Below are 286528 nucleotides of genomic sequence, written 5' to 3'. Positions count from 1 at the left end.
TACATGCATGGTCACAACACTGCTGAACCAAAAACAGAAAACTGACAAGGTTATTTGTTTTTGGGTTTGCCAGCTATAAACTGGAGAGGAATAATATACATTTATATTCCCCAGTAAAGCAAAGAGGCAGTTCTGGGTTTTCCTGATACTCTACCTCATCCAGTCTTTTTGTTTACCTGCTTATCTTGTTGGCATGATCTAAATACACATGAGGCATCCACTTTACTGAAGCTAAGCACCTCTGGATCTGATTAGTGCCTAGATCAGGGGTCGGCAACATTTTTTGAGGCCGGTCCGGTCCACTCCCTGCTAGACTTCTCGGTGAGCTGGAGCGTGCACACCTGCGTGTGTGCTCAAGCTATTTCTGCCGCACTTCCGGGATGGAGGAGCACCTGTGTGCATGCACACACACTATTTCTGGCACTCTCCCGACTCGGAAGTCGGTCCCCGCAGCGAGAAAAAAAATGGCACCGTGAGAAAATAGCACGGAATCCCCATGCCAATCTACGTAACGGCCGTGGGCCAGTTCCAGGAAGCTCATGGGCCGGAACTGGCCCATGGGCCTTAGGTTGCCGACCTCTGGTGTAGATAGAAGACTGCCTGGGAACTCTGTCTACATTGCCATGAGTTCCACCATGGAAGACAGGCCAGATATAAATATTAAAAATCTGGAGCTCAACTATTATAGCTCTGGGAAGAAGCAGGGTTCAAGGTTGAATCCCCCCCTTTTCTTTTTTGCCTGCTTTGCTGAGTAATGAAAAGTTGTAGCTAAACCTGTAACTGAGTTTTCTTGCTTTTTAAAAGGCAAAATATAAAAAGAAAATGAATGCCTATGTCAGTAGCAGACCTCACACAGAGGTCAAGGTCAGTACACTGATGATACTAAATGAAAGGAGCCACACTAGTTTCACAATTGTGGCAGATAACTAATTACTGCTGGAATCCTAAAGTCATTTATTAAGAAGCCCTACTGTACTTAGTTAGGGTTACTTCTTAAATGACATGCAAAGGATTGCACAGTAAGGCTGCAACCCTATGGACACTTATTTGGGAGTAAACCCTACTGAATATAGTAGGACTAACGTATGAGAAAAGATGCATAGAATTGCATAGAAATATTTATAACATCATTCAAGAAGCAAGCATTAAGCCTAATAATAGACAAGATCCACAGATTACACTAGTGGCTAATACCAGACAATTCAGAATAGACCTCCCTTATTGGGAAATTGTAAATAAATCAATTCTTCTTCAAAACACCATCCTAATAATATGCACTGGAATTTGAAAGTACTTGTTTTTCCCAAAGAATGAAAATAAACTTATCATTGTTAAAATAACTAATCCAAATGCCATGTTGATCTACCTGGTAAAATCTGCATATGGCCATCTGAAGCAATCATCAGAACAGGCATCCAACGCTCACATCCTTCTAAGGCTCGTTCAGAGGCAAACCTATGCAGATCATGAAGTGATGTGAAATTGCAGAGTCTGCAGAATTCATAAAATTGAGGTGGTGCTATTGAGATGTCTTGGGACTTAAAGAGTTCAACAGCTTCTGAGGGCGTTGACCACTGAAAAAGAATGAAGAATAAGCTGATCTCCATAGTTTGTGAATTCCCATTGAAAGGAATATTCTGAATCACCTGAATCGTTTCTGCACTAAAATATAATTTTGCAACAACTTTAAATGCTCAGATAAATGTGATGTCTGTGCCTTCAGGTCTATGGGAAAGCAAAGGAGAGGTCAGAAGATATTTAGGCGCAGAGTTTTTACAAAAGGCTACACTATGGATTATCCAGCTTGATCTCATCTTTCTCCCAAAAAACTCAAGGCAGCAGTCTCCACACCCTATTACTACCCTCACAACAATCTTATGAGGTTGGTCAGGCCAAAAGCCAAACAACATATTTTTTGTGCTTCTTTAAAAAATGCTTAAAACCGGTTGCTTCTATTACAAAGAAATAAAGACCCGGTAGACCAAATTTGAAACGTTCTCCTGATCCAGATCAAGGCTCCTTGATAGTTTCTTGCTACAAAGTATTCCTTCTCTAGTTGCTATTTGGCCCAAACCTGCAAGGATTGGTCCAAGGTTACCTAGTGAGCTTCAGGGCTGAGCAAGGACTTGAACCTGGCATCCTGCCAGTCCTACACGGGACACACCAGAAGGGTCTAGTTTCAAGCAATGTGTGGCCAAGGTCATTGTCCATAACTTGTTGCCAGTCTCTGGGCTCAGACTGTGAACATGTTCATCACCGTTTGACCGAGCATAAATCCCATTGTGCTATGCAGGCCTTGAATTCTGGTAAGCACGCTGAGACTTGCAGTCTAAGGAAGAGAATGTCTATTTTATGTGAGGCGAGAGAAGGGAATGCTGATGCCAGGGAGCCAGCAGGGTGCTATTTAGAGAGCAGGATTGGGAAGATCTGGGTTCAAGCTTCCCACCAGCTATGAAGCTTGCTGAGTGATCTTGGGCTAGTCCCAAGAAAAAGAGTTTTGCTGGATCAGGCCAGAGGCTTATCTGACCCCAAGATTCTGTCCCTGCAGAGGCCAACCAGAATGCAATGAAAAAGCCACAAGAAGCAACACATGACCACAACAGCCCTTTACTTCCTGACACCTGATATCCAGAGGCAAACTGCCACCCTCTTGGCTAGTGGCCACTGACTAGTAAGCATCCCTTAGCCTAATCTGCCTAATGTTAGAGGAGCTCTGCTGGATCGGGCCAAAGGGGGCCCATCCAGAGCCCAGCCTCCTGTTCTCACAGCGGCTGGGGAGCTGCCCCTATTGGGAAGCCCCAAAGCAGGGCCTGAGCACAAGAGCACTCTCCGCTCCTGTGGCTTCCAGCAACTGGCATTCAATTTAGTGGCACTCTCCTGGCTAGTGGCCCCTGGTTAGTAACCATCTCCTAGCCTAGCAGACCTCACAGGGTTGTTGTGAGGATAAAATGGGCACTGGGGATAAAGAGGGAATCCTGTTCAGCGTCTGGACATCCGTGGTGGAGCAACATAATAAATCTAATACGTAAATAAGTAAATGTTTCCCTCGTGTAGATGCAAAGCCTCCAGCCTGAAGACAGCGTGCTTCCCCACACTAATAATAAAAATAAAAATAAAAATAAAAAATCACCTCATGTTGGAAGCAAATGGACAGCATACACCCCCCTCCTCCATAATAATAATAATAATAATAGCAGCCTGGTGTCAGAAGCAAGCATGTGAGGACAGCACACCTTTTCTCCTCACTGGGCTAATAATAATATAACAATAATAGTAGTAATAAAAATGATAAAACTTCTCATGCCTGAATTGAGCATGTGAAGATGGCGAGCCTTGCCCCCTACCCCAATAATAATAAATAACAACAATAGTGGTAGTCGGGGCTTTCCCCCCAGCCACAGAACTCAGTTCTGGCACCTCTCAGGTGGGCGCCTTCGCCATTATAAGAGAACAAAGGAAGGCGTCCGTGGTGAGTTCTAGCACCTCTTTTTCTAGAAAAATAGCATTGGTAGTACAGTAGTAGCAGTAGCAGTAGTAATAGTAATAGTAATAATAATAATAACAACAATAATAACGACGACCAAAATCGCCTCATGTCTAAAACGAGCATGTGAGGAGAGCGCGCCTTTTCTCCCGCGGCCCCGGCTTCGTCCCCGTCCCGCTCACCTGGCAGGCCGTCACCTCCCCGTCGTCGTGCGAGGCGACCGGCGGCGCCTGCCCGAGGCAGCAGAGGTAGAAGGCGGTGTCGTAGCGGCGGCCGCCTCGCCCCGCGCGGCCCACGGGGGTCAGCCAGTTGCTCCACTCGCGCAGCGCCCAGATGTTGGGCACGCAGCTCAGGTGGCGGCACAGCTGCAAGAAGCTGCCGGGTTGCCGCTGCACCCGCAGCCGCCACTCAGCCAGCTCCGAGGACGGCGGGAGGCGCTCGGCTGGCAGCAGGCGGGCCGGGCCCGTGGTGGCGGCCGTGGCGGCGGCGGCATCAGCGACCGGGCCGGGCAGCACCAAGAGGACTCCGGCTTCCTCGAAGGCCTCGCGGATGGCGCAGAGGCGGAAGGCCACGTCTCCCGGCAGCGGCGAGCCCAGCTCCGGGCGCTCGGCGGCGAAGAGCGGCGCCCTCGGGCACTCGCCCCGCACCGAGCCCAGCCCGCAGCGCGGCCCGCCCGGCAGCAGCTGCAGCCAGTCGGACGAGAAGTCGGCCGCGTCCGCCACGCCGCCCGGGAAGACGTGGGCGCTGGGGAGGAAGGCGCTCCGCGGGCTCCGCCGCAGCAGGAGCAGCTCGTAGTCGAAGGCGCCCGCTGCCGCGGGCCGAGGGGGAGACGCGCCCGGCCCGCCTGCCGCCAGCAGCAGCGTCGCCGCCTCCCGCCAGTGCCGCAACCGCCAGCTCATGTTGCGCGCCTCGGCCTCCGGGGCCGGTGGCAAGGGTGAGTCTGGTGCCCTCACGTTTCCGCCTCTCCCGCCTCCTCAGGGCGGGCCTGTTGCCGCCGCCGCCACCCAGCGGCCTCGCCTTTTGAGGCGCGGTGTCTCCTCAGGGCTGCCAGGCCGGTGTTCGGAAAGGGAACTCCGCCCCCCGACAGCAGCGTCTCGCTTTTGAAACGATTATTAGTATTGTTTGTTGTTGTTTAGTCGTTTAGTCGTGTCCGACTCTTCGTGACCCCATGGACCAGAGCACGCCAGGCACTTCTGTCCTCCACTGCCTCCCGCAGTTTGATCAAACTCATGCTAGTAGCTTCAAGAACACCATCCAACCATCTCATTCTCTGTCGTCCCCTTCTCCTTGTGCCCTCCATCTTTCCCAACATCAGGGTCTTTTCCAGGGAGTCTTCTCTTCTCATGAGGTGGCCAAAGTATTGGAGCCTCAGCTTCACGATCTGTCCTTCCAGTGAGCGCTCAGGGCTGATTTCCTTCAGAATGGAGAGGTTTGATCTTCTTGCAGTCCATGGGACTCTCAAGAGTCTCCTCCAGCACCATAATTCAAAAGCATCAATTCTTCGGCGATCAGCCTTCTCTATGGTCCAGCTCTCACTTCCATACATCACTACTGGGAAAACCATGGCTTTAACTATACGGACCTTTGTTGGCAAGGTGATGTCTCTGCTTTTTAAGATGCTGTCTAGGTTTGCCATCGCCTTTCTCCCAAGGAGCAGGCGTCTTTTAATTTCGTGACTGCTGTCACCATCTGCACTGATCATGGAGCCCAAGAAAGTAAAATCTCTCACTGCCTCCATTTCTTCCCCATCTATTTGCCAGGAGGTGATGGGCCCAGTGGCCATGATCTTCGTTTTTTTGATGTTGAGCTTCAGACCATATTTTGCGCTCTCCTCTTTCACCCTCATTAAAAGGTTCTTTAATTCCTCTTCACTTTCTGCCATCAAGGTTGTGTCATCTGCATATCTGAGGTTGTTGATATTTCTTCCGGCAATCTTAATTCCGGCTTGGGATTCATCCAGCCCAGCCTTTCGCATGATGAATTCTGCATATAAGTTAAATAAGCAGGGAGACAATATACAGCCTTGCCGTACTCCTTTCCCAATTTGGAACCAACCAGTTGTTCCATATCCAGTTCTAACTGTAGCTTCTTGTCCCACATAGAGATTTCGCAGGAGACAGATGAGGTGATCAGGCACTCCCATTTCTTTAAGAACTTGCCATAGTTTGCTGTGGTCAACACAGTCAAAGGCTTTTGCATAGTCAATGAAGCAGAAGTAGATGTCTTTCTGGAACTCTCTAGCTTTCTCCATAATCCAGCGCATGTTTGCAATTTGGTCTCTGGTTCCTCTGCCTCTTCTAAATCCAGCTTGCACTTCTGGGAGTTCTCGGTCCACATACTGCTTGAGCCTTCCTTGTAGAATTTTAAGCATAACCTTGCTAGCATGTGAAATGAGTGAAATTGTGCGGTAGTTGGAGCATTCTTTGGCACTGCCTTTCTTTGGGATTGGGATGTAGACTGATCTTCTCCAATCCTCTGGCCACTGCTGAGTTTTCCAAACTTGCTGGCATATTGAGTGTAGCACCTTAACAGCATCATCTTTTAAAATTTTAAACAGTTCAGCTGGAATACCATCACTTCCACTGGCCTTGTTATTTGCAGTGCTTTCTAAGGCCCATTTGACTTCACTCTCCAGTATTGTTTAAATTATTAGTATTGTTATTTTAACAGCCCTCGACTGTTGAACGATCTTCGGCCTTCTAAATATGTTGGTGTGTGGTATTTTCATTATAATTATTATGTCCCACATTTTGTGTTTTTATGCAGTAAACCGCCCTGTGATCCTCGGATGAAGAGCCGTATATAAAAAAATAATAAATAAACAAATATTTCGCTCAACAGGTATGAGGCCACATTAAGGAAGGTTGAAGTCCAAGAACAACAAAGGAAGGAGAAAGCGGAAAAAAGAGAGATGGCGTGAGCAGGGTGAGTATAAGGGATAAGTGAAAGCAAATGTACACAAGGTTCACAATGACAGGCAGGGACAAAGAAAACAAATGAGTGTAAAAGATACACCGCTGCCGCCCATTTTTAATTATTTATTTCTAAAAAATATTTATACACCACTACGTCATTAAAAATATATCAAAGCTGCTTACAGCAATAAAATTTAAAACCGCACAATAAAACCCACAGAGAGTTAAAAACAGGTGTCAGTTAACCATTGTAAAATGCATTAGCGAAAAGGAAGCAGCCAAGGTCAGAGTCAGAAGTAAATTGGGGTTTACACTCTCTGTGTGTTTGAGATTGCAGCCTGCATTTCAATTGAAGGGACTTGGGATCTAATCTGTATTCATTTGCCCACAATCAGTATAACTTACCTCACAGGGTGGGTGTAAGGATACAGTGGTGGCGTGTATGCAACTGTCTTAAGAACTTTAGGGGAAAGGTAAATTTCTTTAAAAGTATATATAAATATATATAATTACCTGGGATATCTTGGTTCAAATACCTGCTGAATCATGAAGTTCATTAGGTAACCCTAAGCCAATCACTTTTTGTTAGCTAGACTACAGCCACAAGAGATTGACTTTACATCCTTGGTGAAAGGGTGGGCTAAAAATAATAGGCAGCTCAAATATTCTCCTTATTTTCAAATTGTGGTGTATGATGGAGGGGTGGTCTCCAGCATTAAACTGAAACGCACCCTGTAGAAACTCAGATTCATTTTCACTTGTCTGAAAAATCCCACTCGGTACTTTTGCAGCCAATGATTTATTGTATATTGTTTTACAAAGCATTGTGGGACTCACTTCTGACAAACCTTGTTTCAAATGGAGTCTTGTTGATAGAATAAAACACACATTTTCTGTCTGAGATGTATACACACATGAGGGATATATAATATCTAAACATTTTATTCCAATAATAAATAAATAAATAAATAAATAAGAAAGAAATATTCCTTTCAGAATGTGAATCAGTAGAGATGGAATAAGGTGTTTGGGTCTATAATGTACAACTACCAAGGGGTAAGGTCTGCACATCCACAGTGATGAGTAAATGGTAGCTTTGCAGAACTGACCCAATATTTTTTGGTTCCTGAGGCAAAAGACAAGAGGATGCTCCACCCGCATCCCATGTACAGAAGCTTACTTCAGTACTAGTGATGGGACAGCATCCTCTGCTACCACACCTGATGGCAGCAGGCTAACTTATGCAAGGCATACCACATGGCACATGCTACACTGTCTTCCAGTAGCTTTCTGCCGCTTGTTCACTGCTCCTCCTGACTCGTGTTTACTCTCTTCTCAAGTACTGCAATGCAGCAGAGGAGGGATCAGCATGTGTCACGTAATCAGAGCACTGCATGCACACATATAATGACTCTTGGAAAGTGCTGACTTACCTGCTTCTTTCCTTGGCAAGTGACCTTTCTATAGTGCTGTCTATAGTCCACTGGGAAGGTGACTCAGTAGCCTGGTTCACATATGTTGCTAAACCATGGTTTATTGAACCTGTGAACCATGTCCATCAGTTTTACTATGATTTGTTTACTGCCAACAAACCAAAATCTTAAGCTATGGGTTGTTGTTTACTTATGAGCCTTGGTTTGGTTTAACACTTGTTTGGAGTTACATGGGTATACATCCGTATGCTAAGTACTGTTTTTCAAAAGCCAAGCCATGCACCCCCTACTTCTGAATTTTTTTTTATATCTCAGTGGTTTTTGTTATGTGAATGGTACCATGGACCCCCTGGTGGGTTATGCGGACCTCTGGGGTACATGGCCCACCAGTTGGGCACCATTGTTCTAGGGAATCCTGGGAATCTACAGACAAGCTGTCCAAGACAAGCTGTAGTGATTGAGCCTCAGCCTGCTTCCTGAAGTGCACACACACCCCATGATTCTAAACATATGTTTGTATATTTATACATTATTAATATCATATCTACATTTTGATGCTACTGTAAGAGCTTTGAAATTTTACCACCCAATCTATGGGTAGGCAAACTAAGGCCCGGGGGCTGGATCCGGCCCAATCTCCTTCTAAATCCAGCCTGCAGACAGTCCAGGAATCAGCATTTTTTTTACATAAGTAGAATGTGTCCTTTTATTTAAATTGCATCTCTGGGTTATTTGTGGGGCATAGGAATTCGTTCTTTTTTCTTCTTCTTCAAAATCTAGTCTACCCCCCCCCCAAAGGTCTGAGGGACAGTGGACCAGCCCCATGCTTAAAAAGTTTGCTGGCCCCTGATCCAGTCAATGTAGCAGTTGAAATTATTGTACACTGCTCCCTGATCTCACCCCCTAAGCTCATTGAAATCAATGGTCTTAAGTGTGGCTAACTGCACAGAAGTGCAGCATAAAGTGCTTTTGGCTGCAGGCCAACAGATGCATCTAAGAAGATCCAGAATACACAATGCATTTGGGATTCTCTGTCCTGGCCTTGTTGTTGTTTTTTTAAAGCAATTGCAGCCTTTGGATGGGACTGTGACAGTCTGGGAGAGGGGGCTGATAGTGAGATTGCAGCCAGTGGATGTGACATCCTCAGTTGCAAAGAGCAACTGGGGGGAGTGATCTTAGATGAGGAAGGAGTGAGATCATGACCGCACAGTGACCACCATGGCCAAGGAGAAATCAAGTCTGTGTCAAAATCCAAAAGATCATCTTTCCACTTCCCTAGAATCTCTGTTATCCTGAAAGTAGTGGCCTAGGAGATGCAGTCAGTAGCTTCTCCATGATTGGTGTCCTTTAATTTGTCTTTCAATTAAGCCAGGAAGCAGAATACCAAAACTGCACCTCCACACTTTATTACAGTACTTCCCTTCCCTTCCATGGGAACTAGGTAGCTCAGAGAAATGGAGAATGCATTTGCGATGTTTTGTCAGTAGTGGGGGCTAATGGACCAACGTTTTTTTCTTTTTTTTACTGTTGAGTTGGACCATGCCAGTTTGTACAGAGTGTAAACTCTGAAACCCTTCTCATTGCTTACTAATTCATGTTCTTAAATATCTGAGATAATGCCTTCTCTCATATCAACCTGCCTATGCATTAGGATCAGCAGAAAAGGCTCACCTGGTGGTCCCTGCATTAAATGAAGTGTGTTTGTGTGGAGGCCCATGGAAGGGCCCTTTCACTGGTGATTCTACATCAGTTGAATGACCTCTTGACTGAAATGTGTGTTTCTCCAACCTTATGTTCTTTTAGATGCCATGTAGAAACTCACATTTTTTCAGACTTTTAGAAGCTGATGGAAGCTTTTATTATGTGGTTAATTGCGTAATTTAGGATTATTGCTTTAATGTTTCTGTTTCTTGTGTTTTTAGATTACCTTATTGTCGTAAATCACTGTGTGTTTTTTTGGGGGGGGGATGGTGGTATAGAAATCTCTTGAGAAATAAAAAAAGAATGCTGAAAAACTGTAAACTGCTCTTGCGGCCTACCAAACTGCTTGGCTGCAAGTTCATTCTGGTGCTAGCTTGGCAGAGTAGCAGAGGTCAGCCAGCTGGCTGATTATGTTTGGGGGGAAAACTGGGACAAAACACCAGCATAACTATAATCAGACACACACGCAAGACTGGACATCTGCTCACTCTTTCTCTTGTATGCTATACAAACTGTTTATCATTATTTTTTTCTTAATAATTCTCATCATTTCCTGTCTGTAGTACAGTGGTACGTCGGGTTAAGTACTTAATTCGTTCCGGAGGTCCGTTCTTAACCTGAAACTGTTCTTAACCTGAAGCACCACTTTAGCTAATGAGGCCTCCTGCTGCTGCCGTGCCGTCGGAACATGATTTCTGTTCTCATCCTGAAGCAAAGTTCTTATCCCGAGGTACTATTTCTGGGTTAGTGGAGTCTGTAACCCGAAGCGTATGTAACCTGAAGCGTATGTAACACGAGGTACCACTGTACTCTTTAGTAAGGTTCAGTGAACTCAGTAGAGCTGACTTGTGAATAGTCAAGTATAAAATTGCCCTGTTTAAATATGATAGATATGGGGCTGTATCCAACATTCTCTGTTTGCCCTTTCACTTTTTTGGAATGTTAATGTTACACAGCAGAAGAATCCAGTTCGCAACAGTTGTAGAGGAAATGCATTGCACAACTCATGGGGTTGTGCAGCAAAGTTACCAGCAACCTGCTTCTGCATTTTGTTGTGAAACAATACAAAACATGTTGCCAGTGGAACCAGTACTTCCAGTACCAAGGGACTTTAATTTAGCACCACATTGGATACAACCTACAATGTAGAGAATTATTTGGTATTCCTTTATTGCAATATTATTATTGCTATTTTTCTTTCATTCATGGAATGCCTGAAATGTTCTAGGTGCTGTATATAAATTACAAATAACACGGTCCTTATCCATAGGCCTGTAGTCCAATAGACCTGACAAGGGAAAAACAAGCAAGTTCAGGTACCAGTTCTTAATGGTTACCAAGTTATGTAATTGTTTTTTTGGTAACCAGCTGACTATGGGCTGTACCCAGCTAGGTATTATGCAGAGTAGACCCATTGAAATTAGTCATGTGTATTAATTGGGTCTATTCTTGGTATAACTAGCATTAGATATAACCTAATATTATAAATGACTTATATATTTGCAGATATTTTAATTTTTGAGGTAAAGTTTTTTTCAATGTCCTTAAAGGATAAAAACCATTCTTAATACAAAGGACTTACCTGTTACTATATTTCCTGTAATTTAATTTCCCATCTTTTCCAGAAAAGTGCTAGTGAACATTTAACTGCTATGAAGTAGCTAAGTGAAATTGTTCCCCCCCCTTTAACTGAGTACAGTGGTGCCTCGCAAGACGAAAAGAATTCGTTCCGCGAGTCTTTTAGTCTTGCGATGTTTTTCGTCTTGCGAAGCACGGTCCATCGCAACTGCGCCTCTTCAAGCGGCTTTAAGAAAAAAGTGCAAGACGTTTTCGTCTTGCGAAGTAAGCCCATAGGGAAATTCGTCTAGCAAAGCAACGCAAAACCGAAAAACCCTTTCGTCTAGCGAGTTTTTCGTCTTGTGAGGCATTCATCTTGCGGGGCACCACTGTACATTAGAAGTGGAGCTTTAGAAACTATTATATACCTAGTCTTTGTTCTAAAGTCTAATCTGCACCCTAATTACAAGTAGTCATTTTTTTAGAGTCTGGACTGTTCTCTGAATTTGATTTCTGTCAAGAAATTATTTTAAAATCTTCTTAAATTCACATTGCATTCTTAAGGTTTTTGTATTAATGTTATCTTCCTTGCCAACTGTAAAAGAAATAAATAAGTAAGTTACATGATGGGCTCTGATTTAATAGCTACTTTTAAACATTGAAATATTCATGAAAAAATTATAGGCTTCCCAGAGTTTACGTGCAGCAGATATGGATTTTGCCAAATAAAGAAAATAGAGATTGATTTGATTTCTCATTATCCTTCTGTCAACATGACTTGTAAGAAAAAGATTAATGTCTACATAAAGACCTGCTTTGCTTTCAAATCTGCAGTAAAATAATGTAAGGCCCAGTTCAGACACAGCCTTCTCCCTTCTCTGTACGTAAACGAAAGTGAAGTCTTACTTCACTTTAGAACTAGCCATAGTTGTGCATTGTATACAAACTCAGTTAACTGAAGTTTGGGCTTGTCATCCAGATTAAAATAGAAAATGGTTAGTTTCAAAATGAGCCAGCATCAAACCATAGCTGGCATATTTAAGTTACCATTGTTTGTTTTAAACCAAGATTCCTGGTCTGTATGCAGTGCTTAGCTGTGCAAAATATGCCTGGTGGAATTATAACATGAAGTTTTGTCATCTCATCTGTGCAATATACTTTCATATAGACTGACTTCTCATTCCTCGCTGTAATGTTATTCAGATACTTGGCACATGCACAATTTCACAAAAGATTTAGAAAGCGGTCATTCTTCAGTAATCCCAGTTGTACTGTAGACTGCAGCTGACTGCTCACGTGTAGCCCTACTATTCCACTCAGACCTCAGCCTGCATTAAAAGACTAACATAATCGTATTGAGAGAAAGCATTTAGAGGACTATAATCCACTGGTCTTCCTGAATGACTTTTTACATAATGAAAATCTGTGAAGGGTAAATATGTTGATGAGGAGCTTCACAAACATTTATTTATATTCAAATTATTATTCTGCACTCTTAATTTTTAGCCGGAAGGCTAGGAGCTTTAATACCTCTTGGATTTTGTTTATATATAGAAACAATCCTGTGACACATGGCCTTCCGGGTTCTGTTGTTTTGAATTTTAATTTAATATTTCTTTTTTCATTACCGGATCTTTCCAACTGATTTTGGTTTGGTCATTTTTAACCTGCGAAAAACAGATGAAACCTTTAAGGTTCTTTAGTTCAACAAGCATAGATCAGCATTCAGTGCTTGATTTTTCCAGATGCAGACCCCTTGGCTTCAGCACATCACCATAAATTGTAATTGAATTTTTCTCTTTCTGTCCTCTCTATAGATCTCCAAAATTCTTGGTTGCTGTGAATCTTAGGGTGAATGTAGGGTACCGGTGAATGTAGGGTACCAGTGTTCTAAGAGTCCGTGTGCTGGAGTAATTCAAAAGCTGACACCCCCACCATCTAAGTTTATTTACTTTAAAGGTAGTGACACTTTAAAAAAATAGAACTTCCAAGTGAATGTGGTTATATTTCTGAGAATTAGCTTAGGTGCCACTGCTATAAAATGGAATTCACAAAGTCATCTGTAAGCAAATTTCCATTGCATTATATTATATATAAAGATGAAAAAGTTTGTGCTTGTCGTGAGATGGAAGCAGCTGATTTTATAATATTTAAACAGTGTTTTGCACTTCAGCCTTGCACACATATATGTGGACAATAATAAATTCTTTGCAGGAGAGATTCCACTCAGTAAAATAACTATGGAAGTTTATGTCAACTCTCTAATGCAGTGGTGGTGTTTCACAGTATAATAATGAAATGGGTTATTTGGAGTGTGTAGGCAATTCAGTATGGGTAACTCAGTTTGATTGATAAGCTTATGCTTGGGCATCTGTCTTTTTTTGAAAAAATGACTGTCACAAACAGGTTGGCAAGTTGACAGAACAGGCTTTATTTTAAATAAATAATAGCAACAGGCTTTATCCTGAGCACAAAAGCAACACTTTTGCTCAGATGGAATGATGCCAGCTCATTATAATATTTTAACACTTCCATATTCATACTAAAACAATTCTGTAATATGAACCTGACAAAACATTTTGAAGTAAAACCTGCATGTTATAAATCAAAAGTGCTTATTTCCTTTTATATTGCACACTCTGTATTTATAATTACTGGGCTATCATCATGGTCGTAATACATTACTTTACTTTGTCATCCTCTGTAAAATACAGCAAAGTTTGATTTTTTAAAAATCTTATTTTACAAAAAAAAAGAGAGACTCCCTCTGCCTTTTCCAGTGAATATATACATTCTTAAAAATTACTAAGGCTGTAAACATAAGAAAATAACCAGGCCTTTAGAAGTGTGTGTGTGTGTACATACATACACAAAAGCCAAGCTTCTGCTTTAAATTTGTGATCCAGTTTATACATAACACCTAAGCCAAACCATGGGTTGGTCCAAATGGAGATTGTGGCTCCTTTGCTTCTTCAGTCCTGGAGCATGTTGTATGAACCAAGGCTTGTGGTTTGTTTTCATTCCCAAGAAACCATGAGCTGTAACCGAGTTTTGTTCGGCTTTCAGCTTATGATTTGCCTGGAGGGGACAAACTATGAGCCCAGGGTCAGATGACTTACTAGGTTAAACCATGGCTTAGCTCACAGCTGCAGAAGACTAGACCAAGAGCAAAGTGCCAGCAATCTCTCCTCTAAGAGTCTAAATGCTTGTACATTTGTGCCAAGAAATTGTTCAGATTACCGTTAATGTGCAACCCGAGCGAATGTGATCTTGTGTGTAAAATATATTCAGTACATCACAATCTAGTGGCTCAAACACTAAGATATAAATCGTAGAATTGTAGAGTTGAAAGGGACTCTGAGGGTCATCTAGTCCAGCCACCTGCAATTAAGGCAGGCTTCCTCAACCTTGGCTCTCCACATGTTTTTGGCCTACAACTCCCGTCATCCCTAGATAGTAGGACCAGTGGTCAGGGATGCTGGGAATTGTAGTCTCAAAACATCTGGAGGGCCAAGGTTGAGGAAGTCTGAATTAAGGAATCTCAACTAAAGTACTGATGGCCATCCAATTTGTGCTAAGAAACCTCCAATGCAGGAGACTGCACCACCTGAGGGAGTCCATTCCACTGTTAAAGAGCTTTTACCATCAGAAAGTTATTCCTAATGTTCAATTGGAATCTTCTTTGTTGTAACATGAATCTATTGGTTATGGTCCTATCCTCTGGAGGAGAAAACAAGCTTGTTCCTTCTTCCATGTGACAGCCCTTTAGATATTTGAAGATGGCCTTCATATCTCCTCTTTTCCATGCTAAACATACCCAACCCCCCCAACCTTTCCTCATAAGACTTGGTTTCCAGACCCTTTATCATCTTGGTTGTTCTCTGCTGCACTCATTCCAGCTTGTCATTATCCTTCTTAAATGGTGGTGCCCAGAACTGGAGACAGTACTCCAGGTGTGATCTGACCAAGACAGAATAGTGGTACTATTACTTCCCTTGATTTAGACACTAAACTTCTGTTGACGTAGCCTAGAATAGCATTAGCTTTTTTTACTGCTGCATCAGATGGTTGACTCTTGTTAAGCTTGTGGTCTACTGAGACCCCTAGATCCTTTTTGCATATACTGCTGGCAAGCCTGGTGTCCCCCATCTTATATTTGTGCAGTTGGTTCTTCTTGCCTAAGTGTATAACATTACATTTGTCCCTATTGAAATTCATTTTGTTTGTTTGGGCCCAGTTCTCTAATCTGTTAAGGTCAGTTTTAATCCCAATTCTGTCTTCTGTAGCATTAGCTATCCCTTCCAGTTTGGTGTCATCTGCAAATTAATGAGCATACCCTCAATTCCTTCATCCAAGCCAAGTCATTTATAAAGATGGTGAACAACAACAGGCCCAGGACAGAATCCTGTGGCACCAACTTGTCACTTTTTTCAGGATGACGAGGAACCATGATATCATGGGGAAAATCTTACTGAAATCAGAATATACTATGTCCACGGCATTCCCCTGAAACACCAAAAAAGAAATGAGGTTCATCTGGCATGACTTGTTTTTGAGAAACCCATGCTGGATCTCAGTAATTACAGCATCCTTTTTTAAGTGCTCACAGACATGGCCGTTTAATTGCCTGTTCTGGGCCAAGCAAAAACTGAAAGAAGATGTGAAGCAGGGCTGCTGAAGGACAAGGGGTGTGCTGTTGGGAAAGTCACAAGGGCTAGACAGAGGCTTGGAGGGCCACATTTGGCCCTTGGGCCAGAGGCTCCCTATCCCCGCTTTATAGCAACTTGGATATAAAGACCCATAATGTAAATTTACTGGAGTTATACTACTTAGCAATTCTTTGCTTAATTATGTTGCTTAATGTGAAGTACTTAATGTGGAAACTAATTTGTATTGCTGCAATATGTAATATTTCCAGGACAGCTAGGCACGCTCCATTTAAATATGTGAATGGGCATATATTAATTCTACCACAAAAAGAGAAATTAGCTTTCTGGTTTTTCTCACTTCACCTTTTAAGTTACAAATGGTCTCTAAAACATGGATAACATTTTCAAGCTCTCTTATGCCCTCTAAACCAGTTTATCAATCAAGATAGGTCCCTTAGCCTTTAAAAAACTTCTGGAGGGTTTAGAGATGTGCCGGGCTTTTATTTTTGGCAGTGACAAATGTCCATGAATTTGGTGAAACCAAGTTTTGACTGGGGTGGCCTGAAGTGCAACTTCTAATAATTCAACAGTAATTTATTCCCACAAAACAAGCTGGAATGATTGCTACCTTCTGCTCTCATTGCCCATAGGGAGACCGGTGCAGAGGACACAGAATAATAGAATTGCACTGTAGAAGGTACCCCAATGCTCATCTAGTTCAACCCCATGCAATGCAGGAATCTCAACTAAAGCATCCATGACAGATGACCATCCAGCCTCTGCTTAATAACCTCTTAGGAAGGAGAGACTGCCATCTTCCATGGGAGTCCATTCCACTGTCGGACAGCTCTTATTGTCATAAAGTTCTTCCAGTGTCTCATATCTTTCACATTTCCATAGAATTTTAGCTGTTATATTTTATTCCATTGATTTCTGCCTAGCAGGCTAAACCTGTCAAAATGTCTTCTTCCATACCACTATTTAAAGGTATGAGAGTCTTGACCCCCTTTGCATCTGGTCAGCTTAGTAACCCATGCGTCAGGCAGCTGTGCCCAGGTCACATTGCGCATGTGATTACACTGGGCGATCATGGGAGATTAATGGTGGACCCATTAGGTAATTAGATAGTGGCAATCCTGTGTCTTAGATCATTTGGAAAACAAATCTTGTATGTCAGCATAATAGATTTACATCTCAAACCTGAAACTTTTACAAAGATGAGTAGAGAAATGACTGCACCCAAGTTGGAACTAAAAAAAAAGTTATTGAATCTGGATTTCCTGTTTGTTCCAGAACAAATGCAACCCTTGGAGTTCTAAATGTGCAAAGAATATAGAATCTGTTTCTGATTAAAATACTGCTAGCTGCAATCCAACTATGCAGTTCCCCCACTCTCAAGTTTAAAAATGCTATTTGCAGACCAGCTTTAAGTGCAAAGTTTGTGAATCACACTGAAGAAAAAGGTCTAGCCCTTGTAGCAGTGAAGACAGCCGTCACTACCTCTCATGAACAATGTTTGAAGTGAAACAGTGGTCAGAACACAGGATCAATAGCAGCAGTTTGAGTCTATCTACATATGCAAAGATAGGTACTTTAGCACCAATATGAGCACACAGTTTTGACATCAAATACATAAAATCCAAATCCCACCTCTCAATTCCATTTTGGACTAAACACATATTTACAATCAAATATCAAAACACTTTTGATACCTTGAGTAATTAAGGCTGCTGTCTTGCTTATTGAACACAGGAGGATTTATTTATGTGTTAACATGCTTTGAAGTCTTGCCTGGTTGCAACCTCTACAGAACCAAGACTTGTTTGACGGCCTGCTGTCCAGTGCTGCCTGCAAACATTCAGCACAAATTTACTCAGATAACTTATATTTAGGAAGATTAATGGTTCATTCCTAAAGAGAAGCAAGTTACGGAGTTAGGCTCTCATTCTGTGCATACTTACGGGGCATTCTTTCCCATAAAATCCCTGTAGGACAGAAGTCTATCTTGAACATATTTGACTTGAAATATGGTCTACCTGTATGCAGAGAATTTTAAGTTTTGGCTTACAAGTAAATAAGTGTAAACTTAAAATTCTAAGGAAACTAATGTGGGTATGACGTAGGACTCACATAGAAATAGTTCAAGACTGGTCAGTAAATCATTAGTCTTAATAGATTTGCCAGGTACATACCTAAGTATATGCATTTGAAGGCAGAACCTATAGATTTTCACTGGCAGCCCTGCCTCCTATGCATGTTGTCTCAGAAGTTAAAGTCCAGCTATGTTCAATGGGACTTTACTTCCAAGTAAGTACAAAAAGCATTGCAGCTGTGCAGCCTGATCCTATTGCATGTAGGTCCCACTTATCCCAATGTTGACTAGCTTTCAAGTGTTTTTAGGTTTGCCGACATCCATTGAGTCCAACATAACCTTCCGTGTAAATATACAGAGAACTGGGTTGCACGTATCCAGTTTGCAAGGATATTAATGAGACAAGCATACTAATCCTAAACATGCCATATGGAAGTTCCTTTGAAATTAATGGGACCTACGGTAATTCCAAGTATTACATTCAGGATAGCTCTATTAATAAAACTTAACAGATTTGTCAATAGGAGACTCATGCTCTTAGCCCAAGTGACTTAGGGTCAGGGTATAAGATTTTGCTGCCTGCTTCTTAGTAATCACACAATATATTCTTGTTAGCCTTGTAGCAGTTGCTGGGTGGGTGGATGCTCTTGAGTTAGCCAATTGATTTAAATGTAATGAGCTAGCCCATAGTGTTAGACCATGTAGATCAGTCCTGTCTAGAGCAGGGGTGAACTTCAGGTCTGGGGCCCAAATGTGCCTCCAGGTCTCTCTATTCAGCCACTGGAACTCTCCTGAGGCCACACATCCTCTCCAGAAAGTTGCCCAGAAGGGAATGTGAACTTTGGGCTGAAAAAGGTTCACCGTCATGGGTATAGAGAAAGTGGAAGTAGCTCTTAAGGAACTCGTGTAAAGGAACTTAGGGCATCCTATCATGCAAAGTATATCACTATCACAATGCCAGTCCAAAACACGTATCACCATTGCTAGGAAATCTGACACTGGACAATTGTAACTTGTTAGACCCAAGGGTTCAGATTAAGGTTTTCACCGACTTGTGCACTTAAAAGTTTGAAGAGGTTGAAGCTTGACCTGTAAATCTTCTCACCACTTCAATGAACTCAGTTAATCCAAGGGGCAAGTAGAGAAGCATGTTTTGTGTACATGAGCAATACAGTCCTAAGCACGTTTATTCAGAAGTAAGTCTCACTTACTGCTAAGTAGACAGGGATGGGACCACACTTTCAGTTGCTTAACTTTGTTGCCTGGAGCTGCTAATTGCAGCTAAAGAGGTTAGAAATGTTCAGTAACACCTTTGTAGTTTGAATGAGTGGAACTGCTGTTCTTGACAATCTGCTGTGACTGAAATGAAACTCTGCTTTAAAAGCCATTTCAGATAGGGCCTTGTCTGCACAGGAATGCCTCATGCATCCCCTTTAAAGATACTGTTCCACAGACAGCTTAAAAGAGGAGCAATGCTCTCTTTTACATAATGTTTATCTAGCTCCACTAGCTCCAACAGCCCTGTGCTCAAATGCTGCCATCCAAGTCACATTTGTGCCAGGTCTTGGGTATGTCAGGATTATAAGATTGATTCTAATCTTCTTGGCTCTGGCAGGTACATATGTAAATCTCATTAACAGTAATAGGAGATGTACATGTGTAAACTTCAGACTGTCAACGTGAGATCATGCCTCTTCTTTGCACCATAGAATCAGAGTGGAGCTCAAGCACAGGAAAGGGTTCTCTGGAATCTCCAGGTAAGCCTGGGAAAGACCCCTGTCTGAAGCCCTGGAGAGCCACTGCCAGTGAGTGAAGAAACATAATGCTGTGTTAGATGAACTAATGGTCTGACTTGGCACAAGGCAGATTCATAGGTTTTAACGTCCTGTTACAGCATTAAAAAAATCAGTGATAGTGGCTTGTTTTTAGGCCACATTGACACCCCAAATCTGAAACACATTATATGAAAGTCCCACTGAAATAAATGGAATCTTCTTTATAAGTATGCTCAGGATTATAGCCAGAGCCTGCATTTAAAGCTTTGATTCAAAACACATTTACCAGAGAGCAAGTCCTATTTAACTCAGTAGAGTTTACTTCTGAGTAAACATACTTGGGATCTTGCTGCACTCTAGCTTCACTGTTTTAGAAATACTGTTCAGCTTCCATGCACAAACCAGGGGAGTTGTGCAGTGCGATCTTATTTACTCAGAATTAAATCCTGAATTCACTGGGACTTGCTCCCAGCTCAGGTATGTGTATCCATACATGATTTCAAGGCAATGAATACACCTACTAGGGAGTAAATCATACTGTGGGTATGTGATATATGCATTATATATAATGCAGCATGTGTGCACACTGTAATGCAGCATCCTTTCTGGAAGATTTGGTCCAAATGGGCATTTAAACTTGACTGACAGTGAACAAAGAAGCTGAACTGGTTCTACCCCACAGCAAACTATAAGTGGTAGAATATGTTATGCAACAGTGAATTGAACACAGAGCTTCTTAAGGTCTCTGTAAATGGTGCTTAATCTTTCTTCTGCAGATTTGGATTGCATTTCACAGTGTATGCTGTGCCAAAGTGCAATTAGTTCCGATAAAACAAAAGAAGTTCAGGTCTCTTAAACCATTTGGTTCTAAACTCCCCCTCCCACAAAAAAATAATACTATCAGGCTTAGCACCCAGGGCTAAAAGCACACTTCTTTTAGAGAGAGAAAACAAATCTTCAGCTCAGGACCACAACATCATTTACGTTTGTTGGAAATTATATGTAAATTTATAGGTGTCTCCATTTTGCCACTGAATTAATTCCCATCTCCAAATCATGTGCAATTTGTAATCAGTTTGTAAACATGGACCAACAGTAGAACCTACTCACAAACAATACTTTTTTTCTGCTTACTGAGAATAATCATCTATAAATAGCGAACAAATCCCTACTATGGCTGGGAGTTGTAATACCCACATACCTTAGATGGACTGTTCTTTAAAGCTAGAATATCGCACAAATCCTCAGGCTTAGGACTTGAACAGAACACATCCCCTGCCCCTTATTCCGGCACAGGATCCCATCTCATACTCGCCTCCTCCCTCCACCCTTTTGCTTGGAAAACCATAATCTGGGGGAACAAACGCCTCTCCTTTTTCTCCCTCATCAAGAAAAGCCAAACTCTTCTCCTGAACCTGGCATCCCCCACCTTAGGAGAGCTTTGCCACACACACGGCCAGGATGATGGCGATGAGGAGGACAGCCGTGAAGATGATGCCGGCCAGCACTTTGCTGATATCGCAAAAGGCCTTGCTCTCCTCCACCTCGATCATGCCAATGGAGGAGGCGCCCACGCTGATGGTGGACTTGAGCTCCGCCCCGGGGTCCTGCTTGGCCTCCACCGTCCATTGCGGGACGCTGACTTTCATCTCCATCTCGTACATCATCTCCCCCACTTGGTTGATCTCGTTCTCCAGGTCCTTCAAATCCACCACGTCGATGTTGTTGTCCGCCTCGTATTTCATGTTCTGGACGCTCATGGCCCGGGCGGCCACCCCGGAGGTGCCGCCGCTCATCCCCGTCTGGATGAGCGGCTTTTTGGGTACGTTGAGGGGGAACTCCTGGCCCAGCTCCAGGGCGCGCCGCATGTCGGTCTCCAGGATCTCCAAGCAGGTGGAGAAGAGGACCCAAAGCCGCTCGAATTCCGCCCTGTCCTCTTTGCTCACCGTCTTGTCCCGCAAGGCGGCCGTGAGCTTGTTGCGGTTGGCCACCGCCAGTTCCTGGGCTTTCTGCCGGGTCTTTTTGAGCTCCTCGCGCAGGTTCTGCGAGTCCGAGGTGCCGCCGATGGTCAGCACCATGTGCCGGTAGCAGGCCGTCACTTTGCTCAGCGCGTCCAGCAGCGCCTTGCACTCATCCTTCGCCATGGCGCGCGCCGGCCGGGGCAACCGGGCTGCCGCTGCTTCTCACGGCCCTACGCGCTGCTGCTGCTCCTCCTCCCCCCGCCGCCCCTCCTTCGAAGCTCAGCCCCGGTGGCTCCGTCTCCGGACCCCGCGCACATGGCAGAGCCCCCCGATCGCCCACAGCCCGCGCCGCTCACCGCCTGCTGGAGTCAGCGCAACGCCTGGATCTTGGGCGAGCGAGAAAGAGCCTCGCCCTGGACTGGTTGCTCTCCAGCATCCTTAGGAAACGCCACCGCAGGAGGTGAAAGACAGGTGTCAGGAGAGCTAGCTGGCCGCCCTCGCTGTCTTGTGCCTTCCTCGGGAGGCTGAGCTCCGTTCCGGCTCCCTTTAAGTGCGCTCGGGCTCCCGAGCAGGCGCCGGGCTGCCGGCCTTAAATAGCGCACAGCTGGAGCTTCTGGAGCCAATCACAGGGGCCCCCAGCTCAGCTTTTCAGAGTCGCCTCCGCCGCCGCCACCACCACCACCGCCGGGCTTCTGCTCTTCCTCTTCTCTCCGTCGAACGCCGCATCTGCTTTTCCGGCTGCTCCTGCTGCTGCTTTTCGGTGAGCCTCCCCCCCCCCCCCAAGCTCCACCTTCTCGGGCTGCTTACTGAGCAGACGTGGTCGAAGCGGCTGTGGAAACGGCCCGGCGGATTGGCTGGCCTGCTGGGAAGTGCCCGCCTCGGTGGCTTGGCGAGGAAGAGGCAAGGCTCTGGGCGGCTGTAGGGGGGCCGGGGGCGCAGGAAGGCGGCGAGCGAGGGCGTCCGCCAAGGAGCCCTGGTCGCACTCGGTGGCTCGGGAGGCCAGTGAGCCAGGAAGTCCGGGGGGGCCAGAGCTTGAAGCGCTTGAGCGCCGGCCGAGAGGCGTCCTGGCCAGCGGATTCCCTCCAGGCCTCTCCTGCGGGGTTTGGTCCTCAGCCTGGGCCAGTGCGGGCGCTTCTTGGCGGCAGGCGGCTGGAAGGGAACTGGGGGCCCCCTGCAGCCCAATGTCGCGTGTGTCGTGAGCTGCTTCCTTTCCGCTTCCTGCTTTCGGGCGTTGGAGTGCTTGGACGTGTCCTTTCAGTAAGTGCTGCTTTGCAAACGGAGTGAAGTTGCAGGGTGATACAGAAAAGTTCAGAGGGGAAGAAGCGTTAGGGGCTTATTGCTTCCCTTGAGGCAGTCCCTGGAAAGTGTTTGGTGTAACTGGAGACTTCATCGGGAATGCAGCGGTGCAATCCTGCATGTTTTACTTTGAAGCAAATGCCACTGAGCTCTATGGGGCTTGCCCCCAACTACCGTAGTTATGCATAGGATTCTGAAAAGAGGAGTTATTGCAATGTACTTTCTGTCCACACAGGAAGTTGTGGTCTGCAGTCTTTCCAGTGTGGGCTTCTCTGTAACTCCTCTGTGGAAGGACATGTTTGAATCCGTTGGGCATTTTTGAAACATTAAGCAGTTCATAAATGCTTTAAATTCACATAAATACATTGGTAAACTTAATTTTTTTGGCTGGAAAACAGGATATTGATGGTAACTTTTATGTAAAGTAGCTAAAAGCACATATTCCAAAATACCCACCATGACATAGTATCCTTCTAGCAGGCAAAGACAGTAATTAAGCAGTTAAGACAGTAACCCTATATCAATTTACCTAGGAGTAAGTCCAGTGGAGCTTCCTGCTGTGTAGGCATGTATAGAATTGCATTGTGACTGGCTTTACCATCCCATAGACTGGTGTTCAAGAGACTAGAATCCTACTCTTGTCTGCTTTGATGTGAGGTCCACTAAATTCAGTTTTATCTTATTTCCAATAAGTATAGGATTTTTAAGGAGGCAATGCATAGTATCTGCTCAGAGTAAGCCCCCTACTGAACTTGGTGGGGGCCCGACTCTGAAGAAACATGCATTTATGTTGGGTTGCATGCCTGCAATTCTAGACACTCATTTAGGAATAAATCCCACAGCAGGCACCTGCTGCTGAGTAAACATGGGTGAGAACACGATGACTTAAGTGATATGTAGGCCATGTTCTCAAAGTGAAACTTTTATTTGTAATTTTCAAGATGCCTTGCATAATACAAAGAAACAAGTGTAATAAAGCATTTTTATTAAGAGTTTTGACGAATTCTGGGGGTGAGGTGGGGGACACGATGACTTGTGTGTGAAGAATAGTATAGTTCACATCCTAGCAGAAGCCCAATTCTTCATTTACTAGCATTCACCCCCCCCCCTTATTTAAAGTTAAATGTTGGGGTTTGGTACCCTACCTTTATATAAGTTGAGGGTTTTTATCTACATGGAGGTTGAGTTCCACTTGTTGTTTTGCTTAGATTCACTAGTTTTGTTTCCAAGATAGTGGCAGGCATTATGCTAAAAGCTTGTGTGTTAGAAATCAGTGGCTGCTTGGAAGCAAGTGCACTCCTTGTATGCAGTTAACAAAGCAACATAGGAAGCATCAGTTTTGAGTTACGAAAAATTATGCATGGAGCATTTCTAAGTAGAACGTTGATAAGTCATGTGGCTGGGCGTTTAAATCGGTACCACATCTTGTCAACTGACTTTCTTGGAAAGAGCTTATGCGAACACTGCTTTTCAAGTTTGTCAAAGCAGCAACTTCACCAGTGTCTTGAGCCAACTTATTTTGCAGGGTGGGGGATAAGGGCACCCCTCAAACCCCCAGCCCAGTGAAGATTGTGCCCTCACTGACCACATAATGCTGAACAGGGTGTGTGGGTGGGAGAGGGAGAGGGAGCAGAGTATTCTGGAAGATGGCAGTGTGGCTGGAGCCCTAACCAGAGCATTCCATCCACACTACAGCTTCTTGTTGTAAATAGTCTGTTTTGAAAGACCACAAGCTCTGCACTCTGAACTCCGTGGCTCAATTATCAAATTGCATTATTGCATGCCTGTTTTGTAAGTTAAGTGGGCCAAATAAAAGTGAGTACAATTAGAACGTAATGATTTTCAAAAGGTGGGAGTGAGCGTTGGAGATAAACTTCTTGGTCTGAAGCCAAAATACTGAATGTAGACACATTGGCATCTTAAAATACAGCTAAGTCTTCTTTTTCTCAATTTCACAGGATGCAACAGGATAGAAAGATATAAATTGGAGCCAACATTGTGTGTACATGACTTCCCAAATAAGTGGTGGGCATGCATTGGATTCAGAGAAGATGGGAGTGCATACCCAGCCTTTGTGGCATGGACTCTTCACTTCCCCGAGCAATTCAGTTATGGGGTAGCTTGCTCTGAGTTTAGCTTTCTCTGGATTGGAGCGCTTAACTGTATTTCTTTGCTCAATCTACAAATAAACAAGTAAAACAGGAATGCAGAGAAAGAGCAGACACCCCATGAAGTAGAAGATCTATTACACCATATCAAATCCCCAGAGAACAGGCCAGACCCCAGATATACTTCTAGCATTTAGCTAATTCTGACTGCTCTGCCTCATTTATGCCCAAACTATTGCTCAGCCCCTTCCATTAATTGGTGTGTGTGGAGTCACCACCTTGAATCTTTGGCTATCTCTTCAGACACAATGGAGGGATGATTGACTATCTCATAGCAATTGGTTCCTATCAGCTGGCCATTAAGAGTAGTAGGCCAGAAGCTGTAAAGCCATGTACGGCTTAGGCAGAGAACTTTTCAGCTCAGTGTCACATTCACTTGTGGGGGCCACATGCCATTTGTGGGATTGGCCATAGGCCAATGTGGGCAGAGCAACAAATGTGAATTTTATCTTTGTACAAGAGGCTAAATTCTACACATACACACTCCTCTCTGTCCTTCATTCACACAAGCTAGAAGCATTATCAGAAATCAGGGACATAGTTCTGCCAGCAAAAACAGTCAAAGGGAAATGCAAAGCAGAGCTAGTGAGGGGTGTTGCCTAAAAACCAGGGTGTGTGGCCTGGGGAGAGGCCCATGGCTGGATAAAGGGGCCCTAGAAGGCTGCATTTGGCTCCTGGGCCTGAGGCTTCCCATCTCCGATGTAAGAGAATAGTCTTATCAAATAGTACAGTTTTTAAATTAACTTGGTTATGTGTTGGGATATACAAGAATATTAAGTGGGTATGTTTTTCATAGACAGAACTACTAGGCTTTTGCCTCAAACTTTGCAGGATATCCTGGGGTGAGACATGGTTGTGGGACGTGCTTGAGATCATTTGCTTGCTTTAAATGAGGTTTGGCTTTCCTTTCCCCCCAGTCATTTGATGCTGTAGCTGTAAAAGAATGGACCCATTGAAGTTAAGTTTAACTGCCTTAGTCATTGTGAAAATGCTCTGCTTAACAGATGCAAAAACAGACCCTGCTTTAGCCACCTCATAAACTTAACAATGTCAGAAGATGACTCATCCACACAAGTGACCTTGGAATATTTCCTGAAAACATGCTTGATTGTCTTGCATTGCTAAACCTGTTTAGAGGTGGGCTTGTGGCATTTATGCGAGAACCATCCAACAAATGTGACCTGCTAGAATGCTGTGAAATGTTTGTTTGCCAAGCAGGGTAATATTGTGTGGTATCGGCACATGACCACATCCCGTAACACATGTTAAAAAAAATATCTAGTGATAATCCTTCCTGGGGTATAAGAATATAGGTTCAGGGATACATAATCTTCCATGTTATTGTACTAGGAGGAGAGGGCTAGGCTAGTACTTCCTTATATATGCCTTTTTATATGCAAGAGCATTAATCAAGTGATTCCTCCACATGCTTTTCTGGTGGCTGTGTCATGTGGTTTTCCTCTAAACGTCTAACATGGCTTTGGCTCTAGTTCAAACTTTCTTCTATGAACTTTGGCTAATTGCAATCCCTCTGCCTACCCTACTGTGGAGAGTGGTGTTGACTGTAAAAAGGGGATAACCCTCTGTTTTCCTGAGCCACTCTGAGAAAAGACGTAATGCAATGCTAAAGGTATCACAACACACCTGCTAAGTGTGAATCCAGGGCAGATAGGGGGCCTAGGGTTGCATCTGACATATTCCCCTGTTTTTCCATATTCTACATTATTCAGCACTCTTCTTTGAACCTTTTCTCAAGTTAGACTATTTCCATCTAGAATGGCTATTATTACTACTACCCCAGGGGGAACACTCTCACAACCCCTTCTAGGATTTTTACTCTTCAGGAATCATAGTAGTTTGCTGTGCCAAGATAACCCCAAATCCCCATCAGAACTGGTCCCTGTCTCTGCAGGTCGTCAACCCCTATCTAACAGTTTTAACTGTCAAGTTTTGAATTGTTTTAACCAGCTCTGATTGGTTCACCAAGAGGCTGACCATGGGTATGTCCATCAACTCCCCTCAGCATAAAGTAAACTAAGGAAGAATGAAGTGTTGGAGAGAAGATATAGTCTGCCAGCTGGTTCTGGGAGCAACTGTTAGTGTGGCTTGGCTTGTATCTGTTCTGTTGCTACTAAGCAGTTTAGACTTGTCACTTGCAGCATGTAATCCCATATGCTGGGAATTGCCTGCTGTCTTGCCATCACTTGGAACTACTTCTTCTGGCCCATCAGAGCTACCATCTGTCAATATCAAAATTACTTTATATCACTGTCTATTTGCGTTATGATCCCATCTGCATTTGGCCATGAGCTATAGATGCTACACTTATAACTAAGCAGCAGCGTTCCCGATTAAAATCACCAATTGTTTTTGCCCTTAGAATGATTGTAGCTGTTGGTACTGCTTGGCTTATAAAGCTATGTTGTGTTTACTAGTTAGTGGCATCCTTCAGGTTTCTCTTGGCAGCTGCAAACTGGGCATCTTTGCTTGATCTATTCAAGACTATACAGAGATTCTGAACTCCAAATTTTCTTGAAATGGGCCTGTCCTAATCAATAGGCTTTATCAAGAGGCTCCAGCTGTGTCCCAGAGCATAGCCTCATGCACTGGGTAGAGTAGCAGTGGGGAATTCTAGTTAGGCCTGCCTGGTCTCCCCATTTAGCCCACAGCATGGTTTGGACCATGCCATGCCCACCTGTTCATCACCTGATGAGATACTGTCAGGCACAGGACATATCAGCCCTTAGGGCCAAATTGTAAAGGAAGAATAAAGAACTTCCTTTTGAGTACGGTATGTGCCTCTTTGCCCTCACCTTTGGCATCTGAGATGTGTGTTTTAAGGTCCTCCCTATTATGTAGCTGTAATCTGTTTTAACCATTCTGAATTCTAAATGGTTGTAACCTGGCCTGGGACCTGCTGGTGAATGATGGGTAATAGCTTTAGTAATAATAAGTGCTCTTCTGATTGTGCCTTTCCTGTTTCGGGCACTTTCTGAGTTTGCAGCAACAAGAAAAAGGTGCCAAATTCAAAAAGGACTAGATTACAACTGGAAAGGAAGAGAGGCTTGAATTAAAGCTTGGACTGCAAAGGGAGCATTGTGGGGCATGCTTGGAGTGCACCCCTGATCCTTGGGTTCAGAGTTGGATCACCTGATGTCAGGTGATTGACAGGTAGGCAGCCACTCCCACTTGTCCAAGTGGTCCATGGAGAGGGGGAATGCTGGATCTGGCCTGCCAATTTGATCCAGTTCCCCACCCCTGGGGCAGAGAGAGGGCCTCAGCTGAGAAATCTTTAAGCCTGCTTGTAGGTGGTTTCTCTTCCCTCTAAAACAGGAGCCATACAACTGAATGGCATGGGGGAAAGGTGCTGCTGCTTAGAGACCCTTATGATGGGGGGAAAAACCTGTGGTCCCTGTTCACTTACAACATTTTTGTGTGGTGGTGGGATTTGGCAAACTAAGTTTTCACCCAAGGAAGCAAAATAGCATGAATAGACCCTACCGGTGTTTTGTTTTTTAAATGGAGGGAATGGGAAACTTGACATTCTAGGATGGATTCTGAAGTGGGCAAGATTGGTTGGGAAGGGTTGAACATGACTTGAGACAAGGCTTGGTTGTGAGTCCTGGAAGACCTGCTCCTTGCCTTGTAGGCCTTTCCCCACCTGGTCCAGGAGGGTGAGGCCATGACAGATGCCTGCTACAAAAGCTGAGGACCGAACAAACTATTGGGCTGGGGTATTGTTAGGAGTAGTTGTTGTTGCTGTTACTGATTTTAATTTTTTGTATATTTATTTTGTATCTTTATTGTTATATATGTGGCAATTGTTCAATTTGGTTGTGTACTTTTTAAGGTTTTATTTGTTTTGTTTTGCTTTGAATATAAGCCGCACCTTTAAAATTGGGGGGGGGGGGAGGAAAAAAAGGAAAAATACCTGAATATAAGCCGCTCCATTCCTCATTGCTCCTGGCTGCATACTTGGGGGGGGGGGCTGCGCTGTGTTGCTGATGGTCTTTCCCCTTCCTTGCTCTCTCCTGGCCTTGGGGGAGAGGACAGGGGAATATGCATGGGGCGGGTGCCTCTTTGCTGCGCTCCTGGCACTGTTTGCCCCGCGCTCCTGGCTGCATACTGTAAGGTTGCGAATACTGTATAAGCCACACTAACTTCGTATGGTCAGAATTTTGGGGGAAAGTGAGGCATATATTCAGGCCAATACGGTATGTATTTTTTTCATGTTGTAAACTGCCTTGAGAATGGTTTTAACTGTCCTGGGCAAGAAGAGAAATTAAAACTTGAGTATACAATGGAAGCATAGACAAGGGCTGTAGTCAGTCCTCTGGTATCATGGTCTTCTTGCTTTCCTTTTCGTACTTTATAACCTTCAGCTATAGATTGAAGCAGAGCTTAGTGTTTCCTTTATGGTGCAATATGGGAAAGTAATTGGTCTAAACTGTTTCTGATCCATCAGAGGCCAGTGAATAATTAATAAACAAGAATACTAATGATTTTATTCATGAATCATTTCCAATTCAGTAAAAAGTAGTAAAACAACTGCATATATAAAAACAAAAGGACAACTGCATATATAAAAACAAAAGGACAACTGCATATTATATATATATATATGCGCGCACACAATTTAAAATCCAGCTGGGGATAACAGTCTTTACTGAGAAGACTTTTTAGAAGAGGAAAGTGAATGATTGGTGGATCCCTGGTGTCTGGTGTTACAAGGGACTGAGTTGGGATGGTGGCACCTATTCCAAGGCATAGAAACAAACACCCCTGGTCTCCTGTCACATAGTCTGGAAAACACCCAGGACATTTTGCTGCTTGAGGGGAAAAAAGGGTGGGGTGGCACCCGTTCCTGTCCATATGCAGAAACCTACTGAACTGTTGGTTGACTTTCTTCAACACTTCTGATGGGGCAGCTGCCTCCACTTCCTCTGAAGGCAGCAGCACTTAGCTTGGAGGGGGCACAGGGCAGATTGCTTGGCACATACAGGTTGCATACTGTTCCCTTTCTACCAACATTTGCTGCCTGAAGCAGTTGCCTCCTCACTCTGCCTAATACTAGAGTTGGACCTAAATGCACCTTCTTCTCCAGTCCCCCTAGAATTTGACTTTTTCATACTCTTCTATAAAATTGTGTACATGGAAATAGTGGTACATAATTATGCAAATGGTTGAGAGGGGTATTGTGGTGCAATCCTATGTAAGCAAGTGCCATTGAGTTCAATATGGCTTTCTTTGACATAAGTGTGTATAGGATTGCAGCCTATGTCTGTGGGAAGAATGATAGGAAGTGTCTTTCTTCTGGTTACTAATGGTAGCAATTGGGTTTTGACCACGGAGATATCTCTCTCTCTCTCTCTCTCTCTCTCTCTCTCTCTCTCTCTCTCTCTCTCTCTCTCTGCTTTCCAGAAAGTCTCTAAATTGGATACTTGGGGGGTCCATATGGCTGTGTATGATGAAGACCTCTTGAAGAACCCTTTTTATCTAGCTATGCAGAAACGACGTCCTGATCTCTGCAGGAAAGTTGCAGAATTCCACGGAATTGTAAGTAAACTTGATGCCTTCAGAAAATGGGTCCTACAGCTTGGCAGGGAATGAGTTCGGACTTTGGGTTCAGGGGGTCTATTTAACAGATGTGGAAAAATGGGAAAACTACACTTTTGCTGTGGTATACTATTAAGTTTCTTTGCTTTTTGCACCATCACATGTTGCACATATGACAAAAGCATTAAAAAAGTGGAGGCATCTTTGGGAATGGGAGGAGGGTGTTACTTGATGCCAATTCCGTATTCTAAAGATAAGTTTTGTGTAAAAAAATATTAAAATGTTTAAAAAGAAAAAGTGGAGGAGCTGTGCATAGTTGTAGAGAGACCACTCAGTGAGGTGCTTTTAAATGGTTGCCACAAGAGTTAGCCCTGTTATAAGAATATCTTTTGATGACTCTACATGGAGAATCCAGAATTTTTAAATCAACAATTTTTTAGATGGTTTACAATGATACTTGCTTGGTGCAATCTATTCTTCTCTGAACTTGTGTCTGCCCGCCCTTGGAGGAAATACTGGGTGGTGTCCAATGCTACGCCTGGACAGAGTGGACCCACTGAAGTTAATGAACATGATTAACTTCGGTTTGTCAAGTTTGGTAGGTCTACTCTGAGCAGGACTTGGTGGAATACAAAACATTGCGTCAAAGTATTAAGGGTTTGAGATACGAAGTGGTGGCTCTCGTGGCCTCCCACAATATCGTATTCCTTCCCCCAGCCCACTGCACCATGTCAGGGTCTGTCCTCATTTGTGGTGATTGAAGAGCACCTCCCAGTGAGTAATGGTTTCTTGATCTGTACTATATTACTGCCTGATTTCAAAACTTGGCATCTTAAAATAGTGTTGTCTGGCAAAATGTTAATACTATTAGGATTTATCTGTTTTGTGTGTGTGCGTGCATGCACCTGACTCCATGCTTACTACTTCTTTAGGTGCTAGTTCCATGCAAAGGAAGTCTTTCAAGCAGCAGCATCTCAGCTTGCCAGTTTGACTCCTACGTTCTGAAGTCTGCGGAAGAAAACTTTCAAACTGTGAATGGAAAGGTACAAAAAGTGTTTTAAGGACAGGGATCTAGTGCAGTCTTGCATTGAGAGTGGTGGAGGCATCAGCCCACTCTACAACCTCAGGAAGTTCAGTGGAATAAATGAATTCTAAAGGAAGACAACAGTAATGCTTTAAGAGCTCAAGCAGAGAAGGCTTCTTACTCTAAAACTGATGGACAATCTTGCCCTTCCATCAAACATTTAAAAATCAATTCCGTAATACCATTTCAAAAGCAGAGTAGTATGTTTTAACTTTTGGATTGCACCTGTCTTGCTTTGGAGAAGCCGCCTTATCTTTCTCAAAATCTGCATGACTAACCACTATTCCTAAATAATTGTTCTGCTTGCGTACTTCTCACATTGGTATTGATCTTTTTTCATTTGCCTTTCCCTTCCTCCTGTCCCTTTAGGAAGTCTTCATACAAGGAAGCTTGATCATCCTTGGGGCTGGCTTCAGCCCTCGTTGCTCAGTGCCTGTTCTTTTTGAGGAAACTTTCTACAATGAGAGAGAAGAGAGCTTCAGCATCCTTTGTATCGCTCATGCGCTAGAAAAAAATGAGAGTGAAGGTGAGTAGTAGTGCTCTTCTCAGCCAGCCCTTGGACTTCAACAAAGCCAACTCTAGGTATTTTGCTGCCTGAGGCAGATGGCAGGAGAGTCCCATTTTCCCTTCTGCTGCTCCATTCCATGTACATAATTGGATTGGACTGGCAATTGAACCTTTTTACAACACTGGTGACAATGCAATGCCTTCCACCACACTGGAGGGGGCAGCAGACTATATTAGGAGGTACATGGCAAGTACCCAAGAGGGCACAGACTAGGTGGCTATCACTGCCACTCCACCCTCTGCTGCCTGACGTATCTACCCTACTCTGCCTAATGGTAGGGCCAGCCTTGGGCAATAACACTTCTTTCAGGACCTTCATATACCATGAGCAGACAGCTTATGTGGTCTAGAAGGCAAGGTCAGAAGCCTTTCATAAGGCGACAAAGATGAGAGCTAAATCACCCTAGCAGGCTTGCATGAAGGATCTTCATCCTGATTATCATTTCCTGGAAGAAATGACTCTTCAGAAGCCAGGAAAAGAGTTAAGAGGTCAGCAATAAATATGGGAGTCCTGGTTTCTTGCCATGACTTTTTGTATCTGGCAACATAAATAAATCAATAAATAAGGAACTGCTGCTAATGCTAGGAGGAACTGCAGATCTTTCTGTGCACTGACAACTGCCCTCCATTTCAGAACAATCCTCAACGCCGTCAAACTCTTACTCCCTGAAAAACGTTGAAGATGTGAGAGAGTTCTTGGGGAGACATGCTGAAAAGTTTGATAAAGCCATTGCATCTTTCCACAGGACTTTCAAGGATCATGACAGGAAAATCCTGCGGCACTACATAGTCAGTATCTCTGTTTTCAGCCTGCCTTAGTCTGTTGCAAATGCCTATTGCAAGAAACATTCTCCCATTTCTTATGCAGGAAGAATGCCTCTTCTGTGCCATGTACGCATAGTCTAAAAAAAGTACATATTGCTTCAAAAGTTTATCTATATGCAAATCTGTAGCTATATGCAAATCAATGTAGATTAACCCATTTCAGATACCTTTTTAAAAATTGAGTTGCAGCCTTAGTTACTGCTCGCTGCTAGATTACTTCATAATGAGAATGGCTCAAGTGCAACTCTAGAATAAATAAAGCACAGTAACCGACTTGATGCAAATGTGCTCTGCACCCACATGAACTAAACCTTTGGAAGATTAATCTGGAAACTGTACCTTCTCAAAGAATGCACTGGCACTCCACCCAGTTAAGCAACTTGGACTCTCCTCATGTCTTTCTTAAATGTTCTTTCTCCCCCATCCCTGCAAGGGCCCTCTACCTAGACATGTTGACGCAGTGGCCCAGTTAGGATGGCACACTGAACCATAGCTCACAAAGAGTGAGCTGCAGCAAGCTTCAGGTGCTCCCTGTTCCTCTACTTCGACCTCAGTGAGTCCATAAGCTTTGGTTCTGTTTCTGCTTAGCCACAGCTGCTTGTGCCATGGTTTACAAGTTGTTTTGTGTGAAACAAACCATGAGTTAACCAGACTTTGGACAACACGGCAAGCTGTCGTTAAGCGAAAACTTCTGAGCTCCACCTGGCAGCCATGCTGGTCAGGGGAAGTGGGAGTTTGTGAACTTGAGTCTCTTGTGATTTAATGTGACATCTGAGCCCAGCCTTTTGTCCTCCATAATGTCCTTCTTTTTGGTCTCCAGGATTCTGTAAATGCCCTCTACACCAAATGTATTCAGCAGTTATTGAGAGACTCGCACCTTGTGAGTATGAAATGGTTTGTGTGTGTATGTGTTAAATACAGTTTTCCACCCCTTCCCCAGACGGTGCCTGTTAACACTGCCGTTTCTCTCTCTCTCTCTCGTGTCCTTAGAGGATGCTTGCCAAGCAGGAGCCTCAGATGAATCTGATGAAGCAAGCTGTGGATGTAAGTAGTGGGTTGTTTGTTAGTGGGAATTCCATAAACACACGGTCATCTCCGGTTCAATTTATTTATTTGTGTTTCAGATATACATCCACCATGCTCTATATGACCTGATCTTTAAATATGTGGGGACTATCGAGGCGAGTGAGGTAGGTGTCACTTTCCCTTGGCAATTTGAATGCCTACTTTCCCAGCACCAGAATATAAGGTGCTTATCATAGCACTTATGGAAAGGGTACACTTTGATCAAAAGGCTTTTGCCTCAAGGTGAATGTCGACATTTCTGACCATTGCTTACATGTATTTTAAAGGAAAAACACTTGGGCTATCTGATTGTCCTTAACCATAGCTCAGCGATAGAGCACCTGTTTTGCATGTAGGAGATGCCAGGTTCAATCCCTAGCATCTCCAGTTAGAAAGGAGTAGGTAGAAGCTGCCTGAAAAGCTGGAGAATCAAGAGTAGACCATATAGGGCTAGATGGACCAAGCCTGATATACTGAGGCAGCTTCCTATGCTCTATGTACTCGTCTACTGGATGGTGTCTTCGTCCCTCTACCTATTGCTACAATTCCCATTAGACCCAGTAGGCATGGCCAATGGCTAGGGATGCTGGGGGCTGTAGTTCACCGATTTCTGGAGGGCCAAAGTTCCCCCATACCTTATCTTCAAACGTCTCAAGATACAGCCAAGAGAGCAGCTTGTTGTGTTTCTAAAATGGCCTCATTTGTATTTGTCGACCAGGATGCAGCTTTCAACAAAATTACAAGAAGCTTACAAGATCTGCAACAGAAGGATCTGGGTATTAAGCCTGAATTCAGGTGCGCTGCATGGAGATGACAATCTTAAAAGCTCTACCAGGTTTTTGGGGTTGGGTGGGTGGGGGAACCAATAACTTAGGTAAGGGATATATGGCTGCTGCTCAGAGCATCTTGCTCTTTGCATGCTATGAATCTGTGTACTCTTTGCCGCTTTACCAAAAACAAATATGCAGGTAAGTGGGTTATCGCCCATATGCCCTTGGTGCTACTGAATGAAGAAGTAGGAAAGGGAGAAGATGAGTTCTGCTGTCAGCACGTGTAACTGGAAGGGCTTGACGGCAACACTGAACTCTAGACAAATCCCAAGGGATAATACTTTTGCTGCAACAGCATATGGAAGAGAGCTTGTAGAACTACTCCCTTGGGATGTGTGCACAGGAGCTTATCAATATGTTGATAAGCAACACAAGTTTTTTTATCAATATGTTTGTGCTGGAGTTTGCTGACTCCTCAGCTTACTTCCTGTATTTGTGCCTTCAGGAACGGCCGGATCTGGAGATCATAGTAGGCAGCAGGGTCTTATCTCTGTCGTAAAGAGATTCATTTGCTCAGCTTTGTGAATGAAAAGTCATCAGAACAGGCCAGACCACCTTCTCTTCCTGGTCATTTGGCAAGCCTTAATTATGCTGAATGTAGGGGTAGAAGTTGCTATGGTTTGAAATAGTTGCCCACTTTTCGACAGTCACTGTTGCTCCTGCTCAAGTCTGGTGTATGTGCTAAGTACTCCTTTCTTTTGACCACACTCCACAGCTTCAACATTCCTCGTGCAAAGCGAGAGCTGGGCCAGCTGAATAAGTGCACCTCCCCACAACAGAAGCTCCTCTGTCTGCGCAAAGTGGTTCAAATCATAATGCAGTCTCCTAGCCAAAGAGGTCTGTAACCATGGCAATGTAATAATGGTTTCAATAGATGGTTTCAAGCCTCTCTGTGCTTTTAAAAGCCATCTTCATAAGCTTTTAAATGGGTGCATGTGAGCAGAACCTTGAAATGTAACATTCAGGTGCTTGTTTTCAGGTGTTTATTGGTCTGTTCTTGTTTTATCATGTATTTTGTGTCCTCATTTTGTATTATGTTGTGAACCACCCTGTGATCTGCAGATAGAGTGGTATACAAATGTTTACAACAACAACAAATTTTCTTATCACTTGGAAATTAGTGCTTTCCCTTTAACTGAGGCATCTGAAATACTTTTCCAGGGTGTATGGCAGGGCTTGTTATCTGAGACCCCCCCCCAGCTTGAAAGGGCTAGAATAGAAGATATAATTCAGACAGTACTTAGACCATTGTCCCTGGCACTTGGACTGGTCTCTTCTTCCTTTTACCCAGAAAGATGGCTTGAAAATGAGTAAAAGCCTTCAGGGAACTGGTTATATCTGTGTAGGATTTTAAATTGAACTACCTTGTGTTTAGGAGTGCCTGCTGTATTTCTTTGTTTCACACAAAGGGCATGCCTTCAAGATGTGCCTGAAACTTCTGGATTTTAAAACTGCTGCTGATCAATCGTGGTGGCAGCACCTTTAGTCTGCCGAAAGCTTTCTAAACACTGCAGCCCTAATTAGAAGCATTTAGGCACTATCACTAGCATAGAAATGTGACTCCACTTTTTCCTTCCCACTTCAGTTAACATGGAGACCATGTGTGCAGATGACCTTCTCTCAGTCCTGCTGTACCTTCTTGTGAAAACGGAGATTCCAAACTGGTATGTGACAAGTCTCCTTTTGCTCCTGAGTGTTATTTCTCTGCTGCAAGAGCGCTAAACAAGGCAGAGTGCTGAAAGGTTTCTAGCATTGCTTGAAGTCATGGAGTCTGTAAGCTAGGATGGCCATCAGCTGCCAGCTGCCCCCCCCCCCTGTTCAATATTGATTGTGTTTCAGGATGCGAAGGGGTCTGGTTTGTGACTCTGGGTAGCTCCACTTATCCAGATGAGTGCATAGCTGATTTAAGTGTTTGGTTCCATTTCCAAATGTGATTAAGAAATCACATGTTCCAGTATTGGAGACAAACCCACTCCAAATAAACTGGATGCAGAATCTGATTTAAGTCTTAAAACCCAACCTACATTTGGTTTATGGGATAATTTGAAGTCTGTACTAGCTGTTCACTAGCAAATGACCATTGCAGTACAGTCCTGTATTCTCAGCAAAGCCTTAATTGGATGCTTCTATGTTCTAAGGTTTTATAGCAGAACTGTGAGAAGCATTGTGACTTGCTTTGGACTTGAAATAGTAGTTTGAATCAAAGACCAAAAATACATATTATCAATTCTGTGATTGCATTGCCCTGGAAATGGGCATAATAACACTGCACAGCTGAGTGCTTCTAACTGGTGGCTGTTTCAGACTCTCCAATCGAGATGCATCCTGAGTCAGAAATGTTCAACCTGGTCCTCTTATTGCCATTTGAGTAGAAACCCCTTTTGGGTGTGAATATTTAATATTTTGCTGCTTTTGGAAATCACTTGCCTTGCTTGGACAGCATGTATCACAAATCTGAAATCTCACAGATCTGAAAAACGTGTAGGGTACTAACATCTGTCACAAAATAGACCTTGGTTGTTACATTGGTAAGATGCAACTGGGAACTAAAAATGTAAATGCTTACAGCAGACCTGTTGTATTAGCAACGTGCCATTTCCAGGGATTACATGCATTTAACAAATGTGCTTATGTTTTTGGACGTCAGTTATAATGCAGGGCTGATTTTCTTTTTTTAATCTGCGTGTCTTGAATGTGCACGGGTTGTGTCCTTTTGTAAATGTGTGGCTGTTTGCACAGCTTGCATCCCAGGACAGGGCATTGCAATACAAATGGCATGGCTTTTTGTGGTGGTAACCTGCTAGAAAATAAAGCCAAATTGTTTTAATCTGATTTTTTTCTTCTACCCCCTGCCTCCTAAAACCCACCAATATGATTGTACCCATCAGAATGATCCTGGAAAGCTGTAATAAGTGTGATCCCTATAGTCTTTTTTTTATAGCTTGTCAGTTTTGACTGCCAATCCAAGAATGCCATTTCTGGTTTTGTTGGGGCTGGAAGTTCAATAGTATCAGAGATAAAAACATATCCTGTTATTGGAAGTATGCAGGATCAAACTGCAGAAAAAGTGTGGATTAATAACATGTTGTCTTCATGGCTTTCTGTTTATTCAGGGGCCTTTCATGATCAGCTGTGTGCATTCTGAAAATGGAACAGGCGCCCTGCTCTTTCCTCCCGAAACATTGTGCCTGCAAGCATTGAAGCCCACTCAGAATAAATTAAACTTGTGGATGATGAGGGGCTCTCTGTGGGAGATAGGATAAATGTTTTGATCTTGCATTAGTGATTGGAAGTTGAGGAACCAATTAGATGTACATGCAATTTTAAGTGACCTTTCTCAGTCATCTCCACTTCTTGAGTAATGTCTTGAAAGCCTTATATGCTATTTTATTTTCTGTCTAGGATGGCAAACTTGAGTTACATCAAGAACTTCAGGTTTTGCAGCTCAGCAAAGGATGAACTTGGATACTGCCTGACTTCAGTTGAGGCTGCAATAGAATACATCCGTCAAGGAAACCTCTCGGACAGGCCAACAGTAAGTCACTTTAATAGGGGTTGCAGCATAAAGTCTGGCTTGATAACGGCAATTGTGCAGCAGTTGTGATTGTAATAGGAGTGCCTTCTGGACGTACATCTCCTTTGCAACAGTTTACTGTTTGCCTGTGCACATTGCTTTAAGGTCTCTGTAAGCAAACTTGAGCCATTGCTCAAAGAGGCTTGTAAAAGGACAACCTTGAGCCCTGGTAGACTTCTGTTCAGCTTTATTTGAAGGACAAGGAGTATGAGCTGTAGATATAGTTCCTGCATCGTGTGCCTTATAGCTTGTATGTGCATAAGCACACCCATGCTCTTCTATGTACTTCACCATTTGTCTCCAAGTGTTTGGCATGTTTAGTATAGACAATGCCCAAAATTATAGCATTGGGATACAATTAGATCCCTTTTGTCGGTAAAAAAAATAAATACCATTCTTAACATTTCAGAATTCAGGAAACAGATCTGTAGCATTGCTGAAGCTAAGTAGCTGTTGCCCTCTTCAGGAATTGGGATGGGATATCACCAGGAGAGCCCTGTAAGAACAGAACATGCACACAATAAATGTGGGCCACATCTACACCAGGCATTGAAAGCACTATTAAGCCACTTGCTGCTCCCAAGGAATTCTGGGAACTGTTGCTAAGTATCAGGAGTTTTTAGGAGATCGACTATTCCCCCCCACCCCCGACCTGCAATTTCCGTAGTGGGTTAACAATAACTCTCTTCCCAGGGAATTCTGGGAATTGTAGCTCTTTGAGGGGGAATGGGGTGTCCAACAACTCTCGGAACTCTTAACAAACTACAGTTCCCAGGATGCATTTTTTGGGGGGAGCCATTACTATTAAAGTGGTACGATACTGGTTTAAATGTGGGCAATGGATGTGGCCATGAAACAGGTGGAAATGCTGCAGAAATCCTTTGGTCAGTGTAGTTTCCTCGGACTTTATTTTAACCTTCCAAAACTAGGTGCTCCCGCTCTGATCTGGAGGCTGAAGGATGTGAACTTGGTACCACAATGAAACCTGCACCTGATCCAGCTGCCAAGAAATGGAACTTAGCTGCTTAATGGCTCTGTCTGTGGGGCTTGATATAGAAGGGGGTGGAGGCCCTACTGTGGGACACACATCACAAAATCTGCTTTTTAAAATGGTTTTACAGCATTTTTCACTTTGCTCTTTCAGTGGTAAAATCTTTTAAGCAGATTTGTGGCACTTGGCTACTCCTTTTTATATTAAAAAAAAGCAAATGTGTATCACAAGTCTTGCTTCCTAACTACTATGTAAAAAAAAAGAAAAGAAAAAAGTTTGTGTCCAAAAAGAGGAGGGGGATAAAAAATAAAAATAAAAGCCCACATTTATATTTCAGTCTTTGATCTGAAGGAAGTTTGAACTCTTTAATATCAGTTACCCACCTTGTTAACAGAAAAGATTTGGGCAGAGATGTTAAGACTACAGCAACTTGCTATGTTTTGTAAAATAAAAGGCATAAATGAACTTGGATGACAAATGTGTGTGTGTTCTTTAAAGTAAAGCTGCTTTGAAACAACAACAAAATGCTTTTCTCTCTTTAAAGTTAGTTTGCCTTTTCTTGCTGGCAATTTTACCTAAATACATACTTGGCTGCTGCTAAGCTGCTTTTGTGCTGCTAGGTTTCAATAGCTTTTTACTGTTAGACTCTTCATATGGAAGGAGAATCTTCTGACGTTGCGCTGACATCTCTTGGTGCAAGATTTCAGACTTAAATTCTCTCGAGTTTGAAGAATCCTGCTTTACTGTGTGTGGCAGGCAAATTATTTAAGAGACCTTGACTGTGGATTTCTAGACCCAAATTGGACACACTGTCGGGCACACATTTAAACCTAATCAGTTCAGTTACATGGAAAGCAGGGTTGGGGGACAGCTGGTCTTTTCCCCATTTGCTCATGGAGTTCAGTGGGGTAGGAAAGTGCCTAGGTAAGCCATCAGTAAGGATTTTAAAGCACTTTTACTGTGGGTTAAACCACAGAGCCTAGGACTTGCCGATCAGAAGGTTGGTGGTTCGAATCCCTGTGACGGGGTGAGCTCCCGTTGCTCGGTCCCAGCCAACCTAGCAGTTCAAAAGCACGTCAAAGTGCAAGTAGATAAATAGGTACCGCTCTGGCGGGAAGGTAAATGGTGTTTCCGTGCATTGCTCTGGTTCGCCAGAAGCGGCTTAGTCATGCTGGCCACGTGACCCGGAAGCTGTACGCTGGCTCCCTCGGCCAATAAAGCGAGATGAGCGCTGCAACCCCAGTCTCATCTGCGACTGGACCTAATGGTCAGGGGTCCCTTTACCTTTACTGTTTGAGTTGGGCTCCCTACTTTGTCTTCACAAGAGGGCATACCTTGATTTTAAGTATACAAGAACATGGTGAGCTGCCTTCACTCCCCACTCCCCTGAACAAATTATTGGTGTATCTAGCATCAGTGTGATAGCAACTCTTAGGTTCGAGATGGGAGTCTTCCCAAGCCCTATGAAGAGATGCTGGGATTGAACCTGGGCCCTCCTATCCTATGCATAGCATGTGTTCTTCCACTGAGCTATGGCCCTCTTTCACAGATATATGCTGCCGTGATGTTTAGTACCCTGTCTGCTGGATACAGTGTTAATCCCCCAGCTCCTGTCACTGTTTGTGGCATCAGTTGCCTTTTCTCTGAGGCACTTGTAGAAAATTGTTCTAGGCAGACCAGTCAGTGCTTATCCTTATTGCTGAAGTACAACTTGAAACACTGCTCTCTAGCGTGCCGCCTTCGCGAGAGTAAAAAAGGAAAGGGTTGACGCTTAACACTTGGGAAAAAACTCTTTAAAACTGCCTGGCAGATCCCTTTGAAAGAAGCCACCAGCAGGGCCTTTCCTCCTCAGTACCCACTGCAGCCTAGAGCTACAGTGTGCAAGCTGTAAATTCAGGCATGTGGGCAATGGGAACAGCAGCACTTCCAATGGCTAAATAGTAGGCTGATTGGCTTAATACAGAGTCAGAACACCAGTCTGCCACCCCAGCATTGTCTTCAAGGACTGGCAGTTCCTCCCTGGGTTTTCAGGCAGGTTTGGGAATCCCTCCCAAGTCCTACCTGCAGGTGCTACTGGGGACTGAACCTGGGGCCTTCTACATGCCAAGCAGGGGCTCAGCCACTGAGCTACGGCAAACCTGGGTCATATGTACAATGGTTTATGTGGGTTGCATAATCCCAGGCATAAATGTGGCAATCTCGGGGGCACTTGACTCTTGTTTGGAAAGCTGAAGCCACGTGCCCTTGCTCTTCAGCATGTGGCATCGTAGGACAGTGTCTTATGACTACATCAATTGCGCAAGGATGGCTTGCTGTGGAGAACAAGCAGGAGTCCTACAACATTAATGTTTAAATCACTAATACTTATCCTGTTCCAATTTCTTAAATTATATGCTGCCTTGGGAATGCTCCTCTTGAAATTATAAATGCTCCATCAAGAAAACATTGAAGCCTCTACCAGAACAAATAGCAATAAGCATTTAAAGTTAAGCTTTAAATAATCCAGTGGCAGCTGTACAGAATCCCTGAATTTACAGGTATCTCTGCCCTGGTGCAGGAGCCAGAGCATTGGGTTCCATCACCCTGGCAGAACCCACACCTGATGCCTGCTCCACCCTTCTCCCCTATTTTTTCTTCTTCCTAGGCATACAGTGCCAGATGATGTGATCAAGGCATCCTTTTAATTTCTACTGTGCCCCATGTTGTTCTGCAGCGCTGTGGGAAACAAAAGAGTAGTTAGATCCTGCTGTCAAGTGCTGGTACCAAAGCCAGGTAAAACCTCTTAGAGCCCACCACCAGCAGAGGCAGTCCAAGAGAGGACCATTTGCTCAAGGTCCCCTCAAATCTGAGAGGAGCAGTATGAGTCCCTCACCTGCTTGTTGGAGGGAGAAATTGGTGGGGGCAGTGGAGTGTGCTGCTTGGAAGGAAGAACTGGCTAGGACCATGAACAGGAGTGTCCCTTGTTGGAGGAAGGAAACATTGCCTCTCATATAGCAGGTCCCAGTTGTGTGTATATCACCAGTATGTTCGATATGATGCTAACCTGGTGCCCTGTTGAACAACTCCCATCAGGCCCAGCCAGCACAGCAAATGGTTAGGGGAGTTGGCACCAGGTTCATGGAACTATTTAGCTTGGGGCAATTATATTCTGCTTTTAGAAGATGAAAAACCCAAAATGCCTAAACCCAAGTTGCATTAGAAATTGAAATTGAAACAATGAAACAGAATAAGCAGCAGGAAACAATAGTATGAGTGCAGACAAACAGGTTTATGCTCAAAATATAAGCACTACCTTCACTGAGTCCTTTCTAATCATACAAAACGTGTACAAAAGAAACTGGGCTCTTCCGTAAACCTGCTGTCCAGTCTAGTCCTAATCTTTAGTAGATTACAGGCTAGTTGTTCCTCTAGCCCCGTGTGGTCCACTTTGACTTGCAGGTATTCTCAATCGTCTTCACCATCACAAGCTCCCTGGTTTTGTTACTAGCAACTGAATTTCAGGATCTTTTCCATGCAAAATGTACTGTATCATTCTTGTCATTCCTTAACCACATTCTAACTTATGGCCCTTTTGTTACCTTACTCCATCAGGCTAGTAGGCCTTATCCTAAGCTGCCATAATTACCAGTGGAGGCCAGAGCCCTGTGAGTAGAAGTAATCAAGTGGGAAAGGACCATTTGGTCATACTGAGATGGTCTGACGTAGGAATGGTAATTGGACCACATCAGATAAAGCTAGGAAATAGGGCCAGTGTGAATGTGCTCCACTATTTATTTGTATGGGGCTCAAACTATGCACTCATTCAGTTTTACACACCACTGTTGCTGCCATATTTGGAGGTTGTATGCATCACACCCTTGCGGGGTGACCTTGTTGGTGTGGGAGAGAAACCAGATTTTCTGGCTGGAAATTTTTGACACACACCATAACTCACATGGCAGGGCAACTAAAAACAAATCACTGCCCATATACAATTTGAGGTGGTGCATTCTCCAAGTGAGTGAGGACCATACTGCCTTACATACGCAGATTCAAATGAGTGCTATAGCTCTGTTTGCATTAGTGCGCAAATAATCTGGTTTGTGACACCCGCTTCATGCTAACGGTAACTTTCCAGGAATTGCTGCAAAATGCCCCAGTGACTTACAAGCTGAGATGCTGTCTACCCTACATTTATCCTGTTTTACAGAACAGGCAGTGTTGCTTTCCCATTTGCCATTTTCATCAGCTCTATAAGAAACTTGAAAGTTGGACTGACTAGAGCTGTGTATTCAAGGGACACATTAATTTGGACATAAAGCTTTAAGTCAAAGGTTACCTGTGCCCTCAACGTGAATTTACAGCTAAGCCAGGCAGTGCTTTGTACCACTAAACTGAGCACAGGGGAGGCAGGAATGGCTTATATGATTCCAGGGCCCTAAAAACACAGAAACTACTTTCCTCAGGAATGTTAAGCTGGCACCTCGATCTGCCTGTAAATTACATTGTTACAGACACCACTTTTGCCACATTTCTTTTGTCTCTTGAGAGGACTGGGAAGTACTTCAAATGGGCATAATATAAACATTTATTGTGGCACAATATGGCTGCATTATATTAGTAACATGATAAGCACCAGAGGTTAGATGCGTGGCGATTATAGTGGTGTTCTTGTTGCGGAATACTCTCCTCAGAGACCTTTCCCCTTGTCCTGCTGCTCTCCCCTGGGGAAAACTGCTCTTTAGTGCTCAGTAGGAGCAAATGGCAATTCAGGTTTTCTGTGGCTTGCCATTTGTTCCAATTTATTGTTAAAGAGCAGATTTTCCCTGGGAAAAGAATGGGGCAAGGGGACAACCACATGGACTGCTGTCTAGAAAGCATATAAACAATAAAATTATTATTATTATTATTATTATTATTATTATTATTATTATTATTATTATAGGTCAAGCAGAAAACCACTCTTATTTGTGCTTTCTAGGCACCAGCCCTCCCCTGGCGTCAACGTTGGTGACTTTCTGGAGCCAGTTTGACATTGGTTTATTTGGCCACGTTTGTCATGAAACTGCAACCTCTGCTCTTCTATATATATTTCTGCTTTTACTTCGTTTTTTATTGATGGTATTACATGGCCTTAATTCAGTTTCATTCTAACCTTATTACAGTATTACCTCGGGTTACATACGCTTCAGGTTACATACGCTTCAGGTTACACTCCGCTAACCCAGAAATAGTACCTCGGGTTAAGAACTTTGCTTCAGGATGAGAACAGAAATTGTGTGGCGGCAGCGGCAGCTGGAGGCCCCGTTAGCTAAAGTGGTGCTCCAGGTTAAGAACAGTTTCAGGTTAAGAACGGACCTCCAGAATGAATTAAGTTCTTAACCCGAGGTACCACTGATTTGTTATTATTGTTTTTCTTTTTAATTTTTCTTTGTACATGTAAGACAGGGTATAGGTCTTTTAAACAAATAAAATAATTGAAATTATCTTACTTGGTATAATCAGATCATGGGCACCAATTTTAAGTTGTTGAGCTTGGCTTGAAAATAGACTTTGCTGTGTTGAACTGATCAGTTCAGTGTTGTATGCTATGCCAGGAATAAATTGATGGGAGGTTCTTTTCCCCCTCACAGGGATCTGAAGGATTTAGTGAGAAGCTATTCTTAAGACAAAGAATGAATTTACTGTCTCAGATGTCCAACACCCCGATAGACTGCTTGTTTCAGGTTTGGATTGCATGAATATTATGTCAGCTCTGAGAAATGGCCAGAAAACTACATTCCGTTCTAAGAAAGTTGAGAGCCCTTGTAACAGCTCAATGTTTTGAAGGTTCCACCCGCCTTAAAATATATTTTAATCTTTCCATGATTTTGCTTTTGTTTTAGAGTGAGTGAAAGAGATGTCCAGTCCCCCCCCCCCCAGTTTAGCTTTTATTGGATATTTCAATTATTGATGGTTGAAACAGACCAGGTAGTTGGTTTTGCACAGCCAACAACATGTCCATTCAGAGCCTGTATATTAGGATTAAGAGTTGGGAGAAAATACTGGCTGGTTAGATGACAATATTATAATTTTATTAAATTTATATCCTATCCTTCCTCTCTAATGAGCCCAGGGCAGCAAACATGCCAATTATAAAACGACACAATAAAAATGTCTAAAAATAGTTAAAAACAAAACTTACCAATGATCTCAGGGTTGCCAGGATCTTTCAGCCATCAAAATGATTAAGTAGGCTGTGGCCAAGCTGCTCCAGGATGATATGGGGTATCTAGACCTACTTCAGTTTGGCTTCTGGACAGTGTTTAGGATTGAAATAACATTGGCTGATCCATTTTTGCCATGATGTAGAGAGGAAGAGTGTGACCCAGTTGATTCTGCTGGACTTTTCAGAGGCATCTGATATTACCAGTTGCGGCACCTTTTTAGGATTGGCCATGGTTCTGCTTCTATGTTGTATTCCAGAAGATGATGCTGGGAGACCTATGTAGATGTAGGTTTCTATAATGTATGAATCCACCCCAATTCATATTCACCTTTCTGCTGCCTTCTCCTGCACCCCACTTCCATCTGTTTGGTTCTGAATTTGATGCCAGTGTCTGCCTCACCTTTTGCCCTTCTTTGCAGCATGTTGCTTCAGGCAACCAGGAAGAAGCAGAGCGCTTGTTAAGCCAAGGGGACAACGATAAGGACACTGTGCAAAAAATGTGCCATCCGCTCTGTTTCTGTGATAAGTGTGAGAAGCTGGTTTCTGGGTAAGGGTTGTGTTTTCAAAGTTTTCCAGACTTTTTCCAAGCATAATTGGGAACTATGTTGCTAGTGAGTTGGTTGAGACGTAATCCTAAACTATGGTTTGTGCTAACTGCAGTGTAGACGCCAAACAATGGTTTGTGTGCTTCCTTCCCCCAATCCCCGTGGAATCTCTGACTTCTCTCCCAAACAGCAACCTCTGAGGGCAAAGCAACATCCCAATGTGGTTCCAAGGAGCCCAAACCATGAATTATCAATTTAGATGCAAAGTCAAGGCAACAGTTTGCCAAGCCGTAGGTGAACCAGGTTTACATCCTGCTTTGGTGATGGCAGACAATATTTCAGCCAATCAACTACCATGAATGTTTGGCGGTGAGAGAGGGGAATTTAAAGTGGTTGGCTTTTCTACTCACCTTAACTGCAAGGTGAGCAAAGCGGTTTATAAAGCTTTATTTCCCTCCCATGACCTTTTCTAACAGCAAAACAGCTTTGCTGACTATTCAGACTGTAGCTTTCCTGCTTCAGCCTTGTTCCTAGGACTAAATTTCCCTGGGAACAGCACTTCATCATGGCACAGTGTTGTTCCCAGGGACACCCTCAGGGGAAAAAAGATGTCTGCCGCCATCACAGCAACTATTCAGTAAACTTACAAGAGCTCTGTAAGGTAGATTGGTATTATTATTTCCATTATACGGGTGGGAGGAACTGAGGCGAAGAGAACAGTTGCTAGCGAGTTCAGTGTTGAGACCAGATTCAGCTGGTGACCTTACGACAAGCCATGCAAGGCAGCTCACTTGTCGACATGTTCTTTGGTGATTTTAAACAAGGCAGCTGTGTGAAACATAGGCTGTCCTTTGCTTGCCTTTGTTCTGTTTGTTAAGGATGACTTTTTTTTTTACCTTAAGGAAGCTGAATGATCCTTCCATTGTGACACCATTTTCTAGAGATGACCGGGGTTTCACTCCGCTTCATATAGCTGCAATATGTGGTAAGCGCTGCAGTTCATTCGTGGACTATGGCAGAAGTTTTCTGATTCCCCACCCTCTACAAACATTGTCTTCCGAGGAGTCCCTGAGCATCTGTTACAGACCCTCCCTTCACCTGGTACGTTGCACAGGATTCTCAGGTGTTCTCGAAGGTTCACCTACAGCAGCCGCCAGGCTTGGGGACCCTCCCGTATAAACTGAGCATGAGCGTCTACTGTACACTTACAACTTCAAATTGCAGTTGAAGAACGCACTTGTCTTTTGTCCCCTGTTCTGATCTTCTCATGGAGAAGAGACCTTTTGTCGATGGCAGACCCACATGGTTCAACCGCTGGCATTACAAGTTAAAACTATCAGAGAGAGGGTGAATGGAAACACCTCTGCTTGAGAGCCACTACTAGTCAGAAAAGACAGTGCTGGGCTACTAGTTGGATTTGTTATAAAGCCGTTTCCTTACAACAACAACAACAACAACAACAACAACAACTTCTGGTTAACCTTCCATGGATTTCAGGGGTTCTCTGGGGCACAGTTAGAAAGCTATTAGAATTCCACTCCAGGTCTGGAGTGGATTTGAACATCTGCCCAGCACAAATCTTGCTACAAGGAGATCATTTGCTCTACAGAACCAAACTGCAGTAAACAGACCTAACTGTAAGTCTGTATGGCTTTGGTTATTCCAGATGGGAGCTGGTGGCCAGATTATCTTGCTTTTTGGCTTGATTTGATTTGTTATGTGTCTGTGCCGCTTTTCACTCAAACGAATCCCAAAGTGGCTTACAAACAATAAATAATAATAACATGATAGAACATAATAGAACATCATGAATTCAGCCTAGATCATATATAGAATAATTAACAAATCATCAGTGAAACAATTACTATCCATAAAACACTTGGTAGCAAAACAGCAACTAAAGAACAGGCTAAACATCACAAATAAAAGTCGTATTATATGATTAACAAATCAACACAGCTTTTATATTCTATGAAAATAATATTAACAAAATATCAACCAAAAAATAAAATAAGTGCTGTTAAGTTCATACACACACTCTCCACACCCCCAGGTAGCAGTGGGGTGAATTAGCCTTGATAACTTTTGGCTTCCTCCAAATTCCTGACTCTGTAATTCTATTTCTTGGGGAGCTTCCCCTGAAGGCCTTTTCTGCAGCATCAAATATATTGCTGCAGCATCCACCTGCTGTGTGTAGACCACTGATTTGAGAATTTGCAGCCAAGTTCACTGGTTTTTGGGGGGTTACACTTAGCTACCTCTTCTTTTCCCAACGTAGGATGACTTTTCTGTGTACTTATAATATGCACTCGCAGCAATTCATTACTGGGCTCTCTCCAGAGTTGAGGTTGATTCATTCATTATTGCTGGAAAGGCCCCTGCCAAGCTGTGACCTAGAACAGTAATGTGCCAACAAGCTGAGGGGTGTCTTATCACCATGAGCAAATGCTAAGTTGCCTGTCATATGGCGCCTGCAAGTGCCAGGAGAGGCAGCAGATTGTTCAGTTTCCAGTTTGACCCAGAGGGTGACACTTCCTTTTCTCACTGTGAGATGCTGACATTTTGAGTCTGAGGAGCTATATACCTTTCTCCACAGGGCAAGCATCTTTAATTGACTTGCTGGTCTCCAAAGGAGCCATTGTCAATGCGACGGATTATCACGGATCAACGCCACTTCACCTCGCCTGTCAGAAAGGATACCAGAATGTTACCGTAAGCACAGATCTTACGTAATAATAACTACATTTTATGTACCTTTCAGTCCAGTATTGCTTGTAGATTGAAAGCAATGGCTTGGCTGTTTGCTGATGACAGGAACGGTGGCTTTTTGAAGGTTTCCCCCCACCCATGAATGCTGTTTTTTAAAACATATATATAAAAAGATATTTATATACGGCTATATCATTAAAAATATATCACTACAGTTTGCAACAATATGGCTTCTCCATATGTTATTTGACTTCAGTTCCCATCAGCTCCCACAAAATACTGACCATCTGGAGGGCCTATAATATTTCTTTAAACAGCAAAAAAAAAAAAAAATCGTGAATGAAGTAGAAATCCTCCACTGCTTCCTCTGGAGGAGACAATTTGATGCTGACAGATTTGGCTCTGAAAAAAGTTTCAGACATTATGAAATTAGTCTTGTTTAAACACACACACACACACAGAGAGAGAGAGAGAGAGAGAGAGAGAGAGAGAGAGAAGTTGCATGGGATCCAGTGTAGTTTAGGGCTTGGAGTGTTAGACTTGGGCCAGGGAATGCTGGATTAACATCCATTGCCTGTCCATGAAGCTGCCTGGTTGACCTCAGGGAAGTCAGGATCTCTTGGTGCAACTTACTTGGCAGGATTGTGAGAAAACTGTCAGGCAGAGCTCAGTGGAAGAAGAGTGGGTGAAACATGTGAAAGTCAAAGGATTTGGTAAGGCCCACTTTATGAGCTGTGTGCTGTATGTATGTCAATCAGCTGAGAATAATGTATGTGAAGTGATTTGATTGCTTGAAATTTGCTGGATCAGTGCTAAATGTTACTGCTTCAAGCTCTTTGAAGTAGAGCCACACTGATACCCGGGAATGAAGGAATCCTTCATTAGATTTGACATCATGCATTAATTCAGCCCAAGGATGCATTTTGATCTGCAAGTCTCCCCTACAGTGCTGGAGCCTGAGCCTTCCTTGTACACTATTGTTTTGTATCACAGTGTTTAGTGAGTGAAATAATATCCGAGCAGCTTGGGCATGACTCTGAATTGGTTTTAAGCAGCTCATGGTAAGAAGTATTTATACAGTCAGGAATTTGGCCACAATGGTAGCAGCATCAGATGTCAAGGAAATGAACATATGTCTGACTTTTAGAAGACATCTGAAGGCAGCCCTGTATGGGGAGATCTTAGAATGTTTGAGGGTTTTTTGTGTTTTAATACTTAGTTGGGAACAACCCAGAGTGGCTGTGGTAACCCAGTCAGATGGGCGGCATTATTATTATTATTATTATTATTATTATTATTATTATTATTATTATTATTATTATTATTATTTCTCAAGCCATTAAGGCTTGGCTGCTTCTAAGTAGAGGAGATGCATGTGAGTTATTCCTTTTGCACAGAAACTGAAAGGAGCCACAATAGGATTTATTCCCCCTCCCCTCCCCCCGGCTCTTTATACCATCATCAACTCTTATTTTGTATGCCACTTTCCCACAAAAGTGTGCCCAAAGGTGCTCACAACATATCAAGTGAACAAGTATAACAGTTCAGCCATCAGATTTCATCCCAAACATATGCAAGTTAGAAACAGAATTTTTGGGACTCAATTTGACACATTTGTATGGCCTTAACTGTACCATAGCTTCTTCCACTTACTAGAGCTGCTACTGCTAACCCACTGAAATGTGTGCATGCCACATAAAAACGTAGCTTGGTTTTTTCCTTTTTCAGCTTCTCCTCCTGCACTATAAGGCGAGTACAGAAGTCCAAGACAATAATGGCAACACACCCCTGCATTTAGCTTGCACTTACGGCCATGAAGATGTAAGTAGTTCGCAGCAACATGTTCAGGGTACCTATAACACCAGGGTACCTATAACCAGTTAGGTGGACTTTAGCCCCATGGAAAACAAGGGCACTTAAAGTGATTTCAAAGGGGCTTAACTTCGTCTGGATGCAGCCTCACACTTTAATTTTTATTTCATTTCTGAACTTGTAATCCTCCAGCCTTTTCAGAATGATCCTTGAGGGTTAGAAACTGGAGCCCATCGAGAGAGTCCTTTCTTTTGTAACAACTTTGTTAGAACTTTGGAGTCATTCATGGAACATTCCTCTGTGTCACTGTCTTACCTTGTGGAGAGTAAATTGGGGTAAACTGTGGAGAGTAAATCTGGGGTAAATTGTACTGCCCTGTATAGTTGACAGTGTGACCTTTCTGATTCTGCCAATCTGTTCTTGGATGAAAAGAGGTTACAGATTGTGGAGTAAACGAGGTTCCCTCATTCAAATAGTCATAACAAGGCAATTCACTTGTCCTTTTTTTCCATTTGGGAGAAGGGAGTAGCCTTATGCTGTTGGGCTGCCATGTTTATAGGAATGACATACAGATGCCATTTACACATAGTATGCACATATTGTTATGGGTTGGCTCCAACTAAGTCATACTCAAAATAAACCCATTGAAATCAACATACCTAAATAAGTCAGCGTACTTAAGTCCATTGATTTCATGTGGGTCTAGTATATGATGTAGTCAGATACAACTTGTGCAATGTAATGTGCAGATTAGCAGTGGGCTGCGTGGTAGAAACACTTGCTTTGCATGCGGAAGGTCCCAGGTTCAGTCCCCAACAGCATTTCCAGGTAAGGTTGAGAGAGACAACCATGACTTGTGTGTCGTGGCTAATTTTATTTTATTTTGCTGTATTTGTATGGCTGCCCAACAACTTACTTTCTCGGAGCGGTTCCCAGAAAATTTAAAGGATAGAGTGTTTAGATGCAGTGTAAAAACAGTGATGAGTAGTATAAGAATGCTTTGGTCTGGCAAGATACGATGACAAAATTGCCCTCTGTCCCCAATTCTGTTGCTTTAGTGATGTGCACCATCACAGCTTTGGTCTTTGTTTTAACTTTCCAGTGTGTCAAGGCTTTAGTCTATTACGACGTTCACTCTTGTAAATTAGACATTGGCAACGAGAAAGGAGACACTCCTCTTCACATAGCTGCTCGCTGGGGTTACCAAGGGATCATCGAAGTGCTGCTTCAGAATGGAGCCAACCCAAATATTCAGAACCGGATGAAAGAGACTCCTGTGCAGTGCGCATTAAATTCTACGGTACTTCTTAGATATCACTTCTTTTTTTTAAAAAAACAACCCCAAATTTCTTACATGATTTTAAATGTTGCAAAGAAGCAATATTGGCCAGGGCAGTTAAAAATAAAATAAAATTCCATTTGCTTTTGGTGGACAAATGCCACTGTTTTATATCTGAGACATCCATGCAGTATGTATTCATTTCTGTGGTCCTCTTAAATTGATCTACTCTATAATTATTTTTTTTAAGAAAACAAACAAATGTTATTGTGTTTTTTACTTAATTGGAAGGACAGTGGCTAGCCAGGAACTCTTGAAAATACCTTTTGCTTGTTTTTGACAGGGGAGGGTTGCAGTTCTACTCCCAAAGTGCCTGAGAGGCAAGATGAATCTTCCTGATTGGGATGCTCTCTAATCTGCCTTTATATATCATTGCTAATGTCATGCTTGCCTTCTGATGAGTAAATTTCTCTGGAGAGATGGAGTTGCAACTTGCCTCTTCATGAATGTTTGATCTTTCTGCTTGCAGATTTTGTCCTTAATGGAACTGAACTACCTTGCATTTGAAAGAGGGCAGAGTGCTTCTCAGGTAACCTGCAAACCCTTCCTTAGCGTAATGGTATCCAGCTGATCAACTGCTGTGATAACGGCGATGCTGCCAACTCTTCCTCCTTTTGTTTTCTTTGCTGGTTCCACTAGTCCCCAGCCAGATCTTCTCAGGGTTGTGAGGACTCCATCAGCCAAATATCGTCCATTTCCAGTTTATCTTCAGCAACAGCTAGACAAGAAGAAGCAAAATCTAGTTATAAAGAGGTAAGTTGATGAAGCATTGGGCAATGAGGAGCGCGGTAGAAATCTAAGGGGCCAGGGCCATTCCTGTTTTCGCCTCCACTCATAATAGTGGAACTTGAGTGTCATAACATGAAGCTGATTAGCAGGAGATTCAGGACAAACAAAAGGATGTACCACTTCGCACACGTCACACTTTCTGAAATTCAGTGTAACAAGATGTGAAGGCCACTTGACTAGACAGCTTTGAAAAGAGGAGTAGACACATTTTATGGAGGAGGGTGAGATCTGTCAATGGCTACTAGCCATGATGATTATATGGTGCCTCTGATTTTGGAGATATTATGGGCAGAGACCATTGTTTTGCTTTCAGAAGGTCCCAGAGTCAGCCATTGGCAGCAGTGATTAGAGCAGCCTTCACCAGCCAGGTGCCCCCCAGCCCAAATGTTTTGGATTACAGCTCCCATCAGCTGGCTGGGGCAAATAGGAATTATAGTCCACAACATCTGGAGGGAGCCAGGTTGGCAAAGGTTGGGCTGGAGGTCTGGTACAGTGTGCAGAGGGTCAGGCTAGAACTGGGTCCAATCTCTGGCATCTCCATATTAAACAGAAAGAAACAGGTAGCAGGTGACATGAAAGACTTCTTTCCTGAAAATGCTGGAGAACTACTGCTGGTCAGAATAGAGAATACTGAGCTAAATGGATGGAGAGTCTGAGCCAGTGTAAGGCAAAACGTTGATGCTCTGTCCCCATCATTACTGTCTCAGGACTACCTTTGAATTTTGATCTGTCTGTGTGAGATACCGTTAGGTCTCAATGGCTTATCCTGTTGTGGGTTCAGACCAGCCAAAAGTTGCTGTTCTGTAAATGAGAAATCATGCATGTATAAAAAAGTCATTCAGTGCGAGATTGAGGATCGCTTCCTTTGTGCTTTGCTTCTCCTCCTCTTTTCGCCTTTAAGATATGAACTTGTCACCCTCAAGAGGCTGAGGCTTCAGTTCAAGTCAGGGAAAAGAGATTACCTGCGTCTTAGACCTTTTAGCTTCTGGAGCTCATGTCCTCTTCGTTTAATCCAAAATCAGTTCACTCCCATTTGCCATAATTTGTTGCACTTGCCTCTTATTGACTAAGAAAGTGGTTTCTGATTGGGGGGGATTGTGCCTGATCCTGTATTTTAAGACAAGAATGACCTCTAAATTTAAAATGATGGTTTTTGTTTTGCTGGAGAATCTTAGTTTTCTGTGAAGATGTCAGAGTTTGACAACCTTTGTTTCTGTCAACAGATTAATGCCCCCACCCCCACATTAGAGGCCACATGCCATTGGTGGATGATTGTCAGAGCCAGATACAAGTATTCTGGATTAACTAATCTAGAATAAAGATAGCCTTTCTTCTGTTTTCACTGTGGCTACCTCAGATTAGAATTCCCAATCCAAGCATGTCTGCTCAGAAGTAAACCCGACTAAGTTTGATGGTTTATTCTCAAATAAGCAAGCAGAAGAATTTGTCCTGGAAAGCAAGCGAAAGTAATTTCTTTTTGACTTTAGTGTGCTATACATACATATATGGCAGTAGTTGGCCAATTTGTTCCTACAGGGGAAAACTCCCACTTGTTCTGAGACTGTATAGCAAGAAGGGGGAAAACACCAGGAAAAGCAAGGAGGAAACTAAGAGGAATCAGCTCACCTCTCATGGGATGGAAGGATGGGGCAGCTTCAGAAGGTATCAGGAACTGCCTCAAGTGAGGTTGGAGGATGCATGTTGCTCAAGTGATTCATTCAGAGCCCCCCTTGGCTAGACTTGGTCACTCTCTGTTTCCTGCTTGCAAGATGGAAAGAAGAGCCGAATTTACAAAATGATCACTAGACCCCTTCCTACGATTGTTTACAAGGACAAGGAGATGTTTGGCCTGAGGAAGGATGCGAGTGCCACATCACATGCAGTTTGATGGGAGGCTTCCATCCTATTTGGGGAACTGATTCTCTGGGTGTAGATGCTTTTGTAGCCCAAAAAGCAACTCCTAGGCACAAGAGGAAGTATCAGCAAGGTTGAAAGAACCCAAATACCCTAGTAGTACAACTAAACATTTCTTTTTCTTCTGGCTGTGTTCATTACATAGGTGGAGAAGCTTTTAAGAGCAGTTGCTGATGGAGACCTTGAAATGGTAAGATCTCTTATGCTTTGTGCTACCTTGTTTGCATGCATTGATGACACTTTATAAGGTAGAGATTTCCACGAGCATAACAGTAAGAGTGTGCAGCTGTTAAACAGTAACATGCTTTTATTCCCATAATGGGAGTGTCTGGAAATCGCATCCTCCCGTGGGGCCAACCTGGACCATATCTTCCTGTGTCAGCCACCTGTTATCTTCAGTGGGCGGGGAAAGCAAAACAGCCCGCTGAGCGGAACAAACAGGTTCATTTCCTTTAAGGAGCTACCTCCGTGCCACAATAATAATAATAAATTATTATTTGTACCCCACCCATCTGGCTGGGTTTCCCCAGCAACTCTGGGTGGCTTCCAACAAAGATTAAAAATACATCAAAGTGTCACACATTAAAAACTTCCCTGAACAGGGCTGCCTTCAGATGTTTTCTAAATGTCAGGTAGTTGTTTATCTCTTTGACATCTGATGGGAGGGCGCTCCACAGGACGGGCGCCACTACCGAGAAGGCCCTCTGCCTGGTTCCCTGTAGCTTTGCTGTGACAACGGAAGCATGACCCCATTAGCAGGAAGAGCCCAGAGGTCCCGTGAAAGGCTGGAAGCCTGAGGCAGAATTGGGCCAGTTGCAGCATGCAGCAGTCTGTTGCTGCTGAGAACAAGTAGGAAAATCGGGACACCCTTTCACTCCTTCCCCCCTGTTTCTAAGGCCCAGATGAGAAAAGCTCAGGGGACCAGGGGGTCAGACCAGACTGTGGATGCTGCCTCTCATTCCTGACAGGATGGGCAGAGCCCCAACAAATCACAGGGGTTTGTTACATTTGTAGTGGGGGCTAGAAGAGGGGCATTAAAATAATGCCCTTTAGTTAAAGGACTGCTGGCAATGGAGCTTTGCACTTAAGGGAACACTTCTGCATACATAACACATTTCCTCCCCTTTGTTTTTGAAGCAGCTTCCTGTTTTGCCATGCTCACTCTGATTGCAGGAGTAACGTGTGTTTTTTTAATTAAAAAGATTAAAAAGCTTGGTGCCTCTTGTGTTGCTGTGAAATCATATAATCAGCCATTTACGCACATTATAGAATATTCAACATCTCAGAGAGGCAGTCTTGGTTCCTCTGAGACCTTAAATGCCAGGATTAGAGAAGGTTGCACCTCCTTTGAACACTCTGGGTCTTCATCTAAAATGCATTAGAATTAAATGCACAGCACTAGACTGCCTCATAGTGCATTCTGTATTGATTTAACTGTTGAAGAGTATATATCCATGTGTAGGAAGAGCATGTGGCAAGTCCCCTGCTGGGACTGAATGGCTTCAGAATGCAGGTGGCAAAATCGTATGGTTGAATGCTCCCCCATATAAAAAATGCCCTCCTCGTCGGAAACTGGCATGCAAGGGAGAAGGAATATGTCTTAACCTTCTATCCTGGATGTGTTGCAGACATCACCATCCTGCTCTGTGCTACAAACACAAAACCATTATGCAGGTAGCGTGTATTTTTCAAATGTGGCTTTTCCTTTGGATATAAATTGAGGCAGAGAGGGGGAATAGATCCCCACATCCCACATTTCTGTGTGTTTCAAAGAGTAAAAGGAAAGTCTGCAACTCAAAAGAAATACTGATGGATTAATCATTATATTTTTACTTGGATAATTGATTAGTTTTCAGTTTGCATATGGGTGATTAACAATACAGTGGTACCTCTACTTATGAACGCGATCCGTTTCGGGGTGCCATTCGCACGCTGAACAGTCCGTAAGTGGAGCGCCACTACTGCACATGCGCGAAGCGCGATACAGCGCTTCTGCATGTGCGTGCATGGTGAACTCAGAAGTAGACACTTCTGGGTTTGCCGCGTTCATAACCTGAAAAGCCGCAACGTGAAGCAAACGTAACACGAGGTATGACTGTACTTCTGAAGCAAGAAGCATATATCCTTAGTTTTTAGATTATGAAATTGTATTGTAGCTGGCATCCTCTTGGAAGAGGCATTACCCTTTTGCATGTGAGAAGAGACAGTGGCTCTTTTAGGATGGTGCTTGCCATTTGTAGTTTTCATAAGCTCTTGAATTAAAAAGAAGCCTGTATAGTATATTCCAACAGTGAATTCCTTCTCCAATGACTGAACATGCTCAATGACAATGAATTGCTGGCTGATTCTTGGTGGGTGTTTGGGAGGGGGACTGGCAAATTGAGGAGAGGGAGTGCAATGGAGTGTCCTGGAAAAAGGGCACAGAACTTGAACTTGACACAACAACATTTTGTTGTAGGTTCCACATGAATGCATTTGTGGGTGGGTTTTTAGCCATCCATCCATCCATCCTGCTGCCAGTTTCCTCCCTTAGTTGATCTAAATTAAGTAGTGCAGTCCAGATGTGCCTTTCGTAGATGCAATACCTGTGCTACCTTCTTAGATATTCATATCCATGAGTAACTTTTCTCATGAGTAGTCCTAAGAGGGAAGTTGGGCTATGTTTTTTCCTCAAATAGTAGTATCAGCTTTGAACAAAAAGTCATGGCAATTTTAAAACTGCCAACAAACACATTTTTTTGGGGTAATGACTTACAGAAATGTAAAAGCAACTGGGGGTGTTTTGATCTGTAATACCTCGTTCTCCATACAGCAGCAGCAGCCTTGCTGCTTCCATCCTATAATTTGCAATATTTACTGTCTCCCGTGATGACTGAAAACTGCCTGAGCCCTGCTATCTTTTTCTCCAGAAGCCTTTTAAAATGGTGACAAGCAGCAGTTGACAGTAAGGCAAATTATACCATTGTATGTTTGAAGATTTCTTCATTTTTAAAATAAAAAAAATAAGAAAGTCTTGTGAAGCTGTATTCAGATATCATACCAAGCCATTCCAAAGTCAGCACTGGAAGCTATGCCTTTGAATTGGGCTCATCATGGTTTGGCATAATGTTTGAATTGATAAATCAGTGATGGGCATGGAGCCCATGCCTTGCATTCAAAAGGTCTCTGCTTTGATTCCTAGCACTTCCAGGTAGCAAGGAGATGAGAGAGAGCCCTGCCTGAGAGCGGAGTTTAGGCTAGATGGAGCAATAGTTTGATGCAGGAGAAGGCAACTTCGTGGGATCATTGCTGAAAGGGTCAGCCAGTGTAATAATAATAATAATAATAATAATAATAATAATAATAATAATAATAATAATAATTTTTTTTTTTTTTTTTAAAAAATTATACCCCACCCACCTGGCTGGGTTTCCCCAGCCACTCTGGGCGGCTTTCAACAGAACATTAAAAACAGGGGGGGAAAATCAAACATTAAAAATTTCCCTAAACAGGGCTGCCTTCAGATGTCTTCTAAAAGTCAGATAGTTGTTTGTTTCCTTGACATCTGATGGGAGTGCGTTCCACAGGGTGGGTGCTACTACCAAGAAGGCCCTCTGCCTGGTTCCCTGTAACTTCTCTTCTCGCAGTGAGGGAACCGCCAGAAGGCCCTCGGAGCTGGACCTCAGTGTCCAGGTAGAATGATGGGGGTGGAGACACTCCTTCAGGTATACAGGACTGAGGCCGTTTAGGGCTTTAAAGGTCAGCACCAACACTTTGAATTGTGCCCAGAAACGTACTGGGAGCCAATGTAGGTCTTTCAGGACCAGTGTTATATGGTCTCGGCGGCCACTCCTAGTCACCAGTCTAGCTGCTGCATTCTAGATTAATTGCAGTTTCTGAATCACCTTCAAAGGTAGCCCCACGTAGAGCGCATTGCAGTAGTCCAAGTGGGAGATAACCAGAGCATGCACCACTCTGACGAGACAGTCTGCGGGCAGGTAGGGTCTCAGCCTGCGTACCAGATGGAGCTGGTAGACAGCTGCCCTGGACACAGAATTGACCTGTGCCTCAATGGACAGCTGTGAGTCCAAAATGACTCCCAGGCTGTGTACCTGGTCCTTCAGGGGTACAATTACCCCATTCAGTGGTAAAAAGAAAAATGCCTCTTTATCCTGGCTTTTGACACTTGTGGGTCTGAAATATATACCTCTCCTTTTTTCTGTGATTGCAAGTTGTTTTAAAAAGTTTTTAATATTGTGTTTTAATGTAACCCGCCTTGGGACCTTAGGGTGAATAATATTTTACTATATATCATAATCTCTAGGGAGTGAGAAGCTATGTAGAATCAAGTTCCACAGCAAGAAGCATCCTTCTAATTGCATGTTTTAATGCACTCCTTCTTGCTCTGAAAGCATTCAGAGTGCGTTACTTGGTGAGATCAGATTACAGCAGCTCCATGGGATACTTAACACGTGCACCTATTTTAAAATGCATTTAACCTTTTGACCAAAATCCTTCCTTAATCCATTGTCATTGGAAACAGATACATTTGAGACAGCGTGATTAAACTTTGGTAAGGCACTGATTCAAAACTTCGGGAGGGAATTTTTTGGGAAGCTGTGGCAAGCTAATGATTAGTCTGCTAGACTCCTTGTTGTTCAAGGTTGGGTGATAAATGTGTGCAGCTGAAGAAAGGAGTTTGTGGGGATGATCAGTCTTGTTTCTGCCTGTGGGAAGGAGGGGTGGCCGGTGGGGGACCTGTCAGGATAATCTGAGGGATTCCTGAATTCTTGAGGTGGGTGAATGACTGACAGGGCTGGCCATTCCCTATTGGAGCCTTGGTCTCAGTATGGAATGGGAAGGGTTATTGCCCCTATACTCTTTCCAGCACTGCAGGGTCTGTAATGCTTTCTGGTGTATTGAAGATCAGACCGCTGGAATGCACACAGTTGATGTTTTGCAGTGAACACAACTGAGCAGAAGTGAAAGCACCCCACTGTGCCTACTCTGTGGTGGTGGGGGAGGTGGAAAGGTCTTACTTCACCTTCTTTGTTGCGTCCTCATGGCGTTGTCCAGTTTAGCTCCTTTAGTTGGGATCTGTTTTGGAGGAAAGTGGAGTGGAATCCTTGGCTGTCTGCTGTGATGGATTTACCCAAGGCTAGCTAGACCATAAAGAAGGCTAATCGCCGAAGAATTGATGCTTTTGAATTATGATGTTGGAGGAGACTCTTGAGAGTCCCATGGACTGCAAGAAGATCAAACCTATCCATTCTGAAGGAAATCAGCCCTGAGTGCTCACTGGAAGGACAGATCGTGAAGCTGAGGCTCCAATACTTTGGCCACCTCATGAGAAGAGAAGTCTCCCTGGAAAAGACCCTGATGTTGGGAAAGATGGAGGGCACAAGGAGAAGGGGACGACAGAGGACAAGATGGTTGGACAGTGTTCTCGAAGCTACCAGCATGAGTTTGACCAAACTGCGGGAGGCAGTGGAAGACAGGAGTGCCTGGCGTGCTCTGGTCCATGGGGTCACGAAGAGTCGGACATGGCTAAACAACAAGAACAGCTGTTTACCCAGGTGTTTTGAGGTGGCTGGTTACAGTCCATTGTTGCTTGCTTAGACTCTGTTACCTGCTGATTTTATAGTTTTACATGACTTTTAAAAAATAATAATTTATATACCACCTTTTGTTTCAAGAAAAAAATAATACACGGGTGGTTCACAAACAAATGGAAGCCGGCAGCAAAATAACAAGGATAAAAACAGCTTATTAAAAATAGTAATAATTAAAATACAGTATATGGTAAAATAAATTCATCAAGAACATTAAAACACCTGTTATTTAAAATGTATAATGAGTGAGCCCATTAAAACCCCATAACATCAGTTGAAGCAGAAGATTCAAGTCAGGAGACATAGGGGGTGCTTATCTCCAGGTGTGTCTTCAAGAATGCCAGCACTGGTGGGTCCAGGTGTGTGCCCCACCCCATGCTCAATTGATAGAGCAAAGTGAGAAATAAATAAACAAGTAGGAACTCAAGTGGAGGGCTGTGCCTGGTTCCTGGGCTGTTGATTCCCACCTAGAAGAGGAGGCAGTGGCAGTAAGGAGGAAGAGGGGGACAGACTCAAAAGAGGGCTCCCCACCAAGATTATCTTGCCCAAAGCCCCACTTCCACCCCCACAAAGACAACTTGCCCAAGCCTACGTATGCATTAATTGATGGCAGAAAGACAAGAAATGCCAAACATATTCTATTTTCTTTCTTGAGAAAAGTCAGCGTTCTTGTCTCTTTGATTAAAAATCAACTGTGGTTGAGGTTGGGTTTTTGTTTTTTTTAAGTGGAATAAAGGCTGTTCAAGGAAGCACCTTGGTATATTCTGGCCCAAAGCCCTCCATTTAATCTTCAGCAATCCTGGCTAAAAGGATTTGAGAGGCCTTGGGCTGAGGTGAGCGTCAAAGACTCGATTAAGTGTGAGGAAGTCATTTCTAATTTACATCATGGTTCCTTGGGAAACTGGTCTGCAGTTGACTTGTGGGAAGTGAAATGTTAGATTTCCTTTATCTTATCTTTCTGAGAAAGTAACAGGAGACTTTGGACGATGTCCTACTGAAGTGATAACAGGCCTACCGGTAAGGTCAAGTAGGCTGGAAGGAGCAAGAGGGCAGGGCCTTTTCAGTGGTGCCCCCCCCAGCTCTAGTTATGCTATTCCCACTGGATTGTGCCTACCTGGTCTCTTCTGCACAAGTCTCTATCAATTACCTATTCCAGATTGCTTTTTTCTTACCCGGTTTTAATTGCTGTTGGTTTTTGAAACACAATGATCTGTTTTATGCTGACCTGTTTGAAATGTTTCTAAGATACTAGTTTTTGTTTATCTTTCAAGATCTCTTTGGTGAATTTCTGTGCAGTCTATAATGTACTATACGAGATGCCTGAGAAGGGCTAGGCAGGCTTCCTCAACCTCGGCCCTCCAGATGTTTTGAGACTACAATTCCCATCATCCCTGACCACTGGTCCTGCTAGCTAGGGATCATGGGAGTTGTAGTCCAACAACATCTGCAGGGTCGAGTTTGAGGAAGCCTGGGCTAGAGCAACCTAAAGCAAGGGCTGTGTGTTGAGGGGAGCTGTAGTCCAACAACATCTGGGGAGCCACAGGTTCCCCATCCCCACCTTGAAAGGTGAGCTTAATATACGCTGAGAAATAAAATCAGTAAGTGCCAATTTCCAGAATAATCGGCATATCGATGTTTGAATTAAAATGCTGCCTATGGGGCAGGGGGAGTGCCATAATTTCAGTATTCCTCCATGCAGGCAAAACAACAATACTTCATATAGAAAATGAGATATCCAAGCAGAAAGGGCTCAAGCTTGGTTGTCTCTATGACATGGTAGTTTTCTTTGTGTAGTGATTATTTTTCACGAGGGCGCATTCATGTGAGGGTCTCTCTGTCATCAGATGTAGTTCAGTTCAGGGTCGGGTTTACCACCCCAAGGGTTCCTCTCCCAAAAGAAAATAAATACATTCTTTTTTTAAAAAAGGGGGACACTAATTTGCATGAAACATGCACATGCTAAGTTATAGGTTATTAACACAGATTTAGAAACAATTGCTACAATTCTGAATAGAAATACAATCCATCTTACCATAGTGAGGGAGCCTGCGGCCAGCTGAGCTGTCTGCTTGCTCAGGCTGCTCCTCCTCCTCTAGGTTTTTTAAAAATGTTTAAACCAGAGTTTGACCAGTCAGCCTTTGTAACAGAGCACTGTTCTCTGTAACGTAGGACACTGGCCACCCTAACCACCCTTGTGAGAATAAGGCCTACAATTCTGACTCTAGAACGGCCTTCGTTTCTTAACAGGTGCGCTATCTTTTGGAATGGGCGGAAGACGATCTAGAGGAACCCGAAGAAGCCGGCAGCAGCGTGGAGAAGCTGGAGTTCTGCCACCCCTTGTGCCAGTGTTCCAGATGTGGCCCTGTGCAAAAGGTCTGCCCGTCTTCCTCCTGCCCAGGCCTGTCATTCATTGTGCCCAGCTCTGAAACATCCTCCGCCCCTTGTCCTTATCAGAGTTCACGACCTCCTGAGATGAAGCTGCTCTCCTGGGTAATCAGGCTCCTGAAAGGATTGAGGAGCCGCTCAGGAGAAGCTTGTTTTCCTCTGGAAGAGGCAGGGAGGGGGAGAAAACTTTGCACTTTGTCCTCAACTCACCTTCCTCTCAGGGGTGGAGGAAGGGGGGTGCGGTGGGGGCGGGCTGCCCCAGGTGTCACCACTGAGGGGGGTGACAAAATGCCAGGCGGCATTCACCTGGGAGTGATGCGATGGCTTGAGCGCGTGCAGGCTCCACACTGCCCAAATGGTCCGCCCGCTGCCTCCCCCTCAGTTGTAGGGCAGCTGAGTGGGAAGAGGCAGGCAGGCTCCTCGGAGGCCCAGCGGAGTGTCCTGCCCTGGCTCGCCCCGCCCCACGGGCGCCTGGCAATGCCCCTGGGCACAGGGCATGCGCAGTGCCCCAGGCACCCAATCGGCTTGCTTCGCCACTGCTTCTTCTCCCTGTGGACAATTTCCCTGTCTTGGCATTGCACTCCTCTTCCAGGAGTCTTTGCCTGTGGGAAAGTAAACAAGTAACAAGGCCTCTGCTCTCGATTTCCCAGCTGCTGCTTTCTCCCTTGCTAACCAAATGGAATCAGAGAAGTGTAGAATTGGAAGGGACCCCAAGGGTCATCTAGTCCAACCCCCTGCAGTGCAGGAATCTTTTTGCCCAATGTGGGACTGAAACCCATGTCCCTGAGATTAAGAGTCTCATGTTCTGCCAACTAAGCTATGAAAATCATACAGCAATGGTTGTGATGTTTTAGATTGTAAACCTATGTGCAAGCCCTGTCTAGTTTGGGTTTGTTTGTTTTTTAAATGTGCATAGTAGTTTAAGGCACTTAATGCTACTACTGCTACTTAATAAATCACTGTTCATAATAATGGTGAGTTTACACCAATACATTTGCATCATCTCAGCACACAAATAGCACTCTGAAGTTTCCAAGGCAGCGCTGAATTCCAGGCGGTGGCTGCCGTGGGATGTTTGCTTGCTTGTCAGCTGAGAAGGCTCTGATGGAATTTCCCTTTCTTCCTCCCGATAGAAACTCTTCCGAGTTCCCTCCAACGGCCTCGGAGTGAACATCACAAACCAAGAGGGCCTGACGCCACTGCACGTGGCCTCGCTCCATGGACATGCGGACTTGGTCTCCCTCTTACTGAAGCACGGAGCCAACCTGGAGGCAAAGGATGCTCACCACGCGACACCTCTCCACCTTGCCAGCCAGAACGGGCACTTGCAGGTAAGGGTTGCAGTAGGGAAGTCTCCTCTTCGACCTTACTTATTTATATACCGCTGTATCATTAAAATGTATCACAGTGGCTTACAACAATACAAAAACATACAGTACAGTAAACTCATAAAAAGAAGACCATTGCAGGGGATGCATACTTAATTGCTTGCATATTTTGCCTGGCAAAATAGAAGAGTTTTCAGCAGGCAGTTAAAAGCTTGCAGACAAGGTGCTTGCTGAATCTGTGCTGGCAGGATATTCCACAGCAGACCTCCACTGTTGGAGGCAGTAAATGCTTCTGAATACCAGTTGCTGGAAACCTCAGGGGGGAAGAGCACTCTTTTGCTTGGGTTTTGCCTGCGGGCTTCGCAATCTGGTTGGCCACCATGAGAACAAAGGGGTGCCCTTTGGCCTGATCCAGCAAGGCTCTTCCACCCACCCAATTTTGTTTCCAGTTTTACACACCTTGGGATTTACCCAAATCCGTGATAGCTCCCTTTGTGTGTATGAATGAGCAACTGCACTCACGATGCCGATAATAATCTTGCTTGCGCCTGTGCTTTACAAAGCATTAATGTGAGTTGGTTTTGTCTAAAGAAAGAAAGATTGAGAAAATGCAGGGGACTTGAACCCTTTTACTTCTGGTTTTTGCGTGTGTTGAAACTGTTCAAAGCTGCCATGGTAACACTTCTTTCCTTTTTTCCACAGGTGGTAAAGTGCCTGATAGAGTATAAAGCTAAACAAAATAAAAAGGACATTTATGGAAACACTCCTTTAATTTATGCCTGCTTGAATGGCTATCTAGAGATAGCGGCCTTTTTGTTAGAGGTAAGGGACCTTTGGGTATTTTCATATTTTCCTTTCTTTCTTTCTTTTGACTGTGGTATTTATTTTTCATATTCAGTCATCATGAGGTGGCAGATCTGGCAACATTCCGAACAGCAGAGGACTTTTCATCATACTCTGCTCTTAATCTCAGCATTTTGAGAGTACATTTTAAAGGGTGGGTTGCCCTAAAGCAGAGGTTTTCAACCTTTTTGGGTCCATGGCTCCCTTGACCAACTAACGTCTTTCTGTAGCACCCCTGTAGGGCTCAGGAGCCCAGTTATGTCACCCTTTGCCCGCAGAGCTGGCAGCCTCTCACCCTTTTTCAAACACCTTCCCTTGTGGAGTGTTCCCTCAGCCTCCTCCCATCTCCTTGAGAGTCCTCTGGGCAGCTGCAGCTGCCACTCCTTGTCTCTGAGCTGCCCCCCCAAAGAGAATTGCGTCTTCACACTGCCCCACAGGGGAAGCACCCCCTGGCCAGCCCCAGAGGCACCATTCACCTGCGGAGCTTGTAGCCAGAGCTGCTGCAACAAACATCTGTGCAAGCCTTTGGGAAGCGGAGACACAAGAGGGCATCAGAGGAGCGAGGGAAGGAAAGATGCCAGTGTTGAAAACCACTGCCCTAAAGTGTGATTGGGGAAGCTGTGTCCCTCCCCATCATCATTGAGTGACCAGGCTGACTAGGGTTGATGGGAAAGGGAGTTCACAGAACCACAGCTTCTCCATCCCTTCCATAAGAGAACTATGGGGGAAATCTAAGCCTCATGCTGGCATTCATTTGTATAAACCTGCCCTTTGTTATATTAAATGTCAGTTACAGATCAGCTACTGCAGATGAACTCACCTTATCATGTGAGCATAGTGGGCTGGGATTCAGAGCGGAAGGAAAATAGATTATTGTGCAGCTATGCAAATGCTTCTGCAAGAGCTGTGCATGGGTGCACTTAGTGCAGAAGCAGCTGGATTACATAGCACTCCCCAGGCATCCTGTTGTGCAATAGCACATTTGGATGTAGTTTCACATTTCTTCTGTATCTGGAAGGGCATCTTTAGATTCAGCTCGCTGGTCTGGTTCAGGCATAATGGGAAACCGTGGTTTCCTGTTGTGTGAAGAACTCTGCCCCCCTTCAATTGCAGCTACAATGAAGCGTTGGCCTCCAGTTTGAAACAAGCCACAGTTCAGAACTGTGGTTTATTTAAAAGCAGAAGTGAAAGCTGCCGGTCTCCTCCTTGTGGCAGCAAAGAGGAAGAAAAGGAAGAAGGCAAGTTCACGGCTCCTGCAGGTTCATTGACATAATGGTAAACTCAGTGGTTTCCCATTTTGTCTGAACCAGGCTGCTACTTTTCAGTGGAAAGCACAGTGGGATGAATTGATTGCTTAATCATTGCCTTTCTGTTGATAGCATGAAATGAAAGAGTAGATCTGTCCTTGTCAATTTGTTACATTAAAACGCATATTTGCATATTGGAAGAGCCACTGTGGACTGACTTGAGACCTAGATTCAAATATCACATTTAACCCATGAAGCTCACGGGTGGACCTTACTCTGAGCCAACCTCACAGGGTTGATGTGAGGATAAAATGGGGGCGGGAGGGAGATGTATGTCACCTTCAGCTTCTTGGATGAAAAGTGGGATGTAAATAAGACGAAGAATTTGAGAGGGGGACCGTCTTCTACTGACAGAGCAGATACGTTTCATGCAGGTTCAATCCCTGCCATCTAAAGTTTAAGAGGATCAGATGGGAGACAGGAAAGATCCTCTGCTACAGACCCCCAACAGATAACATAGTAAAAGTTGATGCAACTTCTTCATCGGTACCATTCGGAGATACTGAAAGAAGTATGAGAACTTGCCGTTTCCGTGTGACCTCCTTTCAGTATCATCGCTTGAATGTCCTTTGCCGTCCTTTCTTTCCCTTCAGAACGGGGCCTCGGTTAACCTGTCCAACAACCAAGGCAACACACCTCTCCATAAAGCTGTGATCGGGAGCTATGAGCCTTTGGTGCGGCTCCTGCTGCAGCACGGCGCATCAGCACATGCTCGGAACAACAGACAGTGCACGCCCCGTGACTACGCTGAGCCTGTAAGTGGCCCATTTGTCTACAGGAGGAACTTGCTAGCCCACAAGTACAGTAAGCCTACCAGCCTCCATCTGGACTGATGCATTATCAGCCAGAGATTTCAATGGGGGGTGATTGGCTCCAGCTTTAGCCTGAAGCTATAATTCTCAAGCGACATAGATCAGGGGCTCCCGGACGGTGGTTTGTGGACCACAGCTTTAGTCAGGTGGATTTGAGAGTGTCTGTGAAGGACACTTGCCCTTTGAGTTCTATGGAATCCAAATTGCAATACAAGAAAATGTAAGAAATAAAAAGCAGTAAAAACACAATTAAAAAAACATACAGCATCTAGCACAGTGCATTCCATTTGCTACAATGGGCAAAAAAAATTATGAAGAGGTCTGGCAAGACCCTCAACATTTTTCAAGTGGTCCATGGGTGGGGGCGGGTGGGGAATTTGGGACCCCCTGACATAGATAACAAAAGTAGGAGTGTGGTAATTGGTAGGAGTAGCTTGCTGATCAATGATTGGTCAGATACTGTAGATCGTTCAACCATTATTTGACTGTAGTAAAATATTCCAAGAATCCAGAACGGTCATGATGCTCTAAAAATGTACCTCCTTCTTTATTATACACCCCAGCCCTTTAAAAACCTGTTTTTACAGTGTTCTGAACCACTGTTAAGTGGCATTTTCATTTGTTGTGCTGGAAGTTCTTATGCTAGAAAAATGTTATTTTGTTATATGTTAATTGTATTTTACTATTTTTTTGCTGTAAGCCACCTAAACAAAAGTGCTGTTGGGCAGCTTTGTATAATATACAGCAATAAAATAAAATAAAATATTTTTTAAATGAGAAACTACCTCCTCTTTTTGTCCCACCTAATTTAAAGAAATCGGGTATCCTTGAGCTGCTGAGGACCGTAGTAACCTCAGAAGAGGGAAGAAAGACTGACTGCAGATCTCACGTGGCTGGGAAGAGCAGGAAAAAAAGTGAGTGTGGCATTTTGACTAGCAGAAATGAATCACACTGGGGGCTGACCTTCCCTAAGCAGGCGAAGGGCTGGCGGGCTGAGCAGGGCGGGGAAGCTCATTTGCTGCTGTGCCAGTTGAAAAGGGTTTCTGCCTTTTCTGGTTGCCTTGATATATGTGTTCTTTTCTGAAGAGCTTTTCCCAAAATCAGGTTAAAAAGGAGCTGTGATGATGGGGGGCAAACCTCTGTTCCACTAGCTGGTGTGGAGAGAGCAGCTTGAAAGGCTTGCTGCTTGTTTTTCTTTCTTCAAATGGCAACATTGATAAGCCTGCAAAGACGTTTACAACTTGCCAGGTAGCTAGAAAAACCACCCCATGTCCTGTGGACTAGCTCTGTGGCTTTTTTTTTTTGCATTGCAGTAGGCTTAGCACATACAGGCAAACTCCTTAGCTTTGGTAATGCAAAGACCGCAGCCCAACTTGGGACTTAAGGTTCACAAAATTTTTTAAAAAAACAAAAACAGAATGTAGGAAGCTGCCTTATACCAAGTCAGACCATTGGTCCATTTAGCTCCAGGGTCTCAGGTAGAAAAAGGCATCACCCACTACTTCAGATCCTTGTAACTGAATACACTAGGATTGAATCTGGGACGTTCTAATGCAAAGAATGTACTCTACCACTGGGCTATGTCCTTTCCCCAGTGCTGGCAAAAGGGCTGCTGTGGCTACTCTGCTCAGTTTTTTTGGGCAAGAACCTAGGAATGTGCCAGGTCTAGCTATTCCCCATTGTCCACTGAGGCTGCCAGCAGCTCCCTAGGGCAGTGATGGCCAAACTTGGCCCTCCAGTTGTTTTTGGACTACAACTCCCATCATCCCTAGCTACAGGACCAGTGGTCAGGGTTGATGGGAACTATAGTCCCAAAACAGCTGGAGGGCCAAGTTTGTTCATCACTGCCCTAGGGTCTCAACCGGAGAGCTTTCCCATCACCTGACCCTCCTTATTAGAGATGCAGAGCAGGTGCCTGATCCCTGCCTAATGCAGGTAGATGTTACCTAATGCACTTTGTGCCAACACCTGGGGTCAGATCGGTCCCAGGAGAGCTAAATACCTTTGTTTTCCTGTTGTGTAAGCAGAGATGTCACTGGCAGCTTAAATAATTCTAAGCTTTCTTTTTAAAAAAGAACAGGAGCCAGCCCTGATCCGGTGTTGTTACCTGGGATGGGCAAGGCTGTCTTTCCTTTTATAGCCCCACCCAGTTTACTCCAAGATGATTGTTTCCTGCCCTAAGTGGGAATGATTGACAACAGCCCAGTATTCTTGCTAATGTAATTCAATCCCCACAGGGATATTTTTGCACCTGCCGTTTTCTGCAGCCACCGCTAAGGAGTTGATCCTCATGAAGTTTATTCTAGGAGACCTCGCCATAAGAAGGGATTTTTGAAAGGCTTGGGAGTGGGCTGGGTGGTGATGCGGGGGCCACATGGGTTGCTTCATGGCCCTCTGCTCAGCCTGTATGTTTTGCAGATGGCCATGTGAATGTATGGAGCACAGCATATGCTAGACAGGGTGCCATGTTGAACAAAACCAGTTTCTGGGTTTGGGGCAATTTTCATGTTCTGCAGGCAGCAGAATGAGGCGGTCAAATCACCTGCATTGGCAGAATGGACGTGCAGGTGAGAATACCTTTATTAAACACGTATTCAAACTTCCCTGCATATAAGGGAGGAAGGTTTGATCTCCCCTCCCAACACCTGAAGTGGTGCAGTCCATTTTTCTGATTCAGTTCCCGCCTCATTCTTCCTGATGCCTGAGTTCAGCCACAGACTGGATCTTAGGATTCTCGACCTGCTGTAGCAATGATGCCAAGCTGCTCAGGCATCTCTACAGCTTCGGTGGCTTTTAAAAGTTAGCTGAAGGTGGCTTTCATTCATTCTTAATTCAGGATTGTGTGGACTTGATTGCTAAAGAAGTATGCCAATTTAATGGTTTTCGTTACTTAAACCTGCAGTCAGTTTTAAATCTCCCGAGATAGCGGACGATCTCGTTGCCCGGCGCCTTCAGCTGGTCCAGTCAATCAACCGCTTTAACAAGTAAGCTTCAGAAACTGCCTTCCGAGTGCTGCCTGCCGGTACTGCCAAAGCATCAGATAACACTGCATGCAGTCTTCAATTGGGCTGGAGCTGCAGGATGTCTTCCAAGCCAATCTGATGTGGTGGTTAGTGTCAAATTAGGACCTGGGAGACCAGGGTTCAAATTCCCACTTGATGGCCGTGAAGCTCACTGGGCTTGCTGTGCCCACCACTTTCCCCGCTTTCCTTTATAACGGGGTTGCAGGGGGAGTGTCATTGGTGGATCAATGCCTTTGCTTGTGCAGACACATGTAGCACCTGCTGTGCATTTGAACAGGGCTTGCCTATGTCGTGCCGATCTAAACATTCCATATTTTGATAGAAACCGTAACCTGAGTTTGAGGTCTTCATTTGAGCAGGAGCTGGGACAAGCTTTTTGCCCTTTCGTTTAGCCCTTCCATAGTATGAGCCAACACACCAGGAGGTCTTCAATTAACTATTGTTTCATCTTTTGTCCAAACTGAAAAAAACTATGGTTACTATGGTTACCGCCCTGTGGAACACCCTCCCACCAGATGTAAAAAAGAAAAATAACTACCAAACTTTTAGAAGACATCTGAAGGCAGCCCTGTTTAGGGAAGCTTTTAATGTTTAATAGGATATTGTATTTTAGTGTTTTGTTGGAAGCCGCCCAGAGTGGCTGGGGAAACCCAGCCAGATGGGCGGGGTATAAATAAGAAATTATTATATTATTATTACTAGCATCAGAACAAACCAGGATTTGAAGTTGGTTCAACTACATGGGCTTATTCCAATGCTGGCAACCATAGTTTTTCCTCCTGACACACCATTTGGCACTTAACAGAATGCAGCTCGGTCAGGTCTCTACTACTTGGGGCAACTTTCAGAGACGGCAGAGGGAGCTGCAGCAGAGAGGATTGCTGAAAAGCCCTTGTGCTTCTCTTTTGGTTCCAGCCTTTGCATATGCCACCTGGTTACTGAATCCTAAAATATAGAAAGGGAGACAGAAATGTTTTTCAATAAATAGGGCCACATCCAAAGGTGCCCCACGGAAAGTTGACATTCTGTGAACATGGGGAGCTTTGATCCTGTGGAGGCCCCTGTAAATAGATCAAAGAGTGATTTTTGCAGATTTCTCTCTGCCACTCCTCCATTTCTATTTAGAAAAATTCACCATCCCTCTGAAGAGATGGAGCATGTAGGGAAACTGCCAAAATTTGCCTCCCTCCACATCAGTTCGAAGGAGTGTCTGTTGGACCCCTAATGGAAGGGCACTTTTGAATCCAACTCACAATGTCCCAGCCATGTCCAAGTGTGTCACAGTGACACCTTCACTGCTTAGGTAGGGCTGACTTCGTTTAAAGAGCCTGAGTAAAGAGGTCAGGTTGTACAACACACTGTGACGTCTCAATTAGTGGCTGGAGAATAAAGAATCCAATACGCAAGCTGGCTGTCCCTAATTTAGACTGTTGGAAAAGTAGCTGATGCTGCTAAGGGTAAATTTAAATGACTTGTCTTCTGACCTTTGTACACTTAGACTCCAAAGGACAACTCATGACATTTATACCCCAGGAAGGTCAAATATTAAGAATTTTCAGCAAAGGCAACGGAGCAAGTTTTGTTACTGAAATACCGCCACCTGGTGGCTGGCAGAGATACAGTGCAGTACTGAGCGACTTGTACTCAAATGTAACCAAGTTTCTTTTAACCTTGTTTGTTTGTGTCTTTAGGTCAAAAGACTTGCGGAAAACTATAACGAGAGATAAAAGTGTCCCTAACTTTAATGATGAATTACTGCACCAGGTAGGAAGACAGGTTTGAAATGAAGGGCTTGCTTTTTTACTTTTTTATTTCATAAAATGTATATACCACTTGGTTGTAGAAAAAACCCTCAAAGTGGTTTACAAAAATTGCAAACTGAAATAAGTGGTGGCTGAGATTCTTGGGGTGTTAGTTCTACAAATGTGCTGGATATGCATCATAATAGACAAGAGTCTATGGCTGGGGAGACCTGATTTCAGACCCCAACTTGCTACGGAGTTGGTTGTAAGCTTACTCAACAGTCACACACACTCACCTGGCATGTTGTGAAGATAAAAATGGGAGAATCCCGATGTCTCCCACTGTGACCTCCTTGGGAGGAAGGGCAGGGCATAATTAAGGTGTGCCAGCCATAGCCCCTTCCTCAACGTGGAGTGCCTCTTACTTGAACGATCCATTCCTTCTCCCCTATATTTTTAGTTATCTGGTGGAGAGGTCCAGTAGATGAATTGGTTCAGAAAAAGACAATTAGGATGGTCAGGGATGAGGAAAAAAATTAAGATATTGGTTAAAGATATTGGAGGCGGGGGTGGGGTAGGCACGATAGCACTCTTTAAATCCCTGAAAGACTTTCACAATGAGGAAGGCAAAGAGTTGTTTTTTGCTGCCCCAGAAAGCCAGACTTGACCCACTGGGCTGAAGTTACAGGAGGGTAGCAGCTGATTAGTAGGAGAAACTTTTAATGGTATTTGCTTTAGATTTATCAGCCAGATAAAAATAAAACATCTTAACGTGCTCTTTTTTGTTTTGATTCTCAAGCTAGCTATTAAGAGCTTTGATAAGAGCAAGCTAAAGCCCGTGGATCCTTTAAAACAAAGCAGGATGCAGATCCTTGACTCCGGCAGCAGAGGGGAGCCCACACTGGATGAAGTTGAGTCTGATGTGGCAGCAGCGCCTCTTAGGAGTAAACTAATGCATCGGAGACACACGGTTAATGTGGCCCTTTCAGATGCAGATGACATCCACAATTTATCCAGAGATCCCCCTGTTTCTTCACTGGAAGGCTGCTCTGCTGATTGATGCTTTCAAAAACACTGGCAAGGAAGCAAGTTTGTAAGCAAAAACAACAGCAGCAGCAGCAACACCAATTGGCGTCAGTTCCACTCCCTTCAAGAATCAAAGAATCCTTAGGATCAAGGCATTCAAAACTGCAATGTGAAGACTGGCAGGAAGAGGAACCTCTCCTCCCTCAACCAACACAGTTTGCAGTTGGAGACAGAAGGGCTGTTTATTTGCAGTTGGATCCACAAAACCCAACAGGTGTGATCTATTTTAAACACACACACAACTGAGATGTATATGGAGATATCAAAAACTATGAGACACATTAGTCTGTACTTGAAGTCTTGAAATCAGATATAACTGTAATGGGTGTAAGTTTGGAACAGAATACCTATGGGACTTCCAAGGCCTACATAATTATAGTTTGAAAAGACAGCAGTTTCTTTCCATTTTTGCACTACTAGTTTACACCAATTGTTGAAAGGAATTACACACACCGGCAGCATAGTTTGACACAAAGGGCAAGATTGCACAGATCCTTTGGTTCTCATTTATTTTATTGAAACATGGGCCATATATGGGTAGTTGAAAGTGAGGGAGGTTATAGTCACTGTTTTATAAACAAAGGGTACATCTTCTTATGAAGAGTAGGACTTGGATTTTGAATCATTTTATTTTATGTAGCAGCCCGCATTACTGAACATATTCTCAAATACTTGTATTGAGACTACAACCTTACCCTATTTAATTTAAAATAGCAAATATGCATGGCACAATAATACAATTCCACTAAATGCAATGAGTCTAGCTAGAGAGTACATCTGTATCCACCAGGTCTTGGAAGAGCTGCTCAGTTGACCTTACTTGAAAAGACACTTCCAGATTGATAGATGGGGGCACTTTTAGTAATGGAGCGTCATTTTGGTAAACATTCCATTCTTTATTTTTATTTTTAAGAGGGGTTGAATTATCACTTGAACAGCACAATAACTTTTGTCAATTCCAATTCTGTTTTGATGTAATATTTGTAAACAATACATTGGGTTTTTATTGTTTAATATTTCTCTGTTCAGAATGTTAGTGCAAGGTATATAAAAAGGTAGAATGCTAGTGGGCTCCTGAAGGACAAGGAAAAGTATATTTTTCTACTAAGTAATTGAGTTCACCTAGTTTTCTTACATGCCTTTGACTTGTGCCAAATGATGGGAGAGAGAAAGAAATAGTAAAATTAACTAATCTATGCTCTTAATGTGGGACTCTTTATTTATGGTAAGTCATGAATTGCAGCTTGCTGGTTGATGGGAGCTGCTGCCAAAAATAATTTTCTGAAAACTTTATAGCCTGTTGCTCATGTTCCAGTTTTAGCAACACAGATCCAGTTGCATGAAGGTGTGGGTGCTTCTGTGGAGTCTGGAAGCAGGAGAAAAGGAATGCATTCTGGGTCATCCTAAGCCTCCACTGTAAACAAGTTCCCTTGTATACAATTGTGAAAAATTATCAAGTTTGATATGAGCATCGTAGAGGGGGCAGGCAGCAACATGCATTGGTTTTTTCAAAAATCAGTGCCTAATGCTTTACAGCACCCAGAGACACGGGAAATGGTGTCTTATCCCAAAGAAAGAGGCATTTGGCCACTCAAAATTCATTACCGGCTACAACTTGAACAGCCACAGCTGTAAACAATTAGTGCACCAGTGTCAATGTGCACTAATTATAGGGTCTTTAATACAATTACAATGGACAAATAATTGCTCTCTACAACTCGTTTCTTTATGGAAAGATTTTAATATGTTTCAAAGCTCTTATTATATATGTTCCACAGTGAAGAAGAGGGTCAAACCCTTCCTCCTTTTACAGTCTGCCTTACATGAGATGTTGGTACAGTAGACATACAAAAACCATTTCATTTTGCATTCAACAAAAAGGCACAACCTGAAGTCACAATGGCACCATGATGGCCAGGGGAATTAGGCAGCTGTTTCAATAACTGCCTGAGAAAAGGAGGCGGTTTGGATAAGAACAAATATGTTTTGTCTGCTACCAACCTTTAGCCTGCGAGATGACAGGAATTGCAGTCTGGCGACATCTGGTGAGCCAAAGGTTCACCACCTGGTCTACACAGTTCTGTGTTGCAACGATATTTAAGAGAGAATCTAGCTGCTGTTAAACCTTTAAATAATTTTAATACGAAAGATTTAAGCACGTGCTTAAGTCTTCTGTTGAAATGAAAAGGGCTTTAAAGATCCTGACTTTGGTTGCATCACTCTCAATCACTCATGCTATTAGCAAATGTATGGCAGGGGGTGGGGAAAGACATCGCTTGAGAGAAATATTTCCCAAGCACACGTTATTTCAAGCTCCATAGCGTGCCAACCAAGATTTATCTAATTTTCAATGCAACAGATCATCCAGCAAGATACTGTATCATGGAACCATATTCTGATCAACCAACCCCTCTGGCTTTGGTTCAGTGAAACTGCAAGTGTTCCAGTACCCAAGCGGACATGACATGTAACTCACACATTACATCATGATCCTTTAACATTTAAACCAGTAGTTTTCAACATTTGGGGACCAACACATGCATTTGGGGACCAGTTTCTTAATTTTCTAACCTATCTGTACAGTGGTGGTACTCCTGTTGCAATCTACCTTAGATCAGGCCCCAACATGCCAACTGAAGACCAATGCTGCAAAACCACGCTAACCGGGATTTGCTGTCCATTAGGATGCTGAAACGGCTTTAAAAACCCTAACAGCAAATTCTAGTTACCATCCTCGGGAGAAAGGGGAGGGGGAGCTTGCACATGGATGGGGAAATTCCATGGCTGTTCCAAATCCTTCAACCGTGGTTAAAGGATCACAAATGTCATGTTTATACAGCAGCCTCTGTATAAACATTGAATCTTACATATTCAAATCAAAATCTTGTATCCTGTGAACTATTTAGCCTGCACATGCAACTCTACTAACTTTGACAAAACCAGCAGGCTGCTTGCAATGCACTTTCCTCATTCCCTGCTGGGTTACGATGCATCCTGTTGCCACTGAAGTACGACGAGCATGCTGCCCACAGGTGCCAGTGGCATAGCAGTGTCCAAAGGAAAAATGAAGTCCAAGTGACAGGGAGTGAACCACAACTTCTCAGGCCTCTGCTATAAAAACGGTCTAAGAAAACCATTTCACTTAATTTTATTATACAGAACACAAGACCATCCTTTATATAAAAAAAATGTGTACAGGGGGAAAAAGTGTAAACTTTTCATCTATGCTTCTGCCAGGCACAGCACACTTTCCTTGACATACGCCAGATGATTTGCCTTTCACCAATTAATCTTCCTCATCAGAATCCAAAACTTTCCTTCTGTTGAACTAGGGGAGAAAACACAGTGTAGGTGAAAATAACTTTGAGGCCAAGTTTAATAATCAACAAGAGCTGCTTTTCCTCCAGCCAGAAGAATTCCCTGTTTGTGTTATGAGAACAAGAGCAAGCAGAGAGCTGCGTGAAGCAAGGAAGCTCCCAGGTTCTTTGCCAGCTGCAAATCTCGCACCTGCCCAGCCTAAAAGTCGATACCCAAGTCTTTGTTCATTGCCTTGCTGTATTGCTAGATGTATTTTCAAGATGCATGTAAGCAAATCTATTACAATAGTATAGTCTTTACATCAAGAGATAATAGGGACCAGCTTGTAGGCTACATCCTCCCACCAAGCTGCAGGAAGTGGCCCCGGCAGCTTTATCTCCTGGACTGATTAAAGCGTGCCCTAAAGAACAAACTGGAGGATATTTTGTCTCTCATCTTAGAGTGGAGCACTACAGCACTAAGCTCGAAGATGAAGTCACCTGCCTACTCTTTCCTAGAGTTCAAGGCTGCATTTCTGGCCACTCCCACCCCACCAAACTGTAAGCAGTAGCCATATGCAGATTTTCTGCTCTGTATACGGTCAGCTTCATACAGGAAGAAGCATGCAGATGTAGTAAACCTTTAACAAAAAATACTGGCTATGCTGTGATCCTGCGACCACTCTACCATTGGCGAACAGGCTCCGGTTTTTAAGATGCCCTACCTTTACTGTTGTTTTCTTGTCAGTTTGCTGACTCACTTTTTCAAGTATTTCTATCAACCCTTGTTCAGTTACCTGGGAAGTAAAAAAAACCAATCTCATGTAGCAGATACTCATTTGGTGGGAATGGCACATTTCCTCCTCGCCTCCCTCTGGGGGCAGAAGGACACACCCTATACAAGCAACTTAAACACTACACACAGGTAACACTTTCATCCAGATCATCATGACAGTGGAAGGACAAAACCAAACAGCAAAGACCACCACCACAGAATCATTAACAGGTAATCTGCTATCCCCCATGTCACATAAAACGATTCATCAACTTTTTATAGAAGACTAAAAAAAGCGATTTGGAAACAAGTGTGAAGAGGCTAGAGAATTATCCTATAATAGTACAACTTTTCAAAGCTTATAAATCAATGTTTTGCTGGATGTGTAAGAATTATCTTGCCAAATGAGACAGATCCATCTAATTTGGCATTCTGTTTTCAGGCAACAGCAAACTCAGTCCAGCAGAATAACCAGTGTTTGCTTTCTACTAACAAACCACAAGGTGAAGCCATGGTTGTTTGTAGCCTTCCTAACCATGGCTTGTTATCACTGTGGTTTAGCATGATATCCAAACCCTTGCTTGACCATCATTTTGTCGGGCAACAAAGACACAAAGCAGGAACAGGTGGAAAACAAGCAAAATGTCAGAGAAACAAGCAGCAACTTGTTTGCTAGTCTGTGAGGCGATTCATGGTGGGTCCAATAAACTGGTTAAATCAAAACCATGGCTTTGTGTGATGCACAAAGCCTGCCTGCCTTTGAACATTTATTTATAAATCTGTATTTCATGGAAGTTATTTCCTATATTTGATTCATCAAGAAGTCATGACAGAGATTCCACTTACCTTCCCACCTAACTGTCCAAACCTGCCCATCTGTATGAGGTAATTCTCCACCGCTTTTGCCTTTTCTGGTTTCACAAGCGCTAAATTACTTACTGAAAAAGGAAAACAGATATTTTGCATTTTTTTAAAAAAACACACACCAGATTACTAAAGTAAGGCAAGACTTATTATTCATAGTACTGCAAAAGGCCTTGAACTGTTATTTTAAGATTGATTACTGATCTATGCCTGGTCTTATGAAAAAGGAAAACTGTATTTTAAGGAACTCTGTATACTGCTTTGTTCAGATATGGCTTATTATTTCCATCCTGCTTTCTGATTGTTCCATTCCACTCAACTTTTAGACTGGGGGAAAAGTCCAGAGTAATGCCTTCAGACTGCAGTGCTTCAGCGTCCAGGAGCAACTGACAAGAGCTACAGATATGTGCAAAGGGGAACAGTCAACCATCCGCTTGAGGTCAACTCCAGTCCATAGTCCTAGCTTAGCACCCACCAATACATTTAGGAATACCACTACAGTATTCTGCAGAAGCAGCTTTTAACTCAGCAGTCCTCACTAATGTCCATTCTAGAATAATTAACTATATATCAACAATAAGTTCAGAAAGTAGTATCCAGTGGCGTCTCCTCTGCATCCTCCTTAGAACACAAAAAGCAAACGTAGTGAGAATTGAAACCTACTCTCCACATTAGTGTGCCTAGCACTGGACCCAAAACACTGCATTATTTTCCTTTAGTAAAGTTAAGTATGTGCAATCTAAGTAAGATGGACTCAGAGAAAGGTTTTAGAAGTTGGTCAGAATACGTCATGGATGCTTACATCTGGCACGAGCTGCCTGATCCAAAAGCTGAGCCAAAATGTTATTCCTCATTTCTGATTCCCTGTAATATAAAAATTATACAGTTAAATTACAGCTTCAGAAGATGTGCAGTGCATTGCAAGAAAGTAAAACACACTGACCATTTTGTACAACCAGAAGTTTCATATTTAGACATTGCTAGTACTCAATTATATTTAAATCATTTAAACTACTATCCTTATGGAATTTACTGTGGAATTTGAGCACAAATTCATTTATTATTATCTGGGAAAGAGAATCCAACTATGGAAACTTGAAACACATTCAAATCCAACTATGGAAACTTGAAACACATTCAGTTCAGAGGCAGATCACAAGTTATTCATGGCTCAGTACCAAACCCCTACAAAGGTTAAACTCTCACTTGTTTAACAGTGGGCTCTTGATGCAGGAAGATTACACACCCATTTAGAAGAGTATGTGCATTGTAAAGGTCTAATAAAGACAAAAAGGATAGGAACCTTATTTAAGGAGAATGACAAAAAGGGGGGAAACTCTACTGGTCCCAATGTTCTGTGTCTCTTCTGTTTCTGTCTCTATATCACACTTAATTTAATAATAAATGCAAACATGGCAGCCCATACCTCTGTTGCTTTTTATTTGTTTCACCTTCATTTTTCCTATAAATTTATTTTTATTATTATATTAAAAGTTAATTTTATCCCACCATCACACCTGCAGAGACATGAATCTGGATGACTCCCAGTAGATGTACCGTATTTTTCGCTCTATAGGACGCACTTTTCCCCCTTCAAAAATGAAGGGGAAATGTGTGTCCGTCCTATGGAGCGAAGATGCCATAGCCCCGCGACCCTCTCCCGGCTGGAGAGGTGACAGGAGGCAGGAGCCTCTCCGCTGCGCCTTTCCGTTGCTCCCTGACCTGCTCTTTGGGGCTGGTGGTGGGCTTCCCCCCGCCAGCCCCAAAGAGCAGGTCGAAAGGAACCTGAAGCCTGGAGAGCGAGAGGGGTCAGTGCACACCGACCCCTCTCGCTCTCCAGGCTTCCAAGGTAGCCGCCTGAACGCACTTTAAACGGCACCTTGTTTTAGAGTGGGAAAACAAGAGGGGGAAAGTTCTCCCCCTCTCTGTGCAGCGCCTCCTGCCCGCTTCACTGAAGGGGCGCTGGGCAGAGAGGGGGAGAATTTTTTTCCTTGTTCTCCCCCCTCTAAAACAAAGTGCGTCCTATTGTCCGGTGCGTCCTATGGTGCGAAAAATACGGTATCTCACAACATGCTTCCAGTCATGCGGTAATACTGATTACAGGATACAATCATACTAGCAAAAAAAACCCCCTAAGATGTGAAAGGGTGCCTTCTCCCCGCTACTGTACACGACGTAATAAAGGGTTATCAGTCTACCGAAAAGGTGGCTTTTGTTTTCATCCCCTCTGTTACCTCTGTTTTGCTTCTTGCTGTGCGATGTCACTGGAAGGATCCTGAAATGTCAGAAATAAGAACCAGTTTAGTAGTAAAGCATAGCACTACTGAAGAAGTACAAACAAACAAACAAATGCTAAACTACACATATAAGGCCAGGACTGTTCTTATACAGAAAAACTCATAAATGCACAGCTATTACTGCTCCCAGGTAGGGAGAAGGCACTAGATCCTAAAAGATGAGAGTCAACTTTTGAGGGTGTTGAAGTACGCAACCTTCAGGTAATATAGAATCTACCAATCAAGATGGGAAAGTAGCTATTCTTCAGCCCCACAGATGGACAAGTTACTTAATACATGCCTGCAAACTGTGATAAGAATTGCCTATAGGTCACCAGGCAAGAAAACTTCACAGAAGTTTCTTTTTTTCCTTTGATGCCACAAATGGGCATATAAGAACAGCTGAGCTGGCAAAAAAGATGTTGTGTACCAGTAATGCTTTTGCAAAGGCTGGCTCTAGATTCCTCGTCAATGGCTAGATTTGACAGGCCCACCTTGGTGGATGACTGACAAGTGCTTTCTACACAAGCCCCTTCTCCAGGTTGGTAACTGGGTGTGGGGCAGTGGAGCAAAGTCATTTAAGAACCTTCCAAGAGCTGCATTTGGTGCCGGGACTGACAATTACTTAGCCCTATTTCCAGACAGTGGCCGAATCACAGAACCCCTGCTCCCTCCCACTCAGAGCCAGTATGGCATAACCAATGTCAGAATACAACCATGGAGACACAGGTTCAAATCCGCACTCAGCTATGACACTAGCTGGGCCACCTTGGGCCTAACCTACCTCTCCCATGGTGGTTACACAGATAAAGATGTTGGGGGGACGGACGGGACTTAGGGTTGACAACAATCATGCCTAAAAGCCCACAAGGGTAAACACAAGAAAACCAAACCAGACAGCACCATCAGTCCTTGTTTTCTCTCTTTCAACTGGTTAACTTCATTCATTATTTTTTAAAAGAGAGATGTTTGTGTTAATATTGGATGTAAGCTGCTTTGATTTTTTTTGCTGAAAAAAAAGAAATAGAAACCCTGAAAATAAGAGATATGCTGCCACCCCTGTATATACACTTTCGTGGGCGTCAAGCCCCATTGAACTCAATGTGTTTCCTTATTGAGTAGGTATGTAACATTGGAAATAATCCCAACACGTGTGTGTGTATACAGACGTGCGTAATACACAAAACACGGGTCTCTTCCTCTGACTTCTCCCAGGGTGGTCTCTGCGCCCCTCCCGCCTTGCCTCCCACGCCTGAGGTGGCCCTGAGCCCGCAGTGAGGACTAGCGCCATGCAATTAAAACCGAAGGCCCAGGCCCGCCCTTCCCCTGGCCGGCCAGCCAGAGGGGCCTCGCCTGTGGGCCAGGAGACTGGGCGAAGCGCCGAAGGCGACGCCCGCCCGCGTGTGAGGGGATGGTGCAGGCCCGGCGCCCTCCGCTCCGCTCACCCCGTGCTTGGCTTGCAGCTCGGCCATCCTCTGCTTGCGCAGCACCTCCAGCTCCTCGTCCGCCATGGCTAGAGACAACGAGACGTCGGTGACGCGCAACGTGGGCGGGGCCGCTTCTCTCTTCAATCTCTCCCGTTCCCTTCAGTGCGCCGGCGCAAGAGCAGGCGAGGCCAACGCAATCACGCACCGAGAGGAGGAATTATAGCACAGGCAGCGGAAGCCGAGCGCCGAATAGACCAAAGGAAGAGCCATCAATAGAATCAGACCGCGAGGGTTTTCACGAGGAATCTTTCTCGCCCACGACCCTGAGAGTAAGGGTCTCGCGCTCTACCAGCTGAGCTTAAGAGAGAGAGAGAAAGTTGGTGAGCAAACGATCAATGCTCGCCTACTCAGAAGTTATCGTAAGCGCCCACTGGGTCCAATAAGATGTAGCTTCTCCAATACTGTCATGAAATTCTGCTCAATATTGATCCAGAGCAGAACTCCGACGTATAGTTAGCAGAATAAAAACTTAAACACGTTGCAAGATTCTCCCAAAGCAGACCATAGGCAATTAATATTTCATCCAGCAGAACTTTACTGCTACTGAAGGCAAATGAGCAATAATGGTCACAAATCAAATACATTCAGGGTTGGCGCTGTCCATAAGAAATCCAGGTGCAGCCGACTTGACTTTAACTTATAGTAACTTATTATAAGTCTAAACCTTAACAACTAAGCATACTATGTACAGAACACCACACCAGAAGAAAAGAAAGACAGACAGAAAGAGAAAAGTGAAACCCAGGCTCCTCCTGGCCTATTATTATAGTCAGCATGACCTTGACAGAAAGAGATAAGAGAACCAGTTTAAGCCAGCTGTACTCAGCTTCTCTGAAGGTATAACCCAAACATCATGAACCTTCTGCTTGTTCCTTTTCACACAGAAACTTCCAGAACCCTCTTGAATTAATTAGAATAGGGAAGACCTCTACATATCAGATCAATACTTTCTGTACAAAAAAAAATGCAAACTGACATATACATGTCGTAAAATCATAGAATCGAAGAGTTAGATGGGACCCCTAAGGGTCATTTTGTCTAACCCCCTGCAGGAACCACCAGCTCAATAATCCCTGGCAGATGGGCATACAACCTCTTGCTTAAAAACCTCCAGTGAAGGAAGGAGGGAAATGCCAAGAGCTTGAGTTGCAACAGTGGGGGGATGTAGAGAAAATGTATAAATGTATGTAAGTTTTATACAGATTTGTGTCCTATTCTTAGCTCTCCTTTTTATTGATGAACTTCCTCTTTTTTGGGAGCTGTGAAAGTGCATAGACCCCTTGTGTAGTTAAGCCCTTAAGACTGATAGGACAAGCACATTTCATGTTGGAGGCCTTTTGCCTTTGGGTGTCAGTTGTTGGGGATCCAGAAAGAGGGGAAGAGTGCTCTTGCACTCCTGCTTATGGGCTTTCCATGGTGGGCGTCTGATTGGCCACTATGAGGAGAGGATGCTGGACTAGATGAGCTCCCTTCAGTCAAATGCAGCTTCAGGTTTTTTCTTATGTTCATTCATTGCCGCTAAGGATTCAGCGTTTCCCATACATGGATCTCCTGCTGTTTTTTTGGACTAAAACTCCCATCATCCCTAGCTAGCAGGACTAGTGGTAAGGGATGATGGGAACTGTAGTCCAAATACTGATGAATACCCACGTTTGGGAAACACTGGATTAGGCTTTCTAGGGCTAGGATCCACAATGGCTATGTTCTAAAAGACGCCTGCTTCTTGGGAGAAAAGCAGTGACAAACCTAGACAGCATCTTAAAAAGCAGAGACATCACCTTGCCAACAAAGGTCCGTATAGTTAAAGCTATGGTTTTCCCAGAAGTGATGTATGGAAGTGAGAGCTGGACCATAAAGAAGGCTGATTGCTGAAGAATTGATGCTTTTGAATTATGGTGCTGGAGGAGACTTATTGAGATTCCCATGGACTGCAAGAAGATCAAACCTATCCATTCTGAAAGAAATCAGCCCTGAGTGCTCACTGGAACAACAGATCCTGAAGCTGAGGCTCCAATACTGTGGCCACCTCATGAGAAGAGAAGACTCCCTGGAAAAGACCCTGATGTTGGGAAAGATGGAGGGCATAAGGAGAAGGGGACGACAGAGGACGAGATGGTTGGACAGTGTTCTCGAAGCTACCAGCATGAGTTTGACCAAACTGCGGGAGGCAGTGGAAGACAGGAGTGCCTGGCGTGCTCTGGTCCATGGGGTCACGAAGAGTCGGACACCACTAAACGACTAAACAACAGCCTCCACTGTCAGAGTCAGCATGCATCTGAACACCAGTTGGTGGAAACCCCTGGAGGGGAGAGTGGCTGTTGTGCTCTGGTCCTGTTTGCAGACCTGGATGTTGCATTAGATGGGCAGGTTAGGTTAAGAGATGGTTACTGGTCAGTAGTCATTAGTCATGAGGGTGGCAGTAAATGCTTCTGAATATTAGTTGCTGGAAGCCACAGGAGGGGGAAGTGCTTTTGTTCTTGGATCCTGCTTTCATGTTTCCCGCAGGCATCTGGTTGGCCACTGTGAGAACTGGATGCTGGACTGGATGGGCCCTTTTTGGCCTGATCTAACTTCAGGGCTCTTTTTGTGTTCTTAAAGGATTGGGGAGGGGTGGATAAACAAGAGCACAATCTTATTCCCAGCAGAGGGAGCCCTCGCTCTACCAAAATCATTATTTTGCTGTCTGGTACTGGCAGGAGCAAAGGCAAGAGCCGGGAGTTTTCTGCTGCACAGCAGTTCTGTCCTCCCAGATGAAGCTTTAATCTGTAGCGTACATCTTTGCTGCTGTAAATTCATGCTCCATTATGCCACCATATGCTTTGATTCTCCTTGAAAATGCCGCAGTAATCTGAGTGTTTCGTTCCAGAATTGTGGCTCAGCGTGTCTTCCTTGGCATTTGGGTTTTTTTCTTCTTTCTTACAGACTTTATTTCTTTATTTAAAAGATTGTGTCTAAACAAGTTTGACTTGAGTGAGCCTATTAGCTGGGAGCCTCTGAAGGACATCGCTTTTAATGTCACAAGAAGGTCAACACCAATGAAGAACTGCGAGACGGATTTTGGGAGACAGATGTCACAGGAGAAGAGCCCCTGCTGGATCAGACCGACAGTCCATCTTCTCCAGCAGTCTCTTTCCCAGCCATGGCTGGCAGATGCCTCCAGGAAGCATCAAACAAGCAGGACACAGACTCAGCAGCCCTTCAGCCATTGCTGAAGGGCTCAGAAAAAGGCTACTTCCTGCCTGAACTCTGAAGCCTAGAGAGCTGCATCCAGTCTGTATACAGACAATACGTAACTTGATGAACTCAGCACAGAGCAGCTTTCAGACTTACCCTATGATGCTCCCAGTTTTTGACATTCAGAGGTATAGTGGTCCTGGAAATGGAGGCTCCATATAACTATCTTGGCCAACACCTTGACAGGCTTCCTCATTCATCATATCCAGTATCAGCATATTCATATACCATTTAATATGCAAAATCCCTAACCAGTTTACATAAAGCACAGTAAGATAATTTGAAAAAGAAAAGTGTACATACAACATTTAAAACCAAACAACAACAACAAAATACATCAGTACAAACAGAGGAGTCATCAATAAAACATACAGTTAAATATCAATAAATAATAAAACAGAACGTGATGGATTTCATGAGCCGGGAATGCCTGCTTAAGTAGATGGGACTTTAAAGCTTGTCACTGTTTCTGCCTTATGAACTGCACATGACCATTGGCCATGTTGACTGGGGCAGAGGTGAGCCTAGCAATAGCTGGGCTTCCCATCCCTGCTTTAAAAGATAAACTCAGCAATAGGGTTTTGGGAGTTCTCAGACAAGGCTTCCTCTATGGACCCTTCAACCTGGAAGTGATCCAATATGCACATATCTGGGGATTGGGCGAGGGGAGGCTCGGCTGTGTTTGAGGGGACAGTGCACAGTTAACCCACTGTGCTTGAATGCAGCACACTGAGTATTGGATGAGTGTCTGAGTATCTTCTCTCAAGCTCCCATGTGCTACCAGTCCTGAAAGCTCTGCGCTGCTAGCCAGTGAGCCACCAGGTCCAATTCAACGTGTTATCACTTGTGGACCCAAGAACTTAACAGCTTGGGACCCAAGAACTTAAAAGAGTGCCTCCCCCAGTATCAACCATCTCAGGCCCTACAACTAGCAGATTGACTCTGGGTGCTGACCCACAACTGGGACTTCTCGGTGGTGGCTCCCCTTTTGAGGAGCACCTTCCCCAGTGAGGTGTGTGTGGGCCCCCTCTTTACTCGCCTTCAGGAGGAATTTAAAAATGTTACATTGAGTGACTGAAAGATGCTGCTCCCCATCATCTAGAAATTATCAGCTGTAAGAATATGTGACTGTTTTACGTGCTTTAGATGTTCTGAATGATTTCAGGTGTCTTTAACTGTTTTTGAAAGTTTCACATAACCTGTTGCTTTCCCTTTAGTTATATTGTTTTGTGGTTTTAGCTCTGGGCTGCTCTGAGAGGAAGGGCAGGATAGAAAACTAATATTGACCATGGTGATGATGATGATGATATTATTATTATTATTATTATTATTATTATTATTATTATTAACAACAGCAGCAGCAGCAACAACAACAACAACAACAGAAATATGCCTTGACAAGCTAGATTCAGACAACTGGGATCCCTGCAGCAACCAATTACAAGCTCACCATATGCCTCCTGCAACTGTACAAAATGCTGGTCATCTGTGGCCTCCGACCTTGCCGCTAAGCCCAGCATTACCACCTCTCAACAGATGCTTGGAAATCTGGAGTAGGGGGGAGCAAAGAGGTGGCCAGGCCGGACTTAATCATGCTTTCAGAGGCTAGGGATCAACGCCTCCCCATGCTATTACAGACACCATGCAGTGCATGCTCTTAAGTGGCTCTGGTATGACTCCTGATCATCTCCCAAAGCATCCATGGCAGACAGGATGCAGGATATGGGGCTATGGACAGAAACAGAGAAAGGGATGTACACAACCAATGCTTTCTGCTGCTTCCCAGATAAGTGTGTGCTGCTGAATTGCTCTTGCTTGCAAACACCCAGACAGAATTACAGATTTAGAGCAGCCGCTTCATCTTTGAATGAAAGCCAAGCTGCTTTATCCCATAGTTTAGCTCCTTCTCCGTCACCGTAGGAGTGCTCATCAAGAGCAGCTTGTGTTTAATATCTTGGAAACACATGTGGGTCAGCGAGACATATGTACCGAGCGTCGCCAGCACATATATGGGAGCTGTCAACCATCAAGGATTCAAGTTAATCATCATAGTGTTCAGCATTTATATAGCATTTTTCCTCCTCTCACCCACCCCCCTATTCAAAGCACTTTGCCTCAGTACTTTTTAGTCATCCTTGCTGCAACAGTTCTGGAAGGATGAGCTAAACATACTGTTATGGATTTGTGGGTTCTGTTGTTGTTTAGTCGTTTAGTTGTGTCCGACTCTTCGTGACCCCATGGACCAAAGCACGCCAGGCACTTCTGTCTTCCACTGCCTCCCGCAGTGGGTTCTAGACACGCCTAAATTCTTGGAACCAGTAACAAGAAGCTTTGGGGGTGCTGATGCTGTGAACCCCTTCATTGTAGGCTCAGGTTGTATATATGTGTAAATAAACCATATCAATCTGTTGTCCCTCATATCCAATAGGAAACACAGACTCTGGGTAAGTGCCTGGAACACCTGGAATCTTGCACCACTTAAGAGATTCAGGTGGCATGCAATAATACAATCTCACTTGCATTTTACAAATGAGAACATAAGGAGAGTCTACTGGATCAGGTCAATGGCCCATCTAGTCCAGCATCCTGTTCTCATAGTGGCCGAGTAGATGCCCCTGCAGAAGGAAGCCCACAAGTAGGGGTCTGTTGTTCTGCACAAGTAGGATTTGAGCACTCTCATCCTGGTGGTTTCCAGCAACTGTTTTTCAGAAGCATTGCTGCCTCGGGCCATGAAGGCATAGCCATCATGGCTAGTAGCTGCCGCTATCCTCATTTTCCTTCGTGAAATTGTCTACTTTTTAAAAGCCATCTAGGTTGGTGACCATTACTGTTCCATAGCTTAACTGTTTCTGCCATATCCTGAAGACACACACACACTTATGTTTGTAATTAGGGTAAGCATACAGATATATTTGCAAATATTGTGCAGATTTGTGTGATGAGTTTATGTCTCAAGTCTTTTAAGTACCCAGCACTGAGATACGGCCCCCATCCCACCCCAAATTAGCATCCCTCCCAATTGGCTTCAAGCCTGAGAAAATGTGTACTTCAAAAGACAATAAAGACCAGTAAATTGGCTCAAACAGTTATGTCACCCATTTGAAAATACTTGGGTTCCTAACTTCCAAATAAGAGATGTTAAGCTCCATTAAAATATCAGCAGGTGTTTTCATTGCTCTGGAGCTGCTTTGATTCCAGACTTAAAATACTTCCAGAACTGAGCTCTGTTTTGACTTTGAGTGTCAAGTAAAGAATTGGTTCTTCTGGGTAGAATCTACAAGGGACCTACAACTAATTAGAAACGCCAGATTTCCCCCTTGGTACCCACTCTTGAAAGCGGAGCATTTTAGAGCTAGTTATCTGACAAAATGCTTACCAGTTTCCTTAAGAACTGCCTTTATTGAGCTGTGTTTCCAAGTGATGCCCATTGCAGTATTGAATGGCTGCTACAACATGGTCCCATACTCAGACAGATTGTGGTCAACCTCAGGTGGAAGACATCACTTATTATCTGTTGGCATGCCCCTTATATAGAGACCCAAGAGACTGCTTTCTGAAACCTTTCTTCATGCAAGCAAGCAAGAAAGCAGGCACACCCTGGCAGAAATGATCTGGTTTCTTTTGAGTGACAATAATAGATTTGCACAGGGCTTTTTTTCCCCAGCTGGAGCTCACTGGAACTCAGTTCCAGCACCTCTCAGGTGGGCACCATTGACACATGTTCTGGTACCTCTTTTTCTAGAAAAATAGCACTGGGTTTATAACTCACAGAGTGGCCCTCTGTGCATCAACTGCAAAAAGAAAGAAAAGAAAAGAGAAATCAGGAAAAAGCAGTTAGATAAAATTGCTATAAATTGCTGCGGTGATTTGGAGGTTTAATCTGTGATCAAGCTGAATTTGAGTTTGTTGTTGTCTCTGGTAACTTACATCATGGATAATGGCAAATTGGATTTTTTAAGGGCAAAATAATGTTAGAATTGGAGCTGTCAGAGATGCATAAAGGAAACTGTTTTAATGCTCAGTAACTCTGCAATGCATTTTTTTATATTATGGATTTTTATGCTCTATATTTTTTATTAATACTGTTGCCTGATACTTGTTTGTCATGGCATTTGGCTAGAACAGGAAACATAAGAATGTGAACCTGACATGAAATACAGGCTGCATAGTGCAGCGCTGATACTTTTGGGTTATGGGTGGTCCCCTATTATTCACTAAACTTAGATCTTTGCAGTGATAGGCACTGTGTCACTTGGGGTGACGTACATGCTAATTCCCACCGGAAATATAAAAGTGCCTTCCCAAATTAGCACACCCTCTAATGGCTTCTTCTGCCACCCAGTCTGGATAGTCGCTTTGACAAGCCTCAACTTCAAGAGGAAGACTTGAAACACGTCCAAGTGTAATTTGCAAGGGTGCTGGAAATCCAGGAGCATGGCAGTCTGACATAAAAGGTGTTTTTGTCAATCACGCAGGTAAAAATGAAGCACTGGAATACATACAATCTAGATGTTGCCAAGCTTATTATTTCAAGGGGAGTGTTCATTCTCCCATTCGGTTCCACTGGGCAATAGAAACGGACTGCAGGGATTTTCTATCAGCTCAGCTCTCTCTCTCTCTCTCTCTCTCTCTCTCTCTCTCTCTCTCTCTCTCTCTCTCTCTTCCCTCTTCCTTGAGCTGTCCCCATTCCAGCTGGTATTACAAGAAGATGGCAATCTTCATTTTTCTTCCTCTCTCACACCCCCCTTTCCCTTTTGTGTCTTGTCTTTTCTATTAGGGCAAGGGACTATAAAATATATTTGTTAAGCAGCTGCAAGAAGATTAGTCTGGAGAAAAGGTGAGAAGCGGCGATATAATAGAAGTTTACAAAATTATGTGTGGCATGAAGAAAGTGGATGGAGAAGAGGTTTTTCTTATAGTGCTGGAACTTGTGGACATCCAATAAAGCTGAATGTCAGAAGATTCAAAACAGACAAAAGAAAGCACTTCTTCACACAGCGCAGTGTTAAACTATGGAACTCCCTCCCACTGGAGGCAATGATGGCCACCAACTTGGATGGCTTTAAAAGAGGAGAGTGCTGTCAATGGCTACGAGTTGGTTACCCTAGTGAGCTGTATTGCATTTTGGTTAAAAGTATAGTGTCATATCAGCCCTGCTCAAGAGTAGTCCTGTTAATGAACATGACTTAGGTCCACTAATTTCATTGGGTTTGCTCTTAGTTGGATGCAACCCTTAGTAAACCTTTCCAGATTCGCACCTGTGCATACAAAGCAGCCTCAGTCACACTCATGCAAATCATCCGCTTCTGCCCTCTTGTTTTGGTGGGGTTGTTCCTCTTTGGGGCAATGTGCTGTGGGGCTCAAGAGGCCTAGCTTTGTGACTGCCATTAGGACAACATTAGGACAGATCTTCTTTCATCCCAAATTTCATCAGTACTAAATCCCCGCCCCCCTGCTCCATTCCCATTTCTACTTTTTTATGTAAAAAAATATATGCTGGTGTTGTTTTGATTCTCCACCCCCTCAGTTTAGTGGAAATGTCACAACGTGACCCTAATACATCAGTCTGCTGGAGTGCAAATGCTCCTGACTTCAAATACCTAAGCTGGGATTCTAATGGACTTCTCTTGTCATCTCTTTGAAAGCAGGTCTTCTGGAGAAATGGAGGCATTTAATGCAAATCCAGGAGTGCTGCTGCACTCTGAAGGAGGAATTTTGTGTTGTGTCCCCCCCGCTGCACCCATGGTTCCTCTTAACCCAGTTTACATGTAGTTTGGTTCTCTCTTTCCCCCACCTCTCCCTCTACAACTCTCTCCTGCTTTTCGACAACAGTTTTAAAAGATGCAGAGAGAGCTCAGCAAGCTTGCATTAGTAAACCAGCCAGAGCCCATCAACATTGGATTTAGCAGGCGTGTTCTTCCTCCCACTTGACTGCAGAGGTGAGCTAAGCTTTGCTACTAACCTCCTTTCAGCCCAGAACGATGAATCTTATTGTATTGTATTTATTACATCAGATTCCATAGCGACTTACGCCAGTGTAAATACGCAGTATGAAAATCTGACAAAACAATTTGAAATCAGAAGGATGGGGTGGGTCAGAGTAAAGAAGTGCGTCTTCAGGATATGATGGAAGCATTGTAAACCCATGGAACTCACCGCCACAGGAGGCAGAGATGACCACTACTTGGATGGCTTTAAAAGAGGATTAGACAAATTCATGGAGGAGAGGGTTATTGATGACTGCTAAGCCAGAATGGCTATGCTCTGCCTCCACAGTTGGAGATGGCAGTGCTTCTGAAGACCAGTTGCTGGAAACTACCGGAAGGGAGAGTGCTCTTATGCTCAAATCCTGCTTATGGGTTTCCCACAGGCATCTGTTCAGGCACTGTGAGAACAGGATGCTGGACTAGATGGGTCCCTTCTGGCCTGATCCAGCTGGCTCTTCTTATGTTCTGAAACTGCAGAGCGGGCAAGATGCAGCTCTGTGTGAATATAGACCACTGGTCATGCTGGCTGGAGCTGTCGGCAACTGGGGTCCTGCAACACCTGGAGGGCCACAGCTCCCCCACCTGTGCTTTAGGCCAAGGTGGCAGAACTTGGGAAAGGTAAGCTGCAGAAAGACTCTCCTAAGGCCCCACCTCACCCTCAGCCTTTGCTAAAGCGAGTCAGTCACTTGGAGCTCTCCATGGTGCTGCAGGAGACTCTTGAGAGTCCCATGGACTGCAAGAAGATCAAACGCATCCATTCTTAAGGAAATCAGCCCTGAGTGCTGAATGGAAGGACAGATCCTGAAGCTTTGGCCACCTCATGAGAAGAGAAGACTCCCTGGAAAAGACCCTGATGTTGGGAAAGATGGAGGGCACAAGGAGAAGGGGACGACATAGGACGAGATGGTTGGACAGTGTTCTCGAAGCTACCAGCATGAGTTTGACCAAACTGAGGGAGGCAGTGGAAGACAGGAGTGCCTGGCATGCTCTGGTCCATGGGGTCACAAAGAGTCGGACACGACTAAACAACAACATGGTGCTGCAGCCACGGTGAGTCCCTGGCAAAAATCCCCCCAGAATTTCCCAACTAAAGCCATGAAGTGTAAGTTTTTTAAAATTAAAAAAACAAAAACAAACACAACAAGCAGCTGATATTTCAAGGTCATAAAAGTAAATTTTTTTAGTTGTTGCTCCACCATTCAAACGGATCCACAATTAAAGAAGCAGCAAGGATTAAAAATGGAAAGGATGACCGCTGGATCATGCTCCATCTTTGCTAAGCGACATGGCCTCTGAGCCGCAGCGCACATGCGTTGCCAAACCACCATTTGCAACTTCTACTCATCCTTGCTGCTGCAAAATCACGGAGAGATGCCCTTTACTGCATGTTCTAACTGGAGGCAAGCGCTGCTCTTGATCAAAGGAGAAGCAAGTATTGCCTTGTATCATATCGTGCCAGCTTGCCATGAGCCATCTGACAGAATTCAAGGATGCACAATGGCCAGGACAGGTGAGAGACATCCCTTCTTTACCCTTGACAAGGAAGCCTTCATTGCACACCTGCAATTTTGTTTAGGTGCATGTACAAATTACCCCCTTTGTGTTTCATCCTAATTATATAAGCAAAAATGAAATGTGATCTGGAAAAACAAAACAAAAAAACCAAATGCTGTGTCAGGGAAAGAATGTGATTAATGGTTAATTAACAGCTGTCTTAATATTATCAATTGCTAAGTCACTCATGAAGAACAAAGATTCAATGATTTGGGGACCTAAATTAATCTTTCATGACAGGGCCTTGCGGCTTTGTCATAGCAAGCATCTGGCAATCTCAGTGGGAGGGAAAATGGAGAGTGAAAAAGGGCTAGGATGGTTTAGGGCTAGAGTAATACTTACAGCCAGATAGATCCACAAATCAGCTACGCCAGAATATTTGCACTAGCAACAATTTAGGGCAGAGGCAAATGCAGCATTTTTACGTGCACTGAAAGGAGCCTAAATTCACCTTTGCTGCCCTGAAAATACACATACATTCATCTGTCCCTGAGGGAGCTCTGGGAGGAGGAAGAAAGGTTAAGCAATGTGTTGTGAAAAACCCAGTCATGGAAAACACCTATAAGGCATTGCCTGTGATGTCGCCAATATGCCCCCCCCCCCAATTCCTGCAACTGTGTTCCAAGAACTGTGGAGGCCAGCTGAGAGGAGTTGGCCAAGGAGTCCAGTTTCAACTCACACTCAGGGCACCACTCCCTCCATCTCATGCTCAGGCACTGCAACAGAAGACAAACAGAACTGTCCTACCTTACAGGGCTCTTGTAAGGTAAGGGAGGAGTTAGTGTGCATTGGCACTGCTGGGGAAATGTAGTTGTGAGGTCCTGGAAAAATAGTGGGTGGAGCAACAAATGCCAAAGGCCAGTTTCTACACAAATCTTCATCCTCCACCCAGACCAGCAACAAGCATTTATGTGTATTTAAGGGCATAGCCACCTGCCAACCTAGCAGTTGGCACGTCAAAGCACGTCAAAGTGCAAGTAGATAAATAGGTACTGCTCTGGCGGGAAGGTAAGCGGCTTTGTCATGCTGGCCACATGACCCGGAAGCTGTACGCTGGCTCCCTTGGCCAATAAAGCGAGATGAGCGCCACAACCCCAGAGTCGGTCACGACTGGACCTAATGGTCAGGGGTCCCTTTACCTTTATCTTTAAGGGCATAGTCCAGTCAGGCAAAACACCTATGATTTAGGGGAGTGCACTGGGTGCAGAGCCTTAGGGGTGCCGCAAGTATGATGTAGAATGGAAAGCAAGAGGCAGGGGGTGTGGAACTTTGGTGTTGCACAGGGCACTGCTGAAATTTGCCACTGGCCAGAGGTTCCCTGCCCCTGATATAGATACAGAACATGAGTGCATGAAGCAGATAGACGGGAAACATTTCCAGATGCCGCAAGCAAGAGTGAAAAGGAGCAAAACTTCTCCAAAAATAACTTGTTATCAAAAGTTCAGCATCTCAACTTAAAGGTGACTTTGAAAAGGAGGGAGGGGCTGAGAGCCCTCAGAGGTTTTTTTGACTGGTGTGTCCCCCCTTCTCAAAGACCTGCTTTGATGTTATGTAACCATTTCTTTCTTCCCAGGCAGTCGGGGAATCAGATGAAGCTGCTTCTGTGTTAAGAAGCCAAGAACATTATTAAAGGAACACTTCAGTAATATTTTATATAAAATTCTGTTTGTGATTTATTAATAGCTCCATGCGAGAGAGTCGCGCTTATGATTTAGACAACGGATGCACGAGCCAGGTTTGGAAATCAAAATCCAAACAAAGGCAGGGACTTAAATCTAAGGAAAGATTAAAAAAAAGAGTATGATGGGAGTTTAATGTGTACAGCAAATAAGCGAAGACGTCAAGTCAAGACAACACAACACAGGCCAACCACGGGCTCGTCTTCAGGATTAAACTGCTTCAATTAAAGTAGACAAAACAGGTTTACGAAAAGCTCCTTGGAACTTCTCTGATGTCCTGAAATTAAAACAAAAGGCAGAACTTACAACTCAAAACGCTTCCGACTGTCTTTCTGTTAAAAAGCACAGCAGAGGGAAAGAGCTAGCTAGGATTTCAAACACAAGGGGGAAATGAACGTGGCTTGTTCACTTCAGCTTTTGACAAAATGGTCTCTAAAGCAGCTTGCACCATGGCTGGTGTCAAGGGTCAGAAAGGTCGGACAGTTGCTGAGGGTGCAAGACCCAAACAGGGGCACCACTGGCAAGAGCTCCCTAAGCCTGCTTGCTTGTTCACCTGCCTCTCACTCTACCTCAGACAATGGCAGTGGTGGTGGTGATGAGTCATAGGTTACAATGCCTGTTTGCACACTGGCAATCTGCTTGGCAAGCAAATGGTTTTAGCAATGAAGAGGAAGAAGAGGAGCAGGAGATGAGGAGGAGGTTGACTTGCTTTGGAAGGGGGCCTCATGAAGGTGTGTGGTTTGTCTCTTGAGGCTCAGGTAACCTTAGTGGCTAGGAGTGACCTTGACCAGCTATGGCTAACATGCCAGCTATGACCATTCTCGGACAGTGACAGCCTTTGCCCCTCTGCAGAGCTGAGAGAAGGAAAGGAGGGTGTTTTTTGGGGGGGGGTGTGGCTCATTGGTTTGAGCTGTAAAGACAGCAGCAGCCTCCAGGTGGCAGTGAGAAGGGGCTGAATTGGACATGCTTGAGGATTATTCCTATTAGAAACTAGCAATGGGATTTATTTGCTTTCTGAAGCAGGAAAGGTGGGGGCAGAATGGAGAGGGAATCAGAATATGCTGAATAGGAAAGGAAAAACACAGACTTAAAAAAGAGAAAATAATTTGTGTAGACTGTACCTCTCCTGGCCCTCGCTCACCTCTGGTGAAAGTGCTTGTGGAAAAGGCTAGACTGAAAAAACGCAGATTTACAGAGACGTGCAAATTTATCATTATGTGACAGGGATAAATTAATTTTATGTGCATGTGCATACTCTTACAAGTGAGTAAATCCCATTCAACTCAATTGGATTTGCTTCTGAAAAGACATTCTTCTGAATCCAGAGACTGGTGGTCAGAGTGACTGGCAGGGCTGATACCCAGAAGAACATGAAAGCTAGGAGCTAGGTTTTATTGTTAGTATAGGTATTGCAGTGCAAGGTATTTCAGCCTCACCCTTCAGTAACAAACCCAGGGTGGTTTACAAGACGCATTCCAAAAATGCAAAACTATGGGGAAGGCTGGTAGCTCAGTGGCAGAGTATCTGCTTGGCATGAATAAGATCCCTGGTTCAATCCAGTTTTTAAAAAATCCAATTGCCTTCTAGATTCTGCATTGTTTTCTTTCTTTTTGTTTAATGTATCTGTTTCTTTATATACTGTAAGTCACTTAGAGTCACCAATAAATGTAATAAAATAATCCCAGTGGCATCCTCAGATAAGGCTGGGAATACCCCTTGCCTGAAACACTTGGAGAAGCCACTGGCAGTCAGTGTAGACAATGCCGAGCTAGATGAACCAGTAGCCTCACTTGCCATAAAGCAGCTTCTTCTGGCGCTAACATCACAGTGATTTCCCACGGAAAGAGAGACAGTAAAGAGGGGAGCCAGCAGGGCAGGTATCCAAGGTGCCCCTCAAACGCAGCAGGTGTCCTTTTCGAAGCTGGTGTTCTCCTGCCTGATACGAGAGAACTGCGCCACTTTTGCTGAACGTCGAGCAGCTGACAGCGCTGCTCCCGGGGAAGAAAAGAATTGCGTTGGGGGGAAAGTCCCTGGGACTGCGCTGCCAGCTCAGGACGGCGCGCCTCTCAGCCGTGCTTTACTGGTCCCAGTGAAGCGACCTTCAGGCTTCTCCGCCCCGGCGGAGCCTGGAAGGCACCCTCCACCTCCCTCCCGCCTAAGCGGCCGGGGATGCCCCGAAGCGAGCGAGCGAGCTGTGCGGAGAGCAGCGCGGGCGCCTGGGCGCCTGCTGCCCCCCCTCTCTCTCTCTCGAGCGCAGATTGGCCAGCCCGGGAGGCTCTTCCCTCTCGCCAGCCAACCGGCTCTCCGTCCGTGCGCGCTGGCCCCGCCTTCCCCCCGCGCTTGCCCGCCGCCGAGGAGCATGCCGCGGCAGTCGCAGTAGCGCCGGCGCTGGAGGCGGCCGTCCGTTCGTCGGGGGCGAGGCGGCGGACAGGCGGGTCCTTCTCCTCCTCCTCCTCCTCCCTCGCCATGGCCTCGCCGACGCGGCTGCCGCTGCTGCTCCTTCTGCTGGGCTGGGCTCTGGCCGGCAGCATCGCGGAGGCAGCGGGGTCGTTTTCGAGGCGCCGCCGCCCGTCCTTCCACGGCCACGTGCCGGAGAACTGGCCGGCGGGGACGCGGGTGGGCGGCCTGAGCATCCCCCTGACGCGGCTGGCGCGGCCGGAGCCATGGTGCGCCAAGGTGCGCGGGCGGCGCTGGCAGCTGGAGCTGCTGGGCGAGGCGCACGGGCACTTCCAGGCGGCGCTGCAGGCGCGCTCGGGACAGGTGTGGCTGCGCACCCGGCGGCCCCTGGACCGCGAGGCCCGCCCGCTCTACGCCCTGCGCCTGGCCCTGCGCTGCCACCGCCGCGCCGCCCCTGCCGAACTAGCCGCGCTCAGCATCGCCGTGCTGGACGCCAACGACAACGCGCCCCGCTTCGCCAACCTTGGGCCGTCGTCGTCGGTGCGGCGGCTCCGCGTCGCTGAGACGCTGGCGCTGCGGGCGCCCGTGTGGCAGGCGCGGGCCCAGGACGCTGACGCGGGCGCCAACGCCGAGCTGCGCTACTTCGCCCGCCCGCCCAGCGCCCACTTCTTCGTGGTGCCGCGCAGCGGGCGCGTCGTCCTGGTCCGCTCCCTGCTCCACCTGCGCGCCCCGCTCCCGCTCCGCCTCTTCGCCCGCGACCGCGGCCGGCCCGCGCTCCTCAGCGCCCCGCTCGACCTCGAGGTCCTGCCCGAGCCCGTCCAGCTGCCGCCCCCCGACGACGCCCCGCTCCGACGGCGACGCGCCCTCCCCCCGCAGGAGCCCCCGCTGGCCTTGGCGTTGCCCGAGGACGCCCGGCCCGGCACCCTCCTGGCCACTCTCCGCCCCGCCGCTCGCTTCGCCGCGCCCCGCTTCCAGCTCGTGTCTCCCCCCGCCGGGGAGGCCCCCGTCCGCCTGGACGCCGACACCGGAGAGCTCACCTTGGCCCGCGGCCTGGACCGCGAGGCTGCCGCCGGCTGGGAGGTCGTCTGCCGCGTCCAGGACAGGACAGGTAGGCGCTGACGCGACGGCGGGGCGGGCGAAGGCCTAATTCCGAAGGGACGGGGGAGCGGAGCAAAAAGAGCGGGAACCCCCCCCCCCAGCAGTCACCCCAGGGGGTGCAGCTTCCCGCCTTCACGTGCTTGCTGCGTTGGAGCCCAGCTCTTCAGCCCACTTTCGCTCCCAGATCTAAGGAGGGCAGCTCATAGCCCGTGCAAAATCTCAGGACAAGGAGCTGAGGGCAGGGCAGAGGTAGAGTGGCAGGGTGTGGGGGGCTGAGAGAGAAGCAGCCCTTCCCTTCCTCTGCTGTTGTGGCCTGATAATGTGGTGGTCACTGTTTATCCTTTAAGGTGGCCTACATGGTTCTCCCCATTTCATCCTCCCAACAGGTGGGATCAGGTTGAGAGACAGCGGCTGGCCTGAGGTGGTAATAGTGTTTGAACCCTGAGCCTTCCAGGTCCTAGACTGGGGTGGGGCACCTGTGACCCTTCAGGTGGTATTTAACCAGAACTCCCATCAGTGGGGTCAATGGGAAGGATGGGAGCAACGTCTGGAGGGCCCCCACAGGTTCCCCATCCCTGGCTTTAACCACTACCTCACGCTGTCTCACCTATGCCACACTGGCTCAGTGATGTGGGGCCAGAAAGCTCTGTCCATTTCCATTTAGGATCATGCTTACGGCACACTTAGACTGTCTTCACACCTCCCCCTGTCTGTGCATTCGCTGTTTTCCCAGAGTTGGGTTTTTAATCCATGTTCATACATTATCCAAAATGCAGATGTATCTTGTATTTCATCCTAGTGCGTGATGCTGCTGTTTCTCAAACCAGTTTCACCCCTTAAGATGTTCCTAATTCCTAACAGGTCTCTAGGCATCGTGGGAACACCTTTGCACAGGGTAAATGCAATTCTCTGTCTGTCAAACAAAGGCCAGTCTGCTCTAAGGCAGTAACCTGAACTCCTTAAGTCTGGTTAGAATTGGTGGGGTTAAATTCTGGCCTGTTTTGAAAGGTCAACAGGGTCTGTCACATCTTCTGCAACAGAAAATCTAGCACCATGCCTCCCTGGAACTGCACAAAGCAACCAGCAGTTATTAAACTTCCCAGGACTGTCCCAAGACAGTTTGCTGCCTAAGGTAGAGGTGGTCTTGGCAACACAACCTCCGCAGCATCTAATAACAGCAGGCTGGTTGAGGAGGAATTGCTTAAGGGAACACCTGTGGCCAGCAGGCTAGGTTAGGGCAATACTGCCTGCCCCTTCCCAGCATCTGATGTCCTGCCTAACAGTAGGGCCGGCCCCAAAATTTCCTGCTTTCGGAAAATGTTTGTCCTACCAAATGGCATGGATTTGGTTGAGCCTCCAGCAGGGAAGCAGAGTCTCGTAGTTCTGAGCTACTAAGATGGAGCTGGGGAGCCTATGACCCTCCAGGTATTGCTGAAATACAGCTCCTCTCTTTCCTTGCTACTGGCTGGGGCTGGTGGGAGTTGGAATCCAACAACATCTGGAGGGCCACAAGATTCCCCCCCCCCCCGCACTAAGGAAAGCAGTTCTGTACTATGAGTTTGGGTAATTTTAACTGTTTTAGCTCTGCCTCCTCTCCAGGCCCTCCCTGCTCCAAATAATAATCCTGGGATTTTAGTTCTAGAGAATTGCATCTTATTGCAAAACTACAGTGTCCCAGGTTTCACTGCAAACGTACTTATTATTCTCACATCCCACCTTTCTTCCAAGGGACAAGTGGCAGATTCAATGCTCTCTCCCCACCCCCACCATCCCAATTACATCCTTACAACAATCCTGTCAAGTAGGTTAGGATGGGAGATAGAGCCTGGCTTAAGGGCATGCAGTGAGCTTTGTGACTGAGTCAAGATTTGAACCCCAGTCTTACCCCTTTTGCATCCAAGAGTGCATGCAGTGGGGGATTTTTGGGGGGACTGGCTTACACGTGACATACTGCTCTGGTTATGAATGTCATGTGGGTGGGTGGAAGGAAATCCCATTGCAGAACCTTTCCATGTTCATATATTGCCTGGAATTTGTTCTCAAACTGTGATATAATGCCTCTTGCAAGCTCTCTGGCTTCTGCATTGCTGAAATGTTTCCTGTATGCAAGGTCCATGTCCTTAGCTCTGCCTAGTTTTGTCTCTGGCCGCGCCCACTAGAATACAGTGGTACCTCGAGTTACAAACACCTCAGGTTACAAACGCTTCAGGTTACAAACTCTGCCAACCTGGAAGAATCACCTTGAGTTGAGAACTTTGCCCCAGGATGAGAACGGAAATTGTGTGCTGGCAGCACAGCAGCAGCAAGAGGCCCAATTAGCGAAAGCACACCTCTAGTTAAGAACAGTTTCAGGTTAAGAACGGACCTCTGGAACAAATTAAGTTCATAACTAGAGGTACCATTGTACAGCCCTTTGCAAGTGAATATGGCTCTCCAACCCTGATGTAATGGTCCTGAGGAAACGAGGTGGCTTCTTTAAAGCTGTTTCTTCTGCATTATTTGTGATTGTGTGTCAGAGCATGGATGTGCCCATTCAGCACATCCTGTTTTTTCTCACGACAGAGCCACTGGGTGGAATTGCACCCTAAGCATGGACAGGTAGTGCAGTTCTGGAGGAAAACAGTTGTCATGAACCTGAAGCAAGGGGCAGCCTCCTTCCTTACAGACTCAGCTTCCTGCACAGAACTCCTAGTTCCCTGTGGTTCTCTAATAACATCACTGTCGCCTGGCAGAGAGAGCACTATTGGAGGTGCAGTCTGTGTAGATTGGGGAAGGCACTTGGAATGAATGAGCTTCTGGAAGGCAGCCCTAGAGGCAGTTTGGCAATTGGCCCAATGGAATGGGCTCTGCTGTCCAGTCTCCCCATCAGATGTAGCCACGTGGAAGTAGCAGCTGATGTTTAGAATCGCTGTGTTCATGTGCATAGAAATACAATACTTCCAGAATTTCTTTGACATTTTAAGGGGTAAAAGTCTTGTTTCCTCCTATTCTCCCAGAGGACAAAAATGAAAATGTTGTGGGAAGTTGGACTATATATGCACTATTTCCTTAACAAACCTAACCCCACTTTCGACAACATAAAATGCATCATTTGTAACTTAGATCACACATACAGTTGTATGATTTGGCTTGTCTATGAAATGTACAGAGAAATCCTGTGCATGTTTACTCAGAAGTAGGCTCAATGCTTCATACTTCACGTTTTGAGCGAGGAAAACTCTCTCTCTCTCTCTCTCTCTATATATATATATATGCACACACACACGTTTTACTTGTGCCAAAGGAGAAATTATCTCTTAATATTTTTTTTTCTAAGTTCTTAACATTTTAAGTGTTTCTGATGGACAAATAATAAAAGCAAAACCTCAGAAAAAGCGGTCTACTCCCACCCCTGATTTTCCCCCTTTTTGTCCTAGGCTTCTCTTTCTACATATGTGCCAAAATTTACAGAGCCATGCAATCATATTTTTATTGCACATTTATTCTATTTTTTTACTTTATTCCATATCTGGAAATTAAAAATCCAGTTGAGGAATATGCTGCTCACTTCCTAATGCATCTGATCATTGCAAGCTGAACGAGAGTGTATTTTGACCCCAGAAGCGCAGTCTCAGGTGGCAGCATTAGTGCTATGCCTTTTTTAAATTATTTGGACTGCATCGCAGGGAGGGCTTTTGCGACTATGCTGTCAGCTTTGCTGTTGCAGGGTTTGAGCTGTTTTGGTGTTGGATGCCATGCTTTGACAAGGCCTCCAGTTTTCGTTTTCCCAGCTCTTCTCATTCTGCTGCACCTGATTGGCTCAAGGGAAGGGTTGTGGTAGAGCATCTGCTTTGCATGCAGAAGGTTCCAGGTTCAGTCCCCTTATGGAATCTGCAGGTAGGACTGGGAGAGACGCACCTTGTCTGATATCCTGGAGAGGTGCTGCCAGCCAGTGCAGGCTGCCTTGAGCTAGATGGACCAGAAGCCTGACTGAGCATAAGGACCCTTCATATGTTCCTAGCATCTCCAGGTAAAGCTGGGAGAGACATCTGGCCTGGAACCCTGGAGAGCTGCTGCCAGCCAGTGCATGCAATACTGAGTTAGATGGACCAGTGGTCTGACTCAGGCAGCTTCCTGTTTTCCTAGCAACTGTCCCACTAGTGAGCTGGCCCTTTCCCAAAAATACGACTTGTATCTTTTGTTGGGGGACTATTACTTACATATATTTCTCCTCTCCTCATCTTGTTGCTGTAAAGAATAAAATACAGACACTTCAAAGGGAAACGAGTCCTCTTTGGTTGTGTAGTCATCTTTTTAAGATGAATGTCTTCAAAGTGTTGGGGACTGTTCTTAGCATGAGACAATCTATTCAGCAGGGATTATGCCTTCCTGGAATGTGCCCTAATTTTTATTTAATAGAACTTGGAGCGGTGTATCTTGATGCCTTGTCTCCAGTTCTCTGTGCCCAAAAGAATTCTGCACGAGGACTTTAATGTTGTCAGGAACAGATCTCTCTCTCTCTCTCTTCCAGTGGTGGCTTCTATCGCTGCCATCTTTATTTCCCTACAGTCTGACTCAAAGTGCGGTTTAAGCTTCTTGAAGTGCCTCTAATCCACAGTCTTGCTTCTCTCCAGAGCAAATCAGTTTTCTTTAATGTTTTCTGCCAGTTCCGTGTCATCTGCAGGAGCCGCAGCAGAGAATGAATGGCAGATTACCCGGGGGGAGGGGGGGAGAAAATATGCTTGTTCCTGGAAGTAACTGCTTTCAGACTGACTGGTTTACTCTGCGGCCATGAGTCCCTTGTTTTGTTGCTAGCAAAATAAATTGCTACATCAAAAAGAAGTTGGGGGGGGGGGGAAGGAGGCTGGGCAAATTAGGTATATGTTACAAACAAATCCCGGCGTGATGTAAAAGTCTCTCTCTCTCGCGCACACACACACGGACACAACTTTTGCAAAAACCATTTTCTTTTTATTGTGAGTGTAATTGCCTGGAGAACTGCATTTTGATTAGAATTTAGAAGGACTGCCAGGAGCCAGATGGAATTGCTTCAGGGGGTTGGATGTACAACCCACAGGCAGAGCAATCCTAAGTATAGGGAGGTAGCAGGATTTAGGCCGGCTTAAGATAACGGGGGGGGGGCATTAAATTACCTCTGTTCCAAACTTTTCTCAGATGTGGGGCTACATATAGCCAGTTGAGCCCTCAGACCCTCCTTTGGGAGCAGCTGGCTGTCCATTGTGAAAACAAGAGTGGAGGAATAGCAAAGCCCTTGGCCTGATTCAGCAGGCCACTTCTTATGGCAGCAGAACCTCCATGCCCAGGGACAGTCTACCTCTGAATGCCAGGCAATGTGGGGAAATAAATTGCAGAGTGCTGTTGCGCTCAGGCTTCCCACTGGCAGTTTGGATGCAACTCAGCTTGCTGGGTCAAGACAGATAGTACAGGGGACCTCCAGCTTCCCAGACTATTCCCTGTAACCTTTATCTCTATGGTCTTTGATGTTTAGAATGGTAAATCTCAGGTTGCATCAATTTTGCAACTCCCTACTCCTCACTTTCTCTCTTAGGACTTAGAGCTGAGAGGTCAGCTTTAATCTGAAGACAAAGGGGCAAGCATGGTTTCTTTGTTTCTCCAGTTGGATTGTTACCTACATTTTTAGCTGTGGTCCCTGCAATGCAGGGGGTTGGACTAGATCAGGGGTCAGCAAACTTTTTTCAGCAGGGGGCCGGTCCACTGTCCCTCAGACCTTTTTGGGGGGGCCCAAACTGTATTTTGAAAAAAAAATATGAACGAATTCCTATGCCCCACAAATAACGCAGAGATGCATTTTAAATAAAAGGGCACATTCTACTCATGTAAAAACACGTTGATTCCCGGACCATCCGTGGGCCAGATTTAGAAAGTGATTGGGCCGGATTCGGCCCCTGGGCCTTAGTTTGCCTACCCATGGACTAGATGATCCTTAGGACTCCTTCCAAGCTCTGCAGTTTTGTGATTCTAGCTAGGGCTCTAGGGCTCTTTCTCATCAGGAATGTGCTTCCTTTAGTATACCAAGGCTCAGTCTGAATACCTTTCAATTAAAGATGTGCTTCTGAGCAAAGATTCATTTTACTATTTAATTATTTCATAAGATGTATACACCACTTGATTGTTTAAAAAACAACAACCCCCCAAACCCCAAAGAGGTTTAGAAAAAGATAAAAGCACTAAAATCGAGAAAAAATCTCAGCCATAAAAAGTTAAAATACTATCTCGACTTTCTAAAGCGCCTGAATAGGCTGATCTAAACAAGAATGCTTTTAGCAGGCGCTGAAAAGCATACAGCGAAGGCAATTGCTTGATCTCCATAGGCAGGGAGTTCCAAAGTGCAGGTGCTGCCACACTAAAGGATTGAGTTCTTGCAGATGCAGAACAGGTATTATGTGGCACCTGTAGTAGTAGTTCCAATTCCACCAATCAAAGCCGTTTTACTAAAGTTAATTTTTCTGCTGCATATGACCCCTGCATGCTAACAGCTGGAAAGTTGTGCTCAGGTCCTGCTTGCTTGTGGTCTTCAGGGGTATCTTGTCGGCCACTGTGAGAACAGGGCACAGGACTGGATGATGCCTGCAGGGTCTCTAATGGTTCAGATGGGGAGAGGTGACCCTTGAGGTATTGCGGTCCTGAGCTGTAAAAGTGCCTGTATCTGTGCTACTTACTGGCAGTATTTGATTGGCACGGCTCATCAGTTTGCCCATGGAAGGGCTGTGGAAGGAGCTTTAGCTGTGGAATGAGCATTGATGCCTTTGCCCTGACATTTTCATTTGGAGAAGGAGCCTGATTTCCATCCACCTCTGGTTGGGATGATGGGAAGATCCTTGCTCCTCTAATCCTCTGTCATCTCAGGCTCTTCTGACCTCCCTCCATCCCTCTGCATTAGCCTCGTAATCCCCTCTCGTTCCCCCGCTCCATCCCCTTTCCCTTTTCTTTCCAAGGGATTTGCTCGGGGTGACGTTTGGCATGTTCTCCAGAATAGGTAACGCCAATCTTGCAATATTTTATTTAAGCACATATTTGTATCTCTTAAGCACCGTGTATGTTGTGGAGGAAAACCAGCTCTGGTATTTGAATATTTTATCACATCAAGTCTTTAACTTTAATGAATGCAAAGGATTATGAGCTTAATCTGGGGCCAGAGCCCCACGCTAGCCGTGTTGGTTGTTGACGGGAGGCTTGTGTTCAGGGCAAGGTGGGGCACCCCCCCCCCAAAAAAAATCCAAAGCTGTAGCTCACTACAGCTCCCACCGTCATCTTCTTAGTTTCCTTCTCATTCAGAAACTCCCTGCAGTATTTTCTGTCCATCTCCCATGGTAGGAAATCACAGCACAGCCAAAAACAAACATCAGTTACTTTGAGTGTGACTTCTTCACACAGTATGTAGTTAAGCTGTGGAACGGCCAATAACCCAGAAGGCTTGGACAAAGAGGCTTGGACAAATTAATGGAGGAGATGGCTGTCAATGGCCATGATGGCTGTGCTCTGAATAGGCAGTTATGCTTCTGAATACCAGTTGCTGGAAGCCACAGGAGGGGAAAGAAGGCTATTGTGCTCAGGTCCTGCTGGCCACTGTGAGAACAGAAGGCTGGGCTAGGTGGATCCCTTTGATCTGACCCAGCAGGCTGTCTTACATTCTTAGGTTTTAAAGTCCTGACCTGTTCAAAGCCTGACCCAGAAACAGAGGCAGTGTTGAAGGAGAGAAGGAAGAGGCTGAAGCATCACTGTATCCACAGACCAGGTCCAGCAGGGTGTGCTGGTGTTGTCCTCCACCATGTACTTGGTTGTATTGCCACCTCTTCCACAAATGTAGGTCTAAGTGGAGAAACAGGTTCTAGGGTCTCCAGTCTCCAGTTTCCAGTCCAGCTGGTGCAACACTGTTCTTTCTGATGTTGGGGCTGATGGGAGATGCAGTGCAGAGCATGTTGGGGAAGCTTTCCCCCGTCACCTTCTTTGTGGCGCATTCAACTGGATATGCCAGGAATTAAACCTGGGACTTCTGCACGCAGGGCACATTCTTAACCTTTCAGCTACAGTCCTTCATTTTTGCAGCTAAGCCATTGCACCCATCTCCCTTCCCGAGTGGCAGTGCTCAAACCTTCCACCGAGTCTTAGCTGTGATCCTGTTTCTGGTTTGTTCTTCTGTCAGTTGCTCCAACTTCCCCATTTCTTTTTATGTTGTGTCTTAGGTTGTAAGCTGCAAGGCAGGGACTGGCTCCTGTTTTAAGGACCCCTAAGCCACCCTGGTATTATTTTCAGCTGCAGAGCAGGGTAAAAAAAACGCTTCGGAGAAAAACAAATAAATCTGTAAACGCATTTCTTCTTTTTGTGGTTTATCATTCTGGTGTGTTGCTCACTTTCAGTGCAAGTGAATATATGCATGTGGAAAGTTGAGAAAACAAAGCTTTCTCTTTGCTGCCTTAAAGAGTTTTATGCATACAGGAGATTTAGATAGGACATCTCTTACTGCAGGCAGTCAGATTATAAACATCTTTGAGAAACTGTTTACATTTGAGCACCTAAGCTTTCTAGACCTGCTGGCTGTTTTTTCTTCCTCTTACAAACATTTAATTTCTGCAGAAGTCGTCAGCTTTTCCTCCAGATCTAACTAAATTTCAGCACAAATCTGTTTAATCTGGTGACAGATGTAAATTGCAGAGCATATGGGTATAGTCTGCCTGGCTCCTAAAGCTGGTTTGCAACATTTCAAATGGGAGGGCAAGCAAGTTGTGAGACCAGTAATACGATGTTAGCTTCACTTGAAATGACTACTAAATAGTTAAAATGCAGCTTATCTTGCCCTCTCTTCTTCCATTAGCCTTCTTTGATCTCAAATCTGCCCTGTAATGTTTGCTCAATGATTTGTGACTTCTTCAGGGTCTCTCTAAAGTGCCAAAGATTTGTGGATCCTGTAGTTGTCTCCATTTTCTTTTGAAAGGGATACAGAAATTAGATTTATTATTTTTTTAAAAAAATTGGCAGGTGGGGAAGAGGACGCTTAGCATCACCGCCAAATATTTTTTTAATGATTTCGCTTTTGGCAATTCTTGTACTAATTCCCTGTCTTATATTTTGGGAACTGTTGAAATTGTGAGGGGGGGAAAACCTATTTGGGGGTAACACTTTTGTTGTGCTAATGGATTTGGCTAGCGCTGCAGCTTTCCAGCTGGTGATGCATCACAGAGTGTCAGATGGTACAAATTTGAGTGCTTTCCAAATAGGGGTATCTCACGCAACAGTCAAATTTGCATCCTCCCCGTGAAGATTAGTTTGAAGTTTGCCAAACAGTTTGGGCTTTGGCACTCCGTGGAATAAGCTTTGGAACAACTTTGGAAGGAGTTCCAGAGCGGTAACCATGTTAGCCCACTTGCAGCAAAAACAAGTCTTAAACAAATTTATAGTGCACAAGCTTTCAGGTGCATGAAGTCGACTCTACAAAAGTTTGTGCCACAGTGAATTCTTTAATTTTTAAGGTTCCCCAGAGCAGTGGCGTAGCGTGGGTTCTCAGCACCCGGGGCAAGGCAAGTAATTTGCGCCCCCTAACCCGTGGATTTTAGCACTCGAGTCTCTTCTGCGCCCCCTCAGATGCTGCGCCAGGTGCAGCAGGCCCCCCTGCACCCCCCACGCTACACCACTGCTCCCACCACAAGTCTTCAGGACAGCCATCCGAAGCCTGGCGGCGGGAGGAGGTCTCTCCGCCCCACCGCCAGCCTTCGGAGGAGGTCCGAGGACAGTGGGGTTCCTGCTTCCTCGAGGAGGGCTGGCCAAACGCGCCCCCCCCAAATGTTGCGCCCGGTGCGGCCGGCACCCCTGGCACCCCCCACGCTACGCCACTGCCCCAGAGTACCTTAGGGTCACACCCACACTATTTATTTAAAGCACGTAGCCCCCCCTGAGAATCCCAGGAACTGTAGCTTACCCCTCACAGAGCACCCTTAAACTATGGTTCCCATGCTTCTTTGGGGGAAGCCACATGTTTTAAATGTATTGTGTGGATGTGGTGTTATCCCACATCCTGTTTTGCTGGCCTGCTCTCCTGTATTTTTCCACTCCCACTTCTGGCCACCCTTGCCATTGTGATTCTCTACTGCTGCTGGTTGCTGTATCCTCTTCCCTACTTCAATATCAATTGTGCTTCCTTGCATCCTCTATCTTAATGATAAAGGTGGAGGGGGGGGGTCTCACAAGGCCACCTAGCCCAGTGTTTCCCAACCTTTTTCCAACTGTGGCCCCCTTCCAACCTTGTTTCCTTCCTGTCCGTCCCCCCGTCCTACCTGTAGAAAGGTAGCTATTTAAATGTTTTGTTTGTAAATAGAACATGTTTTATTTAATTTTTTTATGGCTCAACACTGGCGGTAGCTACAAGCAGTGGTCAAAAAACGGGAGCCTCAGTGATTGCACAAACCAGGACTACTCCAAGAAAATGCATGTGGCAAAAAGAAGCACTAGGCCGCCCCCTGGCAGGCTGCCCCCTTACCTGCTTGTGATTGGCCAAGCAGATAGCCAGGCAATCATGATTTATTTGCTTCTCACTTCCCTCTGTGGTCCCCTAGCCTTGTGGTGTGGCCCCCCATTTACTTAATTTTCATCTGTACCCCCCCTTGGAATATCCTGGTGCCCTGATCTAGTCCACCCTCCTGCTGATGCAGGAAATGCACTACTGAAGCATCTCTGAAAGACGGATGCTGTACAGCCTCTGCTTAAGAACCTCTAACACAGGGTGGTCCAACTTTTCACACCAAACCCTCATGCCTCCTCCCCAAAGCCTAGTTGCCACTTCCCCGGCTTTGAGAAGGAGTTGGGAGGGCTCTAGGATCCTACCAGAGGTTTGTGCCTCCTTCCCAAAGCCTGGCACCTTCCTTACCTGGCTTTGGGAAGGCAACACAAAGGCGGTGTGTGTGTGTGTGAGTGAGTGAAATGTTGCTAAGGGCCACCAAAAAAAGCCTTGAGAAATTCATGCAGCCCCCCCGGCCATGTGTTGGACCACCCTGTTGCCACCGAATACAAAAAAGTGGGCAAATCCTTTTCATTTCATGCAAGCCAGCCTTGAGCAGGTTTGAAGAAGTCTCTACTGCTCCTAACTATAACCCTTCAGTTTGTTCACCACCATTGCAGCTAACAGAAGCAAAGAAAGCCGCGGTAGTTTAGCTTGCCCTCATTAAGCTATTAAAGCTCATTAAATTACCAGGGAGTCGTCTGCCAAGGTACAGTGGTGCCTCGCAAGACAAAATTAATCCGTTCTGCGAGTCTCTTCGTCTAGCGGTTTTTTCGTCTTGCGAAGCAACCCTATTAGCGGATTAGCGCTATTAGCGGTTCTGCGGCTATTAAAGGCTTAGCGGCTAAAAGGCTATTAGCGGCTTAGCGGCTTAGAAAAAGGGGGGAAGCGAAAAAAATCGCAAGACTCGCAAGACTTTTTCGTTTTGCGAAGCAAGCCCATAGGGAAATTCGTCTTGCGAAGCGCATCGAAAAACGGAAAACCCTTTCGTCTAGCGGGTTTTTCGTCTTGCGAGGCATTCGTCTTGCGGGGCACCACTGTACTACTGTTCATCTGTCATACAACTCCCACCGTGAGCATTGCAGAAGATTCTGGGATGTTTTCTTGGCTGCATTCTCCATTCATGTTGGATACTGGCCATGTGGGTTGGACTTCACCATCACGGCCTTGCCTGGATGGAAGGCTTGTTGTAGAAACCATCCTGTGTCTGCTGTGTGCATTTGGGAATCATTGCTCTACTGCATCAGCAGAGGTGGTTGTTGCTGCATTTGGCAGTGGAGATGGAAGCAAAGAGGAGACCCCTGAGGAAAGCCCTGCTTGATCAGACCAAAGGTCTTATCAAGTCTTGCATCTTGTTTCTCATAATGGCAGGCCTATGTATAGCCAATAGGTCTGCTTACCTGTAGTCTAAACCACTGAGCCTCTTGGGCTTGCCAGTCAGAAGGTCGGCGGTTCAAATCCCCGTGACGGGGTGAGCTCCCGTTGCTCAGTCCCAGCTCCTGCCAACCTAGCAGTTTGAAAGCACGCCGAAAAGTGCAAGTAGATAAATAGGTACCACTCTGGCGGGATGGTAAAAGGCGTTTCTGTGTGCTGCTCTGGTTTTGGTGTTCCGTTGTACCAGAAGCAGCTTAGTCATGCTGGCCACATGACCTGGAAACTGTGACTGGACTTAACTATTAGGGGTCCTTTACCTTTACCTTTTACCTGCAATTTTACAGTAGTAAACCGAGAACAGGAGCTGGAGCTTCATGGCAAGGCACACTCTTTCCGCTCAGAAGGTTTCGGGTTTGGTCATCTGCAGCTAAAAGGTTAGGGTAGGAGGTGATGGAGACCTGTTGCCGGGAGTAATGATTTTGGATTAAATGGGCAAATAATGAGCAGTGAGCTTTTCAGTGAGTTGTTTCCCTCCCTTCTAAGCGGAGATGAGCACAGTATCTGATTCACTGAACGTTGCCTGAAGCCTGAAAACTTTTGGTGCTGTGAGCTGCCTCTAAATTCTGAGACGTTTGGGATTTGGGGGTTTTCCCGTCTAGCAATATTTTCCCGTTTGCTTTTAGCTTCTAGTTTATTTTTAAGCACTTCGGGTTTTAAAAGCAAGACGGGAGAGTAAAGAGCAGGGACGTGACAAAGTGAAATTATTTTACCTACGACGAGTGAAAGGTAAGCTGCCTGGGAAAAGAGCAGGGCTTGCCTTTATTTCTTCGGAAGGCTTTATGTTTTATGAATGAGCAGAGCACAGGACTTGAGAGCGAAAATCAGTCACTGTCAGCCTGGATTTCTGCAGCTGACAAGTGTACATTGTTTTGCTTTTAAGGTTTTGGAGTAGGAACTGGTAGCTGTTGGAATGCGCATGCAGCTTTCTCATTCATTGCAGTAGTCCTGGTGGATCGGTCTTTCTTCATATTCAAGCAGAAGTTCCCCTTATATATTTGTCATTTCTCCCACCCCTACCCCATTCCCCTGAGTCCCATGCTTCACTCTTATTTGTTTGTTTTATCATTTGCCTGGACATGAAAGCAGTTTTCCTCACGCCATTTGACTTTGACTCTCAGCTGGTCTATTAAGAAGTATTGACCTTGCTTGTTTCACAGTTGTTGTTGTTGTTGTTGTTGTTGTTGTTGTTGTTGTTGTTGTCTCCCCACTTTTGAAAGGAGTGGGACATAAGTTTATTACCTTCCCTTCACCACAGAGTGGGTTACAGAAATTTAACATCCAGTATTAAACAGATGAACCAAGTCACAGGAATAGGATGGGTCCCCAAAACACACACCTCACGTGTTAAAGGCCAGGGAAAAGTGTGTTCCCCAAAAGCTGGAGATTGCCAGGCCCCGTCCTGTGAGGAGGGAGCTCCACAACTTTGGGGCTGCCACTGGGAAGGCCCTCTCCCCAGTTACACACACCTGAACCTCTTGAGGGTGGTGGAACTACCAAGATGGCCTCCTAAGGGATCAGGTCAATGGCCCATCAAATCCAGCATCCTGTTCTCACAGTGGCCAAACAGTTGACTGTGCAAAAGCAACAAGCAGGATTTGAGCACAAGAGGCCTCTCCCCTCCTCCCTGTGGCTTCCAGCAACTGGTATTCAGAAGCACAGCTACCTCCAACTGTAAGAGTTTGGATTTGATAACCTGCTTTATCACTACCCGAAGGAGTCTCAAAGTGGCTCACAATCTCCTTTCCCTTCCTCCCCCACAACAAACACTCTGTGAGGTGAGTGAGGCTAAGAGACTTCAGAGAAGTGTGACTGGCCCAAGGTCACCCAGCAGCTGCATGTGGAGGAGCGGAGACACGAACCCGGTTCCCCAGATTACGAGTCTACCACTCTTAACCACTACACCACACTGGCTCTAGACATCAGTGACCCTCTGTTCCATGAATTTGTCAAACACCCACAAAGATCTGTAGGGAAGGAGGCAGTCTCTCGGATACAGTGGTGCCTCGCAAGATGAAATTAATTCGTTCCGCGAGTTTTTTCGTCTAGCGAATTTTTCGTCTTGCGAATCACGAATTCCCATAGGAATGCATTGAAAATCAATTAATGCGTTCCTATGGTCAAAAAAAGTCCAAACAAAGCCAAATTTGGTACAACAAGAGTTTATTAAGTGCTCTTTAAAGTCACACATACTGTAAAGAGCATTTCAAAAATTGAAGGAACAATAATTTAAGTTTCTAAACATGACAGAAAAACATTTAAAAATCAATAAAGTGTACAGTACATTTTCTAAGACTCTAGGGGACAACTCGAAGAAGGTTCCTCTTCCACTCTTTGCTTCTTGCTGAAGAACCTGTCCATGGTCTGCTGCTTCATCCACCTTTTCAGCACCTCCCTGAAAGGCGACATAACCCTCGTATCAATAGTGTTCACAAGGTCATGTGCCACGTGCTTGTCAGGGTGGTGCCGCTGTGCAAAAGCCTGCACATCCTTCCACTTCAGGCAAATGTCCCTCAGTTCTTTGGAGGACAGCCGTTCCTCAGTTGCTTCCTCCTCTTCCAGCGAGGCCTGCTCCTGCGCAGCCTCTGCCTGCAGTTCGACCAGCTCCTGGGTGGTCAGCTCGTGGTCGTGCTCCTCCACCAGCTCGCTGATGTCCTCCTCTGTGACCTCCAGGCCCATGGTCCTCCCCAAGGCAACAATGTCCTGCACCACTGTTGACTCTGGTGCATCAGAGTCACTTGGTGCCACACAGTCCGGCCACAGGCTGCGCCAAGCGCAATTCAAATTTCTCTGGCTGATCCCGTTCCAGGCAGTGGTGATCATCTTCAAGCAGGTGACGATGTCGAAGTGGTCCTTCCAGAATTCCCGCAGGGTGATGGTGGTGCAATCAGCCACCTCGAAGCATCGCCTGAAAAGCTCTTTGGTGTAGAGTTTTTTGAAATTGGCGATGAGCTGCTGATCCATCGGCTGGAGCAGTGGCGTGGTGTTAGGTGGCAGGAACATGATGCTGATGAAGCTGAACTGCTCCAAAAAGTCCTCCTCAAGGCCTTTAGGATGAGCAGGAGCGTTGTCCATCAGAAGCAAAGCCTTCAGCGGCAGGTCGTTGTCCAGCAGGTACTGTTTGACAGCAGGGTGAAAAGCATGATTGACCCAGTCCACAAACAGCACACGTGTGACCCAAGCCTTACTGTTGGATCGCCACATGACACTCAGACGCTCGTTGTTGACCCTGTGTTTCTTGAAGGCCCGTGGGTTCTCCGAGTGTTACACCAGCAGGGGCTTGATCTTCAGGTCGCCGCTTGCGTTGGCACAGAAGAGCAGGGTCAGACGGTCCTTCATGGGCTTGTGGCCAGGCAACTTGGCCTCCTCCTGTGTGATGAAAGTCCTTTTGGGCATCCTCTTCCAAAACAGCCCGGTCTCGTCGCAGTTGAAGACCTGCTGTGGAACGTAGCCCTCCGTCTTCACAACCTCCAGGAACTCCGCTGCAAAGTCTTCAGCCGCAGAAACATCAGAACTGGCAGACTCTCCATGCCAGAAAAAAACACACAAGCTTCCAGATTCTTGCAAACCCCTCCCCAACTGTTCCCCCAGCCACCCAGCACACAGAAATTCAAATCCAGATTTTTTTTAAAAAAACAGCAGAGTGGCCCAATGGTCACAGAAAATCATAAAAATGCAGAAAAAAACACACAAGCTTCCAGATTCTTGCAAACCCCTCCCCAACTGTTCCCCCAGTCACCCAGCACACAGAAATTCAAATCCAGATTTTTTTTTAAAAAAAACAGCAGAGTGGCCCAATGGTCACAGAAAATCATAAAAATGCAGAAAAAAACACACAAGCTTCCAGATTCTTGCAAACCCCTCCCCAACTGTTCCCCCAGCCACCCAGCACACAGAAATTCAAATCCAGAATTTTTTTAAAAAAACAGCAGAGTGGCCCAATGGTCACAGAAAATCATAAAAATGCAGAAGAAAACACACAAGCTTCCAGATTCTTGCAAACCCCTCCCCAACACCAAGTCCTTGAATTCCAAACACCCCAACCCAAAATCCAAAACCCCCCAAAAAAGTTTTAAAAGCTTAACTTACCAAATGGCTGCAAAAGAAGTTTTGGAAAAGCTTCAAAAATCACCAAAGTCTTTAAAAACCTCAAGAAAGGCTACTATGTACACCTCGTTCTATGAGTTGCTCCTCGAAGTCAAGTCGCAACTGTATTAACGGTGTTAAGAAAAAGGAAACAAACTTGCAAGACGTTTTTGTCTTGCGAAGCAAGCCCATAGGGAAATTCGTCTTGCGAAGCAACTCAAAAATGGAAAACTCTTTTGTCTAGCGAGTTTTTCGTCTTGCGAGGTGTAATGGGATGATTAGCTGCTTGTGCGTAAAATCGTGCTCCCTCAGAGTTTGTGCGGCTCCACAAACCTCTGTGTGTGACAGAGCTCCTCAAACATGTCTGCTCTAGTCACTCGTAGAGTCTGACAGTGGCTGTCTGCGGAAGCGTTTCCAGCAAAGAAGCTCCTTAACGGAAACGCGTCTCCTGGACTCACGGCGTGACAGTTTCCGGCGAGGCGTGGGTCTCCCAATGGGAGCCTCAGATACCTCCCCACTGTTCTCGCTGGAAGCGTCTCTGAGCCCTCCCTCCTGCTCGCATTCCCTCAGAGATCCACTCCTCCCCCTGCTGGTTCCTGCTTCAGCTGTTGAGTCTCTTTCTTCCTCCCTGAGCCCCTCCACCACCTGTTCCTCCGATGGCAGTTCCCTGACATCCACCTCCCCTCCAGGGCCCCCCTCACCCCCTCCCATTTCCTCTCCTCTGGGAGGTGAAGGGTTAAAACCCCGAAAAGGATCTTCTTCATCTTCAGACGTCTCGAACAATTCCCTCCAACTCCTCTTCTTCGTCGGTGGTGGCAAAGTATTTCCTCCGGAACCTCGCTACAGGCTGAGGTTTACGTGGGAACCTCTGATGAAAAGTTTCTATTAAAACTTCGTCATTGACATCCTCTGCCCTAACCCAGGTGTTTTCCGACTCCGGTTCCCCTTCCCACATTACCAAATACTCTACTTGATCTCCCTTCCACCTGGAATCGAGGATCTCCGCTACATGGTAGCTGTGTTCCTTCTCCTCCATTGCTGGCCCCCTAGTGACCCTCCCTTCTCTGTCCCCTTTATACGGTGACAGCAACGACCTGTGGAAAACTGGGTGCAGCTTCATGTGGTTCGGTAACCGGAGTCTGAAAGCCACTGGGTTGACCTGCTGCGTGACTTCAAATGGGCCCAGCCTTTTGGGTCTTAACTTCTTACAACCCCCTTTGAATGGCAACCCTTGGGTTGACAGCCACACCTGGTCCCCCACCCTAATGCTTTCACCTTCCCTTCTGTTTTTGTCTGCCTGCCTCTTATATTCCTCCTTAGCCCTGTTTAAGTTGAGTTGGAGCTGGCGATGGATCGCTTCCATTTCTTCAACGAACTGTTCTGCAGCTGGGACGCTCCAGTTCTCCCCTTCCCCCCCTGGGAAGGCTCTGGGATGGCACCCGTGATTAGCCAAAAAGGGGCTCATCCCCGTGGACACGTTCTCTGCATTGTTGTAGGCAAATTCTGCCAACGCCAGCTTCTCCCCCCAATCATTCTCTCTGTCATTCACATAACACCTCAAATATTGCTGGAGAACACCATTAGCTCTTTCCGCCTGCCCATTGGTTTCTGGATGACGGGCCGTTGAGAAATTAACCTCTACATGCAGTAAGCTCATGAGCTTCCTCCAAAACCTGGAAGTAAATTGTTTCCCTCGGTCTGAAACCACCCTCAAGGGGGCGCCATGCAACCTAAACACATTTTCTACAAACAATTTAGCTGTTTCTTCTGCTGTGACCGCATGTGAGCAGGCTATAAAGTGGGCCATTTTAGTTAACAGGTCTACCACAACCATGATGGCTGTTTTCCCTCTAGACCTTGGCAGATCAGTCATGAAATCTATTGCCACTGCTTCCCATGGTCTTTCAGGTGTGGGTAGTGGTTCTAATAAACCTGCCGGTGCCCGCCTCTCCCCCTTGGCTCGTTGGCATTGGTCACACCCTCTCACATACTCCCGCACATCTTCCCTGACCTTGGGCCACCAAAATTCCCTGGTAACCAGCCACATGGTTTTGTGTTGCCCAAAATGCCCTGCTGTGGGGCTATCGTGCAGTTGCTTGAGTACCTTCTCCCTCAATTCCCCTTCAGGTATATATAACGCTCCCTTGTAGTACAATGCCCCGTTTCTCTCCTCAAAACCCCCGGGTTTGTCTCCCTCCCTCCTGAGACCCCTGAGTTTGTCCTGGGCGTATTCATCATGCACCGTTCCCTCTACCAATTCCCTTTGCCCCACCAATGCCGCCCCACACACCCAGCGGTCCTCTGGAATGACATGGGTCTCTTCGGGTGCTCCCTCCCCCTCCAAATATTCAGGTTTGCGTGAGAGAGCGTCCGCCCTAACGTTCTCTGGGCCTGGCACGTAACAAATCTCAAAGTTAAATTTGGAGAACTCCTGGGCCCATCTCAACTGCCGTTGGTTGAGCACTCGCGCAGTTCTCCAATACTCTAGATTCTTATGGTCCGTGCACACTTGCACCTTATGTTGTGCACCAATTAGCAGGTGCCTCCATTTCCGGAAAGCCTCATGAATAGCAAGAAGTTCCCGGTCGTACACCGTGTAGTTCCTCTCGGATTTGTTCAGCTTTCGCGAAAAGAAGGCACACGGTCGCCACTCTGACTCCTCCTTCCCCGGCTGCAGAAGAAGCACCGCCCCTATGGCTCTGTCTGATGCGTCTGTTTCGACCCTCAGCTTCTTTTGTAAATCCACATGCAGAAGTTGTTCTTCAGAGGCGAAGGCCCTTTTCAGTTCCTCAAACGCTCGCTCCGCCTCCGCCGTCCAAACAAACTTCTTTTTACTGCTGAGACAGTCCGTAATGGGCGCCGTCAGGTGGGCGAAGTTTCGGATGAACTTACGATAAAAGTTTCCAAACCCTAGGAGCCTCTGCACATCCTTCTTGGTTTTGGGTGTTTTCCATTCCAGCACTGCCTGAACCTTGCCGGGATCCATGGCCAATCCCTTGTCTGACAGGCGGTACCCCAGGAATTCCACCTCCTTGGTATGAAACTGACACTTCTCCAGTTTCACCCACAGCCTGTTGGCTTGCAGCCTGCTCAACACTTCTCTGACATCTCTCACATGTTGCTCCTCATTCTCCGAATACACCAACACATCATCTAGGAAGGCCACGCAATTCTTGTAGAGCAAAGGACCCAGTACGTGGTTCATAAAAGATTGAAAGCACGCTGAGCCTGCTTGTAATCCAAAAGGCATAACGAGATATTCAAATGCCCCCAAAGGGGTAAACATGGTGGTTTTCCATTCATCCCCTTTCCTTATACGTATCAGGTTGTACGCCCCCCTTAGATCCAGCTTTGTAAAAATCTTTCCCTTCCGCACCCTGGTCAAAATATCATCAATCCTGGGCATAGGGAAAGCCACTGGTTCTGTCACTGCATTTAACCGCCTGAAATCACATACAAGTCTCGGCTTGTCCGTGTGCTTTTTATCCACAAAAAACACTGGGCTACCCCCCGCTGCTTTGGACTCTCTGATGAAGCCTCTCTTCAGGTTCTTGTCAATGAACTCTCGCAACTCCTGCATTTCTCTGTCTGACATGGCATACAACTTGCCTACAGGAAGCTGTGCTCCAGGGAGTAAATTGATCTGGCAATCAAAGGGCCTATGCGGGGGTAGTTGGTCAGCTTCCTTCTCGCTGAACACGTCGCTGAGATCTGCATACTGTGGTGGTACCTTCACCTTCTCCATTACTTCAGTCCCTGCTAGGGTGGCTTGGGCCCCTGCTGAACCCTTTTCCCCTTTGCAGTGTTCTAAGCAATGTGCTGAACCAAAGGAAACCACTCTTTGATGCCAGCCCACCAGCGGATCATGTAGCGCTAGCCAGCTCATTCCCAAAATAATGGGAGCGCCTCCCAAGGTGGCCACATTAAACGCTATCAGTTCTGTGTGCCTTGCCACCCTCATTATCATTGGGACGGTCTGCAAGCTGACTCCTCCTCCCAACAACTCCCTGCCATCGATCGTGGTCACCTGCAGGGGGCTGCTTAAAGGGATCGTCTGTATCTGGTGTTCAGCAGCAAACTCCTTGCTCATAAAATTGCAGGAGCTGCCTGAGTCCAACAGCGCCTTTATTTTTAGGGGGTGTCCATTTTGCAGCTCTAGCGACACTTCAATCACTAGAGCAGGTTGAGGAGCTTCTGGCACGGGCACTTTCACTGCTCTTTGGCCTGGCTGCAGTGCCCCGACTGTGGCAACCAGGCGTTGGCTTTTACCTGCTCTGTTTCTCCCTGCTCTCCTCCCTCAACAGCTCCCACCATCCCTTGCCATTCCTTCCTCTGGGGGCAGACTCTGGCAAAGTGGCCTGGCTGTTGGCAGAGATAGCATTTCCGGGCGCCCTTTCCCTCCTTCTTAGCCCCCTCACTGGGTTTTGAAAATGCGCGCGCGCTGTTCCGATTTCCATCGGCTCTGCCGGCGGGAAAGCTGGCTCAGGAATGTCTGGAATGCGGAACTCCTTCCAACGTTCCCCTCTCCCTTCCCGCCTTTCCAAGGCTCTTGCCTCCTGACGCGCTCCTATGGTCAGCGCAGATTTGGTCAGCTGATCCATAGACACCGCCCTGGGGCTCCGGGACAGTTCGTCTTTCACAGCCGAAGAAAGACCTTCTTCAAATAGCATCTGAATGGGTGCCGCCGATAAATCCCAACCCAATCTGTGAACCAGCATGGTAAACTCAGTCCAGTACTCACGGACAGATCGGCTTCCCTGCTTGCAAGCCATTAGCTGTCTGCGCACCACCCCTTCCTCAATATCGCTGGAAAACATGATATCCATTGCACGAAAGAACTTCATTGTGTCCTTTAGGACATCATTGTGCGTTGCCATTAGGGGTCGAACCCAGTCCCGCGCCCCCTTCTCAAGATGCCCAATTACGAAAGCAACTCGCGATTCCTCATCAGGGAACTCATCAAACTGCACATTAATGGCATATTGCATCTCTGTCCTAAAGGCATGGTAATCCTTGGGGTCCCCCCCAAACTTCTGCACCAATCCTGGTACCTTTCTGGGGAACTGAGTGGCTCTCCCCTTCTTGTCTGCATCCTGAGCCCTTCTCTCCTCAAGCCTCGCCGTCTGCAGCGCAAGTTGGACTTCCAACGCTCGGTATCTTTCTTCCAAGCTTGGACCAGCCCCAACCCCTGCTCCTCCGGTTCCGGCTGGGTCGCTCATGATGCTTTCTCCTGCACAGGCAGCGTACAGAGACTGTCAGACTGCTGTAATGGGATGATTAGCTGCTTGTGCGTAAAATCGTGCTCCCTCAGAGTTTGTGCGGCTCCACAAACCTCTGTGTGTGACAGAGCTCCTCAAACATGTCTGCTCTAGTCACTCGTAGAGTCTGACAGTGGCTGTCTGCGGAAGCGTTTCCAGCAAAGAAGCTCCTTAACGGAAACGCGTCTCCTGGACTCACGGCGTGACAGTTTCCGGCGAGGCGTGGGTCTCCCAATGGGAGCCTCAGATACCTCCCCACTGTTCTCGCTGGAAGCGTCTCTGAGCCCTCCCTCCTGCTCGCATTCCCTCAGAGATCCACTCCTCCCCCTGCTGGTTCCTGCTTCAGCTGTTGAGTCTCTTTCTTCCTCCCTGAGCCCCTCCACCACCTGTTCCTCCGATGGCAGTTCCCTGACACGAGGCATTCGTCTTGGGGGGCACCACTGTATTTACATCTTTCCCTCTGCCCCTACCGCATTGTAATCTCAGCCCACTACTCCTCAGCTCTGCTGAGTTGCTGGTAGCCATCATGGTGGAAAGAAGCATCATTTGCCTAGTGAGGAAACATCCATAGACTCATAGAACCATACAGCTGGAAGGGGCACCAAGAGTCACCTAGTCCAACCCCCTGCAGTGGAGGAATATGCAGGTGGCCGAATGAGGATGAAACCTGCGACCTTGGCATTGTGAGCCACACATTACAACTTCCAAATTTGTTAAAGCAGATGAAATAGTTGGACTTGAGAGCCATTTACTAATCACATTTAAAAATCTAAACTGCAGCATGCATATTGAATATACTCGGCAGGGATGTCTAATGGAAACCTTTTACGTAAAACTTCTTTATTCCATACAGTTGATGCAAGAACAAACATTGACAGATGACTGTGAATAACATACTATTAAAAAAGTAAATTTGTTGATGTGCTGTAAATGTTACATTTGGCTAGAAATGTTGACTGGGAGACTTGTAAGACTTTGGTTGCCTTTATAATCCTTAAAATAAAAACAACAACAATTGAAATGACCTAAAAATGCCAGGATCAACCTGACTTCTCAGCCATTATTGTTTAATCGTAGTAATACAATACCTCTTCCCTCACTTAAATAAAAGAAGGCGGAATATAGTTTATAATTGTGAAGACATGTTCACTCAAGGAAAATGCTCTGTATTGTCAGGTCCCCCCGCCCATTAAAATCAGTGAGATTGTCATTTTGCCCTAATTTATATTGATGCACAGAAGCTTTTATTTATAGTGACTTGAGTGTTCCTGATTTATAAAAGAAAATCTTTTATAAAGCACTTGTAGCAATTTTTTAAAAAAAGAGTAGAAAACTTAACTGGTAGAAGACTAATGAAATCAGAAGTCTGAAAATACATTGGCTTTTGTAGACTGACATTATTTGCTGTGTATATTTTGGAAAGTTGTTTGTCTGTTCAGATGCCTCTTAAGATATTGTGACCAAATTTTGCATGATAGTTCTTGAGATCAAGGAGCAGGCTTTTGTCTGTGTTTGTATACAAGTGGGTGCCATTTGAATCAAGATGGCAGATGGAACCTTTAAAGCTGCACTGATTTTAACCACTGATTTCAGAGCTGCACTGATCTTTTTTGTTTGTTTGTTTCTTTGAATTCCAGAGCAATGCTGGGTTCAAGGCTGCTAGTCGTTTCTCATTGTGAATACATGTTCACTCGACTAAAATATTCTGTGTTGTCCGTTTCCCCCTATTAAATCAATGAGGCTGTCATCCCCCCCTACTTTATACTGATACACAGAAGCTTATATTTATAATGACTTTGAGTATTCCTGATATATAAAAGGAAATCTTTTTTATGAAACATTCATAGCAATTTTTTTGGGCAGGAGGCTAAACTGGTGCAAGGCTAATGAAATCAGAAGTCTGAAAATACGTTGGCTTTTGAAGACAGACAACATCTTTAATAATTTGTCATAGTGCATTGACATGTCTAGAGGCAAATCCTAAACTCTGGGACTGTGGAAACAGCAATTAACCTATTAAAGAGAGCTCCCCCCACCCCGGATGAGTTTAATCAGTTATACGATTGGAATACTTATTGCTGATTTGAAGTCATGATTCCCTCACCACCATCCCCAAAAAACGTCCGAAAACATTACCTTTGTCTTAGATGCAAAACAGCTGAAGCGATCAGAAGTGGATGAATTCTGGTCCCTTATTTTCTCCCTTTTCTTCCTAGCAGGCCCCAAGACACTTTGCTGTGTGGAGAAAGGATTATCCCCTTGGGACTTCCCCAGACTTCGCCTACTGCACAGCCACTTCCCCTCATCCTAGACCTACCCCCCTTGCTCCTTCCTTTCCTTGAGTGTTTTTGCTCCGCTGACATTTGTTCTTGAACTCCGATGAGATACTTCTTGTTGCCTGGCTCAGTATATATTTATAAATATATCGGTGTTTTATTACTGCTGTGTTTATTGTTTCCTGTTTGGTTTGTTCCGTTTGCTTCCCTGAGAATGTTTTTATATTGCAAGATGAGATATGAATAGATAAATAAATAAATAGGGGTTTGCATGGCCAGGACACTCTGGTTCGATACAGGCTGCATGAATTAGGGCACCTAGTCCTGATGACCATGTGCTACCTGCAAGACTGGAGGCTTCTGGATGCCAGCCACCGGGTAGCAACAGTGGGAAAGTGCTATCGCTCTCGTGCTCTGCTTGTGTACTTCCCAAAGGGATCCTGCTGTAGGAAGGAGGGATGCTGGATTAGATAGGCCTTGGTCTGATACAGCAGCTGGACTTTTTCTGATTTGCCCCTAACTCACTGTAAGCCTGTGGCTTCTCTTCATCCATGCCTTGCCTGTTACTTAAAGGTCCTCTTATTAGCCTACTACTAATAAGAAACATTATTCTTGTTCCTGTTTGCTCTTGGCATTGTTAGCTCTGGTAGTAAAACTGTAGTAACTACTGCTCTGTAGATTTATAGCTTCATTATGGTGTGGAGTAAACACGGTACTATTTCCTGTAGCTATCCTGCCTCTTGGTTACACAGGGGGCCAGAGTGTTGATGCCACTTGTCACAGAGTCCAAGAGTCAGTGAGTTAAGACTGAGAGGGGGTTAGTTAGTATCTGGTTTCGGCTACTTGATCTGACAGCAAGAAGGAGCCCAGGGGTCTAGGAAAGGATCTCAAGGGAAGTGGAGAGGGTTGGTCCATTTACAGTGGTACCTCAGGTTACATCCGCTTCAGGTTACAGACTCCGCTAACCCAGAAATAATACCTCGGGTTAAGAACTTTGCTTCAGGATGAGAACAGAAATCATACTCTGATGGCGTGGCGGCAGTGGGAGGCCCCATTAGCTAAAGTGGTGCTTCAGGTTAAGAACTGTTTCAGGTTAAGAACAGACCTCCGGAATGAATTAAGTGCTTAACCAGAGGTACCACTGTACAGGGACGCAGGTGGCACTGTGGGTTAAACCACAGAGCCTAGGACTTGCCGATCAGAAGTTTGGCGGTTTGTATCCCCATGACGGGGTGAGCTCCTGTTGCTCAGTCCCTTCTCCTGCCAACCTAGCAGTTTGAAAGCACGTCAAAGTGCAAGTAGATAAATAGGTACCGCTCCGGCGGGAAGGTAAACGGCGTTTCCATGCGCTGCTCTGGTTCGCCAGAATGGGCTAAGTCATGCTGGCCACATGACCTGGAAGCTGTACGCCGGCTCTCTCGGCCAATAAAGCGAGATGAGCGCTGCAACCCCAGAGTCGGCCACGACTAGACCTAATGGTCAGGGGTCCCTTTACCTTTAGCTTTACCACTGTACAGGTAATCTATCCATTAGGGTGGTAGATAAGGCCAGGCAGGAGTTTCAGGACCTTGGATAGTTCTAAGCAGCCAATGTACTCAAATGCTCTGATGCTGAGGGCAGTGATTCTCCCCACCTTTTTTTGGCCCATGAACCATTTGAAATTCATTGAAGGTCTTGGTTAGATCACTCAGTTTTTCTGCCTGTTGTAGCAATTATAATGCACTGTGCTAGATGTGTATGGTTTTTGATTGCATTTTTAGAGCTATGCTACGGAGCACGTGAAGTTCACAGAACTCTAGTGATCTGCAGATTACATTTTGGGAACCCCTGGCCTTGGAATCAACAGGCACGGAAAACCTGTGGCTTTCCAGCTGCTGTTGAACTCCAGCTCCCATCTGGGGCTGATGGAGTTCAAGTACATCTGGAGAGCCCCAGATTCCTCATCCCTTCCTTATGTCCTCGTCCTGTGTGTTTCTCCCCCACCCCTGTTCAGCCCTGTTCCTGAGTAGTGAAGGCTTTACAGGAGCAGACCTCTGGCCTGGAGCTTATCACTTGCTCATCTCTCTGTTAACTCCCATCAGGGGGTTGGTCCCTCAGAAGAATCTGGTCCATGGTTTGCTATCTTTGGGACTCCCAATTCAAGAATCTCTGGTTGAAGATCTCTCAGCTGATGGGCTGAAGTTCCAGGTTGGGATCTGAGCCTGGGTTCAGGATGCCCATTGCTTGTGCCGTTGGTCCTCCTGATGATCTATCTGACTGCCCCTTGGTTCGGAGACTGAACCACTGCTCAGGGTTGAGTTCATGACCTTGTCCAAGGAAAGGTGTGATCTAAACATGTTACGTAGATTCAAATAAAAACTTGCTTTGTCAAAGTGATTGGAACTAATCTGAAATGCTGTGTAAATGTACCTGAGAGTAGGTTTCATTAACCTTGTTTGGATTTACTGCTGGGTACACTTGCATGATGCTTTTGGAGAATCCAAATAGTCTAGCTAGTATGGAAATACTCTTTTTGTGCATTGCATCTTGATAAATACTCCTATGGCAGCCTACTGTCATGAGATAAAGTAGATAGAAGCTACTTCATAATTTGCTTTGTGCCAGTTTCTAGAAACCACAGGACGAGAGACTGCTCTTGTGTTTGGGTTTTGCTCATGGGCTTCCCATTGGGGCATCTTTTTTTTATTTTTTTTTTATAAAATTTTTATTGGTTTTACAAAATTTTAAACAACAAACACTTAAAAGAACAAACATACATGTATAGTTTCATCCCCTATTTTCATAAACCTCTTTTCTCAGACTTCCCCATACCCCCCCCTTTCTGCATCCCAATGTCCATATTTTTATAGCAACTCCCAACTGTTACTCTCCACCTCTGTCATCTTAGTCCTCTCTATATTCTGACCTTATGTCACTGTATCCCTTTGTTTCTAGAAACCAGAACACTTTAAGATTCATTAAGTTTATAGTAGTCCTTAAGATAGCTTTTAAATTTTCTCCACTCTTCTTCCACCGTCTCTATTCGTTGATCACGGATTCTGCCTGTCATCTCGGCCAATGTCATATAGTCCATCACTTTCATCTGCCATTCTTCCAGAGTGGGTAGATCTTGTGTCTTCCAATACTTCGCGATAAGTATTCTTGCTGCTGTGGTAGCATACAAAAAGAAAGTTCTATCCCTCTTTGACACCAATTGGCCGACAATGCCCAGGAGAAAGGCCTCTGGTTTTTTAGGAAAAGTACATTTAAGTACCTTTTTCATTTCATTATAGATCATTTCCCAGAAAGCCTTAATCTTCGGGCATGTCCACCAAAGGTGGTAGAAGGTACCTTCAGTCTCTTTACATTTCCAACATTTGTTATCGGGCAAATGATAAATTTTTGCCAGCTTGACTGGGGTCATGTACCACCTGTATACCATTTTCATAATATTTTCCTTTAAGGCATTACATGCCGTAAATTTGATACCGGTGTTCCATAACCATTCCCAGTCATCTGACATGATGTTGTGACCAACATCCTGTGCCCACTTAATCATAGCTGATTTGACTATTTCGTCCTGTGTATTCCATTTCAGCAACAAGTTATACATTCTAGATAAATTCTTAGTACTGGGTTCTAACAATTCAGTTTCTAGTTTTGATTTTTCCATCTGGAAGCCAATTTTCCTGTCCTGTTTGAAAAATTCCATTATTTGATGATATTGAAACCAATTTTGTACCTTATGTTTCAATTTCTCATGACTTTGCAATTTGAACTTATCTCCATCTTGTTCCAAGATTTCCCAATACTTCGGCCATCCGACCTCCATATTGAGTTTCTTCACTGCCTTGGCCTCCACTGGTGAGACCCATCTAGGGGTTTTGTTTTCCAACAGATCTTTATATCTTATCCAAACATTGAACAATGCTTTTCTAACAATGTGATTCTTAAAGGCACTGTTGACTTTATCATACCATAGATATGCATGCCAACCAAAAGCATTATTAAAACCTTCCAGATCTAAGATGTCCGTATTTTCGAGGAGCATCCATTCTTTCAGCCAGCAAAATGCTGCTGCCTCATAGTACAATTTCAAGTCCGGCAGGGCAAAACCCCCTCTTTCTTTAGCATCTGTCAATATTTTAAATTTAATTCTGGGCTTTTTGCCCTGCCAGACAAATTTCGAAATATCTTTCTGCCACCTCTTAAAACATTCCATCTTATCCAGAATCTGCAAGGTCTGGAACAAAAATAACATTCTAGGCAATACATTCATCTTAATCACTGCAATTCGGCCTAACATTGACAATTTCAAATTTGACCATATTTCTAGATCTTTTTTAATCTCTGACCAACATTTTTCATAGTTATCCTTAAACAAATTTACATTTTTGGATGTCAAGTATACCCCTAGGTATTTAACCTTCTTAACCACCGTTAACCCTGTCTCCTCTTGGAATTCCTCTTTTTCCACATCTGCTAAGTTTTTTCCTAGAACTTTAGTTTTTTGTTTATTCAACTTAAATCCAGCCACCTGGCCAAACAGTTGGATTATTTCTAAGACCCTTTTCGTACTAGTGTTTGGCTCTTGCAGAGTCAATACTAGGTCATCTGCAAATGCTCTTAACTTATACTGTTTGGCTCCGACCTGCACTCCTTTGACCTGCTGGTCATCCCTAATCATATTCAGCAACACCTCCAGAACCGAAACAAAGAGTAATGGGGAAATTGGGCACCCCTGTCGTGTTCCTTTTTCTATCTTGATTTCCTCAGTTATTACATTATTTACAATCAATTTAGCTTTTTGTTCAGAGTATATTGCAGCCACACCATTCTCAAAACCTTGGCCTACCCCCATCCCATGAAGATTCTTTATCATAAAGCTCCAAGAAATATTGTCAAAGGCTTTCTCCGCGTCCACAAAAATCAGTACTGCTTTAGTATTTATGTTCACCTCTAACTTTTCCAAAATGTCTATTATATTCCTTACATTGTCAGCTAGGTGTCTTTTTGGGAGAAAGCCTGCTTGGTTCTTATGAATCTTTTCCATCAACACTTTTTAAAATCTTTTTGCCAAAATGTCTGCAAAAATTTTGTAATCCACATTAAGTAATGATATTGGGCGGTAGTTCTTCAGTTGAGTCTTTTCAGTCTCTGTCTTTGGTATAAGTGAAATATACGCTTCTTTCCACGATTCAGGTGCCTTTTTCCCCTCTAGAATCTCATTACAGACTTCTTTTAATGGTTGAATCAACCACTCCTTCAAAGATTTGTAATATCTGGAAGTCAGTCCATCTGGTCCTGGAGATTTGCCCAGTTGCATATTCTGAATGGCAGCCTCTATCTCTTGTTCTGTTATTCTCTGGTTCAGATCCATCTTACTTTGATGAGAGATTTTTTGTAATCCATATTTGTCAAGGAATTTGTCTATATCTTCTTCGTTTTGCGGGCCTTGAGTATAAAGTTTTTTAAAGTAACTCAAAAAACAGTTTCTAATTTCATTGGGTTTAGATATATTTTTCCCATCCACTTCTAGGCTTGTAACTGTATTTAATTTCTGCCTTTTCTTCAGTTGCCATGCCAGAAGTTTGCCACATTTATTTGCTGATTCAAATGTCTTTTGTTTCATTCGCTTTATCTTCCATTCAATCTCTTGGTTCATCAATTCCATATATTGTATTTGATATAACTTAATCTCTCTTAAAATCTCCTGGGACTTTGGTTTTGTTCTTAATTTTTTCTCTCCTTCCTTTATCTTTTCCAAAATCTTTTCTTTTTTCTCATTTTGTTTCTTCCTCTTTATTGAGTTTTGTTGAATCAAGAAGCCTCGCATCACCGCTTTACTTGCGTCCCAGATCACTCTTTTCTCCACGTCGGCCCTCAAGTTTATTTCAAAATAGTCTTTTAAGGTTCTTTGGGCCTTCATGAGGATCTCGTTATCTCGAAAGAGGGTGTCATTCATTCTCCATCTGAATTGACCAGTTGTTGTAAGCTTCATCTCCATCTTCACGGCGTTATGGTCGGAGCAAGTTTTTGGGCAGATTTCTACCTTCTTAATCTTTGGAGCCATGCCACTAGTAATCCAAATTTGGTCGATTCTGGTCCAGGTCATCATTGCTTGGGAGAAAAAGGTTCCCTCTCTCTCCAGAGGGTTCCTTGTTCTCCATATGTCTATCAAGTCCATGTTTTCCGTCATTTCAAAAAAAGTCCTAGGAAGTCTCCCTTCCTTGGTAACTGTTAGTCTTTGTGCCTTATCCATATTAGTGGAGACCACACCATTCATGTCTCCCATGATTATCATATTATAATCCAAATAGTCCGTTAGGGTTTCATGAAGTCTCTTAAAGAAGTCAGATTTGCCTTCATTTGGAGCATAGATTCCAACAACTAGAAGTTTTTCTCCTTGTACTTGTATCTCCACTGCTAGATATCTCCCTTGTTCATCTTTAAACATCATTTTTGGAGTCCATTTCTCTTTCACATATATCACAACTCCTCTTTTTTTTACTTTATCTGATGAAATAAATTCTTGTCCTAGTCTTTTGTTTGTAAGTAATCTCCTGTGAGCTCTGGTTATATGGGTTTCTTGTAGACATATCAAGTCCAGTTGTTCTCTGTTCAAAATGTGAAATACTTGTCTTCTCTTCAAAGGCCCATTGAGCCCATTACAATTCCAGCTAAGGAATTGCAACGCCATCTTGTTATTTTTCTGAGACTCCTCCAACAGCTCCAAGTTGTTGCTCTTCTTCTGATGGTGGTGGTTTTTGTCCAAACGAACGGTTCAAGATGTCTAATACTCTCCTTTGTTCTGCAATTGGGTTCACAGTCCCCTTCTGCAGGTCCTCCTGGTATCTTGCCAAAAATTTATCTTTGTCTTGAATTGTCTTTATTTTGACCTTCTTTCCGTTGTAATCAAAAGACAGCCCTTGTGGGAATTCCCAACTAAAGCGGATGGAATTTTTCTTTAACAGAAGAGCTAAGTCCTTGTAGAAGTTTCTTAAATCCAAAATATATTTTGGGATGTCTTTAAAGATCTGTACGGCTGAGTTTCCAATTTGCAAGGCCTTTTCAAAATGTAGTCCTAAGATTTTGTCTCTTTCCTCCTTGGTTCTAAATGTAATCAAGCAGTCTCTCGGGGTCTTTCTGTCCTGTTTTTTACCCAGTCTAAAGGCTGTTGTAATTTTAAATTCGTCTTCCTCCAGATCCCAACAGTCAACAAACTCCCGTGTCAGGTATTCCACCAGGTTGTCTCTTTCATTCTCTGGAATCAGTCTTAATTTCAAATTTCTCTCTTTTCTCTGTAATTCCCACAAGGCCAGAGTTGCATCATGCTCATAGACCTTTTTAGCAATCGGCTCTAGATTCTCTTGTGTCTCTCCAGCAATAGCTTTCGCTTCTTCGGCAATTTTACGCGTGGTAGCGTTTTCCTCGACCAATTTATTTATGGATTCTGTATTCTGGTTTAACCTTACTGATATTTCTGTTAATTTTTGTGTATTTTCTGAAGTCTGTTTTGTCAGAGACTCCAGAGATTGATTTATTTTAAGCAGGGCTTCTGTCACAGCTTCCATAGAGACAGCTGTCACTTTTTCTTGTCCTGCTGTTCCTGCAGATCCGGCAGTTACGCCAGAGATTGAGCCTCTTTTCTTTGTCTGTTGCTGCTGCAGCTGTTGTTGTTGTTGTTGCTTGGTTTTGGCTCTTGTGACTATCTCTTCTTGTGAGCCACTCATGTCAAGGTCGTTTCCCACGGGAGCTGTTCCCCGTTGGAAAATTCCACTGTCTTAAGCCGTGCCAACCTTTACTTTACCCTCTAGGTGGAGCAAATCAAAATGGCCAAAATTAAGATGTCCAAATACAGAAACAAAGGGGGATTCCAAAAATGCAGAGAGATTGGCAGTTAAACCAAATATAGCTAGAGGTTTCTAGCTGCAAATTGCTACTGTTTCCCAATAGATACTGTTTCGTCTTAACCTGATGTACTGTAGCCAAGCAGTATATAAACTTTGTATCTCAATGTAACTTTTACAGGAGAAAGTCAGTTCAGTGATCTATTGTCCTAAAAGGCAGACCGTTTCGTGCTCTTAAATGACTGAGGCAGCGGAGGATTTTCCTTCTAGATAAATCATGCAGTTATCAAAGTCTCTTTTGCCTCCCCTCTGCCCTGCTAGCTAGAGGGGAGATCTAAGGTCCAAATGTCCGGTTTAGTTAAGTAAAAAATGAGTTTTAACGGATGCAGGTTTAAAGTTCCGTTGCTTTCGCTTTCATGCAGTCGGGGGGAGGCAGACTTCCTTGATTTTTACCACCCCGCTTTCAGCCCAATTTTTAAACTTTAAATAGTCCCGATTCTTTTCTGCTCTTACTCACGGGAATTCAGTCCAGATTTTCTTTTCAGGAAGGAATCGGCGCTCTCCGCTTATGGCGACGCGGCTTCACTCCGCAGGCTGGGTAGCGACTCTCAGCACCGCGCTCACTCCCGATGCCGCTCCGGAGCCTTTAAAAAGGCTCTTTCACAGTACCGGGGGGCGCAAAGGTGCCCACCGAATCTCCTTGTTCTCAGGCTTCAGCGCCTGAGATTTTAGGGGTCCCCCGCTCGCCGTAGCGGGCAAGACCCAAACTTGCGGAGCAGTCCTTCTCCGGAGCTCGGAGGTAGGACCGCCATTAAGCGCTGGCGCCGACCGGAAGTGGCATCTTGTTAGCCACTGTGAGGACAGGATGCTGGACTAGATGGGCCGTTGGCCTGATCCAGCAGGGCTCTTCTTTTGTTCTTGGAAAATGAGTTGCTTTGACTGATGAAGGTTGGGAACAGGGAGTCTCTGAAGCCCTAAAGTTTAATAAGGAGCAAGAAAATGCATTTACTGAAAATCATACACTGGAGAAGATGTCAAAGAGATATCAAAGAATGGTGGAGATAGAAATGCTTTGCATACTGAAGATCCCAGATTCAACCTGTGGCATCTCCAGTTACAAGAACCAGGCAGTAGGGAAGGCCTCTGAATCAGATCCTGGAGAGCTGCTGCCTGTCAGAGTAGACAAAACTGCACTCTGTGCTGGGATCTGACCTGGTATAAGGCAGATTTCTATGATGAACTTGTACGTCTGAGGCTGAAACTATACAAGGAAAATGTGAATGCTTCTGAAAGCAGCAGCTCAGCTGATCCAGCAATTGCCAGGATGGCAAAAGTTGATCTAGTGCCACAGAGTAGTGCATGATGTGATATCATTATGCTTCATTGGTTGCCGTGTATTGGGGATATTCGAGCATAAGAAGAGCCTACCGGATCAGGCCAATGGCCCATCTAGCCCAGCATCCTGTCCCCACAGTGGTTGACCAGATGCCTCAGTGGGAAACGTGCAAACAGGACCTGAGCACAACAGCACTCTCTCCTCCTGTGGTTTTCAGCAACTTTCAGATACTCAGAAGCATTGCTGCCTCTAGATGTTGGGGGCAGAGCAGTGCCATCATGGCTAGTAGCCAGTGATGGCCTTACTCTCCTCCATGAATGTATCTAATCCTCTTTCAAAGCCACCCAAGTTGGCTGCCATCATGGCTTCCTGTGAGAGAGAGTCCAGTAGTTTATTTTGCTGTGCATTTTCTATTATTGGAAGTTACCAGTGAGGTAGGGATCCAGGACTGTGGTTCTCTTGCAGCAGGAGCCACGTTGGCTATCCTGCCTAGTTCCCACCTGACACTGTATTTTCTGTGTGGGTGAGAGTCTGTTACAGAACCCAGGCTGTGCAGCGGTACGAGAATCCCAACACCGCAGCAAAATTAGCTTGGACAAGAAAGATCAGCTGTCATCAATAATTATAGACCTTCAAGCCAGAGTAATAACTCAAAACATGCATGCTTTGTGCCAGTCGTTCAGATTCATAGTAAGCATTCTGTTTGTTGCAAAGAAACCGGGTGCGGGTGGGAGATGACAAATTTCTGTCCTTTGGCAACAGAAGTAAAAGGTCAAACTCATCTTGTTTTTTAAATAATATTTCCATTTCTCCCTCTCTCAAGTTTTCTGCCAGCAGAACTTAGCAGTCGTCACGGTCCTGAAGATCCTTGAGAGCAGGAATGGGGGGGGGGGGAAATGATGCCCTGTAGGCTAAAAACACCCTTTTTGATTTGACACTTTGTCGTCATAGTCCCGAAGTCTGTGTGCTGTAGTTCAGGGGTCAAACTTAATCTTGTTTGTTTGATAAAGTTCCTCTCTCCCCCAGTGTGAAAGGGGGCTCATTTTGCTCCAGTGATGACATCTTTAAAAGCCACTTGAAAACAATGTACCAGAATAAATTCCAAACAAAAGGTGACTTCTGACCTTCCTCAGCTGTGTAGCTAAGAGGGAGCTTTATCACATTCTCATGTGTGTGTTTGTGCGCGCGCCAGATGTATTGTGCCAGATGTTCTGGACCACAACTCCCATCAGCCTCAACCAGTGAGCAGGGTTGATGAGAGTTGTAGTCAAACCACATCTAAAGGGCACCAGATATTGGGGGAATTTGGAGGATGTTACGGAGACTAAGTTTGCACATCTTCGAAAATATGAGAAATGGAGTAAGTGAAGGAGTGAGATGGCATCACACAGGTGTTGTGGGATGCAGTTCTTGGCAAAAGGAGAAATGAGGAAGAGTGGAGCTGTTTGAAGGAAGTGGAGACCTTTGGGTGGTGGAGCTGAATAAGGCAAGGCCATGAACAGTGGTAGAGCACCTGCTTTGCGTGCAGAAGGATGGAAATTCAATCCCAGGCACCTCCAGTTTATTTAATCTGTTCATTAATGAACTTTGTATTCTGCCCCGTAACATAAAGTTCCCTAGGAAGAACTGACAGTAAGAGCTGTTGGATGGGGGAATGGACTACTTTCCTTCGTTGGAGGTTTTTAAGCAATGGTTGGATGAGCATCTGCCAGGGATTATTTCGTTGAGACTCCTGCATTGCAAGGGGCTGAACTAGATGACCCTTGGAGGTACCCTCCCAACTTTGTGATTCTTTGTTTCCACGAGTAACTTACAGTAATAAATTATAAACAGGATTTAAATGCAAAACAAGACAGGAACACATGAAATCAAAACAAAAAAAGATAAAAGGACCAGGTAGTATGTGATAGAAATGACATGAAGCAGCTTCTGATGTTCCTCTCTGCATTGGGATACAAGTTGTGTGTGTGTGTGTGTGTGTGTAACAAGGCTGTGGATGGCTTTGAAGGTGAGAATGAGGAGTGTGTGCTGAGCCCAAAAGGAGACAGGAAGTGAGAGTAGGGTTTTCAAGAGGGAAATTGTGTGTTCAGAGCAACGGCAATATATAACGTTTGGGTACATTTCCACACACCTCCTGTTTAACGCTTATTACATATTGCTTATGCTTTGCCGGGCGCTGTGAGATTTGTTTCCACAACTTGTCTGGTTGTGTTTGTAGGATCCTTTATACCAACAAGACTTCTAGCTGCTACTCTCTCCCTTGCTACTCTTGTGCATGTCTTTCCACACACACCCACCCACACCCACCCACCCACACACACCCACACACACCCAATATCAACATGATTTATGCATATCAGGGCTGGCTTAAGAACCCCAGTGTGGAATGGATGCTGGCCACTCCTTCCCTCCCCTGCCCCAAGTAAAATGATGTGGACTTTGGCGGAAGGCCAGAGCTCACAACAGTAGTGATGTGATACAAGGAGGGCCAAAGGAAGCTCTTCCCAGATCTTGGAGAAAGTGAGCAGAAGGCATTCTCCTGTTAGATGCTTTGGGACTGCAAGCCGGGTACATTTTCTGTCTTTCAGCTTCAGACCCCTGTGTGCGGAGAGGAGGATCATTCTTTCAATCGTTGGTTCCAATTAACCAAATAACCAAATCATTAATTTAATTTGGACGTGGTTTGCTGGGTAGTTCTAAGTCAGCATTCTGCTTTCCGCCTTTGTGTGCAGTTTTGCACACAAACTCAGATGTCCTGCAGGATTAATAATAATAATAATAATAATAATAATAATAATAATAATAATAATTTATTTATACCCTGCCCTTCTCAGTTTAAAAACTGGGCTCAGGGCGGCTAACAACAAATATAAAACATTTCTGCAGTTCTTTTTTTTAAAAGAGCTTTAATTATTTGAGAGCACAGATTGAATTAACCAGCATGAACGAAGAACACCCTTCAGAACAGCTGCTGGTGCTGCTTAATGTAAGGCAGCCTCTCTCCCCTGCAAGGGTGGCTTGGAAATCCCTCCACATGCCCTCGCCTGCATGCATTATACATTATTGTCCGTGTCAGTCCCTTCATTGCTTCCTCAGTCCTCTGGCAAGCCCTTGTCGGCTTATGCTTTGCCGGGCGCTGTGAGATTTGTTTCCACAACTTGTCTGGTCGTGTTTGTAGGCCACAGCACAGAAATGTGCAGCCCTGTCTAAATCTCTGCGCTGCAACTCTTTTAACTGTGGCGGGTGGTGCAGGAGGAAGTCAGAGACGTCACCGTTATAGTTTGTGGGAAGTGGGGCTGGATTTGCAAGTGGCCGTAGTCTTTTCTAGGTGCAGGGGCCATTCAACTGAGGAGTCTCTAGCTAGCGTGTTCTACATGTTCGTGTAGGGATGCAGGTGGTGCTGTGGTCTAAACACAATGGGGTGAGCTCCCATTGCTCTGTCCCAGCTTCTGCCAACCTAGCAGTTCTAAAGCACGCCAGTGCAAGTAGATAAATAGGTACTGCTCTGGTGGGAAGGTAAACGGTGTTTCCGTGCACTCTGGTTTCTGTCATGGTGTCCCGTCATGCCAGAAGCAGTTTAGTCATGCTAGCCACATGACCTGGAAAGCTGTCTGTGGACAAATGCCTGCTCCCTCAGCCTGAAAGCAAGATGAGCGCTGCAACCCCAAGTCGCCTTTGACTGGACTTAACCATCCAGGAGTCCTTTACCTTTTTATCTACATGTTTACATACATAGTTTCAATATCCCAATTTTCCCATTCCAACTGATACAATCAAAGATAATTTTTGTGCAATAAAATGGGCAGATGTAACACCATATCTCCTTAAAGAGCTGCACATCTGCAAATCTGTGAAGGGTGTTCATCCTGCACCCATCTGGCGTGATCTTCTTTAAAAGGCTTCTCACTTCAGCATTGCCACATAGGGGAGAGTGGGAGGAGTTCCATACACACCATACATTTAAAGCACCCCAGCCAAAGAATTTTGGGCGCTGTAATTTTCTCCAGCCATGCTACCAAAACAGCCCTGTGGGAAAGGTACTGATAACCTTTTCTTTGGTACTTTAATATTTTATTTATATATTTGTTATAATGCTTTGTTGTGGTCTTAAATGTAGTGTAATGTTTCTTGCAAGCTGCCTTGGAAGAAAGCTGTATCCTGAAAGGTTGGATATATAAACAATTCCAATAAATAAGCAGGTTTAAGAGTGTAGTGTGATTGTGCCTCAGTTTACGAGGGCCGGGATGGCCTGCTCTGGATCCTGTCGGCCAATTTAAAAGCGCAGATTTACAGGCCAGCAAATTGTGTGTTAGGAACAGGAGAACAACCTTGTCCGTTCACTTTGAAAACTGCCAGGGATTTGGGAGCAAGCTCTGTGAAAAGCTTGCAAGACCTTGAGGAGCTTTGCAGACACTTCCCCACCCTCCAAATTGCTCGCAAATCCTTGATAATTTGTTCCCCTCTGTGCACAGTTTGCAATCTGCTTATTGAAACTAATGGAGGCACGTTAAGTAAACATATGAGGGAGGCAGTGAGGACAAGGGGGCTAGCTGAGGCCATTTCTGGACCCAGATAGCCTGGCCTCAATTGTCCATGCTCTAGATAATTTTTTTGCCTGGACTATTGTAATGTGCTCTATACGGGGCTGCCCTTGAAGACAGTCCAGTGGCTGCAGCTAGTGCAGAGTGCATTTACTAGGTTGCTAAGAGGGGCAGCGTGAAGGGACCTTGTGCCACTGGTCCTGAAAGCCCTGCACTGGCTGCCAGTGAACTGCCAGGCCCAATTAAAGGTATAGGTGCTAGCATACCAAGCCCTAAATGGCTTGGGACCCAAATACCTGAACGAGTGCCTTCCTCAGTACCAACCACAGTGGACCCTCACTAATAGGTGAGACCTTGGTGGTGGTGGGGCCACCCCCAGGGGCTACCCAGTTAGCGCTGACCCAGGACAGGGTCTTCTCAGTGGTGGTTCCCCTGTTTTGTAAAATCCCTGCCCTAGTGTAATGTGCCTGTCCCCAACATTGTTAACTTTCAGGAAAAAATTGAAAACATTTTTCTTTACCCTGGCATTTGGGGGCTGAAGAAGACTGTTCCTGGCAGCCCCAAGATCACTGGATGGAAGACTGTTTTTAGCTGTCATTGCTTTTAGAATGTTCTAACTCTTTCAGAATGTTCTTGTTTTTAAACTGTGTATCTGTCTGCTGCTCTGGTCTCCATCGGGAGGAAGGGTGGGGTATAAATTAAATGCATTTATTATTATTATTATTATTATTATTATTATTATTATTATTATTATTAATGCATAAATAGCTCCAATCCCTGTTGCTGTCTTCTGTGAATTAGGGGGTGACTTTTTGAAGTGGCAGAGCCCCGTCCTGTGCTCACGAAGGCTACCTATACATGTCAGAACCCTCCCGCACCAAGTTTTTAAAATGTGCAAGCGGGGGTGGTGGTGGGGTTTGATAGAGGCTGGAGCTTACACAACCGTCCTCACCCCCACAAGTGTTTGCTTAATAAGTATGTAATTCCTGAAGGGGTCTATGGTGTCCATTGATTTCAGGAGAAAAACAGGGGGCAAGAGGATTTTCTCTGGTAGGCTGATGTTTTGCTGCTGCCCAGCGGCCCTTTTCAGGCATGAGGCCACCTCCTCAGCACGTTCTCTGCTGAAATCAATGGAGAGGCTATTTATTAATTTATAAATGTTTTCATGCCCGCCCTTCAATCATATTCCCAGGATGGTTTACAAAAAGACTAAAATGTAAAAACAACAGAAAAGGGGGAGAGAGTCACACAATTGTAAAAGCAGAATAAAACAGCAGTCTTCAAAATGCATCTAAAAAAACCTAGGGATTTTATTTTTAAAGGCTTTTGCCTGGTGAAAAAAGGACCATGAAGCTGAACCTTTCTGGGTAGTGCATTCCACATCCGGGCTGTCACTGAGAAGGCTCCCAGGATTTCCTTTCTTCTTATTTACACATGTATTCATGGAGAAGAGGTTTTGAGCTTGATCTGCAGAAAGTTTGCCAGAATGATGATTGCCCTCTATATTTCTTGCCAATTAATCAGTGCCAGTACACTCTTGCTTATAGGGAGGGAATTAGCAATTAACGCAAAGGTAAATGCAGATAAAATAGTATTTATTTACACAGACTTGGTAAATAACAACCTGGGTTCACCTCAGATGGAGGCCCTCAACTGAAGATCTTAATGTATGGGTAAGAGATGGGGTTCTTCAAGCACACTAGTCCAACAACATATGAAAGCCTTTAAACGTCCAAAACAGCCATGTGAATTGGGCCTGTGATGGTGATGCCATCCCACCAATTTTGTTAAACCATCTTAAGAAGGTAAGAAGAGGTCTGCTGGATCAGACCAATTGCCCATCCTGTTCTCACAGTGGCCAACCAGATGCCTTTGGGGAAACCTGTCAGTAGGATCAGAGCACAGGAAGAGTCTCCCCCTCCTGTGGTTTTCACCCATTTTAAAACATGCTGCAGAAACCCCAGCTCCACACTCTGCATTTGACTGAGCTTCAAAACATCCTCCAGCGGACTAAAAATTGCTTGAAAGCATTTGAAGTGGTGGTGGGATGGGGATCTTAATTTCAAACACTCACCCCATGCTTTCCCCGCCCCCCCATGGGTCGTTGGCTTCTTCTACGCAGTCCTGTCCATCACATTGCAGCTTCTGCTGAGTGTGTCGGACAGCAATAGCCAATGTAGAATGCCCTTCGCCCCAGGCAGCATAGCCAGCAGCCAGGGACGATGGGAGTTGTAGTCCAGAACATCAGGAAGAAACCACATGGGCTGCCTCTGCTCATGAGCTGCAGGAGCAAAATTCACACTTGCATAGGAGTGGAGTGGTGCAAAAGTGGACGCAGCTTTCTTGCATGGCTGGACCAACTTTGTACTAGTTTTTTTTTGTAAGCTGCCTCCCCCGCCCTCTGCGTCTTGCATCTCTCTGCTTACTTATGGGCCCCCAAATCCGCACGGAAAATTATCAAAAAGGATTTTGCGGTCTGAACAAAGTTTAACCTTCAGTATACCTGAAGGAGCGTCTCCACCCCCATCGTGGTCCAGTGCTGAAGGCCTTCTGGTGGTTCTCTCGCTGCGAGAAGCCAAGTTACAGGGAACCAGGCAGAGGGCCTTCTTGGTAGTGGCACCCCCCCCCGTGGAACGCCCTCCCATCAGATGTCAAAGAGAAGAACAACTACCAGACTTTTAGAAGACATCTGAAGGCAGCCCTGTTTAGGAAAGCTTTTAATGTTTAATAGATTATTGTATTTTAATATTCTGTTGGAAGCTGCCCAGAGTGACTGGGGAAACCCAGCCAGATGGGCGGGGTAGAAATAATAAATCATTATTATTATTAACCTTCACACTTGTAAAAAACCAGGTTCATTGTGGTGCAATGGACATAACCTTGCTCAGCTCTGTGGATGCTGGTGTGGGGTGGTGGGTGGTTGAGGATCCCACTCTTATTTTTAGAAAGGACAGAAAGTACTTAAGGGTTATAAAAGGTTAATGCTTTGGAGTCTATACTAAGAAACTTGGCATAGTTAATCACTGCGCCAAGGAATTTTCCTAACCGGAATCCACTTACTGGTTGTTTATAGACATCAGATTATGATAGTACATGCTAAACTTGCTACCTTGTCGTGAGACATCCCGACAGACCTCTTACCATGTGACACATTGTACAGATCCCTGACGGATAAACAGAAAGACAAACAAGAGATATTCAGTGGGTGAAATTAGTTTTAGACTTTGGATTCCATGGTCCCGTCTCTTCATTTGTTACACCTGTTGCATTTCTTCCATAGTGCTCAAGGTGGCGTACATGGTTTCCCCTCTCTCCATTTTGTCGTCACAACAACCCTGCGAAGTAGGTTAGGCTGAGAGACAGGGGCTGGCCCAAGGTCACCCAGTGAGCTTCTTGGCTGAGTGGGGACTTGAATGAACCCTGGTCTCTCCCACTAACCACTATACCACACTGGCTGTCAGTGCACATAACCCTTTTAGATGGTTATGTGTTAACTGCACTTCAAAATGCCCTGTTATTTTTTTGGACCCTCTCCAAAGTCCTACTCTAATGGTATCACTGGAAATCTACTGTAAAGGGTAAAACTCCTATATTTGAAGTAAAAAATACACTTCCCAGCCACATAGGTTCTTTTTCACCCCCCCCCCCCCCACCACGGCAGCAGGGAGGTAGTTGAGAAGGAAAGCAAGTGTATTATACTGCTTGCCCTAGAGGTGCTTCAGGGATATTAAGAGTACCACAAGGAGATTATACTGTTTACGAGATAAAAGGGTATGTGACAAAGGTTTATATTTAGAGCACTCCGTATGAGGGAGCGGGGTGTTCTTTTTAGCGCACCAAGAGCGTGCTTCTTTCTGTATAGGATGCTTGCAATTGCACGCCATTTGTCCAGAACGCAGCAGCAGCGATCACGCCCCCAGATTTCGAATGTTTCCTGCAACGGCAGACTTCAAGCACGCTGAGAAATAATTCAAAATGGCAACAGATGCGGAGGCCGTTTTAGCAGTTCTCTGTTCAACTCGAGGGCCAATTGAGACATTAGGGCACAAATGGGCATTTCCACACACCGCAGTGCTCCACACACCAGCCGTAATCACCCAGAATTCCTTTATGATGTACACCAGCCCAGTTTTGGCCATCTCCACAGCAGCGGCAGAAACTGCCACGAATTCTTCTCGCAAGTGCGGAGACACCACAGAGATCAGAGTGAGCGGGAAAAGAGTCAGCAGCTTCTGCTGCTCTTAAAGGCTCTTGGTGGATGCCAGGCAGTAGCAAAGTGCAAAGAAAATGGGCTTTGTGGTTCTGGGTCTAATCTTACCTTTTTCTAAAATTCATTTACAGTGGACGCTCAGGTTGCAAAAGTGATCTGTGCGGTAGGCACATTCGCAACGTGCAGTATCTGCAACCTGCAGTGCCGTGTCTGCGCTTCGGTGCTTCTGTGCATGTGCAAAGCATGACTTAGTAGTTCTGCGCATGCGCAAGCGCTGAAACCTGGAAGTAACCCATTCCGGTACTTCCAGGTTTTGGTGCGTCCGTAACCGGAAAACACACAACCTGAAGCGTCTGTAACCCGAGGTATGACTGTATTGGTGTGTGTGTTTTTCATTTTATAAAGCTCCCAAAGAAGAAAATAAAATAAAATAGGGATTAAGGAGATTTTTCAGGATGGTGGGGTTTGTGTGTGTGCTATGTCCCGTTGTTGTGGTACTGGTGGCGCGCACTCTGCTTCTGGCAGGAAATGCTTGAGGGGGGAGGAAACACACAAAAAAATGTGGGTTTGAAGAGGGTCAGTTGTGGGTAAGTGAGAAAAGTCCCTATTTTGATCTGAGGAATATTAGAGGGTATGGGTTTCTTGTGCACAGATGGCAGGAAACTATCTAAAGTTGACTGAACAGTTGTTAGGTCACACAAGCTAACCAAACAAGTGAAAAATATGGTATATGCTTTGATAGGTGACCTACATGTGAAGAGATGTGAAAACTGCAAAAGAGAGAGCTTTAGCCTTGGATTCAGACAGAAACCAAGCATTGGTCCGATTCTCTCTCCAGCTTGCTGCTTTTCTTTTGACTCGTATCACTGCAATTTTCAGCTCAGGATTTGTCCTTCTGCCTAAGGGGTCCCACCCATTTTCCAGTCTCAGGCCAATTCCTTTGTTCCACTTAATGGACCATCACCCAGGTGATCACCCGCTCAGGAAGCTAGCCTGGCTTATATTTAAACACTTGCTGGATCCAGGGGTTAGAAGGGTCTTGGCATGCAGCCTACTTCCCCCCATTCCCCCCCCCCAAACCTCACAGCACTACTATTGTTGCCTTGAAAAGTCCATTCATGCTAACACACTTTCCCCTCTTAACCAACAGGAAAGAATTGGTACCTGGTGCATTTGGACCTCACAGTGACAGATGTAAATGACAATGTCCCTGAATGGGTCATGGAGCCTTTCCCTTACCTAGCAACTGTTTCCCCTAAAGCTGCAGCAGGCACAAAAGTGTACAAGCTCTTGGCTAAGGATCAAGATGAAGATGAAAATGGAGCCGTTGAATATTTTCTGGTAGAAGGTAAATGCAGCTTCTAAAAGCACAGGTGGAGTGTTTCTGTGTGGATTTGTGTATTCTACCCCCCCCTTCCTGTCTCACTCTGTACTTGGTGGGGCTTTTTTGGTATTTATTTCTACAACACCATTCTGATCAAAACTGGTCAAATTAACTATTATTTAAAGACAGTGGAGACTGGTGCCGATTGGGACCGGAAGGGTAAAAAGCAGGGAGGCCAACAGCAGGTGGCGCCAGAGACAAAGACAGGCAGATGCAACAGGAAGCCCCATATTCTCCACTTTCCTGCTGAGTTCTACAAAGGCAACACTAAGAGGAGAAAGAGGAAGCTGACAGTCACTGCCACCCCCAAGGCCAGGCTTCCTCAACCTCGGCCCTCCAGATGTTTTGAGACTACAATTCCCATCATCCCTGACCACTGGTCCTGCTAGCTAGGGTTCATGGGAGTTGTAGGCCAAAAACATTGGGAGGGCCGAGGTTGAGGAAACCTGACCAAGACTAATTGTTAGTAAGGATGCAGGCAGCTGGTGGGCTGGTTGAGGGCAGACTGAACTTCAGGGAGTCTTGTTCACCCAAAGGGGTGAATGAGAGGGAGGGGCTGTAGGTCAGTTGGAGAGCACATGCTTTGCGTCCAGAAGGTCCCAGGTGCAACCTGTTTCACCTGTAGTTAAATGCATCTCAAGCTTCTCTGGGAAGGACCCCAGCAGATTGGTTCAGCAGGAACATTTGGACCCACTGGCCTTGCTGCCACCTCACCCCTTCTGGAAGGAAGCCATGACTCATCTGTTGGGATGTCAGCCTTTGCCTTACCATGCCATCTGCTGCTGACTCCCGTCTACCTCCTTGAACTAACCAGGAGCCACTTACGAGCTGTTAAGAAACTTGATTTCTCCTCCCCTTCCACCCCGAGTTCCTGGTTATGTCAGAACGTTCTAGCGGACATTTGCAGCTAAGAGGTGGAGATAGCTCCTGTGGTTATATGTCCCTATCCAGCCCCTTCCTCCCAAAGGAGCTCCACCCCCAACAGATTGAAAGCATGGGTGAGGCTTAATGTTAAACCAGTTACCCACTTCAAAACATGAATCTGTTCAAAAACCTTGTAAGCTAAAGCCTGGAAAGTCGTTAAAAAAGTCTAAATTTCCTTCATTTATAACCACTAAAAACCCCTTGGAAGCAGGAGAAAAGGGGGGGGGGGGGCTTTGTTTAAGCCTGCAGGAGAGGGAGTGAAGAAAGATAAGTTTCCACCGTCTCTAACCTGGGAACGGGGTATCAGAGACAGAAATTGTTGGAGAGGTTCACTGACTGTGAATGGAATACTTTGACAGATAGCTAAAGAAGAGAAATAAACTGATTCCAATGTTGCCTTTTGCATTCTAAAGAAACAAAATATCTGAAAAATGAAAGTAATTTTCCTTTGTTGGACTTGCCTTAAAAAGATGGATACAAATAGAAATTGTCTCCTCTAGAGGGAGCTTGCTAAATTGTTGCTGCAGCTTACTTGAGGACTACAGCTGTGAGATTAAGATCGTGGGACCAGTCCTTTTGACCTTGAATAAAAATGAGCTGGGAGGAAGTTTTGGTGCTTGCTTTATGCAAGACAAGTGCTTTGTTGGAACAGATGCATGAGAAGATGGATTTGATGAATGAGAAAACGGATTTGATGACTGTTGTGGTCAATAACTGTGGACAAACAGTGAATATTGATACAGAACCATTCAGGGACCAACTCAGGAACCTGTATTGATTGGGCAAGTGCAGAAGATAATGGAGGAGGCTGCGGTTGCACCTCAAATAATACAAATGGAGAGATCCGAGGCCCTGCAGGAGCATAAGCCGCTGTTTTTGAAGATTGAAGTTGGAGTCGGCCAGGGGGAGTCTGGAGCTGGGGAGGTTCTTAACTTCGGAGGGACTTTGAAATATGCTCTTAAATATTTTTGGATTACATTGATGACTGTGGGGAGTGGGACTGTGGGGAATGGGCTGGTTTGATGAAGGGAGATGGAGATAACTTTGGGCTGGAACCTCCCAGACACCTACTCCTCAATGAGAAAGGAAAGGAATTAAGAAAGAGACCAACAAAAGACAAGGAAAAGTGCAGGTATAAACAACAAGAAGAAGATCTGCAGAAGGGACATGGAAGAGACTTAAGAGCCTTGGACATAAGATTACCAGATTGATGGACTAGATGGAATGGACAGTAAGGACTGACATGACCCGAGACCAGGAAGAAGAGACGTTGGATGAAGATTGGAAGAAAAGTTATAAAGAAAAATTTTTATTTAGGGAATTAGCCTAAAATTAATGAATATTAGGGAAAATGTTGGAATGAAACTATATGGTTTTAGTAGAAATGATATAAGGAGTCATGTATAATTGAGTATTAAGTTTCTTTTTTTAAAAAAAGATATTTATTAAGGTTTTCAAAATATTACAAAATACAAAAAGAAAAAAGAAAAATACAAAATAAAAATAGTTAAAAACAATTCAGTCTTTCAATCACTTATCTTTCATTTGCTTATTTCCCGGACCTCCTCGCGCCTCCCTTTTCTGTATTCCAGTTCAGTTTGTTAGTTCAGCAAATCCCTCCCCTCTTTGTTCATCCTAGTCTTCAGTCTTAAAATATTGTAACATTAGATTTTTACCTATTAATAGTCCATTTTCTCATATTCCCTTATAATATTACAGCTAGAGACCACTTAGTTTCTATCCAACATCATTCTAACATTCATTAATTTTACAATATTTCTGTAAATAGTCTTTAAACTTTTTCCAATCTTCTTCCACCGACTCTTCTCCCTGGTCTCGGATTCTGCCAGTCATTTCTGCCAGTTCCATATAGTCCATCACCTTTGAGTATTAAGTTTCAAGCTCTAAGGTATTTTACGGTAAGATAAGGTTAAATAAATCAAGGCAATTTGAATAACAGAATATGGGGAAAGATGGAAAGGATTTGTTGAGTTAATTAATAGGCTAAATTGTTAAGATAAATTATTCAAAATTTTTTTGAGAAAGATGGAAAGAATTTGCTGAAATAACTAATTAAACTAGAATACAAAAAGGGAGGTGTGAGGAGGTCAATGAAACAAGCAAATGGAAGTTAAAGATACGTAATATGGGATTTGTGGTCCCCCCCGTATTGTTGTATTGGTTTTTATGCTTTTTTTCCTTCTTTTTATGTATTGTAGTGTTGTTTCCTATTTTTTCTTTTCTGTAATTCTGAAACTTTTAATAAATATTATTTAAAAACAACAACAACAAAACATGAATCTGTTGACCATGGTCCCAAACACAATTGTTGTTTTTTTGCTCCTTCGCAGGTGGAGAGAACAGATTTGAAGTGGAAAAAGATACCGGCTGGATCAAAACAACTGGTTTGCCTCTGGTGAAGGAGAGGGAATATTTGCTGACTGTGCTGGCAGCTGACAAACCAGGGCGCCAGGGCTCCCCTGCCTCAGTGTCTGTAGTTGCCGGACGTCGAGCGCCACAGTTTGCCAACACGTCGTACTCCGTTTACGTCCCTGAAAATCTGCCACTGGGAGAACCGTGAGTGCCAAAATTGTGATGAAGGATGTGTCCTGCACCTTTAATGGCATTTTGAGAACAGGCCTCTTCAGTTAGCTTTCTATCAGAGAGAAAGAAAGTTTAAGTTCAGCTGATGTGTGCTGCTTGTTAATAAATTATGAGTCCTAAATTACTATATTGAATTGGGGAACTCCTTACAGAAGACAACACAAGCAGGAGGTCGATTGGTTTAATCAAAAGGTTGAATAGTGCAAACAGAAAACCTCAAGGCACAGAAAATCAGCTAATAAAGTTCCATAATTTTGTTGTAGCTGAAACTGAGCTGCGTCTAAGGAACAGATGGGGACAGGAATACTGGAAGTAGAGACACATACAGTAGTTGGCACATCCAGGCAGCTGCTGTGCACCAGAGCTGTGATAAGTTGCAGAAGGTTAGACTACATGATCCCTGGTACCCCTCCCAATCTACATTTCTATTATTCTAAGTGCCACTTGTACCAGTGCCCACCCTGAGCCCCTCATGCTTGTTGGCTGAGCAGCCATTTTAATTTCCCACAATGCCCCAAAATGACACTTTTTCCAGGGGACTGTGGGGAATAAAATAATTGACGCATAGCCATTGTTGTCTAGTAAATCTCCTGACCTGGAGGCCCTTGAAACTACAGATAGTACCCCATTTTGTGTGTGTGTATGAAGGGGGGGAAGAGGCCAAAACCAAAAGAAGCAGATGTCCCCCTCAGTCTGAATTCTCCTTCCACCCCTCAATTAATGAGTCAGTTTTGCTCAGTTATATCCCTGCTAAGTCAATGAGGCCTTTGGAAGTGTCACTGTTAGTGACCCCCACTTGGTTCCGACACACAACTTGTATCCCGCAAGAGCTGTAAGTTCAGTATTGTGGGCCAATTTCTATGGAAGCCCCTCCTGGGTAAGAGCCTTTTGAACTTCTGGCAGTCTACAAAAGACCTTTTGATTTCAGGATTCCAATTTTATGGTTAGTTTAAGCAGATTTCATCTTCATTGCATCATTTCAGCCCTACTGTACAGTGCTTAAAGCCTACGGTATTAAAGCGGTATATAAATTGTTGAAAGAAAAGGAAACATTAAAACATACTGAACATAATGAACATTAAAACATATCAAATTTCTCTGGCTTTCAAATGACGCCTTGTCAGTGCAAATGGGTTGGGTGGTTGTAGGAGGCCTCCCCATTGAACTGAGCCGACGGATTGCACTTGCCTGCTCACATGAGGTGATATACTATATAGCAACTCATCCTCTTTTCAGGATAAGAACTATTATAATCCTGCCAGATGTAGGGCTTGACCCATTAAAGTCTAGGAGACTCCCATGTACTTTGCTGAACTTTGGAGCTCATCTGACAATCTGTCATAATTTAGTGCATGTGTTATCGGATTAAACTTAAATGGTTTACTATCCGATTTACTGCCCCTGCATTCTAAGAACCATGTTTTCTTGCTGAAGCTGCCTCGAAAGCAAAACCAAAAATTGGCCACCATGGGATCGGCTCTTCTGTCGTGCTTCTTCATTAGGCACACAGCGAGCATGTGTTTGCGGGAAGAATGTGATCCTTTACTAAATCTGCTTGAAGATCATCTGGATGTCTGGAGCTTCTCAAACGTGTATACATTTATTATACCAGCATGAAACTAGATTTTGATGGGATGCTCCCGGGCGATTCTGGCTGTACTAAAAAGCCCCAAATGTTGAATTGGGGTAGGGAACCTTTTTCCCCTGTTGAAAGTCCGTTGACCTCCTATGAAAAGGGTCAATTGTGGTCTGGAGCTGATGGTGTATGGCGGTGGAACCACTGGTGGGAAGAGTTTGCAGCACTGCAGGGATGCTCTGTGCCATCCCATCTCTCTTTCTCTGTGTATGCCCACCTGTGCCCTCTTTTCTGCTTGGAAGTGCCCCCCCCGCACCGCTTGACACAAGCGCCAATGGATTGATTGCAGGGGGATTACACTCTCCATGTCTCCACCCGTTCCTCCCTCGTTTTCCCACCCACCCCTTTGACATAAGTCTGAATGGACTGGGAAGTAAAATACAAAGGGGATCTCTCTCTTTATCCCTGGAGGAAGACCCAGAAGACCCAAGAGAGGTGGATAGATCAGCTGCTTTCTTGTACAACAACTCCCAAGGGGCTGACATTGAGCCCAAGACCAAACTTAAAGACTTCCACTGTTGCTATATGCTTGTTAGGAGTGGTTAGTTAGCAGCAGGCCTCTTATTTACCTGTTGAAATGGTAATGTGTAGAAATCTGAAAGTATTTCCCTGCACCCCACCACGCTAGAGATAGCACGCAGGGCAATGTATTTGGCACTGGATGCCAAACTGAAAACTTAGTTCTTCAACAATAACTGAGCTATGCTGCAAGTCAATAATGTGTCATTTTTGTGTGTGTATGTTATCAAGAAAAACAAGAAGAAAACCCATTTTTTTGCCATGATTGTTCAGCCTGTCATGCGTAAGAAAACAACTAAGGCTGCAATGAAGCAGGCTGCGAAAATGCATTCCTAATGCAGTTTCCCAGCAAGTAATCCTGATGGCTTTTGAAAGCTTTCCATCGTCGTCCTCCCAGTCATTTTGTTTCCTGATCTTCCACACACATTGAGCTTGAGAGCATGGGAAGCAAAGAAAAAAAGACACAATACATCCCCAGCCATATAAAAGGCAATGCGAAGCAATTACATTATGACAAACCGTAATAAAGAAGAGTGACGGACGATCCAAACAATTTTAATTCACAGTTCTGTTACCAGCAAGGACAGCACGAAACACCCTCTGATAGCAGCAACAGTCAAGTGTGCTCTTTCCAGGCGCTTTAGATGGAGGCGTGATGCCCTGTGGCTGTACCTCCATTCATGGATGAGAGGGGTCTCTCAATGGCTACTAGTCATGATGGTTATGCTGTGCCCTCCACAATTGGAGGCAGCAATGCTTCTGAATACCAGTTGCTGGAAATGGCAGGTGGGGAGAGGGGTCTTGTGCTCAGGTCCTACTCGTGGGTTTCCCATAGGAATCTGGTTGTGAAAACAGGATGATGATGGGTCATTGGCCTGATCCAGCAGGCTCTTCTTATGTCCTTACAGCTATCCAGTGTCAAGGCCAGGTGGCCACTTTGCCCTGAGCACAGCAGGATGCCCAGGAGCAGGGCCCCCAGGTTACCAATAAGCCTTTGGGGAACGAGCCCCATTTTGGGCAAAGAGATTGCTGCACTGCAGTGGGTTGGACTAGATGACCCTTGTGGTCCCTCCCAGCTCTACAATTATATGATTCCAGGCCTGTTCTCCATCCCTGGTAAACTCAGCCAGGGACAATCAGTGCTGCTCTTGCCTTGCACAGCTCTGATTCTTCACCTTTTTGGAGTTCCATCCTGGGCTGTGTTCCTTAGTTATACTGAGTATAGGTTCACACCATACATTTAAAGCAAACAATTTCCCCCAAAGAATACTGGGAATTGTCGTTTTTAAGGGTGCTGGGAACTATAGCCCTGTGAGGGGGGAAAACTACAGTTCCCAGGATTCTTTCTTTGGGGGGAGGGGAAACTGTGTGTTTTAAGTGTGCGTTGGATGTGCTTCACATGCTTGGTGTGGATCTAGATGCGATGTGATGTTCCATAATTATATTAAAAATTTTGTCAGTTTCCAAAGTGGAGCGGCGTCCTATGAAAATGTTAGAAAATGACTTCCTCTTGCGCTGTTCATTGTTGATTTAACCTTTTCCAGGTTCCTGACCGTGTCCGCTTTGTCACATCAAAACAAGTCCCTGAGCTACAGCCTCTTAACTAATCCGAACGGCCTGTTCGGCATTAACCAGGGGACAGGGGACATCTACTTCAGCCGAAATCTGGATTACGAGAATGGTCAGCACCAGTACCTCCTCCTGGTTCAAGCAAGAGAAAACCAGGGACAGCTCAGCAGCACTGTTGAGGTCAGCAACCCTTAACAGCAATGCACATTCAATTCTCCGCTCCAGTCAATTCCCTCTGTTTCCAGTGTCCCAAGCTGTGAGTGCCATTGCTGATTTAGCCAGGACAGCATTGCGTACACACAATAGGGAGGTGCCAGCAGCCTGGGGGGGGGGGGATGCTGAAGTTTGCCAAAGTACAAACAAACTTAAGAGATGGGGGGAGGAGCAACAGCAAACAACAACCCAGTGAGAACTAACTGTGTCCAGTGGCTGTGCAATGCAATTTGGTGTGGCGGCGGGTGGGGGCAAATGGAATGGAGTGGCTGGAATCCTGAACTGGTGAGTTTTCATGAGGCTTTTGTTTACAAAAAATCCAGAAAGTGCTGCAGAAGCATGGAGGACTGAATCTAAAGTGGGGGGGGGGGAATGAGAAACCGAGAGAACTGTAGTTGAACAGGTTTTTCCATCCCTGTTTGAAAACGACTTTTCAAAAAGAAACTCGCTGAAAAATATTGGAGGAACTTGAGAGAAATCCTAACATCTTACATTACAAACTGCGGATACTCAGTAGCAGCAGTGGCCAGGGTGGTAGGATGTGGAGCCACGAAGCTGCCCTCTTGACAGTGGGGTGGCTGCAGTGAGTTGGGGAGCTGTGCAGACGCACAAGAGGAGCCAATCAACTTTTTGTGCTGCTAAACACTCCCTTGCCTTGTCCTTTTTCTAGGTTTGGGTTGTGATCACAGACGTGAACGACTGTGCCCCAGAATTCCAGCAGTCGATCTACACCAAAGACAACGTCCCCGAAACCGTGACTGTAACAACTGCACTTTTACAAGGTTTGCAAAACGTTTTCGCAATTTGTTGTCAGACTTGCCCCTCGACTCACCTGGAATCCTCAAGAGCCATCATTGCCATTGCCATTACTTGGTTAAAGCATAGACCAGGTATAGCCAATGGCCGTACTCTCCAGGTCATGTCACCCAACAGATCCCATAACCGCTGATGGCAGGAGTTGGATCCTTAGCAACCCCTGAAGTTAACCCCTTGGCTCCCTCTGTTGTACCGATGAATTGATGGATCCATGGTTTGATTTCCGTATGAGGTTTCTTCTTGCAACTTCCTCTGCCTCTGTATATTTGGTCAGCTCTTATCCTTCTGCAGTCCCTCCCGTGTGTGTTATTGGATAGGACGTTTTCAACATATGCATCTTGAAGGCTGAAGATTACATCAGCTTCACACATACTTAGGAAAAAACACACAGCTGTGCATATGGCAACTGCCCAAATGAAGCCACCTCAATGTAGTTGTTATTTATTTACACGAAAGACACCATGCCTTTTTTTCTGCCCCCTACCTCATTTAATCCCCACAACAGCCCTGTGTGGTAGGTTAGACTGAGAGACCATGACTGGCCCAAGGCCACCCAGTGAGCTTCCTGGCTGAGTAGGGATTTGATTCCTGGTCTCTCCCAGGACTCAGTCTGACACTAACCACTACATCACACTGTCTCTCATGGCCTTTGTGCCTTTGGACAACTTCATTGCTGAGCATGGAGTATGTCTGATAAAGGCCCCAGGCCTAACTTGCAGTCCACAGAGCTTGCAGAGCCAGCATGATGTAGCCTTAACTCTGTTATTAAACCAGCATCTTGGTTTTTTTGTTTTTAAATCCTTGAATATAATCTTTTGCAAGCAAAAAATCCTGAAAGGTCTCCTCCCTCCCCACACTTTGCCCCAACAGTGTCAGCCCATGACTGTGATTCTGAAGAAAATGCGGAAATCATCTATTACACCCTGAGCTCAGAGTTCAGCATTTCCAGTCACGGCACCATCTTCCCAGCCACAGAGCTGGATTACGAGCGTCCTAATCACCTGTATGAGTTCGTAATCATGGCGGTAGATAAAGGAGAGCCCCCAAGAACTGGGACCGCGACGGTCAGGATCCGCCTCTCAAACATCAATGACGAAGTTCCCAGGTTCTCACAAACAATGTAAGTATATGCCTGTTGTTGTTGTTGTCGATGCTTCAGATGTCGTTTGATTAGTACCATGTTGGAGTTTCCATGCGATGATTGTGGCATCCTGGTGGTGTTTGATCATCCCCAGGTCATTGTGTGGAATGAGGTGAGATTTTGGGGGTGCCAGTAATAGCTGTCTGTTCCCACTGGGATTGATTCATGTGGTCCCTTATAAGCCAACCCTTCCTCAAGATCAGGGGTCAGCAAGATTTATCTTCCCTGGGCCAGATCGGTTCTACAGAGATCCCTCCATGGGCTGGATAGTTTGTGCCCCCACGGTTTTCGGTGTCTGGATCATGGCTGGCTGGGCAGACACTGCTATGGTGGGGATGAGGGTTTAAAATGCTGAACAGTCACCCACCAGGAAGCATTTTACAGTGTTCCTTACACAGGTGCTGCAGCATTTCAATCCATTCTTTGTAACCAAAGTACAGAGCAGATGAGGTGAAAATGTTTTGGGCAAAAAGTTCCCGTTTTAACAAGTTGATTTATTTGCTTCGCTGGCTCTGCATTTGTTGCGGCTGCTTCAAATGCAACACAATTCTTAACACATAAAGTATTTCTGACTGTGAAATGGTTTCTGCTGCTCTTATTACCTTTAAGTTTTGATTTTAGTTAAGTTGCCTCATGGATGTTTAAAAAAGCAAGGTTGGCATTCAGGTATTTTAAAGCATGGTGAGCAAATCATAGGAGTGGAAGCATCGTGTGTGATGCTCCGTACCCCCAAATAAATCAACCTTGTAAATAAGCCAAGCCAAGTTGCTAGCCTGCTAAGAGACCATTCACTCGCCTTCACGGAACTCTCGGACACCTATGGCTTCCAGGTGACTTGTTAAATACAAGCACGTATATACACAGTATACATACCTATCAACAGAATGCCCTATGACAGAGGGGTTTAAAAAAATCATGGATAGGAGAACCCATAGCCCTCCAGATGTTGTTGGACTACGATAGCAATCACTCCTGACTATTGGCCATTCTGGCTGTTGCTGACAGGAATTAAAATACAATTTAAATACAATCACACTCAAGCTCTTGTGCTCCAATCCTGCTTGCTGGTTTCCCCCAGGCAGCTGTGAGAACAGGATGCTGCACTAAATGAGCCACTGGCCTGATCCAGCAGGCTCTTCTTAGGTTCTTAACACCTGGAGGGATACACTTCTCTTTTGCATAGCGCCCTTTCTTTTTCCTGAATGGGGAAGCGAATGGGGATGTCTTTTCTTACTGTCTTTCCACTGCATTTAGCACTCCAGATTTGATTCCCTTTAACCCTGTTTCCAAGTAACCACACTTAACATTATGCGCTTTGACAGCTATCGGAGTTTCGTTTCGGAGGATGCAGGTCCAAACACGCTCATAGCTACGGTTCATGCCATAGACCCTGATGGAGATGGTGTTGCTTACAGCATTACTGGAGGGAATCAAAAGGGAAACTTCATTATCGACCCTCAGAAGGGTAAATATGTAATTTCTGCATTTTAGATCTTTGGTTCCCATATAGATTTTTGGCTCCTAGATGTCGCATGTGATTAGAGGTGGGGGCAGAGCTTGTGTCTAAGCTGTTATAGTTATTCATGTGTGTTTAAAACACAGGTACATCATGTCTATTGCATCCTAGTCACTGGTTTCCTTGCTGTTGGGAATTGCTTCTCATCTGAGTGTTGAACTCATAGCATTTCTCTGCTGCTCTTAATGACTGATCTCATAGCATTCCCTATAACAGAAAGCAGGAATATGTGTCTTCTTGACTTACATTGCTCAAGGATTTCATTTGGTCCTTGCATTTAAGCAAACTGACCTAAGTCATGCTTGCCAGATGAATGTATGGATTGGAATGCAGTTATTCTTTGGTTTAATGCTTCTCTGAACTTTGCAATGCACTTCTTGGCTTAAAAAAATAATCAAACATGCCTATATAAATGCGTATTTAAGATTAAAATGCGTTCAAAAATGCAAATTTTAATGATAAAATGTGGTAGTTCTTACTTGGATTAACTGATGACTTTTCCTGATGTGGCTCCAGTCAAACTCTTCGCCTGCCTTTCTGGACTCTCCTGAGCCAGGGAGCTAATGAGAAGTAAATAAGATGCCACAGATCTGTCCTTCTCATCTTTGATACGTCTTATGGGTTCACTTACCATAAAAAAATTAATTTTTTATGCAACTAGTGCTTTTGCAATATTAATGCTCCAGATCTGAATATATTTCAGAAGCCGGAAACAGATGCCATCAAACGATGGTACAAGGAATTGACACAAACATCTTCCTGTAGAGATGGCAGCTTTCCACTCCCCTTTATGGCTTGCTTTATGTTACAAATGCTTAGTGGTCTCATAATGCCACAGGTGTTAAGGTAAAACTGCCAGTGATGCAAACTATCCCACTGATGTTTACGCCATTTAATCGCTGCAGTTCTACCACCAAGAAACTGGTGCCGCATAGTGCTCCTATGCTGAAAGATCTGGCAACTGAATACCACTTTTTTCTTTTGGCTGGCCTTCCTCAGCTGGGTGCCCTCCATATGTTGGTCATATTGACTGGGGCTGATGTGAGTTGTAGTTCATAACATTTGGAGGGGCAGCAGATTGAGAAAGCTGAGCTAGATAACAGAATCGATGATGGGTCAAACTCCAAAAATTGGGGATGGGTGGAATTTAAACACTAGATTTTGAGTCGAAGAACACCCTCCCCCAGCAAAGAATTCATCTCAGATTAGAGATGACACCAGGAACTGTGGGAAATGGCACCACCATGATTCCCAGTATTCCTTTGATGTTACAGTGCTCATCTACAGCAGGACCCAGGGATGCCAGGAGCAACTTATTCAGTAGCTCCCCATTTCCCTGTATTAAGGATGCCAAAGAATTCCCACAAAACCAGGAACAGGAGTGGAAGTTTCCCATTCCTGCATATTTCAGCCATATCCGGAAGAGAAATCAACCCCGCAGATACATTTGATGGTCACTTTTGTTGTTGGTTTCAGTCCACAAAGGACTGATGGCCCCCTGCACTTTGTATTCCATTTCCTTTGCATTCAAATGAATGGTGTGGAAATGGAATAATGGTAACATCACCAATTCCATGGAATTTCATCACAGCCATCAGCAAGATAAATAAGGGGTTTTTTGTCAGAAGCCGAACTGCAGCAGAACAGAGACAGTACTGCATGCCGTGATTAAGGGGCAGAATGGAAGCTGGTTCCTTCTTACATCTATAGCCTGTCTACTGCTGTGTGTGTAGCAGTATCCCAGCCCCAAAACCCTGACACACCAGTTCTGACGAGCCTTTCCCACTACCTCCTGCTGGGTGGGGTCTCTGCGGCATGAACTTGTGGACTGATTTGTTCCAAACCCGACCCAGAATTCACTTTTTGTTTTAACTTCCGGAAGATGTTTCCCCACAAATGAGGTGATGCTGAATTACTGGCTCATGATTGGCCTGCAAAATAAGCACATAAATGTGTATTACAATTAAAAAGATCTGGTGAAGAATTGCACCCACTGGAGTTAGGTTTTATTTTATGAAATCTCAAGCCATGCTAAATCTGCTTGTCCTCAAAGTGCCATAGCAAATTTTATTTTGCAGGAAATTAACACATTTCCTCTGTTGGACAGTTTGCTTGGTTGCCAATTGTAGTTTTCTAGCCTTTGTGGAGATGGCCTTAGCATATATCCACCTTTTCTGTAACAGGTGTGAATTCTGTGTTGATTTTTGACTTTGTTACCCCCTGCTTGGTCAGACTCCCCAACATCTATGCTGTCTCCTTGGGCAGTTTTATTTTAATATAGCGCTGTCAATGACAATTTGCTTGATACCCTGGAATGCCAAGGTGAAGCTAAGACACATGTCAAAATACAATCAGTGAAGGTGAAGGCATTTGCAAGGGGAAGTGAGTGGCACTTGTCATCTTCATAACCGTCCATTTGCAAACGACACTTCTTATTACATCGGATAAATAAAAGACACGATGGGATGGTGCTGGCACAGGAATGAATGACATCTGCTCACTGCAGCTTTTTAAATAGCTGAAGTTTGCTTTGCTTTTTAAAACAAACTTGTTTTAAAAATGTATTTCTGATTTTGCCAGCCCTCATATGACCCATAAGGTTTCTGCAGCCCAAGGCCCAGTGGAAGAGAAGCTCCTCACAGCAACTGTCAGCTTTGCTCTTTAAAGACCGGCAGAGGGTCAGAATGCAAATACAATATACCCGAAAAATTGCTGCAGGACTCAGATCTGGGACCTCCCCCCCCCCCGAAATCATGTTCTCATTGAAACAGTAGTGGGCATTTTGTCCCTCTGTCTGAAACATGGTGGTGGTGGTACAATTTTAGGGAAAGGACTGGGGCAAACCAGTTTGGCTTGTTTCTAATGTGTTTCTAGCCAGTGTGGTGTAGTGGTTAAGAGCGGTAGTCTCGTAATCTGGTGAACTGGGTTCGCTTCCCTGCTCCTCCACATGCAGCTGCTGGGTGACCTTGGGCTAGTCACACTTCTCTGAAGTCTCTCAGCCCCACTCACCTCACAGAGTGTTTGTTGTGGGGGAGGAAGGGAAAGGAGAATGTTAGCTGCTTTGAGACTCCTTCGGGTAGTGATAAAGTGGGATATAAAATCAAAACAACTCTTCTTCTTCTTCTTCTTCTTCTTCTTCTTCTTCTTCTTCTTCTTCTTCTTCTTCTTGGATAGTGGGAGTACTTAAGGGGGATAACTGCAGTGGCAGCAGATATTTTGGGTTTCTTATTTTATTTTTTACAGTTTAAAAATGGCATTAGTTCAATCAATCAGTGGATCTATAATATAAGTAAATATTATACTCTGCACATAGAAAGCTAGTGTTTCAAGGATAGGGTTCAGCTAGAAGTTGTGCAAGGAAGTATTTTCATACACAAGGGGAGCATTCAAACGAGTTATTCCCTCGCCCTCTCCAGCTAGAGTTGGTTTGGTCTGGCAAGAGCTATACTGCATAATTCTGCTGGACACGATTACCTGATATAGCTAAACATTTGGAATTTTGGCATGGTATGAAGCTACTGTTTTTGAAATTCAAACATTTGGCATAACAGCTTTAAAAAGTGTTCTGGGATTGATTTATATCCTACCCTTCATCCAGGTTGTTCAGTGCATGGTTTCCGACAATACTTCTGCAAAAGAGAGCGACTGGCTCAGAGTCACTCTGGCAGCCTCATGGCTGAGCATAGATTTGCACCCAGGTCTGCCTTTTCCAAATCCAGTACCCTGTGACCTCACCAGCAGTTACAACAGCAAAATGCATTCTGATTCCGAACTGTCCTCCCTTTGAAATCTTTCACAGGGTTAATCCGTCTTCGCTCAAGCCCACTTCCTAGGCTACAGGGTCCCGAGTATGTCCTCAACATCACGGCTACAGATGACAATGCCTCTGGTGGACCTCGCTCTCTTACAAGCACCGCTTTGGTCATTGTGCATGTGGATGATGTCAATAACAACAAACCTGTGTTTCAGAAGGTAAACAGGCTGCCTTGCGTCATGTCAAATACTTGGAGAGAGCAACTATGAACTCCCTTCTGTTTTGGCGCACAGCATTCACGAAGAGCTAAGAGTTCAGCTCCAATGAACTTTACAGTGGTACCTGGGGTTCAGAACTTAATTCGTTCTGGAGGTCCGTTCTTAACCTGAAACTGTTCTCAACCTGAGGTACCACTTTAGCGAATGGGGCCTCCCACTGCCGGTGTGCCGCCGGCACACGATTTCTGTTCTCATCCTGAAGCAAAGTTCTTAACCCAAGGTACTATTTCTGGGTTAGCGAAGTCTGTAACCTGAAGCATCTGTAACTTGAAGCATCTGTAACCCGAGGTACCACTGTATATTGGTGGGAGGGGGGAGCACGTAGAGTTTTCTTTCACACCCTGTGGTGGCCCCGGTGCAGGGCTGGAGGCCCATGCCTGCTGTTTACATTACCAAAAAAATAAAAATAAAATAAAAGTTCCCATAATTTTCAAAAGATCACGGTCCTCCCCGTGGTTTCTGCATCAGATCTCCTGCTCAAGGACAAAACTATGCAGCTGAGATCATGATAGTTTGACCCTTATTTGTTGAGTGATTGGAGTTGATTGCCAATATTCTGGATTTTGCAGTATATGTCAAGTTGTATGTAAGCGTGCCTTTGCATTATTATCATTGTCCTTATTTTTGCCAGTGCCAGCATTATCGTGAGCATGCCTCTGTGCTGGAAAACCAGCCAGTGGGAACCTTCGTGCTGCAAGTGGAGGCAACAGACGCAGATGAAGGGTCCAATGGCCAAGTGAAATATGGCTTGATGCACAGAGAGGGGACTCTCCCTGCTTTTAACATCCACCCTGACACAGGTAAAGCCATTGTGTTGCAGCTTCATTGGGCCTAGTGAGAATACAGAGGTGCCAGGTGACCGGGCCTTTAAAGGATAAAGTTATCAAGCTGAAAAATCCACAGACAGGCAGGAATGGAAGCATCTGTCAGTTTTGCTTCTCTCACCTCCTTATTTTTCCAATCTTAAAATTCAGCTCTCCATAAGTTTCTGCAGCAATTTGCACTTAGGGAAAAAAATCTACATGAAAATTATTCAGCATTTTAGTGTGAATTTCTCCTAATAAACACGTTTTTGTATGCAGCTGTGACAGACGTGCACATTTTTTTGCAAGAAATTTCCCCTAATATGTATGTACTTTTCACTATCTTACTTATCTCTGCAAGCATTTCTCTGATATATGCATTTTTGTAAACATTGCTTTGAGAACTGCATACCAAAATCCAAATAAGTGCTAATTTTGAAGGAAGACTGTGTTTTGGAAAGTGTAGGTTTGATAAATTCAGCTTTAGGTTGGTCCCTTTAGTGTGAACAACCAATGTATCACCCCAAAAAAGTGAGCAGGTTTTTGAATTCTTTGGAAGGTTACGCATAGCAGATGGTAGTGGAAAGATGGGGTCAGATATTATTTGATGTTGAAGTTTATGTTTAGTCACAGTCTTTACGTTAAAATGGTTGGTGATGATAAAAGTATTACCCAGTTGTGGATTTTGGATTTTTTTCTAGTGGACCAACAGCCATTTACATTTGCCCTGTAATAGTTTACTATTTACCTAAAGATACTCCTGCTGAGTTGCAGGTGAGCAGGCTGCATCTCTGTATCTCACTGATGGGTTGTAGATAGGGGTGGGTGAGAAATTCACTTTGGTTCACATTTTGATGCAGACCTACCCAATTCCCACTTCCTGTAACAATATGTGAACTGAACTGCAGCCAGCTTTCCAAAATTCACACTTCTCTGAATATTGGGGTGCAGTTCTTCAAGTGAACGTGTACAAAAATGTGTGTGTTCAGGAAAAGTCTGCATAAAATGCTTACATTTGTTGAAACAGCGTACAAAATTGTATGTTGCATTTTAAATTATTGTAACCTGCCCTGGTACCTTTTAAGGCAGGAATCTCCAAAGTCAGTTTCGGGGGCCTAATCTGGCCTGCCGGTTGGTTTAATCCGGCCCCTGTGACAGTTTATTTCCCTTGGTAAAATCTCCCCAAAAGCTCAACAACAAAAAAGGTCAACAACTTTGGTCGGCCCTCGCACATGTTCACTTAATCAAATCTGGCCCTCTTTGGAAAAAGTTTGGGCACCCCTGTAGGTGAAGAACAGGGATGATGATGATGATGATGATGATGATAACGATAACGACAATGTTATGATGATGATGATAACGACAATGTTGTGATGATGATGATGATGATGATGAAGAATTTGCTTGGGAAAATATGCAGATAAGGCAACATTGCAAACAAAAATGTGCACATTAGGAGAAATTTGTACTGAAATGCTAGTGAATTTTCATGTATCTTTTTTAAAAAAAGAAAATAGCAAGTTGATATGGAAATATGGCAAACTGAACTTATAGATGGAGGGAAATGAGAAACAGAGAGGAAAGGACATTTACAGATGTAGATGAGTTTTAGTTCAGTTTACATCTTTCTTCTAGCACTCAATAACTGAAACTGCAAGAAAAAACAGCGGGCAGTAAACCCTCCTGCTTCTTCCCTCATCTCAGTCCTTGGTTAAATACACAGTATTGAATTATTTCTGCTTGTGGTCTTATTTTCAGGCATCTTGACAACACTTCAGATATTTGACCGGGAGAAGCAGCGAGAGCATCCTATTACTGTGACAGCCACGGACCAGGCGGCCGAGCCCCTCATTGGGATCTGCCAGATCAACGTTGTGGTCTCAGATGTGAATGACAACAGCCCCAGATTTGAAAACACTCATTATGAATGTAATTGCGAATCCTTGGATAGCGTTTCAGTTCCCCTGATCGCAAGCTTACCTGAGGTCTAAGATTTATTGTGTGTGTTTCTGGTTTGGTTTTCATGTGTCCCCCCCACCCCACCCCCGCTACGTACAGATGAATTGGCACTTTTTCCTTTTTAGATTGGCTACGTTACCACTTATTTAATATCCTGCTTTTCAGCCATAAAGGATCCTGAAGATAAGCAGCTACATATAAATGCAACAATGCAAATACAAACGAAACAAATTCAAAATATTTCAGAAGTTTGTGGGGTTTTTTTAAATGTTAAAGAGAATACAATAATACTTAAGCAGCATTTTTGCCTAATAAGAGTCCCAGGTATGTGTTTGGAGGGGCAAGCGGGTGGGGGAGCTGGTGTCCCAGGATGGTTCCAGCAATTGCTCCCCTCTCTGCTTACTGTGATCTACATACTTAACTTAGGACTATTATATACAGTGGTGCCTCGCAAGGCGAAATTAATCCATTCCGCGAGTCTCTTCATCTTGCGGTTTTTTCGTCTTGCGAAGCAGGGCTATTAGAGGCTATTAGCGGCTATTAACGGCTTAGCAGCTTTAAGAAAAAGGAAACAAACTCGAAAGAACTCGCAAGACATTTCATCTTGCGAAGCAAGCCCATAGGGAAATTTGTCTTGCGGAAACTCGCAAGAACTCGCAAGACGTTTCGTCTTGCGAAGCAAGCCCATAGGGAAATTCGTCTTGCGGAACGACTCAAAAAACGGAAAACTCTTTCGTCTTGCGAGGTACCACTGTATAGGGAAACAATAGCAGAGCAGAATGCTCTGCTACAGGAATAGCAGTGCAATCCAAACCAGCCCTCTTAACCTCTGCTCTTCTCCTCCAGGGGAATGGTGATGGTGTCTGCCCACTATTGTGTATCTGCTTCTTTTGCCCCCCAAACCTGTGGGCAGGCAAATGTGCCACTGAACATAAAAACATAAGAGGACCCTGCAAGCGATAAAATCAGGGCACTTCTTCACCAGCTGCTTTTATTTTTCACGGAAAATCTGCAGAGTGTTGCCTGCAAATAGCATTGAGCTCAGATGGCTTGTAGCATTGCTCTGCCCCGCTGAGTTAATGAAATGCACTTTCCTAGACTTCCTGAGAGAAGACACGAGTGTTGGGACGAGCTTCCTCCGTGTTGCAGCCCACGACGACGACTACGGCTCCAACGCTTCCATCACGTATTCTGCAGCCAGTGGGAAAACGAAGTACTTCCAGGTCAATCCTGCTACAGGCTGGGTTTATGTCAACCAACCCTTGTTACAGGTACGTTGTGAGTTGCCTTTGGTCTGTGGCCAGATGTCAGCTGGCGGCATCTGCAGATGGTAGCTAGAGCAAGATGCCAAACAGGGAGACATGCAGCACTGTGGGTCCCTTTCTCTCCTGGCATAAATTAGTGCCACCCTGATGGCTGCGCTTCAGTTGAGAGGGGCTTCCTCCTCCCCCTCCTGCTGAATGAATTATTACTTTAACCATAAAGCCATTCACAGCTGTCATGTCAGACTGATAACTCTTCTTGTGCCTTGGTGGGAAAGTTTTGACAGGTCATATCCGGGAGAGTCGGTTTTTAAGTTTACCGTCATTCAAAACCTTCTGAAGTTCTGCAGCGAGGAATCTTAGGAACTTCTGTGAACGGAACGAAATTGTGCTTATGATTACTATGGTGACATACAGATTTAACAGTTGCAGGGTTCCCCCCCTCCTCAAAAAGTAGATTCTTTGGTAAGTAGAAGCTGCAGGAGGCCCTAGCAGGCAATGCATGTTTGGTGGGTTGCCAGAAAAGGATTGGAAAGACAACATCCTACCCACAGGAAGCTCTGGATTGCTTGTGAGGCTCTAAACAGATGATGGTGGTGGGTTTTGAATCTTTCTCTGCTACTGTAGGAGATTGACAGTTTTACTAAAAATGAAGTTGATTTTTCAGGGATGATACACGGAAGTTGTTTATCATTGAACTGGAGTACAGTGGTACTTCAGGTTAAGAACTTAATTCGTTCTGGAGGTCTGTTCTTAACCTGAAACTGTTCTTAACCTGAGGATGGGTGAGGGAGTCTGTCATGGGGAGACTCCGAAGGGATAGTGAGAGGAGACTATAGAGACATACTGGGCCTCATATCTGAGGTTCTCAACCCATGTTACAAGCATTTACCTGGGAGGATATTCTATAAAACCATATAGTGTTTATACTGTGCTTCGTGCAGAGAGAGAGAGAGAGAGAGAGAGAAATGCTATTTCCACCAAAGGTTTCAGGGGCGGGGGAAGCAACAGCTGCTTTTTCACGGGAAATAAGAAAAATCGAGGAGTACTTTGGCTCTGTCACTGGCGCTATTTGGAAGATGAAAGTTCTGAGCAGAAATAAAACATGATAACTGTGATACCGACAAAGCTGAATAGCTTCGATTTTTGTCTTTAAAAAGAATCACTCCCTGCTGAAGCAATCCTTTTCTTCCCTTGCCCAGAAATCCTTTATAACTCAACAAATCATAGCAATGGATGGAGGGAACAGGAGTAGCAAGGTTGAGCTTAGAGTTACCATCACCAGTGCAAAGAACCAGCCCCCTCAGTGGGAGAGGGACAGCTATGAAGTCGTCATTCCAGAGAATACAACAAGAGATACTTCCATTGTGGTAAGTTGGGTTTTCTTTTTTTAAAGGAAACAGTTGTGCAGTATTCTTGTAACTAGTAAATTAAATTAGCACGCTGTAAAGAGTCAGTGCGGTGTAGTGGTTAGAGTGTTGGAAACCAGGCTTCAGATCCCCACTTGACCATGAAGCTCACTGGGTGACCTTAGGCCACTTAGCAACCTTTTGCCATTCAGAGCTGATGCTGCTGGGCTAGATGTACCATTTGTTTAACAGCAGAAAGGGGCATAGTATATTCCAGGGATGAGCAACCCCGCTGATGCTGTTTGACTGCAACTCCTATCTGCATGACCTGTGGTCAGGGATGATGGGAGTTGGTGTCCAACAACATCTGGAGGGCCACGCGTTCCTCTTCATAGTAGAATATTATTTATGCTGGCCTGATTTAACATGCAAATAAGTGTCAAGTCACATTAGATGTGGTTAAAATCCACGGTGGGCTCTTTTAAGCTTTGTTTGTTTAAGTTTCTTTGTATACATAGAACTGCATGTGCTTCTGTAAGCATTTTAAATGTGTATCTTCTGAAAACGATCACTCTCTGCTGAAGCAATCCTTTTCTTTCTCTGGTTTTGAATTGTGCAGACAATTAAAGCCACGTCTCCCCTTGGCGACCCACGTATCACATACAATCTTGAAGAGGGGCTGGTTCCGGAGACCAACATGCCAGTCCGATTCTACCTGACTCCCAACAGAGATGATGGTTCTGCATCCATCCTCATAGCTGAGCCTTTGGACTATGAAACCACCAAGTCCTTTTTGTTGAGGGTCCGGGCCCAGAATGTGGCCTCTGTGCCGCTTGCTGCATTCACCACCGTCTACGTTAATGTGACAGGTGAGTAATGTTCTGGTAACGGGGACAAAATGCCAATAGCATACCGCTTACTGAGCAGAGCCCCTTTCATTCCTGCTTCTGATTGCACTGTCCTAAATACAGGAACGTCACTTTGGGTGTGCTAGAAGATAGATTGCTGATGTAGACAGGTTTTGGTGGGTGCTTGCTAGCTGTGGAACTCCCTTCAGAAGACAGAACAAGTTCTGGTCATTTTTTCCAAAGTTGCGTTTTTTCTTTGGGTTGTCTTTCAACGAACAATGCTAAGTTGTCGTGATGCTCAGCTTCCATTCTCCTCAATATGTCACAGCTGGGTGTTGTGTAAGTAAACCCCAGGCTCATGCGCTCTCCGTGAACCCAACCCTCATGCCCTTCCCCACTTCGTCTTTCTCGACAAACCCTAGTTTGCGATCACATCTGTACAGGAAAGCTGTTGTCAATGCAAAGCAGCACAGGCAGCAGCATTCAAACCACAGTTTCCAGCTCTTGTTTGCAGGCAAAACACAGTCTGGGTAAACCATACTTTGTCTGGTTCACATGTAACGGAAAACTCTGTTTTACTGTGAAAAAGAAAGTGAGGGAGGCTGTGGGTGCAGGGAAGATTTGCATAAGCCTATAGCACCTTCCCAGCCCTCCAAACCATTGGGCATAAGACCCTGGGTCTCAAGGCACTCTGGCTTGCAAGACCCCCTAGATAAAGCAATATAATTTTTAAAACCCCTTAAGCATGCAAATGGTTATATTACATGGGCTGACTGCTTGAATTCTAAATACGTTCTTAGATGTCAACGACAACGTCCCTTTCTTCACCTCCTCAATTTACGAAGCTTCTGTAACGGAAGGAACAGAGGTCGGGACTTTGGTTTTCCAAGTCTCTGCTACTGACCTCGACCTGGGCCAGAATGGAGAGGTAAGCCAGAACATGCAAGATTCAGCCTCAGACAACAGTGGAGTCTCTTTGCACAGGTTTTCTCAATGGGGAACAACAGCCAAGCACAGCTCCCTGACAGGTGTAATTGTATCTGGGGGTGGGTGGGCCAGTTTATTTCCAGCTTTTGCATGGGTTCATCCATCTACATGTTCTATCCCATTTCTGCATTAATCCATGATATTTTTTTTAATGGAGTGAAGCTTTATATTCTGTACAAAATAAGTATCTATTTATCACCTCAGTGTGTGAAATTCTAAACACATGTAATCCTAAAATACATGTTTCTTTTTTGGGGGGGGGAGAGGGGAATTTGGTACATTTCTAAAGCTGAGAAATGTATTGCAGAATTTGGAGAATAATTACATTCCAAACTACATTCCTGTCCACATATTAGTCTGCAAGGTGCTAATTAGGTCCATTGGCATTAAAAATGCAGACTGAATGAAATTCTCTTTCGTCTGCCCCTGTATGAGACAGGCACGCATTGTGTTCACACATTATGTTTTCCTGTGTGCGCTCGAAACATCCTAGGTGTGCACCTAAAAATACAAAGTGTGAAATAGCTTTACAAGCCCATCACATTGAGCACTCAGACACTAAATGCAAAACTTGCCAGTGGCTTGTGGCTTATGGCTGCAGTGAGGGGTAGCTGATACCAGACTTGGTTCAAGACTCACTGTGGGTGTATTGCTTGGTATAATTTTTCCTAAGAGCATAAGGTGGTGCACTCATCTCCCCTTGCTTTTTAGGCCAAGTGCGTGGAAACGCTTGGGCTAGGGTGTTTGTGTACATGTGCTCTGTCAGGTATATTTTGCTTACCCAGGACCTGTCCAACGTAAAGACAAAAATAATGCCTGATTTTCATTGTAGCCCTTCTCTCCCTCAACCTTTCAGATCACTTATTCTCTGCTACCTGACCGCAGTGGCGACTACACGTTCTTCCGCTTGGATTCGAAAACGGGTTCCATCTATACCGCCTCCATGTTTGACAGGGAAAAGAAGGCATCATACCTCTTGGAAGTCAAGTCCACGGATGGCTCGGAATCAGCTCGTCCTGGAAAGCACGGCCAGCCCAATACCGGTGAGGTGTAGTGGTGGAAACACTTGTGGCATCCATTTTTCTTTTTGTTACACGTTTCTCCGAAAGACGTTTTGGCACTGAAGCAGCACCTCGGCTGTCCTGACTGATGGTCTTTGTCAGGAGAGAGATGGGGAGGAGAAATACAGTTTTGCTGGTTCTTCTTGCCCTGTCTATGGCTTGTGGCACCATTGGACATGGTGTTCTTCTTTAGCGACTCAAGGAGGTGCGAATTGGAGGTCCTGTACTATGGGGCCCCCACTCCTAGGGCGGCTGCCAGAAAGTAGGACAAAGAGATGGTTGCTTGGCTCCCTGGTTTTTGAGCCAACCCAACTTGAACAGGAAATAACTTAGTTATCTGTAAAGCTCTATAAGGCTTAGGCCCTGGCTATCTATATTCTCCCATACAAACCTGCATGGACTCTGATATTTCGGGGGAGGCTCTTCTCTCAGTCCTCTTCCCCCTCAGAGGGGGAGCGGGAGAAGACCTTCTTGATGGCTGCTCCGACTTTGGAACTCCCTTCCTAGAGAAGCTAGACTGGCTCCATCATTCTCCTTCCGATGGCAAGTGACAACCGTTTATTCCAACAGGCTTTTTTTTGGAATTGACTGTTTTGAAAGGAGAGTCCTTTTAAATGGAGCTGTGCTGCTTTCATCATCTGAATTTTAATAGATTTCTTTTCAATTCTATTAGAGTTTAATTGCTTTTAAACAATCGCCTTTTTATGTTTTTTAGCTTTCTGGATTTATTCCATGTGGTTTTCATTTGAGTAAGCCGCCTTGAGTGTCTGGGAGTCTGGGAGATATAAATAAATAAGCAAATTATAATATAATCACCGGTGAACTTAGCTGTTCTGAAGCAAAGGGCTAAAAACCCGCACTATCGACTTTCAGGATAGGAAAGCGATAACAAAACATTTACAGTTCCCGTATTAGGCACCCGTTATTCACATGTTATCTGCTTAAACAAATGGGATGTGACATTCATGTGATATCCGAGCACTTTTTTTTTTTTTGAGTAATGTTAGTATTTTAAATTGTCCACAACCCTAAGGCTCTGTTGCTGTATTGTCTGTGCTATTCGTCTTCATTTAACGTGAGGCGAGACAGTTTCAGGAATTGCAGCTGACAGAAGTGGCACAGCTGAGTATTTTAATCTCTTGTTCCTCATCTCTCCAGACACCGCCTACGTGCGCATCTTTATCAGCGACGTCAACGACAACAAGCCCATCTTCACCAAGAGTGTCTATGAAGTTAATGTGGAGGAAGACCAAGACGTGGGATCAACTGTCACCACCGTCAGCGCTAATGATGAAGACGAAGGTAAAAGCTTCGGGATTCCCAGTGGCGGCACCTGAAATATTAATGAGTTAATTTTTCCGGAGCGTCGGGACCGTCTTGTGGCAGCTCCAGGAAGGGGGAAACGGGTCTTTTATCTCTCAACATTTTGTTTTGAGCTTGACAGGTGCTGAGCACCTCCTTTACGAAGCCCCCGCGAGCCCTTGGGGCAAATAATTATTTACTTTAGGCACATTAAACAAAGTTAGGGCTGGGGAAGGATGACTTTGGCTTTGCCATATGGCAGTACACATCTCTGATACGGGAAAGAGAGCAAGGAAGCTGTGGGAACATCAGGCAGGGCCCTTGAGCTTCGATGCAGTGATTAGATCAACTTTTCCGCAGTAAGCGATTTGCTTCTGAATGCTGCCCTTATGGCAGGGTACCTTCCAGATGTTGTTGGACTACAAGTCCCATCAACGCCTGCCAGTGTGCCCAACGGTCAGGCATGATGGGTGTTGCCGTTCACTAACATCCTGAGGGCAGCGCATTGGCTACCCCGCCTTACAGAATGCCAGGCAGAAAGGAGGGTCTCATCGTCATCTTCTTCATCACCATGATCCTGGTTTTACAGAAAGCATATTTTCCATTTCCCCACTTTTAGGAACTAATGCAAAGTTAAGGTACCAGATAACAGCCGGAAACACTGGAGGAGCGTTTGATGTTGAACCAGAAACAGGAGTCATCTTCATTGCGCAGCCACTAGATTACGAAGAAGCCCAGTTGTATGAACTCCACCTGTTGGCTTCTGATGGGAAATGGGAGGATTACGCCATTGTAATCATCAACGTCGTGAATAAAAACGACGAAGCTCCCGTTTTCTCTCTCAATGAATATTACGGAAGTGTGATTGAGGAACTGGATGGCCTTCCAGTCTTCGTTCTTCAGGTATATTGGGAATGGCTCATCCAAATATGAGTGAGTGGTTACAGTGCACCAAGAGTTGGTGTGACACAGCCCCACTTAGTTGCTTGTATTCCAGGTGCGGAAGCTAGTGCCTTAATACCTGTGTATACCTGGCTTCAACTCTTCGGTTACTCCTCCCTGGAGTGCACAGGATGCCTGGCTGTGGTGCAGGAGTTCACAAATTGGGCTCAACCAAGAACCTCATAGTGCTCATGGTGCCTTATAGTTGTGTTTTCAATGCTGTTTGGTATTTTGACTTGATAGCTGCTTTGAAAATAGGTGGGATAAAAGCTTTTTTAAAAATAAAAACAAGTAAACATTTATCTCGCCTGCTTTCCAAGGAACTGAAGGTGGCTATCAAGTCAAAGTACCTAAACGATATTGAAATTACAAAACAATTCCCAAGGTAAGTCAATGATAAAAGCCACAAAAATAAACCAAAATCCGCTGGGAGTCCTGTGGGCTTGCAGATGTGGACCACCAGCTCCCATCAGCCCCAGGCAGCATGGCCAATGGGCAGGGGTAATGGAAGTTGTAGTCCAGCAACTTTGAGAGGGTCCAAGGTTCCCATCTCTGATACAAGGTGATGCATAGACCAGCCTGTGGTGGTGCTAGAAACTGCAACCTAAAAGTGATTTGTGGCTTTGCTGCTTGCTTAAAGTGGCTGCCTCTAGTAGTGAACCAGCCCTTAGTCGGCCTGTTTGTTGGTGGCAACTTGGTTGGGGTTCTCAGCTGTGCACCTGTGGTTTCCTGTTTCCAGTACAGAAGGATAGAATGATGGCCAATTTCTTCTTCTGCCAATGGATAAATCTGGACATTTGCACAGGTTGCACCTTAACAAACTGATTCCATGGATGTGCATGGATTACATTCTTGCCAATTCCCTAAATCTAGAACTTGAATCAGGTAGTTTTGTGACAAATATGTGGCTCTGATTCTTACCTTCTTAGATATGCTGGTGCTCCACATGCAGTCTGAATGCCAGATGCTTATTTAGGATAATAGCTTCGGTTTGAAAGATGCTGCTGCCAGCATTTGATAAGGATACTGTTTGTTTTCAGCCTATACCTAGTACATCGTTTTTATTTGTTGTTCTGTGTTGATATATGATTCTGAATTTATGATCTGTGGTTACTTGATCTATGCATCTTAAACTTTGTTCTCCATAGGTTGTAGCAAATGATCCTGATAGCATCTTGGATGGAGGTGATCTGAGATACTCCTTGCATGGACATGGGGCAGATGATGTATTTGCTATCGATGAGAACACAGGCAGCATTTATTCCCAGAAAATGTTAGACCGGGAAGAGCGAGCCCTTTGGAGATTTGTTGTGCTGGCAACAGATGAAGGAGGAGAAGGGCTTACTGGCTTTGCAGATGTGATTATAAACATCTGGGATATAAACGATAATGCCCCTGTGTTCACCTGCATGCCCAGTGATTGCAACGGGAGTGTCTTTGAAAGCTCACCTGAAGACACGTTCGTCATGGAGATGGCAGCTGTAGACTTGGATGACCCGAACGTGGGTCTCAATGCAATTTTGACTTACCGTATAATTGAGAGTGTGAAAAATGACTTGGATATGGACTTGTTCAAAATCAATCCCAGTACTGGCAACATCTATGTGGCGGAAGGGATGTTGGACAGAGAAAAGATGGAAAAATATTTCCTTACCGTTGAAGCAAAAGATGGTGGAGGACTGGCGGGGACAGGCACAGCAACTATCTGGGTTGCAGATGTAAACGATCATATCCCTAGCTTCACGCAGGAAGTTTGGCATACTGTAATCCCCGAAACCATTGCCGTCAACTCAGAGGTTCTGGAAGTTTCAGCAACTGATGAAGACAGCGGGGAAAACGCTCACTTGACATTCAGCATTATTGGTGGGGATCCAGAACAGAAGTTTTACATTGAAAGCCACAAGGAAGGCCACCATGCTACCATCAGGCTGAAAAAGGCCTTAGATTATGAGCAAATCCATGAAAGGTGGTTCAACCTTACAATCAAGGTGGAAGACCTAGATTTCTCCAGCACTGCCTTTTGCTTGATCGAAGTAGAAGACCGTAATGACCACAAGCCGGTTTTCAGTTCTCAGTTTGTCCAGCTGAGCCCTTTCTTTGAAAACATACCTGTGGGAACCACCATAATCACCGTGACGGCCATGGACGAGGATTCTGGTTTGAATGGGGATACTGAATATTCCATCCAGGTGGATTCTGATCCAGCCGGACAATTTGCGATAGACCAGGACGGCCACGTGACTGTGGCCAAACCGCTGGATCGCGAGGTCATTCAGGAGTACCGTCTAATAATACAGGCTTCTGATCAAGGCCTACCTGCCCAAACAGGAAGTGTTACGGTATTGGTTGCCTTGCTGGATGTCAATGACAACGGGCCAAGGTTTGAGGCCCCATATATGCCTGTGGTCTGGGAAAATATGCCAGGGCCTCAGCTGGTTTCTATGAGCCCTGCGTCTCCTCTCCTTTGGGCTTTTGACCCAGACAGTGATGAGAATGGGCCACCTTTTATGTTTTTCTTGCCACCAGATTATCAGAATTCTTTGGATTTCTCTCTTACCGACAATGGAAATAATACTGCAACAATCACCGCTCTGAGGTCCTTTGACAGAGAGAAGCAGAAGCTGTTCCACCTCCCCATTATTATAGCCGATAGTGGGAGCCCCCCTGTGAGTTCCACAAACATATTGACCATAACTATTGGTGACGAAAATGACAACAGCCATGAAGCTGGCCATAAAGTGATCTATGTTTATGTACACAGAGGTGGGTATCTCATAAACTATGGGCATATTTGTACAGATGTCTTGACATGCTTTAACTGTCATCTCCTCTCCTGCAGTCAGAGCAGCTTAAACAGAGAGCCAGTTTACACCAGGGCTGGTCAGAAATGACCACGAGGAATTCAGAAACATTTTACCCAGCTTGAAATTTGCAGTTTGAATCCCCCTCTTTTTCTTTTCAGAGAGGAGAACTCCTTTCAGTGGAGTGGAGAATCAGAGTTCCAACAGGATAAGTGGGCACCATTTTTATGTGTGTTTTTGGAAAATAAAAATGGCTTCCACAATGAAAAAGGACTTTGCCACTCACTGGGACCGCCATTATAGCATTTTGATCATATATGTACAGGTCAAAGCTTGGTAGGCAATGGGTGGGGTGGGTAGGAATCGCGCTTCCTCCTCAACATAGGCTAATGGATGACATTTTAGCTGACTGTTCCAGACTATTAACCAGCCATGGAATGATTGGTCCAAACTAGCTGAATGACTGTGGCCAAATGAAAATTTCAACTTGTGGGTCAGCCTTGCTAACAGCTTGTGAATGGGTGGCTGGATGGGGAGAATGAGAAAGATAAATGACTGACTGAAACAGACTTATATCATGAAGGGTGAGAGATAGATGGGGAAATTGAAAATGTCCTGGTGGTGCAGATTTGAGTTGCAACAAGCAAGCTGCTTCTTCTCACCACAGTAGGTACTATTAAAAGAACAACTGGTTTTCAATGACTGTTTCTGACCTGGAAAGGGATTTGATGACTCTTTCCATCTAAGGAAAGATTCTGTTAGTTGCAGCCATGATGCTTCTTCCTATAAATCCTAAACCGAAGAGAAGGAAAACATTCTGTACATGCTCAGTGTGAAATGGCAAAGATTTTATATATTTCATTTCTTTAAAAGGCCCTTTGTAGCAATTTGCAAGGTACAGTGGTGCCCCGCAAGACGAATGCCTCGCAAGACGGAAAACCCGCTAGACGAAAGGGTTTTCCATTTTTCAATGCGCTTCGCAGGACGAATTTCCCTATGGGCTTGCTTCGCAAGAAGAAAATGTCTTGCGAGTCTTGAGATTTTTTTTTCGCTCCCCCCCTTTTTCTAAGCAGCTAAGCCTTTAATAGCCTTTTAGCAGCTAATCCGCTAAGCCTTTAATAGCCGCTAAACCGCTAATAGCGCTAATCCGCTAAGCCGCTAATAGGGTTGCTTCGCAAGACGAAAAAACCGCTAGACGAAGATACTCGCGGAACGGATTAATTTCGTCTTGCGAGGCACCACTGTAGCACGCAAACCCCATGTGCGATCAGCTAAAGCAGGCACCCCCAAACTCGACCCTCCAGATGTTTTGGGACTACAGTTCCCATCATCCCTGACCACTGGTCCTGTTATGATGGGAGTTGTAGTCCCAAAACATCTGGAGAGCCGAGTTTGGAGATGCCGGAGCTAAAGGGAGCAGGGGAGTAACACTCCAAATGCTTACTTCATTTTTAAAAAAAGTGAACATTGTGTCGATGGCAAAGATCTGCAGCATGTCTGTTCAGAAACAAATGCAGTTCAATCCAAATGGGCTTCCTCCCAAGCAGGCAAGGTGATTCATAATAACGAAATAATGTCACCCTGCATGCATTTGATATTGCAAAGTAATTTGTGCAGTCTGCAGGCAGAAGCGGTTGTCCTGAACGCAGGTTACATAGAACTGCCTCCTCCTGTGTTGCCTAGGCAATCAGACAAAGCAAGCTGCTAGCTTTCATATTACTTTTGTCCTCATTAGCCAGTTCCCTCAGGCAAGGACTCTTCCGTGCCCTTTCCCCCACTTTTTTTTGCTGATTAGACCCAGCGAAACAGCAGGGGATTTCCTAAACAACATGGAATCAAGTTTGGCAAATCCATAGGAATGCTTTCCCTTGGATTAGAATCTCTGGGGTTGTATCCAGTGTAACTTCTACTCTTGAGTTTCCCCATTGAAATTAATGGCCACAATTCATTTAGGCCTTTTAACGCCACTTTAAAACAGGAACAAGCTTCTAGTGCTTATGGTTATGCAGTCTTGTGTTCTGGTCCGGTGCCAGATCCCGCAGAGAAAGAGGCAAGTGAGCAACTTGCTCAGAGGCAGGTTGGGAGGGGAAATGGGGCCTTTTAAGCCTCTTGTCTCCAGATGCCCCTCCTCTAGGCTCCACCCCCTTGCGGAGAACTACAGAGCTTTAAAGGGCCAACCCTCTGTCCTGAAGACAGGTGCTCCTCCTCCATCCCGTTGCCCGCCTCCTGGTATGCTCCCTGCCCTGCCAGGCTGGTGACATAGGCTGGGAGGCATCTGGTTCTTTGTACTTAGTGGGAGGTTTCTGTGAGGGTCCAGGCACTAGGCCCTGGCAGTTTGAGAGGTTCCTGCCCAGCTGCTTCAGGCGCACTTGTATCCCTATATTATGCAGTCAGCTCTGAGCCCTGCTCCCCTTCTGTTGTCCATGAAGCCTCTGACTTTGTGTTTGGATCTTCTTCTTTCTTCCTTGGCGATCACTCTTAGCCGAGTAAGACTGTCTTCCATAAACATGGTTTTAACAGTTGAGTCCGTAAGTGACTGTGGAGACCAGTTCTGGATCCACACATCTTTCCACAGTGGGGATGTAGGTTTCCAGGCGGGAGTTGATCACGGTCTGGGTCACTGCTAGATTCAAGGGCCATGAAGTGCAGACGAATGGAAAAGGTTGTGTGGCAGTGGCTGGTCAAATCTCAGAGATGGGGAGAATGAGTTGTATAGTAAAAATACAAATTGGGATTTTGCTGAGCTGGACCAAGTTGCTATCCACTCCAGCTAGCAGCTCCTCTCCTAGAATTTGGGCTGAGTCTTCCCCTGCTCCTGTTCCCAGAAAGCCTTTTAAACTGGAAAAAGCAGGGACTGAACCTGGGATGGTATGCAGAGCCATTGCTATAGAGCTGCACTCTTCATTGTTGCTTTACTTTCTTCCGCTAGTTGCATTTGAGGGACAAAGCCCACAAATGCAGATGTTCTCTCTCTCTTTTTGCAATATATTCGTGCACTAGAAATCAGCTTTATCTGGGGAAGAGTTTTTAGTTAGCTCTGCACAGAAATCTTATTTTATTTAATTTAAGACCAGAGCGTGCCCAATCCTAGTATTTGTGGACGAGCTTCCCAGCTGCACTTACATGAAAGATCAGAGTACTTGCTATTGCATTACTTGAAACGTCTTGGATCATAACCTTTGTGAAAGCCAAGCAGCAATAAAAGTGACAAATGCAGCAATAAATGCTCTGGGATATCAAGCTCCTCGGAAAAAAGGGGAAAAAATTAATGCAGATTTATTATAATTTATCTCAACAGGAAAATGGTCGACAACGGTGCTTGGGGAAGTGTTTGCACCCGACCAGGATGACTGGGACAATAAAACATTTGTCTCTGAAGGAAAAATGCACAAGTGAGGATTGTATTTGTGTCAAGCAGAGCAATATTTAATATTTATGCTTCTGTAATTATTTTCTTACGTTTTGTTATGTGTGCTTTGTATATATAAAGCCTAGATTATTGTTTGGTACGGAGTTGGCAATCTATTAAACTTGCACTTTCCATTTATTGCGGGTTGCAATTGGGACAATCTGTTGTGTCACTGATGCAGCCGCATTTGTGCCATGAAATGCTGAGACCCCTTTACCAAAGGTGTGAAGCAGGGTTAATGCAGGGCACCGTATGTATAGCATCCCAGTATTTTGCACGGCAGTTGTGTGTCCCCCACACATCAAGGTTGGCAGAAGTGTGAATACAAAATAAAAAAAATTCCTTCCAGTAGCACCTTAGAGACCAACTAAGTTTGTTATTGGTATGAACTTTCGTGTGCATGCACACTTCTTCAGATACCGGCACACAAAAGCTCATACCAATAACAAACTTAGTTGGTCTCTAAGGTGCTACTGGAAGGAATTTTTTTATTTTGTTTTGACTGCAGCAGACCAACACGGCTGCCTACCTGTAACTAGAAGTGTGAATGACAAATGTGCATCCTTCAACACTCAAATAATACATGCTTTGTGGAGCCACACCCATCAGTGATCCCAATGAGTGTCCTTGAGTGTTTAAGAAGGCATGTTGGCCCTCTGCCGGAAGCCAGGTCTGACATCAGCAGGGCATCGGCTGAGGACCACCTCCCAGCAAAAGGCCTGTTGCCAACCCCTGGAAGCCTTGTGGGTGCTATTCCGTCTCCTGGCTCTTGCCTGCCGTCTCTGAATTTGCAAATGCTTACCCCTTCTTGGCCAGGGACGGGGTCCCTCGGAGCAACTTGCTAGTGGGCGAAAGTAAGAAGAGCAAGGAACGTAAATGTTGCCTTTGTAAAGGGGCCCAGTTTCTGTATACACTCTCAACTCTCTCTCTCCTGCCCCCAGTCCTTCATTCAGGGAAACGAGAGGCATTATCAGAATTCAAGGACAAATTCCAGTCAGGCAAAAACACTCAAGGAAGGGTGCAAAGCAAGGGGTGTAGTGTAGGGAGAACCTGAAGGGCCAGAAAGAGAGGCATGGACTCCTGCGGTTTCCCAGTCTTCCCCTGGGCAGCGGAGATGTAGATGTTACGTAATTTGGGTATGTGGATGATACGTTAATGTAAGTAAAATCTGCAATGAGGAAGTAGAGCTTCTCCCCCATCCAGTTGCCTCCGCAGGAATAATCCTTGTCAAGAAGACATTGACATCAGAATTGGTCACTGCTTAGCTACAGAGAGTATACAGAAGCAAAATCAGGTGCAGGGAGGCTCACCTTCCACTTAAATCTCCCTGTGTTAACAAGAACCAGAGAACGCAGCTAAATAAATGCCCCTAGAATGTTTAAATAAACTTGGCCCGAGTGAAAATGGTGCCCCTTGAGAATGAAGCGTGTTGCCCATGAGACATTTTACTGATTGCAGAGCATGAGTGTGTGTTTTGTGGTTCAAGATCTTTCAGGTTGAATCAAAGGACTGGCTCTCTGCTTATGGTGGATAATGCTCCTCAGGGAACGTACGAGTTTAAAATCAGAGTGTCAGATGGAATCTGGCCTGACGTTCTAGCAACTGTGCAGATACACGTCAAAGAGATAGAAAACGAAGCCATTCGGAATTCGGCGACCGTACGCCTGGCAGGTTAGTTTTGTTTCGTCGGCTGAGTTTTGATTCCCATCGTGCGTAGAAACATCTCGCCTCTTACTGATCTCAGGGGGCTGAATTCTATTGGCAGAACAGCCTAGTCTGCTGGTGTTTCTTGTAAAAAAAAATATGAGACACATTGATCATAGGTTTAAGGAAGTTGCCTTGTGCCAACCAGGGTAAGGGACCTTATTTAGATTGACAGAAAAACCCGTATTTCCTCCTGGGGTCCACATACCAGGGGTGGGCAGGGCGTGAGGTGAAGCAACAGACATCACTTTTTTTGCCTTTGCACAGTAGACTATTTGCTACAAGCACTCAGACTCACCCCTCTGTCCTCCATCCAGGCCAGGAGAAAAGGCCAAGGAGGGAGAGTTGGCAACGGGTGTGGCCTAGGGAGAGGGGCGTGGCTGGGGAGAGTCCTGAGAGCCAGGTAGAGAGACCTAGAGGGCAGTATTTGGTTTCTGGGGGGCCTGAGGTTCCCCTTTTAGGGGCTCTCCATCAATATTTCCCAGCCCTAACTGGAGAGGCCATTGGGGATTGGACCTGAGACTTCCCCATGCATCTGCCCCAGAGCTGTGGGTCCTCACCAAAGATTCCCTTCAGCCTCCTGCTTTCTCTTTACCTAATGTGGCTTTTTTTTTTGGTGGTTTTGCATAATTTGTAATAATTGAGTTAAAAATAACACAACTTACTGAACAACATGTGCACAGGAATTTGTTGTGAACCCCTTCACAAGAGTACTAATAGGAAGCCGTTTTGTTCCCATTCTTTGTTGTTTTAATGGGTCTGTGATCGTATAATGTATGAAAGAAAGGCAACTAGCGGGAAGAGCTATTTCGGCAGAGAGAGAGAGAGCTTACTTATGTGTTGAGTCTCTGGCATTTCCAGGAATGGCTAGGAGAGAATCTAGTATGAAACCCCAGAGAGCTGCTGCCAGTTAGTGTACGCAGTACTAAGCTAGGTGGTCTGACTCTGTATAAGGCAGCTTCCTATGTTCCTAGATGTGAAATGGACATTAGCCAGGTTGCAGTGGAATCCAGTGAGAGAGCCAGTATGGTGTAATGGTTAGAGCGCTAGGCTATGAGCAAGGAGAGCCTGGTTCAAATCTCCAGGTTGACCCTTTAACCCAGTGGTCAGTAAACTTTTTCAGCCGTGGGCCGGTCCACTGTCCCTCAGACCTTGTGGGGGGCCAGACTATATTTTGAAGGAAAAAATGAACAAATTCCTATGTCCCACAAATAACCCAGAGATGCATTTTAAATAAAAGCACACATTCTACTCATGTAAAAACACCAGGCAGGCCCCACAAATAACCCAGAGATGCATTTTAAATAAAAGGACACATTCTACTCATGTAAAAACACGCTGATTCCCGGACCGTCTGTGGGCTGGATTTTGAAGGTGATTGGGCCGGATCTGGCCCTCGGGCCTTAGTTTGCCTACCCATGCTCTAACCTGTAAGGATAAAATGGGGCTTGGAAGAACCATGTACGTTGCCACGAGTTCCTTGGGAAAAGGAAAGGAAGTGTAAAAATAGCTTTAAATATAGTTGGTTTTATGATATATTTTTGTTCTTTTATTGTCCTGTTTTCTGAGGATTGTGTGCACTGCTTAGAAATGGGAACAGGTGTGTGTGTGTGTCTCAAATAAACATATATGAAGTAGTTAACTGCATGTCCTGAGACTCTTTGACCGATAAGCTGGTTTTGTTTTTAAACCACCCATCTCCTTTTATTGTCCTGTTTTCTGAGGATTGTGTGCACTGCTTAGAAATGGGAACAGGTGTGTGTGTGTCTCAAATAAACATATATGAAGTAGTTAACTGCATGTCCTGAGACTCTTTGACCGATAAGCTGGTTTTGTTTTTAAACCACCCATCTCCCTATCAGACATGACTGCAGAAGAGTTCATAAGGAAGGACGAGCCTGAGGAGAGCAGGCACGACAAGTTTAAGGATCTTCTGGCAGGCATCTTCTCGGTCCGCCTTGAGGACATCGTTGTTTTCAGTGTGACAAATATAGATGGGAGACAGACTGACGTGAGATTTGCGGTTCAAAATGGCTCCTCCTATTACAGGCCAGAGAAACTGCTGGGACAGGTAGCTGCCTTCAAAAGCAAGGTGAGGCTGCAACCCGTCTGCCGTCTGGGCTGATGTGATGTTGGCTGACATGCAGGTCCTTTCAGGGCGCAAGACAGAATCCCATTGACTCCAGAGGAAATGTATCGCAACCCAGTGGACTGTCACGGGGAGAAAGGCTTGTGGATGGAGCAAACGTATCTTTAAGAGTGGGAAGCTGCCTTGTTCCAGCTCAGACAATTAGTCCATGTAGGGATTGGAAGCTTACAGCCCTCCAGACATTGTTAGAGAACAGCTCCCAACACCCCTGGCCCCTGGCCGTTGTGCTGGCTGGGGTTGATGGGAGTGGAGATGCCAGGGCTTTTCGGCATGTGCTCTACTACATCTGTGGCCTTTCCAAAAGTCACATGGAAGATGGAACCAGCTTGGTTTTTTTGCTGCTCCGGAGGGGAGGCCTCTGGTATGCAGCTAAGACCCTACCTGCCCACAGACTGTTTCATCAGAGTGGTGCATGCCCTGGGTAACTCTCACTTGGACTACTGCAGTGTGCTCTATGTGGGGCTACCTTTGAAGGTGACCCAGAAACTACAACTTATCCAGAACGTGGCAGCTAAACTGATGACTGGGACCATATAACACTGGTCCTGAAAGACCTACATTGGCTCCCAGTATGTTTCTGAGCACAATTCAAAGTGTTGGTGCTGACCTTTAAAGCCTGAAACAGACTCAACCCAGTATACCTGAAGGAGTATCTCCACCCTCATTGTTCTGCCCTGACACTGTGGTCCAGCGCCGAGGGCCTTCTGGTGGTTCCCTCGCTGCGAGAAGTAAGATTACAGGGAACCAGGCAGAGGGCCTTCTCGGTAGTGGCGCCTGCCTGTGGAACGCCCTCCCATCAGATGTCAAGGAAATAAACAACTATCTGATTTTTAGAAGGCAACCCTGTTTAGGGAAGTTTTTATTGTTTGATGTTTTATTGTGTTTTTAATATTCTGTTGGGAGCTGCCCAGAGTGGCTGGGGAAACCCAGCCAGATGGTATAAATATTATTGTTGTTGTTGTTATTACCATTAGATTCTTTCTTTTTTAAAACTTTATTCCAAGACCAAAAAAGAATTACAAACATCAAATTCAAAATCCATATTCGTTTTGTAACATAAGCCTGTTACATAGTTGACTAAATTAAAATATTTCATTAGATTCAAATTGCAAGAAAGGAGATTCTGACTAAACCTTTGGAAGAACTTTCTGACAGTAAGAGCCATTAGGCAGTGGAATACACTCCCTCTGGAAGATGGCAGATTTTCCTTCACTGGAGGTTTTAAAGCAGGGGTCAGGTGACCATCTGCCAGGGCTTCTTTAGCTGCATCTCCTGCTCTGCAGGACATTGGGTGGATGGGCCCCTTCCAGCTCTACAAATCTACGATTCTTAAGTGTTGCAATCAGAACGATGAGGACATGTGTTCAGTGACCACAAAAGTTTATGCTGTAGACGCGGAAAATGACTGGGAGGATTGGGAAGCCCTTTTTGCTAAGCAGTGTGGCGGCTGTTTGTCCCTTTAGATCCAGCTGGCTTTAGGAGTGAACGTTTCTCAGGTTGATGTGGATGAATGCCACAGGACAGACTGCAGCGGCAGCAGCGGGTGCGTGAACTACATCACGGTGAGTGACATCCCCACAGTGATGGACACCGGAAGTGTGTCACTTGTCTCCATAACAACCAGCGTCAGCGCCGTCTGCACCTGTGCAGCTAGAGAGAGAGTCCACCGGTCATGTAGCTCCTACTCTCACAACCCCTGTTTCAATGGAGGAACTTGCATTGACATGCTGAATGGTTACAGGTGAGAAAAGACTCTGTTTCGCACATTCCCCATCCCTCTTGTTTTCCTCTTGTAAGAAGTCAAGCGATAAAACTACTGTGTTAAAAAGGGAGGGGGGAATGCATGGACCTTTTAAGAGGTCATTGTTTTCTTTTCTTGTCTTTCTTTCTTTAACTTTATTGAACATTTTTAAAACAATTGCCTAACGATTGCCTAAGTCTTGCCTAAGTCTTGCCTTCCGAGACAAATGCATGTCTGTGATGTTCAGTCTTGTATGCAGTCCATCCACATGGCATCAGAACAAAGCTGGGGAACCTTTTACATTTCAGATTAAGCTCACACCCGCAGGGTATACTTAAATCTAAGGTGCTAAGATAATTTCTCCATAGTGGCTGCTGTGACTGAGACGGAAGGGAAATTACTGTATTATTGTTAATAAATTATATAAAATGATACAAAGCCTTGTTCTTTAAGCCTTCAGTCCTCTCTGCCCTCCTTCCCTCTCTCCTTCCTCTGTTGTCTTCCTTGTGTCTGTTTTTAGATTGTAAGTCCCTCGGGGCAGGGACCTGCCTCGTCATTCTTTGCAAAGTGCCATGTACGTGTGAATAGTAATAATGAATGCTTTATAAATAAAAGTTGACTCTTTTGCTTTTGTTTGTTTCAGGTGCCATTGTTCTGCTTTGTTTCATGGACCAGATTGCCAGCAGACAAAGCACAGTTTCCATGGAAATGGCTATGCCTGGTTCCGCCCCATCAGACCTTGCTTTGAGAGCTCCCTCTCCCTCGAGTTTATTACCGATGTTCCAGATGGGCTTTTGCTATACAATGGCCCCCTGTCAGATTCGGGACCTGGGAACTCAGAAAATTTCATTGCAATAGGTATTTGCATTTGATTGGTGGAACCTCACATTGCCCACAGAAGCACACAATTACAGGGGTTGCGGGGAGATCATCGCGACAATCTGTTGCTCATCTGTTTATCACAGCTATTTAGTTCATTCAGACAGGCAGGTATGATGGTAAGCTGTCAAGATTTTTTTTATTTATTAACTACATTTATATAGGTAAAGGTAAAGGGACCCCTGACCATTAGGTCCAGTCGCGGACGACTCTGGGGTTGCGGCACTCATTTCGCTTTATTGGCCGAGGGAGCCAGCGTACAGCTTCCGGGTCATGTGGCCAGCAGGACTAAGCCGCTTCTGGCGAACCAGAGCAGTGCATGGAAACACCGTTTACCTTCCCGCCGGAGCAGTACCTATTTATCTACTTGCACTTTTGTGCTTTCGAACAGCTAGGTTGGCAGGAGCAGGGACCGAGCAATGGGAGTTCACCCCGTTGCAGGGATTTGAACCGTCCACCTTCTGATCGGCAAGCCCTAGGCTCTGTGGTTTAACCCACAGCGCCACCCGCGTCCTATTACATTTATATAGGCTGCCCAATAATATATATTTCCCTGGAGAGGAGGACAGATTCCTAGATTGTGTGCCTGCCCCATTTTCCTTACCTTACTACATGTTCCTGGCCAAAAATGGTGTCTGCTTAAAAAAGCAGGGAAAGTTGAACAGAGGAAGGCACCTTTCCACAATTTTGTATGCATCGCCACCCCTGCTGTCCCCAGCAGGAGCACAATTTCCCCCCCCCTGCTTCTTTGCCAACACGCCCACACAAACACATATGGAATTTGCAGCTCTTCTAGCAAAATACATGCCCATAACAAACTAATATAAAAAGAGGGTGCAATTCTTTGCCGCCTGGGAGGTTATTTAAGGTATTTAAGGACAGGTGTTTTACTTGATAATGATGAAGTGTTGCTAGGCAGTATCTTGGATTGTTTTTGAAGAGCTGAACCACATTTAAATCCCCCACAGACAAAATAGTATAAAAATGCACATTTGTTAGCCATGAATGTTGTATACAGTGATACCTTGGTACTTGAATGACTTGGCTCCCGAACAAATCGGCTCCTGAACGCTGCAAACCTGAAAGTAAGTGTTCCAGTTTGTGAACTTTTTTGGGAAGCCGAACGTCCAACGTGGCTTCCAATTGAGTGCAGTAAGCCCCTGCAGCCAATCGGAAGCTGTGCCTTGATTTTCGAGAACCAAGGTACTGCTGTACTGTGCCATAGAAGCAGGCATGGATGGAAGAGTCCAGTTCCAGTCCATGTCAGATTTCCACATGTTCCAGGTCTATTCTCTCCTCTTTCCACACTTTTCTGTGATTTTTTTTTTGAACGGCAGAAAATAATCTCTTTTTTGTTACGCGTCTTACCCTAAAACACACATTTTAATTTGAAATGCACATTTGTACACATTTTAAGCTAAAATAGGGATTTTATATGCCTTTGGGTACCTTTTTATTGCAAAAGGCAGCCCCAGCACCACAATGCTGCTTGTTGACATTAAACCTTAGCTTATTTTAACTATGGTTTACTGGGATATGTGAGCCAGGCCACTGTTCCTTTGGTATGAGATACAGATTTTTTGGGGGTGGGGGTGGCATGACAAATCTGTACATGTTTAGCACATGCACTTTAGCAGGGCTGCTTATGTTCCCTAATGGTACACCAGTCCTTTAAAAAAAGACAACGGTTGCATTTGCACATCATGGCAAGCCATACTGAATGGTTTGCTGTTAATGTGCAAAAGGCTCCCAGTTGGCTCCTCCCCAAACAAAACCGGGCACAACAAACCATGAACCCTGACTGAGCGTTGCATCCAACCTGGGGATTGGAATTTGTTTTGCTTCAAACTAACCATGATGGTGCTTCTTGGTCATGGTTTGTTTGAGTGAAACAAACCGCAACTCCCAGTTCTGCTGTATCTATGAGCAATGTGGTTTATTCTCCCTGTTTGTGTTAGGGGAGAAGCGAAGCGGAAGCAATCTCCCGAGTTCACGGTAACTGGTTCACTGTGACATGCGAGCAGGGCCACTGAATGATGTAGCGATGGGTGTTTTTAGTGCTTTCTGAGTGTGGCTTCTGGCTCATCTCTTGAGTTGAAGTCATCAAAGGGAAAACGAAGCAGACCTTCTGTCAAAAAGATCCCACTGGGAAGCATCTATTGCTTTGAGTATTTCAAATTATTTTGAGGCAGGTTATTGCATGATTAATGAAGCCTTACTTCTTCATGTTATTTTCACATGGCTTGGTGGAAATAGCAAATCTATTTTTGGGAAGGGGAAGATTGAATGAAAACTATAGTCACTTTCCCTTTTCTTTTCATAGTATTGTTAGGGTGCTTCCAGATGCCCCGTTTATTGAGAATTCATCCTGGTTTGGTTGCAGGGATGTTAGATGATGTTGGCTATATTTAATGAGCTGGGATGTATTTGCAGGGAGGTTAGATGATGTTGCATGAAAGCAAGCGTTTTCCTCGCACTTTCAGTTGCTTCAGTCACTTCCTTTGTTGAAAGAAGGCTGATCTTTTGGGGGGGTAAGACCACCCAACCAGCTATCCATAAAAGCACCTCCTGTGGAGCAGTGGGTCAGTGCATCTGGCTGTTAACCAGAAGTTGATGGTTTGAGGCAACCCAGGAATAGCTGTGGGCAGGTTTTCAGGGGGGTTGGGGTCCCTTCCGATTCTACGCAGTTCTATGATTCTGTTCTTGTGAAACCTGAATTTGCTTGTATGTGATTGAACCCCACCCTAAAAATAGCAGCAATCTGGTCACACCCTAAGTTGAAGTATGTAGGGTGTGATGGAATGTTTTATATTGCCCCCGTCTCTCATATTATAGTTGTTGTCTCACAAGTGGCAGTGTTGACCATCCAAATGGGTGGGAGGCAGAATTGTGAACAACCCTGCAATCCTAACTCCCCCCTTATCTTGAGAGTAAGCCTCATTGAATTCAGTCTGACTTACTTCTAGGTTTTTGGATTGTGCTATAAGCCTCTACAGCTGGTAGGGGAGGACCTCAGTCTCCCTCCTGTGTCTCACAGCAGCTTGGAGAGAGGGATTTTAATCGGGAGTTTGGAATCATGACTTCTGGACTCTGTGCTTTCTGCTGAGCCTGAATAAGGATAGAATAAGATCTGAATAAGATCTAGCTTTTACTCACAAGTAGCAGCCCCTGTCGTGTTTTGGAAGGGAACAGGACACAGAAGGAAGGGAAGAGAAGGAATCCCAGATTTACTATTTCTTACAAGAAAGGTTCTTGCAACTGCAAGTGACACATTTTGGCCCTGATTCAGGGGCTTAGAGTCAACGCAAACTGCCTCCTTGCTTCCGTCCCACGGCCATCATGGGTCCCAGTCCAACTCTGCGCTTTTCTTTCTCATTCATCATAGAGCTTTCCGGCGGGACTCCAGTGCTGAAAGTCAACCATGGCCTGGGCACTGTGGAACTGCACCTGCCGAGTTATGTGAACCTCACAGACAAAAGGTGGCACCGTCTCGAAGTGAGAAGCAGCCGGCAGGTGAGTTGCCCCTGCAGCACCTGATGCGTTTGGGGGCTCCTGGTTTATACAAGGAATGCACCAGGAAAGAAAAGGAAGAATGGAGAAACCCATTAACGCAGCCAGAAATTATTTTAATGGATTTATGCAGACTTGGAGTACATTGCGAATATTGGAATTATTATAATTATTTTAGACTCATAGACTTGTAGAGTTGGAAAGGATCCCAAGGGCCATCTAGTCCAACCATGTGCAATACAGGAATCACAACTAAAGTATCCTTGACCAGTGGCCATCCAACCTCCGTTTATAAACTTCCAGTGAAGGAGAGTCCACCACCTTCCGAGGGAGTCCGTTCCACTGCTGAACAGCTCTTGCTACATTTATATCCCAATTTTGTTCCTAGGAACTCAGGGCAGTGTAAATGGTTATTCCTCCTGCCTTTTCAAAAATCCTCACAACAATCCTATGAGGTAGGTAAAGCTGAGAGGAAGTGACTGGCCCAAGATGATGCCCCTGACCGAGCTAGATGGATCCCCTTTGGCCTAATTCTGCAGGCTCTTAACCATCCTGAGTGTGAAGGATGCCCAACTGCAATCGGTATATCTATATCTGGATTCTGTGGCTATTGCTAAGTGTTGACGTTCTGTAGGCTTGTCGCTTTTATTTTCATTTCCTCCTGTTACGTCTCGTTTTCCAGTTTCATCTTCGAAGAGCCTGAGGCTGCACATGAGAATCTTTCAATTTTCTTTCCATTTCTTTCCCCCCCTTGGCACAGGATGTTCGATTCACCGTGGATCACTGTGGAGCTGCAGTTGTGTCAGAGATAGAAGGGGTAGGAAAATGGTTGTCGACCGAAGACCGAACAAACTGTGAGGTTGTGGCCTTTCTTCCACAGTCAAGAAGGTAGTCTCTTTACATTACTTTCCAAAATTGGAATATCTATGTCTTTATCTTTATATCTATAAAAGTACTTGTCAAGATGAAGGCAGAGGTTCACTGAATCACTTCACTAAAATCATTTACAGGTGCTTCTGTAGATTTAATCCTTCCTGTGCACATGGAGCCCTACTGGATTTTGTGCAGTTTCAGGTTACTTGACCGCCATCCTGTGCAGGTGAACTTGGAAATAAGCCCCTAGGAGCACAGGGCGATGCCATTCTGTGTAGGGAAGCTGCAGACATTCAGGAGGGAGGGCTTGTGAAGAGCAGCACTGTTCCTTGAATTCCCAGAAGAGGGCTATTGATGGCTACTAGCCATGATGACTATGCTTTGCTTCCACAACCAGAGGCAGCAGTGCTTCTCAATACCAGTTGCTGGAAGCCAAAAGAGGGGAGAGTTCTCTTGTCCAGGTTGCAGGTTTCCACAGGCATCCAGATGGTTGCTGTGAGAACAGGATGCTGAACTATTGGCCGGATCCAGTGGGGCTCTTGTATGAACCACACACCTGATTACAGCAGGGCAGATAGGGCTGGGTTCACCCTCATCCTGCGAAGTCACTGCTATGTCTCCTTTCTCCTGCACCAGAGCTCCCCGACAGTCTACCTTAGGGCAGGGGGAAGGCAGCGGTGGTGGTGGCTGTATCAGCACTTTGTTGCTGGAGAGGTCTCTAAGCCCGCACCCTTCCTCCCCGGGAAGAAGGTGATGCTGCACATGCTGTCCCTCTGAGATAGGAGGGCCTCTTCAGCAGGAACAATAGAATGAAACAATACTGCAAAGGAAGATGTGGCTTCAGGTTCTGGTAGCATCCACATAAGTGGGAAAAGGCACTTGTAGCTGCTGCCCCTTCTGTTTCCCCCTTACCTGCCCAAAGGTAACTTTCCTTGTCATCAGGCAAGGGAAGGGGAAGGCTGCATTACTTCTTAAGCACCTGTGAGGGATGTGAATGTGCTCATTTGGATCATGCGCACCCCACGGTGGCTTTTGTGCTGATTTCCTTGGAATGGCACACAAATCCCTACTCTCTGTTAGAGGGAAGAAAGGGATGCTTATCGAGTTCTGAATAAACAAGCATAGGACCAGGCTATGCTGCTGCTTTTTTCAATGTAGAGACGCAACATATTCGTCAATTACTGAACACATTTGCAATGTCTTTCCTGCTATGGTTATCAGTTAACTCCTTCTGACGGCAAGATGCTTTTGACTCAGGGGAGTTATTTCCTTGCAATAGGAATAACAGCTTCCATTATTTGGGGAGCATTTAAAACAACAACAACAACAACAACCTGGTCCTTGGTGTACCCACTCTGTGCTATTGTCTGTGTATATTTAGTGGCATGATAATACTAACATTCATCTCTTATTTAGCTCATCTGTGTTTTGAAGGTACTTGAATATGAACCAGGTCCTGCAGTTGGGCGGAGTGAAAGAATCAGTTCCATATTCATACCCCCAGTTGAGGCACAAACATTTTACCGGCTGTATCCGGAGTCTTGTTTTGGACACTCACGTAAGTGGCATCACTGGCATCCATCTCAAGAGAAAATGGAGTGCACCTCTGGCGAGGGTGGGGGGAATCAAGCTGCTGTGTTAGCAGCACCAAAGTGACCTCCCCAGGGTGCAAGCCTGGGCAGTGAGCATGGAGCTCCTGGGCTGCCCAGATGACAAGACCCCACTCTCAGTCTCACTGATGTGGTCCAAAGGAAAGCAGACCGATACATTTGGCACCAGCTTGGCTGCAGGAGTTGCTGGAAGGAGGTGTACAAGGTGCCATCCAACTGCCTTAGGGACTCCCCTCTGGAGTTCACTTCTTAGCCTTTTCTTCTCCCACAAGGCAGCAGAGGTCTAGGATCAGAGGTTTCCTTCTCCTAGATTGGCTACCTCCCCAGATTGATGAGCCTCATCTGCCCCTCACTTCTCTCTACACCACTTCCCTCTGTTGCATGTGCAGAATCATAGAAAAATAGAATTTTAGAGTTGGAGGCGACTTTCCCCATACCTGCTACTTGAACCTTTGAATTGGTGATGCCGCCAGTAATTGAATCTGGAGTCTTCTGCATGCCAAGCTGGCACCCTGCCCTTGATCTATGGGACAAAATTTAGGGGTCCTTCTATGCAGAGTAGAAGGAAGCATTTTCAGCCCCCAGTGGTGGGGTGGGAAGACTGGAAAAACTAATTTCGTGTGTCCGCACGTGTGTGCACGCATGTGTGCTTCAGTGTGTACGTTGCACATGTAGGTGTGAGTGTTTGATTGCATGTGAGACTGGGGGAAAGGTCATTCCTGACTGAGCTACCTAGGCTGTTTACCGTATTTTTCGCTCTATAAGATGCACCAGACCACAAGACGCACCTAGTTTTTGGAGGAGGAAAACAAGAAAAAAATTATTCTGAATCTCAGAAGCCAGAAAAGCAAGAGGGATCGTTGCGCAGTGAAAGCAGCAATCCCTCTTGCTGTTCTGGCTTCTGGGATAGTTGCGCAGCCTGCATTCGCTCCATAAGACGCACACACATTTCCCCTTACTTTTTAGGAGGGAAAAAGTGAGTCTTATAGAGTAAAAAATACGGTAATTGTTTCATTGGCGTTTGTTTGTTTTTCATAAGTGATAGTGCTGTCGCTGGTTGAGCGGCTATCTAATTCACTGGGGGCAAGGCTATTTTTGGTGTTCTTTTATTCCTGGAGGAGCTAAGAATCGTAAATCAGCTTCAAAGGGAATCCAATACCTGCCTCTCCGGCGTCCTCGGCATTTATCTACACAGGTTTTAAACTTTATTCCAAGGCTTAAAAATATCTTTTTAACTTTTTAAACTTTTGGAAGTTCTTACCACTGCTTAACACAACTGCTCATTATTGCCTGCCAACAAACAAAACCCGCTTTGTTTGATTGACTGCTTGCTTGCTCAAGAAAAGGTGGGGAGCAAGCTTGAGGAGACGCTAGCAGATAGTGCTGTCACTCGTATCATATATTTTGTAAAAGTGGTTACCCGAGTTCAGTCACTGCACATGCAAGGAGATAAAGCATGTGAGACTGTATATCTGGTGTGTGTGTTTGTGTGGCCTGAGGGTTGCCTGACCATCAGTGTTGCTCTTGCAGCCAAAAGGGTTTGCCACCCCTCTTTTAGAGGCTGTAACTACATATAGTACTTGTGACACTAGGGATTTGGTAGCTAGTGTGTTCAAAATGCAGGGAAGTTGTATTTTCCTGGGAAGGCGGGAAGCCAGAAGTCCATTTCAAAGTTCCTCCTTTTGCAAGCAGCCTTGATGCTTTTTCCTTTTTTGTTTAAAGGTGTATGACCTTGAGTCTCCAGCGGAGTCTCTGAATAGTTCTCCTGGCTGCACCTGGACAGACGGCAGCTGTGAAAAGATGGGCTCCTCTCCCTGTGGCCTCCATGGGCAATGCCTTGGCGAGTGGGACTCGTTTACCTGCCACTGCCTGCCAGGTTACTATGGCTCCAAATGTGACAAAGGTGAAGTCATCTTCATGCATTGTTCGGATAGCGCAGTGTATGTTTTGCAGTGCATGCAGCTGGGTTTCCCTGTAGCTGATACAACAATGGCCATTGACTAGGGAAAGGGACTCTAGGGTCCTACAAGGTCCTGCACTGCCCCCAATCCTTCACACCATACTCCCGTCACCATGGTTAGGCATTATGACTGGCCACCATGAGCCATGGTTAAAATTGGGCGGGAAACTTTTGGTCCTCCATATGCTGCTGGACGCGGGTCGCCCTGTAGGTTAAACCACAGAGCCTAGGGCTTGCCGATCAGAAGGTCGGCGGTTCGAATCCCTGCGACGGGGTGAGCTCCCGTTGCTCGGTCCCTGCTCCTGCCAACCTAGCAGTTCGAAAGCATGTCAAAGTGCAAGTAGATAAATGGGTACCACTCCGGCGGGAAGGTAAACAGCATTTCCGTGCGCTGCTCTGGTTCGCCAGAAGCAGCTTAGTCATGCTGGCCACATGACCCGGAAACTGTACGCTGGCTCCCTCGGCCAATAAAGTGAGATGAGCACCGCAACCCCAGAGTTGGCCACAACTGGACCTAACGTTCAGGGGTCCCTTTACCCTTTACCTTTATGCTGCTGGACTATGACTTCTCTCAACCCTAGGAGCCCACTGGCTGTGACAGTGGGCATGTTCTTAACTGAGATTTTGGAACCTGGTGAGACCACTTACTTTCTTTACTGCCTGGGCACTCTGAGTTTTTTCTCTGTGTGGTTTTCTTGGAGCAGCTCTCATGCAGTGGCCATAACACTGTGCCTGTTTAGCTAGAGGCTGTTTTTGCTTGCTGCAGACAACCAGGCTAATCCCCAATTATAAGTCTGAACTTAATATGTAATGCTGATAAGTCTTTTAGTGATATACTTCAGGGTCCCATTTTCCATTGTGAATGCTGTGTATGTATGTATATATATTTATATCTATATATATGCAAGTACCTTTCCGTTTATGTGTGTGTATAAGAAAGCACTTTTCCTTCCCCAATTCTTCCAGCTGCTGAAGAATCTTCATTTGGGCCTGGGAGTCACATATGCTATCAGCTTCCCTTCTCCATACCTGCCCGTAGAACAGTAGCAGATGCCATGATAAGGATGCGAGAGCCCAACGGTATCATCCTGAGCATGTCTTCCCGCAACAAGGATGAACACATCACCCTGCAGGTAAATGAGGAGTGATGGTCAATGTCAGTTCAGAGTTAATTCTCTTCTGAACCAGCGAGCCATAGATGGAAAAGGTCTCTCTCCTGATTCAGTGTGCTCATCTTTCTTGCTTTAGAATCCACCTGTGCCCTTGATTTTTCCGTTTCCACACACTCCTTTCTAGAGAAATTCAGAACAGCCATACTGTTCCATAAAACGTGAATTTATAGAAATTGCTATGGTTTCTAAAGTACAGTAGAGTCCTCATTATCAATCCTTAGGGCCAATGGACACTTAAATTCCTAAAGCTGGTTTGCCATCTTATGAGGAAGTGTTAGTGTCAACCCGTCCATAAAGGTGGTGGGGAGAAGCAGACGTTTCCGTAGCTGAAGATTTTTTTTTTTTTTACTCATCACCTATGATTATAGGGATGGACTGCTACCCCTTGGCATGTATAGTAGTCTTGTTCCAGATAGACTGTCTTCATACAATCTTGTACCTGTGTACAAAACCTATGTTGAGGAAATTGAGAGCAGCTGTATTCAGATGTCATGATGCACCATGGTTTGTTGTCATAGGAATGAACAAAGATGAGCATCAAGCTCTCATACGTTCACCACTCTACTCTGGCATGGTCATGATGGTTTTGAAAGCTTCTACTTCCCTTTTTTTTTTATTAAGTGCGGCATTCTGTGATTTAACATATGATAAATGGGTTTACTCTTAGCTATGATTTGCTTGAAAGACTCCAGCTTCAAACCACGGATGATAAAAGTTTTAACAAACCATCATTAAGGTTAACCACATTGTAGGATTCAAATGGAATGCTAAGCTGAGGTCAATCAGACTCAGCAACAAACGCTTCCCAACTCCTCATGGCCAAGGCTGGGGTGAGGAGGGGGTGCCCAAGACTTGTTTTCATGGTGTTAAAGCACAGTTTATCTTGATGCCTGAACGTAGCCAATATGAACTGGTCCTCAGTCAGTGGAACTATCAAATTATTCTAATACACTCTGTGCTCCCTCTGCTGATATTGGAAAGTTCATCCCTGTATAATGAGCACTGTGGTTTAGGTGACTATCTCATTAATGGAATAATTTGGATGGTCTCCCCTCTGCACGCTCTGCTAGTAAATGATGGTTTGATGCAGTGGTGCAGGGCTTCTGAGAATGAGGGGACATTTTTGGTAGCTGTTTTGACTGTCCTATTTTGCAGAAAAATATAAGTGAACTCAAGCAAGAGGAGGGCATCACTGACACTGTTCCCTAGACTTCAGCTGTAGTTACTTGTAGAGCGAGAATATTTACATTTATTTAGTGAGGTGTGTGTGTAAACACTACTGACTATACAACATTCCTGGGAAGGCACGGAGAATATGCTCAAATTGATAGCATGAACAGGTTTTTTTTTGGTTTTTTTGCACAATGTGTAGTCAACCTACATAGTCTCCAAGTGATGTTGGAGTATGTACACATGGAAATAGTTTAAATTAGGTAGAAAACCAACAAAGAATCTTGTAGCACCTTAAAGACTAATACATATATCATTATATTAAGCTTTGTTTTTCTTTAAGATACTGTAAGGCTCCTTGTGGAACGCGGGTGGCGCTGTGGGTAAAAGCCTCAGCGCCTAGGGCTTGCCGATCGAAAGGTCGGCGGTTCGAATCCCCGCGGCGGGGTGCGCTCCCGTTGCTCGGTCCCAGCACCTGCCAACCTAGCAGTTCGAAAGCACCTCCGGGTGCAAGTAGATAAATAGGGACCGCTTAATGGCAGGAAGGTAAACGGCGTTTCCGTATGCTGCACTGGCTCGCCAGATGTGGCTTTGTCACGCTGGCCACATGACCCGGAAGTGTCTCCGGCCTCTTAAGTGAGATGGGCGCACAACCCTAGTCTGTCAATACTGGCCTGTACGGGCAGGGGTACCTTTACCTTTTAAGACTCCTTGTTGCTTTTACTGCAGCAGATGAACATGGCTACTCCTCTGGAAATTATTACTCAAGAAGGGATTGGCGAATGAACCATATGTCTAGGCACTGCTTGGTCAGTGTACGTTGTCCAGGCAACAAATTGAATTTTCAAGAAGATGTGTATTTTAACTGCAAATTTGCAGAATGTCTAAGTAGTTCACATTCTTAGACATTTGGGCTGGATCTAGACACATCAAAAAAAAATTCAGGAAAACACGTTGTAAAACTCATAATGGGAAATCATGTTGCCGAAGGATTGAACTCTATTGCGCCATCTGGTGTCACAGTGATATAATGCATTTTAAATCCCTCCTTCCAATTTAGCTGAATTCTTGATGCTCAAAATCCTCTGCTGATGCCATCAGTTTGTGAATCCTCCATGCTTTCATGTGACTGCACAACTGCTGCTACTGCTGTTATTTTTATTGAATATGACTCTGCTAAATGGCTAGCTTAAAAGCAGTTACACTAAATGTAAAGGGGTTGGGAAACCCTATCAAAAGAAAACGCATCTGCCAGTCCAGAAAACATCTGCCCCCCCCCCCGAAACAGGCTCCCTATCCTTGCAAGAAATAAATGAACCTTTAGTGCTTTGTGTGTGTTTCCTAGTCAACTCACATTATACAATAACGTGCTATAAGAATGCAATGTCAACCCTGCGGGAAGATCATCCCATTGAACTCATCACGAGAAAGGAATGGGAGCTCTCTAGCTTGATTCTGGGTTTGCAGATGTGCAACACACACAGTAGTTTAATCTGTAGAGTTGTTCCCCCTGCCCTTGCTCTCTTCTTCAGAATTACCCAGAGCCTTATCGTACTGCATGCAAAATAATAATAATAATAATAATAATAATAATAATAATAATAATAATGATTGACACCAATTCCTGGATTTCTGCAAGGTGGTCCAGGGGTTCTTAGCAGTGTCTTACAACCTGGGAGATGGAGCGGCTGCGGTGAGCCTCCCCTCCTACCAAGTGGATAATGGAGAGTGGCATCACGTTTCCCTGGAGAGAAATGAGAACGAGTTCATTCTTCGCCTGGATGGAGGAGGCGGGAAGAGAGAAATCCTGAAGGCAGCCGGCGCCTACAAAGAGATCATAATTGATCCCAACAGCTTGGTGGTTGGCAACACATACCCTGTCAATCAGAGCAGCAGTTTCCAAGGTAAAAAGAAGCCTGCCTGTTATCTTGGATAACTGTCCATCACGGGGACTTAGCTATTAAAAGAGCTATGAGCCCGCAATGGAGCAGTGCTCACAATGCTTTTGTGTTAGCATTTTGCATCCGTTGCTCTTGCTTTTGTTATTTCTGCACGGCTTCGGAGCTGGAGGATTTAAAAGGAATGAAGAGACTTAAGGTGACAGTTTCCCACCCAGCTTCTGGTTATTTTAACTTTTTATTCTGTGGAATCTTAGCTAGTGAATACCTTGTGGAAACTAGGGGAGGCGGGAAGGTAAATGTAGAATGATAGCACCCCTGTTTTGCTCTGAACAAAAGTGTATTTTTCCCTGGTGGGAATGCCAGAAACCCAGGTTGGCAGGTTTGTGGAATGGTGGCCCTTGGAGGTTGAAGAGCTTATTGGGAAGGCTGCCTGTTGGTTAGCACCCATGATATTCCGTTAGCCTGATCCAACAGGCTCCCCTTACATTTGTGTGTCCCAACAACGTTCTTCAAGTAGAGGGATGGAGAAATCCAGTTCAGTTCGCATTTTAATGTGAATCGACCTAATTAGTTGCACATTCCAAAACTATTCAAACCAAAGCACGGCCATCCTCCGAAATTTGCACTTCTCCCGATTTTGCAATGCAGTTCTGTGACCCAGAAGGGGTTGGGTAGGTGGGATCTGACCTGCATCTCAACTTCTCCGGCTTCAGCCTGTTGTTAAACGTAGCACATAACTCGGCCTTACAGTGCTGCGACATCTCTTTCAAAAATAGCTCTTGATCAAGAGCTTTCCACATCAAGTCTGTTTTGTATTTTGCCTTAGGATGCATGAAGGATGTCAGATTCAATAACTACAGGCTACCTCTAGATTCTTACCCTAAGGAGCTTGTGCTGAGTGCCCAAGGAGTGAGAAAAGGCTGCCTTTCCGAAGCTTGCAAGAGCAATCCCTGCAGCCAGCAATTCATCTGCATTGACTTGTGGATGATGCATGAGTGCAGGTAACAAATCCCCCTTGGTGAAATCAGAAGGCGGGAGCGGCCTGCCCGTCTAGGGCTTGAACAGAAACCCCTCATATTTGGTGGGAAGTGCTAAATATTATTTGAGCAGTAGCCCCTTGTGCTTTTTGATGTGCTGCTCCCAGGCATCCTCCAACTTGAGCGCAGAATGGGGGGGCACTATACCTTCTTCTGTTACTCTGGGGCTGCAAAACTGGGGATTTTCAAGCATGCGCCTGATGACTGGCATTTGATTGAGCTCCATGTTTTTCGCAACTGCTTTTAGGGTTCCTTCATTCATTTTTTACTCCCACTTTCAAATTGGATCGTCCCCATTGTTGCACAAGTGCTATACGCTGTCCATCTGAGGCATCTGATGAAGTGGTCTCTTGATTTGCAAAAACATGCCAGGATAAATCCATTAGTTTTTAAGGTGCTACGAGACACTTTCTGCATTTGGGGAGTTTGTTTTTTTTTTAAAAAAAAACCCTCCCCCACCCAGTAAACATTGCTGGAATGCGGTCCTGTGAACTGGGCCCATTCCAGGAATCCAGCTCAAGAGGATCATCTGTGAGCAAATTTCACTACATTGGAACTGGCTCCTACTGAAGCTGAAATGAGGGTGTGAAATTAATCTGGATTGCGGCACCCTGGAGCTTTGCTTGGGCCAGCAGCGAGGTTAATGCCAAGGAGTTTGATTTGCCTTCTGTGTCTTTCCAGCTGCCCTCCAGGACACATGTTGGTGGAGAACGTCACCGGCCGGCACTGTGTTTACACGGCATGTGCTCAGAGGCCCTGTAACTTTGGCACCTGCATCTCCCAGTCGGCAAGCAAGTTCCGATGCCACTGCCCCGACGGCTACTCCGGCCGCAACTGTGAAATCACACTAGCCATCTTCCACAAAGACGCTGGGCTGAGCTTCAGCTCCATGTTTGCCATCTGCATTTGCTTCCTGGCCCTACTAGGTAGTTACGGCAACTACATCTTGTACTACCTTTGGTAATGAACCATAAGCCGCCTTCTGTGCTGCTCTGGATGCTCGCCATGCCGGCTAGTTGTGAAGACGCCCACTGGATGATGCCTTCACTGTCTTGTCCTTCACTTTCTCTGGCCCATCATCATCATCATCATCATCATCAAAGACATTCCTTTCCAGTTTCATCTGCATCTTTATTTGACTCATCCCTGGGAAAGGTCCTTCTCATCTTTTCCATTCTGTTCTTGCTTCGACATTCCATTGCTGAGAACTGGCTCAGAAGGGACAAAGGGGAAATGAACATTATGACGTTGACATTCTGCTTTGCTCTCTTAAGAACAGGCTTCTATAGTGGCTGACAGTGAGTGAAAAGATACCCATAATAACATGATAATGAGGTTCTTTCAAAAGGCAGCGATGGCTTTTAAAGGCTTGGGGTATTGGCGATGGTGATGATCGCAAATGTGCTTCTTCCTCCTGGTGTTCTGTGTTGCTGCTGCTGGTAGCATGGCTGTCTCAGCTGCTGCTCCGTGGAGAGCGCAGAGGAGAATTTCTGCTCTCAGATATGTCCCATGGCCAGGGAGGACAAGGTGTGTTAGCCTCAGGGAGGACACAGTGCATCTCCTTGCACTGGCAGCCGGATCATTTGCAGACCCTGGCTCTTCCTTCTGGCAGGGAGAGTCTTGATGAAGGGTCTGGTGATGGAAAGTGTGCATTTCTTAGGCCTTAGATGTTGCTGCTTTAAGAAAAAAACCCCAGCTGGAAATGGTCCAAAGATTTATCTAGTCTAGCATCCTGGTTCCCAGACTTGCCAACCTGATGCTTCCAGGAAGCTCACAAGCCAGACTTGAAGACCACAAGTAGAAGGGTCCTGGCTCAGTACAGAGAATCTGCTTTGCATGCAGAAGATCCCAGGTAGAATGCCCAGTGGCATCTCCAGGCAGGTCTGGGAGAGAGATCCCCCCCCCTCAGAAATCCTGGAGACGCACTGCTAGTTGGTGTCAATAGTATTGAGCTGGATGGACCGAGGGTTTGATTCGGTATAAGGCAGCTTCCTCTGTTGCCCTGCCCCCCCCCCGAGCAACTGGTAATCAGCAACATGCTCTTTAGCTGTCATGGACAATAGCCGTTTATAGATGAATCATTCATAAATTTGTCTGCACCCCTTTTATAAAGCCATTTAAGCTGAGTGGTTCAGGGAGGTGTGTTTCCTAGGGTGCAGTGCAACATGAAACAGATTTCCCAGCCAATGTCCAACGATGTCCCCCGTTTTATTTATATATATTTATTATTATGCAATTGTTTACGTTGAGTCTGTTATCGTTGTTACTTGCTATGGCACACAGCACCTTCAAATTTGCAAAGTGCTTTTACAATCTTGTTCATCCCAACAAGAACCCCGTGGGATTCATTACTGTTCTTCTCATTCTGCAAAGGTGGGCCTTAGCTCATGGCGGAGGGTGATAGTCACATCTAGGATTCCTGGCTCCAAAACTAGTGCTCTGTCAACTGGATCACTGATAGAGACAGCCCTGCTGCCAAGGAAATGATGAGTCAGGTTAGGTGGTTTGTATCTTAAAAGCCCCAGGTGAAGCATCTGAGGTCAGAGCGTTAGTCCACATTTACAGTCTTGGTTAATGCAAAACTGCCTCCTGAAATCCCGCATCGCGACACGGGAAGTTTCTGCTAAATTGCGCTTTCCTTCTGCAGCGAAAACTCTTCCCTAATCTCACGTCTTTGCCCAGGGCTCTTTTGAAGTCATCCTCATGAAATTGCAGCTACTTGGAAAAGTAATTGCTTCCTCTTTTTTGCTGCTGTTTGTTTGTTTGCTGTCACTCATATTTTAGCATTTTTGAATTTCCAATGCATGAATATATTTGCCATGCAAACACGGGACATCAGGTATTTGTAACTAGGTCAGAATTACTTTCCCGAACTGTGGGGAACCTCTGCTCTGTAGGAAAACAAGGGAACTGGTAGCAGATGGAAAGCATTTCTGCTCTGAAGTTTAAGCCCCGTGTTTCCATGAGGCCACATTGTGCTGTAATTGGGTTTGGGGAGAACGCGCCCCCATGCTGTGCAACAGGAGGCAGAAAAGGTGTGCTTGGGACAGTGTTAAATATCGCTCACAGCTGCTGCAGCCTTAGTGTGCTGATAGGCTCTTCTCTGATAAAGCTTGTTTATGACGGTTCAATGTAAGCTTCCATTGACTTTGATGCACATTGAAGCTGGCTTCTGGATGTAACACTTTCATCCAGTGGCGCTTTCTGACAGGCAGTTACAAGAGGAGTTGCTCCTCTGAGAATTGTGTATTTGGAATACAAGAATGAAAGCATTTTGGAAGAAGCGGAGCTTACATCCAGCATGATATTTCTCTTTTTCACAAAGAGGTTTATTTCTTTGTAGTGAGAAAAGGCCTCCTTTTGTGCTGGGAACAGGAGATTGAAGCCAAATCCTCTCCTTGGGGGACATGGCTGGGTCAGTTAAATACTCTTGAAACTGGGCTAGGGCTCTGTGAGTACGTGGCTCTGTTTACAGGCCACCTTTGTCTGCTGTTTTTAGTACCCTTGATGGTTGCTGTGGGGTGGTAAAAATGGCATTTTGTAGGCTCTCCTGAAGTGGCAAAGAGCATGTTTTATTCAGGCCATTTCTTTTCCAAATGTGTGTATCTCAGAATCAGGATGCAACACAGGGTCATAGTAGTGGGCTCCAGTTTTGGACGCCGTATATTTTCGATCACTATCAGTCTTGCAGTCTGAGAATCATAAGAATGTCCTGCGAACAAAGGGGTGCTTTTTGTTTCAGTAACCACTGGATGTTAAAACTTGGGGAGATTACCATTGCACTCAATTAGCAATTGCATGGCAATTTTAAAGAAATAGAGCCCAGTGTGGTTTGGTAACCTGGCAGACCGGGTAGGGGTGTTACCCTTTTTGCCTGCTGCTGTGGTTCTGGTCCAGATTGGGGGGAGGCTATTTGAGTAAAAGCTCCCCTTGCATGGGGAATGGGGGCTAATCTTTCAAAGCAAATGGCAGGCGGCAGTGGGTGTGGTGGTAGGGCCCCCAGTCCAGGTCAGGACTATAGCGGAGCAAAAGCCCTCCTGCTCTCTCCACCAGGATTTGAATTACCCTTCCCTGCTCTGTAATTTTAATTTCTAATTGCATGAAGGGCATCTTGCATTCTTTAGCCTTAGAGAACACACACCAGTCACCTTTGTTATAGTATACTCTGGATTGCCAGAATGTAAATTTCAATTCAAGTATGTGAGAGGAGTCGCATAGTTAAGAAAAAGCAAACAAACCCTGTGCCTGAATATATATTTTTTCTAATAAAAATGTGTCATGTGCCTCTTTGTCTATGTCCTGTTCATCTCTTCCATTCATTTTCATTGTTGTTTGTTCCATAGACTGTTCCTCATTTTGTGTATTACATGTTTACTCAGAAGTAAGACCCACTGTATTCAATGGGGCTCCCTCCCCCTGGTAAATGTGCATCGATAGGGTTTGGATTTACCACATGCCCCAACAGTGGACAGTTTCAACTTTCAGCATCAAGGTTGAATCCAGATTAACATCTGGAATGCAAGCAGGAGAAAGAAGGATGACCATGAGCAGGATTAGGTGAATTGGTGGGTGGGAGGAGCATCAAGCCATAGTTAAAACAAAGCAAGGTTTGTGAGCCAACAATAAACTATGGCTGGCAGTAAACCAACCATAGATAATCAGTTGGGCAGGATTCCTCCATAACCAAAGTTTAACAAACCATAGGTTCGTGTTATATATGAGCTAAGCCACTGTAGACAAGACTGAATCCGATGGATCTATTGTCTGATGTAGTACCCTTAGTTCCAGGTTCATAGAGTCTTCCCTCTGCAGGGCATTAGCTGGGCACTGCACAAGGACACCCAATCACATGGAGGTCTCATTCTTGTGATCTTTCTCGGGGGAGAAAAAAAACATTGGGTTGGGCTTTCCTATGAGCAGGCATTGCTTTGAAGACTCACATCACATTGGAGGTGAAGGTGGAAGTTGCACAGTGGCTGCTGCCAACCTGTGTAGGAACTGCTGGCATGGACACTGACCCTCCCCACTGACTCCATTCTTTCCTCCCTCCTCCCTGATGCATCTCTCCTGTTTGGACAAGGCTTTGCCGCCACAAGGACGATACAAGATCAGATGGGCTGCTGCTATCATGTCCAGCAGAGATGGCTTTTATGGACTTGTCATGAGTTGTTTTTCACCATTTGCATTGTCTGTCATCTGCATAGTAGCACTTTGAGAGTGCAAAGTGCTTTGTAATCGTCATGTTATTCACCCTTCAGTGACAAACGTTACAAGGTAGGCTGTTATTATTCCTATTTTAACCAAGAGGGATTGAAGGTGTGAGATAATGTACCCAGATGCATCTAGCAATCCTCTGTGCCACCAGTTAGTTTTTAAACTCAATCACTCTTGAATCCATGCTGGTCTTTAATAATACAGCCCTACGTATATTTAGCTCTAAGTGCACTCACTTCATGGGATGCTCATCCAAATTAGCATTCCTGGGCTTGCAGGCCAAATGTGGGTGCTTAGCTGCTGCTGTCGTTGCTGCTGCTGCACCCCTCCTCTGGCTATTACTCACCTTCTGACTGATTTACTTTTATTAATAGCAATAAATCAAAAGTAGAGCTAAGTCCCTGCTAAAACTAGCTGCACTTATTGGATTGTCTACTTAAAGTTCTGAATCTGTGCACGCTTAAATCAGCAGAATCCCATTGGCTTTGGTAGGATTACTGAGGTGGTGCTTGTTTGAGAGCAGGGATTGGGTCTGTTAGCCTGAGACAAAGTAGTTTCTGGACAAACTTGAACTGGTGTTTAAATGTTGCACCCTCCATGTGAGTCTATTTCAAAGGTGACATGGCAGAGGAGGGTGGTTTCTGGGATATTTCAGATGTGGCGACCTTCCAGCGCACGAAGTCCTAACTCTCGAAGTTCTCCTTTTTAATGGTGCGTTTGGCCCTGGTTTCTAAACAAATGCTCTTCGCTTTCTCACCCAGTTCTGCTCAGCGGGGTCTTCCTGTGGACTCGGTGGAAAAGCCACAAAAGCATGAACGGAGGAGTTTACCACGTCACCACCTGCCACGATGACTTGGAGGACATTCGAGAGAACATCCTCAACTATAACGAGGAAGGGGGTGGGGAGCAGGATCAAGTAAGGCTCTTTCTCTGACGGTTGATCTGACGTGTGCAAGGAAACTTACACCAGAGGAAAAGCCATTGCTCGCTTTGCTTTGATAGTACAGCCTAGACTTTGAAGGCCATCCAACCCTATCTCAATGTACCTACGGCATCTCAGACAGATGGCCATAATGGGGAGGAGAGAGCCCATGGCAGGGGAACCGCCATGTACCAGGCTCACACCGGACAGGGCAGAAGTTGTGTAGGGGGCAGCACCCCCCCAGATAATTTTTGTGCACATATGTGTTGGTTTTTCTTCCTAAGGGAAGGGGATTCACTAGGCCAGTTCCAGGGACTAGTGTAGTTTTCCCATACTGGTGGGGGTGGACTCTCTGTGGTTGGAGATTTTTAGGCAGAGGTTGGATAGTCACCTGTAGAAGATGCTTTAGGACTAAATAACCTGTGGGAGGGAGTCCCTTCCAACTCTAAAATTCTGTAAATGGTCTTTGGATCCTGTGGATCCAAGTTCTCCTAGCATGCCCCATTTTTTCTCCCTTGCATTGTTCGAACACTGATAGCAGAGTAGAAGTGGCTGCAGAGATTTCTGTGGTTATAATGACTCTCTGCATACCGGAGGTCGAGATCCACTCCTGTCCCGTGGCCCCTACTAGAGACCCATAGGACTTTGTCCAAAATTGTTTAATATTATCTCCTTTCCCTTCTGGCACTCAGAAAAGCACATTTCAGTTTTAGCAAATGGGGCATATATCTCCCCTCCACCCCACCAGACCTAACATTTACTCTGTCCTGCTTGCAAGTCCTTGCAACGTTTTGTAGAAATGCTCAGTGAATGTTGCTATCTTAGTATTGCCTCAGATAAGGCTGCAATCCTGTGCCAACCTGCCTGTGAGTAAGCCCCATAGAATTCAGTGGAACTTACTTTTGAGTAGACCTGCACTGCAAATGTATTAAAGCATCAGTCTCCAAATCATTTGAACCAGAGACATTTCACTAAAACTGCCTGGGAGAAAACATAGTATAAAAAGTCCAGAGAAGTCAGTGAGCTGCAAACATTCTTGTTTGCTCACCTGCCCGGACACACTGATGTCAATTAGACCTGCAACTTTTTAATCAATCTGACAAAAAGATGACCCAGTTAATCATGAGGAAGGGAGCAGGTTTTAGAAGGCAAATCAGTATTTTTTTTTAATACCGTGGAACCTTGGTTCTCAAACGGCTTAGTTGCCGAACAAATCGGCTCCCGAACACCGCAAACCCGGAAGTGTTCTGGTTTGCAAACGTTTTTCAGAAGCTGAACATTCGGTGCGGCTTCCGCTTGAGTGTAGGAAGCTCCTGCAGCCAATTGGAAGCCACACCTTGGTTTTCAAATGGTTTCGGGAGTCGAACACACTTCCGGCATGGATTAAGTTTAAGAACCAAGGTACCACTGTAATAGCTTTGGGTGGAAGGCCAGGAAATATGCTTAAATAATAATATTCATACTCTTGTTATTATTATGGCTGTCATTATTATTATTATTATTATTATTATTATTAGGAATGCTAAATGGACTTATAACAATTGCTGGTGATAAGCTCCTCTTTTGTCTTACGCAGGATGTTGTTGGGTGCTGTGCAGCTCAGTTTTCTTTTACTAGCTAATGTGGGAAGCAGGTTGGGACACTGATGGTGGAGGGGAGGACTTTAACTGCCCCTCCTCCCCATGGTGCCAAGAGTAGACATGGACCCTTTGCCCCAACCGCCCAAATTTCAGTCGGGATCATAGTACAGGTAAAATGTTAAAGCTTGCAAATCCTGCTTGTTAGGCTCTCCTTGAGCATCTGGTGGGCCACTTTGAAAACAGGATGCACAACCCTCATTGCTTTTCTTCCATTTTTGCTTGGCTGGGATGTGTCCTTGAACTCCGATATTCCCTCTTAGGTGGAGAACAGAAGAGGGGTAGGTGGGTTGTGTATGTGAGTGAGCATGTGTAGAAACTAACTTATTACACAATGGTAAAATATGTATTTATTGCTCCACCCACTTTTGCCTCTAGCTCCGCCCACTGCTGGAATGTGGCCCTCAAAACATTGCCTAGAAGGGAATGTGGCCCTTGGGCTGAAAAATGCTCCCTACCCCTATCCTAGAAGGACTGTATGCTAGGATGACTTCTGTGCAAATTCTGCACCCAGATTAGGATTTTACCCCCCCCCCAAATGTACGAGTTTAGTTTGAATTTTACACTTGGTATTTCCTACTAGCTGAATGCAAATTTCCTCATTAAAAAACGGAGGAAAAAAAGAAAGTTGAAGGTTTTGATAAATTTCCGTGAACATGTTTTAAACACTTTAAATGGATATTTATCTTCAAGGTGGCACACAGCGAGCTAAGTATACAAATCCTATTAGTGTTTAATAAGATTAACTCCCTCTGCAAATTGTAAAGGGGAAAAATAGGTTTACCCGAGCAGGGGATCTATCTTGAGGAAGCAGGCATTGTTTATCTGACATGTCAGGAGCTTGGTATCTGCTCCTTTCAGAAAGTAGCAAGACGAGCCCAAATGATTCAAGGGTAGTTTGTTTCTACGGCGCAGGGTGGATCTCCACATCCATATTGCGTTGCTGCCTGTGATGAAACTTTTGTAAGTGCAGGGAACTCCCTTGCATTATCTAGAGAGGCAGAGAGACCATCCATGTCCAATGCCACAGAAGCTAAAATCTTTGCTCCGAAGAAACAGCCATGGCTTCCCTCAAAGAATCCCAGGAAATACAGTTTGTTAAGGCTGCTGAGAATTGTTAGCAGACCCGCTCTTTCCCACCCAGAGCTACAGTACCCAGTGGTTAAACAATCAAAGCCTCCTTCCCCGCTCACTGCAAGAAGCTTGTAAAGGTAAAGGGACCCCTGACCATTAGGTCCAGTTGTGGACGACTCTGGGGTTGCAGCACTCATCTCGCTTTAGCGGCCGAGGGAGCCAGCGTTTGTCCGCAGACAGCTTCCAGGTCATGTAGCCAGCATGACTAAGCCGCTTCTGGTGAACCAGAGCAGCGCACAGAATGCCGTTTACCTTCCCGCCTGAGTGGTACCTATTTATCTACTTGCACTTTGACGTGCTTTAGAACTGCTAGGTTGTCAGGAGCTGGGACCGAACAACGGGAGTTCACCCCGTCATGGGGATTCAAACCGCTGACCTTCTGATCGGCAAGCCCTAGGCTCAGTGGTTTAGACCACAGCGCTACCTGCGTCCCATAGAAGAAGCTTGAGGGTGCAGCAAATGGGGCCGGTGTGCAGGGTGGTCACTGGGGCTGGGGCCAGCATGCATCTCCCCCCACCTCATGTTTTAACACCTTTCCAGGAACAGAGAATGAATCCATAAGTTTGTGGCTGGGTGCATGTGACTTAGTATCCGACGCTGCTGTTGATGTCTTCCTCCTGCAGGATGCTTACAACATGGCGGAGCTCCAGATGTCCCTTCAAACCAGCCCAGCCTACTCGCTTTACAAGAAGAAAGGGAAGCGGGCAGAGCTGCAGAGTCCCGTGAGCTGCGACCTCCCTGCCAGTCCAAAGGAGCAGCTGGAAGCCCTTTCCACAGGACTGGGCTCCTCCTTCTCCAGCATCGACTTTGGATGCTACCTTTCAGGGGTGGTGAGAAACATGGACCAGCTGCACCACGCCCTGCCCTGCGATTCCTTGCAAGTCTTTTACACGGAAGGAGAGTGTTCAGAAGCCAGCAGCCTGAGTTCCCTGGGCTCCGGTGGATGGGAGGAAGATACAGCCTACGGGGATATGAAAGAGTGGGGGCCGAAGTTTGAAAATCTCAGCAAACTCTATTCTCAAGCAGAGTCCGATGATGGTTAGGCTGCTGAACTCATCTTTGCACAATGCTTGAAGGTCCCTTGTGGTATTTTGGGGTTTTGGGGGGCGGGGCGGGGCGGGTAAAGGTACTTTTAACATACTTTTGATAAAGTCAATCCCTACTGAGATACTTCAAAGGCACAGCTAAGATGGAGACCAGGTAGCCCAAAAAGGGCTTTGATTTTGGATTGGCTGTTTCTTTGGACACCCCCCCCCAAAGAAAAAGATATAATATACATAGATCATTGTCTTTTGAAGGCTGAGAAAGGACAGAATTAAACTAGTTGGAGGCAACCAAAGAACCATTGCAGAAAGATAAAAATGTAAAGAAACAACATCTGTATTGGTTGCAAGAACAGGTGCTTTGTCCCTATAGCTTTTTCCATCTTCATAGTTGGAAGCTGGAGACTGTCTCAACACTTTGCAGGGGCTGATACCTGGCCTGAGTCTTGTGCACCTCTTGCAATAAGTTGTAAAATCTGTACTTTGTTGTTTTTAATCAGTGTACCAAGTTGGAATGAAGCTTCTTTCCTTTCAAAATTACTAGAAGAGCCATGCTATGGATTTGGCAATAACAGTCTTTTAACTTGGGGGTGTGTGACTTGTTTTCAATACTCCCAGAAGCCCGTGCCTGTTACTTGGTTAAATTCCTGTGTGCCCTTCCCCAGATTTGGAGGGAACACCAACTTGCACCTGGACATGACACACTGAAATTAGTTCTTTGTGGGTTTTTTACCTTCATAAGACATGTTTTTTGCCACTGAAACAGTCCAGATGAGAAATTGTTCCCCAGAGTTGTTGTTCCATGTGTGGTTCCAAAGACTTCAAAGTAAGGACAGCCATAAACAACCAAATATTGTTGTAGCAGGAGATGGCATATTTGACAGATACAATATTGTGTAACATGAAACCAGTTGTGGACTTCCTGCTAGCTGCTTGGTCTATTACCTCTGGACTTACCTTTGCAATGGGGCATTTTCTTCCCACTTCATAAGCACCCCTAGATTTGCAGAAGTACAAAATCATTTTTTCTTTTCTTTTTTGAGGAGGGTGAAAAAACGTAATGGGGGAGGGAGGCACAATGAGGGCTAAATATGCTCAGTGGCAACAGAATGTTGTCTGCTTGGAAGATGGAGAGGACAGGGTGTGGTGGGAGGCAAGGTAAGGTGGAATGGCTGGCTGGCATCCAAGAGAGGCAGACTTCCCTTAGAGAGGAAGGCTGCAGCGCAGCGCAACATCTGTTTGCACGTCCTGCTTGTGGAGCATAGGTAAAGGTAAAGGGACCCCTGACCATTAGGTCCAGTCGTGGCCGACTCTGGGGTTGCAGTGCTCATCTTGCTTTTTTGGCCGAGGGAGCCGGCGTTCAGCTTCCGGGTCATGTGGCCAGCATGACCAAGCCGCTTCTGGTGAACCAGAGCAGTGCATGGAAATGCCGTTTACCTTCCCGCTGGAGCGGTACCTATTTAAGGTGCTAAAGTTGATGGTACCACATCAGATGGCAGATACCGTCTGTGTCCCCCATGTAACCCCCCTCCCGAACCTTAACTACTTCATACAGGTAAAAAAATGAGAGGAGGAGACAGAGAGCTGGCTAGACCCTTTCTTCTTGCTTTGCTAGTTTTCAACAAGAGAGGGAACTAAGAAGCTGCCTTACACTAATTCAAACCTATTCATGCAAGGGACGTTCTCAGCCCGATCTGGAGGTTCCTGGGGTTGAACGTGGAACATTTCACATGCAAAGCAGATGCACTCTGAGTTGTTGTTTTTAGATAACGTTGTAAGCAGCCCAGAATGGCTGGGGAAACCCAGCCAGATGCGCGGGGTATAAATAATAAAATTTATTATTATTATTGTCCACACTTATCCTGTGCTTTCTAAGCACAGGTCTGAGATGTTTTTCATTTGCCCTGCTACTTTCCCTAGAAAGAACAGGACAAGCAGAAGAAAACACAGGACAAGAGGAAACATGGATGAGACCTCACTGAGCTAAAGCCCTTCCCCACTGCATGGTTCTTACATGGGGTAGGATTCAAAACCAGTATTATGTCTACACTGTCTATATCCCTGGAATAGCCTTGGACTGCCTTTTCTTTTTCAGAGCCCTGTCCTAATTGCCCTGATTCATGTCCCCCCACCCAAAAAAACCAAACTTCTTGTAAAGCTTGAAATAATGTAGCCACAAATTTGTCAGCAAGCCATGTCAAAGGAATGCTTGGTTGCACGTGTCTGTTTATTTTTCCTTAATTGAATAGCAGAGCCCAGATTCTGCCGTCTGACAAACCGTCATAGAGAATAACGCCCCAGTGTCAGCCATTGCTTCTGCAAAAAACAAAAATTGTCTGGTGGAGGATAAATGCCTTTGAAATGCATGTGGGAGAAACCCTTCCGTTAGGAGCAATGGTGTTATGGTATGATTTGCTACACACTAATCAGTCCTTTTTAAAAAATCATTTTCTTTTGACTAGCTCAGATGCTGGTGTGGTTTATTTTTCTGCTAAACCACCAATATCGAAAGTGAAGAAGGCTCTGCCTCTGCAGTACATTTCAATCTTCTTATCTCGAGTCTGCATTTCTACTTAGCTATTCTGAGTAAATGCTGTGCAGTGAGCGAAAAGGGACTGCGGACTTAAAAATTCTAAAGTTAGATTTCGTTCTGCCAGCATGTGAAGCCCAAAGAACCTTACCCTGCTCCCTCGGCTCTGCAAAAAAAGGACATCTCCAAGTTATGAGTGTTCCTTAGATTATTCATAAATTCCCCTCATCTCCCTGACTTTCCTCGTAACGTTATATCTCTCTTCTTCTACGCTTCATTTGTTCGGGGAAGGGGGGGAATCAGAAAATGGAAGATCATCTGTCCACGGGGAGGGAATGAACAAGTGTACTGAGAGACGGGTAATGGAGATTGAAAAGTGCTTGGCAGGGCACCAAAAAACATTTCCAGAAGTTCCTAAGTCCAATTTTTCAAGCATGTATTAAGCTACAGTGGAGACCAACGTTTTCATAGGAGACCACATATACCCAGATTTCCCCCAAATGCTTTTTCAATACGAGTTTCAAAAGAAACACAAAGATAAAGAGCTTGTGGTGGTCTTCACGTCAAGCCGGTTATTCTTCATAGTTTCTAACGATAAAAAGCTCAAGAACTTGCTCCCACTTTCCTTTGAGGTTGAGAGGATACTAGAAATTATTTAGCCATCTCTCTGTAAATCCCGCAACATTATTCTACCTCCACAATTCTCAAACTGTGGTCTTCAAGAAACTGGAGAGCTGTCGTTGTTTCTGAATCATGGATCAGAGCCAACAGAAAAGGTCAAGATCAAGTTGTTTTCACTTACCTTGCAAAGCAAGTTTAGGGCAAGGCATATTTTTAATCTTTGCATATGTGGAAGCCGTTTTTTTGTTTTAAAGAGGAAATTCTGTCTTGTTGGGATCAGTGCTGTACCACAGTTGGTTAACCAGGAAGGTGCTTCCAAAGTTTGGTGCCAATTCATATGCGCACTGGAAGAATATGGCTTTCCATGGGACTTACCTTTCGAGACGTGGCATGGCCATCCTTAAATAATGGGACAAGTTCACATGGTTTTACCTATCATAGCTCACAGGTGTTGAATATTCTTTTGTGAATATTTTTCACCTGTACGGGCAATAAAGCTCGTCCAAATGTAATAACCCACTTCCAGAAAACTGAGCGAAAAGTGTTGCTGAGCATCGTGTGCTTTTTCAGTGTACCAAACAAGACTATGGGGAAAAGGCAGAAATGGATATCCCTCCCCCAATCTCCTGCTGCTCGAAATGCATCAAGGCATTGCTCAGTGTTAATTACTGCTTCTTATCCATTCATCTAAATCCCAGCCACTCTCAGTAGGATATGCTATCATTTGACGGCATTTTTCAGGCCAATTTAGACTATTTCCTTTGCCTGTAACGTGCTATTTACTTCCTTGGTGTGCTGTGCAGAATAAAAATGTGCTTTTCAACACACAGCCTGGCTCAAAAGTATTTCACTCACCCAAACCACAATTTCTGGTTCATTTCAGACCAGACTCTGGTGCAAGAAACTGAAGGTGTGACTTAAGTCCTTGGACAGATGGATTTTCTCATTGACTCAGGTGACTACTGCAGTACAAAGAGAGAACTGTAAGAAGAGACCTATTGGAGCAGGGCAATGACCCACCCAGAACAGCATCCTGTCCTCACACTGGCCACCCAGATTGTCTGAGGGGAACCTGCAAGCAGAACCTGAACAGAAGAGCACTCTCCCTCCCTCTGGCTCCCAGCAGATGATATTCAGAAGAATTCCTGCCTCCCAACTGTGGAGGAAACATGGCTAGTAGTGCCTGCAGAATGCACCCTGAAGGATACTGGTTCACACCAGAAGAAATGGACATCAAGTCCTCTCAAAGGCTCACCTGCTTCTGCAGAAGAGCTGATATTTTATGTGGCAGGGGTCAGAACCCGTGGTCCTCTAGAAGTTATGAGACTCCCAACTCTCATTGATGCCAGCCAGCATGACCAATGCTTGGGGATAATGGCAGGTACAGTCTAACAGTATCTACTGGGTCATAGGTCCTCCTCCCTGTCTTACGCTGCCTTTGCAGCTTCCCAAGCCATATTGATCTATCTGGATGGCACATAAGCCTCAAGGTTACCAAAGCACGCGTGGAGGGATCATAGTTCAGTGCTGGGGTTCATGCTTTGCATGCAGAAGGTCTTATGTTCCATCCTTGGCATCTGCAGTTAAGAGTATGAGCAGGTGACAGGAGAGGGGAAAGACCCTGTGTCAGAGAGAACCGCAAAGCCACTGCCAGGCAGAGGAGATGCTGTTGGGTGAGATGGACAGTCTTGCCTGGTATGAGGCAGCTTCCTAGGTATGAACTGCCCTGTTAGGGATGCAGTTTTCTAAGTGTGAGAGAAATGATGATGTGGGATGGTTAGGCTAGACTCAAGAATGTCTGCCTGAACAGAAATGGAAGAGTGGTATGTCAATCTTAAAAGAAATTGCGTGGCATCCCACCCCGTTTTGAGCACTGGATGGATAACCTTCCAGCCTTCATACTAAGTGAAGATGTGAAAAGCATTTCCAGCTATTCATGCAACTCTGCAAGGTGAAATGATGGCTGGGGCTGTCATCTTCCTCTTAATGGAGACTGTTATTCCTGCCACACTTCCAGTATCTCATGGCCACCACTGTGTTGCATGTTCCATGCAGCAGTCAAAAAGTACTTGCTTTCTGCCTTGCAGGACTTGCCTATTCGTTTCCTTAAAAGCCAATGCAAGGGAGTTGTGGCATTGTCAAGAAAGAGGCCAGCAGACCTGATTATTAGAAGTCCTGCAGCTGACAGGAAAGAGGGGGAAAGAGAAAAGAAATAAGTATGTCCCTAGGTAGTTGGATTTTCAGTAAGCTGGTACTTTAACTAATCTCCTGCCAAGCTCTTTACAGGCTAACATGTAGCAACAACAATTCTATTTCCTATACAAATTGTGTATAGGCCTGCAATTTAAATAATCTTCTATATATTAGTATTTAATCTGTCAACCTGTCAAGCTCTATTGGTTTTCATAAGTTTCCAACCACCATTTCTACAAAATGAAAGTCAACAGATAACATAGTTCTGTGGCACTGAGGCAACCCTCAGAGCGTCATCCCAGGAATAAAGTGTACTCTTTTACATGCCTTAAGAGTAGACACAGCAGCAACTAAAAATAAGTTGAGACTTCCGAGCCTGGTGGCCTCAGTGATGCAATCAACTGTTTCCCCCAAAAAGTCAGGCATGATTTCCTTATAACAGCTGCAAAGGGCTGTAGCTCAGCAGCAGAGCAAACAGTTTGCATGCAGAAGGTCCCGAGTCCAATCCCTGCCATCTCCAGGTAGGTCTTGGAAAGATCCCCCTTCTGAAATCCTGGGGAGTCATGCCAATTAGCATGGACAATACTAAGCCAGATGGACCAATGCTCTGACTTGCTATCACACCATTTCCTATCTTCCTGTGTGCTGCTAGCAGAGGGAACACAAGCCACTGCACCACCTCTTACCAGATGCTACCAAAGATATTCCCGATACAGGTTAACAGTTGTTCTATACTACATACCCTAAAGACTATGGCTGCATGCCACTCCCTTGATGAAGTTTGTCCAGCTAGCTCAGCTTCATGGATCTGCATTTTATTTAATATGAACACCTTAGTAACCAGACCACTCCCTTTATCTGATGTAGCTAGCACTAGCCACAGTAACTCATGGTTACTGCAACAGCTTATTGTCACCCCCTGGACCCCAAGCTATTGTGTTTCCTTTACTTTCCAGGCAACCTCCACCTCTGGAGCAGCATGTAAAAAGGGTCACTGCCAGCTTTCCTGACAGTATAGTAAACATGCTCTTGAGTAATACTGCTGCTCTACAGAGGCTCATACTAGATCAATTATTTCTGAAATAGGTTTCCTGAAGCAATTACATCCAACATAGACCGTCATCAACCCAATCTAGTTTGAGTTCCTGGCTTGCACTTGCTTTACACTACAAACTTTTAATCACTTTACCAGTCAAACAAGGCAGTGGTTTTGACTGAAGGCAGGCCATGCTTATCCATGAGATCTCGGCAATACTGTATTTTTAAACCCTTGTCCTAGACCAATCTTTCGAAATTCAAATAAGGCTGCATGCCACATGCAATTACTTTTGGCTGGGCTTCCCTGACAAGAGACCTGCTTCTTTCTATCATAGAAAGTTTCAAAACTATTGAGAAATTCACCATTAGGAGGAAAGGGAAAAAGCAGCAATGGATCCCCATGGATCAGAAAGCAACTTCTATTTAACGCTATCCAAATAACTTCCTCAGACAAGCTGCTAACCTCACAAAAGTTAAGTGCGCCAGGCAGCAATGGCAGGGGGAAAAAATGCTACTGCTAAATCATTTAACTTGGAAATTCAATAAAAGCTACTCTTACAAGCTGTCAAAGCCCAAAGATGATTTAAATAAATATTAACTCCTTTCAGCATGTTAAGGCGCTTAAGACAAGGTCAAAAAGCTTCTTTTGGCAGAAGAATGAGCTGCTTTTGACAGAGGATGTGAGCAACAAGAGAAGCAGGTTTCTAAATGGCTGCCTTAAAAAGGACAGATGGCAACAGGTTTTGATTTGCAGATCAAACTTTATTTAGAAGACAATATTCATGCATCTCAGTACAGCATCTTATAAAATGCCTGCACGGTGAAGTGTTAACCAGCAAAAATATTGAAGATGTGTGTCTCCTCATGTTCATACCGGCCTCCTTTTGACTTTTTAGCTCCACAGACTGACAATTTCACTTTGACCGTAACTGTATAGAAAACTTCTCTTCTGTATAAATGTAGAGTAGCCTTTTCTTCCACACTAAGGGGCCAAGGAGCAGACAAGGGCAGCAACAAGTTGGGTTTGAACTTGAAAGTAGATCCACTGGACATCCATTGGATCTACTTCTGTGTAAACATGGTTTAGCATTGCACTGCAAGTAGCTTGCAGGTTGGATGCAAGGGTTTCTTGCAAGCGAGAAGAGACTCAAGTTTAATAATAAAACAACTTTTTTTTGGCATGCATTTGGTAGCAGAATGTTACAGATGACACCGTGTGGAACGGGGATGGCTAGCATGTGGCCTTCCACTTGGGACTCCGGTGTCCATCATTGCCAAACACTGGCCAATCTGGCTGGGTCTGATGAACATTGAGTACAACCACATTTGGAGGGCTACAGATTTCTCATCCCATGTGCTAAAGGCAGGCCTCCCAGGCCAGCTCACAAAATGCAATTCATCAGCCATGTTCCCCCCACCCAGTCCTGCTCAGGTTTGCAGTCAAAGACAGGCAGATTTGCTGATCATCTGGTGGGCCAATAGGCATGGCTGGTGTGTTACACTTGGCTTGGTGGGTCATAAGTTGTACAGGCCTGAACTAAGGGAATGCAGTACTGAAGAGGAAGAAAAACTGACCTGAAGCAGCATGAAAACCCCCAGTCTTTGCTCCCAGAATGGGAACTAGCCCTGTCGCTGAACTAGCTCACAGCTAGACTTGAATCTTTGGCAGCTTATGAATTCTGCAGCAGTGCCCCCTTCCTACAGTTCCCTCCTAGGCTATAGTTTCTAACCCCAAGTTCAAGGGCTTGACCTGCTTCCCCCAAAACGGAACCCCCCCAACTTCTCCAGTTTTGGTTGCAGCAGAAAAGTGAAAATAAATACAGATGACTCACAACTTGCGTGGGAGTTAGATTCACACCACAATAGCTATAGCCCCAATAAGTGCAGGAGATGATGTGTAAAGCCAAAATTGTGTGTAGCCAAAACAACCCCAGAACCGCTCCCATGCAACCCCAGAACCGCTCCCATGCAACCATCCCTACCTTTCTGGAGCCAGTACACCATGTGAGCCTTGCCACCCAAGCAAGGCAGAGCTTATAAGCTCTTTGTTTTGCTTAATGGGCTATGGGAGGCTCTAATACCAGCTCTGGGGGGCTCCTGAGATCTCACTGGAGCTGCCCAGAGCCAATGTGAGACCTTCCCAGAACCAGATAGCAAGGTGGAGACCTTAAAAGCTTTTTCCACAGCAGGAAAATGTGATGCAGAAACAGCTTTTAAGCTCTCCGCCTTGTGTGTGTTTAATTTGGGTGACTGTGTGCTGGCCGGCCACTAAGAGTGTAAAGCTGCGATTGTGCAAGTTAAATGCACACAAGTTGTGAGCTGGTTGTACACAGCACAGGCTGGGCAGAGCCCAGGACCTGGGAGACGATGTAAATCATGCCGTTCCCAGACATCAGACTGATCATTTGTTGAGTGGTGAGATGATAGCTCTTTCTTCATGGATCAGCTGAGGCAGGTGGGCTATGTGTCTGTGTGTGTTCCTGCTTTAGTGTGTGGTGGCTGCACCCAGTTTTGGCCACGCTAACTTGATGGCATGCAGCTCCCAATGGGTGGGGGCCAAGGGCAGGTGTGACCCTTGGGCTGTAAAAGGAAGCCACCCAGCCACAGCATGCTGAGAAACAGGGCACATGCCTGCAAGGTTCTGAATTCAGCTTTCTAGGGTTCTGTTCCCTACCATTCCCAACTCCTGCTCCCCATGTACCGGTACTTATTTGCAAAGGTCCCTCAAACTTCCTTTGATGATTGTATCACTCACCACCTTGAGCTGTGCCATGCTGGCATCCAAAATGTCATCTCCTGCACTTATTGAGGCTCTAGCTATTGTGGTCTGTATCACATGTGTTCCTCATTATACATGTCGCTGCTTGGATTTATTCCACAATCCCTGATGTTGGGGCTTTTTCAGGTGGTCAGACCTGGCTTCGGATTGTGCATGTTCAAGTAAGGATGTGGGGGAAACCATTGCTTTTCTTCTAGTAAAACGGTGCTGGTACTCACCATGAAGCTGTTACATTAAATGCCACACTTTAAACCAGTGCTTTTCTTCTAGAAAAAAAAGGTGCCAGCACTGTGTATCCTTGAGTGCTCGCAGACAAAAGGCACAGGATGGGGACTCACCAGCCAACCTACTGGCCAATCTTTACTTCTGAACCTCCTCCTTTCTTCCTTAAATTAAAATGAAGTGGGGGGGGGTACATTTTCATGACTGGAAAGGGTGGGAAGGAAGGAAGGAAGGAAGGAAGGAAGGAAGGAAGGAAGGAAGGAAGGAAGGAAGGAAGGAATATTAGACAGGAAAAGGACCCCTGGCACATTCTAACAGCCCTCAAGTATTGATAACTACAGGAGCAAAGCAAACAAAAACCATTTGGCACCAAGCATCTCAAAGGCTATTCCTGATGCCTACAACATTCCCACAACAACACCAAGCCACCCAGACCCCTGAAATTGCTTTGCAGGTATCAGGCACATTACAAATAAAAAGAAATTTCCCTTTTAACACCCTTAATGCAGCTTCATCATTCCAATGACCCAAGTAGCAGCTCTCTCTCTCTCGCCCTCCTTCTCCACTGACCATGTCCCTCTTAAGGTCACACTAAGTGCACCAGAGAGTTCTGTGCAACCCAAAAACTTGCATCCAGTATTTTAGTTGGCCCAATAAAAAAGATTGCCTTCTCACTCTGTTTTGTTATAGTCAAGGTCAGATTTGGCTTGGTCGGGGGGTGGGGTGGGGTGAGACAACTGACAGCTCCAGTTTGTTTTTTTAAAAGCTTGCATATCTAAGATGGCAATATTTGATCATACATATTTGGTAATAAAAAATGTGACGTGAAAATACTGAAACAGTGCATGGGTCAGTGTTCTTCTTTTTAAAAAAAGATAGTAGTGCCATCGGAATTCTTGCTGGGGAAGCTGAAGTTAAGCAGCAGGTACTAAAGTGGTGAGCTGCCAGCACCTCAAGTGCCCACCTGGCCATGCCCCCGTTTTGCATATGCCATGACAGTGGTGTCTGCAGCCGCCGCAATAAGACCTCAGAACCACATGCAGGCTGTCATATCTCTGCCTGCTCCTCCACACTGGCCGAGCTTAAGGCTTAAAATAAGATGAGGCCTGATATACTGCGTCTGTGTGGGCTGCTTGGGAGACAGGTGCATAATGTTCTGGGCAAAGTGGCCGTGAGTGCCTGCATCCTCAGCTGATTATGCCCACTGCCTCTAAAGGACAGGGCAACCTTATCTCACTCCACTGTGCCTGGGATGTGCTTATCCTGAATTAGCATGCAGCATTACCAGCGAGGAATCTGCTGACCCAGGCTCCCAGCAAGATCAGGCACACATCACTACAGGCTTAATTAAAGTTTTACTACTTATTAGAATGTTTTATTATTGTATTATGTTGAAGCGGCAGTGGGCTCCAACCTCATTAAGGGAAACAGAGTAGGAATTATTCAGGGGCTTTGCTTCCTCACTAAAAAAATAAATAAAAAATAAAAAAAATCCTGCATGGCTCACCTCCAGGTTTGATTTAAGTGTGAGCTGATTAAAGTCTGCTTTCCTTTTGGTGGTGCTGGGATGAAAGCGCAGAAGGATCCTGTGTGTTATTTAATGAATACTTGCGCCTAAATGTAAAATTATTTTGTGTGAGGGTGACAGAACCGTATCTAGCCCTGCAGTAATTTACCAAGGAACAACTGCAGAGGGGGAAAGTGTTTAAATCATTGGGAACTGGAACATAGCTCAGTTGGGGAACTTTAATCTCATTACACATCTTGATTTAATTAAATGTGGGGGAGGCTAGCTGAAGCTCTGCAAGTTTCTCATCGTTAGGAATTAATTGCAACAATTTTCTTACGTGAACTATTTGAGCAGGCCAAATATGCTTCCTATTGATGTTTTTCCAGAGGCACTTGATTACCATCAGATTTTGCACCAGAAGTGAACACTGGCCATTATTACACCAGGGAAAAAATTGAGTTAACAAGAGATGGATTGTGGCCTTGCCCAACTCCCATTCATTTGAATGGGACTTTGAAGTTAATAAAGATTGTGCCTACAGCTGCCAAGTTACTTGTTAATGACTGGGAAAGTTCTACTTCCAAACCAACCCTGCCATAAGTCTCATATAAAAATGTTAAAATTAGCTTTAAAAACATCACAGTGACTTTTTTAATAAAAAAGCACAGCATTATAAAGTTGATAGTCTTCATAAAAGTACAAAAATGTGAAATCTATTTGCTTCAACATAAGGAACATGATTCATGGGGTTGTTGTTTTTTGTCCAAGTAAGGAGGGGGGGAAACATTGAAGGGGGGGAGGATCTTTGAGAGGAAACGGTTCGTGTAAGTACTTGTCACATACAATAAAGCAAAAATCTCCCTTAAAGCACAATATAGCCTACCACTTTTAATAACGAAGCTCATGACAGTGTTTCTCTTGGGTTTGGTATTCTTACTTAAAAAGACACACTTAGAAGGGGGGTGGGAGAACAGAATACAGTCATTGAACATTGTAATATGCAGGAGGGGACATGGGGGGGCATTTTGCTTGTTTGTAAAAGCTCCTCTGAAAGGACGCCACAACATGCTACATTATCAAAAGAAAAACAAGGAAACCCAACATGCTCCAGTCTTCGAAGTTTGAAAACCACACACAAAAATCAGTCATCAAGTGTGGAACCACAGGTAAAACAAGCAGCCACTAAACATTACAAATGGAATGCTGAGCAACAAGTGTTTGAAAGTCAAGAGAGCTTGAGAAGTACCATACAATGAGGAAGGAGAGCAATGTTCAAATGACGGACACAAGCCTTTTGCTGGACTATGGTCTTCAGCAACAGCACTCACACAAAGCCCAGAGCTTTTCTTTCGGGCAGATCAACCTGCAGCAAAAATTAAGGACCCGGTGTTGGATGAGCAATGGCACAAAGACAATGCTGTGGCAAGAACAGCATAGCTGTCCCTGCTGGGGAAAATCCTCACTTTGTCCCTGCTAAGAGCAAAACTGTACGCAGGGATGTTCTTGGGTTACTTTGCCCTCAGCTGCACAGTGGCTGCTAAGAGACTGGCAGCTCCATCCTTGTCAGCAGAGGGCCAAGTATCCTCAGAGCTGTGCTGTCTGAGAGAGAAGCAAGGGAGAGCAGGGTGTGCGTGTGAAGGGAAGGTTACCGAAAGCATTGCATTGCTGATGGCTATTACAAAGCTCACATCTGGGTCCTAGCATTAGAAAAGGAAAAGGTCACTGGTATATACACCCTAAGCACTTTGGCAGCAAAGCTCTGGGATCCGGGTTGAGGGCTGAGACATCAGAAGATTAGTCTGTGATGCTTAAGCAACCATGGAAAAAGCACCAAGAAAAATCTGGAGAAACTACTCCCAAGAAAATGTTTTTGGATTGGTGTTCCCAAGCACCCTAAGAAAAATAAACGAAGAAGCAACAACAAGACACTAATGGTATCAACAGGATCATGTTAGCAAGCCAGAACCCTGAGCAGACTCCCCTAGATTAGCAGTAGATGGAAAGACACAACAGCTGGTCCACAGAGGTCCTGGGTAAGTATGCTTTGAGTGCAATGCAGGTGAGACTCCACCCCCTTCTCTGTATGTTGAGCATCGTTTTCATGGGGGATGTGCCATCGTGCTTCACAAAAGAGTCACTCCCACATGACACTGAAGACGTCAGGGTGGAGCTTGCACCACACCACTTGTACAGCGTCTGCACCAGAGCCCTTTCTGAACCAGCCTTCTGTAGTCTAGAAAAGCTTTCTGGACACATAAAAACATTATCAGCACAAACCCTTTCTAATGATCACAGTAATTAAAAGGTAAAACACTTAACCCAGTGTACAATGATTCCACCTCGCCCCATGAACCGTTTCTGTAAACTCTTGGCATGAGCTGCTGCGGTCACAGCAAAGCTATGTAGTCTTTTTATGTCTAGCGAGCTTGTAAACATGGAACGTTTTGTTCTGAAATACTTTAGCAAAATACATTGTGTATGAAGGCAGGTCTCGTTTGATTTCCTCACAGAAGCGAGGATGTGGCGAATGTTTTAAATCAGGATCATTTTCCCCAGGACCATCCATGGTCTGTAACAGAAATTACAGGGTTGTTCAAACATCTTCTTGTTGCCACATTCTAAAACAATGAACTGCTCTCTTAATGCAATACAAAGGAAACACACTAAGCTGTACAAGCACCAGATACCACTGTATAGTCAGAGAAAAGCCCACAGCTGCCTACACACCATACACCTAAAAAGCACACGCACCTCACACACCCAGCAAAGAATCCTGTAGTTTGTTACAAACTGCAGTTTGTTAAGGGTGCTGGGAATTGTGGCTGTGTGAGAGGCAACCTAGAGTTCCCTAGATTCTTTGGAGGAAAAATGTGCTTTCAGTATATGGCACATTGTACTTTACTGTTGTACTTTACTTGATTCAATCCTATATTAATTCACATGGGCAACCCTAACGCCTGACCACAGATTACAGCACAATTCTAACTATGTCTACTCAGAAGTTAGTCCAGCAGAATTCAATGGGGCTTACTCACAGACAAGTGGGATTAGGATTGCAGCCTACTTTATAAACTCCAAACAGAACATAAATGCTAGACTTCCCAGTGACATAATAGCCCTGCTATCTGGTTCATAGTACATTTCACACTATGTTTGCTGTGTATTAAAGCCAATCAAGACACCACCCAGTTACTGTTGGTACAACTCCCATCGTCCCTAACCATTTGCCAGGCTGCTTTGTGGCTGATGGGAGTTGGAGTCTAACAACATCTGGAGTGCACCGTGTTGGCTACAAAGCCACAGGGTGTTACAGGGAGAGATGATCCTGTGCCAGAGTTCCTGCAAATACTGTAATGCAAACAGGAAGGCAGGCTCCGGTACTTACGTGGCCATTTGCTATGTCCAGAAGATCACGCAGCCGACAGCCCCTGCTGTGTCTTCTTTCATAACAAATACTGTCCTCCAGGATCACAAAGTCAGTCCCAAAAGATCTGAGGATCCTGTGGACTTCTTCAGGAGATCTTTTTGCATACACCTGATAAACCTAGAAACAGTGTAATTTAATTAGAATTGTGATTCCCACCCCCATTTCCGCCATTTCTTTATTGCTCGAAGTTGGGGGGGGGGGGAAAGACAACTCGAGAGGAGCATAAGACAGAGATTTATGAAATAACATGGAGAAATTTGACAGTCCCCTGCACCTGTCCCATAATACTAGAATTCAGGGTCATCCACTGAAATTGGATGGAGGTATATTTCAGAACACACAAAAGGAAGAACACACGCAACACAAAATTGAAGTATGAAATTCACTGTGCCAAGATATGGTAAACTGACAGACTTCGTGAAGAAGTCTGTCAGTTAGTCACGATGGGGCCCTCTGTATTCAGAGAAAGTATACCATGGAATATGACTTGATGGCAGGTAACACCAGGAACTGGCTTGCAGCCTTGATGGCTGCTTGTGGACTTCCCGGGAGCACCCTGCTAATTATTGTGGGAAATAAGGCACTGGGCAAGATGGATCTTTTGTCTGGCTTAGCATGGCTCTTTTGCATTGACTAAACTAGATATATGGATAAGAAATGGGTACAAGAAAAAGACCAAAGAATCTGAATGCACAACTTCTGAAATATAAAGGAAGGGAATACTCTCTACTAGACTGCTAGGTAAGTTACCAGCAGTTCCTTAAATCTGGCTCAGCATCAAGTTTGTGTTTGGGATGGGATGTCAAACTTAGCAGTCTAGCACCAGCTATGGCTTCCGGACCAGACCTAATGGCAGCACTGCATAGAACAAACTCAATAATTAAGTCTTGTAGTTCTCAATACCAGATTATGTTAGGTCCAGGTGTAGTTGCTGTTGGTGTGTTGATTACAAGTTGGGCCTTATGTGACAATGGTGGATCAAAGAGAACCCCCAAACAGTGCATCTGTTCCCCCAGAGAACAGTTTTGGTAATACTGATTTCGTTTTAATCACTGCTGAGTGCCTTGCAATGTATGTTTGACTTGGGCCAGGTGTCAGTGGGAGATAATGGAGCTTCCTTTAGCTACACCCATTAATAACTTTATGCCAGCCTGACCAATGGCTCAGCTGTAAGGACCTGCTGAGAAGGTCTCCCTTACCTGTTTTGTTCTTTCTCTCAGGCTCTTGTCCTCATAGTGGGGGTGATTTGTTAAAATCCTTCCTGTACACAGCTTGACGCCTGCTAAGAGCTGCATGCTTCCAGCAATCACTGACTTCTTGGGGGTGTTAGACCTGGGCAAATATTAAGAACAACTTTACTATCATATTGGTGTAACTGTATAGCTAAAGGTTAAACTGTATACTTCATAATATAGGCAAGAGAAATTCCTATAACCTCACATCTGCTTGCAAAACAGCTACATTTGGTTGCAAGAATTTTGTTTTAAATTAATTAGTTCTTAGACAATTAATGTGATTTGTGTCTGTGTGCTGATCTAGTTAAAGAAAGAGAGACAAGGGATGTAAAACCCCCAGTCCTTTTCAAAAGGACCTGAACAGCTTTCTCAAGCAAGTGTCCCCAAGACTGATGGAAGCAATATCACTTTAGTGGGTTTTATCTGGCAACTCTCTTTGCAACCGGAGTGAAAGATGAAGAAGCAGTCAAGGACTGAGAGTTGGCAATTACATACCCAAAGTTGCTGATGTTGTCCCCATTGGAGGCAGACTTAGGTCTTGTGGGGCTCTAGAGGGGACCATCTCTACACACACACTTATTTGCCCCTGCAACTCCCTCAAGCCCCATGTCTTTTGACCAGCCCTCATTTTGGGGTTTTAGGATAGGCTTAAGAATTAAGGAAACAGTCCATGCAGGTAAGAGTTAGGTCAGCCATCCTAGTAAAAGCCATGCAATTCAGAAGGTCAAAAGCATCTTGCTTATGAAAAGCTAGTTTGTAGGGAAAAGGACTTTAAAACACTCATCCTGAAGTAATACAATCCTAGGCTGGCTGTACTGTAATTATAAGTAACAATAGAAATAAGATGCCCATGTTGTTATTGCAGATACCTGACTGAAGGTATACAATTTAACAAAGAGAAGAGATCATTTCAAGAAAGCTGGAAAGCTGCCAACATGAACATTTCTCTACACTTAACTATGTGTACCTGCCAAAGTTATTGCACATTATTTAAGCTCTCACTTAATTTTCCATTGAATTCTCTGATGAAACTTTGAATATGTTAAGAGACAACCATAAATGTTTGCTATAGCCCCAAAGGAGAAAACTTGTAGCAACGATGCAAGACATACCACAGGGCTGCTTTAAAACTTCTTACAATCTCATATACAGACAGCAGAGTTAATATTTTTTAGCAAGGCATTTAAACTTTTGATGAAAAAAGAAAACTGTCAGTTTCTCTTTGACTTCTAAAGCCAGCTTCTTTTGAAAAATCTCTTTGCTCCGGTTTAATATTTTATAATTACATTTAAAATATTCAAAGTCACAAATACCATGAAGCGAGGTGGTCTCAGCATATGAATCGGCAGAAGAACTTAATGTGATGTGTGTGCGTAATCATCTCTCTCCATTAGCCCAAATTGGGAGATGAATTCCAGACAGGTCTCAAGCTGAGACCTCAACCATCTGAGCTGGAAGAAACTCTGCCAAGGGCCAATGCAGCACCCGTTGAAAAGTCAGATTGAAAGAGGACCCTTAGGTCGACCCGTGCACTTCCTATGTCTCTTGCAATATGAGAGATGTGGGACCTCATCCATGGTAAGTATTCTGGGACTTTTAAAAAATCATTTAATTATTTAATTTGTAATCTTTCCACCCTGCTTAAAGATCTCTTAATGCAACAAATAATGAAACTGAATCAAAAAACTAAGCATAATCAAATTAAATAGCCAGCAGCAATAAAGAGGAAAAGACGGGCATTCTTCAAGATAAGTCCCAGGAAAACAGCAACAATTTGATGCCTAACAAGGTTAACAGTGATGAGATCAGACAGGGTCACCAGTGACTAGGCATCACCACTGAGAAGGCCTAACCTCTGAAGGCAGAGACACCCAGAGCAGGACCTTGGCTGATGACCTAAGCAATTAGGGTCACCAAACAGCCAATGTTTTACTAGTCCAAGCAGTAAAAGTCAATTCTATGTGGGAACCAGCACTTGAAGCTGAAAACCCAGCTGACTTCTGACTCTGCCAGTCATCAACCACGACCCCTGTCAGGTTTTGCCTAGTTCTATCCAGAGCCGGGCACATTCTTCCTGACTTGTCAGATTCTGCCATGGCACCACTGGTGCCGATTTCACCAGCATTTTGAAAATGAGATGAGGTCTACAAAATCAACTGGGGTGCTTCAGTAAAAGGAAGAAAAGAGGAGTCAGGATTCACCTGTGCTTCTTCCCTTGAATCTCTTTAATGGTTGCATTTACTACAAATAAGTGGCAGAAATGTAGAGTAATTCTCCCAGGGAATGACCACAAGAGGGGGACAATTAGCCAGCATGGTCTTAGGCACATTGCAAAGAGGAACACCAAATTCCTCCGCTCTAATCCTTATTGCCCAATGCAGCTGCTAAAAAGCTCAGCCTGAATCTTACACAGCTAATGTCTTCAAAGGCCCAAATGACACTTTTCCATTATGGAAAAACGAAGCAATTTTTACAAATGTCTGAACAAATGATGTATAAAATGAAAGGATAATTTGTTTTTATAGGTTTCTGCCAAGCTCCATAACCAGGCTGCCCAACCTGCAAACAATTTATTCTGCAAGAAATGTCACTAAATAATGACAAGGACTTACAGGTCAAACTGATTTACATTATGTAATTTAAATGTCATTCCAAGCGGACCTGATGGCATTTTGAACAAATAATCTCATTTATTTTTGAAGCTCTAAGCTTCAACAAGTTAATTACTGCTGAACTAATGGGGTAAACTGAGCACTATAATACAAAATGGGAACCTCTGCTTTATCTACACTTTTAAGAATTATAGGATTACTACAAAATAACTCATTTACAACAGAAAGCTTTAATGGGAATTACAGGGCTCCATGTACAATTTTGGAGGAAGGTGGGTGGAAAGAACCCTGCTTAAGATTCTAGGAAAATTCAAAGCAAAAAGTCATGCTTAAAGAGGAAGATTTATTTGATGGTCAAATCAGAAGAGATAAATTATGAACATTTTATTCACATTTTGAGCTCCTCCACTTTAGAGCTTAGTGCTGCAAATAATGTATCTACAAGACACTTCTAAATGCAATATTAGAAATGTCAGAACTTTGAGACTTCTAGAGAATTAGGATGGCCGCTGATGCAGCTTCAAGGAGTAAAGTAACAAAGAAAAGGAAGATACAGTGGTACTTTGGGTTACATATGCTTCAGGTTACAGACTCCGCTAACCCAGAAACAGTACCTCGGGTTAAGAACTTTGCTTCAGGATGAGAACAGAAATGGTGCTCTGGTGGTGCGGCGGCAGCGGGAGGCCCCATTAGCTAAAGTGGTGCTTCAAGTTAAGAACTGTTTCAGGTTAAGAACGAACCTCCGGAACGAATTAAGTACTTAACCTGAGGTACCACTGTACCAGGAAGCACTTTTTAGAAAAGCCAATTTTTATGGGGGTTAGAGGTTTGACTGAGTGCTGCCCACTGCCACACACCCCTACTTTGTTCCTCATTTCAATAATAATAAATAATAATAATAATACATTTTATTTATATCCCGCCCTCCCCAGCCAAAGCCAGGCTCAGGGCGGCTAACAACAATAAAATAATACAACATTCTAAAATCATTTCATTCTAAAATTAATTCAAATCAAATTGATGGCAACCATTGGGCTAGAGTTCTGTGAAGATTGCCAAAGGAGGGAGTCAGGCTGTGCCTTGGCCAAAGGCCTGGTGGAACAGCCCTGTCTTGCAGGCCCTGCGGAAAGATGTCAAGTCCCACAGGGCCCTAGTCCCTTGTGACAGAGCGTTCCACCAGATTGGAGCCACAGCCGAAAAAGCCCTGGCTCTAGTTGAGGCCAGCCTAACCTCTCTGTGGCCCGGGACCTCCAAGATGTTTTTGTTTGAAGACCGTAAGGTCCTCCGTGGGACATACCAGGAGAGGCGGTCCCGTAGGTACGAGGGTCCTAGGCCGTATAGGGCTTTAAAGGTTAAAACCAGCACCTTAAACCTGATCCTGTACTCCACCGGGAGCCAGTGCAGCTGGTATAGCACTGGGTGAATGTGCTCTCGCAACGAGGACCCCGTAAGGAATCTCACCATGGCATTCTGCACCCGCTAGAGTTTCTGGGTCAGTCTCAAGGGCAGCCCCACGTAGAGCGAGTTACAATAATCCAGTCTGGAGGTGACTGTCGCGTGGACCACAGTGGCTAGGTCAGGGCGAGAGAGGTAAGGAGCCAACTGCTTAGCTTGGCGGAGATGAAAAAATGCCGCCTTTGTTATAGCTGCAATCTGCGCCTCCATGGAAAGGTGTCGAAGATTACACCTAAACTCTTAACGGACGGTGCCGGCACTAACTGCGCCCCCTCAAGAGATGGGAGTTGCCCCCCCCCAATCCCATATCGTCCCAACCCAGCCAAAGTACCTCTGTCTTCAAAGGATTTAACTTCAACTGGCTCCCACGTAACCATCCAGCCACAGCTTCCAAACATCTGATCAGTGTGTCTGGGGCCGAGTCAGGATGGCCATCCATCAATTTCAGCACAACCTATCCATTTTAGTTCCATTAGCCCAAACGAAAGGATGCAGGATACACCTGCTTCTTCTGGTTGATGCTGAAGGCACCTTTGTGCTATATTTCCCTTTTTTTAAAAAGCAGCTATTTTGTGCAAAATTGCTCTTGCACAAAACAGTTGTATTAAAAATAAAACTGTCCCCTCAGGAAGAACCAGCAGGTACAGAAGGCATTTGTTCCTTCATTGGACAAAATGATGCTTATTTCCAATTGTTGCACGCTGGGGGCACGTTTGCAGAACATAAATCAACCTCTTATTTGGGTTTTTTGTTTTTTAATATGAAGGTTTGGCAAGACTGCTCTTGCACAAAACCTCTGTATAAAAACAATAATTTAAAAATACAAACAGTAATCCACAGCCAAACATTAATTGGGAATGAAGGCACATTTGCAGATCATAAATCAATCTTTTAATTGTTTTATTTAAGTTTTTAATGCAGAGGTTTTGTGCAAGAGCAGTGTTGTGCAAAACCTCCATATTAGATTACACACACACACACACAGAGAGAGAGAGAGAGAGAGAGAGAGAGAGAGAGAGAGGAACTGAAAGTTACAACATGAACTGGGAGGTAAAGGAGATAGGAATATGGAAGCAAGGTGGTAAAGGGCCCTTAGGCTCCAGTCCACTATTATACAAGAATGGGAATAAAACAACATGATGTACAACATGCAGCACAATTCACTGTATGCAGAATAGTGCGCCCCCTTTCAGATAAACACCTTCTTAAGAAAGCCTGATGGTCCGTAATAATAAATTTGGCTTTCAAAACCTTTCTGAGGTAGAAAACTGCAAGCCAAAACAAAACAAAAAAAGTTATCCTATGCAGAAAACCCTGAATGAGATGAAGTTCAGCTGAACTTTTAAAGGGGCCAAATGAATAATGACTGAATGATTTCTGACACCAGGAGCTTACAAGGCAAGAACATATCAGTCCCAGTTTCAGGTGCAAGGCATAAATTGGTTGTCGACTGCTGTTAATGCAAAAGTAATTAACTTCTCCTTACGTGCATAACATTCGCTCTTTGACACAATAAATTCCAAGTAGCAAACAACAAAAAAAGTGTCTGTCATGATTTAAAAGGAAAAGAGGATAAGCAGCAGTTTAGTATTCTCTGCTCTGGGCTTGTGTGAAAAATTGCTCTCATTGCAACCAGTCAAATCCAGTTTGTGGCTGAAACCAAAGCCCCATGTATATTTTATGTATAAATCTATATATAAAACACTGCATATTGTACTCCAGAGACCAGGGCTATCAAACATTTAGCATCTCTTAATACAGAAGTGGTACTAAAGACCCCTGGCTGGTGAACATTAGTCATGAGAACATGTCAATATGGTAGCAAAGGGATGGAGATGACTTTGGTCTGCATTCACAATGGTGGTGAAGATTTATATTACCTATTTACTCATGAATAATTACACTGTCTGTTAACCCTACCCAAAAAAAGAGGTAAAAAAGGTAAAAAAAGAAGCAGCAATGCAGTGCTGCAAGAGGCAAACATATTCCGCTAACTGACGAAGTCTTCCACCCCCACAGCACCACTTTTTATAGCAGAAACTACAGGTCAAGGATAAATGAAACAGGGGACCCACAGGTCACATCCAGTCATGTCTTGTGGTCTCCAAATGCCTCTCTCTGGTGCCAGGTTGGGGCCCATTTCTAACAGCAGTTGGGGTGGGGGAAGGACTGGATGCTCCAAGCCAAGGTGCAGGTGGGCTGAAGCCTCCCCCCCCCTTCTGATGCTCCATAATGGCATCAACTCCAGGAAGCCTTGCTGGAATGGGTACAGCTCCCCAGCCCACCCAAGCTGAGTAACATGTTAGGTACTTCCTCCCAGCACACAGTGGCCAGAGGCCTCATTTCAGAAAATGAGGACACATCACTTAAGCACCTGTGAAAATCCTCTGTAATATGTTTTCTTTGTACTGGAAGTGGTGCCTACCATGTTGTTTAGTTGTGGCGGGCAAGACATGAGCAGGGCTTGACCCATCTGGGAAGGTTCTTGAGACAGCTGCTACCATGCGGTGGAGTGTGTAGGTTCAAGCCTCCAAGCACCTTGCCTGGGAGATTCCAGCCGCCCATGATGATGAAGCTGGCCACCAACCTTCTAGCCAAAAACTGTAAGAAGTTGCTGCAGTCAAGAGGAATTGTGCACAGCGATTGCAACAAAATCACTAACCACAGACCAAAAGCTTCTCCGTGTTACGTTGCCTGATTTCTGGAATTGGTCAATATAGGTCACCGATGGAACCAGAGAGCAGCAACACTAAGAACATCAGCTAACTCTAAAGAGCGTCTAATTTAAATAAAGTAAAAATCCTCTTACTTAATCCAGTTCATCAGCTCCACTGTGTCTGGGTCATAGAATTCCCTCAGCTCCGACAGCTCAGCCATCACACCAGGCCAGAACTAGAAGAAAAACCACACGGGAGGTGGGGGGAGTACAGAGAATAATCCACATGTCCAATACTGGGATGGAGCTCAATTCTGTAGCAGTTAGAAATGGCTGCTTTTAGAGAATGAGTGGGAAAACCTGACTGATGTCCCAGTCATAGGAAGAAGTAGGTTTTTTGCTCTGCTCATCAGCAGCTGCCTTGTGTTTTAAAACATTACAAATGGGAACGGTATGGACTAAAGCAGGCCTACACATAGAACAGTAAGCTGGGAGGCTGCAGCAAGATGTACTGCAGGTGAAGATGATGTTCTGTTCATTGTGTCCAAAAACAGATCTCACAAATCGCCAGCCACTTGAAGGAAAAGTGATTTTCCATCAGAGCAAGTGACAGGACAACCTCTCCTCCCACCCCAAAAAATGAACTAATTTTGAAACCTTCCCCCTCCTCACTGGCTGCTTTGTTTACAGAAAGCATGGTGACAAGAGGGAGGTCAGTGGGGGATGTTTCACCCACTTCCTTGCCCGTCGCTTTTCACCCCCAGAAGCCATGTTTCTCCCCGTGAGGTTCCAGATGTGTGTTTGCAAGGGCAAAAGCATGTCCAGAATGTCACATAGAGAAAAGGAGATGGTTGGAATGTGTGTTTGTATGGGAGCAGGAAAACAGGGAGCAGGGAAAGGGTTAAACAAACAGCCACAGTTGAAGTTGAACAAATAAATATTTCAAGCAATGTATCTGGACTTACAGCAACCACATGTCTCTAAAGAAGCTTTCATTAGCTTATTCGAGATTAGGTTATAATCTCCCCCCAAAACCACCACACGTTTGGGAGGAGGGAAGCTAATGCATATTTTGCTTGGGAAAAAAATGTATCCACAGAAGATAGTTCAACCTAGTTACTGAAAACGAGATGCTACTTACAAAAAGTTTCAGGACATAACTAACTGGAACTGCTTGTGCAAAAACTGGAAGGGATTCAGGGAGTGTAGAGAGAGGTTTTGATGATTTGAGCGGTCTTCTGCCTCTGCCTCCATGGGAAGGTGATGCAGAGGGGAACCCACAGGCAGGTGACAGAAAGGGCACCCAGTGCCCCAGGTTCTGCGCACGTTGCTTTGATGTGCATAAAAGGATGACTGAGCTGGTCAGATTTGATCACCAGTTGGAAGGGGTCTGGGTAGGACTAAATTGAGGCATACCCTTCTGTCTCCCCCAGCAGAGCTGATTAAGGCTGTCGGAGCTGACAGCACTAGTTGGTCTGCTTACTGAGAAGAGAGAGGGCAACCTTTGCACTCATCAGCCAGTATGAAGCCTGGTGCTGCATGACATAATCTTTAGAGATCTATGCATAAAAGTTGGTATCTGCCACCATTTGCTTTCAAGCGATAGCTAAAAATAAAAAAGACACATCTTGCAGCAGTTTCTATTTTTAAAAGTGTAGTGAAGTAAAACACCAATCAGTAAAGAGTACTACAGTGAATATTTCTTACTTTAAAAATGGCTCATACGTAGCAAACAGAGTATATTTGCAATGAGCCTTTCAACTGAGGATTGCAAAAACCTACAGGTTCAGAAAACAAAGTGATTCTTGCAGAATGTAAGTTACCGTATATGTTTAATTATCCGTGTAAATATTTATCCAATGATAGCAATGAGATCTATTTATTTAATGTATTTGTATCCAATATATATATATATATATATATATATATATATATATATATATATATGTGTGTGTGTGTGTATGTGTGTGTGTGTGTGTGTGTATATATGTGTGTGTGTGTGTGTGTGTGTGTTGCATTTATATGCCACCTTCCCACCAAAGCACACAAGGAGATTTACCATTTTAAAATACTAAAACTAATAAATGATATAAAATGTAAAGGTGGCCTGGAGTTAGGAGAGGGAGCAGTCTGACTGGAGAAGTTGTCTTTAGGGCAAAACCTTCACAAGGTGGCTTACAGCAATTAATAAATACAACATATCAAACAACTAAAACAGGAGCAACTGAAACAACGTCAAATAAGGATAGAAGGCTGAGTTTTTAAAAAGTGGTACTTAAAAGCCACCAATGAGGGTCCACTCTAAATGAACCTTGTGTGGGAGGGAACTTGCAAAGATGTGGGTCCACCACCGAAAAGGCCCTATCCATGGTACCTGGCAATCTGATGGTTCTTCACAGCAAGCCAGAGTGCAGGTCCTTGGGACCATTCTCTGGGCCCAGGTAAAGCTCATAAAGGTGCCCCATTTTATGATGTCAACAGAATGTGGTTTTCAGTTTCACTTTTATGAAAGTGTAACTTGTAAATGCCAGATCTGCAAAAACGTACTGTTCAAAAGAGGTAACAGGGTTTAACTGGACCAACTTGTATTGATACAGAATATATTATCACAGGTCTCCTTCCACAGGCGTAAAGAAAATGCCATTCAGCTAAAGAGTCAGGTTGGTTATGAATACTATTATTTTCACAGCTCTTTTTCAGGTTATGTCTTCATTGACAGAAATTATTGTATAAGGAAGTGTGACTTCATATATTTTAAAAAATCGCAGCATAGAAATCAGGGAGCTGGCGGGTGGTTTGATTTCCTGATATATGAGATGAGTGGAAAATATTCCTAGTGTGACATAATTCACATAAATGATTTTCTCATGTACATAGGTAAGAACGTAAGAATAGCCTGCTGGATCAGGCCAATGGTCCACCTAGTCCAGCATCCTGTTCTCACAGTGGCCAACCAGATGCCTGTGGGAAACTAGCCTGTACTTGACAGTGTGAAGGAAAGTTAATGTGAGCAGGGTGTGGTACACAAGGGAATCTGACAGCCGTCTCTGGCAAAAGCCGTCTCCATGATCACGGAGTCTACTTCTGTGCATACCATTGGTTGACTGTGACCTTTCTCCGCATGGCAGTATATCTCTCATGGACAAATGTAATAGGGAGAAATGGCCCTTAGTGGCTGAGAATTTTTCCTTATTTTCTAAAAGTAATTTTTCTTAAAAGAAAGATATAGACTAACAAAGAGCCCTACCTTGTAACAAAGATACAGTAATATGAGTACTGGTGTCAGATATCTAATCACAGATACCTAGGCAGAAAACAACAACAATTACATTTACTTAAATAAAACACCATCAATGAATGATCAACAAATTCTGAGAACAGAGACAACAGGAGCTGCTTCACAAATTGCATTTTTAGGTCATAGAGCCTCTTTGTGTTAGCAATTTCCGTCTCTAAAAGTGATTCCATTAAGAACTTTAACAAAATACCGTGTATTAATTTAGCTTCTGGTGAAGCACAAAATATTGTATTGGGCTATATGTGAAAAATTATATACTGTTGTCACTTTGATTTTTCATGAAAAGTGTTATTTTTTTAAAAAATGCATTCCATAGCTTCTGCAACATCACCATCTAGTGGACTTAAATAGAATTCCTTTAATAAGTTACACTCCCAAAATGCACCCTGAATTCCAGATTAAACCGTATATAAATCTAAACACTTTCCCTCCAGCGTACTGCAAATCTGTTTTGAGCGTGTGGTGGTTCACCTCAGGCTACCCCTTAAAGAACTGGATTTTTCACACATCAATGAAAACAAGCAAAGCAATAGTACATAACAGCTCTAACTAACCCTTTGTGGTGTGTAAAGATGGACAAATCTCAAGATCAGCCCCCACAGGTCACTACTGCACAGACCAGAAGCTGCAAACACACATATGTGGGAAGTCCAAAGATATTTCATCCTGCAAGATGAAAAGAAAGAAAGAAAATGCAGTATGTGGAGGCAAGTTGAACAGTAATAGTATATAGATAATGTAATCTGTAATAGCATACATACTTTTTAAAAAAACTTTATTTTACTTCCAGAATATTCAGTATCTAAAAGCACCTACGAAGATATTTTTTTTGAAAATCTGTTCTGGAAGCTTATCAAATACAGCTGGAAGTAAAATCCCTCTGTATCCTAGTTTGAGTGGAGTTTCCATAGGACAATTTTATTTCATAACTGGGACATATGTTATGGGGGGAAAGTAAGGTAAACAGACCGAATAGGAATTTATAGTCTATTTTATATGCTACTTTATACTCCACATGTAATATCCAGTGCCCAATATGTATGATGTGTCAGATAGGGTACCTCATTGTGCTCAAAGCCAGCAATCCAAACAGAATGGTGTGCACTAAATTGTAAGCAACACCTGGTTTCAGCAGAGTTATGCACTTTTGCAGTTTATCCGCAGGTTTGTTGTTCACAGAGCCACTGAGTGAGAGGGAAACAAAAGAAAAGGAGCACAGCTACATTAGCAATACGTTATTTTAAAACAGGACATTTGTATGCAGTTCAAAGGAACCTCCTGGTTCCAGGGAAAATAAAACATTCTAAGGCAATACTAAGAGATTTTTCATGCTTGCCGAGTGCTTTAAATATTCCCCTGTGCAAGATTTTCTGCTTTCAAGCTGGACTGGCAAACGGTGGAACATGAGTGAAATAAATATGAAAAACAAATAATTTTATTTGCACATCATAATACTACAAATGAAACATAAATGTTCAGGGAGGGGTGTGTGGAAACAGACGGTTGACAGCTAATACCAAATCTGCAGTTAGGAGTACTCCCCTGGTTTTACAGAAAATACTGGTCTCAGCTGCTACTAGGAATTAGCAAGTGTTGGGATAAAGCTGACAAAAGTTTCCCAGATGAGAATCCAGTTCTACAGAGCCACCTTCTCTACAATATCTATCTGTCTATCTATCTATCATCTATCTATCTATCTATCTATCTATCTATCTATCTATCTATCTATCTATCTATCATCTATCTATCTATCTATCATCTATCTATCTACATTTACTTGGTCCAGTAGATTTCCCCCTGCCCAAGTGAATCACTTTTGTAACAAAAGTCAAATGAATAAATCCATAGAAAATGACCAACAATTCTGCATACCATTGCAAAATACAGTGGTGCCTCGCAAGACGAAAAGAATCCGTTCTGTGATTCTCTTCGTCTAGCGGTTTTGACGGATTAGCGGATTAGCGCTATTAGCGGCTTATCTGCTGATCGGATCAGCTGATAAGCAGCTTAGCGGCTTAGAAAAAGGGGGGGGGGAGGAAAAAAACCCAGCAGGAACTCGCAAGACATTGTCGTCTTGCGAAGCAAGCCCATAGGAAATTTGTTTTGCGAAGCACCTCCAAAACGGAAAACTCTTTCGTCTAGCGAGTTTTCCGTCTTGCGAGGCATTCGTCTTGCAGGGCACCACTGTATCCAAAAGTGGCCTATGAGGTTGAGAGCAAAAATGATCTATTTTGCCTGGTAATTAAAGTTGTTGTTTGCTGTGAGCATAAATTCCAGAGAGCTGCTGCCAGTCAGGGGAGAGGCAACAACGAGTTTGATGGACCAATGGTCTAGCTCAGTATAAGGCTATGTTCTCTTTAACATGCAATGTTTCATTGGAAGGATGTGTGCGTGTGTGTATGGAGGAATATTTTTTTATGTGATGGGCATCTGTTGGCTTACGTAGTATAGCAAAGACACAAGTTTACTGCCTCACTGGAAACTAGGTTTTATTAACTCTACTCGAGCAACATTAAATTTGTTGTGGTTTCTGGACTGTGCTGACTACTGGCCTGAAATGCATCAGTAACCAAGCCTTGCTACAGTGACATGCTTTAGCAAGTGAACTAGCCAATATAAACATCATTCTAAAAACTGAGGCTGCCACTGCCAGAATTATATATCTTGGGTTCAGAAAACCAATTCTCTCTTAGATAATTGGCTCAAATCTGAGGCAAGCATGCCCTGATGCTGAACTATGACTCTGTTCATGTCTTCCTCTTCTTATCAACAAGAAAGGAAAAAGACCCCCTGCACTGAAAACATAATCCTGCAATATAGAAACAGACATACCTGAGATTTTGAAAAGCAACCACAGCAGCTGTTATGGTCATCACCAAGAGCACAAATATATAGGCATAGAAAACTAAAGTGCCCGAAAGTCTTGTGAAAGTATTAAAAGGCAAGAGACCAAAAGCTTCCTCACACAGGTACAGGTTAGCATCAAAATCTCTAAAGAAAAGGAAGACAAGTCAACATTGCAAAGTTATTGGCATAATGTGTGTGTTTTAAAAAATCTAACAAAATTAGTCCTAAAGTTGCATGTTAGAAAGTGCTCAAGCAAGATCAGTAACTACAACTCAGAATTTACAAGCAAGAGCAAATGCTGCCTTATTACTATTTGTTGCATTTCTAACTTGCCCTTCATTCAAACAAATCCCTGGGTTTTTCAAAGAAAGCAATAAATGCAGATTAAACTACAGCAGTGGACGTAATGCCCCCCAAATTCTGAAACCCTGGTTTCAGTACCACCAAAAGTGAAATTGAACAAGTATTTTGTGCTGGAAGTCCAAAAACACAGAGGGTAACCAACCTTTAGGGATGGGGTGTTCTATCGTTGGGCAGCATCACAGAGAAAACCCTATTCTGTCTCACCATCCCTGCCAATGGGACAACCTGAAGAGCCTCCACTGCCGGTCTTATGGCACAGGTTGGCTAGTAAAGGGAAACATACTCCTATAGAAACTTGGGTCCCTCCCATGCCAAAAAACTAGAGGAAAACAATTTTGTTTTGAACTCTGAACAATACCATACCTTGTTGCTCCAAATCCAAACTTTGCCTTCAGAAATTTAAATATATGCTCATCTGACTCCAGATTAAGAACTTTCTGTGAAGAGAGAAAATAAAAGTTATTACTTTCTTTTAGTTGTGAAGACAACTCTGCCATCCCCATCACAACATTTCACAAGCGCCACTCCCCCCCCCTTTGGTTTTTCTTAAAATTGTACTTTAAGAAAATACACAGCACTGAGATCAGCTATAAACCTCTGCTTGATCCCTGATAGAAAAAGGCAGCAGCAGAGACACATCTTCAATCTTAGTGTTGTAGTATCAGTGGGCCAGAGGTTCTCCATTGCTGGTTTAAACATTGTTTGTTAGGTGGTTTAAATCTGTGATTGTTCCTGTGAGTTGAAATTTAAATAGCCCATCATCATATTAGATCAGGTGACTGACAGGTAGGTGTGCAGAGAGGGGGCAAGTTCGAGATCCATCCTCTGGCTGGATCCAGTATCCCACCCCTGGTTTAAACTGACTGAGGAAGGATGTGAAAAGAAGAAAGCAGAATGTGGGCATGTAGTTGAAGTTCATTGTAAATTTAGGCATCCCAAATGTAAAGCTACATATTCCATTTGTGAGTGTAGCTATACAATGTTAGGGAAAGGCAAAGCATTTGCAAAAGCATAACACATTTGGAATGCTAAATTCAATTTGTCTGTTGTACAGACAAATAAGAAACCAAATTTCTTTACAAACTCACTACGAATTTGCACATAAAGCCATTTAAGGTTACAAACCAATGCATATAATGTGCGAACAAACATAGTATTGCACTGTAAATCTGTTATACATATTGGAAAAAAGATAGAAAAAAATTTACTCACCTTAATAAAATTATTTACAAGAAATGTCAAGCACAGCACTAAGAGTACGTGAAGGAAGAGCTTCCCAAGCCTGCTAAAGAAGCCACCAGTTTTCAGGTTATTCTGGAAAATGTAAGCAATGGTATTTTAGTGTTTGCAAAGGAACACTGGGCACTCATAGTGAATGTTTTTTCTGGTTTGGGGTGTATGAGGCACTGATTACTAAGGGGCTAATCCCTTCAGAAAAGACAGGGGACTTGCATTTTAAGGTCTTCAAGGAAGTCCTATCTTGCATGGTTTGTATGAATGTGCACTGACTCACCAGGCTGTGGTGCAGATGCCTTGTTCACTCCAAGCCAAAAAGAAAATCCACAGTGAGTACGTAAAATTTGGTGTAAAAGAAGCATCCATTACTGATGTGATAATGTCCTAGCTAACCTAACTGTCGGGTAAATCCAATCACGGTGCTTATAGCTGAAATTTCTGTGGGAGGACATGATGAAGCCCACTCCTGACAAAAGCTCTCCTTGAAGAGGTGAAGATGTCTACTTCATAGTGCCTTGTGAATATAGATGAAGATTTCCACGTGAGCAGAGATCTCCTCCTAGCAGCCTATGTAAGGTTCTGTCATTAAGCTCTTTGTTTTGCATTAATTCTTCCAGCCTTGGGAGGGAGGCCCTGGGAAAAGGAACACCAGTGGAAGCAGCCTAGAGAACCAGTGCAGAAGCCTCATGGGACCCATTAAGTGCCCCTTTGGTCTTTTTACTATGTCCTAAAGAGACATGTCATTGTCCTTAGATAATACGATGCCTGATAGGAGCGCCACCACTGGGGCATTCACTGTTGGAACTTTTAACATTTCCATAGGCTGAACTGTGAGAAAACATTGTGCTGTTTGGCCAGTTTGATGGCTCTGTTACTTTGACATGGACTGACCCATTTCGAATGAACCACTCCAAGATGAAAGGGGGACAGGTACCACCCTTGAGGCTGAACAAGGTTTAGACTGAAGCCCCTCTAGAGGTGGTTCCCTCTGGAGGCTTCCGCCTAAAAAAGTACTGCTTTCACCCTCTGGCACTTCCAATTGAATCTGGCACCCTCTGACTAGATTTATTTGGGAGTTTGGTGATGGTCTTTCTGGATACTTTCAAAACAGCAGTCGCTGGTGGGGAGGAGCTCCTTGAGCATCATCAGCTTTCAGCAGTTGCTGAAAGGAGGGGCTCACTCAGGATTCTGGGTAAGAAGGCACAGGAGCATGGTGGAAATCCAAAGCAGGAGGCTTTCCAGTGCCAGGTGCTAGTATCTTTTAATGACCTTCACAGGTTGAATTTTCTTCTTTGCAGCTTTTTCCTTGCCAGTTGGAATGAATGAGGGAACAAGGGAAAAAAGAGGACATGACAGAAGAAAAAAACTATTTCTCCTTCTCCCTCTCTTTTTTGTAAACAAAACAAATGACAAACTACGCTACTGAGCATTACTTGTCCATCTAATTTTAATTTTAAAACTACTGTTGTACTGATGCTAGTGCATCAAGGTAGTTTCACGTTTCCTTTCAGGATAGCACTAAATCTTTGAAGAGAGAAGCCAATAGGGTTTTCAAAGCACTGAGTCTCCAACAGCAAATGAAAAAAAAATGATTGTAAAAATGACTATGATAGGCAGTGGCAGCAGTGGGGAAAAAAGCAACAGAAAACTTGAAGATATTCTGCTGTAAGAACAGTTCTTATTGAGCAAGATTGTAAGTAGGATGGAGGAGGGAATCTCATTTAAAATAATAATAATAATAATAATAATAATAATAATAATAATAATAATAATAATAATACCTGACCATAAAGCATATCATGGGCTCATTATGCATGAAGACAGCAGGACTAAGGAGTTCCAGTCCCAATACTGTTTGATCAGCAACTCTGCTTTCAATCTGACCATGGCTATTTCCCTATAATGATGTAGAGATCATGACTTGCTCTTTAAGAGTCATGGTCCCTAATATCTAACACAGCTAATCAAAGGTGGCAGGCGTTTAACCATGTGTAATTTTATGAAGATTACCCAAGTAGCAAAGCACACAAATTTTCAGCTTACCCTATTTGTTATTTTTAAAAAATAAACTAATGATAAATGATAAACCATGATAAATACATACCTGGAGTTTTCTTGCTAACAAAGTGGACAAATTAAAGCTTATAAGTAATGATCCCACTATCATGGAATTAAAGAACTGTAGGAGGCAAACAAGCAGCAAACTAGCCACCTGTATTATGTAGATCCAGGTCACCTACAAACATAATGATAAGAAATTGTTCATGCCACAGCTTCATTTTTTTTAATTATTATCTAACTTGCACAATGCTCACATCAGTCCCTACTGTAATAAAGAAAATGGCACCAGAAGACAGAGAGGGCAGAATACCCACCAAGAAAACTGAGCTTGCCTGCAGATCTTTGTGGGGTTGTTTGTTAAAATATAAATAAAACAACCCAAAAAGCATGACATTGATTTACATTGTTGTTAAGTACTTTAAGATACACAGTTCTACTACTCCCATATCTCAATGCCAAGTTAAGATTTTTATGGCACTTTGAAAGTCAAGATTCTAGTATTCAGTTGAAAAATATGAAAAACAGGACATTCCATCCTAAACATACATACATAACCAAGTTTACTTTGCACCAAGCGCAGTATTATTTCATCAGAGTTCCTCATAATGAAGACAAGACTTCCAAACTTTGCAATCACACACAGTGGCCGCAACACTGCATACAATCAAGCACACCTAAACGTGACTGTTTTCCATTATTTCAATGGCGGCACATTAAGCAATTAGCTTACCTTTCCTCTAGGAAGCAAGTCAAGACAGTCAAGTGTGAACAAAACCAATGCCTGGATCAACAACATAAACTGATTAAACTGCCAAGCCAAGCTGAAGAGGAAGGTTGAAATAAATACTGCCAGAAGTGTCAGCCTCTGGAAAAACAAAAACATAAGCTAAATGAGATACATGAGGAAAGATCGTAGTGGAAAAAAGGGAAAGTGATTACTGGCCATTTCAATGTATCAAACAGCTTTAAACAAAAACTATTCCCCAAAATCAGACTGTTACAAAATAAATAAAATACATCATCCATATATAATTTCAAAATACCATGCATCTATTTACAAACATAGGGATGTTGCAGCATTCTGACAAAAACAGAAGCAGGAATGGAAATTGTTGGCGGTCACTTATTTGTCCCATGTCCAGAATAAAAATCCGTTCATTCAGTTGCTTTCAGCCTGCAAATGATATTACGTCCCCCTCCTTTACCCTAAATTATCTTTGCAGTGAAATGAATGGGTTGGAATAACATCATGGCAACGTAATTTCCATAGTTTATTTAATTAATTACGCAAATTATGTAATTTTGCCACAGAGCTAAATGAATGACATAGATTTGGGCAAAAGACAAACTGCAACGGGAAATAGTGCTTCATGTGAAGAATACAGGGGCAGAATGGAAAATGACGCCATCTTAGAACCCTACTCCAAAGTAGACATATCTCAAAGTACACTCGTTGGCTCTGAACCAACAGAGCACACATGCAGCAATAAACCCTTTTTTTAACAAAAAAGATCACCACCATCATCCTAGTGAAAAGGGGGAATGGGAGGATAGAATCCAAACCGCCTTTTTCTCCCGAATAACCTAGCCAACAAGGCTGCTGCTTTTTTATAAGGTCTCTATGCCTACAGCATCAGGTTGTGGAATAGGGTGCTCAGGAGGCATTTTCACATGCAATTCCCCACGCAACTAAGGATACAACACAGAGGCCTGGTTCTGTGAGTAATGTGGCTCTGAGCTGGATTGGAGCATCTGCATTCAATCAAAGATTTTTACATTTAACTATGGAAGAACAGCAATAATATTTTCTGGTATATATTTTCTGCCAGCATTACCTTGGCTATTTTAGAAACATTTATCATTACATTTTAAAGAGAAAACTTTTTTGTGCTTTTAAAAAAGGCTCACTTCATGAGTGGGTCGCAAATGAGATCTGAAGAGGAATGTAATTGCTGCTATCTGAACAGCAAAGAATGGCAGTGCCCAGTTCTCTCTTAACGGAATGGTGAATTCCACCCGGGTGGTATCTGTTCTGCAGAAAACAAAAGCAAAAGGTTCATATAAGCAACAATGGGCAAGTCCTCTACAAAGATGCAAATCTCAACATTGAAAATGGACATCGACTATTACTTCACTATTTTCAAATATGGCAGAAAGCATTCGGGCTAATTCAATTACTGCATTACAAGTAAACTGATCAAATCTGATTTCAATCAGAGAGGGACCCTGTTAACAGGATGTGTTGTTATAGATCACCTAAATCTAGAGCAGCAATGTGCAAATGCCAAAGACTTGTAAAATTAAAAAAAGAAAAAAGAATTATTGGCACACGCTGTTTAGTCAAGGAAATACAGCCAGCTTCATTGAGCATCTTCGAAGTATGTTCTGCAGTGAAATATTGCGGCAATTATTTTTATTAATATATTAAAAACCAGTTAATTGACAGCTTATTGACTGTTTCATGTTGTGCTCCACACACTGTCTAGACACTAATGGCACAAAATAAATGTTTAGCAGCACTAAAGCACCTATAAGTGGTCGACAGCCCAGTTTTCAACATTTCTACACAATAGGAAGTTTTTCCCCTTAGGGTTATTCTAAACTAGAAAAGGCTCTTTTTTATACAGAGCCTCCAGAGCTTCAAATCCTTTCTGTACTATGTTTTCGCTACCTACCTCATTCTATTCCCATGTATTCTCCCTCCCTCATATCTTTTCTAAATTATGTGTCCCATTCTGAGGAACCCTGGAATAGATTCACATACAAAGGAAACTCTTGAGCTAAAACCAACATTCCTTTGCTAGTGCAACACTTATCTGCCCATAAAAAACTAGCAGCTGTGTTGCTCAGGAATTCTAAACAAAAAAGAAAAAAAATCTGTTTTGAAAGGCTTAGTCTACTATCGTGATTCAAAACAGAGTCCATCGAAGCATAGACAAAAAAAAACTGCTCCTTGATCTCAGGAACCATCATGTGAAACTTGGTTATGATGTCCTAAGAGGTGTCTAAATGCACAGCGAGAAGGCAAACCACTTTCCAAAATATATAGCAATCTAACTTGAAGAAATGAATATATTCTTTTCTATAGCATGGCAAATATTGGATTATTTCAGAGGAGGATTTGCAGAAGTATCCTCACCTGTTTGTGATATACCAGAAGGCTGCTAATACACCTGAAAGCCAAGTTCCACTGAGAAGCCAGCTGGTCACATACAGAGCAGCAACATAGACTGCCTGAAGGCTAAACAATGTGTAGATGTAAAAATAAACAGGTTCAAAAAAATTCTGTGAAGGAAGAACACAGGAAACCATTAAACAAATAGTACTTGTCTTAGCATGAAGCCAACAATTCCGATCATAAGAATGTTTGTAAAATGAGATTGCAATCTTATGCATACTTAGAAGAAGAAGAAGAAGAGGAGGAGTAGGAGTTTGGATTTGATATCCCGCTTTATCACTACCCGAAGGAGTCTCAAAGCGGCTAACATTCTCCTTTCCCTTCCTCCCCCACAGCAAACACTCTGTGAGGTGAGTGGGGTTGAGAGACTTCAAAGAAGTGTGACTAGCCCAAGGTCACCCAGCAGCTGCATGTGGAGGAGCAGAGACGCGAACCCGGTTCACCAGATTACGAGTCTACCGCTCTTAACCACTGCACCACACTGGCTCTCAGGAAGTAGGTACCATTGAAATATAGGACCTATATAGGATTCTACTATAAAGCTTCTTTGCACAACACAGTTTAACTTTAGGGTGGTAGCCAATACAATCCTGCTCAGAGAAGATCCATTGAATGTCTCTAAATTGGGTTTATTAATTTGAATGGGCCTGTTCTGACTAGGACTAGTCATGATGGCATCCATTTCTGTCAGGGTCATAGGCAGTATGCCTTTGAACACCAGTTGCTCAGGATCATGAGTGGGAGAGAGCTGCTGTGATCATGATCAGCTTGCTGGTTTTCTACAGGAATCTGTTTGGCACAGTGAGAACAAGGTGCTTTGGCCTGCCCCAGCAGGGCTTTTCTTAGGTCCTTACACACAATTCCTAGAGTAAATCACATTAAACTTAATGGGACTTAATGCCCGGGTAAAGACGAATTTCCACAAAACTTGTCACTGTACTGACTTGGGCAAGATGCTTGTGCATTTATCAGGGACTTATAATTAAACACTCACATTCATATGAAAAACCCTATACAGAATGCTGAGAAAGACTTCTTGGTAAACATTCATTCTTTCAAGTATGTTAATTGTCCTCATGGACTCAGTTTTATTGTCAAACATCAAGCGATGTAAACCTGTAGAAAGAAGAAAATAAAATGAAGGCACACCTGCATTTAAAAGCCATTAAAATGTAAACGTCTTCTGCGAGAGAATTTAAAGTTAGACACTAGAATGCTACTCATTAAATATGCTCTGCTACTGTTAAAGTCATTTGGCTTCTTACAAGGAACTAGATCTGGTTGGTGGGTGATACCAGTCAAAATGCACATGCTTTGAGAAAGTCTAAGGAAAGTAAGTCAATTTGCATCACTTATTTTTGAGTTAGAATACCCCCTCTTTAGGAGCCACATATGACAGTGTATCCCAAGAAGTAGGTTCTACTGTGTTCAACGGAGCTTACCACTTAAGTGTGCCCAGGAGTAGATTCATGGAAAGTAATCTAATAAATAGTGCTGCTTTTATTGCAAATGGAGTGCTCTGGGGCTCTGGGTCTACTTTTTAGAAATCAGTATCATCTGAACCATATAGTTTAAGATGAAAGTAATGCTTCCATTGATATAGGTAATACCTAAAATTCTATGCTATCTAGCAACAATAGGCACCTCCAGGTATGACAAGCACTTCTGCCACTAACAATTGGTTTGTGTTCCTGGGATTTATATAAAAAGCCACCGACAAACAGAAGATGGAAGTTGATAATCCAGCATTCTCTTTAAAAACACAGAAGAGTAGTGCTTCTGAGAGCCATTTGTACTTTATCCAGTTCAGAAAATAAAAGTTACAATACCTAGTTGAATGGATGGAGCTTGTAGCATCTGCTTGTAATAAGAGTAATACAGGCCACATTCTGTCCTGAATGAAATCTCCCGCTCTACCTCCTGGAAGGAAACATGCCAGTTAAGATCAAGAATAAACTTAACCTGATGCCTGTCTTACTATCGCTTGCCTCTGACCTGTTTAATAAAATTAGTGTAACATAGTTAAGATCAGCAACAATAGCAGTTTATGAGATAGAGGAAAACTGCTCTCTAATCCTCACCTCATTCCTCAGTGCAACAATACCATGCAATAGATCACTATCCTTCCTACGTTAACCAAAGGGAAGTGAGGTTGGGATTAGTCAAGGACATTTTGATGAGTTGGTGGCACACCAGAGATTTATGTCCAGAGATCTCCAAGGTCCAAATCTACCAGAAAACTATGGCTCTAGTCCAAAAAGTAAACTAATAAAGACATGAAAGGCAGCTGAAACCTCCATTTCATTTTGGATAGCCAAAGTATCTGCAAAAATCACAAGGAAAAACTGAAGTAACATGATTTCCTAGATATTACTTCTGTGTATCAGCCTAGGTCAGCTGCCAAGGATTTATTTATTTATTTATTTATTTTACCAACAGACTCACTGTGAGCAGATGTGTTCTTAGAACTGTCACTAGTCAATTTAAAACTCCCAGGGTTTTTTTTGTTTTGTTTTGTTTTTTTTAACCCAAATCTAGGAATACAGGCTTGAAACTTTGTGAAAACTGTCTTCAATGCTTTTATACTTCTTTGCAGCTAGCAACTGTCTCAATCACCATTTTTTGTCTTCCCACTTTCTAGCTAAACTGTTTTTATTCCAGCAAGCATTTGTTATCCTAGTCTGAGGGGCTTTTATGGACTGCTACCCCTTGTTTTTAAGCACTTTTTACCTGTTTCTATTTTATTGTTTTTACTGTTAAAATTATAGTGTTGGCTTCTATGCCTCATTCTGCAGCTTCAAAACTTTGTTCTTAGTCAACCCAATCACTGTTACTGCACTGAAAGGCTGGATTGAAATGGTCTTAACCATGGGTAGGCAAACTAAGGCCCGGGGGCCAGATCCGGCCCAATCGCCTTCTAAATCCGGCCCACGGACGGTAAAGAAATCAGTGTGTTTTTACATGAGTAGAATGTGTCCTTTTATTTAAAATGCATCTCTGGGTTATTTGTGGGGCATAGGAATTTGTTCATCTCCCCCCCCCCAAAAAAAATATAGTCCAGCCCCCTCCAGGTCTGAGGGACAGTGGATTGGCCCCCTGCTGAAAAAGTCTGCTGACCCCTGGTCTTAACTTACTATTAAAGCACAGTCATATTCTTATTATCCAAAACAATATTAATCCCAAGACAAACCAATGGAGAAAGAGAAAATGACAGGTGGTTCACACTGCAACCCTTTTAAACATTACTTACCTTGTTTTTATTTAACAGAATGTGTATGCCTCTTAATTTTAATTAAAACCCCGAAGAAGTTTACAGAGATATAAGGTATACATTAAAATTATCAATAAAAGTCAAAAACAATTTTTTAAAAAACAGAATATAAATAAAATCAACACTTATGAACTAAAATGACAGATTAAATACATGTCAACTTTACATGACTGGGTATGCTATGTAGTGTGCTGAAAGATGTGGGTAACAGTGGGTGTTCACTAAATTACCTGAAATACTGAAAGTTGCAACCTCTGTTTAATCAGTTCACAATGACAGAGTAATATGACTCAAGTTCTTATGGCAGTCCCACAACTACAGAAAGTATTAAAACTTGAAAGCTCTGAAACATTTTGGAATTGATTCTGGAGGGCTGGGCACTGAAAGGGATCTAATTAGCAAGACTGTATCAAACGTGATTAATCTTTAAGCCTGGCACCAGCTGTATTCAACCAAATGCCATACTTTACGAGGTAAACACTACTGCTTTACATCTGTTTCATACGAAGATAACATCTGCTTTCCTCATTCACAACACATTTCCAATTTTAGAGCGATTCATACTTCTCCTAGAGTCTCAAATGTCAATAAAAGCGGCAAGAGCTATGGGCTGAAATTTCAAGGCTAATATTTAGATAATACTACTATACACATTCTATATATATGTAATTTGTTTTTATGAAGTCTTGACTCTATGAACCCCATGGTGCTTTGCCGAAACTCCTGATGCTTATATAGCAATTAAAAGTGAATTCTGCATTATTCTAGAGATATCTGATCAGCTGCAAGTACAGAAATATTTGCAGTCATGCCCTGCTCCATTATTATTATTCCCTTTAGGAATTACGGAAGAAAAGGAGGTAAACTACAAAATGCCTACTGAATATTTTATTATTATCTATGGTAGTGACAAGCCAATCCCTTTTATCAATAAGAATATTCTATCTGTGGTGTTATGTCTGTGTGATGGATGTTTTGCACATGAATTATGTTGATTGCTACTGCACTCATCAAGTAAAGAAGCTACATGCACAAACCAGCTCCTGATGTTCCCTCATGCATATGTTTCTATCTCAGCAAAGCCTGAGAAACAGAACTCATCTGTATGAAATAAAATTGGTGGCAATCTGAAAGCCTGAAGAGGAAAACAGTAAATACCCTGCACTCCAGGGTCAGAAATAGAAAAATTTGTAGAAACGGGGGGGGGGGGGATCTTACGAAATACTTCTTTCAGGAGTATGACTGAAACAATTTGTGGGTCTGTGAAAATACATTATGTGTGCTTAACCTACCTTTTACCCCTAAACTAGCTCTCAGGGTCAGGAAAATAGTGGTAGTGGGGGTAGGATGGAGGAGATAGCCACTAACCATGGTTTGAGTGTGTGTGTGTGTGTAGAGTAGGGTGGGTGGTTAAACTTCCCCTTCCCACACTGTACTGGAGAGTTGGGAGCTGGGGGTGCAGCAAGGTTTGCAACCAAGCCTAAACTTGAATGCTGCAGGACTATGTGTAAGAGGGGGGAGGTTTCAGGGGTCCCTTTACCTTTAATGCTTTGTTGCTACACAAAAGCTTTGTATAGACCTTGTCATGATAATATGAGGGTCTCTTGTCCCTTATATCTTTTTATTCTTTTACAATATACTCCAACTAGGGATTCACCTTTTCCAAAAGGCTGAACTGGCAAGGAGCTAAACATCTCCCATTATTGTGCACTCTTCTCCCTCTATAAACACAACTCAATCTCACATCAGCACAAATATGTGATTCCTGCATTGCAGGGGTTGGACCAGATGACCCTTTGGGTCCCTTCCAACTCTACAATTCTTTGGTTCTATGTGGAAGATAAGGGTGATCAGTTGCAAGGTATTTTGAACAGAGTCATGTAAAAATATACTTCCAAAATTAATATTCTATTTATGTCCAACACATTCACATCTATAAAAGGTTCTGGTTTTTCAGTGATCTTTGGAGCCCCAAAGCCTTATGGGTGACTGTCTAGAATTCAGGCACATGAGAGAATCTTGGAAAGGCAATGGGTTTCCAATCAGAGAACAAGGCTAACAACTGAATCCTGTGCTGCAACAAAATGCCTCTGGGGTCCCACATCAGTGAAGAGTTTGGGAACTAGATCAAACAAAGCTTGATACTGTCTTTCAAAAGAACCCAATGTAATACACTCAAGAATGTATTTCAGCTTTCTTTGTTTGCTTGCTTAATAAAAACCAAAACTGCACCAGAAAAAGAAATAAAAGAATATTGCTTTTAAAAATAAAATCCAATTAATTACGTAGCAAATCTTCTTAAGCATAAAAGTGAAAGCTCAATACAGATAACTGCATTAACGTGACCAAGGTTGCACAGCATGCCGTCAACAAACACAGTTAATACACACAGAACTCTTGGCTGGTTAACCTCAAGCCCATTTGCTCTGATTGGAGTGTTTATTCAGCTTTGATGAATGAAGAAAGCAACGGATTTATATACAAGAGCTAGCCATGTACTGAAATTAGACTTTGCTGGAATAGAAATAATGAATTCTATTGCTGGAAAGCTGAATCATGGCATGGGAAATTGGGTTCAACTCTCAGCTTGACTATACTAAATCATTATTTCTGTGCCTCAGTTTCCTATCCAGGACTTTGGGAACAGGACCTAAATGAATTGCACACATTTTTTTTTTGCCCAAGACTCAAAGAAATTCATATTTAGATGTTATAGACTTGCAAGACCCAGAAGAAGCAAAAGGTGTGTTCCTAATAAACCCTCTATCCTGTATAAATCATTTATTTTCTCTTCATGGAAAAAAATCTGTGTTGATAGCACCATGTTATTGACTGAAATTTTCATTCTTCTCTTGGCAGATTTTCTATCACATCCAGCCCTGATTTATTTTGCAGGGGCTGACAATAAATTGCAATTGAGTTTTTCCTAATAGAGTCAAAGATAAAATAGGTGCTATTAATATGACATCATTAGATGAAACTACTTTAATGTACCACATGATGAATTCTGCTACTGCAGTATATGATACTAACCTGCCGTAATCAGAATGGAAAATCTACTGGAAACTTGCTTAAGAACCTTGCTTAAGCCCAAGTCACATCTAACAGGGTGGCACAATTTTAATATATGGTATAGTGAATTAGTCCATTCCAGTTTCTGTTTTATTGGTGGTATTTCGTGGGAACCCACGAAAAATAAAAACTTCTGAAGTGGCCCTTTTCTGAAGGGAAATTAAAGATTTAACCTTCCTCCCTCAATAATGTAAGATCCAATTAAAAAGAACAGTGTATATACAGTTCATGGTTCAACCACCATTCAGTCTGAGCAATCCAGGATGCTTTATTATAAACAAATAAAAAACACATCAACATAGCTGCTACTTTCAGCTTGTTATCTGCTTTCTACTACCTCAGTATGTCCTCAAGACACACCTGTTAAGAACAGTGGTTGATGTGGGAGAGAGTAAAATTATCAACAATGTACAAAAAGGTAATGCTATGGTAGTTGTGAATAGCTCGGCAGGAAAAAGTCTGAAAAGCCACAATGTGAACAATGCCTTAGGAAACCAATCATGCAATCAGAGTCATTCTGTTACCTTGATGTTGGAGAACCACAGATCATTTTCATGTAGTGTCGCAACATAAACAGAAGTGAAGATTCCCAGAGTTATGCCAATGATTCCACCAACGATGAGTGAAAGTTTCTTCCACAATTTTCCACCTGCAGAAGATAGTTCTAATAAATATTTATCTTTAAAAAACAAAAACAGCGCCTCCAATATGTTTGAAATGGATGGTAGTATCCACTCCAGATGTTGGGTACGGTTTATGTATCATAAACAGAGAGCAGATTTCCAAAAAGAAATCTGAGGGAAAACTGATTTCTCTTGGATTGTTCTGGCACTGGAAAATACATGTAAAATGTATTCATTTGATTTATACCCTATCTTTCAAAAGAAACATCCACCCAAGATGGTACACAAAAAAATATAAAACAACAAAATCTACACTAAAATGCACTAAATTGACCCAGCTGGTTCTTAAAAGGGTTGTATCAAAAGATGCAGAAAAAGGGGGTATTTTGCACAAAGAAGGCATTGTGCTAGGGCACTGTGTGAGACAAGTGAGCTAAATCCCAAAATGCTCTTCTCACTTGTGCAAACTCTTATGCAGGCAGAAATGTATTGAACCTATCTATTATAATGCTGTTAAAAAGAACCAAGGGTTGTTCTATATTCAATCCTTTTACTCAATGAGTAAATCCCACTGAAATTAGCAAACCTAAGTGGAGTCATGTTAATTTCATTCTTTCTACTCAGAACAACCTTAGTGTTGTACAGGGTGAATCTGCTATGTTAATCAAGATTACACTAGTTTTTCATGGTAGCTCAAATGGACAACAGCCGGTTATGTTGCTACGGCAGAAAATATTGCAGTTCTAATTCAGAATGGAGGTGGAAAGTGAAAGAAAACAGCAGGGAGGAGAAAGTTATTTTTTTATTTAATAATTTAAACAGGTAGAGTAAGGGGGGGAAACTATTTGTGGGAAATTACAACTGAAATAAGACAGTTGAGACAAAACATCTGTGGGTGAATTGAGAAAAGGCTCTGGTTGTGGATGGGGGTGAAAGGGAATGAAGTGGGGATGCTAAGTCATACAATTCTGAAATCTTCTAAGTAGATAGACAGAGAAAATGCCATACTTTGATATCTCCTTCATAATGGGCAGTAAGTGCAGACGGTTACTACTGGCCTCTGCTGGAAATATAGAAGCAGCTATCTATGCCATTTTTTCTATCCTTCTCTTGCACTTTAAATCTAGGGCATATGCATATTTCTTCTGTAACGAGTGGGCAATATTTTTCGGAGGGCCATATTCCCTCACAGGCAACCTGGATGGGGCTAGTGTAAAAAAGCCACATCCATTGCATTTGTAAAGTAGGCTGCATTCCAGCCACACACATGTTGGGAATTCCACACACACACTCCAGGCAGGCAAAGCCAACTGAGGACACAGTGGGGGTATTGGCAAGCACTAGATAGATAAAGCATTTTGCTCCTGGGCCTTATGGGGAATCTGCGATGAGATACACATGCAGTGGACTTTGCCCCCGGTTCCAGTCACAACATAGAGGGCAGCTTAAGGTCCAAAATAGTTTACTGTTGCAGTCGGTAGAGCATGAGACTCTTACTCTCAGGGTTGTGGGTTCCAGTCCCATGTTGGGGGGGGGGAATTCTGCATTGCAGGGGGTTGGACCCTCGTGGTCCCTCCCAACTCTACAATTCTATGATTCTAACTCTTCAGAAAGCATTTGTGGAGCAGTGGAGCCATTTCCCTTCCATTCACAGGTTCTCTAGATTGAAGTAATTCCCTTTTAAGTGATGTTAATCTGAAGGACAGGAACACTGAAAGGGGCAGAGCTAACTATTTTCTCTCAAGCTTGCTAGTCTTCTGAAAGAACAGTTAATTGCTCTTGTACTCATTATGAAAGCTCTGATCTGCTTTGTGTTATGCCCCTTCCTCGATAATAGAGTTCAGTAAAAAGCTTATAAGCTCAAAATAGTCTTGATAACCATCATCTCTCATTCTGAAATTATTTGAAATATCCTTTGTGGCATGCCTTCTAATAAATTACGAGCAGGGTGACTTTATTAATCACACCAAAATCTTGTTTTAACTTTAAAGCTTTGGTTATCTAAATTGTGCCTTCTTCTCTAAATGTGCACTTATCAAAGCAGTCCCCGATAATGCTGCACGATTACAGGTGATTTACCTGCTGACAACAAAGCAGCAAAACCACAGACAATGTGATGCCAAGGGAAAATACAGCCCATAACTACATTTAGAGTTATTCCTCCATGTAGACTATATTGGTTTCAAATCAATTCCTCTTCTCAGATTTCCCAATTAATCATGTTATTTGAAACAAAGACCAACCTTCTCTAGTTTTGATATATGGGCAGCACAATACCAAACTCTAGAAAACCCATCAAACTCAGTGGAACTAAAAATACTAGAACTGTGACTGACTTATTAGCAGATTAATGAACGTACCCAACAGAGAACCATTAATTTCTAGTGGTCTACTGAGTAGAAATTTTATTTTATGTGCTAACTAGTTAGGGTTTGTGATAAGCTACTTGAACTTTATTTGCAAATAAAAAAATATTTGCACAAAATATTTTGTAGGCAAAAAGTAAGAAATCAAAACATAGCTCCCTAAATATAACTGCATCCTGGAAATACATGAAGTCAAAGATAGCTTTAAATGCCAGTAGAGAATGAATTTGGGTGAATCCTAACAATGGCTAAACTCAGCCATGTAATTCAATTGGAATAATAACCATTCTGGGTTTCCCCATTTTTCTTTCTACTTACACATGCAGTTATAGCTTAAGTACATTGCACAAGGATAACCGTGACCTACCAGCTAGAGTTTTCCCATTAAGTTTCCAGTTCTTCTCGTGGAATACACTCTCTTCTGGAACTTCTGTGGCTTTTATTCCCTTTCTCTGTCTAACAGCTGTCATGATGTCAGTAATAGTCACACATTATACTTTGTGCTGGTTCCTAAATATACATACATAAAGTAATATGGAAGCAATTAAACATTTAACACTCTATCATTACTAACACCCTTAAAATGTATGCAAAAATATATGGCTATATATTTCACAGATAGCAGGAAATCATTACTTAAATTACCGTCTTGCTATTTTTGCAAAATATCCAAGAATAAATAATCATATTGTTTCAACTTGTCAAAAATAAATTAGCAAAATAAATATTTTATTATCAAATGCACAGAACCATTTGAGATAACTCGCAGATAACAGTGCAAAGGACACAGAGTAAAACATAGCTCATTTAATTTATTCCCCATTGGAATAGTTTAAGAGTATCATTCAAAAGTATGAATGCTTGCAAATTTCCTAATATTTTAGGGGGCTCCTGATGTGCCTGTTTCTGTAGCAGATAGAAATATTTTTAAGGCATTTTTTAAGCTCATGAAAATGCAAGTGGTACAGTTTGTGACTTCCATGTGAGCAGCTCCAATATAAATCAGATGAGCACAAGGAGTCCCATCTCCCCTCGGACTGAACTTGGGTCCGCCATTTTCTCTCAGCCTAATTTAACTTACAGGGTTGTTGTTGGGCCGCCAGACTGTTGAAGTAGAGGAACCACGTTTGCTACCCTGAGCTCCATGGAGAGAGAGCGGATATTAGTGGAATAAAAACTTGATATAAGGAGATATATGTTCCATCTCTCCACAGTAAAAATAGTATGCAGGGCACCACAGATTTATTGTGGCAGAAACTTTAATGGACTGGAGTCTACTTCATTTGACACAACAAAGCTACAGTCCTAGACATCAGGGGCAGGAAACATTTGGCCCTCCAGATGATGCTGAACTACATCTCCAATCAACTACAGCCAGCATCTTAATAGTCAAGGCTGATGGGAGCTGTAATCCAAAAAGGCGAAGGTTCATCCTGGAGAGGCAAAGGTTCATCAGCCCTGCTATACATGCTTACCTGGGAGTAAATCCCATTGAGTTGTGGGGTGGACCAGTGCTGGAGCATGCAGAAGATCCCTGGTTCAATTTGTGGTATCTCCAGGTACAACCAAGAGAGACTCTTGTCTGAAATCCTGGAGAGCCACTGCCAGTCAGTGTACACAATACTGAACTAGATGGACCAACATTATGACTCAGGGTAAGGCAGAATATCTTTTCTAGTTTTGCCAGAAAGGAAACACACACACACACACACACACTCACACACACACTGAATAAATGTGGGTTTGTTAGCCTGGTTGATCAAATAAACATGACCACCAGACCAAGCCGTGGGGAAAGGAGTGTGTGGAAATACGGCTATTATCGAATTTTCAAAAAAATGGGTCAACTCCAAAATTCATTACATGAATTATACACGCATGTACGGGAACAAGTCCTGTTGAACTCAATGTGACCTGCATGCGAAGCAGATGCTCTTCCACTGACCCCAAAGACATACAGTGGTACCTCAGGTTACAAACACTTTGGGTTACAAACGCTTCGGGTTACAAACTCCACTAACCCGGAACTAGTACCCCAGGATGAGAAAGGAAATTGTGCACCAACGGCGCAGCGGTAGCAGGAGGCCCCATTAGTGAAAGTGCGCCTCAGGTTAAGAACAGTTTCGGGTTAAGAACAGGCCTCCGGAACGAATTAAGTATGTAACCCGAGATACCATTGTATAGGAACATAGAAAACCGCTTTATGCAGAGTCAGATCAATGCACCATCTACCTCTGTGCGGTCTACACTGACTAGCAGCGGCTCCCCGGGGGTTTCACGTAGCGTATCTCTCCCAGGCTTACCTGGAGATGCCACAGGTTGAACCTGGGACCTTAGGAACCTCAGAAGCTGTCTTATACAGAGCAAGATCAATGACCCATCTGCTTCAGTGCTATCTACCCTGGCTGGCAGCATCTCTCCAGGATTCTGGGGAGGAACTGAACCTGGGCTTTTCAGAATGCCAAGTAGATGCTTCTTCCCTGAGCTGGGGTGGTGAGACCCCATACCCACCCCCACCCCCTCTTGCAAACCAATATCGCTATGCACAAACAGACAGGTGGCATGCTGAAAAGTGTCGGCAGTGCATTATTTTCCCCAAACCCTCCATAAAAACAGGCACACGTGTCTGTTTTGTCTGTCTGGGGAGCCTCCATCTCCTGTTCCTATTTATTTCGATACCAGTCTCTCTCTCTCTCTCTCTCTCTCCCCCCCCCCCACCCCATTGGCAGGGGCTCCAGGCGGCTTGCAGATAAAACAGAAAGAGCTCAAAGCATAGAGGCGGGGCGGCGGCGGGGGAGAGAAGGAGGAAAACCGTTTTAAAAACACAATTAAACACAGACAGAATTAGAACAATGTATATATAGGCGTCGTTCCTCTTCTCTGCCTTGGGAGGGGCTGAGATTTGTGCCAAGAAACGGCGTCCTTCGGAGAAAGGCGGAGAAGCGGGGAAGGAGGGAGAAGCCTCCGCAGGGTGCGCTGGGTGGGCCAGGCGAGGCACCCACGAGGGGCTGGGGGGAGGGGGCGTTGCGGGGCGGCCTAGGCCTCCTCCTCCTCGTCCCCTCAGCCGCCAGCACGGCCTCGGCCTTTTTTATTTTTTTGGCCTCGCTCTCCGGGTCCAAGCGTGTCCCCGCCAGCCCTGAGGGGACCCCTTTTCCCCATCCCCACCCGAAGCCCCTTACCTACTCGGGGGGGCGGGCAGGCATGCGGTGACGGCCCCGGTGTGTCACGGAGGGAGGAATGGAGCCGCCGCCGCCTCAGCCTCCCTCAGGGACGAAGGCGGGAGAGGGAAAGGGAGGCGGGAGGCGATGGCGGAGCGAGGCGCCTCCCGCTTGTGAGGCGGCGGGGGGGGGGAGGAGAGGGGCTCTTTGAGGCGGGGAGGTGTGTGGGCACGAATGGGGAGATGCGGGTTGGGGGGGAGTTTCTAGGGGGAGGGGTTTCCCGACGCCCCCTCCTCCCCTCTGCCCCTCATGATTTGTATTTTAAACCCACATTGTCCTCCGAGGAGCTCAAGGTGACGAACACTCACTCACCCCCCCCTCCTTGATTTGATCTTCACAACAACCTTGTGAGGTAGGTTGGGCGGAGAGAGGCTGTGAGGCCATAAAGGGCACGTGAGTCGTTTAGTTCAGTTGGTAGAGAGAGCACCTGTTTTGCGTGCAGAAGGTCCCGGGTTCAGTGCCCCCTGGCATCTCCAGATTGGGGGGGGGGCTGGGAAGAGACCCCCCAGCCTGAAACCTTGAAGAGATGTTGCCTGTCAGTGTAGACAGCACTGAGCTAGGTGGACCATTGGTCGGACTCCGTATAAGGGAGCTTCCTGTGTTCCTGTATGTCTTTGGAGAAAGGCCATAGCTCAGGTGGTAGAGCATCTGCTTTGCATGCAGAAGGTGCCAAGTGCAATCTCTGGCATCTCCAGGTAGGGATGGGGAGAGAGATCCCCTTCTGAAACCCTGGAGAGCTGCTGCCCATCAGGAAACTCAGTCTACACTAGGTCCCCTAAAGGGCTGAGATTTGCATGTAGAAGATCCCAGGTTCAATCCCCAAAGGTATCTCCAGGTAGGGCTGGAAGAGACCCTTCTTCTGAAATTCAGAGTGGGATGATGGGAGTTTCAGCCTAACAACATCCGGAGGGCACCACATGTGCCAGCTCTGCACCAAGATGGAAGCTAAAGGAATTTCTGGTTTCACTGGATCATTTTGGAGACACTTCCAATTGTTGCAGCTCAGTCCTATGCAGCTCAGAGTAACCAAACGAAACTTTTAACACATGACATGATAAAAGTCTGTAATTTTATCAAGACAAGTTACTTGTTGTTTACTGTTACAACAATTGTTTTCTCAAAATTTATCTTCTGTACAATGGAAATAAATAAAAACAGTATTAAAAAAAGGAAAGAAAAGTCTGCAGGAATAAACAGGTTGTTTTTCTGCAACTTTCATTTCAGAGGACGCCTTTCCCACTTTGATTAAATCTATCAGTTCATCCTTTGCTGATGCAATGCAGTCTCCAGTGCCATCATTCTCATATCCTGTTAGTCTAAGGTTACCAGATTTTTTTCAATGAATCCCGGGACACTTTTCAACTTCCTACTAAATAGATGGATTTTGTCAGGGGACCAATTTGTAAATCCGGGGACTGTACCCGGTAAATGGGGATGTCTGGTAACCTTATGTCAGACCACTAGGATGTACTGGCATTCCCCACAGTTTTTAATAATTAAAACTATGTTCCTAGATGTCCAGCTCCTTAGCTACCACCACCACTGAGGTCTAGTAATAAGAGGGGGATAACCATATAAGCCACCTTGAGCTTTATGGAGAAAAATGTGGAATATAAATGCAGTAAATGAATAAATATTAAAGGCCTTCCATCCCCCCACATCTCCATTTGTCTCAAGGGCTCCAGTAGGCAGTATACTGGAGGACAAACAGCTGTTTTCTTCATGCCCCCATTTTATTTCCTAGGGCTGTGGTTCCCAAACTTTTTCTGCCATGGACCACTTGAAAACTGCTGAGGGTTTCGTGTAGCACCTAATGTTTCTGCCTCTTGTAGCAGCTGTAATGCACTGTGCTAGACGCTAGGATTTTTACTTTTATTGCTTCTTTTAATTCCTATATATTGTTGGTTTATTGTATAACAATTTGGATTCTATAGAATTTAGATTTCAGTACAATAAAATGAAATGCAAGAAATAAAATAATAAAATAAAAATTAAGTATCACTATGAACATTTAATGCAATGGATGTGCTGTCTCCCATCTTCAACCACAAAGCCACATACACACCACATGCCACCTGAATGGACCAGTTTGGGAAAACCTGGCAAAACAAAAATATTGAATGAAAACCAAGTGTTGTATGAGATAGGTCTTTGGTCTGATCCAGCAGGGCAGTTCTTAAAGGAAATGAGCCACACCCATCTAGCAAGTTCCTCGCATCTAATACTCTACTTGGGCAAGTATGCCTCATGAAAATATTCAAACCTTTGTGACTCGGTATTGTGGGACTACTAGAGCAGAATTAGGCACACAAATATAGTGCAGAACTTTATTGCTAGATATGCTTTAGTATTTATTTATATTTTTTACTTACTGGTTTTCTAATACTCTTTTTCTTCAGGGATTAAGTTGGTGGCTACCAGAGGATTATCTCAAAGAGGCTTCCTGGCTCTGGAATTTGCTCTCCAAGGAGATTAGACCAGCTCTGTCATGAATAGCTTTGGGATGCCAAGCCAAACTTGTCCCATTCACTCAAGTTGGTTTTTTAAAATAGTAATTCACTTCAACCATATTTGATGATTTTTAACTGCTTGTTTTTGTTTGTAGTGATTTTAATTGAAATTATAAGCCACCTTGAAGATAGGATATACTTTTTCAATTTTTTTCAGATTAAACAGAATTACATCACATGTTTCTGCCAAATGTTCAATTTGTGAGAGCTTGTGGCATAGAACACGGAAACGGTGATCAGAAGATCCGTCTCCCTTTGTGTTCTTACTCTCCGTGACCAATCAAGTTTGTCTCAGGAGACTGCCTTACACAAGAAAGTCCCAAATAAGTGGTAAGGTATGCATAGACAACAGTAATGTGTTTTTACAGATATTGCAAAGCTCTGACACATATAGTAATTGAGAATTAAAAAAAGTTAGCTGAAGAATCCCCTAACATGACAACTATAATTCAGTTCATAGTCAACTTTTACATGCCTATCATACATGAAGGCAAAGTGCTAAATTAGGCTCACTAGAAAAACAGGAAGCATATCCCTTTCTCAGTTTACGGCTCACAGCTCATTGAACACAGAGCATCCTCAGTAAGCCCCTTGCCCTCCCTTTGTTGTCCTAGGCAGGCAACACAAACAGGTGGTTTAATTAAGCCTCAAAGGCATCACCATCCATGGTCAGTATATGGCTTGGGAGGAATTCAGGTGATACAAAACAGCATTTATATAGCGCTTTGGTGTTCAAGAGTCTCGATACATATTATCACAGCCATTCTTTAGAACCACCTGCTGAAGTAGGTCACCCCATACTGGGGGCGGGGAGGGGGCTTAGGGTAACCTAGATAAGCAATTCAGGAAACTTAGGGAGTTCATGCACTGTTATGAGTTGTAGATTCACTGATTCATAGCTCAGGTATTTATTCAATAATTACACTGGCTCTTTTAGCATGTTTAGGTATATGTGTGCATTTTTAAACAAAGAGAAAGGCTATATTTACAAGCTAACTTTCTTGTGTTCAGTAAAGCATATGCAATCGAGAGCACAATATTGATGTGTTTAACAAAGGAGTTTATTACCAAAATACAATTAGTCAATACATGACAAAACTTCTGTAAAGCAAAATAAATTATTCTAACAATGTACAGTATTTCAGAAGGTAGTCAAAGTTGTACTACAAAGTTTGCTTCCGTAGTTTCCAAACAAGACAAACCTAGAGAGAACTTAAGGCATGCAGCTTAATGTGCGGGAAAGTATCTTATAAAGTAAGTCATCCTGTCAGTCAGATAATGCAAGATCTACAGTCTTTTACATGTCAGTTTTCTAAAAGTTTTATACTTTGGCTATAAAAAACAGTGCCATAGTATTACAATTCCTTTTTTCTTAAAAAAATATATGTACCCATGCCCATGAATATCAAATGCACATTTCTATTAAATATATTTTAACATTACTTTGAGCACCAACTGTACATTTTCATTTTAAATGATTAAATAAGTGCTTTAAAAATGCAGCAACTAGCTGAATGCCACAATGTGTTTTCAAGCTAAGAACAAGGAATACAGCCTCTATTGGTGAAGCTGTTGAAGCCATGGTTAATTGGAAGCAAGCTCCATTGATTCCAACACCATGTTTCCAAATAAGTTGCTTATGCTACAGTCAAAGGGCTGGTTAAGAAAAATAAAATATGGTCAGATTACGGGGATGGGAAACAAGAGAAGAGAATCATCCCACCCCATGCCCTGTCTACTAATCTTACCTCTACACCAACCAAAATGCCCATCAGTTGGACATGTGCCAAAGCACATGAAGGCCCAAACTATACAGGTAAACATTTCCTAGAATAATAAGATCATAATCTGGACCTGCAATCATTTAATTGTGTGTTTGCCGGTCCTATGTAAATATTACTTTTTATGTTTAGATGCCCAGTGGGCCTAAGAGTGGGGTACCTGTGATCCCAATTGCCCTCATGCCCTTCTTCCTACTACTAGCCTGTATCACATGCTAAATTAATCTTAACTAGCCCAAACAAGTGCAGTGCTGATCCACTGAAAGAGTTTTCCCATTGAGCACAACAGGATGAACACTGTAAGGATGTCATCCACAGCACATCTCTATGGGAATAATGCAAGTGTAATGCAATCTACTCTCAAGCAAGTGTGTATTGGAATTGCAGCCCGAAGTATAAATGGAAGCTTTTCGCCCATCACAGAACAGAGCACTGAATCTGCTTCTCCACAAATTAAATGGGGGGAGGGGAAGAAATAAAACACTATAGTTAGCAATATGCGTTTATCTTTTTAAAATCCTAAAACAGAGGGAAGACCTGCTGTATGTCTGAAAAAGTGCTCTAAACAAAAACTCCCTAAATCCAAACAGCTCACACTCCAAGATAGGTAACATGATCAACAAACTGGTTTCAGCCTCAAGTCTGCTACATGGCAAGTGTGTAAATTTGAAGAGTGAACTGATAGCAACCCATGGGCTTTAAAATGGAAAAAAGTGTGTCAGTATGAAGGATGCTTTTCTTGTGCAATTGAAGGTAATATCAAACTTTTAGTTAATTCGCTTAAAAAAATAAAAATAAAATACTTCCCTTTACTATTTAACAGTAATGGAAGATTACATATACAAAATGGTAAGACAAGAACCTTCTGAATACATATGCACCTTGCCTGGCCTCCCCAATTCATTTCAATTGTTCTTCACATATTGTATTCCTGCAAAAAGCTTTACATGCCTAAAAATCAATACGTAACTTCAATAAAAATATAATTAGTTTTATAAACTCGTGGTTTCACAATTTTCTTGTAGTGTAACAGACAGGCATGATCCATTAAGGAAAAAACACAAAACAAAGTAAAGGTTTGTGACAAAGAGCCTTCACCATGGTTTTGAAATGAAACATTTAAAATAAACCGAGTAATTTTTACCAAGCTTTCAACTAATTTCAGTAAATAGACAGATAGGAGGTGGAATGTTGATACGCTTTGTATGATCTCAGCTATTAAATAGTTGCCCAATAATTTCCTGTTTCTAAGCACATCAGAAGTTTCAGGTTGAGGATACAATACTGATGCAAGGACTGAATACAAAGGTAACAGTAGTAGCCAGAAGTATTTCATCAAGATTTGTGACCGATTGGATTCTGTTCAGTCTTAAAGAGCTGATAGCAGGAAGTGAAATATAGCACCTTCTCAATTTCTCCCTGTTTGTTATATTTCTCAAGAACACAATCCACATTTTCAATCTCATATTTAAAATAAACTTGGTTGTTGTACAGTTTGTTGTACTGTGAATTTATGCACTCACTTTTTATAAATGCACCTAGTTTAGAAACAAGTAACAGATTGAATAATAATAGGGATTCTAGTTTGGATTTTCTACAAAATGCCTTGAAATATTTTTGCATTCAACATTTAAAGCTTCTTTAAAAATGACACAAAATATTTTCCATTGGTCCAACTTCACAGTTCAGAAATTTTGAGGGGCAGGGAGTGACCCAAACTCAATTAGCACCATGAAAGCTGAGCTTTTAATGTATAATAAATACATTTTTTAAAGTTCTGCAGCTGTCTGAAAATAATGCATCTCTGTGTACAAATCTGCTTACAAGCAATGAACTGCTTGTAAAGGGAAATGTAGCAATATGGCAAGAACTGGGAGAGGGCTCCACCCAAATGAAACAACACTAGTTTCAAGAGAAAAATAACATTGGAGGCTGCTGAACTTCCACTGAAGTCAATGGCAGTTAAGCAGCTGAAGCTTGAAACCACAGACAGGAACTCAAGGTATTCTAGAAGGCATGAAAACAGCTCCTTTTGAGAAACAAGTGTGAATGAAGTGGTTTTAGTGGCTATTTTATAACAATGTTACAATGGGGTAAGCTAGTAACTTCCATGGAGTTTTCATCAGATTTGTGTGTACTCAAGAAACTGGATTTTGACGTGTTAAATATTATTTGATAAAGAGGTAAACCTCCCTTCAAAGTTTAGCTAAGACCACTTGTTCCTACCCACTCTGATCCAAGTTATGGCACTTCTAGCATTCTGAAATGCCTGATTTTATAGAGAAAGATATGAGAAAGTTCTGGTGAACCATTAAGGTCCATCAAGACTTAATTATACATTCTCAGCATCTCATACTGAAAGAAATAACCTAAGCCAAACAATTTGCTACTTTTTTAGGATGCCTGTATCAGCAGGAAGATACAGATATTTTTATCTTTTCTAAAAAAGAAGAAGCAGTAATTGAGTGAGGAACCATAAGGCCTAAGCAGTTACTCAGTCTCCCTCTCCCTTTCTGGAAATGCTGCTTCATAAATGTAGTCAGTCATGTCAGTTTTTTAAAAATTACCTAAAATGAATTTAACCCCCTTTAGATAGTTTCAAGGCAGTAAGATTAAACCCCTTAAGGTAACACATTAGTGTGAAATTCCTATTATATGGCTAAGCTTTAGATTAGCAATAGGCATTGAAAACGGCTCTGTCAGTAGAGGATAATGGTTTCAGCGGACCTTTCCCTAAATGGAGTATTTACTGTTCAGTTACTTCAAGAGCTTGTGAAATAAATCCATTTTCTTGTTGACATAAATAACATTCTGACCGTTAGAAATATCACTGCATTTTTTTACTTACAGTTTTCGCTTTAGCAAGTAGTTCAGGTGATGTAAAGAGAACACAAGAAAACAGCACTTTTGAAACCCTTTAAAGCAGCATCACCACCTATCTTACACTCTGAGTTGCTGTGTGGTCCTTGTTCAGAATTATGTTTATGATTTCTCCTTCATGTTCCTTCATATGGTCCAACAAGTTCTCCTTGTTGGTGGACTCAAATCCACAAATGCAACAGCAGAAGAGAAGGACGCAGTATTCTGTGCCAAGGTGAGGCAGGCTGGCAGTTTTGTCTGAATTGCATGAGGTATTAGTTGTGGAAGTAGGATTCTGATTTTCATCAGAATTCACGGTTTTGTCAGCAGTTTGGTTAGAGGAGTCTGAAAAGGACAAGCCCTCCGAGTTGCTTTTCAAAGGAAATAAACCATCAGCGGTCACCTTCCCAGTCAGCTGACCTGGGAACCTAAGAAAGGAAGAAAGTAGTTGACTTTTTAGTATACAAATTCTAAGAAAATGGCAACACAGAATGTCTAAGGATCTGTTTGCAGGGCTCAATGTATGTACAAGTTGCTTTTGGCATCTCTCACTTGTACGCCAGCCCTTTCCCTCCCTTTCACTACTGTGCAGCAAATCTCTAAACAGCTTATAAAATTTCCCCCAAGTGTAAAGAGAAAGTGGGAGGTTTGGCAAAAGAGCTTCCAGCAGGGAAATCACAATGCCCCCCAGACTCCAACAACTTAAGTAACTATATTGCTTAAAGCAACTGACTTGCTATGCAAGTTATTAAGATAGTGCTCTATATTACATGTATAAAAAGTGACCCTAAAATGCGCACACACCTGCTGCTTTGTGAAATTGCGTCATTAATAGCCTTGTTCACTTGTTCATAGTTGTAGTTTTGGTCACTTGCGTGCTTCCACATATGAGACTTGAGAGAAGGGGGATGGCTACACTCATACCCACAAAGCGAACATCTGAAGGGGGGGAAAAGATTAAGAGAAAGAAGAAGGGGTCAACATGTCTTACCCAAAATGTGGACAAATTATAAAAGGTCAGCACATCCTTTGATTTCTATCCCAGTTTAGTTTAGCTGTCACTGCATTTTTATGTGATATTTTAAAGATTTCTACCCCAAAAGTATACCTAAAGCTATAAAGTCTGTCAAACATGGTGAACTAATACAGTCTCATTAGGCAATAACAACAGAATTAATAGGTATTAAAATAAACGCCAAAGGAATAAAAAGCTAGAGGGAGAAATTGCACACGTTAAAGAAATTTGTAGTATATCAAGTATTCTCAGAATTTAACATATGGTTAGATGCACTGGAGCAGGCCTAAATGAATACAGTATTTGCCCTGGGCCTTGCTAAACAGATTTCTCTGTGGAACTAAGGAAGGGGCCACAGCTCAGTGGTGCTGTGCATGCAGAAGGCCTTGTATTCAATCCCTCACATCTCCAAATAAAAAGGTTCAGGTAGAAGGAGTGAAGAAAGGCCTCTGCTGGCAAGTCATTGCCAGTCAGTGATTAGACAATACCAGGATAGATGGACAAATAATCTGACCTGGAATGAGAGTTCGCACTCAACTTCTACAAATTTTTTTTTATCAAATTCAACTTCCATCTTTTCTTCTCCAAGCCCTATTTAATTTGGAACAAATTGGAACCATGCCCAGAACATTTCACGTACCAGGACTTTGTGCGCAAAGCACGCACGTAGCAAATTTTCCTCACTATTAAGTATCTACAGTCAAATATTCTGAGGGAGACCCCTATGTTTTCCAGAGCTCTGGTACTTCTGGGCTGTTGGTTTTTTTTTTACAGGTTTCCTGGAGTCTCCAGAGTACCAGGCTCTAACATCAGCAAGATACAAAGGCAGAGATGATCCTTTAACCAAGCAATTTGTGAGAGATCTCTAGCAAAAATTCGGTGATCTTAACTTCAAACTAGCTGTACTAACAAGGCCACAGCTGCCACCGGCTTGCCAAGCAGTCAGTTACCTACTTGAACTGCTCCATTAGCTGCACTGCCTGGTGTTCCTGTGGATGGCGCCTCATATGGCACTTCAAGCTATTCATATTTGTTGTGGCAAAGTCGCACATTCGACACCTGAAGGAAAACAAAGATGCAATTGATTCCCAGCAACCTCAGCCTCTTGACAAGACCATCTCTGAGGTGGGCGTTGCGGAAGGGAGGACAAGGAGGGAAGTTTGGCCAATTATAATTCATTCTAGAATCCATCGGTGCAGTAGTCAAGTAAATGTTTGCTGCCTGCTATTCAGATGAAAATTGAAGGTAAGCTTTGCTTCTGCACATGATGCTACACAAACTGTTCCAATACTAAGACATTCCCTCATCACCCTAGAATGTTCAGTTCATATTGAGTTCATGAAAACATTATACTCTGACCTGTTCTTAATGCATAGTTGACCACATCTACGGAACATGATTGTTATGTTCTTTCATGTCATGATCAATCATTAGTAATAGTTTAAGTCTTGATAATCAATCACTAGTTATAATTTAATTAGGAGGTTTCATGCCTGTCTAGTTCTGTGCTCCCTTTCCCAGCCTTTAATCTATTGGTGATTAATGCCTATATGTAACCTTTGCTTTGTACTTGTGTTAACCAATCAGCAACAAGCGCACCTTCACTTTGTACTTGTGTTAACCAATCAGCAACAAGCACACGTGTGGCAATGTTGTAATATTCAATAAAAGGGACTCCTCGAGGCTTGCTCGAGAGATGCCTCCCAGATGACACCTGCTACTCGTCTGTCGCTTATTTCAACCCAACAGAAAATGTCATTGGTTAAGGGCCTCTGGAGGTGTTAGCTGTCTGCTTAAACATGTGGTTCAATCAATATGGCTCTATCCATCTAAAAGTTCAAAATGGCAAACTTTCAGATGCATCATGCAAATAGTAGAGGTTCCTGGACAACTGTGCTGAATTTTAAAAAGAAACAGTAAAGACTCAATAAATCTGCTTATTGTTTGTTTTGAAGATTTTCTACCCCACCTTTCAGACCTTTCTAGGCCGCTTAAAAGAAACAGGTGGAAAAAGCCACATTCTTCTAGCATAACCCGGCAGCTGTTAGTCCTCTGGCTGATGGGATGCGGCCCAAGCATGCTCCAATTCTGCTGTTGCTTGCTTTAGGAACCTCCTTACCAGGTATTTCAATATGCATTACTTGCAGATCCTTACTGTAATGATGTCAGTGGATTCTAAAGTGACTGTCAGAGTAAATTGGTAGCAAGTGACACACTCCTTCAAAATTAGGCAATTTCAAATCGCCCACTGTGTTCTAACTTTAGAATTGACAGCTGCAAGAAAACACATCAAAAAAATTCCAGCTGTAAGTAACAGAAAACCCCAGAGATATGCTCACCTGTATGGCTTATCGGAGTTGTGAATCCGCCTATGATTCCGCACACCAACATACATTGTGCTTGTGTAATCACAAATGTCGCATCTGTAAAGTTTCTGGACTGAAATCCTATCCCCTAAATGACATACAACACAGTTTTTAGAAATCATTTTCCTTAACAGAAAGACAGATCTTGTTTCAGCACAATCTGATCCTGCTTAGGTTCTAATCTCCCAATACTAACAGTTGAGAAGAGTTTGGTTCACACATTTGATTTGGCTTGCAGCTTTGGTTCTGGAAGGTGTTTAATTTGGGATTTTTTGTATATATATATATTTTTAAATAATCAGGTCTGGGCCAACCACACAAGTGACCCAAGCAGATACTTAGGGTAGTCTTATTATTAAGGGCGCCCAAGAAAACCTACAATATGAGAGGTCCTTCTCAAGATCCTAGTTGTTGCATCGCAGCATCCTCATTACAGGGGGTCCTGGGAATTGCTCCTGGATCATGCAGTGCTGTGTCTTAGGACGCTAAGTTGCCTTGGACCAGCCTGGTAAATAATTAAGCCATTTCTTATCAAAATTGAATAACAATGAAGGAAATAACATTTGTAGGCAAATAAAAATATATTGCCTAATGATCACTAAAACCACCATATTTTATATGCAATTATGTCACGAAGATTTGTTGTTTTACAAAACACAACTCTGCTTTTTACTACATGCTTTAGAGTCATGGGTTTGGGAACTGCTTTTATCTTCAGAAGGGAGGGCAGGAAGTAAAGGAAGGCCAAGCCCTGTGGGGTGTAACAAACTGACTGGTTTCAAACCAACGCTAAAAGCAGGTGTTCCTGTAATGCATGTTATTACAATCGCCCTACATTATTAGACATTTAGAATTCAATCATATGCAGAAAGATCCCTTTAACGTTCTAGCACAGCCGCGATGAACAGGGGCGCTGATGATTTCATAAACATGAAACAAATGTTCCCGCTCAGATTAACGCGTGCATAAACAGATGCTGTGCCATAAACTTCTTGGGTTTGGGCTGTTTTATAGAGACGACATCTGTTTGACAAGAGGGCTTCCTTCCTGCAATCGTGTCATAATTTGACTGCAAAGAGTTTCCAAACTACTTTAGAAAGCTTAAATTCTCATTTAATGAATGCTATTAAAAGGGGGAACATGTTCAGTCAAGTCATACTTCCAAATCCCAGGTTTTAAAATAAAAACCTGCATTAAGCGTTGAGGCAGGGCGTAGGTGTTTGCTGTTTATTTTGGAGGGGTGCATCATCAAGAAAAATTGGCATCCTTTCCCTCTGATTCAGAGGCTCTTCAGGTAAAAGGCACGCTTCTCTAAAAAGGTGTGGACAGTAGCAAAGGGAGGAACAAGCTTCTTTCCATACTGTTTGCCTAGTTGGAAGGCCTTACAAAAGCCTTGCCCAATCTTGTGCCCTCCAGATGTTTCAGACTACAATGCGCACCAGCCCCAGCCAGCATGCCCAATGACCAGGAATGATGGGAGTTGTAGTCCAAAACATCTAGAGGGCTGGAGGCTGCAGAAGGCTGCGCTATACGACCAAGTGATTAAAAGCCCTATGTGGCAACTGCTGAAAAGCTTTTTCCTCTGGTGATTCTCCATGAAGCGGGTGCTACCTTTAACAGCCCCTAACCATATCTGTTGCACATTTCATTATCTGCATACCAATGCTGCATATTCCTGGCAGTGGCAGTGCTGCTGCTCAGGTACTATGGGCGACTGGGAAAATGAACGTAGCATTGGCTTTTAACAGTTAAAAGTCACTGCCACAGCCGAGGGATTCTCAAGAACCTCCAGCATGTTGAGCTCAACATTTTAAACTGGCCCAATGCTATCACTAAGCAAGTGAAAAAGACAGAGACAGTACCGACTCTTTCATCCACTTTGCTACAAGTTATTAGGCTGTCAGACGGCGGCATCGAGTATAGGTCTGGAAGGCTGTGTTGCTCTCGCTCGTGGCTTCGAAGCTGACTCTGCAAAGCAAACAGGAGTACCATCTTTTAAAAGGGTGCAAATACAGAGTGGCTGAACCTCCATACTGAACTCTCGTTATTTTCCTGCCAAATGTCGTCTGTGATTACTTATCTGTCAGGTAGCCAAACAAAATGACAATACAAATCAAGAAGATTTTTAAAGAGGAGCTCAAGACACATGATCACTAACCAACTGCATAGGAGTGAGGAGAGAAACACAGTTTCCAACTCAAGCAGGGATAGTGGGAAAGCAGACTTTTCAGTTGCCCAAATCTGAGTGAGCTCCGTAGATTTAGAAGAGCACCACAAAGTAGAATTACCATTACCTGGTCTAATAAATAGGTAACAAGGTTCCACCCACCCACCACTCCACCAAGAGCTGTAGGAAGACCCTGGTTTGTACCCCAACATGGTAGAATAGTCATGCACTCTAACTTTTTATTATTAGGCTTTAACTTGATGATATACTGGTAACTTGGGCTTTTCTTGTAATTTTTCTATTTATATAATTTATTGTATAGCACTTAAGCTGCTTTAAGAAAAATGGCATATAACAATCATAATTGTTACGTTCCTCTTCAGACACAGGAATTGTTAAGATACTCAAGTGTTAAAAGGTATGTCCCTTGGTTTAAAAAAAAAGGGGGGGGGGTTAATGCTATGGTTTTGGTTTTCCAAAATTGCTGCGTCTATTGGCTGAGTTCAGAGTTCTACCTGCCTTATTACTACAGGCTTAACTCCAGCTTTGAAGAGGCTGAAATAAAGTTCTGACCCTGATGCTTCCTTGACCCACTTCTGAATTGACTTACAGGTTTTGACAAACAATCCAGTCGTTGATTCCAAGGCCATTACTCAGGCACTGAGCAGCACCAGACACTCCAGTACTAGCAGTCTCAATGGGACCTTTCTGGCAACCAACCATCATCGACTGTTAGCAATTGACTGCCCCAGTTAAGCCTGTCATGACAAACTGCAACTTCTCTGACTCACACAGTTCAGAGCAATCAAGAAACAGTAAAAAAACCAGCAAACACAAAAGTAAAAACACTTCACCTTATAATGAAAGGATTCTTCGCACTGTTTGCACTGGTACATTCGGGTTTTGCAGTGGTTGATCATATGGTTTTCCAAATCCTTACTGTTTTCTGCTATGTGCTCACAGATAGGACATTGATAGGGCTGCCTCTGGCGATGCACCCGCAAGTGTTGCTTGATGTACCCCTTGTTGCCACTACTGTAGTGGCACAGGCGGCATCGGAAGGGGCGATCCACATTGGGGATGTATTCCACCAGGTTGCTCCCCAGCACGTTGGCATCGGCTGCAGGTTGGCACTGCACATTGTCTTGCAACTCCTTCAGAATGTCGTCATCGGAAGCGTTCTGGTCCGTCCTCTCCTTCAGCTTTTCAATGACGGTGAGCAGGGACATGCTGATGCCCATTTTAATGGGACCTTCAGCCAGCTCTGGCTTATCCTTCTGTATTTCCATGAAAGCACAGTCCGTTTGGTTCAGGCCTGCCAATTCCTCTGTTTTAAGGGAGGTCACCAGCTTAGAATGGGCGACGTAGCTGTTGTCAGCTGGCCTCTGCCCAGCCTCTGAACCTATAGAATTTGCCTCGGCGAAAGCTCTGAGGCTTGACCGGGTTAGCTCTGCAGCTCTGATGGGCATCGTGACGAGCGCTTCGGCAGCCAGGGAGTGCAGCCTCAAGGACTCCGAATTTGTTCTTCTTCTGGTGGGAGGCGCGTTTTCGTCCGCTGCTTTGGCTCTACCAGGGTTTAAATCGCCATCTTTCTTCTCCGCATTGCTCCATCCGATTATGACTTCTTCAAGTTCCACAGAGCTTTTGTCCATATGATAAACGTCCCCATCGCGTGCCACACGAACTTGCTCAGAGATTATTTTCTTCTCGGCTTCAATGTCGGTGTCCATAGAGTAAGGTTTCTGCAAGACAGGCTCTTCGGCGCTCGGCAAACGTTCAACTATGACGTTAACGTGGCCTTTTTTATTTGGGCTGCAGCTAATGATTTTTTGGGCGGAGGAAAGCAAGCTGTCGGTCATCAAGTTGTCTTGCTCCAGATCGGTATCTGACAGAGTCTCTTCTGCTCCTTTGCCTGTGGGCGAGAGAGCAGCCGACTGACTTAAGAGCGCCTCCTCTTTCGCAGGCTCTTCTGTCGAGGAGGTTTTGTACACCATTTGCTCAGAGCTACAAATGTGGAGTTGAACAGCCTGGTCACCAGAGAGACCCAGTTCATTATTTTCTAGCGCGAGGACAACGGCATCCACGTTGCGAGGAACACCCGATACAGCAGGGTCCTGCAAAGTAGCTTGTTCATTTTCTTCCTCAAATATGGGGTATGAGCAGTCGACTTCGCCTGCATGCTTCCAGGCATGCGTTTTCAACATTCTTTGCTGACCACAAGTGTAGCTGCAAATTAAGCATCGGTACATGCCGTACTGCTCATAAGTATACCATTTTTGCCTCCCCTTCTCCGTTGGACGGGGAGACTGAAGCTGTGCTGTCTGATCAGCGCTGGCATTGACAAAGCCTTCCACTGGACCATGCAAAGTGGTACTGGGAAAACTTGCACATTGCTGCTGCTCCTTTGAAAGAGTGTGTGCTTTGCTACTGTTCTCTGGGTGATGCCTCACATGAGCTTCAAACTCTTCTAGGCTTCTCATGGCAAAATTGCACACTGAGCACATAAGTATTACTTCGTTCTGCTGGCCATGTTGTTTCACATGTTCTTTTAAGAGAGGGAGAGTGGGAGACAGAGATTTACAGAGACTGCATTGGTAGCAAACCACCTTCCTTTTATTCTGCGGAGGACAGTCTGTTACATAATAATCTTCTATATTTATTGTGCCCAGGGCAGGCAGTTCAATGGTTTTACCTGGGATCTCTGGGAGGTTTTGTGAGTCAAGTGACAGCAGGGACACATCAGGATGCAAGCGCTTTTTCCCTATTAAAAGGCATTTTTGTGACTTCTCACTCTCAACGATCTTGCTTAGCTTTTGGATGACCTGGATTAGTGGGTCAGGGTTACACTTTCTCTGGTCTTCACCACTTTCTGAAGTTGGGCTTACAACTGCTTCGGAGATCAGTACAGCTTCCGGTTCCCCAATGTTTGAGACTACTGCTGTAATACTGTTGCCTTCTTCCATAATATCTGAAACTTAAAATGTACATTGCTGTGTTACAAAACATCAAGCTTACGGAACACAATGGCATAAATGTTGCAGTCAATCAGTTCATGCACCTTAAGCAGATGCACAAGTCATCCAGCCCCTTTTAAAAGCTGCTTTCCATCTTAACACATAAGTGATATTCCATACAAAGTATGGACCTCCAACTGTTCAATGTAGTTGTTCAGGAGGAAAAGGGACCTGAGCTTATCCTCCTCCTTGCCAACCTCACCATTTGTCTCAGCTGTGCTTGCACTCTATTAGCAGAGGCGATTAGGGATGAAGTCATCCCTGTGCACCAATGCAGAGTTTCCTTGATCTGAACATCTGTCTGTTGATCTCTTGCAAGTGCCCTGGGAGTTCCCGCTCCATAGCTAATTGAAAACGTTCATGGCAGTAAACTGTGAAAAGAGAATGTTAATTTGAGACAGGATGAAGTTATTAAGCACTTGAACGCTAAAGAATGAGCACCCTTGAGCAGAAGATGGTCTAAAGATCAGTACAAATGACTAACATCAATCAAATCTGCAAGAATACCACATATGCCATTCCTCCATTTTAACTATGACATTTTCAAACAGTTTTAAGGTGAGAGTATCACCAAACAACACCATGCAAGCTTGCTATGTGATTTAGTAAGCAAAACTGATCAGAAACATGACTGCAAGACTGAAAAAGTCTTACTATTCCAGACTGAGCTGGATAAAATTTGGTGAGTACTTAACACTTTGAAAAGTCTGTAAGCAATTCAATTGGCAGGGAATGCTTTTCACTTGCAGAATGATTTACTACATGCACTATTCCATGAAACGAGCTCAAATAATTCCACACCACCAATGGTGTGAAAACTAGAGAAATTTCTTCAGCTACGTATGCCTTGGCTTAGTCAAAATCGCAATGACAACAGAATAGCAACCTGGGAATAAGATGACATTAAACTGTCAGATCTTTCTTTAATATTCTGGCAGATTAAAAATGACAAACATTTGGATCTATAGAGGAAGCGAAAGCAGTAGGATTCTTTTAAAAATAAAACACCTTAGCAGAAGGAACATTTTCATAATGAAATCAACAAATACTTCACTGATCAAATATTCTATCCTGTGTTTGAGGAGTTCAAGATTCAGTATTTGCATCCTAGTTTAAGGTGTTTTTTGGCACATGATGAAGCAGAGCTTTGCCAATGACAGCTCAAAAGGTAACTATAATCCTGCACATACTTACCAGACAAGAAATCCATTGAACTCACTGGAACTTACTTCAGAGTAAGTTGCAATCCTTTAGCCACTTACCTGGAACCAAGCCATATTGAACTCAAGTGGGATTTAATTCAGAGTAGACCTATACAGGCTGTAGTGCCACACAACACTTTGGTCTTTAAGAATGTTGCATTTTCTTGCAGAGAATAATCAAGACAATCAATTCTTTGGCAACTCTTTGGTGAATGTTTTCACCAAACTAAAAACGAGTTGAGAAGATCAATGCTGATGATCTCATTTGAAGGAAATTCAGAAACTGCAGCTGGTGCAGAATTCAGTGGTCAGGTTGCTCACTAGAGCAGGACAGTTTGAGCATATAACAACAATCCTGGCCAAACTGCACTGGCTGCTAATTAGTTTCTGAACCCAATTCAAAGGGCTGTTTTCGACCCACAAAGCCTTATGTGGCTCAGAACCACAATACCTCAAGGATTGCCACTTCCCATATAAACCAACCCAGACTCTGCAATCATCATCTGAGGTCCTTCTACGTGTGCCCCTTTCTTGTGAGGTTTGGAGGGTAGCAACATGAGAACAGGCCCTTTCAGTGGTGGCTCCCCACTTGTGGAATGTTCTCCACAAGGAAGATCACCTGGCACCATCATTACATAGCTTTAGGTGCCATGCAAAAACATTTCTTTTTTACCAGGCATTTGGCTCTTAAATATCAAGGGCCTCTTTGAGTGGGCAGGATGTTTCAATCCTGCCTTATAAGAAGAGGATTTTCTTTTAGATTTTCCTATGTTTTGTTTTATGATGGTTTCAATGTATGTGTTTGATTATTTATTGTAAGTCAATTTGAGTTGCTTTGGTAACAAATCAATCAAGTTTTAATTATAATCAGAAGTGTAGCTCTTTTGCTATTTTCTATCCTCAATGGCTTTTTAAAAAAAAACAGGTAAGGCAACCAAGGTGAGTGGCGGACCGGGGGTTGAAGAAGAGGGGATTTGATTAAATTCTTCTTCTTGAGTCATTCTGAATCACACCTCTCCAGAACTGGTTTTTTTGCACAAGAGACAACAAAAGATACTAGGGCCTTATATCCTTTACATCTAGCAGAGGAAAACAGTGGGTGGGAGAGGAGGCAGCAGGAATTTTGGATAAATGGCTGAGAAATAAAGAATTAAAGAGCCCCCCTTCCCAATCATCTGATGAACCTGAATCTCCCTGTAGACAACACAAGGCAAGGTGAGCCCAAAGTCTGACTTCGCTAAAGGGTAAATTCACATTGCACTATACCTGCAGCCACCAGACCAGAGTTTCCTCATCCGTCATAACTGCAAGAACATCCTAAAAGGAAAATCCTGCAAGTAAAAGCAGCTATAGCAACAAATTAAAGAGCATTCCTGCCAAACGATTTCCCAGACATTACATTTTGAATACTACTTTATCTAGAAGTAATCAGGCACTCTTTTTTAATGCTTAAAACGGAAAATAAAAGAAAGCTGTACTTTTTTTTTTTTACACTATGCTTGCAGGAGTCTTTCACTTTTCACAAAACAAACTTTTTGTTTAACCTATAAAAGCATGCTATTGACACTGCAGACAAAAGGGTTGACACTGATAAGAAAGTGTTAGCTTGTTGCAAAGTTTTAACCAGGTTCCCTCTGCAGAACTTTTGAAAGCAGAGCACCAGATATAGGGTTTCCAGTTCTATTAGAATTCTATAGCTTTTTTGAATTACACAAAACACAATCCTGTGCATGTGACAATTTGCCTGAAGTAATTTTTACCATTAAGGAGCTTAAGTGAAATGTAGGGTTCAGCACACTAGTTTCGTGGAAATCGGAAAACTGGTAGGAAAGCAGAATCATACCCTGAGCTTGAGGGCTCATTAGGGCTGAGATTCTAAGTTGGGTGGATGTGGGAAATAAGTAGACTGAAGTTGGAGAATTACAGGAAGGGAAAACAAATACAATCTTCATGTCAAGACACTTTGAAACAATGGTTTTGAAGAAATGTGTGTGTGCACATTCTTAAGCACTGGCACTCTTTTTAGACATACAACCCGGCTTTAGCTTATTTTTGTTATCGTTTTATAGATTAGAAAAGTTTTGTTGATGATCTGTTAATCATGTAATATTGCTTATGCCATAACTATGACGCTCATATTATTTTTTCAGTTTCTGGTTTGTTAATAGCGTTTTATAGATAACAATTGTTTTACTGATTATTTACCAATTCTGTAATAGGACTTATGCTATATCTGTGATACTTTATTATGTTATTGTCTTTAAGCTGCTTTGGGATTCATTTGAATGGACAGTGGCATAGAAATTGAATCAAATCAGACATTTAGCCCAAAAATGCATCTGAGGAGCAACTCCTTGGTTTTTAAAGCCATTCTTTTGCATATTGGTAGTACTGCAGCTGTGACCTACCCTAGGTCAGCTTGTGAGCAAGCAGTGGGCCCCAACCTATAAGCCGAGGACTGATACTATAAAGGGAAAATGATGGGAATAGATCAATAGTATGACTAGAGGATTGGAATTGGGATTATGGAGTTCCAATATTCCCATTTGGCCACTAGGCAATATTGAGCTATGTTCCCTTCATTGCAACCTGTTGCAAGAATCTGATTAAGGACTACAAAACACTACAGAAATTATAGTCCATGGCTAGCAATTATAAATAGGAACTGAAGCTTTAAAGATGAAGGAAGAGACTTATTGTCTTTCAACTCATTGGCTGAAAGGAAGTTTGAGGATAATAATTGTGTGTATGGACAACTGCATCAAAAGGGTGGATCAGAGAGAGAGAAACTCCTTTCCTGAGCTTTGGAGGTGGCTAATAGGGGCAATGGGGGGGGGCCTATAACACTGCTAAGAAAGGATGTGTGTAAAAATGTTAGACTGAAGAATGAGAGCCTGCCTATTTGTTTGTAAAACCATATAAAGGACACACACATCAATGCACCAGAAAGGAATCACCAAAAGAATGACACAGGGAACTCTCTCTCTCTCTCTGTGTGTGTGTGTGTGTGTGTCTCTCTCTCTCTCTCTCTCTGTGTGTGTGAATGACAATATCCGCATGTGGCGCCAAGAGTAGAGGAAGGCCAATATAAATCAATAAATGCAGTAGGTGCACAGACCGTTATGCGTAAGGAAGGAGGGAGCCATACCCCAACTCCGGAAAGTGCCGGCGGAAAATCCCCCAAACGTCGTGCTGCTCTTAGCTCCTTTAACGCCTGAACATCCACCCCTCACACCCCTCCCCTAGTTTTGAGTGTGTGAGGTAAGGCAGCTCTACCTCACCGGGGTCGAGGGGAGATGCTCCACGCCTCTGACAGGTGCTGGGCGCTGAGCACCACGCGTCTCCCACCCACCCAACCTGCCACCCTCTCCCCCTCCTCTCGGGTGCCTGCTGAGAGAAAAGGCTGGGGAAGGGAGACCCCCAACCCCTTTCCCGGTCGCTCATAGGGATGTTTTTCCCTCCTCCCCATACACGCCCCCTCGAAAAACGCGCTCCCCGCCCCCCCACCTTCGCACCCACCTTCCCAGGGGAGCCTCAATGAGCTCTGCTTTTCCTTTTTTCCTCCCTCCCGCTGCTGCTGCCTCTGCAGGGAGCACCGCTTTAAAATGGCGACGATGGGAAAGGGATCACGTGGCCCGAGGGGCCCGGTCAGGTGACCAGAGAGGGAAAGTTTCACCTCCTCCGTCTGCGCTAGCCCGCCCACCTGTTGCCATGGTGACCAAGCATAACGGGCTTCTCGCGCTCAGGTGTCTCGCGCTGGGCCCAAAGACCAGCCCGCTCCGCCCGCTTGTAGTTGTTGCGGCTTCCACAAGTAGTAGCTGATGCTCTCCCGGTCCCACCGCCACCCATAAAGGGCTCTCTCTCGTCCGTGCAATCAGAATAAATGTGTGTGTGTGTGCATATGGCGTCTATTCAAACAATAAATATATAATAAAGCACCTTTGCACACAGAATATGCAAATATATACAAAGCATATATGCAAAAAAATGTAGAACGTGTTTATGCAAACAATATTATATCGCCTACCCTCTAACAATGTCCCTCTCTTCTGAGGAAGGTGTCTATGCAAAGAGAATGGGAAGCACTGAATGGTCCTTGGTCATCTGCTTCTCTGGATTCAACCTGCTCAGAGGTAAACTTCCTTCGGTGGGATTTGTGCCTGGAAAAATGAAGCCTTAGAACTGTGTTGGGTGACCCAACAGGCAGATGAAGCAACTGTTCTGCGCACCAGCCAAGGAAATTAGTTTTGATGTTTCCACCTCCCCACCCCCCCCCCACCCAAAAGCATCAAAGTTGTCATAATGGGAAATATCAGAACTTTGTTGGGCTTCCTTATGCTACGCTCTTCCCCCATTGTGCTTCTTTCTGCCAGGCAAAAGATCACACATTTCTGGATCGTCACTGGATCTGCAAGTCCTGCTGGCACGGATAACAGGTGCCAGACTTGAGATTTGTGTGCCAGGCTCTGTTCAAATTAAAGCCTGGTTGCCACGAGTCCTCGCTGACTCCTACAACCAGAGTAGAGACAAAGGAGGCCAGATGGCAGTTTCCTTCTAATGTAATTGTGTGGGGACATCCAAATGTCCGAATCCTCGGAGCTCTCCGTCAAGCACGGATTTTGAAGTGTTTTGAGCACCATGAGCTCAACAGCTGCAGCCACATCATGACGGCATGCCATATAATATGCTGTGCAGCAAATTTATGATTGTTGGGGCCCCAATTAGGTGTTACATTTATAATAAAGTGCCTGTTATAAAGTGTTTTAAGGGATTCCGGTGTGCTCCCCGTTCACAAGTACAGCAAATGCATTGGGCTAGGTAAAATTTATGACCCCAAAGCACACATAAAATATAATACATCCTTTAATCTTATGTTTGAGGAACTCACTGCTACTTAACTCATTAATAACATTAAGGCATCCCATTCATCTTAATGACTGGAAAATGCTTTGAACCCGGGACACAAAGAATGAGTAGATGTTATGGAAGAAAGGTTGGCTTCCCTGAGGATTCAAATTGACCTAAACAGGGGTCAAGATTTCGCTGTTTATCACCAAGGCACACTTCATGGTCTTCTATTATAGAAAGATTTACAGATGTGTTCATATCAGCATATTTTTCTGAATTAAAAAATAATAATCAGGTGAAGCATTTTTTGTTTGTTAAAAACACCCAACTTATTATTTCTTTTTAATATGGGCAAAAAACACTTGGCACCTAGTACAGCTGACAGATTTTCATTTAAACTCATTTGCAGCCTGGTGATTTAATAAGTTTGCATGCAATTGTTGCTCAGCGCCTTTACAGTGCTGATAAAAGAACAACCCTGATGTTATTGTACTTTCATGATTTGTGCTCCTGATGCTTTTGGGGTGGTCACACGCTATCCTGCTTTCAATACTATTTACGCCTGCAGAAGTTTTGGGGTGCTCACACTGCTTCATTTCCAATCAGCACATAACCTGTAACTTCCTGCTGAAATCTTACAGCATTGGGGTGGGTGTCACACTTTTGTTGTGTTTTGTAGCTTCTCTGGACAGCAGATGAGAACACATCTACACCATACAGGTAAAGCAGCCCTATACCAATTTGACAGTCATCATTCTCTCCCAAAGAATCCTGGGAAGGGTAGTTTCTTATGGGCGTTGAGAGTTGTTAGGAGATACCTATTCTCTGCTACAGTTCCCAGAGTTTCCTGGGAAAAGGGATTAATTGTTAAAGTACTCTGATAATTGTAGATCTGGGAGGAGCTACAACTCTCAGCATCCTTAACAAACTACACTTCCCATGATTCTTTGGGGGAAACCATGACGGTTAAGGTGGACTAATACTGTATTATTTTAAATGTACTGTGGGCCAATGTGGTAGCATCGGGGAAGCACTGTGGAACAACAAATAAAGCAGAACAAATTCACCACTTTGTGGCACCTTTCTGTCTCGAGAAGCAATGGAGTGTGTCTCTGAGGGTGAAGTGAAACAGCTGTATTAGCAACACCAAAGTTACCACCCTGGGGTGCAAGCCTGGGCAGTGCGTATGGAGCCTCCCACCTCCAGGCCTCGCTGATGTGGTCCAAAGGAAAGCAGAGGGGAACATGTTGTGTTCCTTCTGTGATAGTTTGTCCACCTTTGGCCCCCACCTGCACTCAGCATTCACCTGTGGCTCCTAGAAGCTGCCAGCATGTGACAGGGGCCACACCCTGGGAATGTCTTCAACTTGCCAGCTAAACCAGCTGAGGGTAACCGATAGGTCTCAAGCCATTGATGAGTTAGAGACTTCCCCCCGGTGGATTTAGCGGACAAGACCAAGGACTCAGCTATACAGCTTCAAATTAAACATTTTAAATGTTTTATTTAAATGTTTTATTTTACATGTTTTATTTAAATGTTTTATGTTTTAAATGTATATTTGCAATATACAAATGCGACACTAGATGGCGATGGTGAGCTATGGCAAATTCAATATATTATTCAAAACTTTTTTAAAAAAAACATTTTCACAGTGTGTTTTTTTAAAAAATGTGTGTAGATTCCACCTAATAGTGGGTCCAACAGTCAAGAAGTTGGTTTCTGCACATGCTGTAGATGGAAGTGGGGGTAGACGGGGCTTGTCAACCTGGGAAGGTAGGTATCCCATCTAGGAGAAGGAAAACTCTGATCCTAAAGGTATCCCATCTAGGAGAAGGAAAACTCTGATCCTAAACCTTTGTTGCCTTACAGGATATCTCCAGGAGAAGAAAAGGCTAAGGAGTAAACCCTGCACAAATCTGGAGTGGAATCCCTAAGATGGTTGGGTGGCACCTTGTGTTCCTCCTTCTGGCTCCTGTAACCAAGCAGCTGCCATATGTATTGTTCTGCTTTCCTCTGGACTAAATCAGTGAGGCTGAGAGTGGGGTCTTGTCATCTGGGCAGCCTAGGGCCTCCATACACACACTCCATACACACTGCCCAGGCTTGTGCCCTGGGGAGATCACTTTGGTGCTGCTAACATAGCAGTTTGACTTCATGTGCTTGAATCCTGCTCGTGGGTTTCCCACAGGCATATGGTTGGCCATTGTGAGAGTAGGATGTTGAACTAGATGGCCCATCCTTGGCCTGATTCAGCAATTCGAATTGAATTGGATTTGAATTTATTCATTTGTTTATTGCCTAGGATGGCAAAAGCATCAAGAAGTTGGAGAAGGAGGGCGAAAAGACCAAGCAGGGACCGGGTACACTTTTCCTTTCCTTTGACGTGGTTCCCACTTCAGACTAGCAATTTAAACAGAACACTTCCTTCCCAAATAGCTTGTGTTTCTCATAAAAAGCCAAAACCCACATTTCAGCTGACTGAAGACCTGATGTTAAAGCTCAGTGCCCTTTGCAAGTTGTATGCCATTGGAAAAATCTACCATGCTCACAGGGAGCTGCCCATGGCATTGGGCGTTTTGCTATATTCTGATGTTCTTTTGTTCTGTGTGTATAAATCAGTACAGCTGCCTGTAGTTTTTTACTCCCCTTCTGTGTGGGGCATAACTATGGGGACTCTCCAGCTGAGCCCCCCGGCACTTCAAAATTTACCACTACACCACTGAGCACCGTATCAATAAAGCCCCGTCGGATAGAAGCAGACTGAGATAAACTGTCACATTTTTCCTCAGAGACCTTGAGGTGGCAGCAACACTACGTTCAACTTCTGCCTTACCGTTGAAATGTGAGGGTTTTTTAAAAAATAAAAAAGCACGCCGGGGGGGGGGGGAATGCCCTAAATCAAAATGATCCTGTTTGTTATCATTTTATGGCCCAAGCATTAAGTCAATAAAACTTATCTGGGCTGTCATTTGCATTGTATACAATTTTTACTAGTTTATCAACTATGTTTTAAAAGCATGTTTAAAAGAGCTAAATGAAGAAATCAGTGATAAATGGCAGGGAAGCTGGGAACTTGTCTAATGCTATAGTAAAACTGAGAGTCTCCTTTGGAGAGTCGCGCCTCTAAAATATTCTTTCCGGGAGGATTTGATAGTGCAATAACGTCTCGTGTCTCGACTAACTGTAGTTAATGTCCTAATGCCTGATTGAATATTTCCCCGTTTCTTGTCAGACTCTTTTTTATTCATGATTATATGCAGGAAGGTCATCTAATTATATGACTTCCTTTCAGCAAAGGAGAACGTGTTTGTTTCTTTTAATAATGAGGAATAATGAAACTTATTTATGCAGAAGTCAGAGGAATTTATTGAAGAATTACCACATGACTAATGTGAAAATTAATAATAATAATAAAAAACTTTTAATAGCATATTCATTATAAGAAAGCTTGCCAGTAATGAAACAGCTGTAGAAAATTCCAAGTCCAGCTTGATGCAATAAAGTCTTATGTGGGGTTCAGGTCCTGATTACTGGGCATTTCTTGCTTGTCAATGATTATCGGATTAGCAGATTATAATTAGATAATTATTTAAGATGGAGAGTAGCTATTAAATAGCGTTAAAAAGCAGTTTTTTAAAACCGTAGGGGTTTTCTTTCTGGGGAGGTGAGGTTGTAATTTCTTGCTGACAAGACATTAACGTGTCAGGAGGACACACAATTAATTGTGCCCATCATCCTGCTTTACAATTCAGCAATTTGGATCAAAGGAGAAATTGTGAGAGTTTGGCTCAAGTCCTTTCAGGCATACTGAGGAGACTGAACTATTACAAAGCATGGGGGAAATATATATATATCTTCCTTTTTGTGTACAGTGGTACCTCAGGTTACAGACGCTTCAGGTTACAGACTCCGCTAACCCAGAAATAGTACCTCAGGTTAAGAACTTTGCTTCAAGATGAGAACAGAAATTGCGCAGTGGCGGCGCAGAGGCAGTGGGAGGCCCCATTAGCTAAAGTAGTACCTCAGGTTAAGAACAGTTTCAGGTTAAGAACGGACCTCCAGAACGAATTAAGTACTTGACACGAGGTACCACTCTAGTCCTATTAAACTCTTGAGGACAGAAAACAGACAAGGCAGGGAAAATCACCCAATGATTTGATTTTGTGCAATAGAATAATAGAATTATAGAGTTGGAAGGGACTCATAGGGTCGCCTAGTCCACCCCTCTGCAATGCAGGAATACATTAAAAGCACATTCAGCGCACACTGAAAGCATACGGCTTCCCACCAAAATACTCTGGGCTCTGCAGTTTTGGGAATTGTAGTTCTGTGAGGGGCTAACTACAGTTCCCTGCATTCTTTGGGGGAAGCCATATGTTTTACACCTGTACTGAATTCATTTTTATTGTGTGGTGTGGATCTGCCCTTTATTTTATTTTTAAGCTGCTGTTCGTTGGTATGCTTTGGATTGGGGCCGTGGCAACAGGGGGTGCGTGGCTGTGTCAATGTATTGCTCGTGGCTTTTTTCAGATCAGAAATCCCTGCCAAATTGCTATAAACCCCTTACAGGGGAAAAAAAAACCCCATCTGTTCATGTTGCACACCCACTCTCCATGCAGTTTGTAGTTCCCTCCCACAGAGTTAATATCTGTCTGTCTGTCTGTCTGTCTTTTGCCTTTATAGCCCACCTTTTTCTCCAAGGAGCTTTCAATGTGACATGTATGGTTTTCTCCCCCTGTCCATTTAATCCCCACAAGAACCCGGCAAGGTAGGTCAGGCTGAGAGAAGACAGTGATTGGCCCCCAAAGTCACACAGTGAGCTTCCTCCTGGCCGAGTGGGGGGGGGGATTTGAACCTTGGCCTCTCCCAGCCCCTAGTCTGACACACTCTAACCACTGCACCACACTGCCTCCCTTAGTAGCCACGCAGAGAGGCGTTTATGACTGAGACTGCGGCTGGGGAAGAAGGTTTAAACCTTCCCTCAACACGCACTGTGGTGCTGATGACTATCATCCCTCTGTGCCTGGTATTTAATTAAAAAAACAACAACAATGTGATTACTAATCATGTCATTAGCTTCATATGTAATTAGCCCCTAAGTGAAACATCACAGGTCTCTTCCAGCCCTTAAGAATCTGCACGATGTTTTCGTCTTGCAGCACGATGCAGCCAGCTAGGGTGACTTGGGGACTTGCTTAACGGAGGACAGTACTCCGTTTGAAGGTGCCCCCAGCGCCCAGTCCTGTTAAAAGATCAAGAACACTAGATCTGCAGGAGCAGCCTTGAGCTTGCCCATCAGCTGTTATTATTTATTATTATTTATTAAATTTATTGGTCACTTTCTCTTGCTGATGGCAACTCAAAGCAACTTATAACCAACCCAGATCCTCCAAGTGTCCCTATTTTCCAGGGACAGTCCTGCATTTACAGAAGCCATCATGGTTCCTGATTTTATCCCGGGATGTCCCGCTTTTTCTTAGGATGCCTTATTTTCTCCAGAGAAATGTTGGAGGGTATGGAGTTATGCAACCCCTGAGCCAAGGAGATAGGTAACTGTACAACCTTTAGAAGACATCCAAACTACAAGAAAGAAGATTCCACCTAAACATTAGGAAGAACTTCCTGACAGTAAGAGCTGTTCGACAGTGGAATTTGCTGCCAAGGAGTGTGGTGGAGTCTCCTTCTTTGGAGGTCTTTAAGCAGAGGCTTGACAACCATATGCCAGGAGTGCTCTGATGGTGTTTCCTGCTTGGCAGGGGGTTGGACTCGATGGCCCTTGTGGTCTGTTCCAACTCTTTGATTCTATGATTCTATGACATCTGAAAGCAGCCCTGTATAGAAGACATCTGAAGGCAGCGCCGTATAGGGATTCCCCCCCCCAATGTTTAATGTTTTATTGTGTTTTTATATATGTTGGAAGCATTCCAGAGTGGCTGGAGCAACCAGGTCAGATGGGCAGGGTACAAATAATAAAATAATAATAATTATTATTATTATTATTATTGTTGTTGTTGTTGTTGTTGTTGTTGTTGTTGTTGTTGTTGTTATTATTATTAAATTTGTTGTTGTTTAGTTGTTTAGTCGTGTCTCACTCTTCGTGACCCCATGGACCAGAGCACGCCAGGCACTCCTGTCTTCCCCTGCCTCCCACAGTTTGGTCAAACTCATGCTGGTAGCTTCGAGAACACTGTCCAACCATCTCGTTCTCTGTCGCCCCCTTCTCCTTGTGCCCTCCATCTTTCCCAACATCAGGGTCTTTTCCAGGGAGTCTTCTTTTCTCATGAGGTGGCCAAAGTACTGGAGCCTCAGCTTCACGATCTGTCCTTCTAGTGAGCACTCAGGGCTGATTTCCTTAAGAATGGAGAGGTTTGATCTTCCTGCAGTCCATGGGACTCTCAAGAGTCTCCTCCAGCACCATAATTCAAAAGCATCCATTCTTTGGCGATCAGCCTTCTTTATGGTCCAGCTCTCTCTTCCATACATCACTACTGGTATTATTAAATAGAATGTCCCTATTTTAATCCGAAGAAACGTTGGAGGGTATGCTAACCAACAAACCAAAATCTCACATAGATACATAAAAAGCCATTAAAACAATACATTAAAAATAAATTTAAAACTCCCCACCCACTCTAAGAGGCCACAGATAGAGGCCAAAGACCTGCTTAAATAGGAAAGTTTTTGCCTGGCGCCTGTTTGTTTGTTTGTTTGTTATATTAATATTATTTATATAGTGCATTTTTCCCTGTCAGGGACACAAGACAGCTTACAGTTTAAATCAAAACAGCTAAAAACATTGGCGCTGTTTGTATGTGTTTGTGGGGGGGGGGGGGAGAAGCAATAATTAAAACACACACACATATATATTTACAACAGAAACATCACAGCCCCAGCCTTTTCTTTTAAAAACAGACTGTTCCCAAAAACCTGTTGGAGGAAGAAAGTCTCCACCAGCCCTTACCTGCCATTAACACCTGGACAGCAGCTTGAGCAGACTTGCAATACACCTGATCACAGTCTTCCCCATGAGGGTGAGAGGTCCTGCATGTCTATTGAAATTATAGTAATTATTTCCTTCCCCCTCTTTTTTAACTTTATTGATTTATTAACAACAGCAACAAAAAGTGCAAACGTAACAAAAATAAAAGAAAGCAGAGAATAAAAAAACACACCATTGCAAACCACAAAGCGTCACCGGCTGGGAAGACAAAAGCACAAAGATCCAGCACAGCTCCATAGGGATAATAAAGTATTGAGTCCCTTTACAAATAATAAAGATTTATAAAAATATGTGCTCTCCACCTGCGAGTCCCGTCATTACTGAGAAGAAAGGTTCTATAGTAACTGTTTCTAAATTTGCATCTGTATGCATAAATTGGAACATGCAAACACCTTTTCAGGGTGTGTGTATTTTTTTTGGGGGGGGGGAGGAATGCAAAATTGGACTCCTTCCTTAAGAGCGCAAGAAGAGCCACGGAATGCCCACGAGTTCTAATGTTATCAGAGAGGGAGAGAAGCTTTTCTCTCAACCCCAGCCCTTGTCAAGTTTCAATATTGTAGCTCATGGGCTTCCATTCCATCTCATTCACTCAAAGGGCTTGAGTAGGCAATGGAGAGGCTGTGCTTCTCCAGATATTGTCAGGCTCCAGCTCCCAGCAGGGTGTGGGAATACATCCCATACAGGGGCAGAGGAAGGGGGTGCGGTGGGGGTAGTCCGCCCCGGATGTAATCACTGAGGGGGGTGACAAAATGCTGGGCGGCACTCACTGGAGAGCCAGTGTGGTGTAGTGGTTAAGAATGGTAGACTTGTAATCTGGTGAACCGGGTTCGCATCTCCGCTCCTCCACATGCAGCTGCTGGGTGACTTTGGGCTAGTCACACTTCTCTGAAGTCTCTCAGCTTCACTCACCTCACAGAGTGTTTGTTGTGGGGAGGAAGGGAAAGGAGAATGTGAGCCGCTTTGAGACTCCTTCGGGTAGTGATAAAGCGGGATATCAAGTCCAAACTCTACTTCTTCTTCACCGCAGGACCTGCAGCACGCCTGGGCCACGCGTCCTCCCGCCACCTCCCCCTCAGCTGAAGGGAGGCTGAGTGGGAAGAGGCAAGCAGACTCCTTGGAGGCCCCACGGAGCGTCCTGCCCTCGCTGGTGGCTGGCCCCGCCCCTTGGTGCAGGACACATGCGCCGCCCCAGGCGCCCAATCGGCTTGCTCCACTCCTGCTAGCTCCCAGCAACTCCAGCCGGCGTTGCCAGGGGCAATGAAAGCTGGAGCACAACATCTGGAGGGCCATTGTTTCCTCATCCTGGACCTCCCACAACCTTCCCAGAGCCTGGTAAGCAAGGATGACCCAACTGGGTGCGCTGGTGAGGTGAAAAATAAATAAATGGAGCACAAGCAATGACAGGGGTCACAAACATCTGCGTAAGGTTGTGATAGTGTAAGTAAAGTGAATGTAAGTGGCAGCCCCCCGTCTCTGTGTCTATATTACCTGCCATGGAAAATGAGTCAGGTGCCAGTTCCATTCCTTACTTAAGACACACTTTCTCCTTTGGACCTTTGGGGCTTCTCAAAGCTCTTGCTGCACAATAGCTCAGTCCGTTGAACAGGAGGATTTTAATGTCAGGGTTGCGGTTTCAAGCCCTATATTAGAACAGACTTCCGCGAGAGGTGATGGACTCTCCTTCCTTGGAGGTTTTTAAGCAGAGGTTGGATGGCCACCTGTCATGGATGCTTTAGCTGAGATTTCTGCATTGCAGGGGGTTGATCTAGATCTCCGTTGGGCCTCTTCCAACTCTAAGATTCTACAATTTTATGAAAGATTCTTGCATTGCAGGGGGTTGGACTAGATGACTTTACAATTCTACGATCTAAGGTATCACTATCGCCACTCTTTAGGAGGGGGTAGGTTGGTTCATTGGGTTTTAATGCATTGTTTATATTGTTCAGATGTTGCATTTTATGGCTTTATTCTGCAAATGACTCTGTGATATATATATATATGTAAATAAAAAATAAAAATAAAAATAAAAATGAAGAGTGGTATATAGATGATGATTATAAGTTTCCATTTCTAGAAAACAGCTGTGCTCCAGGTAGCAAACACAACATTTGGGTCATGAGTCAGCAAAACCAAGTTGGACCAGAACTGCTGAGTTCAGTGTAGTTGCTGATATCTCCCTGGGCAGGTTGTTAGGCAGCAGAGAGGTGAGTTGCAACGCAGTGACAGCCGTCAGGAATGGATTGTGGGTGGCGCTAGGAGCTGCTCCACCCTTTAGCAAAATACGTATAGCTGATGGGCTGGATCCAGCTGATGTGTCCCATTAGTGTAAATATTTCCACTTCCAAAAACTAGACTCTCCCCCTCTCCCCACTGCACCCTTCCTGACTTTGCTATGGAGGGTTGGGGAAACCCAGTATTCAGACTATCCTCTGAATATTTTGGCAATAGCTTTACTTAGCAAATGGCATGGTAGGCTCTACTCTCCTATTATTCTTCCAGGGGAACTCTTTTAGAGTACAACAAACACTCTCTCTACCATTGCCAGTAACTGTATTAGGAAAATTAATTCCTCTGTGTTCAGATTTTATTGGTTGAAAATAAGATGATGGGTGGGTTTTGTTTGTTGTTGTTTGTACATTTATTCTTGGCACAAGATGTGCAATGTCCAGAAGGCACTGTTGATCTTGATGGATAGTTTCAATGTTTATGGGAATTCATTTGCAAATACAAGTCAACGAATTCATAGGGATGTCCCTTGCGTTTTCTCCATCTTTTCTCAGCTCCTGTTGTGCTCCAAGATATCCTTCTGTCTCTTTTTGGTAGCTTAAAGGCACCAATGCCTGGAAAGATGTAGAGAACGGGAGAGAGAGAGAGAGAGAGAGAGAGAGAGAGAGAGAGAGAGAGAGACACCCTGGTCTGAAACAGGCTTATGCAGAAATCAGAGGCCACTAATCTGCAGTCCTATGTGCATTGATTTGAGCCGTATTGAGCTCAGTGGGGCTTACTTCTGAGTAAATATGTATAGGATGGAGCTGCCTGTGTGCTTAAGGTTAGAATTCGGCTGCTCATTTCGGCCATGATTTCAAGGGGACTCATTATCCACATAATGCTTTTTTAGGATTCATTGTGAGTGAAGCAGAGACCTTTTAACAGAATGTTTGTTTGACAGGTCTTCAGAACAGCCAGGCTTTGCCTCTGTTGTTACTGCAATAAAACACCTCTCTGCTGCCCCCACTCCAGGCATCTGCCACCTGAAGTGGTCACTTATCTCACTTCCTAATATTAGAGCTGGCCCTTTCCTAGATCTTGGATTAGTAGGTTATGCCAGAGGTAGCCTGTGAGGTGACCTTCAGATGTCGTTTGACCACAACTCCCATCATTCCTTGGGATGCTGGCGGGGCCCAATGGGCGATGTAGTCGAATGGTACCCAGAGGGCACCACGTTGCCTACCCCTGAGCTTTGTGATCCATCTGGGTGAGCGGCTATTAACTTCATTTCACAGTGAGCCAAAGAGTTAGCACAACTGCCCTGGAGAAAAACCACAAATTCTATTAGTGGGAGAGAACACAGATTCCGCCCCCCGCCCTCTACAATCCTTCGGCTTGCCTCGCATGTACGACTATCATGTTACATCAAATATATTTCGCTTTGGTCCAGCTATAAAACTAAGTGCACCATTTCAGCAAAGAGATGGCTTTGGATTTGTGTTGACTTTCAAGTCAAGCCAAACAGGCTTTTCATAAAAAAAAAGGGGGGGGGGAGGAGAGAGGGGAAGAGAGAGGAAAAAGAGAAGGGGGAAAAAAAATGAAAAAGCCATCTGCTACTTTGTTTCCAGATAACAGAGGCAGCACGATGTCCGACTGAAAGATCATCCTGTTTGGTTATGTACAGTCCTAATTTGTCCTGTGATATCAATGAATCAGTGGAGAGTTGCTGAAAGGGGGGAATCAAAGGCGGAATTAATCTCCCCTTGATAGCAGGAGTAATTTCAGAAGAGACCCGTTTTGCTGAATTATACATATCTATCTATCTATATATAAAAGAGCAGAGTTGGTGCGGCTCTTCGGATCAATATCACAGTCGCTGCACAAATACGGCGCGTGAAAAAGACCAGTGTCGCTCAATAGCCAATCAGAAATGGCATTAACAGAGTGCGGGTGGTGGGGGAGTCAATTCAATTGGCATGTGTGTGTAAGGCCTGCACATAATAAGGGAAAGTGAAGGTGCACAGATTTGTGTATGGCCTGGATGGGTAGTTAGTGATCCATGCTCAATTCCCTCTTTCCTCTCTGTTTGTAGGAAACTCTGCAAACTCTGCACACCCAATAACCCTTTTGGTAGCACAAAAATGCAGTTTTTCTCCATCTGGAATTGTCCATGCTGGTCCTCAACGTGCTGCTTTAGATCTAGATGGGTTCTTATTTGAAAACCCTCCCAGTGACTAGGTTATCCACGCCTTAAGGTCCACAAATGACAACATTTTGGAGGTCCCAAGTCACAAGGTGGTTAGATTGGTCTCAACTAGGGCCAGGGCCTTTTCAGTACTGGCCCCGACTTGGTGGAACGCTCTGTCACAAGAGACCTGAGCCCTGCGGGACTTGACATCTTTCCACAGGGCCTGCAAGACAGAGCTGTTCCGCCTGGCCTTTGGTTTGGACTCAGTCTGACCCTTATGTTTCCCTCCCCTTATGGTTTTGATCTATGGGCTATTATTAAAATGAGGCTGCATTTTACATTGTATTTTTAACCTGTATTTTAATTTGGTCCCCCCCATTATGTTTTTATTGTAATTTTACTGGTGTTAGCCACCCTGAGCCCAGCTCTGGCTGGGAAGGGTGGGGTATAAATAAAATTTTATTATTATTTTATTATTTTCATCCCTGAACATGCACCAAGTAGATGAAAATGGAAGAACTCTCATCTAAGCCCAGCCAGCTTAGCCAGAAGTGTTGGGAACGGCACTCCATCAATATCTGGAGGACACAGGCTCCTCATCCCTGAATTATAGAATGCTATGAGAGCCAGAGTGGGGACGTGGTTAGAGTGTCGGACTAGGAACTGGTAGACCGGGATTAAAATCCTCACTTAGCTGTGAAGCTCACTAGGTGTGGCCTTGGGCCAGGTACTACCTCTCAGCTTACCTGTCATGGGGGGAGTTAAACGAGGAAGGAAGAGCCATGTATGCCGTTTTGAGCTCCTTGGTGGAAAAGTGGAATATAAATGTAATAAAATAGATAGATAAAAATTGCACCTTCTGTGATGTCATTACATGGAAAAAGAGCCCTGAATATAGAAAGCAAGCATGTCAGGGGAAAATATGAGCCTTGATCCTTCTCTCCTGTTGCTTTTCTACATGCAGGGAATTATTGGGTCTGCAGCAGCATGCAATCAAGTGACACCTGCTCTCCTCTAGACCGAAGTGGTCCCCTCTTGCGCAGGATTGCCCACTGCACTGAAAACTAAGCCAAAAATATGCCGCGGCTTCAACAATGTTCTGCAACATTAGGCATGTGTGAGATTTAGACGATAGCACCACCCCTGTCCCTAGGTCTACGTGTCATATGTAAGCAAAACAATCTACTGACAGAGGAAAGGGCTATTGATGGCAGCTAGCCAAGATGGCTAGGGACGCGGGTGGTGCTGTGGGTTAAACCACGGAGCCTAGGACTTGCCGATCAGAAGGTCGCGGTTTGAATCCCCGCAACGGGGTGAGCTCCCATTGCTCGGTCCCTGCTCCTGCCAACCTAGCAGTTTGAAAGCACGCCAAAGTGCAAGTAGATAAATAGGTACCGCTCCGGTGGGAAGGTAAACGGCGTTTCCGTGCACTGCTCTGGTTCGCCAGAAGCGGCTTAGTCATGCTGGCCACATGACCCGGAAGCTGTACGCTGGCTCCCTCTGCCAATAAAGCGAGATGAGTGCCGCAACCCCAGAGTCGGTCACGACTGAACCTAATGGTCAGGGGTCCCTTTACCTTTACCTTTAGCCAAGATGGCTAAGCTCTGCCTCTACAGTCAGATGCAGCAATGCTTCTGAATCCCTGTTGCAGGTAGCCATTGGTGGGGAGAGGGCTCTGGTGTTCGAATCCTGCTTGTGGGCTTCCTTTTGGTTGGCCACTCTGAAAACAGGGTGCTCAACTAGATTGGCCATTGGCCTGATCCAGACAAACTCCTATGTTGCAAAAGAGAACGTCAACAATGTTTAGGCAACACAATGACCATATACAGTGGTACCTCTGGTTAAGTACTTAATTTGTTCTGGAGGTCCGTACTTAACATGAAACTGTTCTTAACCTGAAGCACCACTTTAGCTAATGGGGCCTCTTGCTGCCGCCACGCCGCTGGAGCACGATTTCTGTTCTCATCCTGAAGCAAAGTTCTTAACCTGAAGCACTATTTCTGGTTTAGCGGAGTCTGTAACCTGAAGCGTCTGTAACCCGAGGTACCACTGTGCATACGTGGAGCTCATTTCCCACCACACTGACGAAGATCTACGAAACAGCAGTCAATATCCGGAATCTCTGTTCAGTGCTGGACATTATATTTGCTGAATGCATAAAGCTCCACAGCTCATCTTTCATCGTACAAAGTTTGGTACCTCACTTCATTTAAAGATTTTCAGAGACTTGAGACTAAGATTTCATTTTGAACTTGTTATTGTTTGAAGGAATTCTATAAAGATTGTCTATTACTTCTGTATAGGGTCATCGTGTTGCCTAAACATTGTTGACATGGGCCTGATCCAGCAGGCTCTTCTTATGGAAACCAATGGAGGGGAAAGGGCTCTTGGGCTTGGATTCTGCTTGTGGACATCTGTTCACTGTAAGAACAGGATGGTAGACTAAATGGGCAACATTTGGACTGATCCTCAGCAGGGCTTTCCTCGTAGTTCTTGCCTTCTTAGTTAACATTGGAGGGTGAAGGGGAAACCCTGACTATTTCCTGAAAATGTTTCAGATTATGGAAAACATAACGGATAGTGCTTGCACGATTGCAATTTGTTTACCAGCCAACCGTGCGTCCTTTAAAAATAAAAATAAAATTCTCTCAAGCTAATATTTCTTATAAAGACACAACATGTGGAGTTTCCGATGGAACCCAACGGAGAGAGGTGCAATTAAGACTGTCGTGTAATAATGCATTCCTCTCCTTAGGCTCAGCATGGGGGTGGGCTTCAAAAAACGCAATGGCCTAAAATGCTGAGCTTTGTATTTCTCTCTCTCTCCCCCCACCTTCCGTTTCTTCTTTTTCATTTTGCAAAAATTGAGGGTTGGGAGAGAGAGAGACAGAGAGACAGAGAGAGAGAGAGGTAAGCACACAGTTCGATGGCATTGTATGCTCTAGGAGCACAGATGGAAAAGAAAGCTGAAATGATATTTATATGAAAAAAGAGTGGCTTACAATATCTAAAAACACATACACAACATAATAACAAACAACACAATCCACACACCCCAGTTTAAAAGGCCATAGATTGTTTAATGAGCCAAAGGCCTGAGAGAAGAGTGTCTTTGCGCTTGGTGCCTAAAGATATGTAACGAATGTGCCATGTGAGCCCCCCTGGGGAGAGCATCTCACAAGTGGGGAGCCACCACAGAAAAGGCCCCGTCTCATATTGCTACCTACCAAACCTCTCATGGAGGGGACACACATCCTCAGATGAAGATTGCAGGGTCTGAGTCGGATCGTATTGGGAGAGGCCGCCCTTGAGGTACTGTGGTCCTAAGCCCATTAAGGCACTATAGGTCAAAACCAGCCTTTTGAATCGGGCCTGGAAACTGGCAGCCAGTGCAGTTGGGCCAAGATTGGTATTATATGTTCAAACTGCCTTCCCCTCATGAGTATCCTGGTCGCTGAATTTTGCACCAGCTGAAGTTTCCAAACCAGAGCACAGACAACAGAGGTTAGGCTACCCCTGCCCAGATAGGGTGGGCTTCAAGAATGCAATGGCCCCAAATGCTGAGCTTTGTACTTTAACTGCCTGCATCCGTATAAGGTACAAACCACCTGGCCATCTCAAGATGCTTCTACTTGAGCAGGCCAGAGTCTCTCTCGGAGGGAGGACTGGAATCCTATTGTCTCTCTCCACCCCGCATCCCATATATCCGTGCCTATTTATTGTACTTTGCAACTGGTGTGTACAGTTGGATAAACAGTTTAACTATT

General features: G+C 44.2%; 7 protein-coding genes and 2 long non-coding RNA genes across 25 annotated transcripts in view; 4 read left to right on the top strand and 5 right to left on the bottom strand.

The window, feature by feature from the left end:
• NUDT19 (nudix hydrolase 19) overlaps window positions 1-4383 on the bottom strand; it is a gene marked incomplete at its 5' end in the record, with an annotated part of 5997 nt that extends 1614 nt beyond the window's left edge. Inside the window, 2 exons of the mRNA XM_081203965.1 lie at window positions 1367-1574; window positions 3667-4383. Coding sequence (XP_081060091.1) covers window positions 1367-1574; window positions 3667-4383 — 925 coding nt within the window. The remainder of the gene's footprint in view (window positions 1-1366; window positions 1575-3666) is intronic.
• Window positions 4285-74140, top strand: ANKRD27 (ankyrin repeat domain 27). Of its 8 annotated transcripts, XM_081203958.1 has the most exons (30): window positions 4285-4418; window positions 6326-6409; window positions 30453-30587; window positions 31520-31630; window positions 32041-32197; window positions 32873-33027; window positions 33884-33943; window positions 34054-34107; window positions 34188-34253; window positions 34847-34923; window positions 35674-35795; window positions 36544-36622; window positions 38361-38493; window positions 45136-45228; window positions 46130-46257; window positions 47158-47240; window positions 48852-48967; window positions 50693-50785; window positions 51879-52076; window positions 52585-52644; window positions 52755-52868; window positions 54964-55008; window positions 62657-62782; window positions 63928-64125; window positions 64825-64944; window positions 66866-67027; window positions 67899-67998; window positions 69987-70068; window positions 71799-71871; window positions 72649-74140. In XM_081203958.1, the coding sequence occupies exons 3-30, from the start codon at window positions 30486-30488 to the stop codon at window positions 72907-72909; spliced, it is 3168 nt and encodes a 1055-aa protein (XP_081060084.1). In that variant the 5' UTR covers window positions 4285-4418; window positions 6326-6409; window positions 30453-30485; the 3' UTR covers window positions 72910-74140. The 8 variants fall into 8 exon arrangements, with proteins under 8 accessions (XP_081060084.1, XP_081060086.1, XP_081060087.1 ...); XM_081203960.1 differs by lacking the exons at window positions 4285-4418; window positions 6326-6409 and adding an exon at window positions 22191-22327; XM_081203961.1 differs by lacking the exons at window positions 4285-4418; window positions 6326-6409 and adding an exon at window positions 22370-22467.
• Window positions 16082-21750, bottom strand: RGS9BP (regulator of G protein signaling 9 binding protein; the record flags this gene model as incomplete). The annotated part of the gene is made up of 1 exon (XM_081203966.1): window positions 16082-21750. One exon carries the CDS (start codon window positions 21748-21750, stop codon window positions 21037-21039), a length of 714 nt encoding a protein of 237 aa, XP_081060092.1. The 3' UTR covers window positions 16082-21036.
• Window positions 74141-74656: 516 nt separating the features above from the next.
• Window positions 74657-81743, bottom strand: PDCD5 (programmed cell death 5). The gene is made up of 6 exons (XM_081203967.1): window positions 81592-81743; window positions 80105-80145; window positions 78673-78734; window positions 77853-77944; window positions 76957-77028; window positions 74657-76263 (listed from the first exon to the last, which is right to left on the bottom strand). The coding sequence occupies exons 1-6, from the start codon at window positions 81655-81657 to the stop codon at window positions 76222-76224; spliced, it is 375 nt and encodes a 124-aa protein (XP_081060093.1). The 5' UTR covers window positions 81658-81743; the 3' UTR covers window positions 74657-76221.
• A 14745-nt stretch (window positions 81744-96488) lies between these two features.
• LOC308592160 (neural-cadherin-like) lies at window positions 96489-209992 on the top strand. Of its 2 annotated transcripts, XM_081203450.1 has the most exons (33): window positions 96489-97592; window positions 140210-140407; window positions 143719-143944; window positions 147671-147875; window positions 148579-148690; window positions 149595-149844; window positions 151188-151330; window positions 155181-155353; window positions 156045-156213; window positions 157975-158145; window positions 159274-159446; window positions 160640-160807; window positions 161406-161655; window positions 162435-162562; window positions 163478-163664; window positions 164841-164984; window positions 165604-165887; window positions 167075-168689; window positions 172026-172119; window positions 173623-173807; window positions 175703-175932; window positions 177453-177730; window positions 178374-178588; window positions 181995-182122; window positions 182880-183007; window positions 184427-184550; window positions 186325-186505; window positions 187529-187695; window positions 190544-190808; window positions 191632-191806; window positions 192524-192768; window positions 197818-197972; window positions 201373-209992. In XM_081203450.1, the coding sequence occupies exons 1-33, from the start codon at window positions 96554-96556 to the stop codon at window positions 201790-201792; spliced, it is 8625 nt and encodes a 2874-aa protein (XP_081059576.1). In that variant the 5' UTR covers window positions 96489-96553; the 3' UTR covers window positions 201793-209992. The 2 variants fall into 2 exon arrangements, with proteins under 2 accessions (XP_081059576.1, XP_081059577.1); XM_081203451.1 differs by lacking the exons at window positions 186325-186505; window positions 187529-187695; window positions 190544-190808; ... (2 more) ...; window positions 197818-197972; window positions 201373-209992 and having other exon boundaries at window positions 184409-184518.
• Window positions 209993-210127: 135 nt separating this feature from the next.
• Window positions 210128-213463, top strand: LOC308592169. Its single transcript, XR_014010406.1, has 2 exons — window positions 210128-211365; window positions 211405-213463. It is a non-coding gene; the product is annotated as an uncharacterized lncRNA (long non-coding RNA).
• Window positions 213464-213547: 84 nt separating this feature from the next.
• DPY19L3 (dpy-19 like C-mannosyltransferase 3) lies at window positions 213548-249779 on the bottom strand. Of its 4 annotated transcripts, none has more exons than XM_081203459.1 (19): window positions 249565-249779; window positions 246753-246895; window positions 243921-244045; window positions 238883-238973; window positions 238048-238169; window positions 237015-237160; window positions 235784-235907; window positions 234606-234740; window positions 233919-234050; window positions 231791-231892; window positions 230942-231015; window positions 230201-230359; window positions 228430-228552; window positions 227923-228034; window positions 227318-227374; window positions 224224-224306; window positions 217312-217444; window positions 216071-216229; window positions 213548-215254 (listed from the first exon to the last, which is right to left on the bottom strand). In XM_081203459.1, exons 2-19 carry the CDS (start codon window positions 246853-246855, stop codon window positions 215084-215086), a joined length of 2151 nt encoding a protein of 716 aa, XP_081059585.1. In that variant the 5' UTR covers window positions 246856-246895; window positions 249565-249779; the 3' UTR covers window positions 213548-215083. The 4 variants fall into 4 exon arrangements, with proteins under 4 accessions (XP_081059585.1, XP_081059586.1, XP_081059587.1 ...); XM_081203460.1 differs by having other exon boundaries at window positions 249569-249779; XM_081203461.1 differs by lacking the exon at window positions 249565-249779 and adding an exon at window positions 249226-249558.
• Window positions 249780-249783: 4 nt separating this feature from the next.
• Window positions 249784-256845, top strand: LOC308592167. The gene is made up of 3 exons (XR_014010404.1): window positions 249784-249955; window positions 252271-252443; window positions 256745-256845. It is a non-coding gene; the product is annotated as an uncharacterized lncRNA (long non-coding RNA).
• ZNF507 (zinc finger protein 507) lies at window positions 253157-270202 on the bottom strand. Of its 6 annotated transcripts, none has more exons than XM_081203458.1 (9): window positions 270037-270202; window positions 265518-267834; window positions 264994-265275; window positions 263156-264846; window positions 261997-262102; window positions 260108-260222; window positions 258723-258827; window positions 257558-257692; window positions 253157-257181 (listed from the first exon to the last, which is right to left on the bottom strand). In XM_081203458.1, exons 3-9 carry the CDS (start codon window positions 265262-265264, stop codon window positions 256830-256832), a joined length of 2775 nt encoding a protein of 924 aa, XP_081059584.1. In that variant the 5' UTR covers window positions 265265-265275; window positions 265518-267834; window positions 270037-270202; the 3' UTR covers window positions 253157-256829. The 6 variants fall into 6 exon arrangements, with proteins under 6 accessions (XP_081059584.1, XP_081059580.1, XP_081059581.1 ...); XM_081203454.1 differs by having other exon boundaries at window positions 263156-265275; window positions 265518-265686; window positions 266510-267834; XM_081203455.1 differs by having other exon boundaries at window positions 263156-265275; window positions 265518-265686; window positions 267784-267834.
• Between the last annotated feature and the right edge of the window lie 16326 nt (window positions 270203-286528).

This window comes from Podarcis bocagei (genome assembly GCF_964188305.1).
Source record: "Podarcis bocagei genome assembly, chromosome: 7".
NCBI classification, from domain to species: domain Eukaryota; kingdom Metazoa; phylum Chordata; class Lepidosauria; order Squamata; family Lacertidae; genus Podarcis; species Podarcis bocagei.
This window is presented reverse-complemented; position numbering and strand designations above follow the sequence as displayed.

Excerpts from the sequence above, each read along its gene's own strand:
- ANKRD27 (XM_081203957.1), top strand. The coding sequence starts at position 27,076 with ATGAAGTGTTGGAGAGAAGATATAGTCTGCCAGCTGGTTCTGGGAGCA. Across the intron at positions 52,077-52,584 it reads AGTGCGCATTAAATTCTACG|ATTTTGTCCTTAATGGAACT; the intron begins GTACTTCTTAGA and ends TTCTGCTTGCAG. Across the intron at positions 62,783-63,927 it reads GATGTGGCCCTGTGCAAAAG|AAACTCTTCCGAGTTCCCTC; the intron begins GTCTGCCCGTCT and ends TCCTCCCGATAG.
- PDCD5 (XM_081203967.1), bottom strand. The coding sequence starts at position 81,657 with ATGGCGGACGAGGAGCTGGAGGTGCTGCGCAAGCAGAGGATGGCCGAG. Across the intron at positions 77,945-78,672 it reads TCAGGCAGCTCGTGCCAGAT|TAAGTAATTTAGCGCTTGTG; the intron begins GTAAGCATCCAT and ends TTCCTTTTTCAG. Across the intron at positions 77,029-77,852 it reads TTGGACAGTTAGGTGGGAAG|GTAACTGAACAAGGGTTGAT; the intron begins GTAAGTGGAATC and ends TTTACTTCCCAG.
- LOC308592160 (XM_081203450.1), top strand. The coding sequence starts at position 96,554 with ATGGCCTCGCCGACGCGGCTGCCGCTGCTGCTCCTTCTGCTGGGCTGG. Across the intron at positions 165,888-167,074 it reads TTCCAGTCTTCGTTCTTCAG|GTTGTAGCAAATGATCCTGA; the intron begins GTATATTGGGAA and ends TGTTCTCCATAG. Across the intron at positions 184,551-186,324 it reads GTCTTGTTTTGGACACTCAC|GTGTATGACCTTGAGTCTCC; the intron begins GTAAGTGGCATC and ends TTTTGTTTAAAG.
- DPY19L3 (XM_081203459.1), bottom strand. The coding sequence starts at position 246,855 with ATGACAGCTGTTAGACAGAGAAAGGGAATAAAAGCCACAGAAGTTCCA. Across the intron at positions 231,893-233,918 it reads TGTTAGCAAGAAAACTCCAG|AATAACCTGAAAACTGGTGG; the intron begins GTATGTATTTAT and ends TACATTTTCCAG. Across the intron at positions 215,255-216,070 it reads TGGACATAGCAAATGGCCAC|ACCATGGATGGTCCTGGGGA; the intron begins GTAAGTACCGGA and ends TTTCTGTTACAG.
- ZNF507 (XM_081203454.1), bottom strand. The coding sequence starts at position 265,264 with ATGGAAGAAGGCAACAGTATTACAGCAGTAGTCTCAAACATTGGGGAA. Across the intron at positions 258,828-260,107 it reads AACTCCGATAAGCCATACAG|GTGTCGAATGTGCGACTTTG; the intron begins GTGAGCATATCT and ends GTTTTCCTTCAG. Across the intron at positions 257,693-258,722 it reads CAGCTAATGGAGCAGTTCAA|ATGTTCGCTTTGTGGGTATG; the intron begins GTAGGTAACTGA and ends CCCCCCCTTCAG.